Source organism: Paroedura picta, chromosome 10 (assembly GCF_049243985.1).
Source record: "Paroedura picta isolate Pp20150507F chromosome 10, Ppicta_v3.0, whole genome shotgun sequence".
NCBI classification, from domain to species: domain Eukaryota; kingdom Metazoa; phylum Chordata; class Lepidosauria; order Squamata; family Gekkonidae; genus Paroedura; species Paroedura picta.
In genome coordinates, this window is record NC_135378.1 from 1,284,841 (window position 1) to 1,571,500 (window position 286,660).

At 49.5% G+C, this 286,660-nt stretch overlaps 2 protein-coding genes across 13 annotated transcripts; one reads left to right on the forward strand and one right to left on the reverse strand.

Annotated features, from left to right (window-relative positions):
* Window positions 1–14,816: 14,816 nt before the first annotated feature.
* ABLIM2 (actin binding LIM protein family member 2) lies at window positions 14,817–165,839 on the forward strand. Of its 10 annotated transcripts, XM_077301515.1 has the most exons (22): window positions 14,817–15,121; window positions 40,448–40,588; window positions 42,129–42,312; window positions 49,447–49,562; window positions 51,081–51,207; window positions 53,830–53,923; window positions 54,966–55,053; window positions 63,982–64,040; window positions 71,496–71,579; window positions 75,480–75,626; window positions 76,943–77,063; window positions 85,653–85,751; window positions 101,700–101,801; window positions 102,176–102,229; window positions 107,892–107,944; window positions 108,750–108,891; window positions 124,543–124,601; window positions 133,722–133,776; window positions 150,731–150,795; window positions 150,946–151,026; window positions 156,016–156,207; window positions 164,929–165,839. In XM_077301515.1, exons 1-19 carry the CDS (start codon window positions 15,106–15,108, stop codon window positions 150,772–150,774), a joined length of 1,785 nt encoding a protein of 594 aa, XP_077157630.1. In that variant the 5' UTR covers window positions 14,817–15,105; the 3' UTR covers window positions 150,775–150,795; window positions 150,946–151,026; window positions 156,016–156,207; window positions 164,929–165,839. The 10 variants fall into 10 exon arrangements, with proteins under 10 accessions (XP_077157630.1, XP_077157629.1, XP_077157635.1 ...); XM_077301514.1 differs by lacking the exon at window positions 156,016–156,207 and having other exon boundaries at window positions 164,929–165,838; XM_077301520.1 differs by lacking the exons at window positions 124,543–124,601; window positions 156,016–156,207.
* A 13,676-nt stretch (window positions 165,840–179,515) lies between these two features.
* On the reverse strand, window positions 179,516–211,253 carry LOC143820010 (solute carrier family 2, facilitated glucose transporter member 3-like). Of its 3 annotated transcripts, none has more exons than XM_077302372.1 (10): window positions 211,227–211,253; window positions 208,034–208,126; window positions 200,345–200,505; window positions 199,235–199,475; window positions 198,045–198,207; window positions 197,177–197,364; window positions 195,259–195,363; window positions 194,580–194,681; window positions 183,220–183,423; window positions 179,516–182,853 (listed from the first exon to the last, which is right to left on the reverse strand). In XM_077302372.1, exons 1-10 carry the CDS (start codon window positions 211,236–211,238, stop codon window positions 182,626–182,628), a joined length of 1,497 nt encoding a protein of 498 aa, XP_077158487.1. In that variant the 5' UTR covers window positions 211,239–211,253; the 3' UTR covers window positions 179,516–182,625. The 3 variants fall into 3 exon arrangements, with proteins under 3 accessions (XP_077158487.1, XP_077158486.1, XP_077158488.1); XM_077302371.1 differs by lacking the exon at window positions 211,227–211,253 and adding an exon at window positions 210,271–210,349; XM_077302373.1 differs by lacking the exon at window positions 211,227–211,253 and adding an exon at window positions 209,101–209,124.
* Window positions 211,254–286,660: the final 75,407 nt, after the last annotated feature.

Consider the following 286,660-nt stretch of genomic DNA (forward strand, 5'->3'; position numbering starts at 1 on the left):
AGTCCTTTTAATGTCCTGGGAGGCAGCAGAGTGCCGGGCCCGGCGTTGGGCCTGCGGTCCCCACAGCCCACTCCCCAGTGAAGGTTGCCCACCCCCAAGACAGTGAAGGTTGGGTTGGCAAAGAGAAGGTTCCTACCCTACTCTCAACAGCGGGAGGGGGAGAGGTGCGGAGGCGTCCTGCGGCAGGCCTGAGGCTTGGAGGAGAGCAGAAGGCTCAGGGGACAGGAAACTGCCCTCCAGGGACCGGCCCATGGGTGAGGGTGAGGCCACAGTTCCTGCCCATCCCACGAGCCCTGTGGGGCAGAGATTCAGACGAGTAGCCCTGTCGCTCTGAAGGAGCACAATAAAATCAGAGTCCAGTCGGGCACCTTGAAGACCCACAAGGACTGATTCAAGGCGTCTGAGGAAGAGGGCCGGCACTCAAAAGCTCCTCACGCCTTGCAGAAATCTTTGTTGGTCTTCAAGGTGCCCGACTGGACTCTGCTGTTTTTGGTGAAGGGAGTTCCCCTTGGAGTCAAAGTCAGCAGACCGCAGAGAGAGTTCTGCCCCACAGGCACCGGAGACAGGGGGGGGGGGGTGACGTTTGTGGCGGAAGGATCCCCATCATGGTCTGCAGGAGTCTTCTGCTGCAGGGTGGCTCCCCCAACACAGGAAGGGGAATGAGGAAGCCGATGAGGGGATACCAGATCAGTGGTCTTGCTTTGTGCTGCAGGCATCAGTTAGACCACATTTCTATAAATGAGGATAATGCTCTTCCAAAAACAACAACAATAACAACAACAACCCCCCCCCCCCCATATATGAAGGACTCCAAAGCCTCTGGAGTCCCTCCCTGGCTTGCTGGACTGTAAAGAGCACCACCACTCTCCACCAAAAGATCTAGTCACAGAGCTCATCACAGCAGATCTCTCCGGGTGTGAATTAGAGTGAACCGGTGCTGCCTGCCCCAGGTTTTGAACACAGAGCCAAGTTGAGTTGCTCTTGGGGAAATTACCATGACAAATACATGCTTAGAAACTGAACTTTCTGCCCTCTCCCTTATCTGGAGAGCCAGTTTGGTGTGGTGGTTAGGAATGCCAACTTCTAATCTGGCGAGCCAGGTCTGATTCCTTGCTCCCCCACATGCAGCCAGCTGGGTGACCTTGGGCTCGCCACGGTACTGCTAAAACTGTTCTGACGGAGCAGTGATATCAGCGCTCTCTCAGCCTCACCCACCCCACAGGGTGTCTGTTGTGGGGAGAGGAAGGGAAGACGACTGTAAGCCGCTTTGAGTCTCCTTCGAGTAGGGGAAAGCGGCATGTAAGAACTCTTCTTCTTCTTCTTCTTCTTCTTCTATCTTGCCTTGCCGGAGTCTTGTGGCCGGAGCTCTCATTAAGCCCTGCTGAAGGAATCCAAGGTTGTATTTGCACTTCTATTTCCAGCTCCAGCTCCCAATCTGCTCAGGATCCAAACAGCCACACAAGAGCTCCCCCCCCCCTTCCCTGGCACCATCCCTTGGTGCTTCGATCACCGGATGTTTTTCAGTCTCCTTTGGAAGGAAACAGGTAGAGGCAGGCGGAGCTGCAGCCAAGCCATTTCCAGGCTGCTTCCTGTTAAACTGCTGTTCAGATTCAGGGCGTTCTGGAACAAGGTTGAAAACCCACCACCGGCCATCTAATGGGTTCCTGCTGGGGAGAAATGAAGTGAATCAATGCCTGGCATTTACTCGCCCAAAATGACGCCCAACAGTGCCATGCAGGAGAGTTCAGCTTACTTTCATCTCTTCCCCGTTCACCTTGACCCTCTCGCTCAAAAACCCTGCCCCTGCCTTCCGTGCTGGCTGGGCCTTGGGGAGTCTCTGTCCATGACTCGGGAAGATCGCGCTGTTGCAGGTGTGGCCGCCCTTGCCCCAGATCTGCTCCCCACGGCCAGACCCGGGCGGAGCATCCTCTAGGACGCTCACAACATCTCCCCCCCCCCCCCCGGCTAAGCCTGGCCCAGGTGCAGGAGACTCAGCTTCTGGGCCAGGGCATCCGTCTTGTGCTGGGCGTGTGTCTTGCGGGGGCCTCTTCTCCGAGGCTGGGAGTTCCCTGCAAGGGAAGCGATAGCCCAGCGAGGCGGCCATAAATTCAGCGGGGACTTGGGCTGCGGTGGGAGTGGTGGGCTGAGTTCTCTCTGGGCCCCTCTCCTCTCTGTTAATCTCAGTGAGTTCCAGATGGGTGTAGGGCAGTGGGAGGCCCCCAGAGAGTCCAGCCTCCCTCCCAGGAGCTACAGCGGGGCCGGACACAGGGAAAGGGAAATAATGCAGATAAATGTCTGGCTACGTCATGGGTGTCATTGGGAAAGATTTGGGGTTTAGGACCATGGATTGTGCTCCCGTGATGAGGCTCTTCTATCGGGAGACGGTTTGTACCTCAGTAGGGTGGGAAAAAATGTCTCTGCAAAGAGCCTTGCAGACCTGGGGAGGAGGGCTGTAAACTAAGTCCAATGGGGAAGCAAGATGTACCTTCAAGGCTTAGTTAGATGACAATAACAATAGGTGGGAACACTGCCGATTTAAAGGGAATGGCACATTCCAGTTTGGTGTAGTGGTTAGGAGTGCGGACTTCTAATCTGGCATGCTGGGTTCGATTCCGCACTCCCCCACATGCAGCCAGCTGGGTGACCTTGGGCTCGCCACAGCACTGATAAAACTGTTCTGACCGAGCAGTGATATCAGCGCTCTCTCAGCCTCACCCACCCCACAGGGTGTCTGTTGTGGGGAGAGGAATGGGAAGGCGACTGTAAGCCGCTTTGAGCCTCCTTCGGGTAGGGAAAAGCGGCATATAAGAACCAACTCTTCTTCTTCTTCACATATGCAGAGAACTAGCAACTTACAGGAAATATCCAAATCTAAAAATATGGTGTATTCATATGAGGGACTGTGATGAATCCACACTAATGCGCAGAGTATGGGAAGCAAGCAGGATGAACTAGAAGTCCTAATAAAGGAAGGGGACTATGGTCTAATAGGCATTCTGGAAACCTGGTGGGATAAAACTCAATACTGGAACAATAGGATTGGGGGGGTACAACTTATTTAAAAGGGACAAAAAAATAAAGAAGGGGGGGAGGAGTAGCACAATATGTTAAGAATATATATACTTGTGAGGATCCAGGTAACTACCAACCCATCAACTTGCCATCTTTAGCTGGTAAAATTTAAGAACAAATCATCAAACAGTCAATCCTTGAGCAGCTGGACTGGATAGCTTTAATGACTAAGAGTTAGCATGGCTTTCTCAATAACAAGTCTTGTCAGATCCCAGGTCTAGCTTTTGACTAGAGGCCAGTTCATCTACACAGGCATTGAAGTCCCCCAGAGTAAGTAACACAGAATCATAGAATTATAGAGTTGGAAGGGACCTCCTGGGTCATCTAGTCCAACCCCTTGCACTATGCAGGACACTCACATCCCAATTGCTCATCTACTGTAACCTGCCACCCCTTTGCCTTTACAGAATCAGCCACTCCGTCAGATGGCTATCTAGCCTCTGTTTTAAAATTTCCAAAGATGGAGAACCCACCACCTCCCAAGGAAGCCTTTTCCACTGAGAAACCGCTCTAACTGTCAGGAACTTCTTCCGGATGTTTAGGTGGAATTTCATTTGAATTAATTTCATCCTACTGGTTCTGGTCCATCTCTGGGGCAACAATTCTGCTTCATCTTCCATATGGCATCCTTTTAAATGAAGATGGTTATCAGATCCCCTCTTAGTCGTCTCCTCTCCAGGCTAAACAGACCAAGCTCCCCCAACCTTTCCTCATACGTCTTGGTCTCCAAACCCCTCAGCCTCTTTGTTGCCCCCCTCTGGACACGCTCCAGTTTGTCTACATCCCTCTTCAACTGGGGTGCCCAAAACTGAACACAGTATTCCGAACCAGAGCAGAGTAAAGTGGTACCATCACCTCCCATGATCTGGACACAATACTCCGTTTGATACAGCCCCAAATCCCATTTGCCTTCTTAGCCACTGAGTCACACTGCTGACTGTCAGGACTGACAGACTAGCAACTAGACTTCTGGATTAATAGAAAGTTTTATTGCTAAGCTTATCAGAACACCTCGACTTTTGTAGTCGAATCCAATCAATACACAAACTACAATCACTTTTACTGGTTCACTTTCCCATCCCAAGCTGTAAATTTCCCAGAGAGCAAGTAGCCCCCTCCTGCAGGTGCCAGCCTGGGCTTGCGTCCAGGAAAGATAGTTAGGTCTTCTCGGCCTTGAATGCTACGCAGCTACCCTCCCAGAGATAACACAGTCTAGCATAATTGTTACAGAAACTAAATCACTACAGAGTCAGGTCAGGGTTGTTACACAGCTAGTGAGACAGACACACATTGATATAAGATGGCACCACTCAGGTCAAGCATAAATCATGGCAGTGATCACAGGATCCTGACACTGACTCATGTTCAACGTATGGTCTACTAAGACTCCTAGATCCTTTTTGCACATGCTACTGCCAAGACAAGTCTCCCCCATCCTATGTTGGTGTATTTGGTTTTCCTACCTAAATGCAGAACTTTACATTTGTCCCTATTGAACTTTTTTATTCAGCCACTTCTCGAGCCTATCAAGATCATCCTGTATTCTGTTGCTGTCTTTAGTTGTGTTTGCTTCCCCTCCCAGTTTAGTATCATCTGCAAATTTAATAAGTATCCCCTCTAATCCTTCATCCAAATCATTTATAAATATGTTGAACAACACAGGCCCCAGGACAGATCCTTGGGGTACTCCACTTGTCACTCTTTTCCAAGAAGATGCTGAACCACTAACAAGTACCCTCTGGGGACGATTTGTCAACCAGTTATTGATCCACCAGACAGAATTAGGATCCATACCACATTTTACCAACTTGTGAACAAGAACTTGCACAGCCCTTGTCCATCATCTTCGGAACCTCTTTAAGGACTGGAGATGTCCCGGAGGACTGGAAAAGAGCAAACGTTATTCCGATCTTCAAAAAAGGGAGGAAGGATGACCCGGGAAACTACAGACCAGTGAGTCTGACCTCTGTTGTGGGGAAGATAATGGAGCAGATATTAAAGGGAGCGATCTGCAAACATCTGGAGGACAATTTGGTGATCCAAGGAAGTCAGCATGGATTTATCTCCAACAGGTCCTGCCAGACCAACCTAGTTTCCTTTTTTGACCAAGTAACAGGTTTGCTGGATTGGGGAAATTTGGTTGATGTCATTTACTTGGATTTTAGTAAAGCTTTTGACAAGGTTCCCCATGATGTTCTGATGGATAAGTTGAAGGACTGCAATCTGGATTTTCAGATCGTTAGGTGGATAGGGAATTGGTTAGAGAACCGCACTCAAAGAGTTGTTGTCAATGGTGTTTCATCAGACTGGAGAGAGGTGAGTAGCGGGGTACCTCAGGGTTCGGTGCTCGGCCCGGTACTTTTTAACATATTTATTAATGATCTAGATGAGGGGGTGGAGGGACTACTCATCAAGTTTGCAGATGACACCAAATTGGGAGGACTGGCAAATACTCCGGAAGATAGAGACAGAGTTCAACGAGATCTGAACACAATGGAAAAATGGGCAAATGAGAACAAGATGCAATTTAATAAAGATAAGTGTAAAGTTCTGCATCTGGGTCAGAAAAATGAAAAGCATGCCTACTGGATGGGGGATACGCTTCTAGGTAGCACTGTGTGTGAACGAGACCTTGGGGTACTTGTGGATTGTAAACTGAACATGAGCAGGCAGTGTGATGCAGCGGTAAAAAAGGCAAATGCCATTTTGGGCTGTATCAACAGAGCCATCACATCAAAATCACAAGATGTCATAGGCCCATTGTATACGGCACTGGTCAGACCACACCTGGAGTACTGTGTGCAGTTCTGGAGGCCTCACTTCAAGAAGGACATCGATAAAATTGAAAGGGTACAGAGGAGAGCGACGAAGATGATCTGGGGCCAAAGGACCAAGCCCTATGAAGATAGGTTGAGGGACTTGGGAATGTTCAGCCTGGAGAAAAGGAGGTTGAGAGGGGACATGATAGCCCTCTTTAAGTATTTGAAAGGTTGTCACTTGGAGGAGGGCAGGATGCTGTTTCTGCTGGCTGCAGAGGAAAGGACACGCAGTAATGGGTTTAAACTTCAAGTACAACGATATAGGCTAGATATCAGGAAAAAGTTTTTCTCAGTCAGAGTAGTTCAGCAGTGGAATAGGCTGCCTAAGGAGGTGGTGAGCTCCCCCTCACTGGCAGTCTTCAAGCAAAGGTTGGATACACACTTTTCTTGGATGCTTTAGGATGCTTAGGGCTGATCTTATGTTGAGCAGGGGGTTGGACTAGATGGCCTGTATGTCCCCTTCCAACTCTATGATTCTATGATTCTATGATTCTATGATTCTAATATTGTGTGGAACCTTATCAAATGCTTTACTGAAATCCAGATTAACTATGTCCACGGCATTCCCCTTATCCAACAAGGTAGTCACTTTCTTGAAAAAAGAGATAAGGTTGGTCTGACATGACTTGTTCATGCTGAGTCTTAGAAATCACAGCTCTCAGTTCCAGCTGCTCAAGGACCGAGTGTTTGATAATTTGTTCCCAAATTTTGCCAGCTACAGATGTCAAGCTGATGGGTTGATAATTACCCGGATCCTCCTTTTTCCCTTTCTTGAAGATGGGGAAAACATTTGCCCGCCTCCAATCGTCTGGCACCTCACCTGTTCTCCAAGAAGTGTCTAAAATAATGGACAGAGGTTCAGAGATGACTTCTGCAAGTTCTTTTAGTACCCTTGGATGCAGTTCATCCCAGAAGACTTTGTTTCATTTAAATAAACTAGGTGGTTGTGGACTGTTCCAACAGTGATCCTAGGCCATTCCCGGATGTTTAGATGGAATTTCTTTTGAATTAATTTCATCCCACTGGATCTGGCCTGTCCCTCCCGGGCAAGAGAGAACAACTCTGCTCTGCTGATGGGTGCTGAATGAGTTAATATAACACACAGATACTCACTGCCAGCCTTGCATACGTGAGTGAAACCCTGGAGTCTGCAGGGATTAAGATATGGCGATAGTTCTGGTCAAGGTGTCGTTTTCCGGGAGAAAACAGAGGTCAGAATCTGGCTGTGACAAGAGTGTGGAATGAAGGCTAGTGTGTAAACAAAATGTACTGAATAAAGCCAGGGGTCGGGAGAAGACCCGGGAAGAGAAAGAAGAGAAAGAGGGAAGAAGAAGATTCCTTTTCCTCCAGATGCCGGTGTCGTGTGTGTCCTTTCATCCCTACAAGGGGCACCCGAACAGGGACATCCCCCGCTCATCGACGCCTGGAGCAGGCCCCGCAGTGCACTTTGTCATCCTCTCGACCCCCATTGGTGAGCATGGGTTCAGCTCTGACACAGCCTCAGAGGGAACATGTTAGAGAGTTATGGTCTCTATGTCAGAAGAGTGGCAGGTCCACTTCTGACCAAGTCATTCAAGGATTACTTGAGACTATTTATCAGCAATGTCCCTGGTATCCGGAAAAGGGCTCGCTCAAGATTAGTGACTGGGGAAAAATAGGAAAGGCTTTACACAACGAGCCCCGTGCCTCAGTTGGCATTCTTCAAACCTGGTATCAGTGTCGTTATGCTATTGTATTTGTTCTGTTTCCTCTTCTGCCTCTCAGCTGCCTAAAGATGGTCTAGACTGCATTCCTGTCTTTCCGCAGATCTATCCAGCTTTGCCTGCCTTGTCTCACTCTCCTTCACCCCCCTCTTTTCAGTCTTCTGTGCTTCCAGATAAGGAGACTTTCTCTCCAGTTCCTCATTGCATCTCTCCCAAGGAAGCTCTCCAAAAAGAACCTTCTCAAACAGCAGACCCAGAGGTCATTCTTGAACTTGATGAGATGTTGGCAGTTTGTCCTGTAATTCAGACTGACAGACAAAATGCCCAAGGACAGAATATAGTTGAGTATCAACCTCTTTGTTATAAAATTCTTCATGAACTTCATAAGGCTAATGTTGATGTGGGAATTCAGAGTTCTTTTGTACAAGGCATGTTTGAGTACCACAGTGAATGTCTCACTCTTGGTGCTGCATCTGGAGGTACCTATACACCTGATCAACTTTATGGGTCAGGGCAAGCTCTGCGTGCTTTCCTAAAAGTACCTATCTCTGGAAAGTCCACCTTCTCTTTTTCTAATGTTAGGCAAAAAGCCTCTGAATTCTTTCTTGATTTCATGAATCACCTTACAGAGGCACAGATCAACAATCAGGAAGCCCAACCTGAATTGCTCAAGAAGTCAGCTAAAGAAAACTGTACTTCAGAAAGTAGGTGCATTCTTCAGGGTTTGGGCCATGAGCCAGATATTGCAGGCAGGATCAAATCTCGCTGGGATGTTGGCATAGGTGCCTACCAAGCTCATCTTTTTGACTCCGGGTAAAGCCCTGGGGAATATCGTCCCCTCTCCAGATGCTTTATCAGGGATCACTAATTCTTAGTCACTGACCTTATTAAAATTTATGTTCCTCTTACAAAGTATGCATTTTCTCTCGTTTTTCAACTTTCTTCTTTTCTACAATGTGCTTTGGTAGATTTTGTGGGACAGGTCTCTTTTCATCTCCCTACAGATTCCTATGGTGGTGTTCTTATAAGCATTTTAGAAGTTATATTAATTAAACCACAGTCTGCATTAGTATTTTAGGGTACTTGCTTGGGTACACTCACCAGCTGAGGCTAGATGGGTGACACCCTGAGAGAGGATTTTCTCAGTTGTGACACCCAAATTATGGTGTTCCATCCTCAAAGAGATTTGCTTGTTCCCCTCAGTTACTTCCAAATGCCAGTGGATTAAAACTGAACAGTTGTATTTGGCTTTCCCTTAATGAACCCCTTTTCCTATTTGTGTGTTTTACGTGTTTCTGTGTTTTACTTGTTTTCAATTGGCTTATAATATGTATTTTAATAAGAAGGAAGGACTCCCTGGAGAAGAGCCGGATGCTGGGAGCGATCGAGGGCAAAAGAAGAAGGGGACGACAGAGAATGAGGTGGCTGGATGGAGTCACTGAAGCAGTAGGTGCGAACTTAAATGGACTCTGGGGAATGGCAGAGGACAGGAAGGCCTGGAGGATCATTGTCCATGGGGTTGCGATGGGTCGGACACGACTTCGCACCTAACAACAACATGTATTTAAAAAAATGTTTTAATGGCTTTGATGATTAGCCACCTTGGGGACTCTTGGAAAGGCAGCATAACATGCTTTATGCAAATATAAGCAAACAGATTATATATGCCACAAAACAGCTCTAGTGCCAGGGAGCTAACCAGCACAATAGAATGATCCCCGAACATGGGTACATCTATTTTTGCGTTTCAAAATTTCAAATTTTAAATTTGGCTATAATTGGTATAACCTCGAACAGTAGCAGGAGCATTGTTTATTATTATTATTATTATTAATTATATTTATTTCCCGCCACTCCCCATAGGCTCGTGGCAGGTCACAATAGTCTTATCCCCATTAAAATACCCATTAAAAGACTTTAAAAACAATCCCAACGTGGCGGAAGCTCTCATTATTCCCACCCCTGTGATCAGAGCGCCGGGTGGGTGGGGAGGAGTTCCTGGGGGGGGGGAATGTTGGCACTCATTCGCTGACCCCAGCCTCAACCAAAAACCTGGCGGAAGAGCTCCGTCTTGCAGGCCCTGCGGAAAGCTGGTAAATCCCTCAGGGCCCGCAGCTCGCCCGCAGTTTAGTAATCTGGAATCAGACTCCCTTTCCAGTTCCTATGCTAGGAGCTCAATTAGAAACTTGAACAACTCTGTGAATCATGTCTTGTTCTCTCTCCCATCACCCACTAGTCTACATAACTAAAAGGATTTTCAAAGCACAGGAATGATCCTTTGTTTCCAGCCCAGGAAGAACTTTAGCTTTTGTTTACTGACCCCCCCCCCCCACTTCACAGAAGCAAGGGGAGGAGTTCTGTTTTAAAACCTTCTGGTTAGCAGTTTGGAAGTGTCTCCATTGAAAAGCTGTTATGACTTAAACTTTGTTGTTGTTGTTAGGTGCGAAGTCGTGTCCGACCCTTCGCGACCCCATGGACAATGATCCTCCAGGCCTTCCTGTCCTCTAACATTCCCCGGAGTCCATTTAAGTTTGCACCTACTGCTTCAGTGACTCCATCCAGCCACCTCATTCTCTGTCGTCCCCTTCTTCTTTTCCCCTCGATCGCTCCCAGCATTAGGCTCTTCTCAAGGGAGTCTTTCCTTCTCATGAGGTGGCCAAAGTATTTGAGTTTCATCCTCAGGATCTGGCCTTCTAAGGAGTAGTCAGGGCTGATCTCCTCTAGGACTGACCGGTTTGTTCTCCTTGTAGAGCTTCCTTAACCAAAGGCTGTCTATCTGTGTAAAATTCACATTTAGGAAAGTACCTGGGTGGAAGATATGCATGCATGCACTGATATCATATTGGCATTCTAAAATATTAAGAATGTATTTTTGTTTCAAGACAAACTTTTATTTTGCAAACTTTTTTTTTTTTGTATTTTGAAGATGTCACAGATCCTTCTCATGTTTCTTTGTATTGCGAAACTTCCTTTTTAGATTGAAACCTCTCACTTTGTTGCCTTTCAGCAGCTTCTAGGCAGGATTCCTTGCTTGTGCTCTTCTTTCCCTCTCTCAGCAGATCTTCTTAGCCCTCTGTTTCATCTCCTTACTCTTGGGAAAGCCCCTGGGGATCTTATTGTCCCTACTCCAGAAGCTAGATGTGCCTTTGATCAAATTTCACCCTTCCTCTGTCAGACTTTTGTTGATTGTATCCCTCCACTACATCAAGGCTTTCAATGATTGCCATTTTCTGGAAGGGTTTTTCTGTCCGCACACTCCAAGTGGCAGCCACACCTCGCTGCCAGATCTCCTAGCGAATCTCAGTGGGTCACAAACGTGTTCTTGTCTGTGGTGCCTGTGACCTGATCAGCATTGTAGTGCCTTTGACAAAACAAGCCTTTTCACTAGCCTTTAAAAATTCTCTTTTGCTTCAATGTGCCCTTACTGATTTTGTGGGGCAAATTTTATCCCATTTTCCTAAGGATCCTTGACTGCTTTTCTTCTCTAGTAGCTCTGTCCACTTCAAATGTCTTCAATCTCCCACTCCGTTGGGCAGTGTCCCTGCCGTCTTTTCAGATGGAGGCAAAACTAGGGGAGCAGTTGTTTTTCAAGCTCCTGTTGGCGCTTGGCAAATCACTCCTTTAAAACACTCCTTTAAGCATCCCCCTACCCAGCAATGGGCAACAAGCTTGGTCTCTAAAGACTTATTTGTGTACAATTACTTAAATTTGTTGCCTCTCTTGGGCTCTAATGTTGCCCCAACATGTGCCTTGGTTATCACTTTCGTGCCCATCCTGTGCTTCCTTTACCAAAGGTCTTTTACCGATTGCTGCCAGACGGGTCTACGTGGCACAGTCTGGTGCCGTCGCTAACCTGGGGGGAAAGGGTATGTCCCTGTTCTGTCACCCATAGGTCCAGGGTGGATTTCTGCCAAGTGCATCCAGCGAGTGGCATGGCATCAACGCCAGCCCAACCCGGTAACGGAGTTCCCGGACATCTCTCTCCAGCCTCGCAGAGTGCCAACGACCAACAAGTCCGCCCTTGTGACCTGGGGGGCTATCAAGGCAATGACTTTGCAAGCCCACCAGGTGTGGCAGTCCTGAGGAGCTGAGGAAACTCAAGAGAACCTTTGTGTTGCAATCTTTGCGGTCATAACTGCCAATTCTGCTCACACTCCCTCTTCACAGAATGAAGCTACTCCTCTTCCCTTTGGAAGTTCTTTTGCTCCTTCTCTATAGCAACCCAGCCAGCCCACTCCATGCTAGACTGAAGCATAATCTATGGACCCAGCTGGCACATCAAGTCAATGCCTTCACCTTCTGTCTACAACCCACCATGAACTTGCACAATTGACTGTCCTCATGCTTAATTCCTGTCTGTACTCCCCTGCATCTTTTGTTAAATGAGACTTTGTTGAAGGGAGCAGTATTTGTCAACAATTTGATTATGGGAAAATGTTTGATTGGGGAAAACACTCTTGCATCCTTAAAGGTAAAGGTAAAGGTATCCCCTGTGCAAGCACCGAGTCATGTCTGACCCTTGGGGTGACGCCCTCTAGCGTTTTCATGGCAGACTCAATACAGGGTGGTTTGCCAGTGCCTTCCCCAGTCATTACCGTTTACCCCCCAGCAAGCTGGGTACTCATTTCACCGACCTCGGAAGGATGGAAGGCTGAGTCAACCTTGAGCCGGCTGCTGGGATTGAACTCCCAGCCTCATGGGCAAAGCTTTCAGACAGCTGCCTTACCACTCTGCGCCACAAGAGGCTCTGCTCTTGCATCCTTAACAATGATTCTCTCTCCCTATACACTCCTTATGTCGCCTCCAACACCACCTGTGCATGTGTTATTAATTGTTCTGGCCACACAAGCAAGCCCTCGTGCCTACCTGTAGGACCGAATGTGGTCCACCGTTCAGAGATCCAAAAGGTTTCATTTGCCTACGCTCACACGTCCTCCCCTCGTGGTGGGCATCTCTTTGGAGCTGGTCACCTACTGGGCTTCTAGGGATGGTCCTGCAATATGCTATTCTCTGTCTTTTGGCCTTTTTGGGACTATCTTGTCTCGTCAGTGCCTGCCCAGTCTGGTTGCACGAACTTCCCAGCTCACGCTCTCCAACCGTATGCAGGCAGCGGTTCTGAGGCGAGACTGGGGGGAGACTGCCTCAGACGTGGACAGTGATTCTGACCTAAACGATTTATCTAATCAGGAACATTGGCAACTGCTAAATCCAAATTAATAGAAAAGAGAGGGATGAGTTGACATAACACACAGATACGCCTTGCATGCCTGAGTGAAACCCGGGAGTCTGCAGGGATTAAGATATGGCGATAGGTCTGGTCAGGGTGTCGTTTTCCGGGAGAAAACAGAGGTCAGGGTCTGGCTGTGACAAGAGTGCGGAGTGAGGGTGAGTGTGTAAAGAACATGTACTGAATAAAGCCAGGGGTCGGGGGAAGCCCCGGGAAGAGAAAGAAGAGAAAGAGGGAAGAAGAAGATTCCTTTTCCTCCAGATCCCGTTGTCCTGTGTGTCCTTTCATCCCTACACTCCATCCCCTATTTCAGGGGTCCCCAACCTGGGAGTCGGGACCCCATCTGGGGGTCAAACTACCATGGCAGGGCAAGCAGCTTGGCCAGGGGGAGGGGGGCCGCCACTGCTGCTGCTCCTCCTGCAGGCGCCCACCAATTTATGTCCAATTTATAACCAATGTATAACCAATCATGATCTTCACTCCGTTGTTCAGTTTCGGTTTAATTTCTATGAAAGAACCCGTGCAGAATTTCATGGTTGGGGGTCAACACAACATGAGGATCTGTATTAAAGGGAAGGTAGAGAACCACTGCTCTGTATGGCAGCCTTTTAAATGGAGCTGATGAGGAAAGCTTTACACTAAGTCCAATGGGGGAGTGAGACACACATTCAAATCCTGGTTTGATGACGGTGACTGTAGATGGGAATGCTGCAGACTTAAAGGGAAGGGCAATATGCAGAGAACTATGCTCAAGCAGAGTCATTAAAGCTCAGTCCTTCAAAGGCGGAGGTCCTGTGGCTGCCCACCCTGGATGGAGTGCACCTACCAGTGGCTCACTCTGCCAGGAACCTGGGCGTGATTCTGGATGCTTCCCTCTCAATGGAAGGTCAGGTCACGAGAGTAGCGTGGCTGGCATTCTACCACCTTCGCCAGTCCAAACTGCTAGTGTCCTACTTGGCCCTGGAACACCTGGCCACAGTGATCCATGCGACGGTCACCTCTAGACCGGACTTCTGTAATTCGTTCTACGCAGGCCTGCCTTTGGCTTTGACCCGGAAACTACATCTGGCCTAAAATGCAGCAGCCAGGATCCTCACAGCAACAGCGTGGAGGTCCCACATTCGGCCCATTCTCTACCAACTATAGTGGTTGCCAGTCGAATTCCGGATCAGGCTAAAGGTTCTTGTGATCTCCTTCAAGACCACAGATGGTCAGGGCCCAGTGTACCTGAGAGACCGCCTTTCTGCCTATACCCCTTAAAAAGTGTTGCACTCTGCCACCTCCAACTGGCTAGTGATCTCCGGTCCGAAAAAGTCCACTTGACCTCAACCAGGGCCAGAGGCGTCTCTGTCCTGGCCCCCACCTGGTAGAAGGAGCTCTCTGAGGAGATCCGGGGCCTAATGGAACTAAAACAGTTCTGCAGGGCCTGCAAGAGGGAGCTCTTCCGCCAGGCATTGGGTTGTGGTTGACTGGAACCAGTACTGGATCCACTGGGCCCCTGAACCTCCCTCCCTCCCTCCCTCCCAGGAATCCATGGACCTGTTTGAGGGCTCTGTGGAATAGTTAGTCTCTGTTGTTGTTATTAGTAGTGCTGTATTTGACTCGACCCAGACCAAGTGGGAAGTATGGGTCTTTAGGTTCCCTGCGGGCTGCCTCCGGTAGGACCGATCTGGCTCAGGATCCAGGGGCTTCACGGTGGGATTCGTGAGCACAGATGAAGTCTGTGCCCTCGTGGCTGACTTTGAGGGCTCCGGAGTACGCCTGCCTTGAATCGACGGATCGGCGCAAAAGCGAGGAGGCAAACTGTCAACCGGGCCTGGCGCTTTCCTTCGCGGGACGAGCGGCCAAGGGAGGCCTCTTCGGGTTCAGGCGCCGGTTTGGCGGAGCGCGTCGCGGCTCTCGGGGGCTCCGGCCCCAGCGCTGGGGGGGGGGGGGCTCCTGGGCGGCCGGCAGCAGCGCCTGCACGGAGAAGCGCCTGGGGGCGGCGGCGGGGCGGCGGGGGGGCTTGGGGCGTGGCTTCTGCGGGGCAGCTCGGCTGACGGCCGCCGGGACCCCGCGACGCTCGCCCGGCACGCACACGCAGCGCCACGGAGGGACGGACGGGGGGAGAGGCGCCGCGGCGCTGCACCATTCCCGGCGGGCGGCCGCCAGGGGCGGGTCACAGCCAAGCCAAGCCCGCCTCTCCCTCCCTCCCTCCCTCCGCAGCCGCAGCCGCAGCAGCCGCAGCCGCAGCCGCAGCGCCCGCCCGCCGCACAGCTGCACCCCGGCTGGGCAGCGGCGCACCATGAGCGCCGGGGCAGGTAGGGGCAGGGCAGGGCAGGGCAGGGCAGGGCAGGGCGGGGCGGGGCGGGGCAGCCCCGGGGGTGGGGTGGGGGCTGGCGGGAGGGCTGTGCGCCCCCTCCCCGCCAGGCGGCCGCCGGAGCCCCAGCGAGGCAGCGGGCACCTAGGGGGGCACCTGGGCTGGGGGCACCTCCGCCCGCCCGCCCGCCGCAGCCAGACAGGGGCGCACGCGGGGGCGGGGGCGGGGTGGGGTCACCTGGCAGGTGTTTCCCGGCCGCCGCCCTCCCTGCGTGGATCGGGGCCCCGCGGAGAAGGGCCAGCGGCCGTCCTGGGCGGGGCTCAGCGCGGGAGGGGCCGCCTCCGGGCCCGGGGCCGTGCGGGGGCGCCTGGCGGCTCTGAGCGCCCACATTTCCCCTCGGCCTCCCCAGCTGGCAGGGGGCGGGGGCTGCGGCTGGGCTGGGCTCCACGCGGTAATCGCACAGGTGCAGCTCCCACGAAGCCTGCTGCGCTCTCATGAATGGCCTTCTGCCTGCCCCGAGGAGTATCGGCCTGTTGCGGGGGGGGTCTCCCGGGGAGCGCCAGGCGGCCGGGGCCGGGGCCGGGGCCGGGGCCGGGGCCGGGGCGTTTCGGGGACGGGCAGCGGGGCGGGCGGCCTGGGTGGCGCCAGGGCTATTTCCGTCTGCGGCGGTCTTGCTGCGCGGGGCGGCGTCTCGGGTTCCCGGCCGAGGGATGACCTTGGCCGCCGAGCGGGTCGGGGCTGGGCCGCGCCGCTCCCTTTTCCCTCGGGCGCCAGTCCTGCAGCGGGGCGCCCCCCCCCCCGGGCCCCGCGTGCCCTCCTCGCAGCGGGAAGCGGCCGGGCTTCTGGCCTCCTTGGGCAGGGGCAGCAGGGGCAGAATGGCGGCCGTGCGGGGCCGGGGCTCGTGGGGCTGGCGACGGAGCCGAGCGTGCTCGCCCTGGGCAAAGGCCTGGGAAGCCGCAGCAGCCGCAGCCGCAGTCTGGGGTTGCTCGTGACCCGCCCTCTGCCTGGACGGTCTCCCCTGCAGGTGACGATTGCTCCGGGCCTCTGGGCCACGAGGGCCTCCCTCCCTCGCCGGCTGCCCTGCAGATGCCCCCCCCCCGCTCCAGCCTTTTCCTTCTGAATTGTGGCTTCTGTAACAGAAGTCATGAACCGACTTTTGACAACAGAATCTCTCCCATTATAGTGCATTCGGTGCCCCCTGAGATCAGCCTGGGTCACCCAGACAGGCACAATGAGATTATTTATTTATTTGCCGGGTTTTATTTTGCTTCCTTTGTGCCCTGCCTTAGCCCCCAGCGGACGGCAGAGGCCCCCTCTCCTATCACTATGGCAACCCTGCGAGGTGGGCCAGGCTGACTGTGCGTGACTGGTCACAGGCCACCCAGCAAGTGTCTGGGGGAAGAGGGGGGACTGGGCCCCACACACCACGCGGACTCCCCATGTTTAAGGAGAGCTCAGGCACCTCACACACCACAGTTTAAAGCTAGTGGACGGAAACCCAGACCCCTCCCCCTCTGCTGGGTGGCAAACGAAGTGCCCCCCCCCCCCCGGGGCCTGCTCAAGACGTGGGACTGTGGGGCTGCCCTCCCTCCTCCCTCCGCAGGGAGCCTCTTCCCAGCAGCACCATGTTGGGTTCTCTCCAAGCCAGGAGAGAAATAGATAATAAGAAGCAGAAAACAAGCCTTCAGCAGCATACCTGCAGGAATTCAGGCCTTTTCACCCGGCAGGCGCACACAAGAAGAAGAAGAAGAAGAAGAAGAAGAAGAAGAAGAAGAAGAAGAAGAAGAAGAAGAAGAAGAAGAAGAAGAAGAGTTGGTTCTTATATGCCGCTTTTCCCTATCCGAAGGAGTCTCAAAGCGGCTTACAGTCGCCTTCCCTTTCCTCTCCCCACAACAGACACCCTGTGGGGTGGGTGAGGCTGAGAGAGTACTGATATTCCTGCTCAGTCAGAACAGCTCTATCAGTGCCATGGCAAGCCCAAGGTCACCCAGCTGGCTGCATGTGGGGGAGCGCAGAATCGAACCTGGCATGCCTGGTCCGCACTCCTAACCACTAGAACAAACTGGCTTTCTGTGTGGGGAGAGGGCATGCCATGACTGTGGTGCCCAGCCACCTGGCAGAAGTGGGTATTTCTGCCATACAGTTATTGTGATTATGATTATGATTATTATTCAATTTATAGCCCGCCACTCCCGGAACCGGCTCATGGCGGGTTACAAATGTTCAATAAAACCCCATTAAAACAGAGAGCAAAAATTACAATAAAAACGGAACAACATGGCAGTAAAATTTCCTCAACCTCCCCCCCCCCCAAAAAAAAAAACTCTAGGGGGAAATAAAGAGGGTCACAATGAGAACTGACTGCTGAGTACACCACGGCCCCCCTGCAGATCTTCCCCACACTAATTTATGTATTCACTAGTAGTTAAACCCACGCCATGCAGAAATGCAGCAGGCACTAGCAGGAAAGGATTCCCCGTGGTGGCATCCCCCCCCCCCAAAGTCGGCAGTTAGAGGTGGGCTCAGGTGGTGTGCAGGGGGGCCCCTGGCGGCCAGGCAAGGAAGTAGGAGGTGGAGCCACTGCCACGGTGGCCTCCAGTGTCCTGCCACTGGCGCAGCCTACTCTCGTGGCCCAATGGTAGTGGCACCTACCTGGGGCCACGGGTGCTGCCTTGCAGCAGTCTGGGGCATGCGGTTATTGTCAGCGTTGGCTAAGGTGACCAGATTGTCCCACTTTTGGAGGGACACCTGGGGGTACCTGGCAAATTGTACTTATGTTGGAATTAAAAAATATATATATAGTAGGGGCAAAGCCCGTTGTCTCCAAGAATACAACGGGCGCTAGAGCTTGGCAGTGGGAAGAGGAAGGGGAGGAGTGGTCCAGTCTGTAAGGGCATGGGGTTGAATGTGTGTTGTGTGGGAGGTTGTGGTGGCAAATGAGGGTATGGGTGTGGAGAGATGGGTGTCAAGAACCTGTGGTGTGGAATGTTCGTTGAGTGTGGGAGAAGACTGACTTTTGGGAATTGTGGCATAGTGGTTACAGATGAGCTTTCCAGAGCCATGTCCTCAGATATGTGAAGGGAAACTCAGACTGGAGACTCTTCTTAGGCAACCAATGGCAACCAATTCCTCCCAGTTCTGCGTCATTTCCCTTCTTGTGTGAATTAGGCCACATTCACCGAAATGCCCCTCTGCCCTAATACACATGGGGTAGTCACAGTACACAGGTGTCCACCCTGTTCCTTCTGTCTCCCATGTTTTCACTGTTGGTAAAATGTTATGTGCCCACATGCTTCTTTCATGGTTGCTCCTTAGAAGAACGGATTTTTGTACCCTATTGCTTACTACCCAAAGGAGTCTCAAAGCGGTTTACAAACACCTTTTCCATTCGTCTCTCCACAATAGTCAACCTGTGAGGTATGTGGGGTTGTGAGAGATCTGAGAGAACTGGGAATGGGCCGCAGTGACCCAGCAGGCCTCAGGTGTCTCAAAGCATTTTCCAATCATCTTCCCTTTCTCTCCCCATAGCAGACTCCCCATGAGGGAGGTGGGGTAGAGAGCCTCACAGGGAAGCTGGCAACCCTAAGAGGAAGACTCTCTGTGCACAGCAGTCTTGATCTTAGTAAGGTTTTTTATACTGTTTTTTTTTTGCCAGGCCAAGGTTATTTGCCAGTTACTATTTCAGTTACGATGTGTCTCCAGACAAATACTTGTTCTCTATTTACTGTTTCAGGCTGTAAATATTTATTAAGATCTTCCTGCACTTTCCAGACTCACAGGACTGATGCTGGTCTGCCTGTCTGCGCCCCAGAATACAAACAGTTGCTGATAAGTGCTGGCCATAACCCATAGCCCAGGAGGGACACCCCTGCACCACTCCCTACCAACTGCAGGCAAAAATGGCTCATTTGAAGGCTGGACTCTGCGGCATTGTACGATTTTGAAGTCCCACATCCAAACCTCCAGGAATATTTCCAACCCAGGGGTAGCCAACCTACAGGTGTGGCCTGGAGAGCTCCTGGAATTACAGCTCACCTGCAGAGTATAAAGATCAGCTCCCCAGGCAGAAAGGGCTACTTTGGACAGGGTTGTGGTAGAGAAGAAACATTTAAGGCTTCCCACACAGGTTGTTGTTGAATTAAAAGACTTGAGGCCTACTGCACAGGGTTGTTGTGTAGATGAAACAGGAGACAAAAGAGCCAGTTTCCTCTGCAGAATAATGCTGTGCAGTGGCCTCAAATCTGCAGAGAGTTGCAAAGAAGAAAGACACATGGCTTGGCTGTGTCTAACCCCCGGGCAGAGCAGTATTTGAAGTGAGAAGGGGCTTTTCTGTGGCCTCCCTGTCAGGCAACTGTTTGGCAGAAGAGGAAAGTCCCCCCCCCCTCAAAAGGAAGGTCTTCAGGCTCCCCTGCGTTGCTCTCTGAAGGAAAATGCCTCCCTCCCCTCAGTCAGGGCCTGTCAGAAGCTCCTTCGCAGCAGGCCTGAAGGGAGGGAGGGGAGGGAGCGCACTCTGCAGCCTCCTGCCAGCTCTGTCAGGGCTCTGAGGCAATTCACAGTTGGACATGGCAGTTAGGACAGCCTTGGGACGAAAAGGGCACAGCCTCTATTCTCATCCCCCTTGGAAGCCCTGTTGACCTCCTCTCCCTTTGGTGGTCAGGAGCAGACTGGCAGCCAGACTGGGCTGGGTGAATGGAATTTTGGTCTGTCCTGGTGAGGGGCCAATAGGAAGGCACTTTGCATGCCTCCCCATTGGCTGCTTGGCCCTGGATGGACACTCGGAGGGCCCAATCAGGAGCCGCTTTGTGTTTTTATCCTGGACAGGACCCGCCCTAACTCCTCCCCAGGTGGCCTTACCCTTTTATTTAACCGCAGGAGCGGTTAAAGATATTACAATACTATTTTTGCGTTCTATACGTTCTATGAAACTTTTTGTTGCTCCATATAGACCAAATTTTTACTCAAGAACCCTCCCTGTCAATGGTGTCCCGCTTTACCAATGTTAAAATCTGGTCACCTTAGCGTTGGCACACCCACGGCTGGTGCCACGGATGCAACCATTTTAGCCTTTTAGATGGTTAATCTCGTTTTGTGACTTTCCCTTTTATTGAGCCCAGCCTTTGAGTTGTAGCCACCCTCCCATGGTTGCTCTTTGATCTGGCTCCTGGTATTCCCCCCCCCCCCATTTGTCTTGGTAGTGCTGACTGGTGGACAGCCAGAGGTGATGGTCCCAGGCCCTGAGTCCTTGATTTCATTCACCTCAGCACTTGTTTTCCTTACAAAGAGTTGTTTCATGTTGGGAAGCCTAAAGGTAAAGATAAAGGTCTCTCCTGTGCAAGCACCGAGTCATGTCTGACCCTCGGGGTGACGCCCTCCAGCGTTTTCTTGGCAGACTCAATACGGGGTGGTTTGCCGACCTCAGAAGGATGGAAGGCTGAGTCAACCTTGATCGAACTCCCAGCCTCAGGGGCACAGCTTCAGACTGCACGTCTGCTGCCTTACCACTCTGTGCCACAAGAGGCTCTCCTATTTCCAACCAGAAACTGGAACGGCCGAGCCAGGAAAACGGGTATAAGCCCGCTTGCACTATTGTCTCGGCAATGTTTGCTTGCAGGTTTGCTGGCATTTATCCAATAAATCAACATTTTCATCAGATCAAGGCCTGTTATTGGGCAATCAGCAGAAAGCTCACACCCCACAGCTTTGGAGAGAGTAGCAGGTGTTAGCTGGCAGGCCCACGGGGGATCAGAAGGCCTGGCCCCTGGCTCCAAGGCTCTCCTCGTTTTAGGACTGGGCCTGAGAAGGAACAGGCAGCCACGCAGTTCTTTCCCAGCTTGGCACAGTGGATAAGAGAGCAGCTTCTTCTCCGGGAGGCAGGTTTGACTTCCCACTCCTCCACGTCGAGTCTAGTTCGAGTCCTGTTAGTTCTCGTCTCACAGAGCAGTCCAGTCGGAATTCTCAGCCTCACCTACTTCACAGGGTTTCTGCTGTGGGGAGAAGAAGGGGAGGCAATGAGAAGCCACTTTGAGACTCCTTTGGGCAATGAAAAGTGGGGCATAAAAACCAACTCTTCTTCTTTCCTTTGAATGCTCAGCAGCCAGTGATCTGATCCTACTATATACTGCATTGGTCAGACCCCAGCTGGAGTCCTGTGTGCAGTTCAGAGGCCTCACTTCAAAAAGGACGTGGACAAAATGGAGAGGGGGCAGAGGAGAGCAGAGAGGAGGATCCGGGGCAGCCTGGGGACCGAGCCCTGGGAGGAAAGGCTGAGGGGCTTGGGAAAGCTCGGCCTGGAGAAGAGGAGGCTGAGAGGGGAGGTGAATGCTGTACTTAAGTACTTGAAAGGTTGTCAGAGGAGGGCAGAGAAAGGTTCCTGTTGGCAGCAGAAAACAGGAACAGCAGTAAACTACACAAAATCAGTTGGAAGGGTCATCTAGTCTAGCGATCCCCAACCTGTGGGCCGTGGACCACATGTGGTCCTTTGACTACTTGGAGGTGGGCCCCGAAGGATGCCTTCTCTCCCCCCCCTGGCCCTTTACTTCATCCCCCCCCCCCAGCCCTTTACATCACACTTCATTGTTGTGGCATGTCTGTATCTTATTTTGAAGGGATGTTTAAACATTACCATAGCGATCAGAGAGCGTTAGGGCAGTGGTTGAGAGTAGAGGAGTAAACTACCCCCCCCCCCCACCGGGCCTCAGTAAAAGGCGGTGAGTGGTCCCCGGTGAGTGGTCCCTGGCGTTGAGTGGTCCCCGGTGATAAAAAGGTTGGGGACCACTGTAGTTCAACCCCCTGCACAATGCAGGAACTTATAACGACCTGCCCACCCATGGTGACCCCAATTTCATGCCCAATAAAAATCTACAGAATTCAGGGCCAAAAGAGACAAACAGTAGGACATCCCTTTCTGCCCACCCACTCACAAGTTCATAAAATTAGAAGAAGAGTTGGTTCTTATATGCTGCTTTTCTCTACCCGAAGGAGGCTCAAAGCGGCTTCCATTCACCTTCCCTTTCCTCTCCCCACAACAGACACACTGTGAGGTGAGTGAGGCTGAAAGAGCCCTGAGATTACTGAAGAAGAAGAAGAAGAGTTGGTTCTTAGATGCCACTTTTCCCTACCCGAAGGAGGCTCAAAGTGGCTTCCAATCCCCTTCCCTTTCCTCTCCCCCCAACAGACACCCTGTGAGGGAGGGGAGGATGGGAGAGCCCTAATATTACTGAGGAAGAAGAAGAGTTGGTTCTTATATGGTGCTTTTCTTTACCTGAAGGAGTCGCAAAGTGGCTTCCCATCGCCCCTTGATCAACCCTTTTCTCGGGCCAACGCTCTGCCGCTGCCGCCTTCCTATTGGTGCGAGGGTTGTGTGTTGTGGCGCACTCCAGCTGCTTCGGCACCTGCATGTGGATGCTGAGTGGCATGCCGGCGCCACCCCTCCCCTCTGCGCCACCGTGCTGCCCATCTCGGGCTTCTGTGATCGTTGAAGCGGCTGGAGCACAAAACCCTCCAACCCCCTTTGGGTCGCCAAGGCCAGCAGCGGCCTCAGTGACCCAAAGGGTCATCAGGTCGGTTGAGAACCACTGGCCTAGAGGGATCCTCAGATCCCCTCCCTTATCACATTACATGATTTTGCCATGTTGAACAGAATTCCCCTTGCAAGAGAAGACTGAGGAAAAGCAGGAATTAAGCAGTTCAACTCTGTCTTCCTCACCTGTTACAGTGTCACTTTCTGATCCCCACAATGGTCCTGCCCTGTCCCTATTATATTTCTTACTTTGAATATAAAGAACACTTTCTTGTGGTGTTTAGCCGTTCTTGCTAGCTAGCCTCAGCTCATACTCTCCCTACAATCACTGGTTATTGGTTTATTCTCCTCCTTGGTTATAAGGTCCCTCCTTCCATTTCCTAAATGAGCCTTTTTTATTACTCAGTTCTTTTGAAAGTTATTTATGGAGCCATCCTGGTTTGTTTAGGTTCCTCCTGTTTTCCTTCTCAAGGGAACTGTCTAGATTCAAATGGGCAGCCGTGTTGGTCTGAAGTAGCACAATAAAACCGGAGTCCAGTAGCACCTTTAAGACCAACAAAGATTTATTCAAGGCGTGAGCTTTCGAGTGTAAGCACCCTTCATCAGACCCACACAGCACAACAAAACAAAATCAGAGTCCAGTGGCACCTTTAAGACTAACAAAGGCATAAGCTTTCGAGTGCTTGCACTCTGACGGTGGGACAAAATCACAGAACCACAGAATCCTAAAGCATCCAAGAAAAGTGTGTATCCAACCTTTGCTTGAAGACTGCCAGTGAGGGGGCGCTCACCACCTCCTAGGCAGCCTATTCCACTGCTGAACTACTCTGACTGTGAATATTTTTTCCTGATATCTAGCCTATATTGTTGTACTTGTAGTTTAAACCCATTACTGCGTGTCCTCTCCTCTGCAGCCAACAGAAACAGCATCCTGCCCTCCTCCAAGAGTTGTTGTTGTTATGTGCGAAGTCGTGTCCGACCCATCGCGACCCCATGGACAATGATCCTCCAGGCCTTCCTGTCCTCTACCATTCCCCGGAGTCCATTTAAGTTTGCACCTACTGCTTCAGTGACTCCATCCATCCACCTCATTCTCTGTCGTCCCCTTCTTCTTTTGCCCTCGATCTCTCCCAGCATTAGGCTCTTCTCCAAGGAGTCCTTCCTTCTCATGAGGTGGCCAAAATATTTGAGTTTCATCTTCAGGATCTGGCCTTCTAAAGAGCAGTCAGGGCTGATCTCCTCGAGGACTGACTGGTTTGTTCGCCTTGCAGTCCAAGGGACTCGCAAGAGTCTTCTCCAGCACCAGAGTTCAAAAGCCTCAATTCTTTGACGCTCGGCCTTCCTTATGGTCCAACTTTCGCAGCCATACATTGCAACTGGGAAGACCATAGCCTTGACTAAATGCACTTTTGTTGGCAGGGAGATGTCTCTGCTTTTTAGGATGCTGTCTAGATTTGCCATAGCTTTCCTCCCCAGGAGCAAGCGTCTTTTAATTTCTTTGCTGCAGTCCCCATCTGCAGTGATCTTGGAGCCCAGGAAAATAAAATCTGTCACTATCTCCATTTCTTCCCCTTCTATTTGCCAGGAATTGAGAGGGCCTGATGCCATGATCTTTGTTTTCTTGATGTTGAGTTTCAAGCCAACTTTTGCACTCTCCTCCTTCACCCGCATCAACAGGCTCTTTAGTTCCTCTTCACATTCTGCCATTAGAGTGGTATCATCTGCATATCTGAGGTTGTTGATATTTCTCCCTGCAATCTTGATCCCAATTTGTGACTCCTCTAATCCCGCATTTCTCATGATGTGCTCTGCATACAAGTTAAATAGGCAAGGCGACAGTATACAGCCTTGCCGAACTCCTTTCTCAATTTTGAACCAGTCAGTGATTCCATGTTCAGTTCTCACTGTTGCTTCTTGACCTGCATATAAATTTCTCAAGAGACAAATAAGATGCTCTGGTATTCCCATCTCTTTAAGAACTTGCCACAATTTGTTGTGCTCCACACAATCAAAGGCTTTAGCATAGTCAATGAAGCAGAAGTAGACGTTCTTCTGGTACTCCCTAGCTTTCTCCATGATCCAGCGTATGTTGGCAATTTGATCTCTAGTTCCTCTGCCTCTTCGAAATCCTGCCTGTACTTCTGGAAGTTCTCGGTCCACATATTGCTGGAGCCTAGCTTGTAGGATTTTGAGCATAACTTTGCTAGCATGAGAAATTAGTGCAATGGTGCGGTAGTTTGAACATTCTTTGGCATTGCCCTTCTTTGGGATTGGAATGTAAACTGACCTTTTCCAATCCTGTGGCCATTGTTGAGTTTTCCAAATTTGCTGGCATATTGAGTGTAGCACTTTTACTGCATCGTCCTTTAAGATTTTGAATAGTTCAACTGGAATGCTGTCACTACCACTAGCTTTATTGTTGCTCAGACTTCCTAAGGCCCATTTGACTTCACATTCCAGGATGTCTGGCTCCAGGTCAGTAACTACCCCATTGTGGTCATCAGGGATGTTAAGCTCGCTCTTGTATAGTTCTTCTGTATAATTTTGCCACCTTTGTTTGATCTCTTCTGCTTCTGTGAGGTCCCTACCATTTTGGTCCCTTATCATACCCATCTTTGCATGAAACGTTCTCTTCATATCTCCAATTTTCTTGAAAAGATCTCTGGTCCTCCCCATTCTATTGTTTTCTTCTATTTGTTTGCACTGTTCATTTAAGAAGGCATTCTTATCTCTTCTAGCTTTTCTCTGGAATTCTGCATTCAATTGGGTGTATCTTTCTCTTTCTCCCTTGCCTTTCACTTCCCTTCTCTCCTTAGCTATTTGTAAAGCTTCCTCAGACAGCCATTTTGATTTCTTGCATTTCTTTTTCTTTGGGATGGTTTTAGTTGCTACCTCTTGTACAATGTTGCGAACCTCCATCCATAGTTCTTCAGGCACTCTGTCTATCAGATCTAATTCCTTAAATCTATTTGTCACCTCCACTGTGTATTCGTCGGGGATATGATTTAGTTCATACCTGAGTGGCCTAGTGCTTTTCCCTACTTTCTTCAATCTAAGCCTAAATTTTGCAACAAGAAGCTCATGATCTGAACCACAATCAGCTCCTGGTCTTGTTTTTATTGACTGGATAGAACTTTTCCATCTTTGGCTGCAGAGCACATAGTCAATCTGATTTCTGTGTTGACCGTCTGGTGATGTCCATGTGTAGAGTCGTCTCTTGGGTTGCTGGAAAAGAGTGTTTGCTATGACCATTGTATTCTCTTGACAAAATTCTACCAGCCTGTGCCCTGCTTCATTTTGTACTCCAAGGCCAAACTTGCCTGTTATCCCGGTTATCTTTTGGCTTCCTACTTTAGCATTCCAATCCCCCATGATGATAAGCACATCATTTTTGGGCGTTGCTTCTAGAAGGTGTTGTAGGGCTTCATAGAACTGATCAACTTCATCCTCTTCAGCAGCAGTGGTTGGGGCGTAGACCTGGATCACTGTGATGTTGAATGGTTTGCCTTGGATTCGAACTGAGATCATTCTGTCATTTTGGGGATTGTATCCCAAGACTGCTTTTCCTACTCTCTTATTGATTATGAAGGCTACTCCATTTCTTCTGCGAGATTCTTGTCCACAGTAGTATACCTGATGGTCATCTGAATTAAATTCACCCATTCCTGTCCATTTTAGTTCACTGATTCCTAAAATGTCGATGTTCAGTCTTCTCATTTCTTGTTTAACCACGTCCAGCTTGCCTTGATTCATGGATCTGACGTTCCAGGTTCCTATGGAATAAAAATCTTTACAGCATCGGACTGTCTTTTCGCCACCAGTTACTTCCACAACTGAGCGTCCTTTCGGCTATGGCCCAGCCGCTTCATTCATTCTGGCGCTACTCGTACTAGCCGTCTGCTCATCCCCAGTAGCATATTGGACACCTTCCGACCTGAGGGGCTCATCTTCCAGCGTCATATCGTTATGCCTATTGGAACTGTCCATAGAGTTTTCATGGCAAAGATACTGGAGTGGTTTGCCATTTCCTTCTCCAGTGGATTACCTTTTGTCAGAGCTCTCAGTCTTGGGTGGCCCTGCACGGCATAGCTCATAGCTTCACTGAACTACGCAAGCCCCCTTGCCACAACAAGTCAGCGATCCTTGAAGGGGGTACTCCAAGAGACAACCTTTCAAATACTTAAAGAGGGCTATCATGTTCCCTCTCAACCTCATTTTCTCCAGGCTGAACATTCCCAAATCCCTCAACCTATCTTCATAGGGCTTGGTCCCTTGGCCTCAGATCATCTTTGTTGCCCTCCTCTGTACCCTTTCAATTTTATCTACGTCCTTCTTGAAGTGAGGCCTCCAGAACTGCACACAGTACTCCAGGTTGTCAGGATTGTAGAATCTCTGTCATAAATTAGCCTGAGTTCCTCCATGTCAGTTATATTGCTTTATTGGGCCTGGCGCCTGCTTGCCCTAGGTCTTGTAGTTTTTCTAGCTATAAAAATGAGTAGTGATGTTATGCTAACCTTATCTTGTTGTGGGCTCTCGGGATTGTTGTCACCTCTTCAAGGTTGTGAGAATGAAATCCTGTTTATGTTACACATATGTCTTCTCTCTTCTGCCCCCTCCCTTGGGAACTGTCAAGTTTTGGGCGGGAGAAATGTATTGATAAGCTGAGGCAAATCTGGCCTCTGGTCAGATTTGACTTTTCAGTCGCTTACGTATAGTTCTAATCAATAAAGCTTTTTATTATTAAGAAGCCTGTTGTGAGTTTCCTGTACGTTTGACATTAAGTCAAATCTCACAACTCCTTTCACCTGCCAACATGCAGGGCGAAGGAAATACTTTTACTGAACAAGGAGAGGGCCTGGATTGGGACCTCTCCCAGGGCGACGGAGCTGGTGTGGGTCCGTACAGCTCGGGCATGCTCAGGGCCGTGGAGGGAGCAACTCCTGGGCCCGAAGACTTCTTGGAGAGGCACGTCACCGAACGCAGGCGTTTATCGAAGTATGACCGCCCAACAGGGGATGAGCAGTGGCCGGATCAACTTGGAATGCCTAGCTACGGGCTGGAGCCCGCCGGTGAGACGCAAGACCTGCAGTACAAACTGGGCAGAGTGACCAATTGGCTGCAGGACCTCTCGAGTCGGCTAGACCCAGAGGAGCAACGCCAGACACAACGTCTGCTGCGCGAGGTGCACGGTGGCACACGCGAGCCCAGTGGTCGGAGATCGGGAGGTCTGCCTACCCTGCGGGAGCGCGAGGCAGCAGCGATGCAGGCGGCCGCGGAGTCCGAGGCGGCGGCTCTTGCGAGAGCTCAGAGAGAGGATGAAGACGAGGAGCGCGAGGGAGCCGGCGGAGGCGGTGCGGCGGACGGTGCCGGGGCGGCCGACGGCGCGGGAGCAGCGGACGGAGCGGTGGCGGCGGCTGCGAACGTTGCGGGAGCTGAAGCGGCGGCGGCGGCAGCGGCCGCACGAGCCGCGGAACCGGCAAGGGCTGCAGCGGAGGCGAGAGCGGCGGCAGGGTTGGGGCGAGGCATCGGCCGTGGTGCGAGACCCCCGGCTCCGGCGGATTGGGGCCAGGGGCGCCTGCCTCCCCACCTCCGGGGAGTGGAAATGCGGAGCACCTACAAATTCAAGGCTAAATTTTCGGGGGATCCCGCAACTTTTCCCTCGTTTTTGGTGCACCTCCAAGCCTACATGATGGACATGGGGTTCACTTTTCATGATGACGCCGAGCGCGTGCGCTTTGTAGGAGAAGCCCTGGAGGGAAAGGCAGCAAAGTGGTTCATGGACTTGTACCGTTACAACCCACGAGCCATCCGCAATTACAACCATTTTTTGCGATCCATGCGCCAGATGTACGTGGAACCGTTCGAGAGGGAGACGGCAGAGAAAAAGCTCAAGGCCCTGAAGCAAGGAAAATTGTCGGTGGCTGAGTACGCCAGAGAATTCAAAGAGCTTTCCTCCTCGGTGCCGGACTGGACCGAGCCCCAGCGCGTGCTCGCGTTCGTGGGGGGCCTCTCAGGGGACTTATCCAGCAAATGCCTCCTTTTGGACAACCCCCTCACGGTAGCTGGATGGGTCCAGCTGGCCGGGGAGATGGAGAACCGTCTGGAAAGGGCCGCAGTATTCCAGGGTCTTGCAGGGAAGGCAGGAGTGAAAACCTCTACACCCGTGAAAGCCAAGCCAAAAGCGAAGTTGGAGCCGACTGAGCGCACTCGGCGCATGGAGAAGGGGCTGTGTTTGGGTTGTGGCCAAGCTGGTCATTTCCTCGCGCAATGCCCCTCGAAGACGGTGACCGGGGCGAGGGCTACTAGCAGCACCCCGGCGAAAGCTCAACCCACCAAGAAAGCAGTCCCGAAGAGAAGTGCCAAGTCTCTGCTGGTGCCGGCGGGCGCAGCGGCTGCCGTGGAAGACTCGGAGGAAGGCAGTGGCCAAGATGGCGAGGATCAAGCCGGGGAGCAGTCGGGAAACGAAGACGGTCTGCTGTAAAGGCGCCCCGCCAGCAGGCCGCCGACAGGGGCAAACGCGTGGTGAGTGATCCCCCCTTGATACTCCTACCTGCCACCCTTTCCAATCCCAAGTCCGGGAAGACGGTGGGAGTCCGTTGCATTGTGGACTCTGGGTGCACCCAAACTCTTGTAAGCCCAGCACTGGCCGAGACTCTGGGGGTGGGCAAGGTGCCTTTGGGGGAGCCCCTACCGATCACCCAACTGGATGGGAAATGTGCTCCCGGGGGGGAAGCTACCGTAAAGACGCGCCCTATGGACTTGGACGTTAAGAAACATTGGGAACAGATCCAACCCCTTGTAGCACCCCACTCAGCATTCCCATGTGTCTTGGGGCTGGATTGGTTGAGGGAGCACGATCCCACGGTAAAGTGGAAAGATGGGACCGTGGAGTTTACCTCTCCTGGTTGCATGCAACACGCTCGGCCTCAACCCTCCCTAGACAATGGGGTCGTGGCAGCATTGGGATCCGTGGGGGAAGGGACTCTCCCTCCGGAGTACCGGGACTTTGCAGACGTGTTTGCAGAATCTGAGTGCAACCAGCTCCCCCCTCACCGTAAGACTGACTGTGCCATCGAATTAAAGAAAGGGGAGTCCCTCCCAAAAGCCAAGCTTTACTCAATGAGCCCGAGGGAGATGGCTGAACTCAGGGAGTTCTTGGACAAAAATCTTGCCCGGGGGTTCATCAGACCCGCTACGTCACCCCTGGTGGCCCCGGTCCTTTTCGTGAAAAAGAAAGATGGGTCGCTGCGACTCTGCACGGACTACCGTGGCCTGAATGCTGTTTCTATGTGTAATGCCTACCCGTTGCCTTTGATAAAAGACTTGCTTGGTCACTTGGGGAAGGCGCGGATTTTCACAAAACTTGACTTGAGGGAAGCCTACTACCGGGTCAGGATAAAAAAGGGGCATGAATATTTGACTGCCTTTAACACACCCCTGGGTCAATTCGAATACACTGTAATGCCGTTCGGCCTCGCCGGCGCTCCGGGCGTGTTCATGAATATGATCAATGAAATAATGCACGATTTATTGTATCAGGGGGTGTTGGTGTACATTGATGATATTTTGGTGTATTCTGAGAATGTTGAGAGACATGCTGAATTGGTCCGCGAAGTGCTCCGCCGCCTGCGGAAGCACCAGTTGTTTGCCAAACTTTCAAAATGTGAGTTCCACCGAGATGCAGTGGAGTTTCTGGGTTTCCGGGTTTCCCAAGCAGGGATTGAGATGGACCCAGGCAAAGTACGGGATTTGCTGGCTTGGGAACCTCCCCACACAAGGAGACAACTGCAAAGTTTCTTAGGATTTGCAAACTTTTATAGAACATTCATCCCCAGTTTCGCCAAGGTGGCATTGCCTCTGACTGACTTGTTAAAGACAAAACAGGGGGGGAAGGCGGCAAGCCGCCCTGGTGCGCCGCTCCAGTGGACCTCCCAGTGTCAGGACGCTTTTGAGAGGCTGAAACTGTTGTTTACCTCTGAACCGGTGCTGGCCCATGCCGACCCTACTAAGCAATTTACGGTGCAAGTAGATTCGTCGGATGTAGTAATGGGGGCTGTGATCCTACAAGAGGGGGAGGATGGGAAGTTGCACCCGCTGGCCTATTTGTCTAAAAAGTTTTCCGGTGCTGAAAGAAACTGGGCAATTTGGGAAAAAGAGGCGGCTGCAGTGAAATTAGCCTTGTCCACCTGGAGACATTGGTTAGAGGGGTCCGCAGTCCCCTTTGTAGTATGGACAGACCATAAAAACCTGCAGGCGCTCAAGCAGCCCCGCTCGCTCTCAGCGAAGCAGATGAGGTGGGCGGAGTTTTTCGCTCGGTTCAACTTCTCCCTTAAGCATCTGCCGGGCAAAATGAACTTTTTGGCGGACGCCCTGTCGCGCTTGCCCCAGTACAATAGCAAGCGTGACCCATTGGTGGATACAGTTTTTACCCCCGCCCAACTGGGGATGGCCGCAGTGACGCGCAGCCAAACACAGCAAGGAGCGTCAATCCCGGGGGGCTGGGTTCAGAAGGAGTTGTCACAGGACTCTGAATTCCACTCTCTCCGCCCAGACCTGTCTGAAAAAGGGGGGTTGTTTTTCAAAGGCGAGCGGCTCTATGTTCCAGGGACGGCGCGCGGGGACGTTTTGAAACTCTGTCACGATGCAAAAACCGCTGGACATTTTGGGTTTGTGAAAACTCTGCACCTGGTCAGGAGACATTACTGGTGGCCAACCTTACGTAAGGATGTCGAAAACTACGTGCAAGGGTGCCCCACTTGCATCGTCTCCAAACCTGCTGGTGGGAAGAAAAAGGGATTGTTGCAGCCCCAGCCCACCCCCTCCCGTCCATGGACTGATGTCACAATGGACTTTATCACGGACCTACCCCCCAGCCAGGGGAAAACCGTCATTTGGGTAGTAGTGGACGCATTTTCCAAGCAAGCCCATTTCATCCCTTGTGCTGGCCTGCCTTCAGCGGCCAAGCTGGCCTCGTTATTTGTGACCCACATACTACGCCTACATGGGATCCCGGGGCGCCTGCTCACGGATCGGGGCCCCCAGTTCGTTGCCAAGTTCTGGCGGGAGCTCTTGAGACTGTTAGGGGTGGAGCAAGCCCTAACCTCGGGCTATCACCCGGAGTCGAATGGCCAGACCGAAAGGGTGAATCAGATTCTTGAACAATACTTGCGCTGTTTTGTCAACCACCAACAGGATGACTGGGTTGCCCTGTTGCCACTGGCTGAGTTTGCCTACAATAATGGGGTCCACGCCTCCACGGGTGTGTCCCCCTTTAAGGTGGTGTATGGTACAGATTTAGTGGCTGCCCCGACCTGGGAGCTGAAGTCCACCGAAGCTCCTGATGTCAGCAAGTGGGCAGAGACTATTAGTGCAGGGTGGCCAGTAATAGTTGCAAGCCTCAAAGATGCAAAACGGGCTTACAAAACCCAGGCAGACAAGAAGAGGGCACCTGCGCCCGCCTGGAAAGTGGGTGACTTGGCCTATTTGTCCACAAAGAACTTGCGTTGCCAGCAAAAATCAAAGAAACTTGGCCCCAAATATGTGGGGCCCTTCCAGGTGGTGAAACTGATTAATGCTGTAACTGTGGAACTTGCTTTGCCAAAAACTTACAGGAATGTGCATCCGGTTTTTCATTCCAGCCTGCTGCGGAGAGCCCCTACCCCGGATGGGTGGCACCCCCCTCCAACTACACCAGTGCCAATTTACATCGATAAAGACACCCACTATGAAGTCAACCAGATTTTGGACTCTCGAGTGCACAAGGGCCGTCTTCAATACATGGTTGATTGGAAAGATTTCCCCTCGGGGGACAAAGAGTGGGTGGAGGCTGTGAATGTGAAGGCGCCCCGCCTTCTCCGGGCTTTCCATCGAGCTTTCCCCGACTGCCCTCGCCCTGTCGATGCGGGCTAGGAGGGGGAGGGAAGTTTGTTTTAGTGCGGAGGGATGTCAGGATTGTAGAATCTCTGTCATAAATTAGCCTGAGTTCCTCCATGTCAGTTATATTGCTTTATTGGGCCTGGCGCCTGCTTGCCCTAGGTCTTGTAGTTTTTCTAGCTATAAAAATGAGTAGTGATGTTATGCTAACCTTATCTTGTTGTGGGCTCTCGGGATTGTTGTCACCTCTTCAAGGTTGTGAGAATGAAATCCTGTTTATGTTACACATATGTCTTCTCTCTTCTGCCCCCTCCCTTGGGAACTGTCAAGTTTTGGGCGGGAGAAATGTATTGATAAGCTGAGGCAAATCTGGCCTCTGGTCAGATTTGACTTTTCAGTCGCTTACGTATAGTTCTAATCAATAAAGCTTTTTATTATTAAGAAGCCTGTTGTGAGTTTCCTGTACGTTTGACACAGGTGTGGTCTGACCAGTGCCGTATACAATGGGACTATGACATCTTGTGATTTTGATGTGATGCCCCTGTTGATACAGCCCAAAATGGCATTTGCCTTTTTTACTGCTGCATCACACTGCCTGCTCATGTTTAGTTTACAATCCACAAGTACCCCACGGTCTCGTTCACACACAGTGTTACCTAGAAGCGTATCCCCCAAAAGGCATGCTTTTCATTTTTCTGACCCAGATGCAGAACTTTACACTTATCTTTATTAAATTGCATGTTGTTCTCATTTGCCCATTTTTCCATTGTGTTCAGATTTCGTTGAATTCTGTTTCTATCTTCCGGAGTATTTGCCAGTCCTCCCAATTTGGTGTAATCTGCAAACTTGATGAGTCTACTACAACTCCTAGATCCTTTTTGCACATGCTACTGCCAAGACAAGTCTCCCCCATCTTATATTGGTGTCTTTGATTTTTCCTACCTAAATGCAGAACTTTACATTTGTCCCTATTGAACTTCATTTTATTAAGTTTAGCCCACTTCTCGAGCCTATCAAGATCATCCTCTATTCTGTTGCTGTCTTCGGTTGTGTTTGCTACCCCTCCCAGTTTAGTATCATCTACAAATTTAATTATCCCCTCTAAGCTCTCATCTAAATCATTTATAAATATGTTGATATATACCAACTTGTGAACAAGAATAACATGTGGAAACTTATCAAAAGCTTTACTGAAATCCAGATTAACTATGTCCACAGCATTCCCCTTATCCAACAAGTTAGTCACTTTCTTGAAAAAAGAGATAAGGTTAGTCTGACATGACTTGTTCATGCTGAGTCTTAGAAATCACAGCTCTCAGTTCCAGCTGCTCAAGAACCGAGTGTTTGATAATTTGTTCCCAAATTTTGCCAGCTACAGATGTCAAGCTGATGGGTTGATAATTACCCGGATCCTCCTTTTTCCCTTTCTTGAAGATGGGGACAACATTTGCCCGCCTCCAATCATCTGGCACCTCACCTGTTCTCCAAGAAGTGTCAAAAATAATGGACAGAGGTTCAGAGATGACATCTGCAAGTTCTTTTAGTACCCATGGATGCAGTTCATATGGCCCATTTAAAGAAACTAGGTGTTTGTGAATTGCTCCAACAATGATCCTAGGCCACCATACCCGTCCCCCGTGTTGTGTTACATTTTTGCCACATTGATCACTATTTCCCTCACCAGAGAAGACCAAGGAGAAATAGAATCATAGAATCATAGAATCATAGAGTTGGAAGGGGCCATACAGGCCATCTAGTCCAACCCCCTGCTCAACGCAGGATCAGCCCAAAGCATCCTAAAGCATCCAAGAAAAGTGTGTATCCAGCCTTTGCTTGAAGACTCCCAGTGAGGGGGAGCTCACCACCTCCTTATTCCACTCCTGAACTACTCTGTGAAAAATTTTTTCCTGCCTATGTCGTTGTACTCTAAACCCATTACTGCACGTCCTTTCCTCTGCAGCCAATGGGAACATCATCCTGCCCTCCTCCAAATGACAACCTTTCACATACTTAAAGAGGGCTATCATGTCCCCTCTCAACCTCCTTTTCTCCAGGCTGAACATTCCCAAGTCCCTCAACCTATCTTCATAGGGCTTGGTCCCTTGGCCCCAGATCATCTTCGTTGCTCTCCTCTGTACCCTTTCAATTTTATCTATGTCCTTCTTGAAGTGAGGCCTCCAGAACTGCACACAGTACTCCAGGTGTGGTCTGACCAGTGCCGTATACAATGGGACTATGACATCTTGTGATTTTGATGTGATGCCTCTGTTGATACAGCCCAAAATGGCATTTGCCTTTTTTACCGCTGCATCACACTGCCTGCTCATGTTTAGTTTACAATCCACAAGTACCCCAAGGTCTCGTTCACACACAGTGCTACCTAGAAGCGTATCCCCCATCCAGTAGGCATGCTTTTCATTTTTCTGACCCAGATGCAGAACTTTACACTTATCTTAAATTACACTTAAATTGCATCTTGTTCTCATTTGCCCATTTTTCCATTGTGTTCAGATCTCGTTGAACTCTGTCTCTATCTTCCGGAGTATTTGCCAGTCCTCCCAATTTGGTGTCATCTCCAAACTTGATGAGTAGTCCCTAGTAGGAGTTAAGCAGTTCAGCCCTCTCTTCATCATCTCTAAACTGCCCGTGGCGCCGCGGATTGGACCCTTCCTCAGGACAGACAATCGGAGGGACTAATCAGCAGGCGCAAAGTGCCTGCCGATTGGTCCCTCCGATTCCCAGCCCCAGCAACTGCGAGCTGCGTGCAGCACGGCTCGCAGTTGCTACCCGAGGGAGCCCCCGGCAGCTGCGCACAGCGCGGCTGCCGGGGGCTCCCTGCCCGGTGGCCTGACGCAGTGAGAGGCGCGAAGCGCCTCTCGCTGCGTCAGGCCGCTGCCAGACGAAGACCCCGGCAGTCACGCGGAGCGCGGCTGCCGGGCCCTCCCTGCCTCCCCCGCCGCCGCCACTTAGACACGACGCCACAGGGAGGGAGCCGCCACGGAGACAAACTGTGAGTGCCTAGCGCCCGCTGTATCCCTTATACAGTGGGCTATATTTCTAGTCTGTTATAATTTCACTTTCTTTTCCTCACATTGGTCCTACGGTGTCCCGATTCTTTTTCTTGCTTGAAATATAACTAAAGAAGCCTTTTTTATGTTTAGCATTTCTTGCTAGCCTAAGCTCATACTGAGTTTTAGCTTTTCTAACACCCCCCTACAATTATTGGTTATTTGTTTATACTCATCCTTGGTAATAAGGCCTTCCTTCCATTTCCTAAATGACTCTTTTTATTCCTCAAATCTTTTGACAACTGCTTATGGAGCCACCTTGGCTTCCTTAGGCTCCTTCTATCTCTTCTTCTCAAGGGAATTGTTTGTGATTAAGCCTTCAGGATTTCACTTTTAAGAAACTCCCAGGCCTCTTGGACTCCAATCTCTATGTCTTTCTGACCACAGGACTCTACACAACATACCTTTAAGTCTATGAAACTCAGCTTTCCTGAAGTCCAGTCTATACGTCTGACTACGTAAAGGTTTTCTCTTTCCCACTTGGAAAATTCCAAAAGCACATGGTCACTGCTACCACGTGTGCCCACTACTCCCTCCATCTACCAGTTCTTCCCTATTTTTTAGAGTTTTTAGCTGTGTTGGTAAGGAATGATAAGTTGAGAAAAGGTGAGTAAAACTGCCATTTGCAGAAACACCTTCATGTAAGTCCGTATTTAATCTAATTTCAGTTTAATTTTCCACTTGGATTCTGCCCTTCTCTAGTTGCTCAGGGCGGATAACAACAAGATTCCAAGCAATATAAAATAATATAGAAAAATACATTATAATTATAACATTTTACATGACACTTAAAATTTAAACCCAGCCATTTACAGCCACCTCCTCTTCACAGGGACTTGTATTAATAGCGAGACGATTAAACAGAAAAAAGAACAGAGAGGCAGCATTCCTGGAGCATTGGGGAGCTAGAGGCCCCCCTCCTACCCCTCGCAGTGTTAAAGAGATTCGAATGACACGAGCAGAAAGGCCTGTGCCTGCGCTAGAGGCCAGGAGAGGCCTTGGCCGGCCTTGTTGGGGGGGGGGGGAGGAAACGCTGGCAGGGACTCCACACCTCTCCCCCATGACCTGAGAAGGCTCGGGAGGTATTTTTGGAACAGCCAGTGGAAAGCACCGGCGAGGCCTCTGCGTGTCCCTTGATGGGCGCTTGGGGGGCAGCAGCCGGCAGCACTGGCCAGGACTCTCTGCGTCCTCCGGAAGAGGCTTGGTGAGGCTTCTGCGGTCTCAGCTGCCCTGGGCAGCCCCGCTGCAGCCTGACGTGGCCTGGCTCACCACCTCCTTCCCAGTCGGGGCTGCTCAGGGCGGGGGCTCCCTCCTTCCGTCCCCACCCTCGTGGGGCTCGAGTCCCATGCCCGACACCCTCCCTCCATCTGCCACTCAGCGCTTCTTCCCGATCAGAGACGCTGGCAGGGGATGTTGCTAGGGGCGGGACACCCTTCCAGATTCCCCATTGGTTCGACAGCCAGTCAGGGACGGGACATCTGGGGCAGCGTCCCTGACTGGTCCACTCTGTGCCAACTCCTCCCTGCACGCTCTTACAGATGTGATCTGCGGGTTGGGCAAGTGAAGTCTGTTTCCTCGCCCTTTGGGGGAGAGAGAGGACGATGTAGGGGATGATGTGGCTGGGAGAAAGGGATTATAAACCAGCTGTGACTGGCAGGAAACTGAGTTCACCGAAGAAGTGTTCTGCCCCCGCGTTGCACTTGACTGTCTGGCGACTCTCCTTCAAACTTATAAGGAAGAGTGATGATTTTCTAACCATCGACCTGGCAGAAGAGCTCTGTCTTGCCGGCCCCCCAGAACAAATTAAGGTCCCAAAGGGCATTTCACGAGGCCGGGGCCAGGGCCCAAAAGGCTGAGGCCAGCTTTACTTCTTTGGGGCAAGGGACCCTGAGCAAATTCTTATTGCTCGATCTTTGTGCTCTTTGGGAGACATAGTAGAAGAGGTGGTCCTGTAGATACGATGGTATGGTTTGATGGGATTATAATACTATAATATGTAGCATTCAGACTAATGATTTATTGTATGTTACCCAGCTTGAAAGTGGTCATGGCAGTGCAGAAGTGGAAATCTCATTTCAGTGGGTCATGAACATGGAAAAGACACAATAATAAAATAAATATTTTCAGTTAATCATTTTCCTGTTCCGTATGCTACATCCCAACAGCAACACTTTATTTACAGTCTTTTCGACCAGTACAATAAATGCTAGGATAGCAAAACAAGTAAGATGTTGATCAAAAACACAAGATAAAATGCTAAGAATTGTAAATAGTTTAAATAATGATCTCTGTACAAGTTATAAACACATGACTATCATAAAAGGCAAAATAATTCATTTTCTTATAAAATGTTTGTGTAGTTTAATGGCGGCAGTATAAAATTAGGCGGTACTTAGGGTGTTTTGGGGGTTCTCATCTTTAAAAAGGTTTTTTTTAACCTTTTCTTTTGCTGCTAGGCCTAAGGACCTCTCTGCTATACTCTGCATTGTTTTGTTGAGTGACATATCACACACGAGGCAGTGGAATACAAAATGCCCCGTTGTTTCTGGGGCAGGGGCACAGTCTCTGAGGAAGGGGAGGGGGATTGGGCTGCCACAGGCAAGGCTGAGCATCTGGCACGAAGAAAGGCCCTTCTCTGTGTCCTGTTCGATCCCAAGGGCTTAGAGAGAAGTGGCTGGAGCCGTTGCATATCTGATCCTATCAGATGCTAGAAAACCAGGGGAATTACCTATGTCCTCTTGCCGACCTTGGTCTTGGATCTTTTGCCTAAAGATTTTTTGGCCTGTGGTTGGTTAAGCTTAAGTACTAGTTCCCTCGACCTCCCTGACTTTTCCATTTTTGATGTCAAAGATCTGATCCATGATGATTGAAAATCAATGTTGCAGGCTGTTGGTTTAACTTCAGCCACGTTTGAATAGAGAGCGTGGGGATTTCGACTCCAGTGTTCAGCATCCCTGTTTCAGGGCGCAGGAGGGCATTAGGTACAGCACAGGGAAGCTGAAGGACAGCTCTGAGGAATTTCGATTGAACCCTCTCTAGGATAGCGAGAGTTGGGGTTGGGGCTCCAACAGAGGCGCCATAAAGTATCTGAGAAGGGGATTTTCTGGGACGTCTTGCCTGCCTTTTGTATGAGAGAATTTGAGTATATTATTGTCTGATCTTTGGCCAAGCTCAGCTACATATTTGTAGTGAGCACGTCTGCTTCCAGATGCTTGAATGGTCACCCCTAGATCCTTGAACTTGCTGTGCAACATACTGTATCCAGTCCCTGTTTTATATACGTCTCCCTTGAGTTCCGTAGTAAAATCCATCAGGCCACATGGTCAGTTGCTTCCAGTGAGTGGCTGTTACTGGTTTTGTTGCCGTAAATAAACTCAGGCCCATTCCGCACCAGGACCAATGTTGCCAATTGGTTCCTGCAAGCGGAAACGCTATTTTTAAAAGTGCTATTTGGCGTTATGCATACCTGCCTTTGTAGTGAAATCCACTAGCGTTTCAATCGTTTCCCAAGGGTTTCCGGTCTCGCCAAAAATCGCTATACAGGAAGCGATTTTTTCTGTGATTTGTCCCGCCCCTGGCTGTCAATCAAATGAGCAGCCAATGGGCGGCCGTTATCATGCTCCCGAAAAGCCCCTTTCCCTTTAAGCACAGGTTTAAAAAAAAAAGAAAAACACACATTGCAACGAATATGCCTTGATTCCTCCTAATGTAGAGACCTATCTAGCTGGCAGCTGGCGTGTGAGCTGCCGATTCATTGTTACCACGCTCCCCCGAGTGAAAAAAAAATCCCCCCACCCCGTACACGGGTGTGATTTTCAGCCGAAAATAAAGGGAACTTGCAAACGGGGCTGTGTTGTGCTTGGTGACTTGAGGGGAGCTTTAAAACAGCTCTGTGGAGGGACTGTAGCCGGAGAAGCCTTGCTGGGTGAATGAAGCCTCGCTGGTTCGTTGCTTTCTGCTCGCTCCGAGAAAAAAAAAATGGTGATCGCTTCGCTGGAAGTACTGAGGAGAGTGCCAGGGGGAGGGACTTGGCTGGAACCGCAACAATGGGAACGCACAGGTCTTTTTCGCTAGTGTTGCAGATTGTTTGCAAGAGTGTAGCGCTTTACGGAGGGTGAATACACTTTTCTGGATTCCCCTTTAAGCGCTACAACGAATCGCTTTTTGCGGATCGGTTTCAGGAGTGTGGCAGATTGTGTGCGATGTCGTGCATAACTGCAAATTAGTAGCGTTTACAATTTGGAAGCCTTTTGCAACATTGAAGTTGTGCAGAATGGACCTCAGAATTAGCTCTGCATCTGAGAAACCAGCATTACCTTTCAAACATCCTAATTGACATGAGAAAATGCCTTCCAAAACAACCAGGTAATGGAAGAAGTCAATGAGTGCAGGATAGCAATACATCTTTTAGGTATCTGACCTTTTGTTCAAAAGACGTTTTAGATCTAAGGCCGTTAAGTTTTCTCATTGTTTTTACCAATGCCAAATCTGAAAGAATGGAACAAGAGGGTGTTTAATCCTTTTAAAATTTTAAAAATAATTTCTTCAAGTTTCGGAATGGGAATGCCAGACTCTCTCTGATCACGGATCGTTGGGCACCCGGAGTCTTCATTGCCACTCTGAGGGGCCGATGCACCCAGGGAGATGTCTTCAGCCATTTCCCCCGAGTTGTAAATGGAGAGGGTATTACCAGAAGAAGCATGTTTCCAAATAAAATGGGGGGTGGGGGGTGTTCATTTTAATACTGGAGATTCTCCCCAACCATGAAAGTGAAAGTGTGTTCTAATAGACCTGTTCTTTGTGAATTTCCCTAAATATTTCAGGCTAATATTTTGGGCATTTCCCCCTCCCTCCTGCTTTTTTGCAGCTTCGCCACAGACTGTGCACGAGCACATGGAAGAGGCGTTGGGCTCTGCCGTCCTCTGCAACCACTGTGGGAAGACATGCAAAGGAGAGGTGCTGAGAGTGCAGAAGAAGTACTTCCATATCAAGTGCTTTGTTTGCAAAGGTGCGCATTTGTTTCTGTCATTGTTGGCCTTGGGGGGGGGCGAGGATTCAGGAGGCTCGTGCTGCCTCCAGGGGCCTGGGCGCTGAGCTGGGCGCCTCCATCTCTTTGTGGGCTGGCATGAGACTCACGGGGCGACCAGGGCCCATCTCTCCCAGCTTCCCAGGGTGGCTGAGAGGAGGACAGAAGGGGCTTCAGAAGACCGATCTCTCTCGCCCACAGCTGCTGGGAGGAAGACAATGAGCAGCAGTGGGAGGGAAACAAGGAGGGGGCAGTGGGAGGGGGGGGTGCGCTTTGCACGGATGGAGGGCGGTGCTTCCCTTGCGGTGCTTCCAGAGTAGGAGGGCAGGTGACAGGAGAGGCGCCAGAAAGGGTGCAATGCCGGAGGGGATGGGTTTGTCATTAGCAGACCGAGCTGATGGCTTTCAAGTTGTCATTCATGGTGTTTCGGTTAAAGAATGAGCAGAATAGTTATTTCCACTACTTTCCAATAATGGGAAAGCTGTGGCTCTGCCCAGGAAGGGGGTCCCTCAAGTGACCGATTGATGGATTTAGATTTCTATACCGCCCATTTCTTTGCAGCCCTGAGCGGTTTACATGGAACATTCTATAACTTACATGGAACGTTATACAGACTGTAACATCAAAGCAACTTTTAATAAAACATCAAAAGATTACAAGATCACATTTATAATATAAATAACCATTTCCCCACCCCCACCCCAGTCTCAGAGCCTCAGTGCTGCAGCTGAATTGACTCTCTGGGTCCAGTCCTGAACTGCACAACCAGCTGCTGTCTGTGAGATCTGGCTAGATTTAAGAAGGTCCTTCCTTCCTTCCTTCCTTCCTTCCTTCCTTCCTTCCTTCCTTCCTTCCTTCCTTCCTTCCTTCCTTCCTTCCTTCCTTCCTTCCTTCCTTCCTTCCTTCCTTCCTTCCTTCCTTCCTCCCTCCCTCCCTCCCTCCCTCCCTCCCTCCCTCCCTCCTTTCCTTCCTTCCTTCCTTCCTTCCTTCCCTCCTCCCTCCCTCCCTCCCCCCTCCCTCCCTCCCGGGGAGGTGGCCGCCGTGCTGCTCCAAAGCCTGCTGAAGTGGCACATTCTGGGGCTTTGCGGCTGTGTCCCTATTTCCGCATGGCTGCCTTGTGAACAGTGTCTGGCGAGGAGTATTCCGAGAGGAATAAGAAGCGTGACCTCCGAGGATGCCCCCCCTCCCACCGGCTCCGTGCAGGGCCAGCCCTGATGGCTTTCCATCTGCTGAGGTGGCTGAAGGGGCCCGGCGGAGGCTGTGGGTGCTTTGGGAGCTGCTCTCCCAGCCTCACTCCTGCACCTGCCGTCCAGAGCTCAGCCCGTGGGGCTTGCCGGGAGTCGGCTGCCGGGGCTCCCTGAGCCCTTCCTGGCCCTCGGCGCTCCCAGCCTCCCACCACGTCCAGCTTGGGGCCCGGGTGCTGCACAGCATTGGTGTGGGCAACACAGCGCAAGGATCCTCCGCTTCTGGAGAGCTGGCATTGCGATTTCTCTTGATCTCTCTGCCCCGCTTTTCCCGGCAGCGTGTGGCTGTGACTTGTCCCAAGGAGGATTTTTCGTGCGGCAGGGAGACTATATCTGCACTCTGGATTACCAGCGACTCTACGGAACCCGCTGCTTCAGCTGCGACCAGTTCATTGAAGGAGAGGTGGTTTCCGCCCTGGGAAAGACCTACCACCCGCATTGTTTTGTGTGTGTAGTTTGCAGGTAAGTGTCTGTGAAGCGGAGCTGGAGAGCACCACCCCGGGCAGATCTTCCATCCGGTCCCTGTGCTGGTGAAAGCCCAGCTGGGTGGAGGGAGGGGGCTTCTTATCCCCACGTGACCTTGTGGTGTCGCTGTGCCCTCCCTGGTGGAGGGCCTGTCTGGAGGCTTCCCAGAGGCCCAGCAGGTGGTGCCACAGGTAGGCAGGCAGGCAAGCAGGCAGGCAGGCAGCTGCAGAGGTGAAAAGCACCCACAGACCCTGAGTGGAGCCCTTGTTCTGTATGGCAAAGGCTGCATCCAGGGACACCTTGCAGGCCAACCAAGTTTAATTCTGAGCATAAGCTGTCATGCACACAAAAGCTTATCCCCAGAATTAAACTTGGTCAGTCTTCAAGGTGCTATTGGTCTTCCTTCCTTCACCCTTGAACAACACGGTGATGCACCAGAATCTGTCCTGCACGGCAGTTACAGTTCCTGACACCAGTGGCCTCCAACCTTTTTATCACCGGGGACCAGTCAACGCTTGACAATTTTACTGAGGGCCCGGGGGGGGGGTACTCTTTTGCCGAGGGACATCGCTGCCGCCTGAGCCGCTGCTCTGCTTGCTTTCCCACCGGTGCCCTTGACTTCCCGCCACCCACCGGGGGGCATTGCCAGAAGAAGCTGCGCAGTGCCACACCAAGGGGGAGCCCCAGCCATGGCGGCCGCCGGAGAGCACCAAAGGTTAGCCAGCGACAGACTCGCAGGGCAGTCCCCAAGGCAGCAGGCGGGGAGGAGGACGAGGAGGAGTCAAGGCCTGGTTCCAAATGATCTACGGACCGGTCCCCAGGCTGGGGACCGCTGCCTTATACCTTTCACCAATTCCCCCCTCATGTAAGTGGTGGTGGAGGTATTCAGCCCCCCCCCCAATTCATTTACTTACGGTCCTTGGACCTGCCATAGGTGGTGGTTTCTTGTCCACGTTCCACACCTTGATGGCCTAAGCCATAATCTGTTCCTGGTCTTGTATTAGCAGACAGGACAGAGCTTCTCCATCTTCTGAGTCTGTAATCTATTTGATTTCTGTATTGGCCATTTAGTCTGAGAAAGTGGCTAGGGAGTACCAGAAGAATGTCTACTTCTGCTTCATTGACTATGCTAAAGCCTTTGATTGTGTGGAGCATAACAAATTGTGGCAAGTTCTTAAAGAGAAGGAAATACCAGAATATCTTATTTGTCTCTTGAGAAACCTATATGCAGGTCAAGAAGCAACAGTAAGAACCGAACATGGAATCACTGATTGGTTCAAAATTGAGAAAGGAGTTCAGCAAGGCTGTATACTGTCGCCTTGCCTATTTAACTTGTATGTGGAGCACATCGTGAGAATGGCAGGGTTAGTCACTAATTGGGATCAAGATTGCAGGGAGAAATATCAACAACCTCAGATATGCAGATGATACCACTCTAATCCCCCTTCAAGGATCGCTGCCTTGTTGTGGCAAGGGGGCTTGCATAGTTCAATGAAGCTACGAGCTATGCCGTGCAGGGACACCCAAGACGGACAGGTCATAGCTGAGAGCTCTGACAAAAGGTGATCCACTGGAGAAGGAAATAGCAAACCACTCCAGTATCTTTGCCATGAAAACTCTATGGACAAGTTCAAAAGGCAAAACGATATGACGCCGGAAGATGAGCCCCTCAGGTTGGAAGGTGTCCAATACGCTACTGGGGATGAGCAGACGGCTAGTACGAGTAGCGCCAGAATGAATGAAGCGGCTGGGCCAAAGCCGAAAGGACGCTCAGCTGTGGAAGTAACTGGTGGCGAAAAGACAGTCCGATGCTGTAAAGATTTTTATTCCATAGGAACCTGGAACGTCAGATCCATGAATCAAGGCAAGCTGGACGTGGTCAAACAAGAAATGACAAGACTGAACATCGACATTTTAGGAATCTGAACTAAAATGGGCAGGAATGGGTGAATTTAATTCAGATGACCATCAGGTATACTACTGTGGATAAGAATCTCGCAGAAGGAGTAGCCTTCATAATCAATAAGAGAATAAGAAAAGCAGTTGGGATACAATCCCCAAAATGACAGAATGATCTCAGTTCGAATCCAAGGCAAACCATTCAACATCACAGTGATTCAGGTCTATGCCCCAACCACTGCTGCTGAAGAGGATGAAGTTGATGAGTTCTATGAAGCCAAACAACACCTTCTAGAAGCAACGCCCAAAAATGATGTGCTTATCATCATGGGGGATTGGAATGCTAAAGTAGGAAGCCAAAAGCTGGATCATGGAGAAAGCTAGGGAGTTCCAGAAGAACATCTACTTCTGCTTCACTGACTATGCTAAAGCCTTTGATTGTGTGGAGCACAACAAATTGTGGCAAGTTCTTAAAGAGATGGAAATACCAGAGCATCTTATTTGTCTCTTGAGAAACTTATATGCAGGTCAAGAAGCAACAGTGAGAACTGAACATGGAATCACTGATTGGTTCAAAATTGAGAAAGGAGTTCGGCAAGGCTGTATACTGTCGCCTTGCCTATTTAACTTGTATGCGGAGCACATCGTGAGAATGGCGGGATTAGAGGAGTCACAAATTGGGATCAAGATTGCAGAGGGAAATATCAGCAACATCAGATATGCAGATGATACCACTCTAATGGCAGAAAGTGAAGAGGAATTAAAGAGCCTGTTGATGCGGGTGAAGGAGGAGAGTGGAAAAGTTGGCTTGAAACTCAACATCAAGAAAACCAAGATCATGGCATCCGGCCCTCTCAATTCCTGGCAAATAGATGGGGAAGAAATGGAGGTAGTGACAGATTTTATTTTCCTGGGCTCCAGGATCACTGCAGATGGGGACTGCAGCAAAGAAATTAAAAGACGCTTGCTCCTGGGGAGGAAAGCTATGGCAAATCTAGACAGCATCCTAAAAAGCAGAGACATCACCCTGCCCACAAAAGTGCGTCTAGTCAAGGCTATGGTCTTCCCAGTTGCAATGTATGGCTGTGAAAGTTGGACCATAAGGAAGGCCGAGCGTCAAAGAATTGAGGTTTTTGAATTCTGGTGCTGGAGAAGACTCTTGCGAGTCCCTTGGACTGCAAGGCGAACAAACCAGTCAGTCCTAGAGGAGATCAGCCCTGACTCCTTAGAAGGCCAGATCCTGAAGATGAAACTCAAATACTTTGGCCACCTCATGAGAAGGAAGGACTCCCTGGAGAAGAGCCTAATGCTGGGAGCGATCGAGGGCAAAAGAAGAAGGGGATGACAGAGAATGAGGTGGCTGGATGGAGTCACTGAAGCAGTAGGTGCAAACTTAAATGGACTTCGGGGAATGGTAGAGGACAGGAAGGCCTGGAGGATCATTGTCCATGGGGTCACGATGGGTCGGACATGACTTCGCACCTAATAAGAACAACAACACCCACTCTAATGTCAGAAAGTGAAGAGGAACTAAAGAGCCTTTTGATGCGGGTGAAGGAGGAGAGTGCAAAAGTTGGCTTGAAACTCAACATCAAGAAAACAAAGATCATGGCATCCGGCCCTCTCAATTCCTGGCAAATAGATGGGGAAGAAATGGAGATAGTGACAGATTTTATTTTCCTGGGCTCCAAGATCACTGCAGATGGGGACTGCAGCAAAGAAATTAAAAGACGCTTGCTCCTGGGGAGGAAAGCCATGGCAAATCTAGACAGCATCCTAAAAAGCAGAGACATCACCCTGCCAACAAAAGTGCGTCTAGTCAAGGCTATGGTCTTCCCAGTTGCAATGTATGGCTGCGAAAGTTGGACCATAAGGAAGGCCGAGCGTCAAAGAACTGAGGCTTTTGAACTCTGGTGCTGCAGAAGACTCTTGCGAGTCCCTTGGACTGCAAGGCGAACAAACCGGTCAGTCCTAGAGGAGATCAGCCCTGACTGCTCCTTAGAAGGCCAGATCCTGAAGATGAAACTCAAATACTTTGGCCACCTCATGAGGACTCCCTGGGGAAGAGCCTAATGCTGGGAGTGATTGAGGGCAAAAGAAGAAGGGGGCGACAGAGAATGAGGTGGCTGGATGGAGTCCCTGAAGCAGTGGAGGACAGGAAGGCCTGGAGGATCTTTGTCCATGGGGTCGCGATGAGTCGGCCATGACTTCGCACCTAACAACAACAAATCCTCTGCTGCCTCCCCTCCTCCAAACCAAGGAAGTAAGCAATAAATTCAATGGGAGAGAGAAGAAGCAAGCAGAGATCTGCCACTGGGGAGATGGGGAGAAATGGGCCCTGGAGGGGAACAACAGAGAAGTTATTGGGTCAGCCTTCAGGGCAGTGAGGTGTGCTGCTTGGCTGTAATTGCATGTTGGGTGTGGCTCTCAGCTCTTAATCCTAAAGGAATATGCTTGGGAGTTAGTCCTGCAGCATTCATAGAAGAATCATAGAAGCATAGAATTCAGGTTGCCTCTTCCTTGCAGGTCTGGCTAGAAGTCATCCCTGTAGCTTCCAAAGTGCTTCCAAAGTGTTTCCCTTGATTTTGTTCCCTTGATGAGGAACTGAGTTCTTCAGACCAGCGGTCCCCAACCTGTGGGCCGCAGACCACATGTGGCCCTTCAACTAAGTGGAGGTGGGCCCCGAAGGACGCCTTCTCCCCCCTGGCCCTTTACTTCATCCCCCCCAGCCCTTTACAACACACTTCATTGTTGTGGCGTGTCTGTATCTTATTTTGAAGGGATGTTTAAACATTACCACAGCGATCAGAGAGCGTCAGGGCAGAGGTTGAGAGCAGAGGAGTAAACTACCCCCCCTCCAACGGGCCTCCGTAAAAGGCGTTGAGTGGTCCCCGGGGATAAAAAGGTTGGGGGCCACTGCTTTAGACTACTACACTTTCTCCAAAACCACATTGGGTTTCTTGACTGGAAGACTTTGAAAGACATTAAAGACAGGTAAGTGTGCCTCTCCTTACCCAAGGTTCTTTCTCTTTTGACCCAGTTCTTCTGAGCCAGGGTAGGTTCCTGTTAGCAGCAGCGGATACAGCCCACAGGAATGAGTTTATATATTAAATTATATCAGTTAGATATCAGGGTTTTTTTCACAGAGTAGTTCAGCAGTGGAATGGGCTGCCTAAGGAGGTGGGGAGCTCCCCCTCACTGGCAGTCTTCAAGCAGGGGGTGGACAGATAGAAGAAGAGTTGTTTCTTATATACCGCTTTTCTCTTCTTGAAGGAGTCTCAAAGCGGCTTACATTCGCTTTCCCTTTCCTCTCCCCACAACAGACACCCTGTGAGGGAGGTGAGGCTGAGAGAGCTCTGACAGAACTGCTTGGTCAGAACAGCTTTCTCAGTGCTGTGGCGAGCCCAAAGTCACCCAGCAAGTAGCATTTGAGGGAGCACAGAATCAAACTCGGCTCAGCAGATCAGACATCTGCCCTCCTAACCACTACGCCAAGCTGAGTTGGGTTTTTTATATGCCACCTTTATCTACCAGAAGGAGTCTCAAAGAGGCTTACAAATGCCTTCCCTTCTCCACCCCACAACAGACACCCTGAGAGGTGGGTGAGGCTGAGAGAGCCCAGATGTTATTGCTCGGTGAGAACAGCCCAAGGTCACCCAGTTGGCTGCATATCACAGAATCACAGAATCATACACACTTTTCTTGGATGCTTTAGGATGCTTAGGGCTGATCCTGCGTTGAGCAGATGGCCTGTATGGCCTGTATGGCCTAGATGGCCTCTATGGCCCCTTCCAACTCTGTGGTTCTGTGGTTCTGTGATTCTATGGGCAAGAAAAGGCTGGCCTGTGAGAGGCGAGTATCTTTGTAGGATGTTAATGATGCATTGAACCAGTTTGAGCTGAGAGCTGCAAGTGACAGATCCCTGGGGCACTCCACTTGTCACTCTTCTCCAAGAGGATGCTGAACCATTAACAAGTAACCTTTGGTTACGATCTGTCAGCCAGGTATCAATCAACCTGACAGAATAAGGATCCATACCACATTTTACCAACTTGTCAATCAACAAGAATATAATGTGGAACACTATCAAACGCTTTACTGAAATCCAGATAAAATATGTCCTCATCATTCCCCTGATCCAGTAAAGGAGGGGCATCCAGAACTGCACACAATACTCCAGGTGTGGTATGACCAGGACAGACCAAAATTCCATTTACCCAGCCCAGTCTGGCTGCCAGTCTGCTCCTGACCACCAAAGGGAGAGGAGGTCAGTAGGGCTGCCAAGGGGGATGAGAACAGAGGCTGTGCCCTTTTCGCCCCAAGGCTGTCCTACCTGTCAGGTCCAACTGCAAATGGCCTCAGAGCCCTGACAGAGCTGGCAGGAGGCTGCAGAGTGCGCTCCCTCCCCTCCCTCCCTCCCTTCAGGCCTGCTGCGAAGGAGCCTCTGACAGGCCCTGACTGAGGGGAGGGAGGCCTTTCCAAGAGCAACGCAGGGGAGCCTGAGGGCCTTACTTTTGAGGAGGGGGGACTTCCCCTTCTGCCAAACTGTTGCCTGACAGGGAGGCCACAGAAAAGCCCCTTCTCACTTAAAGTACTGCTCTGGCCGGGGGTTAGACAGCCAAGCCATGTCTCTTTCTTTCGCCCCTCAGAGTTTTTATCATGGACAGAGCCTGCCCTAACTGCTCCCCAATAGCCCTTAGGGGTTTATTTAACCGCAGGAGCGGTTAAAGATATGTTAAAAAGTACCGGGCCGAGCACCGAACCCTGAGGTACCCCACTACTCACCTCTCTCCAGTCTGATGAAACACCATTGACAACAACTCTTTGAGTGCGGTTCTCTAACCAATTCCCTATCCACCTAACTATCTGAAAATCCAGATTGCAGTCCTTCAACTTATCCATCAGAACATCATGGGGAACCTTATACTAAAATCCAAGTAAACGACATCAACCAAATTTCCACGATCCAGCAAACTTGTGACTTGGTCATGTGGAGGAGGAGTGGGGAACTAAACCCGGTTCGCCAGATTAGAAGTTCGTGCTCCTAACCGCTGCATGAAGCTGGCTCTCTTGGATCCTTCTGAATGCTTGAGGCTGAACCTGCCTTGAGCAGGGGGTTGGACTAGGTAGCCTGGATGACTCTAGGAGTCTGAGGCTATGACTCAAAGAAAGTGTGTGTGTGTGGGGGGGGAATTTTTCCATTTGGTAACACCTTCCCTTCTCTCACCACAGGCAGCGTTTCCCTCCTGGGGACCGTGTGACCTTCAATGGAAAAGAGTGTGTCTGCCAAAAGTGTTCTCTACCACCTGACTGGAGCAACAGCCGCCTTTCGCTGCAGGCCCCCGAACGTAAGTCTCCAGACCGTTTTCATTTTCTTCGGTTGAGCAGCTGCTTCAAGAAATGAAGAGACCATCAGCTTGGCCTCTGCCTGTGCTGAGACAGAATAAGGCTGCCTAGTATCGACCGCCCGGTCAAGACCTGGTTCTTTTCTTGCAAGATTTGTTTGCGGGGGGGGGGGGGGGGGCTGGCATGCAGGGATTGCTTTTGGCTTTATGCAATAGTGTTTAGTCGTTAGCATCTCATGCATTTATATCTGATCACTGTGTATCAAAAAAATTGAAATTTAAGAGATTCAGAAAATTTAACCTTAAAATTTGATGTTTTGCAGACTTTGGAGATTTGTATTATTTGTACATTTTTAAATATGAAAATGATGTGGCCAGATAAGTTTGTAAGGTCAGAAAGATTGATCTTCTCTCAGTGTGGGTAAACTGTCCTCTTTCGATCTGTTGCAGTGTTGTGGTGACCAGCGTCAGGCTGCAGTTGATGTTGGCTGCAGGACAGCCCTCGGGGTCCCCTGCCTCACAGGGGTGTTATGGGGATAAAATGGAGGCGGGGAGAACACGGAGCCCCTTTGGGTCCTGGTGGCAGGAAAGGGTGGGCTCTAAATTAAGGGCTTGATCCCAGCAAGGAGTTGGGGGCAGCAAATCCCGTCAGCCTCTCAAGCACTTTGTGAGTCAGGTCAGGCAGAAATACAAGCGGCCCAAAGTGAGTGTTGGGCTCCGGCCTGTGTCCCTCTCCTTCTGAGGGAGTCTTTTTCAACTTTTTACTGTTGAGAAACCCCTAAAACCTTCAGGTTTCGTGAAACGGCGGAGCTGGCGCAATTGTGCAGAAGAGGGTTGGGAAGTATTGCTGTGTACAGGCTCACCGGGGGCCTCCACCCTTCCCGGCCCCTCCCGGCCCACCACTGGCCATTTGGGGAGGGTGGGTAGGTCAATATGACTACATATGGTCATGCTGCCTGATAAACATTTTAACAAATTAAGGCGCTCGCACAGCTGCCGAGTCCTGGATCGTCATGCGGGGGGGGGGGGGGGGGCGGCGCAGGCTGGACTGGCCCCACACTCCCAGACGTGGTCACGGCAGGCCGGAAGGCACGGGAGATGCGGGTGATGGGGAGCTCCGCAGTGGGCTGGAGCTGGGCACTAACATTCGTGCCAGTAGCGCTGCCTCGTCGTCCTCCTCATTCTCCGTGCCGGCGGTGCTTGAGCCAGGCCTGGGTGTGTGTGTGTGTGGGGGGGGGTGTGTGTGTGTATTTAATGGACCGTCAAGAAGCCCCAGAGTGTCACGAGACCCTGGTTGAGAAACCCTGTTCCGAGGCCAGACCCCCACGTGTTGTGCCCTGCTTGGGGCCTTGCCGGAAGGGGCCCCTGGCATGCTTCGTGCCGGGATCCTCAGGCGGCCTGTGACTCCGCCCCCAGCGGGGGCCCCCAGAGGGCCTGTTGGGCAGAGCATTTCTGGCCTCAGGCCGGACTTTGTTCTGCTGCTCCAGGCCTCATTTGTGTTTCGGCGTTTCTCTCTTCCAGGTTGCGGGGGCTGTGGCTCTGAAATAAAGGGCGGGCAGTCGCTGGTGGCCCTGGGCAAGGCCTGGCACCTGGCATGCTTCAGATGCCAGGCCTGTGGACACGTCCTGACTGCCGAATACATCAGCAGGTAAGCCAGGGCTGGGGATGCAGCAGCTCTCGAGGGACAAGCTGTGTTATGGGGAGGCAGGAGCACCGTCGGCCGTGGGTCATAAGCAGATGGAACCAGCAGGCAGTGGAGCTGCAAAACGTTTTCGTTTCCGTGTCTACTGGTCTCTTTTCTTCCCGATTTGACCCAGCTCCAATTGACTATAGTCCAGAAGGCTTATCTGGGAGTAGGTCCAGCCAGGCTTATGGAAATGTCCTGGTCACGCGGGCATCTGAAGTGCAACTATTTGCCTTTTGTGAATGTAAATGGCAGGTGCTCTTTATGTAGTGGACAAGGCATCTGTCTGAGACGCAGGCAGTCTCGAACTCTGTGTCCAGCCACGGAGGAACCACAGCCCTCTCGGACGAGGGGTGAGAACCCAAAGCCGTGAGGTGGGCGCTCTGGACAGAGAAAGTCTCAACACAACACATAATCTAGGCTATTAGGTGGATGACGGTAAAGAAAAGATTTGCCCCGTAAACAGAGGGTGGGGCTGGTCATTACGTTTTACCGCAGCAGCAAAATGGCTGCCCCTGGGCTGAGCAGAAACGAAGGAGTGGGAGGAACATGGACAAGACACGGTGGGAAAGAAAGAAAAGGAAAGAGGCAATGTAGATTTCTACTCTGCGGGAGTGGGAAATACAAAGCAGACCAGTGCAGCGTTGTCTTTAGATACTAGCCCAAGAACCTTCTGCATGAAGCCTCAGAGCATGAAGAAGGAAAATCTAGCCACCGTCCCAGGATCATTCAGGGCAGGTTACACCATGGGTTAACCTGATAAATCACACCAAAATCCGATTATAGTCATTAAAAACATATTCATACATCACATCAGCCCACCTTTCTTGGGGGTGGTTCCAGATCTTCCCCCTCGTTCAGCAGGGAGGGAAGCAGCAGGAGCAGCGAGACTGCAGGAGGCCACGGTCCGGCCACCTTTTGAAGAAACGGGCTGGATTCTTCTGACCCGGCTCTACACAATGTTCCTGTGTAAGGGGGTTGGATGGGTGCCTGCAGGTCAGCTGCAAGGGTTCTTGGAATAAATGTCCAATCTGGCCTCTGACCTGGCCAGCATATCTTGGCGTTCTTCCTGGCCTGGTGGGACCCTGCTGTCTTACAGGCCCTGTGGAAGTGGTGGAGGTCCCATGGGGCCATGATCTCTTTCGGCACAGCATTCCACAAGGATGGGGCCAAGGTTGAAAAGGCCCTGACCCTGGTTAAGGCCAATCTCACCTCTTTGGGGCTGGGGAACCTAAGCAAGTTTTGATCAGATGACCTTAACGCTCTTTGAAGGGGGCAGAGTGGAAGAGGCAGTCCTGCAGATGCAGTGGTCCCAGTCCGTTTAAGCTTTTAAAGTTTAATATCAGAACTTAAACCTGATCCAGCCTCCAAGATGGAGCCAATGCAGCTGGGAGAGCACGGGTGTTGTAAGTGGTCTCCACTGGGTCCCCGAGAGGACCAAGATGCTGTATTTTGAACCAGGTGGAGTTTCTGGAACAGTTTCAAGGGCAGCCTTGCATACAGCAAGTTGCAGAAGTCTAATTTGGAGGTGACCGTTGCATGGATCACCCTAGCTGAGAGAGTGGGTGTAGGTGGCTGTGCCTGGTACAGGTGGAGAAATGCCAGGTGGGCAACATTCAGCATCTGGACCTCCATTGAAGGGGAGGCATCATGCCCAGACTCCTGACGGGAGTCACCCGTGTTAGTTAGGCTCTGTCAAGAACTGGGAGCCGCGTCAGCTGTCTCTTTGCACATCAGTCCAGCCAGAGGACCTCTGTCTTGGCCGGATTCACCTCGGCCTCCAGGCACCTGGCCAGACAACCCAGGGGTGTTAGCGGATGGCTGGCCCTCAACAGAAAGAGCTGGGCATCATCGGTGTACTGGGGACAAGCCATCGCAACTGGGCAAGGGAGCGCACAGAGAGGTTAAATGCATATACCTCCCCGAGACATCACAGTGAGGGCCACTATATAAGTGAAATAATAAAATAAATCATATTGGGGAGCCCACATATGCTCCCCCCTAATGCCACCCTCTGTGCCCAACCCTGGAGGAAAGACTGCAGGAATTGGCGGGCTGTGCCCTGAATCCCCGTGTTGGCCAGGCAGTGGGTCAAGAGCTCTTGGTTGACCATGCCAAGTCCAACAAGATCCGCCTAGATCCAGTTTTCTCTAGCTGGCTCCCTAAGCCACTTCAGTCTGGGGACACCCCACAACAGCTTTGCAAAGTCACACTGTCAAAACTGTAGCCCACAGATGGCCCTTCCAAGTAAGCATCGAGGTGCCTCCCACCCACTGGGCTGGCCCTGCCCACAAGGCCCGGCTCAGCCTGGGAGGCTGGCTATAGCCATGCCTCACTGCCCCCCAGCCCTACCGAGATGCCTGTCAGCACACCCCGTAACTCCTGAGGGCTCCAGGACATGCTGGTCCCCAGCGCTAGGTGGCCCAGCCAGGGCTCGTGGGATGCCCTCAGGCACTGGGCCTCTTGTGCTGCCTTCCCTCCAGCTGGGAAGAATCCAGAGCTTCAGCGGTTTGGAAACTGTGTCGGGTGTTTGGAGAATAATCACGATAGCAGGAGTTGAGTGCTGGGTGTATTTTTTTCCTGTAGAGATGGTGTCCCATACTGCGAAATGGATTACCACGTTAAATTTGGAATAAGATGCGACGGTTGTGAGAAATACATCATGGGAAGAGTTCTGGAGGTAAGAGACTTTCCCTCACGGGGGAGAGGTTGTTCCAAACAACCCTGAGAATTGAGAGTTCGTGAGGATCCAGGTTTTCCATCTGTGGAGCTTGCTGCCTTTGGGAGCCAGGGAAGGACTGTTTGTTGTCCTTCAAGGACCCTTGTGTGGAAAGGTTGCACTCCAAAATCACTTGATGCTTGATGCTCTGGAAGGCAGAATGGAGCAGGCCTGGACATGCAGGATCTCCAACCCCCCCCCCACTGCCCTCAAGCCCAATTCTCCCAAATTCAGCCCCCATGTGTCATGAACTGGGCAGATTTCAGCTAGTAAAGTCCTCTCACTGTAAGCATCCGAGATCTCCTGGTGAAATCCAAAGCAGCCAAGAAGTATAGAGCAAACTTCTTGGCAGAGACAATAGACATAGGCACACAAGGTATCTTTATAGCAGCGGTCCTCAACCCCCGGTCTGCGGCCCAGTACCGGGCCGCTAAGGCCATAGTACCGGGCCGCAAGCGGCCGTGCCTGCCTCCCCCCCCCCCCGCAGCGAGAGGGCTCTGGTCTGCCCGAGGTCACCAAGGGTTTTGAAGGTCATCCCAGCATCTTGCATTGAACCTGGAAACTGATGAAGGCTTTGAGACCACTCCAGCACATGCTCAGCCCACAAAAGCTGATGTTTCTATACATTTGTTGGTGCTTAAAGTGCTACAAGTCTCCTTGTGGTTAAAACTATGCAGGGCCTGCCTAAAATCAGGATGGCTATAATGCTAAAATTGTTGTTGGGAGTATTTGTTTTGGGGTATTCCTTGGTATTTGAAATACATTAGAACTTGCCATACCAGATGGAGTCTCTTCTCTGTGAGCTAAGGAGGCTGTGGAATGTTTCCTGGTCCTCCAAAGCATTTTGCAGCTGCTGAGCAACCTGAGCTGGCATGAGAAGATGGTTTTCTTTATACCTTTTTTTCAAAGACTCAGCTCTGGCAGATCAGTGATGTGAACTAGATTGAGGATAGGTCTGACCACCTTTGTCCTCCTTTTCTTCTCTCTCCCCCCTCCCCCCCAGGCAGGAAAGAAACACTATCACCCAACTTGTGCACGGTGTCTCAAGTGCCACCAGATGTTTGCAGAAGGTGAAGAAATGTATCTTCAAGGTAAGGGGGGGGTGTCCATTATTGATCCTGTTGTATTCTGAACAGGAAAGCTGGGAAAGCTGTCGTAACTGGATTAGGCTTTAGTGGAGGTTAGGGGTGCTTATTTATATTCAAGGGAATAATTAAATTGCCATGGTTGCAGAAGAGGTAAAGTAATAGATGGGACTGGGCAGGAAGGAGGAGGAGGAGCCAGCTCAGGAGCTACTGGTGAGTGTTGCATTCTTTTTTGCAGTGCGTAAGGGTATATAGGTTGCAGGAGAGTGGGGGCTGTTTAAGTGTTTTGTTTTGTCTGTTCCTTGTCTGGGTGATGGGGGACAGCAGCAAATCACATTCACTGATTTGCATTACTTGGCAGTTTTGCCTGGGCCTGACTGCTCACTCCACGCTTTGCTGGGTGGACCTCTGTGCTATAAAAGGCTCTTTCTTGCCAGAGGTGAGAGCCAAAGGGCAAGAGCTAAAGGTCTCTTGGCTTGTGGATCATGCCAGGGAACTCTGTCCAGAGTTTGAAGAAGGGGTCTGGTTCTTCCACAATGGATCAGAGCAGAGTAGCTGGCATGTATATATTTTTACCTCAGAGTAACTTGCACCGAGTTCAAGTTAGCAGCACTCCTGGAGGAGAAGGTACAGAAGCTAGAGGAACTAAAAAGGAGGGTGAAGAATTCGTAGACAAATTCAGGGAGCATTTTTTGGAGGGCAATTGGGAGAGGTGGGAAAGGTGTTGGTCTATAAGATGAGGTGGTGGTCTATAAGGTGTCAGAGGAGAACCCAATATAAGAGGACAACGGATGGAAGAATTTTACTCAGAGGTATGGAAAAATAAGGAGATGTTCTTCCATTCTGATACTCAGAAACTGTTTCCAGGATCTGCCTGTAAACCCTGGAGCCAAGAAAAGGGGCTATTCCCCCAACTCCCCTGAAGCTCAGAAGATGCTTCACAGACCCCTGCAGATGAGAGGACTACCTCTTGTGCCCCCCAATGTGTCAGGTGATTGGGGATTCCCTATTGAGAGGAGCAGAAGCCAAAGTGTCTCAACTGGACAAAGTGTGTCTTAAGATGTATGCTGACGACCTGGCGTGAGAATCAAGGATGTCGCGGAAAGGGTGGAAACTCTTGTAAAGCCCAAGGACAGATGTCCCTTCCTGCTCATTCAGGTGGGCACAAAAGACACTGCCCGGGGCAGAGTGGAGGACATGAAGCGAGACTACGTGGCCTTGGAGGGGAAAGTGAGGGACTTGGGAGCACAGGTTGTGTTTTGATCAGTCCTTCCTGTTAAGGTTTAGGAAAGGGAAAAATAATACAGATAAATAGCTGACCACATTACAAAAATAGAGTCCAATAGCAACTTTAAGACCAACAAAGAGTCCAATATGGGAGGTGGGGAGCCGGGTGAGTCACAGTTCACAGCAAGTGGGGCTGGGAGCGAAGTCAGGCCAGGCCAAGAGCCAGATAAACAGTCAAAGCCAAACCATGAGAAGCCAGGAGTCAAAAGCCCATGCCAAGGTCCAGGAGGTGGGAGTGTAGTCAGGAACCCAAGAGACAAGTCTGGAGCCGGAGTTGTAGTCAGAAGTCAGGCCAAAATCAGGAACTGGGAGTCAGACAGGCAGAGCTTCGCCACAGTAAACCGGACCAAGGAGTTGTCTGGGAAGACAGGCAGGGAACACACACGTTGCACCCATGAAGGACCTTACAACTTCTGAAATACAGCCCAGCCAGGTGGGGCAGCCCTCAGCCAGAGGGCTTGTGGAAGAAGCACTTCCAGCTGAGCCCCATCACACTGACAGCAACCTCCTGGCCTCTGTCAGAGTAGATCGCCCCCTCCCATGCTGCTGTGTGAGACTCGCTGGGGTCTTTGTCTGCGCCCGGCGGAGCCAGTCCTCCAGGAGTCTTCTGAGCTGGCCTGCGTGGGTCAGTCTATGGCATTGGGCTGCTCTTCACTGGCCAGATCCCCAGGTGGCTCCTGGAGCATGCTGGGCCCGGGCAGTGGATCAGATCAGCTGTAACCTCTGGAGGCTCAGCATGCAGCATATTAGGGGGCATGACACTTGTCCCTGCGGTCCAGAGTCACTATCTACAGGCAGATCCTGGAAACGATTTCTCAGAGGGGCAGAACATCTCCTTATTTTTCAACACCTCTGGGCAACATTCTTCCATCCATTGTCCTCTTTTATTGGGTCCTCCTCTAATTGGTGAGACCCCTTCCCCACCTCTCCCAGTTGCCCTCCAAAAAGTGCTCCGTGAGTTCTTTCTAAGGACTCTTCACCCTCCTTTTTACAATAACGTGTGGACAGACATTCTTCTTGCTTCTGTACCTTCTTCTAACTTGCACTTGGTGCATGTGTATTTAAAGTTACTCTGAGATAAAAATACAAGCATGCCACTGACAGCAACCTATATACCCTTACACACTGTAAGAAAGAAAACAGCACTCACCAGTAGCTTCCGAGCTAGCACTTTCTCCTTCTCTCTGCCCAGCTGTCTTTCTCCTATAGTTACTCCCTGTGTCAGTGGTCTCAGGGAACCTATGTATGAACCTGGGTAGGACTCAGTCAAGAAATTAGCTATCTTGCTGTGTACCAACTGCCTATTGCACCAGCAGATGCTCTTCTGAGTCTGCTGGAGGCAGTAGCTGCTTTGGCATTGCAGTGCCCCAAATTAATTATTCTTGTTGTTGTTAGGTGCGAAGTCGTGTCCGACCCATCGCGACCCCATGGACAATGATCCTCCAGGCCTTCCTGTCCTCTACCATTCCCCAGAGTCCATTTAAGTTTGCACCTACTGCTTCAGTGACTCCATCCAGCCACCTCATTCTCTGTGGTCCCCTTCTTCTTTTGCCCTCGATCGCTCCCAGCATTAGGCTCTTCTCAAGGGAGTCCTTCCTTCTCATGAGGTGGCCAAAGTATTTGAGCTTCATCTTCAGGATCTGGCCTTCTAAGGAGCAGTCTGGGCTGATCTCCTCTAGGACTGACCGGTTTGTTCGCCTTGCAGTCCAAGGGACTCGCAAGAGTCTTCTCCAGCACCAGAGTTCAAAAGCCTCAATTCTTTGACGCTCGGCCTTCCATATGGTCCAACTTTCACAGCCATACATTGCAACTTGGAATACCATAGCCTTGACTAAACGCACTTTTGTTGGCAGAGTGATGTCTCTGCTTTTTAGGATGCTGTCTAGATTTGCCATAGCTTTCCTCCCCAGGAGCAAGCGTCTTTTAATTTCTTTGCTGCAGTCCCCATCTGCAGTGATCTTGGAGCCCAGGAAAATAAAATCTGTCACTATCTCCATTTCTTCCCCATCTATTTGCCAGGAATTGAGAAGGCCGGATGCCATGATCTTTGTTTTCTTGATGTTGACTTTCAAGCCAACTTTTGCACTCTCCTCCTTCACCCGCATCAACAGGCTCTTTAGTTCCTCTTCACTTTCTGCATATCTGAGGTTGTTGATATTTCTCCCTGCAATCTTGATCCCAATTTGTGACTCCTCTAATCCCGCCTTTCTCATGATGTGCTCCACATACAAGTTAAATAGGCAAGGCGACAGGATACAGCCTTGCCGAACTCCTTTCTCAATTTTGAACCAATCAGTGATTCCATGTTCAGTTCTCACTGTTGCTTCTTGACCTGCATATAAGTTTCTCAAGAGACAAATAAGATGCTCTGGTATTCCCATCTCTTTAAGAACTTGCCACAATTTGTTGTGCTCCACACAATCAAAGGCTTTAGCATAGTCAGTGAAGCAGAAGTAGATGTTATCAGGGATGTTAAGCTCGCTCTTGTATAGTTCTTCTGTATAATTTTGCCACCTTTTTTTAATCTCTTCTGCTTCTGTGAAGTCCCTACCATTTTGGTCCCTTATCATACCCTTCTTTGCATGAAACGTTCTCTTCATATCTCCAATTTTCTTGAAAAGATCTCTGGTTCTCCCCATTCTATTGTTTTCTTTTATTTGTTTGCACTGTTCATTTAAGAAGGCATTCTTATCTCTTCTAGCTTTTCTCTGGAATTCTGCATTCAATTGGGTGTATCTTTCTCTTTCTCCCTTGCCTTTCACTTCCCTTCTCTCCTTAGCTATTTGTAAAGCTTCCTCAGACAGCCATTTTGCTTTCTTGCATTTCTTTTTCTTTGGGATGGTTTTAGTTTCTACCTCTTGTACAATGTTGCGAACCTCCGTCCATAGTTCTTCAGGCACTCTGTCTATCAGATCTAATTCTTTAAATCTATTTGTCACCTCTACTGTATATTCTTCAGGGATATGATTTAGTTCATACCTGAGTGACCTAGTGCTTTTCCCTACTTTCTTCCATTTAAGCCTAAATTTTGCAACAAGAAGCTGATAATCTGAACTACAATCAGCTCCTGGTCTTGTTTTTACTGACTGTATAGAACTTCTCCATCTTTCGCTGCAGATCACATAGTCAATCTGATTTCTTTGCTGACCGTCTGGTGATATCCATGTGTAGAGTCGTCTCTTGGGTTGTTGGAAAAGAGTGTTTGCTATGACCATTGTATTCTCTTGACAAATTTCTACCAGCCTGTGCCCTGCTTCATTTTGTACTCCAAGGCCAAACTTGCCTGTTATCTTTTGGCTTCCTACTTTAGCATTCCAATCCCCCATGATGATAAGCACATCATTTTTGGGCGTTGCTTCTAGAAGGTGTTGTAGGGCTTCATAGAACTGATCAACTTCATCCTCTTCAGGAGCAGTGGTTGGGGCATAGACCTGGATTACTGTGATGTTGAATGGTTTGCCTTGGATTCGAACTGAGATCATTGTGTCATTTTGGGGATTGTATCCCAAGACTGCTTTTCCTACTCTCTTATTGATTATGAAGGCTACTCCATTTCTTCTGCGAGATTCTTGTCCACAGTAGTATACCTGATGGTCATCTGAAATAAATTCACCCATTCCTGTCCATTTTAGTTCACTGATTCCTAAAATGTCGATGTTCAGTCTTGTCATCTCTTGTTTAACCATGTCCAGCTTGCCTTGATTCATGGATCTTTACAGCACTGGACTGTCTTTTTGCCACCAGTTCCCTCCACAACTGAGCATCCTTTCGGCTTTGGCCCAGTCGCTTCATTCATTCTTGCACTAACCATACTAGCCGTCTGCTCATCCCCAGTAGCATATTGGACACCTTCCGACCTGAGGGGCTCATCTTCCAGCGTCATATCGTTTTGCCTTTTGGAACTGTCCATAGAGTTTTCATGGCAAAGATACTGGAGTGGTTTGCTATTTCCTTCTCCAGTGGATCACCTTTTGTCAGAGCTCTCAGCTATGACCTGTCCGTCTTGGGTGGCCCTGCACGGCATAGCTCATAGCTTCACTGAGCTACGCAAGCCCCCTTGCCACAACAAGGCAGCGTTCCTTGAAGGCAGCGATCCTTGAAGAGTGTAGTTACTCTTGAGGACTTCCAATTCCTGCACAGGTGAACTGGCCTCTAGTCAGAAGCCTGACAAGCTGTCATCCATGGCAGCACTAAGGTTCTCACTGTTATTTCTCACCCATGAAGCAAGTCACACCCTGCCTTTGTTCTTTGGTGAGGGTTTGGATGTTGACCTGACGTCTGTAAATAGAGTGCCCTAATCAGATCACTGAGCCCTGAAGGCCCTGAAGGCCCCTGCCCTGTGTCGGTGGTGGGCAGATTTATGCCCTCCCTTAAATCCTTGAAAGGACCAACTGTTTTCCTGAATGCTCTGTGGGACTCGATGCCTCCTGGTGACTCAGTGGAGGAACTTGTGCAGGATTGGCAACAGAGGCTGTTGACTCCCATTGATGAAGTGGCTTCCCTACACCCTCTGCTCCGGTCATCAGCTAGCACTGTGGTTCACTGGAGAGCCACATGAGAAGAAATGGGAGCTGAGAAAACTAAAGCAAATTTGGAGGAAGTCACGTGATGGACGCTTTATAGGACACTTCTGAGATGGCAGTGAATTTACAAACAGGGTGTCCTTTGTGGCTTCCACTGCATCTGGGAGTGTTGTATCCACGATTTTTCAAAAGTGCAGGTTTGTTTTAACTCACTGTGGGGAGAGATCCAAATGATCCACCATGCCAGAGAATTCTTTCAAAATACCATTTCAATAGCTACAGCATTGTGCTATGTCTGAAATCCAGTATCCACCCAGAGAGAGACTGGGGACAGATTTTTATAGTCCGAATAACACTCCCAAATTAGGTCATTATCTAATTAACCACTCTGTACAAAGTTAGGTAAATATTTATCCAATCAACACGGGCCGGCTTGACTTCTCTGTCCTGACCAGCTTCCAGACTGCCAAGACACCTGCAGTTATCTTAGTCTGTCCAAAGGTCACCCTCTATTTCTAATAGCCAGAGGGGATCACAGCCGGCACACTTATTCAGAATAATTCTATCACTTACAGCCCTAGAAGGATATCTAAATTGTACTCAATTGGGTCTTGGCTGTGAGGCTTTTTTGAGCTTTTTAATGAATAAAACTTGGCACTTTGCTGCAACCTCCCACCAAAACCTGAGACAGTAAATGAACTGGAGGCCCCATGGCCATCTCTGAGAGTGGTCTTGGATAGTTTCAGCCCCCCCCATCTGATGTGGATAGGATGCTGGCTTTAGAGAGGCCAGCCACTTGCCCCTGGATCCCAGGCCCTCGTGGCTTGGCCCATGCTGTAGAAATCATCATGATCTGCACATCTGGCCCACAGGCATGGGCTAGGATGCTAGCAGTACACTTTTGACACCCAGCTCTATTTGTTGATGAGTGGTCAACCGGATACCCTTCCAGATTTGTTGGCCAGGAGTTTGTAGGCTATGGCAGGGTGGGTCCAGCAGAGCCCCCTGAAACTTAACCCCTCAAAGATGGAGGTCCTGTTACTGAAGTCAAAAGGACTTAATAGAGGAAGCTTGTCTCATCTACCTAGACAGAGTGCAATTGACAATTTCACACACTGTCAGGGACTTGGGCGAGCTTTGATGCCTCCCTTTCAATGAGGTCACAAATGTAGCTCACCAGGTCTTTTACCATCTATACCGGGCAAAGGCTGCTAGTGTCCTACCTTGCCCTGGAAGATCTAGCCACAGTGATCCAGGGTCACGAACCAAGCAGGTCAGCAGCAGCAAACTCCACCAGCGGACCTAGCTATCAGACTCCGTAGAGGATTCAAGTAGAAAAGGTCTTTATTGGAGAACTGCAACAGGCTCAGATGTCGCTTATGCATTCAGACACGTAACAAAGGGAGGCCAAACCTTATATAGGGGTGAGGTGGGAAAGGACCAAATGGAGAGGATTCTGGTGGGAAAAGGGGGTTCACATGGAAGGGGACCTTTGATCCAGGAGGTGTGTAAACCGGAGCGGCTTTCTCAGGTTGGCTCTGCTCTGTGATCAAGGCCGCCTCTGAGACAACCAAATAAGACAGGCGGAGAGTAGGGGAGGAAGGAACCATAAACAGGCCAGCTCTGCGGAAGGGCTTTGAAGTGGGACTTCAAGGAGCTTCAGAGGGGATGCGGGAGAGACTGCACGAGGCTCCCGGAGAGGCCGGGAGGCTAATAAGGCAGAAAAATAGGGGCTCATGACATCCATGAAATGGCCATCTCCAGATAGGATTACTTCAACTGGCTCCATGCAGGGCTACCCTTGACTCCATCCCAGAAATTACAGAATGGTGCAGAATGCCACTGCCTTAGGAGGACTCCATGGAGAGATCGCATTCAGCCTAACTTCCAACAGCTGCATGGGTTGCAGACTGAGGTGTGGATCAGATCCAAGGTTTTGCCCTCTGCAAATGCCAATTTGCTGGTGGTTCCTGGCCCCAAAGATGTCTGCCTGGCCTCGACCAGGCATTTTCAGCCCTGGCTCCAACCAAGGGGGAGGAGTTGCCAGTTGAAACACTCTGCCAACAGGCCTACGGTTGAGGCCATGGTGGCCAGAAGATCATATGAGCCTCTCTCCTTGCCCCCGCCAGGACATAGGCAGGGAGAAACAGACAAGTTAGACTGTGCTTTAACCTGTTTTACTGGTGTTTTTGGGAACTGGAGAAAGCCTGTTCCAGGCAGGTGTAGTGTATAAATCGAATTATAACAAATAAGGATAAGCTCAAACAGCCTTAAGGCAACTGTGAGGACTAACAGAGAAGAAAAAGAAGAGTTGGATTTTATACCCTGCTTTTCTCTGCCCAAAGGAGTCTCAAAGTGGCTTACAGTCACCTTTCCTCTCCCCACAGCAGACACCCTGTGAGGGAGGAGAAGCTAAGTAGATTTTGATAGAACTCCTCTGTGAGAAAAGCACTATCAGGGCTGTGATGACCCCAAAGTCACCCAGCTGGCTGCCTATGGGGGAGCAGAGAATCAGACCTGGCTCGCCAGATTGCCACTGCTCTTAGCCACTACACCACACTGGCTCTCGTGCTGCAGAAGAGAAATCCTAGTTCCTCTTAGTTCCTCTTCCCTGGCTCACTGTCTGCAGCGTTGCCTCACTGCCTTGTGTGCACTGCTTCCTTCTCTGGTGGCCCCCTCATCAATCAATCACCTGCTGGCTGTTGTGGCTTCATACCTCCACTTGTGCTGCTGTGGCAGATCAGAATGCCAACTGCAGTCTGGTGAGATAGTGGGGGTGGGAGGCTCTGCAAATCCTTTTTACCTGGAGGGCACCCGCAAATTAGGTTCCACCCTAAATGGTATCTTTGATTACCTTATTCAGTCAACTACGGCCCAGCCCCGGTCTGCAAAAGACAGACTCTTCTCACGCTTTGACTGCTAGCATGTGCCACATCTCTGTTTGGTTGTTGAACCCTCGGATTGACCAAGCTGCTGTATTCTTTTGTTTTATGCCAATAAAGGTATTCTGAATCTGAATCTATTCTTTTGTAGCACAGCTGTTTTTTTCATCAGTGAATGTATCACTGCAGTAAAAATGGTTGCAAATAGCATTAAATAACCCTTGTGGTGCTCTCCTTTTCAGGCACATCAATTTTGCACCCAGTTTGTCGACAGGCAGCCAAAGTGGAAGAAAAGGCCAAGGTGAGGCTCTGCTTTTCATCTGCTTAAATGGGCGTAGAATCATAGACTCATAGAGTTGGAAGGGACCTCCAGGGATATCTACTCCAACCTCCTGCACAATGCAGGAACTCACAACTACCTGCCCACCCACAACTACCAGCCACCCCAGTTTCATGCCCAATAAAAATCTCCAGAATCCAGCCAGGTCTGGAGGAAATCCACCTCCCACCCCACAGTGGCCATCAGCAATTCCCTGGGTCTGCAAGGAAGGGCCACAAGAGACAAGCACTGGCACATCCCTTCCTGCCCACCCGCCTCGTGTGATCTGGACACTATACTTTTTTAAATGGAGCCCCAAACCCCATTTGCCTTTTTAGCCACCAAGTAACACTGTTGACTCATGTCTGCTAAGAACCCCAGATCCTTTCCTCACATACTACTTCCAAGATAAGTCTCCCCCATCCTTTACTGATGCATTTGATTTTTCCTACCTAAATGCAGAACTTCACATTTTTTGCTGCTGAAATTAGTTTTATTCATTTTAGCCCAGTTTTCCAGCCTGTCAAGATCATCCTGTATCCTGATTCTGTCTTCTGGTGTGTCATCTGCAAATTGAATAAGCACCCCCTCTATTTCTTCATCCAAATCATTTATGAACTAGAGGCAAAGCCCATTGTATGTCAAAATACAATGGGCGCTAGCCTTTCCCCGCAGGGAGCCCCTGGCAGCTGCGAAGAGCGCGGCTGGCGGGGGCTCCCTTGGCCGGCGGCCTGACACAGTGAGAGGCGCTCCGCGCGACTGCCGGGGGCTCCCTTGGCGTGCGGGCTAACACGGCGTGCGGGCTCTCACCACGCCAGGCCGGCGGGCAGGGAGCAACTGCGAGCCGCGCTCTGCGCGGCTCGCAGTTGCTTCCTTGTTGGCAGGGTGGGAATCGCTTTGCGCCTGCCTGCCGATTGGCCCGGCCGATGGTCTGTCTGGAGGAAGGGGCCAATCGGCACCCTTCCTCATCCCGGACAGAGCCCGCCCTAACTCCTCCCACTAAGCCCTTACGGCTTTATTTAGTCGCCACGGGCTGTGTTAAGAAAGATATTTTGAACAACATAGGCCCTCTACTCGTCACTCCTCTCTAAGAAGATGACAAACTGTCTACAAGCACTCTTTGGCTGCGATCTGTCAACCAGATATCAATCCACGTAACAGTAATAGGATCTATACCACATTATACCAACTTGTCAATAGGAATATCACGTGGAATCTTGTCAGAAGCATTACTGAAATCAAGGTAAAAAATGTCCACAGCATTCCACGCAAGATAGTAACTTTCTCAAAAAAAGAGATTATTTTGATCTGATATGACTTCTTCTTGAGAAAGCCATGCTGACTCTTAGTAATTAGAGCCATCCACTCCAGCTCAACCAGCAGCATGGCTAACATGACCGGCCCCAACCCAGTGCTTACCTCTCAGGATGGGACAGGAGCTAAAAGAGGCAGTGAGTTGCCCACCGCTCAAAAAAGCATCTCTAGACCCATGAGAGCCCAACAACCCACCTACCTGTTTTGCACTTAGTGTTCCTGGAAAAAATGGTAAAAAAGGGCTATTGCAGACCAAATATCAGCATTTCTGGAAGAAGCTTTAGCCCTAGACCCATCCCAGCCATGTTTCCATCCTAGCCACAGGGTAGAAACAGCCCTAGTCACCCTGATGGATGAGCTCCATCGCTAGTTAGACCAAAGCGGATTGACGCTGCTCGTACTATTAGACATTTCGGCAGCATTCGACTCAGTCAGCCATAAACTTCTAGCCCACTGCCTTGCTGACTCTGTAATGTGGAGGACAGCCCTCTAATGGCTGATCTCCTTTCTCTGAGGCTGCAGGCAGGAAAGAGCTCTTGAAGCAATAGGAAAGAGATATTGAAGCCACCCGCAACGTACATGTGGAGTCCCTCAGGGAGTGGTCCTCTCTCCAGTCCTATTTAACATCTTCATGCTTCCTCTTAGCCAACTGGTACAGAGGTTTTGGCCAGGATGTCACCAATATGCGGATGACACCCAGCTCTTCCTCCTAATGGATGACCGTCCTGATTCTCCCCCAGAAGCATTAGCCAGCTGCCTGGAAGCAGTGACGAGATGGCTCAAGCAGAATCGTCTGAAGCTCAGTCCTTCAAAAATGGAGGTCCTAAGGCTAGGCAGGAAGGTTTTGATAATTACCTTTAATGCCATATGCAGTCTGGGCCCAACGTACCGGAGTCCTCTTGACTTTAACCAAGGCCAGAGCCTTCTCTGTCCTGACCCTCACCTGGTGGAACAAGCTCCCCAAAGGAGATCAGGACCCTAACAGAACTAAAACAGTTCCGCAGGGCCTGCAAAAGGGAGGTGTCAAAGGCAGGCAGACTAGGCTTCTGGATTAATAGAAAGCTTTATTGGAAATAGATCTGAACACACCGACGTCTGTAGTCGAATCGATACATGGCAAGCAAGCAGTTATCAATGCATTCTTCCCGTCCAAATCCCCCCTCTTTCCCAGTGTAGAATCACCCCCCTCTCACAGGTGCCATCCTGGGCTTCCTGCCAGACCGTCTCTGGCCCGGCTGGCCTTAGGGCAGTGGTCCCCAACCTGCGGGCCGCGGCCCAGCGCCGGGCCGCAAAGGCCATGGCGCCGGGCCGTGGCTCCCCTTCCCCGCCCCTCCCCCCCGCAGTAAAAAACTTCCCAGGCCGCAAGCTTGCAGCCCGGGAAGCTACTTACTGCGGGAGGGCGGGGAGAGGGAATCAGGGCTGGGCCGCGCCCGCACGGCCCGCGGGTGCGGCCCGATCCACGGGTGCGGCCCGCGGGCGCGGCCGGGCACGGCTCGTGGGCGCGGCTCGATCCGCGGGTGTGGCCCGCGGGTGCGGCCGGAAGCGTGGGCGTGGTCTGCGCGGTCCCTGCGGGCGCGGCCCAATGCCCTGCCGGTCCCCAGCCTAATAAAGGTTGGGGACCACTGCCTTAGGGGACCGGATCCCTCCCTTTCAGGTAACAAAGTACAGAGCAACATTTGCAGGAAAGTGTCACAGCGTGAAAAGATACACAAAGCAGTGTGAAATAGTTCAGGGTTGTAAAAAGGGTTACAAAAGGTTCTGCAAACAACACACATCAAACCAACATGGAGTTTCTCTGGCCAACCACAAATCATGGGAGAGATCAGAGGGGCTGATCCTGACAGGAGGTCCTCCACCCGGTTGAGGTTGACCAAAGCCAAACAACATCAATTGGGGCCTTGAACCATCCTCCCTTGAATCAGTACTTTGACCTGCCATGGGGCTGTTAGATTGTTTACTGTTTATTGTTAGTGTTATTTTCTCTGTTTATGGCTATTACTATTAGTGTTAGCTTTATTTGATATATTCATAGAGTTCGATATACTGTTCTTGTTTTTCTTCCATGTGAACTGCTCTGAGACTTAGGGGATGGTGGTATACAAATGTAATCTCTAAACCGCTCCGCAGTAAGCGGTAAGTGGGTGGAGAAAGAGGCGGGGCGAGTCCGGGATAAAAACTTGAAGGGGACAATCGATTGGCCCCTCCAAGTGTTAGTTGCTGCGCGGCTCCCAATTGGCCCCTTGGCCCATCCCGGATGTCCCGGACGGATGTCTGAAGCTGGGGACTTGGGGGGGGGTGGCTGGGCGGGGGAGGCTTCAAGTGCAGGGCTCGGAGCAAGCCTGCCGCGTCCCAGACGTGGGGGGCCTGCTCTGAGCCCTGCACTGAAGACAGGGATTTGGGGGGGGAGGGGGCGACCAGGCCCGGGGGCCGGGGGGGCTCCCGCACCCACCCACTGCCCGCTATCGTTCGCTGTATTTTGGCTTATTATTCCAGTTGTGACTGTTATTCCACCAGCTTTCTGTAATGCCTATTAGATCATAGTCCCTTTCCTTTATTAGGACTTTTAGTTCATCCTGCATGTTTCTTATACTTTATGCTTTAGTGTAGAGACATCGTAATCCTTCATACGAGTACCCCAGTCTTTTAGTTTTTGAAGTTTCCTGTAGGTTAATAGTTCCCTGCATATGTGCCTTTCTCTTTAAATTGGCAGTGTTCCCATCTACAGCTATTTTCATGGAACTGGGCTTTGAATGTACGTCTAGCTCCCCTATTGAACTTAGTTTACAGCCCTCCTCCCCAGGTCTGCAAGGCTCTTTGCAAAGACATTTTTCCACCCTTGTGCGGTGCAAACCGTCTCCCGATAGAAGAGCCTCATCACGGGAGCACAATCCATGGTCCAAAACCGCAAACCTTTCCCGATGACACCAATGATGCCGCCAGTCATTTGTCTGCATTATTTTCCTTTCCCTTCCTGAGCCTCCGCCGTTAACTGAGGAAAACTCCCAAGTCCTTCACTCCCCCCCCCCAAGGCCACATAGGCAGTGTCATTTGTCCCCACATGAATGAGTAGGAAGGGACATCTGGCCTGGGCTTTACAAGAGTTTCCACCCTTTCTGCGACATCCTTGATTCTCATATCAAGTAGACAGCAGACTTCTCAAAACAACAAGTCCGGTCGACACACTTTGGCTTCTGCTCCTCTCAATAGGGATCCCCCATGACCAGCATGTGTCTCCTAGTCCTAACACTTTGGTGAGCAGAGCAGCTAGCCCTCACATCTGTAGGGGCCTGTGAAACATCTTCTAAGCTTCAGGGGAGTTGTTTCTGTGGTCCAGAGTCACTCCCTGCTAGGTTGGGCGGTTTGGCACACCGACGCACCTGCATGTGTGCGCCTGCCGGCATGCTGACACCCACGCCTCCCCTCCCCCTTCACGGTGCGGCGCTGGCTGCAGTGGGAGTGAACGGCTGATTTGGGTGCCGCAGCGCCCACCCCTAGCCCCCCACTCTACTGCCACCTGTATATCTTCAAATAGTGTCATCACACCCTTTAGGAAAGAAAGCAGCGTTCGCCTGCAGTTCCCGAGCTGACACTGCCCCATTCTCCCTGACCAGCTATTTGCCCAGCTGGCCCCATTTTCATCTTTAGGCTGTAAATGTAAATTTATTTTGTTGCTAGATGCACACCTTGCCTTCTGGGTGTCTCATTTGTAAGAATAGGCAACTTTATAGGCATCTTAGAATCATAGAATCATAGAATGATAGAGTTGGAAGGGGCCATACAGGCCATCTAGTCCAACCCCCTGCTCAACGCAGGATCAGCCTAAAGCATCCTAAATCTTCATCCCTCATTCCCTTGCCTCCCCCCTTGCCCCTCCCAAGGTGTTTTTTAAATACTGCGGAGTTGTAACATGCAGGCTTGTTTTTTTGGTCCCTGGAGGATTGGAGAAGACAACGGACTTCTGAAGGACCCGGGAGGGGGGCAGGGTACACAGAGGAATCTGTGCATGCCCCTCTGATGCTGCATGGGGAATTGTCAGATTGCAGGGGGAGAAGAGAAGCCAAGGTTCCTTGGCTTCCCCTCCCTTATCCGAGCTGCAGCCGTAGTGCGAACTCTGATTTGGGAAGGGGAAGCAAGCAACCTCTGTGCCTCTCCTCCCCATGTGATTAGACAGCTGCCCCATGCAGCATCGGTGAGGTGCCTGTGGATTACTCTATGTCTGTCTCTCGCCTCCTCCATTTCTTCAGTATCTTGCTGTCTTCTCCAGTTGTCCAGTGACAAAAAACCAGGCACGTTACAACGCTACAGAGTTGTAACATGATAACCTTATTTAAAAAAAAAAAAAAAAAACCTTGGGGGAAGTGGCGAGGCCCCATGCCAGCTGACCCTCCAATAACAAAATGATTGCTGTATTCTACTTTTGGGCATGCACACGCACACACACACACACACACAAACGCACGTACACTCCCCCCACTGCCACCCTGTTTACCAGAGGATCTTTGCCTTGGAGGGTGCTTGCCCTTTTTGTAGCTGTCCACCAGTATTGCTCTCCTTTTCTAACTTCCCAAGGTCTTTGGGGGCAAAGAAAGGGGGGAAATCAGTATGAAAGCACTCTTTAAAACATGGGGAAACAGGAATGGAATGCAAATAATGCTGAAGGGTGGACATCCCCTTAGAAAGCAGGGGGAAATCCAGAAGGGTTAAAAACCTGACAGGAGTGCACTATGAAAGCCAAGGAAAACACCGATGCAGATAAGGCCTTTGTCTCCCTGCAGTCTAAGTAAAGCTATGGTAGCCATGTGAGACTTGGGGAGCCAAAGTCCAGAAATACTCCAGGGTGTGAACCTGCACAGGCCTGTCTAGGACTGACATTTTTTCAGCTAGCTGTTTACACCATCTTTGTGGGTTATTTGTCTGAATGAATTTTAAATTGCTTTGTTAGCCAACCTTCCAGTGATCTCAGACCCCGGTTCAGGGAAGCCATTGCCATTCCTGCATTAGAAAGGGGGGGATATAACTGAGGGGGTTGTGATCAGCCCTGCAGTGTGGCTGTGCTTCCTAAGGCCAGGCCTTGTCCCTGAGGGTTGTGTGTAGGTGTTAAGTAACATGGGTGGAGAACCTTGCAGGATGAACAGTCATTCATAGAATCATAGAGTTGGAAGATACCTTCTGGGTCATCTAGTCCAACCCCCTGCATTATGCAGGACACTCACCACCGTATCGCTCATCCACTGTCACCTGCCACCCCCTTGAACCTTCACAGAATCAGCCTCTCCTTCAGATGGCTGTCTAGCCTCTGTTTAAAAATCTCCAAAGATGGAGAACCCACCACCTCCCGAGGAAGCCTGTTCCACTGAGAAACCGCTCTGACTGTCAGGAACTTCTTCCGGATGTTTAGACGGAATTTCTTTTGAATTAATTTCATCCCATTGGTTCTAGTCTGTCCTTCCAGGGCAAGAGAGACCAATTCTGCTCCATCCTCCATATGGCAGCCTTTTAAATACTTGAAGATGGTTATCAGATACCCTCTCAGTCGTCTCCTCTCTAGGCTAAACAGACCAAGCTCCCCCAACCTTTCCTCATATGTCTTGGTCTCCAAACCGCTCACCATCTTTGTTGCTCTCTTCTGGACACGCTCCAGTTTGCCTACCTCCCTCTTCAACTGGGGTGTCCAACATGATCTCCTCAGTCCTTCTCAGAAGGTAGGAGCAAAAGCATTGTCCCAAATCCCAAACCCAATGGGTCTGGAGAGGGTCAGGAGGATTTGCAGAATGTTTCTCCAGCAGGCTCTTTCCTGCTGTAGGCCTTCAAGTAAGGCATTCCCTATCCTATTTTTGATATGCAATCAAAATCAGTGTTGCCTGGACCCTAATTGGTACAAGGGCATGAAATGTCAGACTGTACAATGTCTGTATTGTCCTCGTGGCACCAGAGTTCTGGGGCAGCCCTTCCTTGCAGTGCTCAGGGATCGGAAGTGTGCATGGATTTGTAGAAGCCTTAACTCTTTTCTTAAATGGAAATAAATTTTATCTGCTTTTATTTGACCAGAATTGCCTTAGGGTTACAGAAACGTTTTCCTTTAATAACCATTCCATGAGATTCATTTTGCTTGCTTGTTTTCAGCTGCAGGAAACCAGAACATCCTCTGAGAGCACCATTTCAGTGCCTGCGTCCAGCACGTCAGGGTCCCCAAGCCGAGTGATTTATGTAAGTGTTTGTTTAAAGTAAATATTTAGAATCATAGAATCATAGAGTTGGAAGGAGCCATACAGGCCATCTAGTCCAACCCCCTGCTAGATGTTCCAGGAGAAGAAGCAACAAACTTATCCAGCCACCTCTGGACTGGAAGCCATACCAAACAGAAGCAGATTGGTCCAAAGAATTACTCGAGGATAAAAAGCCTCGTTCCATTCCAGATAGTGAAATTCTGCACCCCCATGATTGAAGCCTGCCAGAACAATAAAATACAGCCACGGTCACCACGTCCTTTTAGCTAATTTCACTGAGAATTGTTTATTTTTATACTGAAAGAAACTTCTAAAATTTTATCTGCATTCTGATCTGTGACTGTATAAATAAACTTGTACTTGTATCTTAGAGACCGTCTGCAAAAACATAGTTGATCAGGGCCAAGTTAATATTATTGTTGTTGTAATTTAGTCCGCCTCTCCCAGACACTGATTCAGGGTTGTTATTGCTGTTTGTGGATGAATGGAGAGAGAAAAATGAGCATAAGAAAATCCATGACCACCTCTTCTGTTCCTCCAGACCCAAAGCCACAATGAGAGGGCACAACCCTGAAGGGGAATGCCAGGTCAATTAACAACAAATCCCCAATGTTGCGGGAGCAGTTTGCAAGACCATACCAGTCAGGCTTCCTACCTGGCCATGGGGTGGGGACTGAGCTGGTTGCCTTGATGGATGATCTCCAGCACTAGCTGGATTGCAGCAGTTCAGCTGTTCTCATGCTTTTGGATCTGTCGACCGCAAGTGATGTGGATGACCATGAGTCATTAGCACACTGCCTTGCCGAGACAGGGATTATTATTATTACTATTTATTATTATTTAGATTTTCCCCCCTGCCACTCCCGGGGAATAGCTTTACAGTGGCTAGTCTCCTTTCTCCAGAATGGGACACAGAGTGTAGCAATGGGAGAAGAGTTATGTCTCTAGGCGCTCCCATGTGGGGTACCGTAGGGCAGGGGTAGTCAACCTGTGGTCCTCCAGATGTCCATGGACTACAATTCCCATGAACCCCTGCCAGTGTTTGCTGGCAGGGGCTCATGGGTAGTCCATGGACATCTGAAGGACCACAGGTTGACTACCCCTGCTGTACTCTTAACATCTATATGCATCCCCTGGCACAGCTGGTCCTGGGTTGGGGGCCGGGGTGTCACCAATATGCTGATGTCATCAAGTTATGTCTCCTGGTGGACAGCCGGCCGGATTCCCCCCCCCCCCCCGAAACACTTGCCATTTGTTTGGAAATGGTGTCTGGGTGGCTCAGACAGAGTCACCTGAAAATCAACCCCTCCAAGATGGAGGTCCTGTGGCTGGGTAGAAGGGAGCAGGACCAGGAAGCATGCCTTCCCTTCCTGGATGGAGTGCATTTTACGGCTTTATCTACCATCAGGAATTTGAGTGTTATCTTTGATGCCTCCCTATCTAAGGAGGCTCATATCATGAAAGTTTTACCATCTTCGCAAGACCCTACCTGTCCCCAGAACACTTGACCACAGTGATCCATGCAATGGTCACTTCCAGGCTAGACTTTTGTAACTTCTGTAAAATGCAGCTGCTAGGGTCCTCATGAGGTCATCTTGGAGGACCCACATCCAGCCTGTGCTGAGGCAGCTGCATTGGTTCCCAGTTAGCTTCCAGATCAGGTTTAAGGTTCTGGTTTTTACCTTGAAGATCATCTGTGCTCTGGGCCCTGCATATCTGAGGGAGCGCTTGCCTCCTTATGCCCCCTGCAGGGCTCTTCTGTCTGTGAGTTTGAATCAGTTGATTGTTCCTAGTCCCCGGGAGGTACACCTGGTCTCGGCCAGGGCCAGGGTCTTTTCAGTTCCACCCCCCCCCCCAGTGGAATGAGCTCCCAGAAGAGTTAAGGGCCCTGATGGAGCTATCACAGTTCTGCAGGGCCTGTAAGATGGAGCTGTTTTGCCAGGCGTTTGGTTGAGACCAGGCTAGGAAGATTGGGTCCTTCCCAGTATAGGCCCCATAGGCAGGACATCGCCATAAGATCCCCTCCCCTGGCATGTGGTGGCAGCTGTTTTATAGGGCTGGATGGGTGGGAGAGGGGAGATTTATAGTGGGTTTCTTGCCACCAGTATTATGTTTGTTTTATTGTTATATTGTAAAGGTAAAGGTATCCCCTGTGCAAGCACCGAGTCATGTCTGACTCTTGGGGTGACGCCCTCAATCGTTTTCACGGCACACTCAAAACGGGGTGGTTTGCCAGTGCCTTCCCCAGTCATGACCGTTTACCCCCCAGTAAGCTGGGTACTCATTTTACCGACCTTGGAAGGAAGGAAGGCTGAGTCGACCTTGAGCCGGCTGCTGGGATTGAACTCCCTCATGGGCAAAGCTTTCAGACGGCTGCCTTACCACTCTGCGCCACAATAGGCTCTTGTTATATTGTACTGACTAGAAAGAAAGCCCATTTTATCTTGAAATAAAATGGGCGCTAGAGAAGGCAGTTTTGGCGGGAAGTCTTCTGAGGCTGAAGGCCCCCGGTGGGCTGATTGCGGGGCCTTCTGCCCCCCTCCCACCGGCGACTGCACTGGGGCCAGGCAGCAGGCGGAGGGCGGCGAGTGCTGGAGAGAATGCCGGCAGGGCGTTGTGGGTCCGTGGAGGCGCGAGGCGGCGATGGCGTGTCGGGTCTCGGCATAACGGGTCGCGGCATACCTGTTGTAGGACGGCGGCAGGGGCGACGGCAGCAGTCGTCCGTCGGCTGAGGGCGGTCGCGGCTCCGTGCGGGCGTGGCCTCAGCAGCGGCGGCAGAGGTCGCTGAGATGGGGGAAGCGGCGTGGGAAGCAGGCGGAGTGGCTATCGTCCGTGAAGGCAGCAGGGCGGCGGGGGCATGTCTGGGCGAGGCAATGATTCGCTGCCGGCAAAGGAGCAGGGCGGCCGCGTCAAAGACTTCTTTGCCGGCAGCGAAGCATATGGGGACGGACTGCGGGCAGGGAGTCTGGGCCGGGCCAAGTGGCCAATAGGGAGGTGCGCTACGCGTGCCTCTCAATTGGCCACTTGGCCCCTGAGTGGCCCTCTCCGAGTTTTTACCCCGAACGGGTCCCGCCCTAACTCCTCCCCACAAGGCCTTACTATTTTATTTAGGTTAAAGATTGTGTATTTTACATCGGTTTAAAATATTTATTATAAACTGCCACAAGCTGGCAGGGAGTGGTGGTTAATAAATATAAATATTTAAAATAAACAAATATGAATACATAAAAAACCTTACAAATTCCAATCCCGCAACAAACTAAAACCTCCCCCTGCCTCCCCCGATCTGCCAAGTCTCCAGGGACAATGTGACCTGTGGGAGACGCTAGAGGAGGGACAAAACCCTCTGTCTGCCCAGCCTCCACCAACGGCCTGGCCGAAGAGCCGCTTTGAGCCTCCTTCGGGTAGGGAAAAGCAGCATATAAGAACCAACTCTTCTTCTTCTTCTTCTTCTTCTTCTTCTTCTTCTTCTTCTTCTTCTTCTTCTTCTTCTTCTTCTTCTTCTTCTTCTTCTTCTTCTTCTTCTTTAGGACCATTGCTTAGGTTACACATTTAGCTTTACAATTTTATCCTCATGGTTCACTGCTTTTTTACTGTATGTTCCTGTACAAACTTTTCATAGATAACATTAAATATACTTTTAGCTGTTCTTGGTTTTGGGGGCTTCTACTTCAAAGCATGCTGGCCACAGCCACCAGAGCAACTGTGTTATGGAACTCCCTTTGTATGCGTAGGTTGGTTTATGTAGGTTGGTGATCCCCGGCCCACGTGAAGTTCACCCGGCTGCAACCAGCCAGGTGGAACGTGTCTCTTCCTGCTTCATCTCCTTAGATATGCCAGAATTGTTTCTGACCGTATTTGCCTGCTCTCTTTTCCCCAGGCCAAGCTTGGCGATGAAGTCCTTGACTACAGGGATTTGGCTGCCCTTCCCAAGGACAAGGCCATCTACAACATTGACCGCCCAGATATGATCTCCTACTCGCCCTATATTAGCTCCTTGTCGGATAACAGGCGCCGGTCTGAAGAGGTACGGATCGTCTGTGCGTTTTGCGCTCCCCTGTTCAGTGATTTTAGCCACGCGTAAATGTTGCTCTTAGAAATAAAACTGTAGCTGTCCAGTTAGTTGTGTAGCGGCAGTGTTTTAACGTTCTTTTTAACAGTCTGTCTGCCAAATATCTCAGGGTTGCTTGAGGAAAGAGATCTCTTTGCGTAGAGTGTCACTACCTGAACAGTCGATCTCTTAAGGTTGTTATGCAGAAGGCGGCTCTATTGAAGACACAACGGAGGTCCTTTTTCCTTGGCCCAAATTCCAGCAGTTATCTTCATTATATCCTGGAAAACCACGATTCTAAAAGCATTTTATATGTCAGTGTTGTCACGCCATAAATTGTGATTGCCAGGACTGGATTATTTAATTAACAATTGTTTACCAAGCCTACTGTGTCATCAGAGGATGCAGGAAATCTGTTTGCCTAGGCCAGGGATTCCCATGGAGGGTCCAGGAGAGCTGCCACCCCCAGGGTGTCCCTGGCCTTTCCCCTTCATGGACTTGGCCACAGACTCTTCCCAGTCCTGCTGCGAAAGCAGGAAGCTGCATGCTACCACTGACCCGGGGGTGACGTGTTCATTTTATCTTTAGGTTTATTTTTATTTATTCATTTTGTTCTTAGGCTTGGTTACTGCGTCTGGGAAAGGTGGTGGGTCTTGGATGCCTTCTCCTGCCTCAGGCCCCCTGCTTTCTCCCCTCCCCCTGTCCTCCTCAGGCATAACAGGGAGGGATGACCAGCCGACACCACCAAAAGAATAGTTTGGAAGAAGTGAAGGCAAAAGGAAAAGAAAGATCAGAGTCCCTCAGTCAAACCGGTGCTGTCCTACAAGCAGCCAGAGCAAGATTCAGCTTGCAAGAGGTTTGCAAAAACAGTGCATCGATTGGCTGGCTGGGAGCAGGCTGTTATTTCAATTACCGTATATACCCGCGTATAAGCTGAGGAGGACTTTTTCAGTGTGAATACTGTGCTGAAAAACTCAGCTTATACACAAGTATATATGGTACTTACAAAACAGGTTGTCACAAGTCAGCATGGCACTATAGCAATGCTTCAGAAGCAACCGCAATAAACATTAGAATCAATGTTGAAATCAGTGGAGTTGATAGTGTTTTTAACAGTAAAAGCAGGTAACGTCCAATGACGCAAAATGCATCAAAAATAATCCTTGCAACCCCTTCCCCCAACACCCCCCCCCCCAACACTGAATGTATTGCATTGACTGAAGGTGCATCCACTCCCCTGTTCCCTAATGATGGAAAAGGTTTCCCCGCCCCCTCCTTCTCTCTCTTCCTAGGGGGAACAAGAGGACCGGCCTTCCAAGCAGTACAGGACACCCAGTCCTAGCTCTGCAGGCTCCCTCGGCGGTGGCTGCAGCACCTCCCCTGGCCACTCCCCTCAGAGCTACAGCAGGCAAGGTAAGGGGCGAGAGGGTGGCTTTGGGCAGACAACATTGGGCCTCCCTTCTCCGGCCTTTGTATAAACCGCTTTGCCTTCTAGCTTTCCCCTGAGTCCCTTTTCCAGCTTGAAGTAGGAGCCCTTTTGAAAGGTGGTCCCAGAAAATAGCCAGGATTATTGCCCCTGCTGAGAGAAATTGTTTGCCTTTCCCATGCTGGGCAACAAATCTCTGTTAAAATAGCCCAGCCGTTGGCTAAAGTGCTGCTCCAGGGTGGTGCGGCTGGTTCTGTCCTTCATGGAACATTTCAGGTCTGTCCTTACTTTGGTTGTCCCAGCTCTTCCAGTAAGGCATGCAAAAAATGTCACTGCAAATGCAAACACCAGGAAAACCTACTTGAATGGAATTCCCGTGACTGCTCAGAAGGCTGATTCATCACCTTGTGGCACGCCCGTGAGCCCTGAGCTGCACCTTGGCCCGACATGAAGGCCTAACCTAACCTTGGCCTAACGTCTGGGTTAGTCGGCAGCGGAGTGTGTGAGGAGACACTGCTAAAGAGGTGAAACCCACATCAGCAGGCCAATCTGAATAAGGCAGCGGGCTGCGGCATCTAGGAGGTTGTGCCCAACGTCAGGAGCACTAGGAACAGGTAGGCAGCCCACAGGCAAGGGCAGGCAGAGCTGAGCTCCAGCATCAGCTGGGAGTGACCAGAGAGCAAGACCGTCACTAGTGGGGGTGCCAGAGATCACCAGGAGGAGGCAAGGGTGAAGCGAGCTGAAGAGGTCTCCAGGGGGTGACACTGGTGAAGAGCACGGCACTGAGGGGAGGCCAAGCAGAACACTGCAGGGAGTCTGGCCCCTGCTTCACCCTGGGGTCAAAAGAGGTCTCAAGCACCTACTTGAGCAGCCGTCCCTTGTGCTACAATATCAAGTCATTCTTTGGTAATAAGAAACAAACTTTGACAAATTATTTTTATTTTGTTAACCATCTTAAGTGGGTCTCTGGACAACTGCCATTTACGTTTTCTAAATCTGTTTGACTTACTATTTCTAGTAAGGGCTTGGAGGAGGAGCTGGTCTCATGGCTTAAGTGCCACTCAGTGCTTAGCACCCACTCAGGGCGTCTGAGTGCCTCCTCCTCCTCTATAGAATAATAGAAGGGACCTCATGGGCCATCTAGTTCAACCCTCTGCACTGTGCAGGGCACTCCCAACCCTCTCGCTCATCCACTGTCACCTGCCACCCCCTTGAGCCTTCACAGAGTCTGTCTCTCCAACCAGCTTGCCTGTCTGTCCAGAGGCCAGCCAGTTGCCTCCCGGCCCCCACGCCTGACCATCCCCTCCTCCTTCCACTTCCCTCCAAGGCTTGGAGGCGAAAGATCCCTGCCCCCTGGGAGTCGCCCCTGCCGGTGAGCTCCCTGTGCGGGGCCGACAGCCTTTGCGGGTCCTTGGGGGAGGGAAAGGCCATCCACAGAGTTCTTCCACCCCCCACCCCCAGCTGTTGTATTCCTGAAGGCAACAGGCTTGCCCCCTAGTCTATAACAATGAACATTCTCCGTTGCCTGAGGGTCGTGATCCTGTCCTGAAGTTACCCACTTGTCAGGCATGGGCTCCCTGGCCATTTGCCCTGTCTGTCTTTCCGCCTGCCCAGGTGAGTGGATCCTTTCCATGCATGGCCTCCTTTTACACCTGCACAGCCAGCGGCACCGACCTGTGAAGCGATCACAAGAACCATTGCAAGGCTCACGGGCAGTTAGGCACTTTTGAAGTATATACACAGAGTGAAACAAAGTCCTAGAGTAAAAAGGAAAAAAAAGAGTAAAAAAAGGAGGGGGGGGAGAAAGAAACAAAACAAAATAAGGTTGACAGCACAGTTTCCTGCAGAAGAATTAAACCCTCGTCATTCTTATATTATACATGTTTCTTTAATACATTTATATTCTCTTATGACACTTAGTTGTCAAAGCCTTCAGTTAGTAAGTGATTTTTATCTCTGCCCCAATAGGGGCTTCCAGTCTTTTATGACGAGAGCTGCTGAGTTTTCTTCCATTCAGTGGTTGTTGTAGTATAACCACTGGTCATCAGCAAACACTCTCCTGTTTCTTTCCTAATCTTAGCACCTCCTATTCTCTCATCTTATCAACAATTCTTAACTTTGCAAATTCATCAAGAATCCTTTGGTATTTCTCATTTAGCTTTTTTCTTTTGTGCCATAATACATTGAATAAAACAGCCTCTCATAAATGCCTTACTTGCATCCCATCCCATTCTCATACTCGTGCCCTTAGTTAGGTTCAGTTGAAAAAAATTCTTGGAGTTTTTCTTTAGCTTTTCTTAATACTTCCTTATCCCCCAACAAAGACTCTTCTAACTGCATTTATATGAACCCATATATTTTTTAACTTTTAGCGTTACTGGACTGTGGTCTGTAAATGCTTTAGATAATATTTCAGCTTTTGTTACTTTCAAAGAGTCTTGGAAACAAAAAAAAAACATATCAATTCTAGAGAAAGAGCTATGTCTCTCTGAGTAAAATGCATATTCTTTCAATTCACCATTTTTAACCCTCCATATGTCTACCAAACCTAGATTATTTATTAAATTAAAGAAGGCAAGTGGTAGTTTTCTCTTGTGAAATTTTTTTCTGAATGTATCTTTTTGTGGGTCTATTATTCCAGTCCCCCATTAAACACCAACAATCATACATCAGTTCTGCTATATTGTTCATCAAATTATCAGGTGGGGCATATATACCTCTTGTATCAATGTTTTACCACCATATATTTCAATTTCAGCCACAATATATCTGCCTTCTTTATCTGCAGTAACCAACTTTGGTTTTAAGTTTGTTTCCACATACATTGATACCCCTCCCCTTTTTTTCTTATTTGAAGAGAAAAAGAGTTCTCTCAAGGCCTTTTGAATGAGAAGTTTTGAATCCAATTTTCATATGTGAGTTTCTTGTAAACACAGAATATCCAAAATCAGTTTCTTTACGTAGTGAACATTTTTTCTTCTCTTCTATGGAGAGTTTAAACCATTTACATTATAAAGGCAAAATTTTGTAATCCATCTTCTTCAATATTTCCAAAGTCCTCTCAAAATCGCTGTATGAATTCTCTAGCTTTCATTGACGAGTTCAATTTAAAGTGTTGATCTTTGTAGGTAAATAGTAGACCTTTAGGGTTAATCCATCTAAAGATTATCTTATTAAACTTTTCAGTAAGAAAGGTGTAATCTTTTTTCTTCTATAGAAGCCTATGTTTATCACTAAGGATAATGACTTCATTTTCATCCACTTTCAGTTTAGCCTTAGAATTACATATCAGCACCTGGTCTCTTATTTGCCTTTTAATAAGGATGTCTCGTGGAACTTTCTTTATTGTGGCATATCTAGAGCTAATTCTTTGAATCTTGTCAATCTGAGACCCCAATCTTCTGTTATGAAACCACATGATTCAGCCTTAGCTTCTATGATCCGGGAGCATGTGTTTTCTCCTCCTTGTTCAACCCGTCTTCTTACTCTTAGGGCCATTCCGTACGACTTTAATATAGCACTAGTCTTGCATTTTGGTTTTGCCACTAAAACTAAGTTCCGCATGACGTCGTGAGCAATCTGCAACACTCCTGCAACACTAGCGCCAAAATCGCTTTGTTGTAGCGATTTCCGGGGAATCGGGAAAAGTGGATTCACCCTCAGAAAATCACTACACTCTTGCCAACAACCTGCAACACTTGCGAAAAAGACCTGTGCGTTCTCAATGTAGCGGTTGCAACAAAGTCCCTCCCCCTGGCTCTCTCCTCCGAACTTCCGGTGAAGCAATCGCCATTTTTTCCCCCTCGGAGCGGGGAAAGCAACGAACCAGCGAGGCTTCTTTCACCCAGCGAGGCTTCTCCGGCTACAGTCCCTCCACAGAAGTGCTTTAAAGCTCCCCTGAGTCCCCAAGCACAACACAGCCCCCTGTTCGCCAGTTCCCTTTAACTTCGGCCAAAAATTGCGCCCATGTGGGGGGGGATTTTTTTTCCACTCGGGGGAGCGTGGTAATGATAAATCGCCAGCTCACACGCCAGCTAGATGGGTCTCTACAATGCGAAGAATCAAGGCATATTTGTTGCAACGTGTGTTTAAAAAAACAACATCTGTGCTTAAAGGGAAAAGGGCTTTTCGGGAGCATGATAACAACCACCCATTGGCTGTTCCATTTGATTGATGGCCAGGGGTGGGAACAAGCACAGAAAAAAATTGTTTCCTTTCTAGCGATTCCTGTGAGACCGGAAACCTGTAGGGAACGAATGAAACGATACTGGATTCCACTACAAATGATGGTATGCGGAACGCTGAGATTCCACTATTTAAAATAGCGTTTCCGCTTTGTGAAAGCAATTGGCAACATTGGCCCTTGTGCGGAATGGCCCTTAGACATGTCTCTATATCACTTAGCTCTAGCATTGGCAACCTGTCCAGAGATTTTTCCATTTCCTGGAACATCACATCAGTTCTTGTCTCTAGAACTCCTGGTTTGGCTTCTGATGTAGCCTTGGCCATTGGGTTCACTTTCATGTCCAGGCCTTTAACTCCCTCTATTACAGTTTGCTGCATCTGTTGAAATTTCTGTTCTAGTGAGTCCAGCTTGGCATCTGTCTTAGTTAAATGTATCCACATTAGATCAGCATATCTCTAAGGCCTTAATTGAGACTCCAGCTGGGCTTCTAATTGGGTAAATAATTTCTGCAAATTGGTATTCTCTGAGACCGATTCCTTCTTTCTGTTGATTGAGAGGGGTAGAGTGCAGCGCTTGATGTAGAAAAGGATGATTTCTGAACATCTGTCATTGCTCAGTCATTCTTCAGGACAGGCAGAGAGTTAATTCTGCAATTCTCCAGTAGATGTTGGTACAGACTTATAATTGGAGGCATTCCCAAGTTATTTCAAAAGTGGAACTCAGACTCGTTTTCTACCATCTCTTTAAAAGTTTATATTTAGAACTCTATAGATTCCCAATGATCTCAGCAGTCATTGATATAAAGTCTGGCAAAGAAAGAATATAGAAGCCTTCCCTTCCGACTAAATCTTTCATAGAAGGCTACAAACATGGAAGTTGCAACATGCCTGGCTCTTAGCGAAGGCTTAGAGTTGCCATCTTTGGCTCAACTCTCAGTCCGCTCTCCATCTTATATATAATGATGATGAAGTCAGAGAGACTTACTCTGAAGTTTAAGTCTATAAGAAACTTTCCCCTTGAGAAATAGAAATTAGAGAAAGCTGAAGATTAAGAGGACCTTGTTCTCCCGTAAATATTTCTCTGTGTTTGGAGCGGAGAATGATTGATTGTTTGTCTCCTGGGAAATGTCCAAGAAGGTCTTTGCTTCCGTCAACACCTGCCTGGGATGAATTCCTCGAGAGACATAAAAGCGTCTCCACATCAGCCTTTGTTTCCCAGGGTTGAAAGACAGCTAAAAGCTGATAAACTCCAAGTAACAGAGAGAGTGTCAATGGCTGGCTGCCTGCCTTGGGCTAGAGGTCACGCCCCCCACGAGCAGCTAGACACTGACGGCACGCAGAGACATAAGGAGCAAGTCTCAACTAAAGAATTTCAAATGGATTTCCCCCTCTTTTCACTAGGTCACAATCGGCACAGCAGAAGAAGAGAAAAGCTATCAATAGATCAGTGCGGTCACACAGACCAATGGCCCTGAATGTGGTTCTCTGAGCATGACCAGCGAGTGTGAGCCAGACAAGCAGATGACTGAACATAACTGCTTCTTTGCACTGAGATAATTTTAAATATTTGGACTATCCTCTAAAATCCTCTTTCAATTTAATGCCATTTAAAGGTTTGACAAGTACATACCCAAGAATATGCGATGCGAGGTCAGATCAGCATTGCTCCATTTAGAATCATAGAATCATAGAGTTGGAAGGGGCCATACAGACTATCTAGTCCAACCCCCTGCTCAACGCAGGATCAGCTCTAAGCATCCTAAAGCATCCAAGAAAAGTGTGTATCCAACCTTTGCTTGAAGACTGCCAGTGAGGGGGAGCTCACCACCTCCTTAGGCAGCCTATTCCACTGCTGAACTACTCTGAGTGTGAAAAATTTTTTCCTGATATCTAGCCTATATCGTTGTACTTGAAGTTTAAACCCATCACTGCGTGTCCTCTCCTCTGCAGCCAGCAGAAACAGCATCCTGCCCTCCTCCAAGTGACAACCTTTCAAATACTGAAAGAGGGCTATCATGTCCCCTCTCAACCTCCTTTTCTCTAGGCTGAACATTCCCAAGTCCCTCAACCTATCTTCATAGGGCTTGGTCCCTTGGCCCCAGATCATCTTCGTCGCTCTCCTCTGTACCCTTTCAATTTTATCCACGTCCTTCTTGAAGTGAGGCCTCCAGAACTGCACACAGTACTCCAGGTGTGGTCAGACCAGTGCCTTTTACAATGGGACTATGACATCTTGTGACATCTTGTGCATTTAAATGCCTTTCCCCTCCCCAAACATAACCTGACAAGCTGTTGTTTGTTGGATCGTGTGCTCCAGGTTGAGGCATTTAAATGCCCCAGCAGAGAGAATCAACTATTTTTCGGGCAGCAATTCAGGACCCCTAATGAGAAGCTGATTTGGATCCCAGATCACACTAGGGGTTCATAGCTCAGATTTAGAACTCAACCCTGTTCCCTAAATTAGCATTTGGCTTTTTTTTAGGTTTTGCCAAGCCAGATGTACACCCCTAGCCTTCGGCAATCAGGAGCAACCGGCCTCTGAATCCAGGGGCCCCGTCTGGCTGTTATGGCTCATGGCCATCAGTAGGCCTATCCCAGCCTTTCTCAACTTTGTCACCTTTGAGAAACCCCTGTAAAAAAATTCCAGGCTTCAAGAAACCCCAGAAGTGCTGCAATTGTGCAGAATATGATTGGGGAGCAGAGCTGTGGACACGCCCACCCAGGGCTCTTCCCACTCTAGGCAAATCATCGGTCATTTTGGGGGGGGGGGGAGTGGTCAACATGACTATATATGGTCATATCACCCAATCAATATTAACAAATTTAAAATACATATTAAAATTAATTAACTCCCATGCATTCAGGAAACCCTGGCAGGGCCATCGAGAAACCCCCGGGTTTCCTGAAACCTTGGCTGAGAAAGCGTGATCTATCCCCTATCAAGCTGAGTATGTTCTGTACAGAATAGGTGACCCAGTACTGAATATTGAAGGAGAGTAACCAAGATGTCATGGCAATTCTTATAAGTAATGTTGCCCCCTCCCCTGGCACACAAGGTACGTTACAGGGTACATCACTGTGGGAGCACAAGAGAGGAAGTTTGACAAAGGCCTCAAGAATCCAGAGTTGGGCATTTGTTAGCAAGCCCAGCAATTGCCAGCAAGTGTGCTTCTTGAATGGCTTCCCAACGGGGTCCTTTAGAGCCTTTGTTCTTTAGCAGCCACAAACTGGAGTGGTTTCTGGCTTCCAGCCACATTGCCCTGGAGCAGGCCTGCTGTGGCACCCTTGTCCCTCGCTCAATATTGCCTCGGTAGCACGAAAAATGACACACCAAGTTCCAGTAATGAAAACCAGGCCATAAATTCCACCGCTGACAAGGAGGTCTAGATAAGTCTCTGGGTTTCCCTAGGAAGATGGAAAGCATGAAAATCCATCTTCTGCTTCTTTCTTCTAAGGCCCTGGTTCTTACCTGTACATCCAGGTTAAAGCTTTCTGCGCCTGTTTATTTGCAAAACTAATTCCTCTTTGGCTGTTCAGCAGGATGCTAAGTTTCCAAAATACGCAGGGACATTTACTTATTTTTACATTTACTGGTGTGCCTGTGATGACTGGCAGTTTTCCCTCGCCCCCCCCACCTCCCCAACGGCCAGCAGCGGCTCAGTCAGAAAGTGGAGCCAATTAAGATTGCTCACGACGGACTTCCTCCGAGCCCATCTTTCTGAGAATGCTTCCCACCGGAGTCAGTAGTGACAGCCGGCCATGAGACTGGCCTGTGGCCAATTGAAAATCCCTCTGTGGGCGTGAGCGTGTGTGCGTGTGCGTGTGTGTGTGCGTGTGTTGCTGGGCATCAGGGATGCTGGTGGTGATTCCTAGCCATTTATTTCAGTCCCAGCTGTAACAAGGCTCCACTTCTTTTTATCTATCAGGATTGTACCCTTTGTGTCTCAGATGTCAATACAAATGTCCTTGAGTGCACTAAGGGTTGTTCGGTTCTTCAGAGTGGCAGGAGGAAGACGTTTGGTCATCAAAGCATCTCCTCTGAGGAGATGGGTGTTTGGGTGCCCAGGACTCTCCTCGGGACCCCTGACAGGTTCCACAGCCAGAGAGAAGCATAGGCCCTTCCCCCCGTAGTCCCTCAACCTGGGGGGGTCACTGCTGCCCCCTATGCTGTCCTCTTCCCTCTCTCCCTCCCTCCCTCCCTCCCTGGGCACTGGTGAGCAAGAAGAAGGAGCCCCCAGCCGACCTGGAAGTCTTTCCTGAGCTCAAAGATGTGGGACGTTCCCTCGGTCTTAGAAAGGAATTGACTTTCCTTTCTGTTTTGTAGGTCTTAGAAAGAAATGTTGCCCGTAGGTCTTAGAAAGGAAATGACTGCACTTTCTGTTGCCCCCTAGCTGGTACTCTGAGTCTTGGTACCAGTAGCTGCTTCTCCCTCCCCCAACACACCAGCCTCACGTCTGCCTTCAGGCACCATTACGTCCCTTTCTTCAAAGGTAAGGCAGGAATGCCGTTTGTGCTGTGCTGACAGTGAGCATTTCCACGTGTGCTTGACTGTTATGTTTGCGCATGTCCATCTGATAGAGACTTTTGATATTTTTGTGATATAAATATGACACCTTTTCTTCCAGTGAGTGTTGAACCGGTCCTGGAGGGTTTTAAAAATTAGAGCCCGTGTTGTGCCATTAACAATCAGTTTTAGTCCTGTATTTTGGCAATGCTCGTGGGAATAATGCACAACGTCCCGTCCCCCCCCCCGGAATTGTCACCCGAGATAGGACTGTTGGCCGGCCTCTCAGATGTGGCACTGCAAGGATAATCCATAGAGAGGGCAGCTGTTTTAGTGGCTCTGTTAAGGATTCCTAGTCCTGTTCTAGTTGGTGTGTTTGATCTTCTCAGCACCACATTATGTTAGACTAGGAACTTTCAATATTGAAAGGTATTTATGCGCTACATCTGGGGGGGAGGGGGGCTGAGCAGATGGTTCAGGCTCTTGTATTAGATTAGGGTGATGGTGTCTTCCAGCACGTCCTTGGAGGAGAGGTTTGTCTTGGCGAAGAGTCAGCACTGGGTCTGCTTGTCCTGGAGCCCGCAGACAACACCTCCTCAAGGTTCATGAAGAGGCAGTCATAATCTGGGCTATGAAGAGCGGCGACAAAGTCAGCAACCGACTCACTCTCTTGTTGCACGCACTTCTAGACTGGGTGGTGGCAGGCAATCTCTCTTGACTAAGGGTTACAGTGTTCCCAAAGGCGCTGGAGAAATTCTTCCAAGTCCATGGCATCCATGTTGTCCAGTAGGAAGAGATCTTGAGCGAGGTCATAGGTGGCTGGGCTGCAGAGCCTCAGGAACATGGACCACTTTCAGTTGCCCTTGGTGATGGAGTTGGCCAGGAGGTAATGGTGGATGGCCATCTGGCATGGTTGCTGAGCTCAAAGGGCTCAATCTGGCCAAAGGTAGCCATGGCTTTTGTTGTTTGCTGAGTCTTGCTCTCCAGGCAGTGCTTTCAGCAGTCAGATGGTTCCTTCCCTGGAGGTTGGGCGCTAAACGAATGATGGTCTCTACCGGCGGTTTGTCACTCCTTGGGGTAGGGCCCTACTCCAGTGATTTCAGATGGCAGATGGTCCCTCCTTGGCTCCACACCAGTGATTCCGCAGCGGTTGGCGATCACTTATCAGGGTTCCGTACCTGTGATCTCACCTTTGTCGCCACTGTTAGATACGTGGGTTCTGAGAAAGAGACTAGGCTGCTGGGCCAATGAGCAGCACTTTGTTGGTGACCTCAGCAGTGGGTACAAGACCAAAGAACCCCCAAGGAAACTCCAGCGTATATCCTTGTGGCAGACCGAAGAACTTCCCATGGTTGCACATGATTGGCTAGATTGAAAATGACTGATTCAGATTGATTGGGTGCAGCAGACGGGATCCGTGCTGCATCTGCTTGGATCCTGCCTCAGACCTCCAGCTCGGTCCTCGGCAGAGCCACAGTGGAGACGAGCCACACGCAGCCGTTGGCAAAGCCAGCTCAGGGCACGTTTCAAAGCAGTTCTCACTCTTGGCTTAGTTGACTTCCGCAGTGATCTCTCGCAGGTTGTACTAACCCTGGGAAGAAGTGCTGTGAAGTCGCAGCCGACGTAAGTGACCCCCACAGAGGGGTCTTCAAGACATCCAGAGAAGTTCAGGGAGGCAAAGTAGCCCTGGATTCCCATGGTGGTCAGTCATCCTCATCAGGGGCTCTGTTAGAAACATTTCCTGAGGGACATGAAAGGAGGTAGGAAATAACCAAGACTTGATTTGAGGACATTCAGGAAGATTATAGGGACAACAACAACAACAACAAATAATCAGAATGGCTTCCTTAAAGATCCTTCCTCAATATTATCCAGTTCAATTGGTGCTTCACATACAGGTGTGGGAGTTGAAAGCTACAAACTAATAGGTCAGTTTACTGAAAGGGAGCCTCAGGCAGGGAGCCAGGGGCAATGCTGCTACTGTGATTTAGATGCGGGACGGGGCTACAGCCCTTTGTATATGCAAAGTAGCGAGACAAATATGGGACTGGGGTATTCCTCCACGTCTTCATTTGACCTAAGCTTTATTATTGAAATCATATCATTGAATGCCTTCTTCGTCTAAAGGAGGAGCAGTTGGGGGTGATCACTGATTTTCATGCCCCAGTCATAGGAAAACATTTCCTCAGAGGGAGTCAAAGTTGATGAATCTATTTCCACCAGCCTCAGCTCCTCTTCCACCGTGGATCTTGATACTGCTCATAATGAAGCTTTGGACAAGTGGTCCTTGCAGCTCCTCACAGGGTGGGCAGTGTTCCTCGTAGTAATCAGCTCAATCTGTGCATAGCATGGATTGTGACCTCTGGGACAGACACTCCTTTTCTCAAGATCCACGAGGACAAGATGGTCCATAGGCCTGGCCTAGAACTTTTGCTTAGTTCTATTTGAGTTTCTGCTGGCACAAGGTCTCATGCAACCAATTTCTGGGGCCATCTAATATATAGGGACGAAAGCTCTAGATGCTGTACAGCGGTGGTCCCCAACCACCGGGCCGCGGCTCCCTCTCTCCACCCCCCCCCCCCCGCAGTGAGAAACTTCCTAGGCCGCAAGCAAATTGGTCGCCAAAGCAGCCAATTAGCTTGCGGCCTGGCAAGTTTCTTTTTGTGGGGGGGGAGGGAAGCAGGGCCACCAGCGCAAACGCACATGCGCGGCAGTTCCGCGCATGCACGTTTGTGGCTGTGAATGGCGCAAATGTGCATGCGCAGACCTGGGGTCGCCCTCCCCCCCCGGTCTGCAGCCTTAGAAAGGTTGCGGACCACGACTGTACAGGGTCTTTCACAAGCAGAAGTGTTCTAAGGCTCTTTATGTTTCCACATGTATATTGCCATATACATATCTGAGCCATAGTCTAGAGAGGTCCATGTATTTCTCTGGGCCCAGCTGTGATGCGCCATCTGGACCTCCAGAGATACAGCCTCCCCTCCCACAAGCTGGGTAAATTGATTCGCAGTTAGTCAGTAAACTATTATTAGCATATAGATCAATTAGTTTTTAAGATAGATTGTAGCAGTTCTGCAGTTCACCCCCCCACCCCCCAATCTGGATGTGCCCGTGAGGAGGATCCCCATCGCCGCCGCCTCCTTTATCAGCCTGCATGGTATTTATCAGCCTGCATGCATGGGCCGGACTTGTCTTGGCAACAGCATGTGCAATTAGGGTCTAGGGCTCTTAGTAGACAATACACTGAACAGGAGTCAGCAGTTTCACTCGGTGGCTAAAAAACACTTCTGTGCCAAGCTGTCCAAGTGTGAAATTCACAACGAGTGCCTGGCCTTCTTGAGTTACTGAGTGTTGCCACAGGGATTAAACATGGACCCTGCCAACGCGCCTGATGTATTGGGTTGGGCTCCTCCCTGCACATAGCAGCAGTTGCAAGGTTTCTTTGGCTTTACAAATTTCTTCTGGTGAATTTTGCCCTGGTAGCCCTCTCACAGACTAACTGAAACCCAAGGGAGGGGGAAGGGAGCAGAGAAGGCTGGGGCCCAACTGCAATGGACTGCTGAGTGCCAATGTACTTTCAAGGAAGTGCTTGTTTACTACAGAACCCATCCTCCGTCATGCAAACCTGGCTGAGCCATTGGTAGTCCAAGTAGACGGGGCTGTGGAGACAGTCCTCCTGTAACAGTGGGAGGATGAACTGCTACACCCGCTTGCCTACCCGTACCAGAAGTTCAGTGAAACTGAGCGAAATTGGGCAATTTGGGAAAAGAAGGAGTCTGCTATAAAGATGGCACTTACAACTCAGCAGCATTGGTTGGATTGGTGTCCCAGTTCGTTTGAGGGGTGGATGGACCATAAAAACTTGCAGGTGTGGATGGACCATAAAAACCCCGATTCATGCCATCTAAGTTTCATTTCTTCCATGCCTTGAGGCCTCTCACCAGCCGGCCCTGGCCAAGGCCATAAAGCAATAAACGTGTTGGCTAGCTCCTAGCCTCCCTTCCTTTTCCCAGCGGGAGAGGCTCCAGGCTGATGTATCAGTCTTCCTGTAAGTGTCCTTGCGGAGACAACTCAAAGTCTCAACAAAGTGTGAACTGCTTAGATAAGATTCCGGGCCATCTGGTCGCTTGGGAATCAACCCACCTTTACTGTTCCCTCGCTCTCCCGCCAAAATGCCTATGTACCCCCTCCCTTATTTGGTGGGCTCTATAACTGCCCTGAGTGTCCCTTTGTACTTTGTTATTATCAAGATCTTTGCTTAGGAAGATCTTGGCTTGCTTTAACGTTCTGTGGGCTCTGTTTAATAAAGCTCTCTTAGAATCTTCAACTGGCTGTTGGATTTCGGATGTGTCTTTATCTCGGTCTCTGCAGGCTGGGCTCAGCCTAATTCCTGACACTCCACCAGCCAAGAAAATTAACCCCCTAACAGGTCCAATCTTCTTTCTTCTTTTTATCCTTTAGCTGGTGATTGGTGGGGCAGGTTGTCCTCTCAGCCAATATGCTGCTGTAGATGCCTTACGTTTCCACTCTTGGCAATTGGTGGGAGTATTTTTGGCCATATGGATGGTCAATCGCTGGTTTCTGAGGTCTTCCTCAATCTGTTTAAGCCACGTTTTCTTGGGCGATGGTCGTTGGATCTTCCATTCTGTTGGTCTTTCTCACCAGAGGAGTTTATGGGGTTGAGCAAGCTGGTGTCCATTCTGCAGACACGGCCAAACCATTGCAGTCTGTGCTTTTGGATCCTTTAATTTGCGGCAGGTTGTCACATTTTGTCCGAATTGTCATCTCATTTTGATTATGATCACATAGAAAGACACCCAGAATCTGCGGCAGGCATCGCATTGGGGAGGTTAGTAAAGTCCATGTTTCTGGTCCATATAGGAGGATTGGAAGGATTAGTGTCGGGAAGAGACGAACTTTGGTCTTGTTTGTCTTCTTCCAGAGGTGCCACTTGAGTGAGGCAAGTGCTGATGTTGCTCGGCCAATCTCGTTGTGGGCTTCCGTGGTAGGTGACACTTTCTTCTCTTGCACCAGTGAGCCTAAGTATTCAAATTCTTCAGCTTGCTCAATTTGGGCTCCATTGAGGTATACATTTGTTCGTGAACCATCCGTGGTTATGATTTTGGTTTTGTCCACATTTATTTTTAAGCCGTAAGATTGCAGGCAATGTCCTAGATGATGTTAATAGCCTCTGCATCTGTATTGGCAGCTATGACACTATTATCTGCAAATATTAGATCTGTTAGGATTCAATTGTTGGACCCCATGGACAATGATCCTCCAGGCCTTCCTGTCTTCTACCATTCTTAACACAAATGTTAGGGGCAAGTTTGCCCCTACTGCTTCAGGGACTCCATCCAGCCACCTCATTCTCTGTCGTCCCCTTCTTCTTTTGCCCTCAATCTCTCCCAGCATTAGGCTCTTCTCCAGGGAGTCCTTCCTTCTCATGAGGTGGCCAAAGTATTTGAGTTTCATCTTCAGGATCTGGCCTTCTAAGGAGCAGTCAGGGCTGATCTCCTCTAGGACTAACCGGTTTGTTCGCCTTGCAGTCCAAGGGACTTGCAAGAGTCTTCTCCAGCACCAGAGTTCAAAAGCCTCAATTGTTTGATGCTCGGCCTTCCTTATGGTCCAACATTCGCAGCAATACATTGCAACTCGGAATACCATAGCCTTGACTAAACGCACTTTTGTTGGAAGGGTGATGTCTCTGCTTTTTAGGATGCTGTCTAGATTTGCCATAGCTTTCCTCCCCACGAGCAAGCGTCTTTTTGCCAGGAATTGAGAGGGCCGGATGCCATGATCTTTGTTTTCTTGATGTTGAGTTTCAAGCCAACTTTTGCACTCTCCTCCCTCACCCGCATCAACAGGCTCTTTAGTTCCTCTTCACTTTCTGCCATTAGAGTGGTATCATCTGCATATCTGAGGTGTTGATATTTCTCCCTGCAATCTTGATCCTAATTTGTGACTCCTCTAATCCCGCTTTTCTCGTGATGTGCTCCGCATACAAGTTAAAAAGGCAAGGTGACAGTATACAGCCTTGCCGAACTCCTTTCTCAATTTTGAACCAATCAGTGATTCCATGCTCGGTTCTCACTGTTGCTTCTTGACTTGCATATAGGTTTCTCAAGAGAGAAATAAGATACTCTGGTATTCCCATCTCTTTAAGAACTTGCCACAATTTGTTGTGCTCCACACAATTAAAGGCTTTAGCATAGTCAATGAAGCAGAAGTAGATGTTTTTCTGGAACTCCCTAGCTTTCTCCATGATCCAGCGTATGTTGGAAATTTGATCTCTAGTTCCTCTGCCTCTTCGAAATCCTGCCTGTACTTCTGGAAGTTCTCGGTCCACGTATTGCTGTAGCCTAGCTTGTAGGATTTTGAGCATAACTTTGCTAGCATGAGAAATGAGTGCAATGGTGAGGTAGTTTGAACATTCTTTGGCATTGCCCTTCTTTGGGATTGGAATATAAACTGACGTTTTCCAATCCTGTGGCCACTGTTGAGTTTGCTGGCATATTGAGTGTAGCACTTTTACTGTGTCTCTTAAGATTTTGAATAGTTCAACTGGAATGCTGTCACCACCACTTGCTTTATTGTTGCTCAGACTTCCTAAGGCCCATTTGACTTCACATTCCAGGATGTCTGGCTCCAGATCAGTAACTACCCCATTGTGGTTATTTCATGCTTATATGTATACATTTGCCTGGGAAACAGAACGTTGGCAGACATCTTGTCCTGTCTCCTCCACCAAGAAAGCTGGTAAGAGCCAGTAGTAGACTCAGGGTTTCCCCCCACCCATTTGGAACTGGTAGCCATGACTTTCAGCCAAGCTGTGAAGGGGGGGCATCCCCTATTCCCCCACCTTCCATCTGGATTGAGAAAATGATGAGAAATTCCAGGCATTGTGGGCAGATTTGGAGCAGTGGGATGATTTGCTCTTTATATTCGCTTGACAGCCTTTCTGGAGGCTTTGAGACTATGCCATGATTCTAAGGCAGCAGGCCATTTTGGTTTTGTGAAAACCCGTTACTTAGTTCTCTGAAGCTACTGGTGGCCCTCTTTGCACAAAGATGTGGTGAAATATGTGCAGGGGTATCCCTCCTGTCTCATGGCCAAACACACAAGAGGTAAACCACGAGGGCTGTTACAGCCACTGGAGACCCCGGTGGCCCTTGGCTGGCCATCTCCATAGACATTATCACTGGCCTACATGCCTACCTGGGGAAAGACCATGGTCTGGGTGGTAGTTGACTTGTTTTCCAAGTAGGCTCACTTCATGCGCTGGCCCTCTCTGCCCAAAGCCCAGAAGCTTGCCTCTCTCTTAATTCAACACGTGTACAGTTTGTACAGTATGCCCTGCAAAGCTGTGTCCAACCATGGGTCTCAGTTTGTTGCCAAGTTCTGCAGGATTTGCTCAAGCTGCTCGGGGTTCTGATTACTACCCCGAAACTAATGGCCAAACAGAATTTTATTTATTTATTTATTTATTTAGATTTCTATACTGCCCATTTCTTTGCCGCTCTGGGCGGTTTACACAGAACATTATAACTTACATGGAACATTACATAACATCAAACAACTTTAAAAAACATCAAAAAGATTATAAAACCACAATTATAATATAATAACAATTAACAGTAACTTTAGGAGAGTCATGGGCAGGCGTCTGGGGGGACCAGCAGGTGTTCTGAGTTGGTCGGCCTCAAGTGAATGCCTGGTGGAAGAGCTCCCTCTTGCAGGCCCTGCGGAATAGTGGAAGTTCAGGCAGGACTCTGATCTCCTCAGGGGGCTCCTTCCACCAGGGGGGGGCCCGGACCGAGAAGCTCTCTGGCCCTTGTTGAGGTCTGACGCGCTTCTCTGGGGCCAGGGATCCGCAGCCAGTTGGAGGTGGCGGAGCGTAAGACTCTTTTGGGGGTATAGGCAGGGAGGCAGTCTCTCAAATACAGTGGGCCCAAACCACGTATGGCCTTAAAGGTGATTACCAGAACTTTAAGGTTAATCCGGAATTCAACTGGAAGACAGCCAAGTTGTTGGAGTGCCGGCCGGATGTGTGATCTCCATGATGTTTTAGTGAGAATCCTGGCCGCAGCATTCTGCATCAGTTGTAGTTTCCAGATCAAGGATAAGGGTAGGCCTGCGTAGAGTGAGTTGCAGAAGTCCAGTCTAGAGGTGACCGTCGCATGGATCACTGTGGCCAGGTGTTCTGGGTCCAGGTAGGGTGCTATTAGCTTGGCTTGGCGGAGGTGGTAGAATGCCAGCCGCACTACCTTTGTGACCTGGGCTTCCATTGTAAGGGAAGCATCCAGGATCATGCCCAGGTTCCTGGTGGTGTGCGTTGGTAAGAGCTGCACACCATCCAGGGTGGGCAGACGCGCTTCCTCCCATGGTCCCTTTCCTACCCAACCACAGGACCTCCGTCTTTGTAGGGTTGAGCTTCAGGCGACTCTGTTTGATCCATTTTGTCACTGCTTCCAGGCATCTGGCTAAAGATTCTGGGGGGGAGTCAGGGCAGTCATCCATCAGGAGGAAGAGCTGGGTGTCATCCGCATATTGGTGGCAACCCAGCCCAAACCTCCGCACCAGCTGAGCCAGAGGGTGCATAAAGATGTTAAATAAGATAGGAGAGAGGACTGCTCCTTGTGAGACTCCACATGTGAGCTGGTGTTGGTTAGATATTCTCTCTCCTATCGCTACCCTCTGACCACGACCCCGGAAGGAATTCAGCCATTTGAGGGCCGTTCCCCGTATTCCAGTGTTGGCGAGGCAGCGAGCTAGGAGCTCATGGTCTACTGTGTCAAACGCTGCTGACAGGTCTAATAGTATGAGCAGCGCTGACCCGCCCTGGTCTAGCTGGCGTTGGAGGTCATCCGTCAGGGCGACTAGCGCTGTCTCCACCCCATGTCTAGGCCGAAAGACCGACTGAAATGGGTCAAGGGCTGAAGTTTCCTCCAGGAATGCTGATATTTGGTCCACAGCAGCCCTTTCAAATATGAGTGGGTGAACTAGGTGCTGGTTAACTATCAACAGGACGTCTGGATTAACCAAATTCCTTTAGCTGAATTTGCTTATAACAACTCCATCCATGCCAGCAGCAGGATGCTCCCCTTTGAGGTAGGCCATGGCACCAGCATCCTGGCAGCCCCTGACTGGAATCCCTGGGCCCCCCTCAAACTGGAAGCATGGGCTGCTCGCATCCAAAGTGCCTTGCCTGCTTCAGTGTCTGCTTTGGAGAGAGCCAAACCTGACTACAAACTCTGTGCTGACAAGAAAGGGCTCCCAGACCCCCCCCCCGACACGTGGGGGGCAGAGCCTATTTGTCCCCCCAACACCTTCACTGTCAACAGCAGTCCTGAAGGCTTAAATTCATCAGCCCATTTATAGTTCTTGTCTAATTAAAAATGTCACTGTTGAACTTTCACTCCCTAAAACTTATAAAAACGTTTATCCTGTTTTCCATTGCAACATGCTCAGCTGTGCTACGGACCCTGATGAGTTGCATGTGACCCCCGATGCTTCCATTCTTATCTGTGTAGATGAACACACTTACTATGACGTTAACAATATCTTGGGCTCTAGAATGCATCGAGGAAAGCTCCAGTATGTAGTTGACTGGAAATAATTTCCTGAGAGGGACCAGGAATGGGTAGATGCTTCCCCGTGTAAAGGCCCCCAAGATGGTTTGAGATTTTCACTCTGCATAGCTTCTGAAACCCAATGCTTTGGCAGTGGGAAGATAAATTTGGAGGGGCAGGATATCACAATGTTATGTTTAGGTCAATTGTTTTCATTCTGCTTGATGTTTAGATCTAGTTTGATGTGTAGACCCAGCAAGTTTAATGCACCCAGCTTCCTTCCCTTCCTTCCTTTTCTCCTTCACACCTTCCCTGGTATGGAATTTCGAACAGCTAAGAAAGGCTGTATTCTGCCCTACCCCGGCAGAGTCTGCATTCCAACACCTTCAGTCGGCAAGCCAAGACCCAAAACATATACCATAAGCAGAATCAATCCAAGTTCTGTTTCCTGGCAAGGCAGGTCTGAATCTAGGGGCAAGGTGGAGGCCTGGCCATGCAGTGAGCTGAGGTCAGGAGCCAAGTCAGTAGTCCAGAGAGTAGTCAGGGAAGCAGCCTAGGTCAAGAGCACAGTCAAATGTCCAAGTACCAAGAGCTAAAGTTCAGAAGCCAAAAGGAGACTCAGGAACCAGTAGACAAACAGAGCTTCGCTGAAGCAAGGTCAAGGCAGAAGCCGAGAGCGAGCCATACCCACGAGGAAGCCTAGTTCCTGCCCTGCTTAAGTGCAACCTGCTAACCAACTGTACCTGCAGCCTCAGGCACCATCTTCTAAAGTCCCTGCACCTAGGGCCCATCTGCCTTGACAGCACGCTGTCAGCTGGGCTCCTCGCTGGTGGGCTGACAAACCCACTCCCCAATGCTGAGTTCCAGTGAGCTGTCTGGGCTGAGGCTGGACTGAGGTGCTGATGCTGACAGGGATGTTGTTGGGATAAAGGGCAGGGTATCTGCCTGGTGTTTGCAAACTATTTTGGGGATAAAGACTTGTTGCTCTGTCATGACCTTCCATCAACTTTAAATACAGTAAAAGAACTAGATGTCCCTTGGCCACCTTTGGAGGTTACATTTGATGGCTGAAGATAGTATGTCACGGTGACCAGAGCCACCTCAATCCCAAGGCCAGGTTGGAAGCCCAACTGGAATGGATTGAATTCCATTACAGATCCCACTCAACCAGATCCCACTCTATACATTATAGAGATTTCTATATAGGTTTATTTCTATATAGAGTGTATTATCATAATCTGTGTCAGCAGCTGTTCAGGGTTGAGAGGCTGCTGAGATTTAGGACTCCACATTCGCACCTCCTGCCTCCCTCTCCAGCATAGAATCATAGAATAATAGAGTTGGAAGGGTCCTCATGGGTCATCTAGTCCAACCCCCTGCACTATGCAGGACACTCACATCTCATTCGCTCATCCACTGTGACCTGCCACCCCCTTGAGCCTTCATAGAATCAGCCTCTCTGTCAGATGGCTCTCCAGCCTCTGTTTAAAAATTTCCACAGATGGAGAACCCACCACCTCCCGAGGAAGCCTGTTCCACTGAGAATCTGCTCTAACTGTCAGGAACTTTTTCCGGATGTTTAGATGGAATTTCTTTTGAATTAATTTCATCCTATTGGTTCTGGTCCGTCCCTCCGGGGCAAGAGAACATTTCTGCTAAATCCTCCATATGGCACCCTTTTAAATACTTGAAGATGGTTATCAGATCCCCTCGCAGTCGTCTCCTCTCCAGGCTAAACAGACCAAGCTTCCTCAATCTTTCTTCATAAGTCTCGGTCTCCAAACCTTTCACCATTTTTGTTGCCCTCCTCTGAAGATGCTCCAGTTTGTCTGCATCCCTCTTCAGCTGAGGTGCCTAAAACTGAACCCAGGACTCCAAGTGAGTCCGAACCAGAGCAGAGTAAAGCGGCACCATCACCTCCCGTGATCTGGACATGATACTCCGTTTGATACAGCCCCAAATCCCATTTGCCTTTTTAGCCACCCAGTCACACTGCTGACTCATGTTCAATGTATGGTCTACTAAGACTCAACTAGTGCACTTCCAAGGTCTAAGGTGCCACTGGACACTTTGTTTTTCTCATCACTCTCCCTGCCAAAAGTACTTGATGCCATTTAAGAGTTGTAACCGAAGTTGTAGTTTTCCATTTTCCTAGTAAATACCGTGTTTCCTTGAAAATAAGACACTGTCTTACATTTATTTTTCCTCAAGAAGACACACTATGGCTTATTTTCAGGGGGTGTCAAGTTTGTGCCATCAACAAAGGTGTTTGTGTGGGGTGAGAGAGACTGGGGTGGCCAGCGGCGCAGAGGGGAGGGGAGGGGTGCTGATGCTGGTGGCACACTAGTTGGCACTCGCGGGCAGGGGCTGACTGGTGCGCTGGTGCCAGCCCCTCCCCCTCCCCCCCCCTCCGCTGGTTGCCTCGGGCGTCGGTGGGTGCCAGATCAGCCGCATCCCGACCACAGACTGTTGCTGGTTGGTGCTGGGGGAGAGAGAACCACCGTGCTGAGCAAAATGGCAGCCAGAGCTTGACTTCACAGAAATCCTGCTACGGCTTATTTTATGGGTATGTCTTATTGTCAAGGAAAATGGGTAGTTGGTTCACAGAACATTGATGCGTTGCTGAGCCCTGATTTGGAATTTTGTTGAATTTGTAAAAGTTTATTTTGTATCCTTAACTTTCATGCTGATAAATGGTTGTGAAATGGCTGCCAACTTGCTTTACTTTCACACAGGCATTGTGATTGATCACATATCAACACAAGACACACAAACCTTTACTTGCGTGATTGGAGTGTCCCAGGAATCTGAACACTTTTCTGAAGAAGATGCAAAATGGATGCGGCACATTCAGTCCTGACCTGTGAAGGAAGAAAACCATAGATGGTTTTTGGATTAAAACTTTAGCACCTGACACAGTAAAAAACCCAGACAGCTCGGACCTGTGGAAATGGTCTGAGTGGGTTATGAGCTAATGCTTTATAGGGAAGCTCCCTCCCTCTCCCTTGGCCTGCATCTCCCCTCTCAGGGAACTCTGTGGGCTGGAGAATCATTGCAATTCTGGAAGATCTCCAGCCCTAGAATCAGAATCACAGAATAATGGAAGAGGCCATACAGGCCATCTAGTCCAACCCCCTGCTCAATGCAGGATCAGCCCAAAACATCCTAAAGCATCCAAGAAAAGTATGTATCCAACTTTTGCTTGAAGACTGCCAGTGAGGGGGAGCTCACCACCTCCTTAGGCAGCCTATTCCACTGCTGAACGACTGTGAAAATTTTTTTCCTGATATCTAGCCTATATCGTTGTACTTGAAGTTTAAACCCATTACTGCGTGTCCTCTCCTCTGCAGCCAACAGAAACAGCATCCTGCCCTCCTCCAAGTGACAACCTTTCAAATACTTAAAGAGGGCTATCATGTCCCCTCTCAACCTCTTTTCTCCAGGCTGAACATTCCCAAGTCCATCAACCTATCTTCATAGGGCTTGGTCCCTTAGCCCCAGATCATCCTCGTTGCTCTCCTCTGAACCCTTTCAATTTTATCTACGTCCTTCTTAAAGTGAGGGCTCCAGAACTGCACATAGTACTCCAGGTGTGGTCTGACCAGTGCTGTATACAATGGGACTATGACATCTTGTGATTTTAATGTGATGCCCCTGTTGATACAGCCCAAAATGGCATTTGCCTTTTTTACCGCTGCATCACGCTGCCTGCTCATGTTTAGCTTACAATACACAAGTACTCCAAGGTCTCATACACACACAGAGTTACCTAGAAGCGTATCCCCCATCTAGTAGACATGCTTTTCATATTTTTGACCCAGATGCAGAACTTTACACTTATTAAATAGCATCTTGTTCTCATTTTCCCATTTTCCCATTGTGTTCAGATCTCATTGAACTCTGTCTCTATCTTCTGGAGTATTTGCCAGTCCCCCAATTTGGTGTCATCTGCAAACTTGATGAGTAGTCCCTCCACCCCCTCATCTAGATCATTAATAAATATGTTAAAAAGTACCGGGCTGAGCACCGAGCCCTGAGGTACCCCGCTACTCACCTCCCTCCAGTCTGATGAAACACCATTGACAACAACTCTTGGAGTGCAGTTCCCCAGCCAATTCCCTATCCATCTAACTATCTGAAAATCCAGATTGCAGCCTTTCAATTTATCCATCAGAACATCATGGGGAACCTTATCAAAAGCTTTACTAAAATCCAAGTAAACATCAACCGAATTTCCCCGATCCAGCAAACCTGTTACTTGGTCAAAAAAGGAAACCAGGTTGGTCTGACAGGACCTGTTGGAGACAAATCCATGCTGACTTCCTTGGATCACCAAATTGTCCTTCAGATGTTTGCAGATCGTACCCTTTAATATCTGTTCTATTATCTTACCCACAACAGAGGTCAGACTCACTGGTCTGTAGTTTCCCGGGTCATCCTTCCTCCCTTTTTGAAGATCGGAATAACGTTTGCTCTCTTCCAGTCCTCCAGGACATCTCCAGTCCTTAAAGAGGTTCTGAAGATGATGGACAAGGGCTGTGCAAGTTCTCCGGAATGTTCTTTGAGTACTCTTGGGTGCATTTCATCCGGACCAGGGGATTTGAACTCATCCAGTGCAGCTAAATGCCTCTCGACAACCTCTCTATCCATGTTAACCTGCCACCCAGACACTATCCTTTGGCTACTGCCATCTCTAGATGTGCCTAAACACTTTGACCTGTGGGAAAAAAACAGATGTAAAGTAGGCACTAAGCCTTTCTACTTTCTCTGCATCCTCCATTAGAGTTTGTCCATCTGCACCCAACAGAGGGCCTATTGCCTCCTTTACTTTACGTTTGCTCCTCACATAACTGAAAAATCTTTTCTTGTTACAATGGGCTTCCCTGGCCAATCTTAGCTCACTCTCAGCTTTGGCCTTTCTGTTGATTGATCTACAGTGCCTACTAACCTGTAGGTACTCTTCTTTAGAGCTCTGTCCTTCCATCCATTTCCTGAACATTTTCCTTTTCTTTCTTAGTTCCTCTTGAAGTTCTCATCAGGTTTTTTGCAACCCTGGGTTCATCTTGGCCTCCTTAAGAAAAAAGTTGCCCATCTATCAAAAATATCTGTGGCTATGCACTTCAACGAACCCTGCCTCTGCTTTTTCTAAATTATTGTTGTGCAACTGAAATGTATAATTTATTATTTAACAAATTACACTCTTGTAATAAAGGAAATGAGTAACAGTCCAGTGGTTGAACTTATATATATATGGATGATATTCTGCCTTTTCCCAGCAATAGATCTGTGGGTTCAAAACAGCCCTCTCATAGTAGTGGTGACCATGCAGCCACCATGGGCCAATCATAGGTCTTCTTGAGGATTCTGCCCCATTGCTCAGGTAGGGAGACCTTTCAGTGGCAATGACAGGAAGCTATGCACCTTGGAAGGACGCAGGGAAGGCCTCGGTGTTCTGTGTACATAAAATGGGTAAAGGATTTGTTAGAGTATCTACTGAATGTTTAATACCTTATTAATATGCTGCATTTATATGTACACATGTGAACAAATATTGTGGTTTCCTCCTAGACACATGTACTTGAGTAGACTATTGTGCATGGACCTTTTGATCTTTTGTGCCAGTTGTATGGATTGTGTTGTGTTAGTCTGTTTGGTATCATGTGTCTTGCTTTGCAGAGGGCTTGTAAGCACACGTGCCTGTATACTATAAGTAAACAGTCTGATTTCTAGATATGCAAGCAGGAGGTGGGGAAAGAAGGCCTAGCAGGGGTTGTTTTTTGTTTTTTTTTGGTGTGGGGGGGTCTTGTATAATGCACTGAATTTAAAAAATCAGGGAAATTCTAGACTCAAAAACACTTCTGTTTTGAAAAAGTGAGAGTGCTTGCAGATTCTCTTGTGCAACATTATGCACCAGCTGGTCTCCAGTGTGGAGTACTTGCCATGCTTGGTTGCCTTCCCGAATGAGCGCATGCCTCCTCTCCTCATCAGCAGGCGTTTTTCCCTCTGGGAGGGGGGGCACACGACACCCCGAACATTCTGCCCCGGAGCCCCTTGTGGCGGGCTGGAGGCAGGTTGCATTCCTGAGGCCGTTGTTGTGTGCCGTGTTCACACATTCCCAGAGATGTCTTTGCAAGCCCTCCTGCAGAGTTGCAGGCAAGAGCCCTTTCCCAGGGCCCGGTCAGTGTCGCATAGGGGGATGTCGCCCGTGCAGTCTTGCCGATGCGCATTGAGATGTCGTGTGGCTCTGCAAAAGCCTTCCCAGAAATCTGTTTGAGGAACAAGCCGTATGAAAAGCTTTTCACATTTTGGATTCTTCACTTTGCTTGCCTTTTCCTGTTTGTTTGTCTCTTTCCCCCGTGGAGGCAGTGAAAGCGGCCGGAGTACCCCAAGCCTGTCCATGTCCTCAGACAGCAAATCTTCGCCCTCCCTCTATCCTCCGGCGCCCAGGCACTTCCACGTTCCAGGTAGGCCTCTCCGTCCTTCGGCCGCATGTCTCTGCAGTGGGGAGAAGCCGTGGCACAAGCAAGCCGAGGGACTCTCAAGGATACAGTTTCTGGCATATTTACGTCCAGAGCGCCGGGCTCCATTCCCATCTGCTGGCCACGCATATCTAAGCCATCAAATTGTCTCCGTAGGAACAAATGAAATTATGGGGAGCACCGCAGAAATTTCTCTTTAATATTTTGGGGAGTTCTTTTTAGTTTTACTTCTTATTGTACCAGGAGACCAGATTGTTGAGCAGCCTCTATTAGGGGGGAGGAGAAGTACTGCAAATAAACATGACATATTTCAGTTTCTTGATTGCTCTGTCATTTTTTCTTTCTTTCCTTTTCTTCAGACACTGGAGTAAAAGATAACATCTATAGGAGGCCCCCTATCTACAAACAGCATGGTACAGTCTGCTCCCCCCCCCCTGCCCGTGTGACCTAGTCCCTCCACATGCTTCCTTCCCTGTGAATGTGTGGCAGCATTTTGCTCTCATTTGGTTGTGTCACGGTTCCCACTGTGTTCAGAAAGAAAGGTGTTTGTGCATGGTACTCCTAATGCTCCCAGCACCCATCCTGGTATTGTTTGCTTTCTGTTTCCTTTTATGCAGCATCTGTATATTTGTGCAGCTAACCCGGACAACGGATATGTGTTCTTTGTCCTTTCCCACTCTGTTCAGTGGCAATGCTGGGTCTTTGTGTCCCCCTAACCATGAGCAGTTCCTGTTGAGCGTCTTCATTCCACATGCCTCCCTGGATCGTCTGTCCTGTGCAAGGCTGCATATCTTCTGGTCATGCAACAGTAGGTCCACCCCAGGGGAGGGGAAGATCTGTCAACTCCCTTTCTGAAGATGTGCAGAGCCCTCAGCATATTCTTCTCTGACACAGGCTTGTGCCTGCCCTAGTTAAATCATTTTTCTACCTTCCTCGGTAGTTTCACCCTGTGAATTCTTTTAGTAGCTGCTTCAGGTTCACAAAACCCTCCTAGATCAGACTCCTTCGGCATCCTTCCTGCACTACAGCAGTCCCAGCAAACCTCAGTCAAATTTATGGAGAGCCAACTGGGACAGAGGCTGCAACTAACAGATTGGGCATTTTCTTAAAAAGAGCCTGCAGTCCTTGGGAGAGGAAATTGGACATAGGAGATTATCAAATAATCAAAGATTATTCCAGGAAACGAAGTGATAAAATGAGGGGTTCATTGCTTGAGGAATGGGAAGGCGACTGGAAGCCGCTTTGAGCCTCCTTCGGGTAGAGAAAAGCGGCATATAAGAACCAACTCTTCTTCTTCTTCTTCTTCTTCTTCTTCTTCTTCTTCTTCTTCTTCTTCTTCTTCTTCTTCTTCTTCTTCTTCTTCTTCTTCTTCTTCTTCTTCTTCTTCTTCTTGATGTCTGGATTCATTTAATTCCCTCATTTCAGCAATTTGTTTCAATTTATGCCCAATCCAGTCATTTACTTTTTAAACTTAATAATAGTTTCTTATTAATTTCAAAGAGTAAACTTCAATGAATTGCTGAATTTCTGTTTGCTGAATTGTTATCTGCTGAGTCTGATAAAGCTGGGATCTCTCCCTGGAGGAGCAATTCCTACAGGCTTCCCTTCAAATAGCGGCCGGGATTTGTATTCTAGGGCAGTGGTCCGCAACCTTCTTTAGGCTGCGGACCGGCGGTGGCGGGGAGGGCGGTCGGGAGTGCCGCGCGTTTGCAGCTGTGCATGGCGCAAACATGCATGCGCGACCGTTTCCCTCTCCCCCCCCCAACAAAAAGAAGTTTCTTACTAGGGGGAGGGTGGGGAGAGGGAGCTGCGGCCCGGTGGTTGGGGACCACCGTTCTAGGGGATCTTATTTAATCTTTTTTTTCTTTTCTTTTTTAAAGTCTGCTGGCCTTGCCTATTTTGTTTCTTGACTTGTGACCAGTTTGCCTGAACGTCACAGGGGATACAAGGGTGCTCCTGGGGAAGATTCCTGCAGGATTTAAAAAAGAGAGGTCCTGGGGTGAGGAGGTATCCATCAAAGTGTTACGCGTTCATTTACTACATTTTGGTCCCACCCTCTCTAGGGTAACTCTGCAGGATAGGTCAGGCTGAGAGAGAGAGAGTCCCCCAGCCAGCTGCATGTTGGGAGTGGAGATTCCAGCCCTCCCTCTGGTCCCCCAGATCCACCTCCAGCACTGGAAGCTCTAGCTGACCTGCGCTATTAACTCGGTACATTTTTGAGTTTGTAACTGTTCTGTTCTGCAGAGTCCCAGGAAATGTGGGTTGGTATCTAAACTGTATGAGCTGCGGGAGAAGCGAGCCCTCTATTGATTTGGTCTGCACTGACTGAAGGAGGGAGAGTGAGGAGACTTGGTTCTGGGCTTGTGCACTAAGAGTCCGAACCAGACGAATCTGGCTTTGGACGAAGCCGCTTGAGCCCACTGAGCAGACGGGCAGCCGTGACTCCTGATTGCCCTAGATGCTTTGGGATGCTCTGGGCTGATCCTGCGTTGAGCAGGGGGTTGGACTAGATGGCCTGTGTGGCCCCTTCCAACTCTAGGATTCTAGGATTCAATGAACTTTGGTCTGTCCTGGCTTTGCGCCTTCCGATTGGCCCCTCCGCTTGTCAGTCCGGGGCCAAGGGGGCAATCCGGGAGTTTTGATCACGGACTCAGCCCACCCCAACCCTTCTTACTGTTTTATTAAGAGGGAACAGTTGTCTCACATTGGCAAATGCTCGCCGCAGTCTAGAGATTTCATAAAGTGCATCCTGCACATGGCATGCCATCCACATCTCCAGAGTGAAGTGTACGGTCCCTGAAGCTCGGGACATCTCTACCTCCAAGTGGCGCCTGGCTGCCCTATAAAGAGAGGGCAACCCTGTCCTGCTAATCGTGGTACAACGAGGGGGCATGTGCCAGGTGGATGTGCAACGGCACGTGGCGCACTCTGGGAAACAGAGATTGTCATAGACGTGACATCTGTCTGTCCCACCTCCCCGAGCGCGGCATAAGAGGCAGGGAGGTAGCCAACGGCGGCAGGAGCTGGGGCAGGGGGGCTGCACTGCTGCCAGAGTACAAGGCAGGGGCAGAGGCCGAGGCGGCAGCGCCAGCGAAGGCCCAGAGCTATGGAGGGAGAGTGGGAGGGGCGCTGAGTGCTCCTGTGTGTCTGAGAGAGCGGGAGGGGGGCGGACCACGGAGGAGGTGGGGAGGCAAGAGGGAAGGAGGGCGGGGGAAGGCGTCGTCTGTGGGTGCCTGAGGGTACCTGTGTGTCTGGGGGGGGGGGGAGCGGGCAGGGACCAAGGAGCCCTGGAGAAGGCCGGTGTTCTGCTTCCCCTGCAAGAGTCCGTGAGAGACAGACGGTCATGAACTTCGTTTTGTATTTTTTTGGTCTATGACCACGCGTAAACTGTTGTTGAATTCCCAATTCACACGCTGCCTGACACTTGCCCCTTTGCCCGCTACTTCCGTGCTTGGATGGATCATTTCTGAGCACATTGACATTTCTCTTGCTCGGAAGGGTATCCTGATCCTAGAATCAATACGTTTCCATAGGGTGTCGAGAGGCTTGCTGGGGGGGGTTGCATGGCTGCTGCATCCCGGATTCTCTCACTGACGGCTCCCTTCCTTCTGGCCTTAGACTGGAAGGGCAGGGCTTTCAGCCATCCCCAGGCAGCTTCAGATGGGTGGCCTTCAGAAGTGCCTGACCTTAGCTAGGGATGCCTGCGGCCTGCCCCTTTCCTGGGAGCTTCGTGGGATGTTGTTGCCTAGGTTAGCCATCCCCAACTGGTGGGCCGCCGACCACATGTGGGCCGTCGATTAATTGGAGGTGGGCCACGAAGGAAGCCTCCCCCCCCCCCGGCCCTTTACAACACACTTTGGGTGTCCTTGTCTCCCATCACTCCCAGACGGGACTATCTCGTTGCAGAGAAACAAGCTCAGGGTTCCCATTAATTTGTCATTGTCATAAGTTAAAATTCCCATGAAAATAAAATGTTCCGTATGTTCATTGTTGTGGCGTGTCTGTCTCTTATTTTGAAGGGATGTTTAAACATTACCATAGCGACCAGAGAGCGTCAGGGCAGTGGTTGAGAGTAGAGGAGTAAACTACCCCCCCCCACCGGGCCTCAGTAAAAGGCGTTGAGTGGTCCCCGGTGATAAAAAGGTTGGGGACCACTGGCCTAGGTGATGATATTGAGTTTTGGGGAACCAGAAAAAACAGGTTGCTCTTTGTACAGAACACCTGCAAAGCGGAAGATACTTCTTTTTGTATTTAAGAATTTGTTATCCATTGATAAAAAGGAATTGATTATTCTGTTCAAGGCATTGTCTGTATTTCCCTGTCTACCCCAGGACATTGCATTTCCCTGGCTCTCAGTGTTTCCCTTTTATAAAATGGAGTATGTAAAGAATGTGTGTCCATGTGTCGTGTTCCTGCTGTGTGTGTCTCAAAATGATGGCATGGGTGAAAACTCCTCAGACTGCCCTTCACAACTCTGGGGTCCCTGAATGTCAGTGGCATCGGGGGGGGGGGTTGCAGCAGGGCCTGGAAAAACTGGGCAGCTTCTCTTCCTCCTGAAGCATGCCGCCCAGGGCCAAGGTCTGCCTAGGGGGCAGTGGGGTGTAGTGGTTAGAGTGTCAGAAGAGGATCTGGAAGAGCCAGGCCCCCCTCCCCCCGCCATGGCAGCTTGCTCCCTGACTGTGGGCCAGGCACATCCGCCCGGCCTGATCTACGCCACAGGTGGCTCTGAGGATTCACAAAGATGCGAACAACATTGGTGGGTTCCGACGGGGAGAAAAACAGGTCTTGAATGAAGGGGGAAAACATAACAACATGAGAAGTGAGGCTCCCAACATGTGCAGCCGACACAGGGGTGTGGAGCATTGGGTGACTTTGCATATGGCTCCGGCTGAATCCTTGGCCAAGGTGATAGAACGGTGGTGAACCTGAGACCCCAGCCACAGGTATCTGCTGAATCTTCCAGAGGTTTAGGGGGGATTTTGTGACAGAGTGGCTTATTTGTAACTGATTTTTATATAATTTGAGAAAAACCTGTATGTGGTTTTAATGGGCTTAGTGGCATAGCTGATTTGGGCCACCTAAGATATGGTGCAGCCTCTTGTGGCGCAGGGTGGTAAGGCAGCCGACCTGCTGTCTAAAGCTCTGCCCATGAGGCTGGGAGTTCAATCCCAGCAGCCGGCTCAAGGTTGACTCAGCCTTCCATCCTTCTGAGGTCGGTAAAATGAGTACCCAGCTTGCTGGGGGGTAAACGGTAATGACTGGGGAAGGGAATGGCAAACCACCCCGCATTGAGTCTGCCATGAAAACACTAAAGGGCGTCACCCCAAGGGTCAGACATGACCTGGTGCTTGCACAGGGGAGACCTTTACCTTTAAGATATGGTGCAAAGAACAGCATTCAGTCTTTTGGTTGAACACTTGAATCCAGGCAGGAATCCCATATAGTAACTGGGATCACTGCAGCCTGAAACATCTGAATTGCAGTTGGCACAAATTGGTGCCCAGTTTGATGATGGAAACAAGAAATGGCTAGTACTTGCTTTTTTTGCTGATGTAACAGCATGCTCCCAATGCCAGGACCCATTTAATTTATAATTAAAAAGAATGCCTAAATATCTAAAATAAAAAAGTAAACCTGCAAGCAACAATTGCACTTACCTTAGGAAGCAGCCTTCAGCCCTGGCAAAGTGGGAAACACGATACAGTCATTAATTTTGTTTTGTGTTGGTTCTAAAATGTCACCCATCTTCAGCACACTGGGCACTGGGAAGAGCAAGCAGAAATAACTGAACAACTGCCTGAAGAAGGAGCAAAAATCACCTGTTAGAAGGCTGTGCATAAATAAGTCCTGTGCAGTGCAAGAGCTCGTTCCTTGTACAAAATTATGAATGTCCTTTCTTGGCTAAACTAGAATGGTCAGCAAAAACCTCCTTGTTAGGCCTGAGCAGGTGACACAAGCTTCCTGCTGCTGTGGTGTGCATACCTGGCACATTAATGCCAGCATCCTATTGCCCCATGTGCCTGTAGCCTCATAAATGAAGCATGCTGGATTTTAGATGTTCTTTTTCTCTTGCAGCCTTGAGAAAATCGGATGGTGGCGGTGGGAACTCTGATCAAGACAGCAGCAAGGTAACCCACGGAGGCTTATTCACTGTTAAACCATCATATCCTTGAGTATGTTACATATCTCGACAGTATACAGAGAAATTTGATTTCCCGATGTATGTGCCGCCCTTCCTCAATGGCTCAGGGTAGCTTACATCAGCAACAGGTGTCGAAGCAGGAGTGTAGGCGTGTGTATGTGGGGAGGCCCGCTGTGGAGGGTATTCGGCTACAATTACGGGGAGCCCCTGCCAGCAACACGCTGTCCATTGCCGACTGTGTGAACCAGGCATTAAAACAATATTTGAGGCATTTCATAAACGATCAGCAAGATGACTGGGCTGAACTGGTGTGTAATCAAGCGGGCCATCAGAGTATGGGGATGGTCCTGTTTGAGGTTACCTAAGGGACTGCCCCCAAATGGCTACCCAGGGTCCAACAGCCCTGAAGGCTGAGTGGGCTCAAGAAATGGGGTCCCACGTGGTCAAGACTTGTGGCTACAGCTAGAGCCCATCGCAGGCCAGAGCCAGAGCTGAGGGAGGGGGACCAAGTGCATTGTCAGTGTTGGTAGCCAAGCCATAGATTGGGGCACAAGGTCATTCAGGGGGCCTTTCCCCACCAGCAGAGCGAGTCATCGTTTTGCTTCACCCTGACTAGCCCACAGACAGTATTTTGGTCACTGTGCTGAATATCAGCCCCAGTCTGAAATAAACGGGCTTCAAATAAATCATCAACATTCTCTTTTTTCATGAAGAGCCACATGCAGAATTCCTAGCTGTGTGAATTTGCAGGAAAACATCCAGTGTTTGATACTCAGGTTTCTTCTGCTTAGATAAAATCCAGTTGGCTGAAAGGAGACGTCAGTACCAGGACCAACTCGCCTGGTCTGGATACTCAGTCACTCCCACAAAGCCCAGGGGCAGACCGAGAGCTTCAGCGATTGTCCCATAATGGCAGCAACGACACCTACCCACGTAAGCCCTGATTTACAGCCTCGTGCAGATGGGTTTCTGTTTCAAGTGTGGGGAGCACAAAGACCCGGGTTCAAATTGATCTGAATTCAGCAGGATCGAAAGTGGGGGGGGGGAGCTCTGTGCAGATTCAACACTAAACTGCCACTTTGCTGTTTCTACCATGTGGAGAGAGTTACAGTCTCTGCTGTGCAAAAAGGATAAAATACAGACTTTTTTTTGGGGGGGGGGAGGAATTCAGTTGTTGTTCCATGCAGGATTGTCCTTATCACAACATTGTCCTTGGCACTTTCTGTCTTGATAGAACTAGTAATGATTAGGGATGGGCACAAATGAATCATAGAATCATAGAGTTGGAAGGGGCCATACAGGCCATCTAGTCCAACCCCCTGCTCAATGCAGGATCAGCCCTAAGCATCCTAAAGCATCCAAGAAAAGTGTGTATCCAACCTTTGCTTGAAGACTGCCCGTGAGGGGGAGCTCACCACCTCCTTAGGCAGCCTATTCCACTGCTGAACTACTCTGACTGTGGAAAGGTTTTTTCCTGATATCTAGCCTATATTGTTGTACTTGAAGTTTAAACCCATTACTGCGTGTCCTCTCCTCTGCAGCCAACAGAAACAGCATCCTGCCCTCCTCCAAGTGACAACCTTTCAAATACTTAAAGAGGGCTATCATGTCCCCTCTCAGCCTCCTTTTCTCCAGGCTGAACATTCCCGAGTCCCTCAATCTATCTTCATAGGGCTTGGTCCCTTGGCCCCAGATCATCCTCGTCGCTCTCCTCTGTACCCTTTCAATTTTATCTACGTCCTTCTTGAAGTGAGGCTCCAGAACGGCACACAGTACTCCAGGTGTGGTCTGACCAGTGCCGTATACAATGGGACTATGACATCTTGTGATTTTGATGTGATGCCTCTGTTGATACAGCCCAAAATGGCATTTGCCTTTTTTACCGCTGCATCACACTGCCTGCTCATGTTTAGTTTACAATCCACAAGTACCCCAAGGTCTCGTTCACACACAGTGTTACCTAGAAGTGTATCCCCCATCCAGTAGGCATGCTTTTCATTTTTCTGACCCAGATGCAGAACTTTACACTTATCTTTATTAAATTGCATCCTGTTCTCATTTGCCCATTTTTCCATTGTGTTCAGATCTCGTTGAACTCTGTCTCTATCTTCCGGAGTATTTGCCAGTCCTCCCAATTTGGTGTCATTTGCAAACTTGATGAGTAGTCCCTCCACCCCCTCATCTAGATCATTAATAAATATGTTAAAAAGTACCAGGCCGAGCACCGAGGTACCCCGCTATTCACCTCTCTCCAGTCTGATGAAACACCATTGACAACAACTCTTTGAGTGCGGTTCTCTAACCAATTCCCTATCCACCTGACTATCTGAAAATCCAGATTGCAGTCCTTCAATTTATGGAAGCACAAATGGAAGCACAAAACAAAACTAATCACAAATTTTGCCTGCTTTGTGGTTCATGGACCAAAATTTACTACAGGTCTACCATCACACACTTCGTAGATAGAGTTGAAAGCAGAGATCTAAAGGGCACAAAAGCCTTAAAAACAACTGAGTGGCTCAGCTGTTTTTGAGGCTTTTCTGCAAACCCCCTTTAAAGGGACTGTGGTCTCTTTTAATGAGTTTTGCGGTGCCAAAAAACCAATTCAGTTCAGCAACAAACGTCCTGGTTCATTGCTCAGTTTGTGGTTTGGCCATAAACTGCAATCTAACATAAGCTCCATTTTTGCAAGCCATGCCCATCCCTATCCCTACTAATTATATAAAGCTAGTTCATTGAATTGATGTGAAACATTTTATAACCCGTTTTGTTTAGTTTAACTTTAGCTTAGTTTAGTTTATACTGTACAGCACCTCAACCAGATAAATTTTGTAAAAGATATTAGGTGGTAACAAATACAGAATAAAATATAATACAAACTTTTCACTGTATGCTATAGCAACAACAATAACAACAATAGCATTACAGCAGAAAATAGGCTTTACAGTTTTAAAATTTTATAGCTAGACAATAGGTTAAAATAATGTTAAAATTAAACAGTATGTAAATAAAAGCTGCTCCTATAACTCACCTTTTATAGGTCCATAAGTGAGCATTTTGAACCTTACATACTTGGGTGCAATATTTGGCAACTTGTATAACAGTTGAGGCTTTACTTTTCCATATGAGGTTCAATTTTTTCCTGTACAACTTTTTTCTGTAATTTTCTGTACAACTGAGAATGTTTTCAAGTAGAGATAGAAGTTGCCTCGTTCTGGCAGTTCCATAGAGAGGCACCTGAGGATCATATGTGATCCCCAGAGTTGCAAAGGCAGAGTCTTTCTGCTCTAAATACTTTCTTATAACATCCCTCCAAGACTGCAGAGGGTAGGGCTGATGCCCTTGCTAATGAGAAAGACCCCCTAAGATGTTTGGCTTCTAATACGGAGAGTTACTCTGCTGGAGCCTGGAAGGAGCTGGTGTTGTGTTGAGCAAGGAATTTAGGGGTATGAGCAAAGCTCTTCTGTTTGGTGTTCTATCCTTTGTTTCCCCACAATTTGGGCCTGATCTATTGCCATGTTGCACAGAATTGGGGGGGGGGGGGGAGTCTTTTGATTTCCTCCTCTGTAGCTAAGACCCATTTTGATTTATAATTATTGCACAGGATTAAGGAAGCCCATCATGTGCTCAGTGTGCCTTTAGCAAGAGGGAAATGGAAGCAAGGACAATTTTAGTTTCAGACTTCATAAATCCTGTCTCTAATCTAATCCATAAATTGGATAGCCATTTTGAAACTGTAATATGGTTCTTAAGGAATTTAGATTATACCCACTTGAATGGGACGGAGTGGGACTTTGAAGAACCTAGAAAGATCCCATAGAGCATCTATGATATTACCTTATCTTAAAAAGCTTGAGAGCTGCTGGTACGAAGTAGGCTCCATTTGATAGATGGAATTTAACTATATTGCACACTGATTTTCTCTTTCTCCCTTGCCTTTCATTTCCCTTCTCTCCTCAGCTATTTGTAAAGCTTCCTCAGACAGCCATTTTGATTTCTTGCATTTCTTTTTCTTTGTGATGGTTTTAGTTGCTACCTCTTGTACAATGTTGCGAACCTCCGTCCATAATTCTTCAGGCACTCTGTCTAATTCCTTAAAGGTATTTGTCACCTCTAGTGTATATTCCTCTTGTGGCGCAGAGTGGTAATGCAGCAGACATACAGTCTGAAAACTTTGCCCATGAGGCTGGGAGTTTAATCCCAGCAACCAGCTCAAGGTTGACTCAGCCTTCCATCCTTCCGAGGTCGGTAAAATGAGTACCCAGCTTGCTGGGGGGTAAACGGTAATGACTGGAGAAGGCACTGGCAAACCACCCCGTATTGAGTCTGCCATGAAAACGCTAGAGGGCGTCACCCCAAGGGTCAGACATGACCCGGTGCTTGCACAGGGGATACCTTTATCTTTACATTTTACTGTGTATTTGTCAGGGATATGATTTAGTTCATACCTGAGTGGCCTAGTGTTTTTCCCTACTTTATTCAATTTAAGCCTAAATTTTGCAACAAGAAGCTGATGATCTGAACCACAATCAGCTCCTGGTCTTGTTTTTATTGACTGTATAGAACTTCTCCATCTTTGGCTGGAGAGCACATAGTCAATCTGATTTCTGTGTTGACCGTTTGGTGATGTCCATGTGTAGAGTCGTCTCTTGGGTTGTTGGAAAAGAGTGTTTGCTATGACCATTGTATTCTCTTGACAAATTTCTACCAGCCTGTGCCCTGCTTCATTTTGTACTCCAAGGCCAAACTTGCCTGTTATCCCGGTTATCTTTTGGCTTCCTACTTTAGCATTCCAATCCCCCATGATGATAAGCACATCATTTTTTGGCGTTGCTTCTAGAAGGTGTTGTAGGGCTTCACAGAACTGGTCAACTTCATCCCCTTCAGCAACAGTGGTTGGGGCATAGACCTGGATCACTGTGATGTTGAATGGTTTGCCTTGGATTTATAGAATCATAGAATTGGAAGGGGCCATACAGGCCATCTAGTCCAGCCCCCTGCTCAACGCAGGATCAGCCCAAAACATCCTAAAGCATCCAAGAAAAGTGTGTATCCAACCTTTACTTGAAGACTGCCAGTGAGGGGGAGCTCACCACCTCCTTAGGAAGCCTATTCCATTGCTGATCTACTCTGACTGTGAAATGTTTTTCCCTGATATCTAGCCTATATCGTTGTACTTGAAGTTTAAACCCATTACTGCGTGTCCTCTCCTCTGCAGCCAACAGAAACAGCATCCTGCCTTCCTCCAAATGACCACCTTTCAAATACTTAAAGATGGCTATCATGTCCCCTCTCAACCTCCTTTTCTCCAGGCTGAACATTCCCAAGTCCTTCAACGAATCTTCATAGGGCCCAGATAGGGTCCCTTGGCCCCGGATCATCCTCGTCGCTCTCCTCTGTGCCCTTTCAATTTTATCTACGTCCTTCTTGAAGTGAGGCCTCCAGAACTGCACACAGTACTCCAGGTGAGGTCTGACCAGTGCCATATACAAACTGAGATCATTCTGTCATTTTGGGGATTGTATCCCAGGACTGCTTTTCCTACTCTATTATTGATTATGAAGGCTACTCCATTTCTTCTGAGAGATTCTTGTCCACAGTAGTATACCTGATGGTCATCTGAATTAAATTCACCCATTCCTGTCCATTTTAGTTCACTGATTCCTAAAATGTCGATGTTCAGTCTTGTCATCTCTTGTTTGACCACGTCCAGCTTGCCTTGATTCATGGATCTGACGTTCCAGGTTCCTATGGAATAAAAATCTTTACAGCATCGGACTGTCTTTTCGCCACCAGTTACTTCCACAACTAAGCGTCCTTTCGGCTTTGGCCCAGTCGCTTCATTCATTCTGGCGCTACTCGTACTAGCCGTCTGCTCATCCCCAGTAGCATAGTGGACACCTTCCGACCTGAGAGGCTCATCTTCCGGCGTCATATTGTTTTGCCTTTTGGAACTGTCCATAAAGTTTTCATGGCAAAGATACAGGAGTGGTTTGCCAGTTCCTTCTCCAGTGGATCACCTTTTGTCAGAGCTCTCAGCTATGACCTGTCCGTCTTGGGTGGCCCTGCACGGCATAGCTCATAGCTTCACTGAGCTATGCAAGCCCCCTTGCCACGGCAAGGCAGCGATCCTTGAAGAGGGGAGGGGTTATAATGCAAGAAATCCCAACCTTTTAGGCAGCCATTTTCTCCAGGGGGAACTGATCTCTATAGTATGGAGTTCTAATTCTCAGCAATCTCCAGACCTCAGCTGGAAGTTGGCATACCTAGGGAATAATGACAGCAAGGCCGTAGAAGGTTGTAGGTCTTCCTCCTCCCAAGGGGAACCAATCCTGGTAAAGAGCATCTCTAGGATCTTTTGACCATGTTAAGAAGCTGGGCGGATACAGCAAGGCTTTCATCCAGAGAAGAATCACACTTTTCCCCTGGCCCCACATCCCAGCTGTGGGAAGAAGCCTAAGATCAACCCTTGAACAGATCTGGGGGGCTCCTAAGTCTGTCACTCATGGCCTACTAGTAATTGGGGGAGGGGGGAAACCAGGCTATATGTGTGACTTTGGGGGAGCCAACCAGAGTGAGCAGCATCCATTTGGTCCCACCTGAGCCTCCAAACTACCAGGAGGCAAGGTTTGTGTTCTTTCTGGCTTCCCCCTTAGTAGCACCTGCTCTGAGGGGCCCTTGTGTTGCTCCCTGTAGAGTTCCCGGGAGGGTGGGTGTGTTTGCGTTTGTGTGTGGTTGTGCGTGCGTCCCTCTCTCGCCTGGCAAAAGGATGCCTTCCTCCGGCCCAAGCCCCCCCTGGCAGGAGGGAGAACTGGGCCTTGTGCTGTGGCTGCATCTGCCAAGCAAGCTGAGCAGTCAGGAGAAGGAAGAAGAGCTGCGTTTTGGTGCCCCGTTTTTCAAGGAGCCTCAAAGTGTCCTTTTCCAACCAAGGAGTGGGGGGTGGGGGTACTGCGGGTCTAGCCTCTGTCTCCCCCAACAACAACTCTGTGAGGCAGGCCAGGTAGAGAGAGGGTCCTGTCCCCCCCCCCACAACCTCGTCCCCAGGGACTCTGTGCCCCCCTCCGACAGGAACTGACTTGCCAGGAAGCTCCGCTCGGTCCGAACTCCTCAGCGCACTCGGGCAGAACCGGAGCTCCCCCTCCCCCGCTTCGGCTTCCAGGAAGTGCAATATCTGTCTTGCAAAATCCTCCTTCCCCTTAACCCTAGCAGGGCCAGACCCACATGCCAAAGGCGGCCCCCTTCCCCCTTGAGGCTGCAGCTGCGGCTCAATGAGGCTGCGGCTCAATGGGGCTCCTCAGGAGCAATCCCGCCTGCGGCTTCACTAGCCCCAAAGGATCCGGCACTCCTGATTTCCCGACGCCCGCCGACGTCGGAGAGGAGGAGGAGCCAGGGACCTGCAACGAATGCTCCACAGTCCGGGTCTGGGTTGCAACCTGGAGATTGGAGACCGCTGCAGTAAGGTAGTCACTTTCTCAAAAAAAGCAATAAGGTTGGTCTGACATGATTTGTCTTGCGAAACCCATGCTGAGTATTAGAAATTGCAGCTCTCTGTTCCCGCTGCTCAAGGACTGAGTGTTTGATGATTTGTTCCAAAATTTTGCCAGCTACAGATGTCAAGCAGATATTCAAGTGGGGTGCCCAAAACTGAACACAGGACTCCAAGTGAGGCCAAACCAGAGCGGAATAAAGCGGTACCATCATCTCCCATGATCTGGGCAGAATACTCTGTTTGATACAGCCCAAAATCCCATTTGCCTTTTTAGCCACTGAGTCACACTGCTGACTCATGTTCAGTGTATGGTCTACTACAGTAGTCCCCAACCCCCGGTCCGTGGACCGGTACCGGGCCGCGGCTCCTCCTTGTCCTCCTCCCCGGCTGCTGCCACGGGGGCTGCCCTACTACTCTGCCACCAGCTCATATTTGGTGTTCTCCAGTGGCCACCATGGCTGGGGCTCCCCCTCAGCATGGCACTGCGCAGCTGCTGCTGGCAGCACCCCCCAGCAGGTGGTGGGAAGTCAGGGGCACTGGCGGGAAAGCAAGTGGAGCAGGGGCTCAGGCAGCAGCGATGTCCCTCAGCAAAAGACTACCCCCCCCCCCGGACCTCTGTAAAATTGTCAAGCGTTGACCGGTCCCCAGTGATAAAAAGGTTGGGGACCACTGGTCTACTAGATCCTTTTTACACATACTACTGCTAAGACAAGTCTAATTGTCTTAGATTAGATGTGGACATCATGCCTCCCCATGCTCTCAATGCCTCTAGTTGGGATGGGGAAGTAGGTTGGGAGATCATCCACCATGTTATGGGTTTTTAAGTCTTTTAATGGGGGTGTTTTAATGGGGTTTTAAGACTATGTTACCCGCCACGAGCCCATTGGGGAGTGGCGGGAAAGAAATAAACAAACAAACAAATAAATAAATAAATAGGTGTCTATGGTTTTTTCCGACCTAAATGCAGAACTTTGCATTTGTCCTTATTGAATTTCATTTTATTTAGTTTAGCCCACTTCTCAAGCCTATCAAGATCATCCTGTATTCCGATTCTGTCTTCTGGTGTGTTTGCTACTCCTCCCAGTTTAGTATAGTCTGCAAATATAATAAGTACCCCCTCTAATCTTTCATCCAAATCATTTATAAATATGTTGAACAACACAGGCCCCAGGACAAATCCCTGGGGCACTCCACTTGTCAGTGTTCTCCAAGAGGAAGCTGAACCATTAACAAGTACTCTTTGGGTACGATCTGTCAACTAGTTATCAATCTACCTGACAGAATTAGGATCCATCCCACATTTTACCAATTTGTCATGTGGAACCTTATCAAAAGCTTTACTGAAATCCAGGTAAACTATGTCCACAGCATTCCCCTGATCCAGCAAGGGAGTCACTTTCTTGAAAAAAGACATAAGATTGGTCTGACATGACTTGTTGAGTCTTGGAAATCACAGCTCTCTTTTCCAGCTGCTCTAGGACTGACTTTTTGATGATTTGTTCCAAAACTTTACCAGCTATAGATGTCAAGCTGATGGGTCAGTGGTTACCCGGATCCTTCTTTTTCCCCTTCTTGAAGATGGGGACAACATTCACCCACCTCCAATCATTGGACACCTCGCCTGTTCTCCAAGAAGTACAACTATTTACTTCTTTATTAATTAGTTATACAAAGAATTAATTCTTTGTGTTTTTTATAAATTATTAACAAGCAGCCATGGGCATCCTCACTTAGGTTTTCTGGAGATCTAACAAGCTGACTTGTCAAGAGGATTGGGATATAAATCTAATGACAAAAAAATTTTTAAATAAAAATTTCAATAAGTTTTTTTGAGCTGTATTTTCACCTTAACACATTCTTAATCAAACCAGGGTTAAACTCAAGGAATTAAAATTTATTTATTTAAGAAAATGCAAGCATCTACTTTGAAGGCATAGTCAGGACTGACTCACAAAGCATAGGATGAACAACACAGGGGATCTTCCCTCTCCTTGGGAACTCGAACCAGGCACAGTTCAAAGGAGTCAAATATAGAGACAACTATTTGGCCATCAAGGAATAGGAAAGTCTGGGAACAACAGAGCACTAAAGAAAGGGAGGTGAGGAATGTGAAGGGAGGGTGAGAGGCATAAAACATTGTAGCAGGAAATCGACCTTGGGGTGTCAAGCAAAAGCATCTGTTGTTATATCAGGACAAAAGGCCAGGCTAGAACAACACCCTAACAAGCATCAGCATAAAACCATAATGAAATCATTGCAGAAATACTTGGGGATTCTGACAGGGTGTCTTTCCTGCCTGGGCCAGCTTCCAGGGACTTTTCCCCCTGCATCAGGCAGATACCTTAGTCTGAACAAAGTTCACTCTCCAGTTCTCTAACGGCAGGATGATTTACAAGAGGGAAAAACAGAGATGGTCACTACATTAGGGATACTTCCACCTCCCTCGCTTCCTCTCTCTCTCTCTCTCTCTCTCTCTCTCTCTCTCTCTCTCTCTCTCACACACACACACACACACACACACACACACCTTTCTGTCTGCTTTGTTTCATTTTCAGGGCCAGTGCTTCCCACATCCCATTCGCTTCTCCTCTCCCATCACTTGCTGATGCCCAGTAGCAGGCTGGGCATCACCACCCTTTCTAGCACTGTTAGCTGTGCTTCCCACCCCTGGATGGGACAGTCCACCTTCCCTCTGCACTGGAGAAGACACTGCTTGCCAATTCTCACTTCCCAGGAGCCTCCTGCTTCATTGTTGCTGGCTTTGAGTCCCTGAGGCCTCTCCTGTCTAGCTCAGCCTCCAGGATCTGCCAAGACTGATTCCAGTGATAACCACGTGTTCCTGTCATGCACTCCCTTGGGGCTCTGCTAAGCAGCTTTATGGCAATGACCTTTGTGTAATTAAAGAAACAGTAAGTGGATTCCCTGATGATTTATCGCTAGCTGAATGTAGAGCATTGGAGCATGAGTCCCGTCTCATTCCTTTCCAGGTATGCAAGAGGTTCTCAGGGGGGATAAACCAGCTCATGGATGAGAATTGTGTTAAGGAACCTCTTGGACAGTCTTTTCATAATTTTTAAAATAAATGCATAGGTGACTACTGCCTTCTTAATTGGGGAAACTGATTTGGCTGTCTGTCAGCAGTTTCACTATATTTCAAGGTCAACAGGGATTTTGCCACTAAGAGCACTGGAGCTTCACTCCCAAACCCTCCACTTATACTTCTGTGACAGGAAAAAGAACAGTTTTATCTCTTTAGTTAAAGGAGTGAGTAATGGACAAACTGTTTTTCCAGGAGTGATATTGGTCTGAGAAAGCTCTTTAATCGATAGATGTGTAGGCTATAAAGTAATCCAGTCACCTTGATCGCTGTGTCTAGTATGCTGAATAAAGGAAGATGGGCTAACCAATGGATTATCTTGTGCTCACTGAGTTGGTGGCTCTCTTGACCTTGTCAGTGTAGAAAAATGACCACCTGTAAAGCTTGGGATGGGAGTTCCTTTGGCCGTTGGTAGTCGTATACTTCCATCAATGTGGTGCAAAATGTGATCCTTTTTCTTTTTCCCCTCGCACGGGGACTGATTCGTGATGGAAGGTGTGGCTGGGCACCCTTCTCAAAGGTAGATGCAGAGTAGCACGTGCCGCTTGTCTGCTTCCATCATGCCGTTTGCCACCAGGAAACAGCCACGATTCCTACTTGATGGGAAACGCTGCATCGAATTCTTTGCTGTGGCCCCGAGTGGCCATGAATTAAGCTGAGTCCTACACACAAGTAGATGCTGCAGTCCCTCCTTGGAAGGCAGGGAGGAGTGATTTCTGTTGCTAGCTACAGATGCCTTTGTAGCACTGTAATCCCACCTTTGTTGGGTGCAGTCCATTTATTTATTTATTTATTTATTTATTGCATTTATTTATTGCATTTATATACTGCCACTCCCAGCAAGCTGGCTTGTAGTGGTTCACATCATATAAAAACATCCCATAAAATTTCCAAATATTTCTTCCTAATATACAATAAAATCCCCATGAAATCATACCCTTACAAAGCCTTTGTTGTTGTTATGTGCGAAGTCGTGTCCGACCCATCGCGACCCCATGGACAATGATCCTCCAGGCCTTCCTGTCCTCTACCATTCCCTGGAGTCCATTTAAGTTTGCACCGACTGCTTCAGTGACTCCATCCAGCCACCTCATTCTCTGTCGTCCCCTTCTTCTTTTGCCCTCGATCGCTCCCAGCATTAGGCTCTTCTCCAGGGAGTCCTTCCTTCTCATGAGGTGGCCAAAGTATTTGAGTTTCATCTTCAGGATCTGGCCTTCTAAAGAGCAGTCAGGGCTGATCTCCTCTAGGACTGACCGGTTTGTTCGCCTTGCAGTCCAAGGGACTCGCAAGAGTCTTCTCCAACACCAGAGTTCAAAAGCCTCAATTCTTTGACGCTCGGCCTTCCTTATGGTCCAACTTTCGCAGCCATACATTGCAACTGGGAAGACCATAGCCTTGACTAAACGCACTTTTGTTGGCAGGGTGATGTCTCTGCTTTTTAGGATGCTGTCTAGATTTGCCATAGCTTTCCTCCCCAGGAGCAAGCGTCTTTTAATTTCTTTGCTGCAGTCCCCATCTGCAGTGATCTTGGAGCCCAGGAAAATAAAATCTGTCACTATCTCCATTTCTTCCCCTTCTATTTGCCAGGAATTGAGAGGGCCGGATGCCATGATCTTTGTTTTCTTGATGTTGAGTTTCAAGCCAACTTTTGCACTCTCCTCCTTCACCCGCATCAACAGGCTCTTTAGTTCCTCTTCACTTTCTGCCATTAGAGTGGTATCATCTGCATATCTGAGGTTGTTGATATTTCTCCCTGCAATCTTGATCCCAATTTGTGACTCCTCTAATCCCGCATTTCTCATGATGTGCTCTGCATACAAGTTAAATAGGCAAGGCGACAGTATACAGCCTTGCCGAACTCCTTTCTCAATTTTGAACCAGTCAGTGATTCCATGTTCAGTTCTCACTGTTGCTTCTTGACCTGCATATAAATTTCTCAAGAGACAAATAAGATGCTCTGGTATTCCCATCTCTTTAAGTACTTGCCACAATTTGTTGTGTTCCACACAATCAAAGGCTTTAGCATAGTCAATGAAGCAGAAGTAGACGTTCTTCTGGTACTCCCTAGCTTTCTCCATGATCCAGCGTATGTTGGCAATTTGATCTCTAGTTCCTCTGCCTCTTCGAAATCCTGCCTATACTTCTGGAAGTTCTCGGTCCACATATTGCTGGAGCCTAGCTTGTAGGATTTTGAGCATAACTTTGCTAGCATGAGAAATTAGTGCAATGGTGCGGTAGTTTGAACATTCTTTGGCATTGCCCTTCTTTGGGATTGGAATGTAAACTGACCTTTTCCAATCCTGTGGCCATTGTTGAGTTTTCCAAATTTGCTGGCATATTGAGTGTAGCACTTTTACTGCATCGTCCTTTAAGATTTTGAATAGTTCAACTGGAATGCTGTCACCACCACTAGCTTTATTGTTGCTCAGACTTCCTAAGGCCCATTTGACTTCACATTCCAGGATGTCTGGCTCCAGGGCAGTAACTACCCCATTGTGGTCATCAGGGATGTTAAGCTCGCTCTTGTATAGTTCTTCTGTATAATTTTGCCACCTTTGTTTAATCTCTTCTGCTTCTGTGAGGTCCCTACCATTTTGGTCCCTTATCATACCCATCTTTGCATGAAACGTTCTCTTCATATCTCCAATTTTCTTGAAAAGATCTCTGGTCCTCCCGATTCTATTGTTTTCTTCTATTTGTTTGCACTGTTCATTTAAGAAGGCATTCTTATCTCTTCTAGCTTTTCTCTGGAATTCTGCATTCAATTGGGTGTATCTTTCTCTTTCTCCCTTGCCTTTCACTTCCCTTCTCTCCTTAGCTATTTGTAAAGCTTCCTCAGACAGCCATTTTGATTTCTTGCATTTCTTTTTCTTTGGGATGGTTTTAGTTGCTATCTCTTGTACAATGTTGCGAACCTCCGTCCATAGTTCTTCAGGCACTCTGTCTATCAGATCTAATTCCTTAAATCTATTTGTCACCTCCACTGTGTATTCGTCGGGAATATGATTTAGTTCATACCTGAGTGGCCTAGTGCTTTTCCCTACTTTCTTCAATTTAAGCCTAAATTTTGCAACAAGAAGCTCATGATCTGAACCACAATCAGCTCCTGGTCTTGTTTTTATTGACTGGATAGAACTTTTCCATCTTTGGCTGCAGAGCACATAGTCAATCTGATTTCTGTGTTGACCGTCTGGTGATGTCCATGTGTAGAGTCGTCTCTTGGGTTGCTGGAAAAGAGTGTTTGCTATGACCATTGTATTCTCTTGACAAAATTCTACCAGCCTGTGCCCTGCTTCATTTTGTACTCCAAGACCAAACTTGCCTGTTATCCCGGTTATCTTTTGGCTTCCTACTTTAGCATTCCAATCCCCCATGATGATAAGCACATCATTTTTGGGCGTTGCTTCTAGAAGGTGTTGTAGGGCTTCATAGAACTGATCAACTTCATCCTCTTCAGCAGCAGTGGTTGGGGCGTAGACCTGGATCACTGTGATGTTGAATGGTTTGCCTTGGATTCGAACTGAGATCATTCTGTCATTTTGGGGATTGTATCCCAAGACTGCTTTTCCTACTCTCTTATTGATTATGAAGGCTACTCCATTTCTTCTGCGAGATTCTTGTCCACAGTAGTATACCTGATGGTCATCTGAATTAAATTCACCCATTCCTGTCCATTTTAGTTCACTGATTCCTAAAATGTCGATGTTCAGTCTTGTCATCTCTTGTTTAACCATGTCCAGCTTGCCTTGATTCATGGATCTGACGTTCCAGGTTCCTATGGAATAAAAATCTTTACAGCATCGGACTGTCTTTTCGCCTCCAGTTGCCTCCACAACCGAGCATCCTTTCGGCTTTGGCCCAGTCGCTTCATTCATTCTGGCGCTACTCGTACTAGCCGTCTGCTCATCCCCAGTAGCATAGTGGACACCTTCCGACCTGAGGGGCTCATCTTCCGGCGTCATATGGTTTTGCCTTTTGGAACTGTCCATAGAGTTTTCATGGCAAGGATACTGGAGTGGTTTGCCATTTCCTTCTCCAGTGGATCACCTTTTGTCAGAGCTCTCAGCTATGACCTGTCCGTCTTGGGTGGCCCTGCACGGCATAGCTCATAGCTTCACTGAACTACGCAAGCCCCCTTGCCACAACTAGGCAGCGATCCTTGAAGGGGGTTACAAAGCCTATATAACAACAATTAAAAAAAATACAGTTAGCATTTAACAATTTACAATTAAACAATCAGTCAAGATGGCAGCACTAACACCCAAATCTTCCCAGGCATCTGTAGGGTTGTAGGACCACAGAGGGAAAAAGTATAGTGGATAGCTGTCCTTCATCCAGACCATGGCACAAGGGGAGCGAGGTGTGCCAATCACATGCTAGGCTCAACCAAATGCCTGGCGGAAGAGCTCTGTTTTGGAGGCCCTGCAGAACTCAGAGAGCTCCGTCAGGACCCGCAGCTCTTCTGGGAGCTCATTCCACCAGGGAGCGGCCAGAACTGAAAAAGTCCCGGCCCTGGTCAAAGCCAGGTGTGCCTCCCGCAGGAGGAGATTCATACCTGCAGAGCGAAGTGCCCTGCGGGGGGCATAAGGCAGCAAGCGGTCCTGCAAGTAGGTAGGGCCCGAGCCGCGCATAGCCTTAAATGTCAAAACCAGTACCTTGAACTTGATCCAGGAACAATTTGACAGCCAATGTAGTTCTCTCAGCAGCAGCTTGACATGGGCCCTCCAAGATCGGCCCTGCACGGCCGCATTTTGCACCAATTGCGTTTTTCGGGTCGGCATAGAGCAAGTTACAGTAGTCTAACATGGAAATGACCATTGCATGGATCACAGCGGCCAAATTCTGTGCTAGTCGGGTGCTATTAGCCACACTAATGCTGTACAGGTTACTTTCGCGACCTGAGCCTCCATGGATAGTGAGGCATCCAAGGTTATACCCAAATCCCTAGCTTGGGACACAGATTGGGGGAGCTTGGTCTGTTTAGTCTGGAGAGGAGGCGACTGAGAGGGGATCTGATAACCATCTTCGTATTTAAAAGGGTGCCATATGGAGGATGGAGCAGAATTGTTCTCTCTTGCCCCAGAGGGACGAACCAGAACAAATGGGATGAAATTAATTCAAAAGAAATTCCATCTAAACACCCGGAAGAAGTTCCTGACAGTTAGAGCGGTTTCTCAGTGGAACAGGCTTCCTCTGGAGGTGGTGGGTTCTCTTTCCTTGGAAGTTTTTAAGCAGAGTCTGGAGAGCCATCTGACGAAGAAGCTGATTCTGTGAAGGCTCAAGGGGGTGGCAGGTGACAGTGGATGAGCGAAAGGGATGTGAGTGTCCTACATAGTGCAGGGGGTTGGACTAGATGACCCATGAGGTCCCTTCCAACTATATTATTCCATGATTCTATGATTCTAGATGTCAGTTGCACCCCGTTTAGGCATGGGAGAAGTGCTTCCTGATCCTGCCCCTTCTGACCTAGGCTCAGGACCTCCGTTATGGAAGGGTTGAGTTTCAGCCGACTCTTCCTGGTGCATCCAGCCACTGCTTCTAAACAACTGGCGAATGACTCTGGGGGGATTTCCAGCCGGCCATCCATCAGGAGATAAAGTGGGGTGTCCCTCCTCAAAAGGAAAGCATAAGTATGCCCACAGACTCCTCTGCGTTGCTCTCGGAAACAGATCCCTCTCCTCGGTTAGGGGCTGATAGAGTCTCCCTTCACAGCAGGCCTGAAGGGAGGGGGGTGTGGCATCCTGAGCAAGAACAGCCATTGGCCCTGGGGGGGGAGAGGTTCCACCAATAGGAGGCTTTGGAACCTTCAGCATGTTGTCAGAAGTACATGATGCATTTTATAATATTGTAGGTTGTAGACTCTTCTCTTGTTTTGAACTTGCGTGTTTATTGAGAGCTATTCATTTTGACAATGCTGAGCTCCTAAATATTACTTCTACAGTCGGGGTGCATGTTAGGCAAAGGCATCTTACAAAAATCTCTTTTGTGCCTTTTACAGGATTTCCATATTCGAAATCTGCCTCTCTTCCTGACTATGGCAAGGACGGATTACACCATGTAGGTAGACCTAAAAACATCTTGAGCAGTGCTGTACTTGGTCAGTCTGTTGGAGCATATGGCCCTCCTCTGGGCTTCCTCCTGATTGAAGTACTGGGGTGGGAGGAATGCTATGAAAACCAGTTGTCTGTAAGCAAAAAAGATGAGTGAAGAATCCCTCTGTACTTACATTAGCACTGGACATGGGCAACCAAGGCTGCTTGCCAAAGGACCTTGGATCCTCTGAGGACTACATTACCCAGGGTGCAGTAAAGTGCTAGGGTAGCAGATGGAGGGAGAGGGAGAGACTCCTCCTTCCCACCTTCCCATTGCCTGTCAGCCAAAAGCAGAAGTTGAACAGAAAGTAAAGCAGGGAGGGGACTTTGGATTCAGTGCTCATTTTTGCATTTTAAGGTGAGAATTATGCTAAAGCTCATATTTCCAAATGCAGAAGAAATTTGCAGAGATACTTTCACTTTATAGAAATGACTCATCATTAAACATTATAGAAATCTAACTTGCTTCAGGATGATGCCCTGCCAACCTGATTGGCCCTCCAATAGGGGCAATGGCCCCCCTCCACCCTGGCTGCCTCCCCCTCCTCGTCCTTCTTCCCAGAAGAAGAGCTGGCCTGCTCTGCTGGCCCACCTCCCAAAGGGAAGCCAGGCAGGGAGCTGGGAGGGAGGGAGGGAGGGAGAGACCAGCCCTCAGCAGCCCAGGGCAGCCTTTTAGACTGACAGCCCGCTCGAGATCCTGGGGGTGGGGGTGGGGGCGGGAGGCTGGGAAATGACCTCCTACGGGCAGGGCAGGGCCTAGAGTGGCCTGGAGGACTTCAGAGAGGTTAGGAAGGCCCTGTAAGTGCCACCGCTGGTCCAACTGGGCCCACTGCAGAGGCCTCGGTGCTGCCCTTACAGGGCCAGTGGGGCCAAGAAGGCCCTACAAGTGACCCTTGGCAGCCCAGCCAGACCCACTACAACCTGCAGATGCTTCAGGGCCAGATTTCCAGGTCCAGGAGGGCAGAAAGGTCCCAAAAAGCTGGACCCCATTTTCCATCATGGTTGTCCTGTGCAGTCTCACACGGGGTATTGGGCAGGGGTGTAGGCTGGCCACCGGAAGATGTATTTGCTAGCCTAATCGAGCTGAAAGGGCCCCTCCAACCAGAGCTCTGGGACCCTTTCCCGCCTAATGGTCACATGCTCTGGGAGGATTTCCTTCCCTCCCTCAGTTCTCTCTTGGTCACTACTCAGAGTATTGCCAATCTCTAGCTTCTTGACATTTGAAGGGAAGAAGGAAGAGAATGTCTTTGCTTTGAAAGTGTGTGACAAAGATGAGTCTTATGTGTTTGGGCGAGAACCACAGTGTTGGGACTTGTGCAGCATGCCAGCCGTTTCCTCCCAATGATCAAGTGAACCATGCTTCCTGAGAAAAAACCTTAGCTATCTCCACCCCAAAGGCCACAAAGTCATCAGCCCAGGGTGAAAAATTGGCTTTCTCCACCTCAGGAGCCCGCCTCATATCCTCCCTCGGTGACATTGATGAAGTCGGTTCTGAGATTGAATCCAACTCCTAAGGAACTGGAGTCTCCAAACTGGAGCTGTGGTAGATCAGAACCTCCACCACTGAAGAAACATAAGTCAAGCATAAGGCCCAAGATGTTGAGCAACCTACGTCATTAGTTCCAGAACTGGACTCAGAATGCAGGTACCATCCATCTTCAAGGGTCATTCTCCATCCAGGTGGGTGATTACATGTGATCTCACCTCACATGAAGACTCAGCTTCAGAATGCAGGTCAAGATCTCCAGTTCCACTGCCTCTGTCATGGTTGCCAACAATCTCATGAATTGGTCCCACCCCCAGTTCCCTAAGATTCAGATGGGTTATGCCTGCTGATTGACAACCGGAGATTGGAACCCCCGTTCCACGCATACAGTGTATGGCTCTGAAGAAGAAGAATGTAATCTATGGCTGGTTCCAAGGTGCCATCTGAGCATTCTTGTGGCCCTTGTTATCATGCCAAGAGGTATGCCAATAGCCACCTTGGGATCAGGAGGTGAATTTCCTCCAGGCCAAAATGGCCAGGGATTGTTTTGTTTTGTTTTTTTGGTGGGGGTATTATCTGGGCATGGAATTGGGGTCACTGTGGTGGGCAGATAGCTGTGAATTTCCTGCATTCTGCAGGGGGTTGGACTAGATGACCCTGGAGGTCCCTTCCAACTCCATGATTCTATGATTCTAACAGGTTGCTGGTGAAGGTAAACCAGAATGAAGCTCTGAAACTTTCAAAGCTGCACATTTATTTATTGGTTCAAGAGGGGAGTTTATTGGTTTATTTAAAGGTTCAAGGGGGTGGCATGTTACGGTGGGTGAGAGAGAGGGTTGTGAGTGTCCTGCATTGTGCAGGGAGTTGGACTAGATGACCCAGGAGGTCCCTTCCAATGCTATGATTCTAACTTAACACTGCCAAACATGTTGCTGATGCATCAATGCACACAATGGCTATTACCATCGTATTACATAGCCACACCTGGCTTCACTCCACCATTCTGCCCCCAGAAACCAGGACTCACAGAAGATTTGCCATTTGAAGGCACTTTTCTCACTGAAGACAGGTGAGTTCTTATGTGATATTAAGAAGCAAACACTGAGGTCTTTTGGCATCAGTCACCCACAACCCTCTGCATCTAGACTTTGCTACTTGCCCAAGTATCAACCTGACTTATCAATGACGGTATCCTCAGGCCAGACTAACCCATCAGTTGCCTCAGAATACAAGGAAACCAGGCAACTTCAGAGCCAGGCCATCTCGGGACAACCAGCTGGCTAGAGAGGCTGGGCCAGCTAGTAGACCTCTCTTCCGACTGTGAATGCCTCCTGAGGCTACCCTCAGTTTTCAAGAGAATATATGCAAGTTCTTACCTGGTGGTATAAAATAGCAACATATGTGAGGGTTTCTAAGGACTGCTGCCTTGAGTTTAAAGAATTGCCTGGTTGGTTCCCCACAATCTGTAGCATCCTGAATTAGGAGTTGAGTTGCAGTTTTTCTTGGGAAAAGGGGCAGCTTGCTGTTCGAATTCTACATGTTCAATGTTTGGGTTTAATTGAGAAATTTTCCAAGTTAATATTCCTTGAGTCTGCCATGCAAACGCTGGAGGGCGTCACCCCAAGGGTCAGACATGACTCAGTGCTTGCACAGGGGATACCTTTACCTTTAAGTGTAAACTGGTTTCCCTGGCTTCTATGTCTCAGTTGCTATCCTGGATCTCCAAGGGCACAGGATATTAATCCATCCTGTCTATCACAAGTAGAATCATAGAATCATAGAATCATAGAGTTGGAAGGTGTAGGGCTTCACAGAACAGGTCAACTTCATCCCCTTCAGCAACAGTGGTTGGGGCATAGACCTGGATTACTGTGATGTTGAATGGTTTGTCTTAGATTTAGAATCATAGAATCATAGAATCATAGAATCATAGAATCATAGAATCATAGAATCATAGAATCATAGAATCATAGAATCATAGAACTGGAAGGGGCCATACAGGCCATCAACCCCCTGCTCAACTCAGGATCAGCCCAAAGCATCCTAAAGCATCCAAGAAAAGTGTGTATCCAACCTTTGCTTGAAGACTGCCAGTGTGGGGGAGCTCACCACCTCCTTAGGCAGCCTATTCCACTGCTGAACTACTCTGACTGTGAAAAATATTTTCCTGATATCTAGCCTATATCGTTGTACTTGTAGTTTAAACCCATTACTGCGTGTCCTTTCCTCTGCAGCCAATGGGAACAGCATCCTGCCCTCCTCCAAATGACAACCTTTCAAATACTTAAAGAGGGCTATCAAGTCCCCTCTCAACCTCCTTTTCTCCAGGCTGAACATTCCCAAGTCCCTCAACCTATCTTCATAGGGCTTGGTCCCTTGGCCCCAGATCATTTTTATTGTTCACCTCTGTGCCCTTTCAATTTTATCTACGTCCTTCTTGAAGTGAGGCCTCCAGAACTGCACAAAGTACTCCAGGTGTGGTCTGACCAGTGCTGTATGCAATGGGACTATGACATCTTGTGATTTTGATGTGATGCCCCTGTTGATACAGCCCAAAATGGCATTCGCCTTTTTTACCGCTGCATCACACTGCCTGCTCATGTTTAGTTTACAATCCATAAGTACCCCAAGGTCTTGTTCACAGATAGTGTTACCTAGAAGCGTATCCCCCATCCAGTAGGCATGCTTTTCATTTTTCTGACCCAGATGGAGAACTTTACACTTATCTTTATTAAATTGCATCTTGTTCTCATTTGCCCATTTTTCCACTGTGTTCAGATCTCGTTGAACTGTGTCTCTATCTTCCGGAGTATTTGCCAGTCCTCCCAATTTGGTGTCATCTGCAAACTTGATGAGTAGTCCCTCCACCCCCTCATCTAGATCATTAATAAATATGTTAAAAAGTACCAGGCCGAGCACCGAGCCCTGAGGTACCCCGCTACTCACCTCCCTCCAGTCTGATGAAACACCATTGACAACAACTCTTTGAGTGCGGTTCTCTAACCAATTCCCTATCCACCTAACTATCTGAAAATCCAGATTGCAGTCCTTCAATTTATCCATCAGAACATCATGGGGAACCTTATCAAAAGCTTTACTAAAATCAACTGAATTTCCACGATCCAGCAAACCTGTTACTTGGTAAAAAAGGAAACCAGATTGGTCTGACAGGACCTGTTGGAGACAAATCCATGCTGACTTCCTTGGATCACCAAATTGTCCTCCAGATGTTTGCAGATCGCTCCCTTTAATATCTGCTCCATTATCTTCCCCACAACAGAGGTCAGACTCACTGATCTGTAGTTTCCCGGGTCATCCTTCCTCCCTTTTTTGAAGATCGGAATAACATTTGCTCTCTTCCAGTCCTCCAGGACATCTCCAGTCCTTAAAGAGGTCCTGAAGATGATGGACAAGGGTTCTGCAAGTTCTCCGGAAAGTTCTTTGAGCACTCTCGGGTGCATTTCATCCAGCCCAGGGGATTTGAATTCATCCAGTGCAGCTAAATGCCTCTCGACAAACTCTCTATCCATGTCAACCTGCCACCCAGACACTATCCTTTGGCTACTTCCATCTCTAGATGTGCCTAAACCCTTTGACCTGGCTGCAGCTGCAGTGGGGAAAAAACAGATGTAAAATAGGTGCTAAGCCTTTCTGCTTTCTCTGCATCCTCCATTAGAGTTTGTTCATCCGCACCCAACAGTGGGCCTATTGCCTCCTTTACTTTACGTTTGCTCCTCACATAACTGAAAAATCTTTTCTTGTTACAGTGGGCTTCCCTGGCCAATCTTAGCTCACTCTCAGCTTTGGCCTTTCTGATGATTGATCTACAGTGACTGGTAACCTGTAGGTAATCTTCTTTAGAGCTCTGTCCTTCCCTCCATTTCCTGAACATCTCCCTTTTCTTTCTTAGTTCCTCTTGAAGTTTTCTGTTCATCCAAATAGGCTTCTTAGAGCTCCTGCAGTGTTTTCGTCTTTCTGGGATAGTCATTGATTGAGCATGCAATAGCTCTTGTTTGAGTAGCGCCCACCCTTCACATGCTCCCTTCCCTTCCAGCATTCTTGTCCATGGTATGACACTCATCATGTCTCTGAGTTTATTAAAGTTTGCCCTATGAAAACCCAGCTTCTGCATCTGGCTACAAGCTTCCTTGCCTCCCCATCTCAAAAGGAATTCTATGAGGACATGGTCACTTCCCCCTAGGGTCCCCACCTCCTTCCCCTCATCCACCAACTCTTGCCTGTTGGTCAGTATTAAGTCCAGTATGGACTTAAATACTTGAGAGTTCAATTTCAAGGGGCTCCTCATGAATATTGAGTACTTCCATTTGGTTCAGTTATGGCACCCAGGGTATTTACCAAATGCACGGCTATAGTGGTGGTCCATTTATGCTCATCTGATTCCCTTAACTGGAGAACTGGCTTTTCGCAGCCCCTTCCAAGCCAGAATTACCATCTCAATGCTCCTTTGCTCTTCAGACTTGCCAAGCACCTCAAGGTTAATTACACAGACAGTGTAATTTATAGGTGTTCACTTTGATTCCCTGTCAGTGAGAGCATATTTGCCCTGAGATAATACTTACTTTATTGTTTCTGTGGTTCTTTCATTGATATATCTCAGGTTGCAAAGGACTATTGGTATTCAGAGGCTCTTAGACTTCATGGCTTCCACCACAGCTGTGGTCCCATATCCATGAGAGCTTTGCAGAATTTTTTTATTGGAGTATTTGATTCTTCTACCAATTCTCAGAATAAATGTTTTTCTATCCCCATGTTTGTTTTGCGGGAATTAGCATGGTGAATTTTGGTTCTTAGCCTTCTGACGGGCAATATCCTCTCCTGATATTGTCTTCACTCCTTGTGCTCCTTTGACAGGCTTGGGAGCACCCTATGAGGCTGCACATGTCAGGGGTGTTGTGGCCTTCTGAGGACTCTGTCACATTAACCTTCTTGCATTGAAGAGGATTCATTTGACCTCATTGGCAGATCTACTTCCTGATTCAGACGGACTACACCATGGGCAAATTCTATGTGAACAAAGAAGGGGGAATATCTTCTCTCAGTGACCGGGAACACTGGACCTCTGAACTGATGGGGAGGGAATGCTCGCGTAGCACCCATGGAAAGGCTTGCTCCAGGCCTCTCCTTAAGTACACTGTGACTGGTTGGGCAAGCCAGTCCCCAAAGGACTTACAGCTGGGCCTGGTCCCCATCTGAGGAAGGAGCCTTAGCTGGGCCCTGTTGGGACTGACAGCCAAGCCGATTGCCTGGCAGCTGTTAGGTTGATGGTGTGGCTGCACCTTTGCTGCTGCTTCTGGGCACGATGGGGTCTTCCCTCTGGAACTTCAGGGCACTGGCAGGTAAGGCTGGGTTGCTACCTGGCTGGGTCCAGGCTGCTCTTCATCCGGTGAGTCAGGCTAGGCCCGATCCTCAACCAGATCCTGAATGAGGTTGACATGCTGGGGCCAGGTTCCTGGTCTGACTTGATTGCACCCTCTGAGGCACCCACTGGTGGAGGATCCGGAAGCGTGGGGAGTGCATGCATGAAAATTATCCTGTAAAAGAAGGGAGACAGCAGTGTCCCCCCCCCCACACATACACACAGCTTTACCAGCTCCCATGTCCAAAGGTGATGGAAAGCAGGGCTGCATTTACCTGGAACTGCAGGTCGTTTTGTCGTTCCTGTGTAGGCCCACAGCCCACCCTCCTCCCACTCTTGGACCTGGTGGCTTTTGTTCTTTAATTATCACGGTGGCGCTTTGGGGAACTGAGTGAGGGGGGGGCTCATAGAACATGTGACCTCCAGGCAGGAATTGGGCACAGAGCTCTGATTGGAGGGACTGAACTAGCGAATAAATCTTCCAGCGATCGTCCCCCGCAGGATGCCCCGTGTGCCTGCCCAGGAACAACCAGATGGACAACACTGACCTGTAAGGGCAGCACTATGTATACAGCAGTGAAAATCTCACAGCTACGTCTGCTGATATATTCTAACAAAAGAGGTGGTCTTTCCATATGATCTATATTTTGAAGCAAAGGAAGAATTAAAAGATTTCTAGTCTCAGAAAAGCAAAGGCATGCAATGTTCACATGATACAGGGTGTCTTCACCACCTGCACCACAGTCATATACTCTAACAGGGTCTGGTATCTTTTGACACCTACCTTGCAGAACTCTGGGTGGCAGAGCATTGAGGCATGCCCACATAAAGACCCATCTATGGTGAGGAGGAACAGTCAGATAAGAAGGTGGAAGAATACCAGGAAATGGTGTAGAGTAGCGATCCCCAACCTGTGGGCCGCAGACCACATGTGGTCCTTCGACTAATTGGAGGTGGGCCCCGAAGGACGCCTTCTCCCCCCCCCCGGCCCTTTACTTCACCCCCCCCCAGCCCTTTACAACACACTTCATTGTTGTGGCATGTCTGTATCTTATTTTGAAGGGATGTTTAAGCATTGCCATAGCGATCAGAGAGCGCTAGGACAGTGGTTGAGAGTAGAGGAGTAAACTACCCCCCCCTCAGTAAAATGTGTTGAGTGGTCCCCGGTGAGTGGTCCCCGGCGTTGAGTGGTCCCCAGTGATAAAAAGGTTGGGGACCACTGGTGTAGAGCAAGCATGACCTGCTGCACACATTGTGCTGTGAACCAGCAATGGAGCCATTGGTTGCCCCCCTGAAAGGGTCTCTGATAGCAGCCAGGGGGGGGCATCCCAGTCTTTGAAGCTGTTCTTCTCCCACAACATTCTGGGCAGCTGGACAGGGATACCAGCAGCTGCAGCCAGAGCAGTGCGGAAGAAGTCTTCTGCCTCCATCCCTTCGTGGAGTCTTTGTGCCTGCACTGAATAGGAATTCCCCCGGCCAGATTGCTCTGTGGCTTGACTCAAGCACCATCTGCCCGCAGCATAGCCCTGCACTCCGACCAGGTTTGCTGCTCCACCTAGACCAAACTTTCTCAACCAGGGTTTTGTGAAGCCCTGGGGTTTCTGGATGGCCCCTGAATGGTTTCCTGAATGGTTGGGAGTTAATTAAATTTTAATATATTTTTAAATGTGTTAAACATTTATCAGATGATATGACCATATATGCCCTCCCCCCAAAAATGGCCCCTGTTGGCCCCATAGGGGGTGGGAAGGGGCGTGTCCACAGCTTTGCTTCCCAGCCTTATTCTGCAAGATCCTCCCACTGCTGGGGTTTCCCAGAGCTTGAAGAGTGTTCCAGGAGTTGCTGGATGGTAAAGAAGTTGAGAAAGGCTGGCCTAGGCTGTGCCCCTTGGCTCCATAAATGGGCTTCCTTTGCTGCCCTGCTCCCATTGCCCATTGCTTATTCCCTCCCACCAGTCAGTCTCCAGGCCCTGACCTTGAACCCGCCACCTGGTTCCCCTGAAGCACCAGCTGCCTGGTCCCCTTTCCGTTCACGGACAGCTTTGGCTTGCTTCAGAAAGTCCTCCAGTGCCAAACAAATCCACTTGCATCCCTCAAGCTCTGGGGAGACCCACTCTGGGCCTGTTCTCAGCGGGAACTCTTTAGACTGCGTGTACAATTCATGGAATTTGTTTGCATTACTCTCTGCTCACTTTTTACAGACACATTTTATTTTTGTTCTAGGGTGCAAATACCACCCAATATGATGTGGACCAGGATACTGATTGGGGAAGGAGAGGTAAAATATAATCTTATTCAGCACGGACTATGAATTTTCCACTTGGGGAGGGGTGGCTTCTTAGGGAGGGGGGACTCCTCCTTAAATTTGCAGGTGACACCAAATTGGGAGGAGTAGCAAACACCCCCGAAGATAGAGATAAAGTTCAATGAGATCTGAACATGCTGGAAAAGTGGGCAAATATGAACAAGATGCAGTTCGATAAGGAGAAGTGCGGGGTTCTACCTCTGGGTCACAAAAGTGAGAAGCAGGCAACTGGATGGGAGATACACTTCTGGGTAGCAATGTGTGCCAACATGATCTTGGGCAGTAAACAAGGCAAATGCAGCCTTGGGCTATATCAACAGAGGCATGCCATCAAAATCACATGACATCATAGTCCCACTGTATACCGTATTGGTCAGACCCCACCTGGAGTCCTGTGTGCAGTTGTGGAGGACTCAAGTCAAAAAGGACATGGACAACATTGAGAGGGTTCAGAGGAGAGTGACAAGGATGAACCGGGGCATGGGACCAAGCCAGCTTGGTATAGTGGTTAGGAGTGCAGACTTCTAATCAGGGGAGCCGGGTTTCATTCCGCCCTCCCCCACATGCAGCCAGCTGGGTGACCTTGGGCTCATCACAGCACTGATAAAACTGTTCTGACCAAGCAGGAATCTCAGGGCTCTTCTTCTTCAGTAATATCAAGGCTCCCTCAGCTTCACCTCCCTCACAGGGTGTCTGTTGTGGGGAGAGGAAAGGGAAGGTGAATGTAAGCCAGTTTAAGACTCCTTCGGGTAGAGAAAAGCGGCATAAGAACCAACTCTTCTTCTTCTTCTCTATGAGGAAAGGCTGAGGGACTTGGGAATGTTGCTATTACTGTTAGGTGAATTGAGAACTGGTTGACAGATCACACCCAAAGGGTGCATCACTATAGGATGGGCGAGACTTGTCTTGGGAGCAGTAGGTGTGAAAAGGATCTGGGGGTCTTAGTAGACCAGACACTGAACATGAGACAACAGTGTAACTCAATGGCTAAAACGGCAAATGAGATTTTGAGCTGTATTAAAATATGTATAGTGTTCAAATCACATGAGGTAATGTTACCACTTTATTCCACTCTGGTAAGACCTCACTTGGGCTACTGTGTTCAGTTTTGGGCACTGCAAGAGAAGAAAGATGTAGAGAAACTGGAGCATGTCCCAAGGAGGGCTACGAAGATAGTGAGGGGTTTGCAGACCAAGACGTATGAGGAGAGGTTGATGGAGCTTGGTCTGTTTAGCTTAGAGAGAAGGCGACTGAGAGGTGATATGATCACCATCGTCAAATACTGGAAGGGCTGTCAAAGCACAGTTGTTTTCTGTTGCTCCAGACGGTCAAACAATAACCAATGGGTTGAAATTAATTCAAAAGAAGTCTTGGCTAAACATCCAGAAGAAGTTTCTGACAATTAGAATGGTTCCTCGGGAGCTGGTGGATTCTCCTTTTTTGGAATTTTTTAAACAAAAGCTAGATAGCCAGCTGGCAGAAATGCTAATTTTATGACGTTAGGCAGTTTATGAGTGGGTGGGCAGGAAGAGATGTTTCAGTATTTGTCTCTTGTGGGCCTTCCTTGCATCCCCAGGGAATTGCTGATCACCACTGTAGGATGGGAGGTGACTTTTCTCCAGGTCAAGCTGGATACTGGAGATATTTGGTTGGGCGGATCACTTGGGCTTGAAATTGAGGTCACTGTGGGTGGGCAGGTAGTTGTGAGTTCCTGCATTGTGCAGGGGCAGTTGGACTAGACAACCCTGGAGATCCCTTCCAACTCTATGATTCTATGATCCTATGAACTGAAATTTGGTTACACACATTCTACTACTGGTTCAGAATCCCTTTTTTATGGTCTGAGGAAGTGTGCACACACATGAAAGCTCACACCTTGAATAAATATTTCTTGGTCTTTAAGGTGCCATTGGACTCAAATTTTGTTGTTCTTTTGAGTAGCTGCCCCTTATCCCCAGTGGCTAGCTGAACCAGAAGGTAAAATGAGGTCACTACACCAGCAAATGGTGGATATAGATGGGCCAGCTCCTTCCTTTAGCCTAAAGCCATGGTCCAATATTGCCATTGATCCCTGCCTACTGCATATTAGGAATCCCAGCTGTCGATGGGCTTTCTGTAGAGCGGGGATGGATACTCTTCTATCAGCAGTGCTGTGTGCGTAGCATCATCACCACTGGGATACTATTTTTGTGCTGAAGTCCTGGAAACAACCTCCCAGAGTATGAGGCAGAAAGAAATGAACTGACAGAAGAAGAAGAGTTGGTTCTTAGATGCTGCTTTTCTTTACCCGAAGGAGTCTCAAAGCGGCTTCCAATCCCCTTCCCTTTCCTCTCCCCACAACAGACACCCTGTGGGGTGGGTGAAGCTGAGAGAGCCCTGATATTCCTGCTCGGTCAGAACAGTTTTATCAGTGCCGCGGCGAGCCCAAGGTCACCCAGCTGGCTGCATGTGGGGGAGTGCAGAATCGAACCCGGCTTGCCAGATTAGAAGTCCACACTCCTAACCACTACACCAAACTGGCTCACAAAACAGGGCCCACCCATCTCAGTTCAAGCACCTGAATTATTCAGAGGGACATCTGCTAGGGTTTTTTATTGGAAGTCCGTTTAAAGTTAGTTAGCCTGAAATGATGTTACAACATTTCACTTTTCAGCATCAAGGAAACTGAAAGGCTTATTTTAAAAAAAAACTGATGATTTTAATGCTTTGCCATACTCTTAGATTTCAACATTGGCTTTTTTTCTGGTATGTTAATAGAAGATTAAAGGGATGCATCTCTTTACAGTCACTCTCCTGACTTTTTTATAGGTGCCACGCCCCTTTTAAAATAGTCGTCTTTGAGCGACTGGCAAGATGGCTGCCATTTTCTATCCAATAGGAGCTCAGGAGAGGAGGGTCTTCCTGTGTGGCTGTCAGGAATCAGGCTGAGCACAGCCAGTAGAGTCCGTGGTAAAGACACATCCAAGATCCAACAGGCAGTTGAGAATCCAAGGAAGAACTTTATTAAACAGAATCTACAGAGATGCTAGACAGGGCCAAGATCTCCTAAGCAAAAGATCTCGGCAATAACAAAGAACAATAGACACCTCAGAACAAATATAGGTTATTTGCGATAAGGGAGGGGGGACATAGGCATTCAGGTGGGAGAGTAGAGGGCACCAAAGGCTGCCAGATGGCCAGAGTCTAATCTCTGCAGCTATATTTCTGTTGAGTCTTTGCTGCCTATACAAAGTCGCGGGAAGAATTTGTTAAAGCGAAAGGCAGAAGACGCCCCGCTGGGAAAGCAGGGTAGTCATGGAACCTGAGGACAGATTTACAGTTTTACAACACCCGGCCTTGCCAGGCTTCAGGAAGCGGAACCAAACAGGCATGAATCGGGATCCATGACACTGGCTCTGACAGCCAACAGGAGCACGGGAGGAGGCAGGACTTCCTCTGGGGGTGGGAGTCGGTTTTCCCTGACCAATGGGGTGGGCCAGCGTGGAGGGACTACGTGCAGAGACTGTGGGAGAGACGAAGTAATGGAGAATGCTTGTGCATGGGAGATTTTTGAAAAGTTCTTATGGGTACTTGAGGGAACAAAAATCCTGTTTCCTCATTGCTTCGGGAGCTGGCTGGAAGTCCGTTTACCTGGTCAGCTTTTCCTGCCTTCCTTCCCTCTTTGTGGATTCTGCCTCCCCTTTATGCTTTCTCCTCTCACTGGCTACTGAGATGGCATATGCAAAACAAATAACACCCCCCCTACCCCCAGGGGAGTGGAGGAGAAAAAAACAAGCCATTGTTAGTTTCTTGTCTACTGCAGGGTTTTTAAAAAAGAAAACTTAGGAAAATAAAACCAGGGATTGGGTCCTTTCCTCTCCTTTCCTTTCCCTCCCCCACCCCATCCCCAAACTAGTTTCCCCCAGCCAGTTGTAGAGAATGAGACTGGAAAGTTTTTATGGAAAGACAGTGACAGAACTATGTCCCCCACCACGAGCCTCCAATAGGAAATAAAAACTGCTTGCAGACTCTTTCCCTTCTCTCTGTGTGCCTTCCTACTCAGCACAGAGGCATTTAAGCAAGAACTTGAGCAGTTTTGCGGAAAATGCTCCCTGCCAACCCCCAAGTGCAAGACGGCCCCTTTGATACGGGGGCAGAGAGGGGAGGAGGGAGGAGAGGAGCCCGGCTTCATGACTCTTGGCAAGCTCTCCAATGCCGAGAGAGCACAGCAGTCATGTGGTCGGAGCTGGCCAAAGCTTCATTACTCTTGCCATTTTATCCAATGGGAAGAGTTTAGGGCATTTCCACACATTGGTAAAAATAGCATTACACCAGCTGAATGGCCTAGTGCTAAATATTATTGTTCCTCACGGCCACTTATTGCTGTCTCACTCCCGTCTGCTGCCTTTTTGCACTTCTCACCCTCCACAAGTGCTGCAGGAAATGGCAGAAGAGAGCACCGCAGTTTATACGTGACGCTCTTCCGCCTGTCAATCAAGCCAGGCAGCCAATCCCCTTTCTCCATGTTTTAAAGGTCCCGTGCTACCCGCTTACTTTTTAAAATTCATACTTTGCTATTTAAACGCCTAAGCATCTAATCATACATGCATTGTGCTTTTTGAATGACACGCCTTAAGGAATCACAAGGCTTGATACTTAAAAAAATTAATCTTCTTCCTGATTTGCAGGGTACTTTAGAGAGGCATGCTTTGTGTCATACAAGAGTATAAGAAGGATGGTCTAATAATTAAACCAAAAAGAGAGAAACAGACCTATCCAAAGGCAATACAATAAATATATTCATAAAAGAAAGAAAAGTTTCCTTTTTTGTCGTTTTCCTTATTTGTTTGTTCTGTAGGACTTCTGTCAAAACGGAATCCAGGAAATACCCGTTTTCTGTGAGATTCATCAGTGACAAGTCCTCTGAGTCCTCAATGTTTTTATCAATTTTATAGGTATCAAGAATTTAAACCTTTATATATAATAATAATATAATACTGGCCACAGGCTCACATAGGTATGGGTATACCGGTCTGTATTGACAGATATAACCTGGATTCCGTTCTGACAGAAGTCCTACAGAGTAAACAGATAAGGAAAACGACAAAAAAGGACACTTTTCTTTCTTTTATGAATATATTTATTGCATTGCCATTGGCTAGGTCTGTTTCTCTCTTTTGGGCATGCTTTGTGTGACTACTCTGGGGGGAGGGATTTTTTTGGCATCGCCTGCATGCTTGTCTGCCTATTTGTTGCTTCAGGATATTAGCCATTTTAAAAAAGACTTTCCTGTCCCTGGGAACAAGGGAAAGGGAGGTGGGTGCGAGGGTGGGCTGAGGCAGGCGCCTTTCACGGGTTTGAGCCTCCACACCTTCCCTCTGCTGGTTGCCTGCTGGCTGCTCTCTCTTGGCTAGCGCTAAATAGGTTGGGGGATCCACTTTATGAGAATTCCCGATGAGCACCTTAAAATAGAGGATGTAGCCGGCCAGTTACTCCTAGATGCTGGATGTTGGCAATGTCATACGGAGGGGCCGGAATATAACGACCACGTTAAGTAAGCATTTCACTACATTTAACGGGTGTGGAAATCCCCTTAATTCGAGTCATGTGGTAGCCTTGCAGCCAATGGTTTGCTTCTTATTAAGACAAGCGGCTGATGGGGAGGCTGTCAGACGTTGAAAGGACTCACAACCAACTTCTTTACAATAGAAAGTTTAATTGAGAAGTACTTCATACACTAAGACTTGAGAAGTCAAATCTGCCTGAGGGCCGATTTGCTTCTCTTTATCAATACATTTCTCCCGCCCAAAACTTGAAAGTTCCCAAGGGAGGGGAGCGAGAGAGAGAAGAGCCAGATACAATTAAAAACAGTTACGTTCACATGTCCTTGGCTGTCTACAGTGGTAGATAAGCTGTTATTGTTAGCAGAAGCTGGCCCAGCCGAGAGGCCTCATGGAAAGTTACATTCAGAGATAATAGCACATAGTTTCACTTTTAATGAGCTAGCATGATATAGGACCTGGAGCTCCCAGGCACTGAGCAATCTAACTGTCATGGGGGAACTCAGGCTAATTTATGGCAGAGTTTTCTCTAAACCTGACATCCCTCCGCACTAAAACAGACTCCCCCTTATCCCGCATCCACCGGCCATGGGCATAATGGGAAGGCACGATGGAATGCCCTGAGAAGGCGGGGGGCTTTTACATTCCCCGCATCAACCCACTCCCTTTCCCCCGAGGGAAAATCCTTCCAATCCACCAAGTACTGGAGCCGGCCCTTGTGCAAGCGAGAGTCCAGGATCTGGTTGACTTCGTAGTGGGTGTCTTTGTCAATGAAGATGGGCACAGGCGCTGAGAGTGGGGGGTGCCACACATCCGGCAAGGGGGCTCGTCGCAGCAGGCTGGAATGAAAAACAGGATGCACATTCCTGTAAGTCTTTGGCAAACCCAATTCCACAGTCACATCATTGATCACCTTTACAATGGGAAAGGGTCCCACAAACTTAGGACCTAGTTTTTTAGACTGTTGCTGACAACGTAGGTTTTTTGTGGAGAGGTAGGCGAGATCCCCCAATTTCCAGGCGGGTGCGGGCGCACGTTTTTTGTCTGCCTGTGACTTATACGCTTGTTTTGCCTCCTCGAGGCTAGAGACAATGTCTGGCCAAGCTGCACTAATATTTTTAGCCCATTTAGTGACATCAGGGGCTTCAGTAGAAACTAGTTCCCAGGTGGGTGCAGCAATTAGGTCAGTTCCGTACACCACCTTAAAGGGAGACACTCCGGTGGAAGCATGCACCCCGTTGTTGTAAGCAAACTCAGCCAGGGGCAAGAGGGTGACCCAGTCATTCTGTTGGTGGTTAATGAAACAGCGCAGGTATTGCTCAAGAATTTGGTTCACTCGTTCCGTCTGCCCATTGGATTCAGGGTGGTAGCCAGGGGTTAGGGCTTGCTCCACACCCAGCAACTTCAAGAGCTCCCGCCAGAACTTGGCAACGAACTGGGGGCCCCGATCCGTGAGCAATCTCCTAGGGATACCATGTAGCCGGATTATGTGGGTCACAAACATAGAAGCCAGTTTTGCTGCTGAGGGGAGACCCACGCAGGGGATGAAGTGAGCTTGCTTTGAAAATGCATCCACTACCACCCAAACCACAGTTTTACCCTGGCTGGGAGGCAGGTCTGTGATAAAGTCCATAGTCACATCAGACCAGGGGCGGGAGGGGGTGGGCAGGGGCTGCAGCAACCCTCGTTTCTTTCCTCCTGGTGGTTTAGACACAAGGCAGGTGGGGCAGCCTTGCACATATTTCTCCACATCCCCCTCAACGTTGGCCACCAGTAATGTCTCCTGACGAGGTGCAGAGTTTTCACAAAACCAAAATGCCCTGCCGTTTTAGCATCGTGGCACAATTTCAAAACGTCTCCGCGCGCCGCCGCTGGGACGTAGAGGCGCTCGCTTTTGAAAAACAGGCCCCCCTTGTCGACTAGGGTGGGGTGAAGGGAAGCGAATTCAGAGTCTTGTAGGACCTCCTTCTGAACCCACCCACCGGGGACCGGGATTCCTTTTTTTGTTTGACTTCGCGTCACGGCGGCCAACCCCAATTGGCCGGGTGTGAACACTGTGTCCACCAATGGGTCTCGTTTGCTGTTGTACTGGGGCAGGCGAGAAAGGGCGTCCGCCAAAAAGTTCATTTTGCCTGGCAGATGCTTAAGAGAAAAGTTGAACCGAGAGAAAAACTCCGCCCACCACATCTGCTTAGCTGACAAGGAGCGAGGCTGCTTAAGCGCTTGGAGATTCTTATGGTCTGTCCAGACTACAAACGGAAGGGAGGACCCTTCCAGCCAATGCCTCCAGGTAGCCAGAGCTAATTTTACTGCAGCTGCCTCTTTTTCCCAAATTGCCCAGTTGCGCTCTGCCCCTGAAAACGTTTTTGACAAATAGGCTAGGGGGTGCAGCTTCCCATCTTCCCCCTCTTGTAGGATCACGGCCCCCATTGCCACGTCCGATGAATCTACTTGCACCGTAAATTGCTTAGTTGGGTCAGCATGTGCCAACACCGGTTCAGAAGTAAACAGGAGTTTCAAACTCTCGAACGCCTCCTGGCAAAGGGGGGACCACTGGAGTGGGGCGCTCGGCCGAGTCGCCGCTTTCCCCCCCTCTTTCGTTTTCAACAAGTCAGTGAGAGGCAATGCCACCTTGGCAAAATTGGGGATAAATGTTCTATAAAAGTTCGCGAAGCCTAAGAAACTTTGCAGTTGCCTCCTAGTCCTGGGTGGTTCCCATGACAATAAGTCCCGTACTTTGCCCGGGTACATTTCGATCCCAGCTTTGGACACTCGGAAACCAAGAAACTCCACCGCCTCCCGGTGGAACTCGCATTTCGAAAGTTTGGCAAACAATTGGTGCTTCCGCAACCGGCTGAGCACCTCCCGGACTAATTTCTCGTGTTCGTCCAGTTTGTCAGAATACACCAAAATATCATCTATGTAAACCAGCACCCCCTGATACAATAAATCATGCATAATTTCATTTATCATGTTCATTAACACGCCCGGAGCACCGGCGAGGCCGAACGGCATGATGGTGTATTCAAATTGGCCCAAGGGGGTGTTGAATGCCGTCAGATACTCATGCCCCTTTTTTATGCGGACCCTGTAGTAAGCTTCCCTCAAGTCCAATTTTGTAAAAATCCGGGCCCTTTCCAAATGTCCCAATAAATCCTTAATCAGTGGCAGCGGATAGGCATTGCAGGTGGAGACAGCATTCAGCCCCCGGTAATCCGTGCAGAGGCGAAGGGACCCGTCCTTTTTCTTCACGAAGAGGACTGGGGCAGCCAGGGGGGAAGTGGCCGGTCTAATGAAACCCCTGGCTAAATTTTTGTCCAGGAACTCCCGGAGCTCCTTCATTTCTCTCGGGCTCATGGAGTACAATTTAGCCTTAGGAAGTGGCTCTCCCTTTTTCAGTTCAATCGCACAGTCAGTTTTGCGATGGGGAGGCAATTGATTGCATTCAGTCTCAGCAAACACATCCTCAAACTCCCGATACTCCGGTGGGAGAGTGAGTGCCCCCTCCTCCGTCACTGCGGCCACCACCTGGCAGCCTGGAGTGGGCAGGGGTCGTACGTGCTGTTGGCAGCCCCGGGACGAAAACTGTACTGTCCCCTTCTTCCACTTCACCGTGGGGTCATGCTCACGCAACCAGTCCAACCCCAACACACACGGGAACGCAGAATGAGGTGCCACCAGGGGTTGAATTTGCTCCCAATGTTTATCAATGTCCAAGTCCATCGGGAGCGTTCTCACTGTGGCCTCCCCCCCTGGGGCACATTTCCCATCCAACTGAGTAATGGGTAGGGGCTCCCTCAGAGGCACCTTCCCCACCCCCAAAGTCTCGGCCAGTACTGGGCTTACCAGGGTTTTAGTACAGCCCGAGTCCACTATGCAACGTACCCCCACTTTTTCCCCGGAGCTGGGTTCAGTGAGAGTAGCGGGCAAGAGAACCAGGGGAGAGTCACTCACCACGCGTTTGCCCCTGCCGGAGACCTGCTGGCGGGGTGCCTTTACAGCAGGTCGTCGTCGTTTCCCGACTGCTCTCCAGACTGCGGTTCCTCCTCCTGGCTACTGCCGCTAGACTCCTCCACCGCAGTTGCTGCCCCAGCCGGGGCGAGTAGGGACTTGGCGGTCTTCTTTGGGGCCACTTTCCTGGTTGTCGAGGCTTTGGCTGGTGCTCCTCCCGTTGGATTGGTGCTCGCTGAACTTCCTGCCCCAGTTTTGGCCGGGCACTGGGCAAGGAAATGGCCAGCCTGGCCGCAGCCCAAACATAATCCTTTCTCCATGCGCCGCGTGCGCTCACCGGGATCCAGTTTAGCCTTGGGCTTGGGTTTCTTCGGGGTGGAGGTCTTTCTCCCCATTTTCTCCGCGATTCCTTTGTACTCAGCGGCCCGCTCCAGACGGCTTTCCATCTCTCCCACCAGCTGTACCCAGCCCAGCACGGTCAACGGGTCGTCTAGGAGGAGGCATTTGCTGGACAGGTTTCCGGAGAGGCCCCCCACAAAAGCGTGCACTCTCTGGGGTTCCGTCCAATCCGGAACAGCCGATGATAATTTCTTGAATTCCCGGGCATACTCGGCCACAGTCATGGTCCCTTGTTTAAGGACCTTAAGTTTCTTCTCCACCGTCTCTTTCTCGAAGGGCTCCACGTACATCAGGCGCATGGTTCTCAGGAAGTGATTGTAGTTGCAAACTGCTCTCGGGTTGTAACGGTAGAGATCCATGAACCACTTCGCCGCCTCCCCTTCAAGACACTCTCCCACAAAGCGAATGCGCTCGGCATCATCATGGAAGGTGAAACCCACGTCCATCATATAAGCTTGGAGGTGGACCAGGAAAGAAGGAAAAGCGGACGAGTCACCCGAGAAACGGGCCTTAAACTTGTAGGTGCTCCGCATTTCAACCCCCCGCAGATGGGGAGGCAGGCGACCCGGGCCCCAATCCATTGGAGCCCGTGCTCCACGGCCTTGCAAGCGCACGCCGCGACCGACTCCAGCCACCGCACCGGCTGCCGCCGCTGCTCCCGCCGCCGCCGCTGCGCCATCAGCCGCTGCTGCTCCATCGGCTGCTGCTGCTGCTGCTGCTACCACTTGCATTCCAATGGCTCTGGCTCCGTCCGCCGGTACCTGGGCCGCCGCCCGATCCAGCACCAGGAGTTCGTCTCTTCTCCTGGCCGCAGTCGCCCCGAGGTCGTCTTCTTCCTCTTCGCCTCCTGACTGGGCTGCTGCCCTCGCCACCGCCAGGGCTGCGGCTTCGGCCTCGGCCGCGGCGTCCATCGCCGCCACCTCGCGCTCCCTTAGGGTTGGAAGATCGCCCGAACGCCGGCCGGCTGGTTCACGGAAGTCCGCTCGCAATTCCCGCAGCAAGCGCCTCGCCTCACGCTGCGACTCCGGAGCCAACTCGCCCGACACCGTCTGCAGCCAGCTGGTCACCCTGCCGATTCTCTGCTGCAACTCCTGCACCTCAAGAGTAGTCGCCAATCCTCGGCTTGAAACCCCCGCAGGCAGGTGCTCCGGCCACAGCTCATCACCTGTCAGGTGGTCATACTTTGACAGTCGCCTGCGTTCGGTGATGTGCTTTTCCAGGAACTCGGAGTGGCCCGGAGTTGCTTCCCCCAGGACTTTGGCCATTCCCGAGCTAAACGAGCCCGCTCCAGCCTCTTCGTCTTGAGAGTAGTCCCAATCCAGACTCTCTTCCTGTTCAGTATAGATATTACCTTCGTCCTGCATATTGACAGGCGAAAGGTGTTGTGGGATTTGACTTAATGTCAGACGTTGAAAGGACTCACAACCAACTTCTTTACAATAGAAAGTTTAATTGAGAAGGACTTCATACACTAAGACTTGAGAAGTCAAATCTGCCTGAGGGCCAATTTGCTTCTCTTTATCTATACATTTCTCCCGCCCAAAACGTGAAAGTTCCCAAGGGAGGGGAGCGAGAGAGAGAAGAGCCAGATACAATTAAAAACAGTTACGTTCACATGTCCTTGGCTGTCTACAGTGGTAGATAAGCTGTTATGGTTAGCAGAAGCTGGCCCAGCCGAGAGGCCTCATGGAAAGTTACATTCAGAGATAATAGCTACAAGCACATAGTTTCACTTTTAATGAGCTAGCATGATATAGGACCTGGAGCTCCCAGGCACTGAGCAATCTAACTGTCATGGGGGAACTCAGGCTAATTTATGGCAGAGTTTTCTCTAAACCTGACAGAGGCGTGCAGACCACGGAGCGGAAATGTGGGCTCCCCACTCCTTAAAATTGAATAATAATATTGTAAATGCCTATTTTGCCCCGCTCTGTGTCAGCCAAAGCATGAGAAAAAGGCACAGCCATTAGAGTCTTGCAAAACGATGTGCTGGTATCAGGAGTTTCAGAAAGGTATAGCAGAGAGGAGAAGAGTAACGGTCTTGAGGGGCTGCATGGGAGTGGAGAAGGCTTCTGGGGGGGACATCTGAGGTGAGGTTGGGTAGGTTTTCAGCCTCTTCCTCCTGTGGGAGGGGGCAACCACGGTTCAACCCTAACACCACCCTACCATTTTCAATGCCCCTCCATGCAGGATCTCCAGATGTTTAATCCCTAGTAACAGAGGTTGCAATACATCGTTCATGGACTTTTGTGGGCGAACTTCCCATTGTGGCCTTTAGCTCTGCTCTCCTGTCCCAACAACCTACCTTGAATATGATCACTGTAGACTTATTTCTCCAATAGGAATTAAGCCCGCTGTGGTATAAATACAGCGGGCGCTAGCTGGGGAAGAATGGGTCCGCGGGCGGCTGGGCGACGGTCCCTGGCTTGGGGGGGGAGTTCCTGTTGTCACGTGACTCCCCTCCCTGTCCTTGAGACTCACCGGGGCTCGGGCTGGTGGCAGCATCCAGAACTCGCAGTGGGCAGCGGGCGGGCAGGCAGCCGAGGCTTTGCGGCTCCTGATTCGCTCCTCCGAGTTTTTATCCCGGACAGAGCCTGCCCTAACTCCTCCCCAATAGCCCTTACTCTTTTATTTAATCCGCTCCGCAGGAAATACGCATTAGCCTCTGTCTGGATCACCACAGCCGCCCACCAATGCTATCCACACCCACCCACCCAGATGGGTTGGTACCTGCCAGATTCTGGGGCACCTCTAGTGGAGGCCCTGTCCGTGGTGAGTCCCACACTCTGATGGGTCAACAGGCTTGTTTCCATTCCAAAGCGGTGATATTTTTAGCCCCAAAGGGGCTCCTGCCAGCCTCCCAGCCCTTCACCAATTCCATGCTTCCATCAATAATGGAGAATGAAGAGGAAGGTGCCTGGTAGCGAGTCCCCACTCCACAGTTTGATGCTGGTAACGTGACCTTTGGAATAGAACATTATTTGTTTGATGGCCAAGTACTCCCTTAGCAGGGAACCTCATGACTGAGGCTTGGCTGGCAGGCAGTGATGTGTAGGTGCTCCCTGCATAAACACTTCCTATATTCCTTCATCCAAGTCATTCATAGATATGTTAAACAACACAGGGTCCAGGACAGATCCCTGAGGCCCTCCACTCACCACTGCTCTTCACAAAGATGACAAACCATATATTGCACCCTTTGGGGGGGCCATCTGTCAACCAGTTCTCAACCCACTTTACAGTAATAGGATCTATATCGCATTTTACCAACTTGTCTGTTTAGCCTGGAGAGGAGACGACTGAGAGGGGATCTGATAACCGTCTTCAAGTATTTAAAAGGCTGCCATATGGAGGATGGAGCAGAGTTGTTCTCTCTTGCCCTGGAGGGACAGACCAGAACGAATGGGATAGAATTAATTCTAAAGAAATTCCATCTAAACATCCGGAAGAAGTTCCTGACAGTCAGAGCGGTTTCTCAGTGGAACAGGCTTCCTCGGGATGTGGTGGGTTCTCCATCTTTGGAAATGTTTAAACAGAGGCTGGAGAGCCGTCTGATGGAGAGGATGATTCTGTGAAGGCTTAAGGGGGTGGCAGGTTACAGTGGATGAGTGATAGGGTTGTGAGTGTCCTGCATAGTGCAGAGGGTTGGACTAGATGACCCCTGAGGACTCTCCCAACTCTGTTATTCTATGATTCTAAGAATATCATGTGGGACCTTATAAAAAGCCTTACTGAAACCAACGTAAACTATGTACACCATTTCCATGGTTTTACATGTCCCCTTGTAGAAGGTTGAGGTTCTGCCGTTGGCTGCTGTTCTCTTGCCATCTTCTCCGTTGGGTTGTTTGGTTTAACTTCCCCTCCCTTATGATTACTCCTTCCTACTTCTGTAGGGTGGGGGTGGTATCCTTTGGTACCCTGGGTATTACAGAGGCAGCCAGAGTAACCAATGCTTGTGTAGGCTCCATTTGCACTGAAAAATCCAGGGTGTAAGACTTATGGGTGCTTAGTAACTTGTTCCTGAGGGTTCCCAGTCTGTCTGGGATGGCCACATGTTCCTCTTTAGGTAACAGTGCAAAGGACCGGATCATGTCTTCCATGATTGTTGACTTCCAGTGTAGATGTTGTAGGCTGTTCAGTCCACCTTATTAAATCATCATTGTCCTTATTATTTCCTTTTAATCGAGTTATTCCCTCTTTTCCACCACCAAGGTCTTTGTGGGACAATGTCTGAACAGTGGCTGAATCATAGTGTTATAAAAAAAACCCTTGCAGGATTTTAAAAAACCCTTTTGGTCTAGGCTTTGTTTTTAGTTTGCAAGCAGGGATGGAGTTCTGTTGGTCTTGAAGGTCCGCATCCTTCTTTGTACCTGGTTGGGAGTGCAAAGTTGTTGTTCAATATCTGTAAGGTTGCCGTAAGCAACACTTCTCCCGAGTGGGTTCCTGGGAGACTTTATAGCCTCCTGTTCAAGGTTCCAAAGGGGCAAAGCGTCAGACTGATCTTGTTCCTCTCAAGAATTAAATTTTGCCCGGGAAGTTTCTTATCAGCTTTAGCTCTTTCAATATAGGGGAAATTAAGGAGACCGTTCTAGCAGTCAATTCTGCACCTTCTCCTACAGTGTCTTTCTTGCTCCTTCCATGTTCAGGATTTTTAGCCAGCCTCTCCAGGGGCCCTTCACAACAGCCCTCCTTCCCCACCGCTGTTTCCACAATGTGATTTTCAGCCAAGGAGAGCAGCATAGTGCAATGGTTGGAACAGCACACTCTCCGTGACTGTAGAAGTCGAAATAATCCACAATTCTCAGTTGCTTACTAGCTGGCAAATATATCATATCCCTCTTATCCACTCTCTGGCATTTTTTCTGCCCATTTGGCTACCAAACGGCTGCCAGCCCCCTGTTCACTAGGAGCTGGCAACAGCTGGATAAGCTTAGAAGGAGCTTAAAAGGGGATAAAAAGAAATAAATGTGTGGAGTGTTAACATGTTACTTCCTCCCTCCTTGGCAAGATAAGACTGAGAAGAAATAGGAATTGAGAAGTTAAGTCCTCTCTCTGTCACCTGTCACAGTGTCACTGGCTTGTCCTCACAATGGTTTTACTGTGTCCCTATTCTTTTCCTTACTTTAAATATAAGTAAAGAGCCCTTTTTTGATGTTTGTAGCATTTCTTGCCTGCCTAAGCTCATACGGAGCTTTAGCTTTTCTAACGCTCTCCTTGCAAGCCTTGGTTATTTGTTTATATTCCTCCTGGGCTTTAGAAGGAGAAGAAGAGTTGGTTCTTAGATGCCCCTTTTCTCTACCCGAAGGAGTCTCAAAGTGGCTTCCAAACCTCTTTCCTTTCCTCTCCCCACAGCAGACACCCTGTGAGGGAGGGGAGGCTGAGAGAGCCCAGATATTACCGAAGAAGGAGAAGAAGAAGAGTTGGTTCTTATATGCTGCTTTTCTCTGCCTAAAGGAGTCTCAAAGCGGCTTACAATCGCTTTCCTTCCTTTTAGGGTCCGCTTTCCATTTCCTAAATGGGTCTTTTTAATCACTTTATTATTTGAAAGCTGTTTGTGGAGCCATCCTGGTTTGTTTAGGGTCCTCCTCTTGGGAAGGACTAAGCCATTGGCTGCAAGCTCACCACAGGCCAAGCATAATGAGGCTCTGGCCAGCTCCGCCCTGCGCTCTCTCGGCATTGGAGAGCTTGCCAAGAGTCATGAAGCCGGGCTCCTCTCCTTCCTCCTCCCCTCTCTGCCCCCGTATCAATGGGGCCGTCTTGCACTTGGGGTTTGGCAGGGAGCACTTTCCGCAAAACTGCTCAAGATCTTGCTTAAATGTCTCTGTGCTGAGTAGGAAGGGAAAGAGTCTGCAAGCAGTTTTTATTTCCTATTGGAGGTTCATGGTCCTGCCTTCTCCTGTGCTCCTGTTGGCTATCAGAGCCAGACAGGAAGACCCTCCTCTCCTGAGCTCCTATTGGACAGAAAATGGCAGTCATCTTGCCAGTAGCGGGCTACCTAAAAAGAGGCATGGCACCTATAAAAATGTCAGGAGGTTGACTGTAAAGAGATGCATCCCTGTTGATGATTATCTGTGTTCTGTCCCCTGGTCTTTGAAGCGTCTGACTGTGCTGAAGGCCCACAAGACAGGGCAAGAGAGCCTTCTGGTGTTTGCCTGCTTTGAAGGTTCCCAGGGCCATGATGGAGCAAGCCGTCCCAGGGGCCACCCTGGCGGGAAGGGAGGATGCGGTGGGTGGGGTGCTGCTCCGGTCTGTGCCGCAGGCAGAAAGCTCAGGGAGCAGACAACAGACAGAAGAGCTGGTGACCTCGTTGTCTTGTGTGGGGCCATCATTTCAGCCACACCACAAGTACACTTAAGGAGTTCACACAAGAATGGGAGATTATGTGGCATATCGTAACCCACGCTGTTTCATTATTGTGAAACCAGCACACTCCAGGGAGGACACAGCCACTGTGGAAATGTTCCCTTTTCCCCCCAAAATGCAATTCAGGAGGAGAAATGTCTAAGGTATGTTTCTTGTATCCCCCAAAAAGTGCAAACAGAAACAACCTCAAATTTGATCAAAAATGTTTAATCGGCCAATTTTATCAGTTCTTAGGCTGATAATCCTTTAATATCCACATTAATCTCCTTTTCCTCACTTGGGAGTTTCTGTTGCTGTGGGAGTTCTTTTTGTTCGGCTCTTCTCCTGTTGGTGGCTGACTTGATTCTGCAGCGCTGCCTGCCTGCCGTCTCTCCCTGCAGATTTAAACTGCTGGTCATTATGCCAAGCATGAAGCCTTGTCATGTTGAATCCACCACTAGAGGCCTCCAAAAACAGGCAGTGCAGGGGGGGGGGGACAGAAAAATGAGAATACAGAAAGGCCCTTAACTGGCTGGTTTTGCTTCCTCCAGGAGTGAGACCCCAGAGGATGAAATGGTTTGGGCAGAATTCATGTGTGGGAAGTAATGTGGAAGCCGGGTCTCAGCGTGTGATTACGTAAACCCCAGCAGAGTCTGCATTATTGTACTAATTATTCCTCTGTTTTTTTTTTACAGAATACAAGGTAAGGGATCCTGCTGGCCATGCCGGAAGATGTTGAGAATGAGACCTTCCTAGCAAGGTTCAGTGTATTCCTCTTTTCTCCTTTCGTTCGTGTGACAATAGTGCCTCAAAGACAGAGACAAGGATGTGCCCTTGCTTCAAGGAAAAATAGTCTCTCTCCCAGGGTGATTTGCTTAGATGTCATGATTTTCCTTTTCTGCTGTCACAGGCCTACCCCTATGAAACACTTATTGTAACCAACAGGATCCGTGTAAAACTCCCCAAGGATGTGGACCGAACCAAGCTGGAAGTAAGAACGGCACCTGCTTTTAATTTTTTTAATTGTTAATCTCAAGTTATTGCTATGAACGGGCAAAATCCTCCCATCTTGATTCAGCATAGGCTCCAAACCCAAACCATGCCATGTCCTCAGGGAGACCACGAAGAAGGGGATGAGGCTCCCCCCACCCCTGACCAGCCCCTCCCTCTGAAGCCTCCTTGCCCCCACTCCGGCCCAGGAGCACTGAGAAGGCAAGAGACCAGGGTCAGAGGTCCTTGGGGCATCAGCCCCCAATTTCTTTGCACATTGGACATCACGGGACAGTATGTCATTGTGATGCTGAAGCATGGAGTTATCCCCTTCCTCTTCCTGGGCTAGGGAACTGGTGGGTGGTGAAACCCGCGACTGAGCTGCAATATTTCTATTTCTGGGCTGTATGAGGATTTAAGATGTCTTAGTCATTGCTTTTAACATTAGTGGATAAAAGGAAAATGTTGGGTAATTGAGGGGAAATTTGGAATATAAAAATTCTGGTTAGTAAGATAGGAAATTGTGGTAAATAAGTACAAATATTAGTGCTTTCAGCTTAAATGGTTTTTTTGCATCCATACGTTTATTGGCGGTTCTGTGTACGTATTTATCCCAAATTGTCAGAAGCATTTTTTAGGTTTGTGCCTGGAATTGCTGCTTGCCTGAGGTGATCCTGCACTGACTGCTCAGGAGCCTCGGTTGCCGTCAGTTTTTGTGACTGTTGTGCTCCACTTGTTGTTGCTCTCCACTGTCTTTCCTTCTCCTCCCACCTCCCCCTGGGACTGCCCTTGCTGCTGTCTGAGAGAAGTCAAGGCAGGAATTCATGCTGGCATTTCTTACAAACACATCCAGTGGGGGATGCAAATTCTAAGGCTTCTCCGCAATCTCACCTGAAAGACATGACAGCAGCTGTGTTGCACCCAGCTCAGATTTGGCTGAGATTGTAATATCACAGAATCCTAGAATCCTAGAGTTGGAAGGGGCCACACAGACCATCTAGTCCAGCCCCCTGCTCAACACAGGATCAGCCCTAAGCATCCTGAAGCATATCACAGCAGCCAACAATTTTCGGAGTGAAGAATAGAGAGGGTGCTTGTGAAATTTGCAGATAGCACTAAACTGGGAGGGTAGCAGAGACATCAGAAGACAGAATCAGGATACAGGATGACCTTGACAGGCTAGAAAACTGGGCTAAAATGAATAAATTGAATTTCAGTAGTGAAAAATGTGAAGTTCTGCATTTAAGTAGGAAAAATCAGATGCTTCACTATAGGATGGGCGAGACGTGCTTTGGCAGTAGTAGGTGTGAAAAGGATCTGGAGGTCTGAGTAGACCATACAGCAGTGTGATTTGATAGCTAAAACGGTAAGCAGGATTTGGGGCTGTATTAAAAGAACTGTAGTGTCCAGATCGCATGAGTTGATGTTACCGCTTTCCTTTGCACTGGTTTGGAGACAAAGTTGTATGAGGAAAGGTTGAGGGGGCTTGGTCTGTTTAGCGTGGAGAGAAAACGATTAAAAGGTGATATGATAACCATCTTCAAAAACTTTTTTTTAATATAAATTTTTATTTTTTCCAAAAAAGATAGAAACAGAAAAGATACGTATAATAAACATTTGTGAAGCAATTATTTAGAATCTAAGCATATTAGAACCCCCTCCTTTCCCCGTATGTTTTACTTTCTTAAATAGTTCAAGTAGGGACCCCATTGTTCTTGAAAGGCTTTTTCTGATTTTCCATTAACAATTAATGTCAATTTAGCCGTCTTGGCGAGATCCGCCGGTTTGCTCAGCCAGTCTTCTATTGACGGGAGCTCCTGCGTTTTCCATTTTCTAGCCGGCACTAATCTTGCAGCTGTCATCACATAGAAGAATAGACTTCTTGTGTGTGTTGGGAGGCACTGCGGCGGTAGACTTAGGAGCATCTATTCAGGCTTCAGAGGAAACTTCAAGTCCCACATTTTCTACATTATTGTATGAACCTTCGCCCAAAACTTATACATTTTTTCACATTTCCACCACAAGTGATAGAAAGAACCAACTTTTCCAACATTTATTATCAAAACTTTTTGCAATTGCAGCAATCTCTTTTGGTGTTACATACAGTTTTCTCTGAGAATTTGACTGTTAGTAAGCTTTGGAATTCTAGTCCATATATATTCCCATTGTTCTAAGGTCACATGCATCTCAAAATTTTGCATCCATTTAATCATACATGATTTAACCTGTTCCATCTCAGTTTCGTATTTCAATAAAAGTTTATATATTTGTCTTTGCAAGTGTGGTTTTTCTTTAATTAATAAATTTTCAAATTCTGGTATGAACATCTACATTTAATGGATGCTGAAATTCTGCTTTGAACCTGGATAGAAGTTGGTTATATTCCAACCGTTGGATTTCCACTCCTTCTTTTTCTAAAACATGTCTTTCTTTGAGTTTGCCAGATTTAGTTAAGAGATCTTTATATCGCAAATAAGTCAGTCTTTTTTGTTGTGCTTTGCTGAAGTGAGCTTCGATTGGCGATTTTAGTACAGATGGCATCGGGGATAATCTTCTGCCATACTTTGTCCAGATTTTAACAGTCCATCAATCCAAGAGTTCCTAGTTGTCTTTTGTTTTTGCGTTCCTGTCGGCCAAAGTCTTTCGTGGAAACTGTTGCCTAAGGCCTCTTTTTCAAATATCAGTTCCCTTAATTGTGGCTCTCGTATCCAGTCCACTCTATACGTGAGTGCCGCTCCGTGATGATACAACTTTAGGTTTGGCACTCCTTGTCCTCCTCTCTTTTTCTCATCTTGTAATATCTTAAAGGCAATTCTTTTCCCACTCCATATAAATTTGTTAATACCAGATTGCCATTTTTCCAATACTGTTTCCGCAATTTCTACTGGTAGCATTTGGAATAAAAAGTTAATTTTTGGCAAAATGCTCATCTTGGCTGTTGCTATTCTAGCAGACCATGATGATTTCATTCCGTTCCATCTCTTGATATCCATCTCTTGAATCCTGCTCCAAAGTCTTCCATAATTGCCAGTGAAAAGGTCTCCATAATCATTCCATTTACTAATATCCTTGCTTCTTGTTCCGAGTATATAGTCTAATCAAATCAAAAAAGCATCACCACAATCTATCAGTTTAAGAGTTTTAAATAAAAAGTCCCAACAAACATTATCAAAGGCTTTCTCTGCATCTAAAAAGATAAAAGCCGTTTTCAACTTTTTCTTCCGTCTGCAACATTCAGGACAAACCTAAGATCATTCCTCATTAACCTTTTTGTCATAAAACCTGTTTGATCTTGATGTACTATATCCCCTACACATCTTTTCAGTCTCTCCGCTAGTATTTTCGCAAAAAATTTTATAATCCGCATTTAGTAAAGAGGAGTCTATAGGAGTTGGGCGAAGTTACGTCCCCTTCTCCTTTATGAATGAGTGTTATTGAAGCTTGTTGCCAGGATTTCGGAAGGGACTTTTCTGAGTTGTGAGGCCCATCAATGACCTCATTTAATAATTGAAGCAGGTATGGAGAAATTACGTGTCCCACCTTCTTGTAATATATTGCACTTAGCCCATCGGGCCCTGGGGCTTTTTGTACTGTTGTTGCAGATATGGCATCGTTTATTTCTTGCATGGTAATTCTTTGATTTAAAATCTTTCTATGAGAGTCTGTGAATTTATTGATTAATATATCTTTACAAAACATCATAGAGTCCCTTTTTTGGTCTGGTTCCTTATATATGTCCTGGAAACATTTGGTGATGCATGTATGAATTTCTGCTTCTTTAATGTAGTTTACACCTTCATGGTTTAGTTTATTAATTATTACATTTTTGAGAATTTTTCTTAATTTGTAGGCCAACCATTTTCCAGATTTGTCTGCCCATTCAAAGTTTTTCTGCTTGAGGTAATCCAGCTTCTTCCTCGTCTCTTCTACCTCAATATTGTCTCTCTGTATTCTCAATAGTTTGATTTGATTTAACAATTTTCTAGTTTGTAGTTTTTGGTGCTGACATTCCAGTAGTTGTAACTTTTCCTTGATCTCAGCCAGTTCTTTTTTGCTTTTCCTTGTCATTGTGTTTTGTCGCATGAGTATGCCCCTTAGGAATGCTTTACTCGCGTCCCACACTGTGGCCAAGGAGACATCTGGTGTGGTGTTTAGTTGAAAGACCTCTTGTAAATTGGTCTCACAGGTTTGGTGTATCTTTGGATCTTCAAGTAGAAGATCATTCATCCTCCACCTTTTCATTCCAATTCTTCTTATAGATAATTCAGTTTGCAGTGGATTATGATCTGCATAAGTGTTTGGTAATATTTCAGTTGATCAGTTTCAAGAGCATCTGCTTTGATGACCAGCCTTCGATGACTAGACTTCGATGTCTATTCTTGAATAAGCATTATGTCTGTGTGAAGAAAATGTAAATTGACGTGATTTTGGGTGCTGGTCCCTCCACACATCTACTAATGCCAATTGCTGAAAATTAGACCTTGGTGAGGATGGAAGAATCGATCCTGCTTTTTTTGATGATTTTTCCCAGAATAAATCTGGAACAGCGTTGAAATCTCTGGTTATCATTACCTCGTTTTCAAGCAAGCCTGAATGTTGTGCAAAAAAGTCTTTGTAAAAGGCCTCCTTAGCATTGTTGGGAGCATATAAATTGACCCAAACAAACTTTTATCTGTCGGGGAGTTTAATCTTCAGGGAGGCATAGCACCCCTCCGGATCAATAAGTATTGTATCTGCTGAATCTGTAAGACGTATATACATAAGCCCACCCTATTTAGCTTGGTTACATAACCAGTGTGGAGGACTTCCCCCACTGAAGGAGAACGAAACATTGGCCTACCTGAAGGTTTCTTCTCTTCAGTGGGGCGAAGTCCCCCAATATATTTACCCTCCTCAATAGGTTGTGTTGCAAAACTGGTGAAAAGCAGATATGTTATGAAAAGTTGGTTTTCATGTTAATGTTGCTGTTCATGTTTTTCAATAATTAAAGAAGTTAAATGATTCATCAAGTTGGTTGGATAAGAACATTATTGGTTGGAGCTTGGCTATTCCAGGCCTGGAGGGGTCAGCCTACCACGATCCCAGAAGGCTTGCTAATTTGCATTACCCTGCAAGGAGCAGTAGGAGGCGTGACCTAACCAGTGTGGAGGACTTCGCCCCACTGAAGAGAAGAAACCTTCAGGTAGGCCAATGTTTCGTTTTCTGGTGGCCCAGAGGGCAGGACCAGAACCAATGGGATGAAATTAATTCAAAAGAATCTTTGGCTAAACATCCAGAAGAAGTTCCTCACAATTAGAGCGGTTCCACAGTGGAACAAGCTTCTTCGGGAGGTGGTGAGTTCTCCTTCTTTGGAGGTTTTTAAGCAGAGGCTAGACAGTCATCTGGCAGAAATGCTGATTTTATGAACTTGGCAGATGTTAAGTGGGTGGGCAGGAGGGGATGTTCCAGTGCTTGTCTCTTGTGGCCTTTCCTTGCGGACCCAGGGAATTGCTGATCGCCACTGTGGGATGGTAGGTGATTTCCTCCAGGCCAGGCTGGATTCTGGAGATTTTTGGTGGGGGGTCACTTGGGCCTGAAATTGGAGACAGCGTGGGTGGGCAGGTAGTTGTGTGTGTCCTGCATAGTGCAGGGGGTTGGACTAGATGACCCATGAGGTCACTTCCAACTCTGTGATTATATGATTCTAACCAGCCTGGGATAAAAACCAAAAAATGGATTACTTATTTCAAGTCACTTGGATTGTTGCTGCAGTCATAGGCTCGATGGTATGAATCCACCTGCATTCCTCAGTTTCAGCTTACCTGTTGTGTAGGTTGCTGTGCCCCCTACCTCCTCTGGTCTCCCAAGCAGGGCTCGAGGGCAGAGAAAGGGTCATAGAATCATAAAATCAAAGAATAATATAGTCATCTAGTCCAACCCCCTGCACTATGCAGGACACTCACATCCCTATCGCTCATCTACTGTAACCTGCCACCCCTTTGCCTTCACAGAATCAGCCTCTGAGGGTCACTGTAAAGATTAGGGGCTTAGAAGAGAGGATTATTTCTCTGACCCAAATTAAGAAAGGGGAGGAGTTCATAGACGAGAGCTGTGCAACTCGGAATAAAGAGGATACAACCAGTCTTGAAGAGGATAAGGGGATTGACCTCATTACGGAACCTCTGCAGACAGTTAGGAAAAAGACTCAACAGCGTAGAGCGAGACGGTTCTCGGGACCTTTGGAGCTCCAGAATAGATTTCAGGCCCTTGCAGAGGAGGTGCAAGTGTCAAGGAGGGAAGAGGTCCCAAAACGAAGTCTAAGACAAAACGAAGAGGCCACGGGGATAGAAGGAAACGGTGTTGAGAAGAAAAGAAAAAGGAGAGTACTGATAATTGGAGACTCCCTGCTATGAGGAATGGATCGCTATGTGGCTGGGCCTGACCCCCTAACCCAAGAGGTGTGTTGCTTGCCAGGGGCAAAAATTAAAGACGTTTCATAACGGCAGTCCAAACACCTCAAATCTACTGATCGCTACCCATTTGTGATGGTCCACGTGGGTACAAATGACATGTCCGTGAATACCATCGCTCCTATTAAAACAGACTATCAAGATCTAGGAAGGAAGCTCAAGCAAATGGGGGCACAAGTGGTATTCTCTTCAATCTTGCCTGTCAAGGGAAGAGGAATGCGTCGGGGAGAGGAAGATAACGGAGGTGAATCAGTGGCTGTGTAGTTGGTGCCGGCAGGAGAGATTTGGTTTCTGGGACCATGGGATAGGCTTTCTTGAGGAAGGCCTACTAACACCTGATGGACTGCACTTATCGAAGCTGGGGAAGAATGTGTTTCGCAGGAACCTGGGGAGATTCATCGGGAGATCTTTAAACTGAAGCCACAAGGGGAAGGAGACGATCAACATAGGGAGTGTAAGGAAGGAGAATGATCGGGGGCAGCCCAACCGGCAAGGCCAGCTCATAGGGAACCAAAAGTAAAAGGATTCAGATGCCTTTATACTAACGCCCGAAGCATGGGCAAAAAGAAAGAAGAGCTGGAACTGCTGATGGAAAGATATGATCTAGTGGGCATCACAGAAACTTGGTGGAATGATTCTCATGACTGGAATGTAATAGTGGATGGATATGATTTGTTCAGAAAAAACAGAATAGATCGAAGAGGTGGAGGAGTGGCACTGTATGTGAGGAAAGGGCTTAACTGTCAGGAAATTCTAGTGAAGGAGAGCATATCTACAGTGGAAAGCATCTGGGTGAAAATAAGCAAGGGGAAAACAAACAGTGTGGTGGTTGGTGTCTGCAACCACCCGCCTGACCAACGAGAGGATGTAGATGCTGCACTTTGTGAGCAGCTTGAGAAAATACCCAAGCGGCAGAAACTTGTCATCATGGGTGACTTCAATTTCCCAGATGTGTGCTGGGAAACAAATTCTGCGAAGCGTCCTCAGTTATGCAACTTTCTGACTGCCTGGCTGATAATTTCATTTATCAAATGGTAGATGAACCCACAAGAGGTTCAGCCATACTGGACTTAATACTGACCAACAGGCAAGAGTTGGTGGATGAGGTGAAGGAGGTGGGGACCCTAGTGGGAAGTGACCATGTCCTCATGGAATTCCTTTTGAGATGGGGAGCCAAAGAAGCTTGTAGCCAGATGCGGATGTTGGATTTTCGCAGGGCAAACTTTGATAAACTCAGAGACATGATGAGTGTCATACCATGAAGGAGAATGCTGGAAGGGAAGGGAGCATGTGAAGGGTGGGCACTACTCAAACAAGAGCTATTGCATGCTCAATCCATGACTATCCCAGAAAGACGAAAACACTGCAGGAGCTCTAAGAAGCCTATTTGGATGAACAGAGAACTTCAAGAGGAACTAAAAAAGAAAAGGAAAATGTTCAGGAAATGGAGGGAAGGCCAGGTTACTAGGCACTGCAGATCAATCATCAGAAAGGCCAAAGCTGAGAGTGAGCTAAGATTGGCCATGGAAGCCCACTGTAACAAGAAAGGATTTTTCAGTTATGTGAGGAGCAAACGTAAAGTAAACGAGGCAATAGGCCCACTGTTGGATGCGGATGGACAAACTCTAACGGAGGATGCAGAGAAAGCAGAAAGGCTCAGTGCCTATTTTACATCTGTTTTTTCCCACAGGTCAAAGGGTTTAGGCACATCTAGAGATAGCAGTAGCCAAGAGATAGTGTCTGGGTGGCAGGTTGACATGGACAGAGAGGTTGTTGAGAGTCATTTAGCTGCACTGGATGAGTTCAAATCCCCTGGTCCGGATGAAATGCACCTGAGAGTGCTCAAAGAACTTTCCAGAGAACTTGCACAACCCTTGTCCATCATCTTTGGGAGCTCTTTAAGGACTGGAGATGTCCCGGAGGAATGGAAGAGAGCAAACGTTATTCTGATCTTCAAAAAAGGGAGGAAGGATGACCCGGGAAACTAAAGACCAGTGAATCTGACCTCTGTTGTGGGTAAGATAATGGAGCAGATATTAAAGGGAGCAATCTGCAAACATCTGGAGGACAATTTGGTGATCCAAGTAAGTCAGCATGGATTTGTCTCCAACAGGTCCTGTCAGATCAACCAGGTTTCCTTTTTTGACCAAGTAACAGGTTTGCTGGATCGTGGAAATTCGGTTGATGTCGTTTACTTGGATTTTAGTAAAGCTTTTGACAAGGTTCCCCATGATGTTCTGATGGATAAGTTGAAGGACTGCAATCTGGATTTTCAGATAGTTAGGTGGATAGGGAATTGGTTAGAGAACCGCACTCAAAGAGTTGTTGTCAATGGTGTTTCATCAGACTGGAGGGAGGTGAGTAGCGGGATACCTCAGGGCTCGGTGCTCAGTCCGGTACTTTTTAACATATTTATTAATGATCTAGATGAGGGGGTGGAGGGACTACTCATCAAGTTTGCAGATGACACCAAATTGGGAGGCCTGGCAAATACTCCGGAAGATAGAGACAGAGTTCAACGAGATCTGAACACAATGGAAAAATGGGCAAATGAGAACAAGATGCAATTTAATAAAGATAAGTGTAAAGTTCTGCATCTGGGTCAGAAAAATGAAAAGCATGCCTACTGGATGGGGGATACGCTTCTAGGTAACACTGTGTGAATGAGACCTTGGGGTACTTGTGGATTGTAAACTAAACATGAGCAGGCAGTGTGATGCAGCAGTAAAAAAGGCAAATGCCATTTTGGGCTGTATCAACAGGGGCATCACATCAAAATCACAAGATGTCATAGTCCCATTGTATACGGCACTGGTCAGACCACACCTGGAGTACTGTGTGCAGTTCTGGAGGCCTTATTTCAAGAAGGATGTAGATAAAATTGAAAGGGTACAGAGGAGAGTGATGAGGATGATCTGGGGCCAAGGGACCAAGCCCTATGAAGATAGGTTGAGGGACTTGGGAATGTTCAGCCTGGAGAAAAGGAGGTTGAGAGGGGACATGATAGCCCTCTTTAAGTATTTGAAAGGTTGTCATTTGGAGGAGGGCAGGATGCTGTTCTCATTGGCTGCAGAGGAAAGGACGCGCAGTAATGGGTTTAAACTACAGTTCAGCAGTGGAATAGGCTGCCTAAGGAGGTGGTGAGGTCCCCCTCACTGGAAGTCTTCAAGCAAAGATTAGATACACACTTTTCTTGGATGCTTTAGGATGCTTAGGGCTAATCCGGCGTTGAGCAGGGGGTTGGACTAGATGGCCTGTATGGCCCCTGCCAACTCTATGATTCTATGATTCTATGATTCTACAAGTACAACGATATAGGCTAGATATCAGGAAACATTTTTTTTTCATAATCAGAGTAGTTCAGCAGTGGAATAGCCTGCCTAAGGAGGTGGTGAGCTCCCCCTCTCTGGCAGTCTTCAAGCAAAGGTTGGATACACACTTTTCTTGGATGTTTCAGGATGCTTTGGGCTGATCCTGCGTTGAGCAGGGGGTTGAACTAGATGGCCTGTATGGCCCCTTCCAACTCTATGATTCTATGATTAATAAATATGTTGAACAACACAGGCCGTAGGACAGGTCCTTGGGGTACTCCACTTGTCACTCTTTTCCAAGAAGATGCTGAACCATTAATACTCTCTGGGTCAACCAGTTATTGATTCACCTGACAGAATTAGGATCCCTCCCGCATTTTACCAACTTGTGAACAAGAACATCATGTGGAACCTTATCAAAAGCTTTACTGAAATCCAGATAAACTATGTCCACTGCATTCCCCTGATCCAGCAAGGTAGTCACTTTCTCAAAAAAAGCGATAAGGTTGGTCTGACATGACTTGTTCTTGCGAAACCCACGCTGAGTCTTAGAAATCACAGGTCTCAGTTCCAGCTGCTCAAGGACCAAGTGTTTGATTATTTGTTCCAAAATTTTTCCAGCTTCAGATGTCGAGCTGATGGGTCAATAATTACCCGGATCCTCCTTTTTCCCTTTCTTGAAGGTGGGGACAACATTTGGCTTGTCTTGCCACCTGGGGAGGGGGGGGAATGTTTAAACATTGTCTTATCTTGCCACCTGGGGGGGGCACTGGGAGTCATCCCGCTGGGGGCCTGTGCAGCACCAGACTGCCTCAGGGGGAGCCAGACATTCTGACTTTGTGAGCGGAGGACAGCCATGTCTAGGACTGGCAGTGGCTGCTGCCATAGCTTCATAGAATCAAAGAATCATAGAATTGGAAGGGACCTCATGGGTCATCTAGCCCAGTGGTCCCCAACCTTCTTAACACTGGGGACCGGTCAACGCTTGGCAGTTTTACTGAGGCCTGGGGGAGGGGAGGTAGCCTTTTGTTGAGGGATGTCACTGCTTCCACCTGAGCCCCTGCTCCACTTGCTTTCCCGTGGGTGCCTCTGACTTCCCACCACCCGCTGGGGGGCGCTGCCAGCAGCAGCTGCGTAGTGCCACACCGAGGGGGAGCCCCAGCCATGTCAGCCTCGGGAGAGCACCAAAGATGAGCCAGTGACAGAGTGGCAGGCAGCCCCCGAGGCAGCAGCCGGGGAGGAGGATGAGGAGGAACCGCGGCCCAGTACTGACTGATCAACGGACCGGTACCGGTCACCGGACCGGGGGTTGGGGACCACTGATGTAGCCTAACCGCCTGCACTATGCAGGACACTCACATCCCTCTCGCTCATCCACTGTCACCTGCCACCCCCTTGAACCTTCACAGGATCAGCCTCTCCGTCAGATGGCTCTCCAGCCTCTGTTTAAAACCTCCAAAGATGGAGAACCCACCACCTCCCGAGGAAGCCTGTTCCCACGAGAAACTGCTCTGACTGTCATTTTTCCATTAGATATTGTAGTACCAAACAATGCTGTTGAGTGCCTTCTCTAAAACCTGCTTCTACTGTTCTCCTTGGCTAGCTAAGAAATAAATTCTTGTCCAATTCGTGTACAACTTGCTGATGACACTTGCCAGACTAATAGGCCTATCACTGACAGAATCATCTCTCTTCCCTTCATTGATGAAGGAGATTACCACTGCCATTTTGCAGTATTTGGGGATCTTACCCTGTCTATATATGTGAAGACAGAAACTAGATAAGGGGCCCACCAGTCCTTCAGTTCTTTAAGGAGTTTGGAAACTCAACTAGATCAGAGGTTTGCAAAGGTATGTGTCTCAAATATTGGCTCGGATGACCACATCATGAGCAGTAGAATCTATTGTGGCCTGCCTTGTGGTCATCTTCCAAAACAGGGTGGGATTTTGATCTTTAGCTGCCAGGATTAGCATATTCCACTATTTCCTTAGATGTTCCTTTTTTCTTGTACAATTAGAATAATAGAATCATAGAGTTGGAAGGGACCTTCTGGATCTTGTCTAAGCCCCTGCCTTATGCAGGACACTCACCCACTGTAACATGCCATCCCCTTGAACCTTCACAGGATCAGCCTGTCCATCAGATGGCTCTCCAGCCTCCATTTAAAAATCTCCAGAGATGGAGAATCCACCACCTCCCGAGGAAGCCTGTTCCACTGAGAAACCGCTCTAACTGTTAGGAACTTCTTCTGGATGTTTAGACGGAATTTCTTTTGAATTAATTTCATCCCATTGGATTTGGTCCATCCCTCTGGGGCAAGAGAGAACAACTCTGCTCCATCCTCCATATGGCACCCTTTTAAAGACTTGAAGATGGTTATCAGATCCCCTCTCAGTCGTCTCCTCTCTAGGGATAAACTGACCAAGCTCCCCCAACCTTTCTTCCTATGTCTTGGTCTCCAAACCCCTCACCATCTTTATAGGCCTCTTCTGGACATGCTCCAGTTTGTCGACATCCCTCTTCAGTTGGGGTGCCCCAAACGGAACCCAGGACTCCAAGTGAGGCCGAACCAGAGCAGAGTCAAGCTTCTGTAGGGCCCAGATACATGTTCTCGAGTCCCACTCCTTGGTGTCAGGATCTTCTTTAGGCCAAAAATGCTTTTTACGTAAGCAAAGATTACGTTGATTAAGCCAGCAAGTACACTTATTCAAGACATTGACGGAACTGGGGTTCAAGTCTTTGCATAGATGTTCCCCTGCCCCCCCCCCCGAATCCCGTACAACTGAAGATGGTCAAAACATTCTGATAAGCAACCAGACTGCAGGACGGGGGATGGTGGTGGCACTGGAGTTGTTGCGGGGGGGGGGGGGGAGGAGTGCAGGAATGCAGGGAGGGAATGAGATCGCTGTAAACCCTGCATCAGAGACAGGCTGTCCCAGGGAGTATCCCATCCATGCTGGCAAGCAGACCCCCCTGTTGGTCCTGGCCTGGAGGCTGTTCCGCTTCAGAGTTCCTTCCTTCTCAGCTGTTGCCCCCCCCTCCCCTCCCCAGGGGTGGGATTCTGCTGAGGATTGCTCTGTTGATAGAGAAGCACTGGGCTTTCTCCCAGAGGCAAGAAGAGGTGCAGAGGATCTATTTTTAAACAGAATGAAAAGGGCACTGAGGAGCAGATCGAAAACTTGTCTCACCTCTGGCATCTGAGACATTTTTTCTGAAATTCAGTTGGGCTGGGAGAAAAATGCTGGAAGACCTGGAGGGCAGCAAAGAAAGATGGGGGCAGGGGGGATGCTGCATTTCTGTGATGAGCCAGACCTCCCCCCCCGCCCCCCCCCCCCGCCTTTGAAGCTCCCATTAAAGGAGGGAAAAGTTCAGCTTCCTCCCAGCCACTCTCCTTCAGGGAGAGATTCTGTTGCCACAAGGGTGTTACCTCTTCCGGATGCCTGCCAAAAACATGGGAGGGAGGGAGGGAGGGAGCTCTCTTCTGCGTGGGGTCCAACTTGAGAATCTTATCCCCGTTTGAGAGAGGTTTACCTCTGGGAATATGTTTCCCCTTGAAGCATTCTGGGGTGGATTTCCTCAGTTTACCAGCTTTACTTCCAAAAAAATTAAAAGAACTCAACAATTGGTTTTTCAATCCAAACTTATTTTGGAGACCTCTTCCCCCATGAAATGCCTGTGCCTTTTTTGGGTAGGGGGTTGCTTTTCCTTCTGCCCCTCCCTAATTGTCCTCTCTCAAAACAGCAGGCTTGGGGGGCAGTTAGATCGCATCCCTCCTTGCTTATTTTGTAGCCTTTCGTCTCCCTGTTGCCTCCTGTCCTGTCCTGTCCAGTGCAGCCTGCTTGCCTCGCCCCTGGACCCAGCCTCTCATGGGCCTGCCTTTTCCTCCGGAGGCCTGCATGGTTGGTGGCCGACAGACCACCACAGGAAGCGACTGGCTTTTACAAAAACGAATTAAACTGCTCATCATGTCCTTGATCCATAAAATTAATACCATATAGAGGAACCTCTTTTTTATACTGAACATCTTCTGTGTGATCATTTAAGTGATTTCCAAAATAAAAGGGTTCAAGTTTTTTACTTCTGTATGTTATACTATATTCCTTTCTGGAATTTTTATGCTGCTTTTGTCTTTTATTTTTCAAGAGGCACCTGTCCCCTGAAGAGTTCCAGGAAGTCTTCAAAATGAGTATTGAACAATTTGACCGGCTTGCACTTTGGAAACGGAATGAACTAAAGAAAAAGGCACTGCTTTTCTAGCGTTCTACAGAAAAATATAAGCTTAGAGAAAACAAAATACATTTACCACCCCTTATCATTTGCCCTGGCTGTAGTCCCTGGCTCCACGTTCTCTGTTTTGGTGAGGGAGAGCACAGAAGTGGTCAACAACTTTGCTAGACTGGCCTGCCCCAATATTTTAATTCTTGTCTAAACTGTTTCTTGTTGCAAGCCAATAATTCAAGCAGAAAGGAATTAATGTCGTTTTGTCAGCAAGAAAAAGCCCTGCTGCTCTTTTGTTTCCCATGTGGACAGAAGACCATGGGTGACTCTGGAGTAAATGCAATAAAGCCAAAGAAAAGCATGCTGGACAGCCACTCCTGCAAAGGCTTGGGAGACATAGTTCAGAAGTTCAAAGCACCTTACGTCTCATCCTCTCACATGTATACGCACCATGGTTTCAGAGCGGAACTAAAGAATGGGGAAATGGTGATCAAAAGTTTATTTTTGTAAAACAGAGTGTAATGCACTATGTTGGGAATCCCATACATGTCAGCTGTTCAAATTACAACCCAGTTTAGATTATTTATAGCGCTTGAACTTAGTAACACAAAATTCCCTTAAATGTGAGTACTTCAAGATTCACTAGAATGTAGTGCATATAGAAATTCAGTTCACAGAAGTTGCTAAATTTTTTGTGTGGAAAATGTGCAATGCCAATTTTGTATTTAAATTAATTCTGCATTTCATGCTGGTACAAGAGAGATGTAAGTAATCTTGATTCTATACTCCCACTAATGTTTGCATTAAAAATATGGGTTTGTAAATGTTACAAAGTTTGGTCTATTCTTTTGGTTCGTTTAATGGCCATGGCCTTTGGATGCCCCCACAAGGTACCCCCCCACACACACACACACACCTCTCCCCCCCACCCCCAGCTATATCATGGCACCTTTCAACTTTTCTCCCTTTGTACAGAAATACTAGAATATTTTGAAGACAGGATATCTGTTTTATTCATTTTACTGACCTCGGAAGGATGGAAGGCTGAGTCAACCTTGAGCCGGCTGCTGGGATTGAACTCCCAGCCTCATGGGCAGAGCTTTCAGACTGCATGTCTGCTGCCTTACCACTCTGTGCCACAAGAGGCTCTTAATAGGTAATAGTCACTGAATATACATGGGGAGCTTTCACAGTGGAAGGTGGTAAGGAGTGGGGTATTGTACTTGTGTTGGGAATCAGCAGTAAAGTGGTTGAGCCTGTGGGCGACAGTAAAGGTTGTTCAGGGAGGACTGTAGGATACTCCAGAGGGATCTGTCGAGGCTGGATGAGCGGGCATCAATGTGGCAAATGAGGTGCAACTAATGCACATTGGAGCCAAAAATCCCAGCTAAAAATACACATTGGTGGGGTCCGAACTAGTGGTCAGTGACCAGGAGAGAGATCTTGGAATTCTGGTCATCATACCTCAAAAAAGATATTGTGACCTTGGAAAAAATGGAGAAGGGCAACTAAAATCAGAGCAGATAGGTGCGGTGTGTTTTATGCCTTCCCGCCTTTGCCAGAACTTCCAAAGGTACTCAAACAGATCAGGTGTCATCAAGCGAGAGTCATTTTAGTGGCACCTTATTGGCCAAGGAGGCTGTGGTTCACTGCCATTCCAAGGATGGTGATGGGTCAGCATTTGAGTTTGCAGGTGAAACTGGACTTCCTGAGGCAGAATCTGATCTGGCACCAGGACCCAGAGTGGCTGCGTTTTGCAGTGTAGCTTTTGAGCGGAAAGCACTAATGACAGAGGGGATTTATCCCAAAGTGGCAGAGACTATTTTGGCTTCTAGACAGTTCTTCACTACTCTTTGTGGTACTGTAGGAAGAAATTGGATTTTTTACAGCCCAAATTGAGAATCATCTTAGATATCATACAGGAAGGCCTTGATGGAGGTCTGAAGCCACTTGCATTTTGCAGACAGGTGGCAGCATTGTTGTTGTTATTAGGTGCGAAGTCGTGTCTGACCCATCGCGACCCTATGGACAATGATCCTCCAGGCCTTCCTGTCCTCTACCATTCCCCGGCGTCCATTTAAGTTTACACCGACTGCTTCAGTGACTCCATCCAGCCACCTCATTCTCTGTCGTCCCCTTCTTCTTTTGCCCTCGATCGCTCCCAGCATTAGGCTCTTCTCCAGGGAGTCCTTCCTTCTCATGAGGTGGCCAAAGTATTTGAGTTTCATCTTCAGGATCTGGCCCTCTAAGGAGCAGGCAGGGCTGATCTCCTCTAGGACTGACCGGTTTGTTCGCCTTGCAGTCTAAGGGACTCGCAAGAGTCTTCTGCAGCTCCAGAGTTCAAAAGCCTCAATACTTTGACGCTCAGCCTTCCTGATGGTCCAACTTTCACAGCCATACATTGCAACTGGGAAGACCATAGCCTTGATTATACGCACTTATGTTGGCAGGGTGATGCCATGATCTTTGTTTTCTTGATGTTGAGTTTCAAGCCAACTTTTGCACTCTCCTCCTTCACCCGCATCAACAGGCTCTTTAGTTCCTCTTTGCTTTCTGCCATTAGAATAGTATTGTCAGGATCAGTCCCTGTTCTCTGCCATGACTACTGTTCAGTGAACCTGTCTGACTCCATCTTGGTTGCTGTATATGTGTTCTGTCCTTGTCTCTGATGTAGCCACAAAGTTCCCATGTAACCAAAACCCCTGCTTGTAGTTTTCCCTTTGATTCCTCTGCTTTGATCCCTGCCTTTTCACACCGCATATTTCCCCTCCCTACTGTGAAACATTGTTGCAAGGTTCCTGCAGTTCCTGTAAACAGCTTATCAGCTAGCCTGAGGCACCGGCTTGACCAAGGCCACGCTAACTTCAACACCTTTGGCAAGAAGCCCGGGATGGCACCTGGGTGAGGGATCCCTCCCTCCCTTGGGAACGCTAAAGTTTTGGGCGGGAGAAAAGTATTGATAAGTGCCTGCTGTTCTTGTATCTAACAGATTTGACTTCTAACATTATAGTGACTTCATCTACTTCCAATTAAAGCTTTCTTCTTACAGAAGTTTTGTTGTGAGTTTTGTCAGCGCTTGACACTAAGTCAAATCTCACAACGCCTTTCCTTCTATACGATGGCCGTGCATGGAGGAGGCACTTTTCTGAGCGAAATCCTGGACGAGGGGGATGAAACTGCCAGCGACACTGAGGGAGACCTCGGAGCGCTTGGCTCCCTCGACCTGGGAGACTCCTCAGCCCAGGGAGGTTTGACTCTGACGCCGTTGGGCGCCAGGGCCCGAACCACCACGCATACGCTTGTGCAGTCTGGGATGACCTGAGCACTGGGCGGCTTCAGCCCAGCGCCCCAGTTCTTCCTGGAGCAGCATGTCACCGAACGGCGCAGGATGTCCCGGTTCGACGACCCTACGGGCCAGGAACAATGGCCCCAGGTGCTGCCGAGAGGGGTCCCGGACAGTGATACGGCTGCCGCGCTGGAGGTGATGGATCTCCATGACCAAATGGGCCGCATGAGTGCCTGTCTCACGACCGTGACCAGAGAGCTGAAAGAGGAATCCCAGAGAATGGCGCACCGGTTCCTGAGGGAGCTCCGGAGGGCCTCCACGTGTCCGGCGGGAAGGGCAGCCATCGCTTTGCCTGTCCCCCCTGTACACGGAGAGCAAGGTGCTGTAGCAGGTGCCGCTGGTGGTGCAGTGGAGCCCCAGGACCCACCGGGCGCAGGAGGCGGAGAGCCGCATGAACCGGAGCTGCCGGCAGGCGGTGAAGAAAAACTGCAGGGTCCCTGCCCTGGTGAAGGGGAAGGAGAGAGACCCCCGCCAGGGCTGGGAGAAGGAGCCAGAGGCCAGGACCCGGATCCACGCCGTGCGGGGAGGCCCTGTGGCAGCCGGCCGCGCGTTCCGGCCCAGGACTGGATGGAGGCACCAGCCGGTAGACTGCCCCGCAGCTGAGAGGGGCAGAAATTTGTCGCCTCTACTGCTTCAAGACTCGTTTCACCGGTGAGCCTGAATCCTTCCCCGGATTTTTAGTGCACCTGCAGGCCTACATGATGGAAGTCGGATTTACCTTCCAAGATGATGCATTCGTTTCGTAGGTGACTGCATGGACGGGGAAGCGGCCAAATGGTTCATCGACCTGTACCGGTACGCCCCTACGGAGGTGCGGGACTACAACCGATTCATGCGCTGCAAGCCTTCGAGTGGGAGACGGCAGAGACAAGCCTGAAGTCCATCAAGCAAGGCTCGATTTCGGTGGCCCAGTACATCCGGGAGTTCCGAAAATTAGCTGCATCGGTGCCCTGCTGGACCGAGCCCCAGCGCGTTCACGCCTACCGTGAAGGGTTGAACGAGAGTCTGGCCTGAAAGTGCCTGCATCTGGATGACCCGGAGACAGTGATGGGCTGGGTCCGCCTAGCAGGCGAAGTGGAACGCCGGCTGCAGGTGGTGTCGGAGCGTGGAGTTGGCAAAAACATACCGCCCCAGAAGACTTCCACTCCGAAGAAACCAACCATGACCAAGACATCCAGGGTGGATGCTGCTGAACATGCCCGGCGCCGGGAGAAAGGTCTGTGTCTGGGATGTGGCAAGCACGGCCACTTCCTCGTGCAGTGCCCTTTGAAGAAGCCGTCGTCCGGGACAGGAGACAAGGAGGCTAGCGAGGCGCCTGCTGCAACGGCCAAATCGGCCTCTGGGGCCCCGAAGCGCAAGGGGACCACCAAGAAGACCGTGCGTTCGCTGCTGGCTCCCCTTGGCGACACCATGCCTGTGCCTGGTTCCAGTGACAGCAGGACGGAAGAGGAGGTGGCCTCCAGCGAGCAGTCGGGAAACGAGGATGACCTGCTGTAAGAAAGCCCCGCCAGCAGGTCCCGGGCAGGGGCAAACGTTCGGTGATTGCTCCCCCTTTGGTCTTCCTCCCTGTGACTTTGACTGTGCCAAAATCGGGGAAGCAAATGGGGGTTCAGTTCATCGTGGACTCAGGTTGCACTAAGACTTTAATTAATCCTCCGTTGGCTAAGACTTTGGGGGTCGGGGAGGTGCTGCTAGCAAAACCCCTTCGCATCGCCCAGTTGGATGGGAAGTGTGCCCCGGGGGGAGAGGCGGTGAGCAAGACGCTCCCGCTAGAGATGGATGTTGCAGAGCATTGGTAAAAGATACAACCCGTAGTGGCGCCCAGCTCAGCTTTCCCATGTGTCCTGGGTCTGGACTGGTTGTGTAAACATGATCCAGTGGTGAGCTGGAGCAAGGGCATGGTTAGTTTTCCAGCGCCAGGCTGCGACTCGCACCGCCAGGGTAAGCCACGCAAACCCTCGAAAAGCGATCCCCCTGAAATTGCTGCCGTAGCTAAATCGGGACCTGAGGGGCTGCCAGAGGAGTACTGGGATTTACAAGATGTTTTTGCAGAAAAGGAGTGTGATCAATTGCCCCCCCCCAAACTGATTGCGTGATTGAACTTAAGCCTGGAGAGCCGCTCCCCAGGGCTAAACTGTACTCCATGAGCCCTCGGGAAATGCAGGAGCTGAGAGCCTTCCTGGACAAGAACTTGGCGCACGGATTCATCCGCCCCGCCACCTCGTCCCTGGCCGCTCCCGTTCTATTTGTGAAAAAGAAGGACGGCTCCCTGCGCCTCTGTACGGATTATAGGGGACTGAATGCCGTCTCAATGTGCAACGCTTACCCGTTGCCTTTAATAAAGGACTTGTTGGGGCACTTGTGGAGGGCCCGCGTTTTTACAAAACTGGACTTGAGGGAGGCTTACTACCGGGTACGAATCAAAAAGGGGCATGAGTACTTGACAGCGTTCAACACCTGCTTAGGACAGTTTGAGTATATCGTCATGCCGTTCGGCCTCGCCAGCACTCCGGGCGTGTTCATGAACATGATTAATGAGGTCATGCATGACCTGTTGTACAAAGGGGCCCTGGTATATTTGGATGATATTTTGGTGTATTCAGAGGACCCATCTGAACGCGTGTCATTGGTCCGTGAAGTGCTGCACCAGCTGCGGGCGCACCACCTGTATGCCAAGCTTTCGAAATGCAAGTTCCACCGGGAAGCGGTGGAATTCCTCGGCTTCCGTGTCTCCTGCAATGGGATTGTGATGGACCCCAGAAAGGTTCGGGACTTGCTGGCATGAGAACCCACTCGGACGAGGAAACAGCTCCAGAGTTTCCTGGGGTTGGCCAATTTTTACCGTTCCTTCATTCCTAATTTTGCTAAGGTTGCCCTCCCATTGACTGATCTCCTAAAGACAAAAGAGGGGGGGAGCGGTGGCGCGTCCCGGTGTGCCGTTGGTGTGGTCATCGAAGTGCCAGGCAGCTTTTGACAAACTGAAGGCACTGTTCACCTCAGAGCCGGTGCTGGCCCATGCAGACCCCCAAAAGCAATTCACAGTGTAAGTAGATTCCTCAGATGTGGCCATGGGGGCGGTAATCCTCCAGGAGGGGGAAGATGGCAAGCTACACCCCCTTACCTACATCTCCAAAAAGTTCTCCGGTCCCAAAAAGAATTGGGCGATTTGGAGAAAAGAGGCAGCAGCCGTCAAATTGGCTTTGGCAACTTGGAGGCATTGGCTGGAGGGAGCGATCCACCTGTTCGTGGTTTGGACGGATCACAAAAACGTACAGGCGCTCAAACAGCCCCGCTCCCTGTCCGCCAAGCAGATGAGTTGGGCGGAGTTTTTTCTCCCGATTCAACTTCACCCTCAAGCATCTGCCTCCCCCAATATGAATGCAAATGTGATCAGTTGGTCGACACGGTATTTTCCCCCGCCCAGCTCGGGCTGACGGTCATGACACATAGTAGGGTGAAAGGGGGGGAACCATACCCAGGGGGCTGGGTCCAGAAAGACGTCAGACTAGATGCGGAGTTCAAACGTCTCCGACCCTCCCTGATTGAGAAAGAAGGCCTGTTTTTTAAGGAGGATCGTTTGTTTGTGCCCTTTGCCGCTCGCAAAGATGTTCTGAAACTGTGTCACGATTCTAAACCCGCAGGGTACTTTGGGTTTGTAAAGACACTTCATCTGGCCAGGCGGCATTACTGGTGGCTGTCCCTCCGAAAAGATGTGGAACTGTATGTGCAAGGTTGCCCTGTTTGCCTGAGCGCTAAACCTATGGGTGGGAAAAAGAAAGGTCTTCTACAGCCCCTGCCCACTCCTTCGTGACCCTGGACTGATGTTACTATGGATTTTATTACGGACCTCCCCCTCAGCCAAGGGAAGAGTATCATTTGGGTGGTAGTGAATGCTTTCTCTAACCAAGCCCATTTTGTCCCGTGTGCCGGTGTTCCCTCGGCTGTGAAATTGGCCTCTCTTTTCATTTGCCACGTATATCGCCTGCACGGGATCACATGCAGGCTCCTCACAGATCGGGGGCCGCAGTTCGTTGCCAAGTTCTGGCGGGAGCTGTTGAAGCTCCTGGGGGTGGAGCAGGCCCTCACGTCTGGTTATCACCCAGAGACTAATGGACAAACTGAGAGGGTGAACCAAATCCTGGAGCAGTATTTACGCTGCTTCATCAACCACCAGCAAAACGATTGGGTCTCCCTCCTCCCTCTGGCCGAATTCACCTACAACAACGGGGTGCATTCATCCACGGGGGTGACCCCCTTTAGAGCTGTCTATGGGGCAGATATGTCAGCTGTGCCCACCTAGGACATTTCCTCCCCGGATGCCCCTGACATCCAGAAATGGGTAAGCGGAATTTCCCAGGCCTGGCCCTCCATTGTCAAGTGCCTGGAGGAGGCGAAAGGCTCCTACAAGTCTCAGGTGGATAAAAAACGAAGTGCGTGTCCTGCCTGGGCTGTGGGGGATTTGGCCTATTTATCTACTAAAAACGTCCGGTGCCAGCGACCGTCACGCAAACTTGGGGCTAAGTTCGTGGGTCCTTTTGTGGTGAAGCGATTGATCAATGCTGTGACTGTTGAACTGTCTCTGCTCAAGACTTACCGGAATGTGCACCCTGTTTTTCATTCAAGCCTGCTGAAATGTGCCCCGCCTCCAGATGCCTGGCACCCCCTGTCTGCAGCGCCCATTCACGTCTTCGTTGACAAGGACACTCACTATGAAGTAGACAAAGTCCTGGACTCTCGCTAGCATAAGGGGAAACTTCAATACTTGGTTGATTGGAAAGACTTCCCCATGGGGGACAGAGAATGGGTTGATGCCAGTAACGTTCGGGCTCCCAGACTCCTGCGGGCCTTCCACAGGGAATTCCTGAGAGCCTGAGACCTAGAGACGCTGGGTGAAGGGAGGTTGTTTTTGGGTCGGAGGGATGTCAGGATCAGTCCCTGTTCTCTGCCATGAATACTGTTCAGTGAACCTGTCTTACTCCATCTTGGTTGCTGTATATGTGTTCTGTCCTTGTCTCTGATGTAGCCACAAAGTTCCCATGTAACCAAAACCCCTGCTTGTAGTTTTCCCTTTGATTCCTCTGCTTTGATCCCTACCTTTTTACACCGCATATTCCCTTCTACTGTGAAACATTGTTGCAAGGTTCCTGCAGTTCCTGTAAACAGCTTATCAGCTAGCCTGAGGCGCCGGCTTGACCAAGGCCGCGCTAACTTCAACACCTTGGCAGGAAGCCTGGGATGGCACCTGGGTGAGAGATCCCTCCCTCCCATGGGAACGCTCAAGTTTTGGGCGGGAGAAAAGTATTGATAAGTGCCTGCTGTTCTTGTATCTAACAGATTTGACTTCTAACATTATAGTGACTTCATCTACTTCCAATTAAAGCTTTCTTCTTACAGAAGTTTTGTTGTGAGTTTAGTCAGCGCTTGACAGGTATCATCTGCATATCTGAGGCAGTTGATATTTCTCCCTGCAATCTTGATCCCAATTTGTGACTCAGATGATCTTTATTTAACTTGTATGCGGAGCACATCATGAGAAAGGCGGGGTTAGATAAGTTAAATAGGCAAGGCAACAGTATACAGCCTTGCCAAACTCCTTTCTCAATTTTGAACCAATCAGTGATTCCATGCCCGGTTCTCACTGTTGCTTCTTGACCTGCATATAGGTTTCTCAAGAGACAAATAAGATGCTCTGATATTCCCATCTCTTTAAGAACTTGCCACAATTTATTGGGCTCCAAACAATCAAAGGCTTTAGCATAGTCAATGAAGCAGAAATAGGTGTTTTTTTCTGGAACTCCCTAGCTTTCTCCATAGAATCAGAATCACAGAATCATAGAGTTGGAAGGGGCCATCTACTCCAACCCCCTGCTGAACGCAGGATCAGCTAAAGCATCATAAAGAATCCAAGAAAAGTGTGTATCCAATCTTTGCTTGAAGACTGCCAGTGAGGGGGAGCTCACCACCTCCTTACGCAGCCTATTCCACTGCTGAACTACTCTGACTGTGAAAATATTTCATAGAATCATAGAATCATAGAGTTGGAAGGGGCCATACATGCCATCTAGTCCAACCCCCTGCTCAATGCAGGATTAGCCCTAAGCATCCTAAAGCATCCAAGAAAAGTGTGTACCCTTGGGTGGGGGGTAGTGACCATGTCCTTTTTGTCCTTTTTGTAGAGCAGTCTTTAATAAAGTCAGAGACATGAAGAGAGTCATGTCTGGAGATGTCCCAGAGGACTGGAAGAGAGCAAACGTTATTCCGATCTTCAAAAAATGGGGAAGGATAACCCGGGAAACTACAGACCAGTGAGTCTGACCCCTGTTGTGGGAAAGATAATGGAGCAGATATTAAAGGGAGCGATCTGGAAACATCTGGAGGACAATTTGGTGATCCAAGGAAGTCGGCATGGATTTGTCAGACCAACCTGGTTTCCTTTTTTGACCAAGTGACAGTTTTGGTTAGAGAACCACACTCAAAGAGTCAATGGTATTTCATCAGACTGGAGGGAGGTGAGTGGCGGGGTACCTCAGGGCTCAGGGCTCGGTCCGGTACTTTTTAACATATTTATTAATTAACTAGATGAGGGGGTGGAAGGACTATTCATCAAGTTTGCAGATGACACCAAATTGGGAGGACTGGCAAATACTCCAGAAGATAGAGACAGAGTTCAACGAGATCTGAACACAATGGAAAAATGGGCAAATGAGAACAAGATGCAATTTAATAAAGATAAGTGTAAAGTTCTGCATCTGGGTCAGAAAAATGAAAAGCATGCCTACTGGATGGGGGATACGCTTCTAGGTAACACTGTGTGTGAACGAGACCTTGGGGTACTTGTGGATTGTAACATGAGCAGGCAGTGTGATGCATCGGTAAAAAAGGCAAATGCCATTTTGGGCTGTATCAACAAGGGCATCACATAAAAATCACAAGATGTCATAGTCCCATTGTATACGGCACTGGTCAGACCACACCTGGAGTACTGTGTGCAGTTCTGGAGGCCTCACTTCAAGAAGGACGTAGATAAAATTGAAAGGGTACAGAGGAGAGCGACGAAGATGATCTGGGGCCAAGGGACCAAGCCCTATGAAGATAGGTTGAGGGACTTGGGAATGTTCAGCCTGGAGAAAAGGAGGTTGAGAGGGGACATGATAGCCCTCTTTAAGTATTTGAAAGGTTGTCCCTTGGAGGAGGGCAGGATGCTGTTTCCGTTGGCTGCAGAGGAGAGGACACGCAGTAATGGGTTTAAACTTCAAGTACAACGATATAGGCTAGATATCAGGAAAAAAATTTTCAGAGTGAGAGTAGTTCAGCAGTGGAATAGGCTGCCTAAGGAGGTGGCGAGCTCCCCCTCACTGGCAGTCTTCAAGCAAAGGTTGGATACACACTTTTCTTGGATGCTTTAGGATGCTTAGGGCTGATCCTGCGTTGAGCAGGGGGTTGGACTAGATGGCCTGTATGGCCCCTTCCAACTCTATGATTCTATGATTCTATAATCCAGGGAAGTCAGCATGGATTTGTCTCCAACAAGCCATGCCAGACCTCCCTGGTTTCCTTCTTTGACAGAGTGATGGAGGACTGCAGACTGGATTTTTGGATGGCTTGGTGGGTAGGGAACTGGCTAGAAAACCACGCCCAAAGAGTGGTTGTGAATGGCATTTCAACCTTTTGACGGGACCCCTAATAAATGAGATCAAGTAACTAAAAGAAAAATATGATTCTTGTCAAAAAGAAAAAGGCCATGCTGGAAGCCTGGGAGTGAATTAGGCAAGCGGCCCTCCATAGGGATTCCTCTCGGTTTTGGAAATTGGAGGCAGATTGTCCGCAAAACCCTTGCTTGGCCTCAACAATTCCATCTGAACTATGGGAAGCCCACTCTAAGGGGTGACACTCTGCGATGGAGTTGAACATTCCTCAGTCAATGGAGACCAAAGAAGAGGTCGAGCTGCCTGACTGGCCACAAGTGGGCCCGGCAGAGATAAGGACACTGCAGGAAGCTTGAAATCAGGTAAAGCTCCTGGCCATGACCTCGTCCCCCCGGATTTAATCAAGAGAAACATCGACTGGTGGACAGAGGTACTGGCCAAGCTCTTCACAGTAGCTGACAGATCAGACTGACTCCCAAAAGGGTGGGAGGTGGCAGTGGTTGTCCCACTCTACAAAAAAGGAGACAGGAGCAACCCACAGAATGACAGGTTTATCGAGCACTGAAGCAAATTGTACACAAGGCATTTAAGCTGGAAATTCCAAGACTGGTTAGAAGAAGAAAATCTGCTTATTGAGGAACGAGGAGGCTTTAGAGAAGGATGGTCAACGCTGGGCCATTGTATGTTAGTGATCACCTGATAGCCAAATATGCATCAAAAACAGGGACCTCCCTCTATATTTCCTGGTTGATTTTAAATCTGCATTTGATTCTATCTATCTCCAGAAATTTGTTATAGGCCAAATTAGAAAGGACATCCATTGACAGACGTCTACTTTTTCAAACTTTTGACTGTGGAGGAGCCCCGGAAATGATTTTTTGGACTTTGAGGAGCCCTGGAAGTGATGTCAGCTGGCCATGCCCCCCCCCCCGCACTCAGAAGTGACATCACTACCCACACCCTGACTCACTTTGTTCCTTCTCACCAGCTTTACTACTTTTGATGGCTTCAGGCGGCTTTCTTTATCCAAAGTAGACAGGCTGCTGGGGAAGTTGAGGGTGACCACTGTCCACCTTGGCTCCTCAAGAGGGGTGGGAGTCAGATCGTGGATCAGCCCAGGGACATTATCAACTGCTCCCTGCAATCTGGGGAGTTCCCTGCGCTACTTAAGGAGACGGTGGTCTGCCCACTCCTTAAGAAACCATCGCTGGACCTGTGGGACCCAGCTAACTACTGACCAGTTACACATCTAGTGTTCCTGGGGAAGGTGGTGGAAAGGGCCGTGGTGGACCAGCTCCTGGCTTTCCTGGAAGAAACTTCAGCACTCGATCCATATCAGTCAGGCTTTCGTCCTGGCCATGGGGTCGAGACAGTGTTGGTTTCCTTGTTGGATGACCTCCGTCGCCAGCTGGATTGAGGCGGTTCTGCTGTTCTATTAGATTTGTCAGCTGCATTTGACATGGTCAACCATGAACTGCTAGCACACCGCCTCACCGGAATGGGGATAAGGGGCCCAGCTCTCAGCTGCTTACACTCCTTCCTCCACAACCAGATCCAGAGGGTGGAAGTTGGGCAGGAGTTATCGGGCCCTTATCAGCTCCCGTGTGGGGTCCCTCAGGGCTCGGTGATCTCCTCCATGTCGTTCAACATCTTCATGAGCCCTCTGGCCCAGCTGGTAAGGAGCTTTGGGCTGGGTTGCCATCAGTACGCTGATGACATCCAGCTCTGTCTCCTCATGGATGACCCCCCCCAGATCCATTTGCCAGGTGTTTGGAAGCCGTAGCTGGTCCTGTGGCTGGGCCGTAGGGGAGCAGGAGAGGAAGCGAGCTTACCCTCCCTGGCAGGGACACAACTTAAAATTGTGCCTCAGGCCAGGAATTTAGGGGTGATTATTGATGCCTCCTTGAGGCTCAGGTCAAGAAGGTAGCCGGCCAGGCTTTTTTCCATCTGCGCCAAACCACTTTGAGACTCCTTTGGGTAGAGAAGAGGCATATAAACTCTTCTTCTGAACAAACTGAAAACGTGGGCACATGAGAACAAGATGCAATTCAATAAGGATAAGTGAAAAGTTCTACGTCTGGGTCAAAAAAACGAGCATATAGACTGGATGGGATACACTTCTGGGTAGCAGTGTGTGCAAACGAGATCTTGGGGTACTTGTGGAAGGGACTTCCAGGGTCATGTAGTCCAGCTCCCTGCAGAAGGCACGAAATTCACAGCTACCTGCCCACCCACAGTGACCCCTATTCCATGCCCAGATGATGCCCAAAAAACACCAGAATCCCTGGCCAGTGTGGCCAGGAGGAAATTCCCCCCCCCCCAAGTGGTGATCAGCATATCCCTGGGCAGGCAAGAAAGGGCCACAAAAGCCAAGCACGGACACATCGAAATCACAAGATGTCCTAGTCCCTGTGCTGTATGCCACAGTGGCCAGACCCCACCAGGAGTCCTGGATGCAGTTCTGGAGGCCTCACTGTGACACAATGGCCCAAACTGGAGAGCAAATGCGATCTCAAGAGCAGGGGTTTGGACTCGATGGCTGCATGTCCCTTTCCAACTCTGTGGTTCTGATTCTATGAAGCCAGGGTCCCCCCTAAGGGCCAGAACTCCGGCAGCCCTCTCACTGCCCCCTCCCTCCAAGCACCAAGGACACACCGCCTCTCTGGCCCCTGGAGACCTGGTGGCTATCAGCCACTGATGGGCCGTTGCTCCTATCCGATCAGGTTTTGGAGGCTAATACTTGGATGGGAGACCTCCAAGGAGCACGAGGGGCCATGATGTGGAGGCAGGCAATGGCAAACCACCTCTGAAGGTCCATGGCCCAACTGCCAGGCAAGCCTGGGATCCCCTGGTGGCACAACACACTAAGAGAAGCAGCCTCCGTAAACAGCGGCAGTCCCAGCCCCTCGCCCCTCTCTGCCCTGCTGGCTGCTTCTTTAGGGCCACTGTTGAGAGCGCACACGGGAAGGAGCACAGAGCCCTGCGGCCACAGCCCAGAGAACAATGCAAATGGTTGCTAACTAAAGACAACCCGGGAGCAGCGCCATCAAATGGCGGCATTTGTATCACGCTCCCATCAGAAGCTCAGTGTCTGGTCTGCACTGCAGGGGCGTCTGCCTGTGCACCTGTTGTCCCCCCCCCCGCCCCCCGTCCCGGCCAGCTGAGAATGCAGCCAGTTGTGGCGGAAACATTTCTGTTTTCAAGAGGCAACTTGAGGGAACTGAGATGGCTGAATGACTAACCAGCCAGAGCTGTTCAGGGAGTTGTTCAGCTCAGGCAGAGAGATCTTTTGAGTCTCAGCTCCTCTTAAGCCTTTTCCCTACAAGTATGCAGCATCCTACATTTGAATGTTATACTTTGGTTGATCCTGGAGTGAGCAGGGGGCTGGACTAGATGGCCAATGGAGCCCCTTTCCAGCTCTAGAGTTCCACATCCCTGCAGCTGTTGGTTGGTGGAAATAGAGTGGCCCCCACCATCTGGGTTATGGAAATGGAGCCTCATCTACATCAAAACACTCACATTTTCCCTCCAGACTTTTATTTAAAAAACATGTAACAGTCACAATAACAAAATCCACTGAAATCTTTGCGACGCAGGCAATATAAAAAAAAGGACACACATTTCAAACCGGAGCATTGCCCCAAGGTTCAGCCCCAACGGGTTTGTTCCATCCGCCCACAATGGATTTCTCTTCTCAGGCTGTATCCGATGTCTGGGAGGGAATCTGCTCTGGCACATCTGAACTATGGGTCAAATCGACATCAACAGTGAAAGTGGTGAAGGAAGGCAGAGCCATCTTAGAAATGAAGGGCCGGCTAGGAAGGAAACCGAGGAGGAGCCATCCGGCCACCAAACTGGCCAGGAAGAAAAATGCTTCATTTGCTCCCACAAAGATTTGCATCTCAGTGGAGAAAAGGGTCTGCAGGACTGCAGCAGGGACCCCCAGCCAACGACAGAGACTGCACATTCCAATGTGCCTTTCAGCATTTCCAGTGGTATTGAAGGATGTCCTGTCATGGCCTGCGATGTTTAATTCATAACTTCACCACAAAGACTCCAGGGCCCCCAACGTTCACTAGTTGTGCCCTCTCGCCCCTGCCTCTGCACTGTAGCCATTCCCAGTGGGAAAAGGAAGCTCTGCTATTCCTTTGTGTCTCGCTAGGCCTTCTTGCTTGCAAGACTCGTTCCCATCCTTTCACGGAGCTTGGCTCATGAGGGGCACCCAGGGCTTCATCTGTTTCCCTGCCCCGATTCCCACCCCAGGGCATGCTGGGGACTGCATTAATTGCCTGCTTTTCTACTGTCTGTGTCTCTGAAGGCCAGGCTCAAATCCCTACAGGAAGACCAAGCAGAAACCCATCTCTTCACCTCTTCAGTTAACCAGGCACCGTTGTCTGCATCCATTCTTATTAACAGCTATTTGAGGTCTCTGCAGGTTAACGCTCACTATTTGGCGTCAACTTTTTAGAAACCTTGATCTGAATTCTGACACACCCAGATCTCCCGGCTTTGAGAATACTAGTTGATTCGCTCATGCCCAGAATTAAACATTGTCGGCTTGAAAGCTGCCACTGGACGCAAACTTTGTTCTATTTCTCTTACTGTGAAGCTGAACATACAATCTCATCTCATAATGGGCGTTTTCCCAGTCAGAGTAGTCTGGCCGTGGAATGGGCTGCCTGGGGAGGTGGGGAGCTCTCTGTCACTGGCAGACTTCAAGCAGCAGCTGGCCAGACTGACCCTGGATGCTGGAGGCCAGCCTTTCCCAACTTTTACCCTTGAGAAACCCCGGAAACATCTGTCAGGCTTCAAGAAACCCCAGAAGGGGTGCGATTGTGCAGAATATAGTGGGGAAGCACCTGGGGCCCCTCCCCTTCCCACCCCCTCCAGGCCCATCATTGGCCATTTTGGGAGGGAGGGGCAAGTTGACATGGCCATATCACCTGATAAACGCATTTTAATAACTCCCACCCAATCAGGAAGCCCTTCCAGGGCCATCACGAAACCCTGATTGAGGAAGGGAGCTTTAGGCTGATCCCACACTGATGGCCTGTGTGGCCCGTTCCAACTCTATGATATAATCAATTGCAAAAATACAGGTTCAAAAACTAGTTTTGCTTTTCTGTCAAAATATCTTCTGTCTCTTTCTACATTAAGATTAGGGGGAAAGGGGAACTGAGCAAAACTCACAAGACCTGACCTTGTGTCACCTGGGGTTTTCAGGTAGCCTCCTACTGAGGAGACTGGGGGTGGCCCTCCAGGGCATGGGCATGAAGTTTTACTGTTTTGATTGTCCTTGTACTTTTTAAAATTAAATCTCTTTCAGGGAGAGGGATAAGGAATGAAGGCAGGACTGGGGTTTCCCAAATACGAGGAAGAGAGCTGGCCCCAAACACTTTCAGCTTGACCGAAGCTGCTGCCCACTGCAACACAGGGAGCCTTTCAGTGAAGACAAACCCAACCCCCCCCCCCCCCGCCATTGTTCACAGCAACTGGGCCATGGAACACACCTTTATTTTACTCCACTGACATTCTGCCCCTCTCCTCTCCCATTTCACCCTCACAACTCAGGGAGGCCAATGAGCCTCCCGTCTGGCCAGCCAACTCCCAAGGGGGACCGGGGGGGGGGGGAGGGGGGGAGACTCTACCCCGGACTGCAGCCATGGAGGATTCCCTTCCCTTTTTCACACTATAGCAGCAATGGGAAAGTCAATATCTTCTACATACTAAAACAAATGGCCTATTTTTTTTGATGAGGAAGAATCAAGTCAAGACAAGCAACACTGAAACATTACCACAATTCCCCAGTAATTCTCTGTGCCAACTATTTTGGTCCCTGGCTGTATCCTGCATGGCCTCATTTCCCTACTCTCTCTCCCTCCTTGGAGGAGTCCGGAGGCCCCTCTGGGTGGCCACCCTTCCCCCCGCCTTTTCTCTTTGGTGCCTGCTTCTCCTGACACATCTCAATTCACAGCAGCATTCATTTAAAATAGCTATTTACCTTAAAACATTGCTCTTGGTTCGTATTTACATAGGACAGAATTTGTACATTAAAAAAATAATATTTATAAGCCAAATGACAGAAATAAACAACTGCACACAAATAAAAATTTACAGCCAGTCCCCAAAAAAGGAGAAAAAAGCTCTCATGCACATTGGTCCTCATTTCCTGAGGATTCAGAAAATGCAGCAGTGGCTCCCCCCCCCCCCCCATTTAAATTAATTGCCAGTGTCTTGGGACACACACTACTCTCACACTGACACAACACTCTAGCAAGAGCTGGGGCAGAGGGGTTGTCTGGCTGCTTTAGCCCACTTCAGGAAGAGTAACCTGCTCCGAAGCCAAAAGTGACCAATACAGGCAATAAACCAGCTAACCCCACGTAACAATTCAAGTTAAATGCAGCTTCAAGAACAAAAACCCGAAAACACCAAGCAGTTCTTCTCAGGTCTCCCCAGGTGCATAGCAGGGAACAGGGCCACGACTTCCAGGGCCAGAAACCTGCAGCAGACTCACTTCAGTGTTTTGCACGAGTCTCAACAGAAGCGAGGACAGCAGCTCGGCTTTGTCTCCCGACATGTAGCTCCACGTGTATCAGGGACAAGCGCATGGCATGGCAAGAATGGCGCTTAGATATCTGCAGCGACGTCTTTCACAGGCTGTATACTGGTCATTTCCACCATTGGGCCTTTTCCCACAGTTGCCGTGGCAACACCATCCCCAGCTCGCCTCTCAAAACCACTGGAGATGTCATCGAAAGTCCGGCCTTTTGTCTCGGGGACTTTGAAGAAGGTGAAGATGAAGAAGATCACAAGGAAGACAATGAAGATAATGAAGACGTAATTGCCACAATATTGCTGCAAGGAAGGCAGAAAAAGAAAGTAAGAGCCCTGAAAGCTTTAAAATGGCCATCTGCTGCCGGGGTCAAAACTCACAAAGCACACTCATGTTCCTGACCTGGCAGCCAAGTAGCAGATGCTCATGGCAGACAAACATTCTCCCCGGAAGGTGCCTGCCAGGGATACACCAGGCATGCCACCACTTCACAGGGATCCGTGCACCCTAGGGCATCCAAGAACAGGGGGTGACATGCCTCAAACCCAGAAGAGCAAGAGCTAAGGGCAAATTCCCAAGAGCCAGCACAGTGAGGGGGCTACAGAGCTGGCTTAGGGCAGGAGTCCTGTGTTCAAAGCCTCCCTTGCAGTGAATTCTGAAGCTCTCACCGCTGCATAGGGGAACAGCATGGCCACCAGGAAATTGGATGTCCAGTTGGAGCAGCCAGCCACAGCGACAGCAGCAGGACGAGGCCCCTGGCTGAACAGTTCAGAGACAATGAACCAGGGAATTGGGCCAGGGCCAATTTCAAAGAGAGCCACGAAGGCAAGGATCGCTATAATACTGATGTAGCTCATCCAGGATACAATGTTCTGCAACAGAGGGGGGGGGGGAGAGAGAGAGAATTATTATTATTATTATTATTATTATTATTATTATTATTATTATTATTATTATTATTATATTTTTATTTCTAGGCAGCCCCTCTCCAGTGACAGTCTTGGGGCAGCTAACAACAGTTGAAAGCTTCATGCATAAGAGAAAACTGGGTACATTTCAAACAATCAATTAAAACAAAAACAAAAACTTTCTCCATTGCTAAAACGGATGGATCAGAATTTCAGCCGAGGCTTCTGTGGGAAAGGGGGGGTGGCTGAGAAGCCCCTTCCGAGGTCACTGAGTGTTCGCCTTGGCCCCCACCATCAGCCTCTGCCGGAGTGCCACTTGGCAGGCCCTTCAGAAGGGCCCAGGTCTCAGCTAGCAACTCATTCCACCAGACTGGAGCCAGGGTCAAAAGACCCTCGCTGAGGTGCACTTCTCTGGGGCCAGGGAACAGAGTGGTCTTCAGGGGCTTTTCAGAGAGGCGCCTTAAATGTGACACGGACCTAGATGAGCAGGTAGTGCACCTGCTGGAGAACAGGTTGCATGTGGGCCCAGGCAGCTGCATTCTGGACCAGTTGTACTTTCTGGGTCAGAGACAAGGGAAGGCCCACGTAGAGCAAACTACAGTAACCTTGCCTGGAGATGACTATCGCATGGATCACTGTGGTTCTGGGTTTATGGGTCCGGGTAGGGCACTAGTAGCTTCTCCTGGCAAAGGTGGAAAAATGCCTGCTGAGCTACTTTTGTGACCTGTGCCTCCTTATTAAGGGAGGCGTTGAAGGTCACCCCAAATTCCTGACGGTCTATGTGGCTTGTAGCTATACCCCACCAAGACAGGGAAGGGGCGCTTCCTCCCCTGGTCCATTTCTTCCCAGGACCTCTGTCTTCAGGTAGCTTTGTTGGAGCCATTCCATCACTGCTCCCAGATACCTGTTTAAGGATCTGGTGCAGCATTCGGCTGGCTGCTCATTAACAGGTAAAGCTGGGTGTCATCCACATCCTAGAGCAGGGGTAGTCAAACTGCGGCCCTCCAGATGTCCATGGACTACAATTCCCAGGAGCCCCTGCCAGTTTGACTACCCCTGTCCTAGAGAAACCAAAGTCCCAAATCCCGGATAGGTTGGGGGTGAATAATATTGGGGAGCTGCAGACTGTTTTTCTGCAATAATGACTGTCATTACTGACAGAGGAGGAGAGCAACCATGACAGGCTGACCCCTGTATCTCCACGTTGATGGAGCCAGAAGCTCATGATCTACAAGATCTAACGCTGTCATGAGATCTAGAAGCACTAGCAACACCCATTTGCCTTGATCCAGCTGTCGCTGGAGGTCAACCGTCAGAGCAACCAAAGCCATTTCCACCACATGGCCTGGTTGGAAACTGGATTGGGTCCAGAATGAAACATTGGACCTTATCTGAAGGTTTCTTCTCTTCAGTGGGGCAAAGTCATCCAGATGGTTAGGTCACGCCTCTGCCTGCTCAGGTAGGGCAAATTGGAAAGCAAATTTCTTTGCTAAGCCGTCTTAAGTGACCACTGAGTGGCCTCTCCAGTCTTGTCCAAGCCTGGCTATAGTACGGTCAAAGTCACGTCTTGTAGTAATTTTATTTTGGGTTTTTGAGTCCAGGAAAAGATCCTCAACATGAGTGTCCAATATCGCCTTCTGCAACTTCCTCGCTTGGGTGGGAAATGGGTGACTTCACCCCGCTGAAGAGAAGAAGCCTTCAGGTAAGGTCAAATGTTTCCTTCTCCTTCAGTGGGGCCTAAGTCATCCAGGTGGTTAGCTGCACCCAAGCTTAGGCCAGGGTGGGTTCTATCGCTGTCAGCTGTGTTCAATCTGCCGTAGCACTCTTCTCCCAAAGGAAGCTTCAGCCCAAGCCACCTGGTCAATGCCATAATGCCCTACGAATGTGGAGAATGAAGTCCATGTAGCTGCTCTACAAATCTCAGCCACCAAGTCCCTGGTAGAGAAGGCCACCAAGGAGGCAGTGGCTCTAGTGGAGTGTGCTGTGATCTTCCCAAACAGAACCTTGCCCTGAGTGTCATAAGCTTTGACAATGCATTGTTTGACCCAGAAGGCTATGGTCACAGATGAAAACCTTCCTGCCCAGGTTCTGGGTACCGTGTGAAATGAACAGGCCCAAACACCTGAAGGGTGCAATCCTGCTGAGATAAATCCAGACTGCCCTGCGAACGTCGAGTTTGTAGCGACTTTTCTCATATGATCTTTGGAGCCTGGGACAGGATGCTGGCAGAACCACACGTTGTTCCAAGTGGAAGTGGGAATATACTTGGGAATTAAACAGGGGTCTGTGCTCAAGGTGACTGCATCCTTCTGGAAGGTACAGATTACCTTTCTGGAGGATTATGCTACCAACTCTGGCCGAAGTGATGGCAATTAGGAATGCTACCTTCCAGGACAGGAACCTGAGTTCTGCTTGCCTAAGGGGCTTGAAGTGTGGGGGGCTTGTGAGGGCCCTGAGCACAATGGACAAGCTCCAAGTGGGGGAACTGTTGGATGGGAGGATCCAACTGTTTTGCCCCTTCAAGGAAACATCATAGATGCTTGTTATGCGATAGTGAGCGTGCTGTCCAGGCTCAGAACTGCGTTGAGCACCACGCCTCCTCAGGGTATTGGCTCGAAAGCCATGCCTCCTGCCGTTGAATAGGAATGCTGTAACGTCCTGGGGAGACGGTCGTAGCATAGTGGCCCAGGTGTGAAAGGTTTTCCAGGTGTGGTTGTAGATGTGACTGGTACATTATTATTATTATTAGATTTATTTCCCGCCACTCCCTGTATGCTCGTGGTGGGTAACAATAGTCTTTGTCCCCATTAAAATACCGATTAAAAGACTTTAAAACAATCTCAACATGGTGGGAAAAAAACCCCAGTATTCCCACCCCCTGCTATCAGAGCGGCAGGGAGGATGGGGAGAAGATAGAACCTATTAGACCCAAGGGGGGGGGATGTTGGTTCTCATTCGCTGACCCCAGCCTCAACCAAAAACCTGGTGGAAGAGCTCTGTCTTGCAGGGCCTTCAGAAATCTGGTAAATCCCACAGGGCCCGCAGCTCACCCGGGAGCTCATTCCACCAGGTAGGGGCTAGGACCGAAAAGGCCCTGGCCCTGATCAAGGCCAGGTGCGCTTCCCTAGGGCCGGGAACGACCAGGAAGTTCTCCCCCGCAGAGCGTAAAGCCCTGCGGTGGGCATAGGGCGACAGGTGGTCCCTCAGGTATGTGGGTCCCAACCCGCATAAGGCCTTGAAGGTCAAAAACAGAACCTTGAACCTGATCCGGACAGCAATCGGCAACCAGTGCAGTTGCTTCAGTACAGGCTGGATGTGGGCCCTCCAAGGTGTGCCAGTGAGGACCCTAGCAGCTGCGTTTTGCTCTAGATGAAGCTTCTGGATCAAGGACAAGGGAAGACCAGCGTAGAGCGAGTTACAGAAATCCAATCTTGAGGTGCGTCGGGAGAGGAAGATAATGGAGGTGAATCAGTGGCTGCGTAGTTGGTGCCGGCAGGAGAGATTTGGTTTCTGGGACCATGGGATAGGCTTTCTTGAGGAAGGCCTACTAGCACCTGATGGACTTGTCGAAGCTGGGGAAGAATGTGTTTGGCAGGAACTTGGGGAGATTCATCAGGAGAGCCATAAGGAGAAGGAGATGATCAACATAGGGAGTGTAAGGAAGGAGTCTTTATACTAACGCCCGAAGCATGAGCAATAAGAAGGAAGAGCTGGAACTTCTCACGCTGATGGAAAGGTATGATCTAGTAGGCATCACAGAAACTTGGTGGAATGATTCTCATGACTGGAATGTAATAGTGGATGGATATGATTTGTTCAGAAAAAACAGAATAGATCGAAGAGGTGGAGGAGTGGCACTATATGTGAGGAAAGGGCTTAACTGTCAGGAAATTCTAGTGAAGGAGAGCATATCTACACTGAAAAGTATCTGGGTGAAAATAAGCGAGGGGAAAACAAACAGTGTGGTAGTTGGTGTCTGCTACCGATCGCCTGACCAACGAGAGGATGTGGATGCTGCACTTTGTGAGCAGCTTGAGAAAATATCCAAGCAGCAGGACCTTGTCATCATGGGTGACTTCAATTTCCCAGATGTGTGCTGGGAAACAAACTCTGCAAAGCGTCTTCAGAAATGCAACTTTCCGACCTGCCTAGCTGATAATTTCATTTATCAAATGGTAGATGAACCCACAAGAGCTTCAGCCATACTGGACTTAATACTGACCAACAGGCAAGAGTTGGTGGATGAGGAGAAGGAGGTGGGGACCCTAAGGGGAAGTGACCGTGTCCTCATAGAATTCCTTTTGAGATGTGGAGCCAAGGAAGCTTGTAGCCAGACGCGGATGTTGGATTTTTGTAGGGCAAACTTTAATAAACTCAGAGACATGATGAGTGTCATACCATGGACGAGAATGCTGGAACGGAAGGGAGCATGTGAAGGGTGGGCGCTACTCAAACAAGAGCTATTGCATGCTCAATCAATGACTATCCCAGAAAGAAGAAAACACTGCAGGAGCTCTAAGAAGCCTCTTTGGATGAACAGAGAACTGCAAGAGGAATTAAGAAAGAAAAGGAAATGGAGGGAAGGACAGAGCTCTAAAGAAGAGTACCTACAAGTTACTAGGCACTGCAGATCAATCATCAGAAAGGCCAAAGCTGAGAGCTAAGATTGGCCAGGGAAGCCCACTGTAACAAGGAAAGATTTTTCAGTCATGTGAGGAGCAAACGTAAAGGAGGCAATAGGCCCACTGTTGGGTGTGGATGGACAAACTCTAACGGAGGAGGCAGAGAAAGCAGAAAGGCTCAGCGCCTATTTTACATCTGTTTTTTCCCACAGGTCAAAGGATTTAGGCACATCTAGAAATGACAGTAGCCAAGAGATAGTGTCTGGGTGGCAGGTTGACATGGACAGAGAGGTTGTCGAGAGGCATTTAGCTGCACTGGATGAGTTCAAATCCCCTGGGCCGGATGAAATGCACCCAAGAGTGCTCAAAGAACTTTCCAGAGAACTTGCACAGCCCTTGTCCATCATCTTCGGGACCTCTTTAAGGACTGGAGATGTCCCGGAGGACTGGAAGAGAGCAAACGTTATTCCAATCTTCAAAAAAGGGAGGAAGGATGACCCGGGAAACTACAGACCAGTGAGTCTGACCCCTGTTGTGGGGAAGATAATGGAGCAGATATTAAAGGGAGCGATCTGCAAACATCTGGAGGAGAATTTGGTGATCCAAGGAAGTCAGCATGGATTTGTCTCCAACAGGTCCTGTCAGACCAACCTGGTTTCTTTTTTTGACCAAGTAACAGGTTTGCTGGATTGTGGAAATTCGGTTGATGTCGTTTACTTGGATTTTAGTAAAGCTTCTGATAAGGTTCCCCATGATGTTCTGATGGATAAATTGAAGGACTGCAATCTGGATTTTCAGATAGTTAGGTGGATAGGCAATTGGTTAGAGAACCGCACTCAAAGAGTTGTTGTCAATGGTGTTTCATCAGACTGGAGAGAGGTGAGTAGCGGGGTACCTCAGGGCTCGGTGCTTGGCCCGGTACTTTTTAACATATTTATTAATGATCTAGGGTGGAGGGACTACTCATCAAGTTTGCAGATGACACCAAATTGGGAGGACTGGCAAATACTCCGGAAGATAGAGACAGAGTTCAACGAAATCTGAACACAATGGAAAAATGGGCAAATGAGAACAAGATGCAATTTAATAAAGATAAGTGTAAAGTTCTGCATCTGGGTCAGAAAAATGAAAAGCATGCCTACTGGATGGGGGATACGCTTCTAGGTAACACTGTGTGTGAACGAGACCTTGGGCTACTTGTGGATTGTAAGCTAAACATGAGCAGGCAGTGTGATGCATTGGTAAAAAAGGCAAATGCCATTTTGGACTGTATCAACAGGGGCATCACATCAAAATCACAAGATGTCATAGTCCCATTGTATACGGCACTGGTCAGACCACACCTGGAGTACTGTGTGCAGTTCTGGAGGCCTCACTTCAAGAAGGACGTCGATAAAATTGAAAGGGTACAGAGGAGAGCGATGAGGATGATCTGGGGCCAAGGGACCAAGCCCTATGAAGATAGGTTGAGGGACTTGGGAATGTTCAGCATGGAGAAAAGGAGGTTGAGAGGGGACATGATAGCCCTCTTTAAGTATTTGTAAGGTTGTCACTTGGAGGAGGGCAGGATTCTGTTTCTGTTGGCTGCAGAGGAGAGGACACGCAGTAATGGGTTTAAACTACAAGTACAACGATATAGGCTAGATATCAGGAAAAAAATGTTCACAGAGTAGTTCAGCAGTTCAATAGGCTGCCTAAGGAGGTGGTGAGCTTCCCCTCACTGGCAGTCTTCAAGCAAAGGTTGGATGCACACTTCTCTTGGATGCTTTAGGATGCTTAGGGCTGATCCTGCGTTGAGCAGATGGTTGGATTAGATGGCCTGTATGGCCTCTTCCAACTCTATAATCCTATGATTCTAAGATCGGGTCCCTCCCTATAGGCCCCTGTGGAGGTTTGCAGAGACACTGCCTTTGACAGTGGGGCACAGCTTCTCTCCTGAGGATGATGGTGGCTCTTGGAGATTGATCGGGCCGCGTGTGTTAAATTGTCTTCGTGCCATTGAGGTTTATTGCTGTTTGTTGTTGTTTTCCATAGGGGTTATGCTGTACTTTTATCATATTTATATTGTATTTTATTCTTTTACTGTAAACTGCCACAAGCTGGACTGGTTTCGGAAGTGATGGGGATAAATCTAAATCTAAGTAAATAAATGAATCAGTTGTGAGTATGCCTGGCTGGGAGCCACAGTCTGAAGTCCTGCGTTGTGTCTTCTGCGGCCACGAAAGGGCTGCTGTCTCCATTGCAAGAGGAGCCTGCGGAAGATGGTATAGCCCTCTTCTTTTTCTTGATCTCCACCAAGACGTTCTCCCAAGTTAGATTCTCAAAAAGAATTCTTCCCAAGAATCTCATGAATGATAATGTGCTTTTCAAAACGGAGTTAATCTTCCAGTGCTCCAGCCAGATATTCCACGGCATTGTGATGCTCATGGCCTGCACCCTAGCGCAAAACTGGATGGCATCTTGTGAGGTGAGCACCACAAATTCCACCACCTCCATTTTTTACAATGACTTATCTTATTGCATAAGAATGCATGTCCAGGCCTCGGAGAAGGTCGTCCGTCCGGACTGCAGTGCCTCATGTTAAATTAGTCACAGTGGCTTTGCGCGCCTGCATCCTTCAACACATTCTCTCCATCCTTGGGCAGTACAGCTCCCAAATACAGCCTGGCAACAGGCACATCAATTAGAGGGACTTTCTGAGGTGAGGTGTGCTTGTGAGATGAGGAAGGAGCGTGCCCTCACAGAACAAGAGTTGGTTCTTAGATGCCGCTATTCCCTACCCGGAGGAGTCTCAAAGCGGCTTACAATCCCCTTCCCTTTCCTCTCCCCACAATAGACCCTCTGAGAGGGAGGGGAGGCTGAGAGAGCCCAGATATTACTGGAGAAGAAGAAGAAGAAGAAGAAGAAGAAGAAGAAGAAGAAGAAGAAGAAGAAGAAGAGTTGGTTCTTATATGCCGCTTTTCTCTATCCCAGTGGTTCTCAATCTTTTCTTTGCCGTGACCCCAACTTCATCGTTGAAGCCCAGCGGGGACCCAGCCAGAGGAGCTGCCAGCTAGCACTGTGGAGGTGCTTCCGCCACCCCCCCCAGCCATGGCCATCAGCGATCCCCCACTGGGAGGTGACTGGAGGGGGGCAAGGGCCCTGCCCAGGGGAGGGGGCTGCTGCCAGTACGGCATCCACATTGCTCGTTGTCCCGCTCTGGGCTGAGCTTGGGTGCGCATATTGCGCCCTTGGCTCACCGCTTCTCCCCGTTCTTGCCGGACAGAGTACGGCGAGATGGGGCGACTTTGGACCCACGGGGGAGGGGGATGCTTTCTTGCCAGCTCCGAAAGAGCTGAGTGAAGCGTTTTGACGCATTACTCAGCATGCGCTGGCAGGCAGGCTCGGCAGATACAGAAGGAGACTTTGTGGCGCTGGAAATGCACATGCAGAAAAATTGAGGCAGTGTGGAGGCAGCCATTGTCATGGCTTCGCTGGATCCACCCACCTCAGCCGCCTGCCACCTCTGCCCGCCTCCCCCCACCACCACATGCCGCTGCCTGCCTGCCACCACCCCCACCCCCCGGGCAAAGTGGAACTGGATTCCATGGACCTGGATTTACTGCTCTCAGATCCCACTCCAGCCCTGCGCCAAAGGCCTAGACCAGGTTGTGGCCCACTTGGTGGGTGGGGCCAGTAGCAAATTACAAGAGCCTGAGTGTCACCAGGTTCTGACTGGAGGACATGGACATCCAAGTCCCCCAGGACATCCAAGTCCCCCCTTGGGCCCGCTGCGGACCGCTGCTCCGGACTCTGGAGAGAGGGCGGCCCGGGGGCCCGTGCACGCGTGGCAGCCCCAGCGCAAGCGCGCATGCGCAGACTGCCGCGCACGCGCATTTGCACCCGGCAGGGGCACAAATGAGCGTGCGCAGCAGTCCGCGCCTGCGCGTTTTCGCCGCCGGCATGCCGGTGGCCGCGGCTCCCCCTCCCGGCCCCTCCGGGCCACTAGCAAATCGGCAGCGGCCGATTAGCTTGCAGCTCGGCAAGCTTCTCTTCCCTCCCCCCCCCCTGAAGCGAGAAGCTTGCCGGGCCGCGAGCTAATCGGCCGCTTTGGCTTCTCGCTTCGGGGGGGGGGGGGTTGGGGACCACTGCCCCAGGATACTGCAATACCCAGGCCACCATTGCCTCTAGGACAGTAGTCCCCAACTCCCGGTCCGGAGACCGGTACCGGTCCGTCGATCAGTCGGTACCGGGCCGCGGCTCCTCCTCGTCCTCCTCCCCGGCTGCTGCCTCGGGGGCCGCCCTGCCACTCTGCCACCAGCTCACCTTTGGTGCTCTCCAGCGGCCGCCATGGCTGGGGCTCCCCCTCGGCCTGGCACTGCACAGCTTCTTCTGGCAGCGCCCCCCCAGCAGGCGGCGGGAAGTCAGGGGCGCCGGCGGGAAAGCAAGTGAAGTAGGGGCTCAGGCGGCAGCGATGTCCCTCGGCAAAAGGCTACCCCCCCCCCCCGGGCCTCAGTAAAATTGTCAAGCGTTGACCGGTCCCCGGTGATAAAAAGGTTGGGGACCACTGCTCTTGGAGACCCAAAGGCGTATCTTCTGGGTCATCAGCCAGATAGCCATGCCCTCGACTGAGCCCCACCCTGGGCTGATACATCCAGTTCCTGGGATTGTTGGCCTGAAGGGGAAAGCCTCCCAAACCAGTATTGCAACCCCTCCTCCCAACCTGAAATCCGGGACTGCTAGAGAACCAAGTAATCCAGGGCAAGATTAGCTCTTTCAGGGCAACTTTCACCCCCCCCCCCCCTTCTCCAGGTCCTGGCCAGATCCACCTCATGTTCTGCAAAATAAGAGTGCAGAGCCAGCACACCAGGAGGGGCAGGTAGAAATCGAAAAATACGCAAATCAAGAGCAGCTGACTGATTATTGAGGGACCTGGCATTGCACCACATCAGTGTTGGAGCTGAGTGTAAACCATTTGCCCCTCCATCTCTAGGGATGGGACGAAGGATGGAAAAGATTCGAGCAAGCCCTATCTCGGGCCCCTTCTCCCACTGCTGTACCTCCTGTAACCCCCAATGTGCAATCAGGCTCAGATTTCCATAACTGCCTTGCTGTGCTGATCTACACTTGACAAAAAACAAAATGCCACAGGGGGCTGAAGGTGAGGAGGGGGAGGCCCACATTCAAAAGCAAGACCGAAGACCACAGCACTCAGGGGGAGGGCCCTGTTCCCCCCCCCCAACCCAAAAGGGCACCCAGGATGCTGCTTGCCAATTAGAGAACACTCTGCACATCTCATGGATAGATGTGGAGCCCCTAAGAGGTATATACTGAACCCTCCGCCCCCCCAGCACTTCAGGTCTGGAAGTTAAGCTCCCCGTCTTCCTATGTGTCTTACTCCCAATGTAGGGTAAATAGTAGTAATTTATTTAATGTTAAAGCCACTGGCCTTAACACCATACGCTAAATGAGCTGAAACAACTTTAAAAGCCATTTTTTAAGTTTACAAAAAGAGAATGATAAAATACAAAACTGGGTTAATAATGATAATTGGCATGTACAAATTGCTTCCTTAACTTAATTGTTAATAACAGAAAACAGGCAACCTTAAATGTTATTGATGAATTTTCATCTGCCAGGAAAAAGCTAATACTGTTCAATTAGTGTGGGATGACCTGATATGACCTAGTGCCAATCGGGCCATATCGTGATAGTGGGAAAACCTTCAATGAGATTGGAGGCACACGGGCAGAAGCACTGAGCTAAGGTTATTGTATTATATCTGCCCTGTAAATTGGCAGAGGCATTGTCTGAAATCAGGCAGTCGTAAATGCTCTCCTTAATGGTGCATCAGTGAGATCTGCTAGATACCTTGAGAGGGGTCTGGTGGTCAGTATCATATAGAAAACCTGGATTTTTTAATTGAGCAGATGTCATGGCTTGCCTCTTTTTCAATTACCCATTTACAAATTGTTTTGAGGTTCCAGGTTTTGAGGTTCCAGAAGGCCAGATCCTGAAGATGAAGCTCAAATACTTTGGCCACCTCATGAGAAGGAAGGACTCCCTGGAGAAGAGCCTAATGCTGGGAGCGATCGAGGGCAAAAGAAGAAGGGGACGACAGAGAATGAGGTGGCTGGATGGAGTCACTGAAGCAGTCGTGTGAACTTAAATGGACTCCGGGGAATGGTAGGTAGAGGACAGGAAGGCCTGGAGGAAGTCCATGGGGTTGCAATGGGGACACGACTTCACAACTAACAACTACAACAAAGGGGGGTAAAGCATACAATTGCAAGACAGAGTTCATATTTAGCCAGCTGGGATTCAGACGTACTTATCAGTAAACCAGATCCATGCCGGGATACCAATGGAATTCCCAACCGAGAAACACACACACTTCCCAGCCACTCCTGCCAGCCGCACAGGCCCAGGGGAGGAGTGAGCACATGGCGTCATCCTCACCAGCCAGGGATGCGTGAAGGACCGTAGGCACACAAGGATGCTGACGGCAAGAGCCCTTACCTGCAACACCAGGGCAATCGTCATGACGGCTGCACAGACGGCCATGCCTCCCAAGCCAACCAAGTGGAGGGTCCTGCGCCCCGCACGCTCCACAAGGAAGAGCTGCAAAACGGAAAACAAGGGACGCTCTGCAGGGACTGGCAGCCTAAGGAATCGCAGCAGCAGCAGCAGCAGCAGCAGCCCTGCCGGTGGCGCCACTCGCACTGGACACACACGGAAGCGCTTGGGTCACGCTTTCTCCTGCTAGCAGCCCTTGCCCCTGCATTTCACCCCCACCCCCACCTCACTCCCGAAACACAGCAAAAAAGGGCAAGAGGCTCTCTTTGGGGAGGTGAGAGAGAGAAAGCCACCTCAGGGGGAAATTGCTGCCGCTACCAGAATTCGACTGTCCATCAGTAGGAAAGGAACAGAAGCCCCACCCCCCCACCCCCCCACCCCCCCACCCCTGGGACTGGGGCCAAGACATGAGGATCACCCGTTTGAACAGGACAGCTGGGCACCTCTCCTCAACATGCCAGTCTCCCCCAACTGTGGTATTGTAGAGAGGCACCACTTCTGCCTCGGAAATGGAATTCATCTTCCCAGAAGTGGCTGAGGAGCTGGCGCCTCGACTGAGGCTCCCCCCGCCCCATGCCCCCCCCCCCCAAGGGCGATAGGGCGCCATCTGAGGAAGACTTACTGATACAACGGTAAAGACAGTGTTGACCACCCCGGCCCCGATCGTGGCGTAGACGGGCTTCTGGACTCCAGCCTCTCTGAAGATCCCAGTCGAGTAGTAGAACACCTGGAGGCAGAAAACTACTGAGAACCAGCCCAGAGCCCCAAATGTGAGCAAACCGCCTTCCAACCGCGCCGAGGGGAGACAGGCAGCCAATGGAATGCAGCGGAGAGACTCAGGCCGGGGAAAGCTCCCTCCCTGGCTCAGCCCGGGGCCCGCCACTGACCCACAGGGCTGCTACGGCGAGACGGAAGAGGCGGCTGCCCCAGAGGCTGCCCTCCACCTGGAGGGTCAAAGCCACACCTTGTCCCAAGCACGCCCACGGTGGCCCTTGCCAGAGCAGAGCAGCCTCCGTGGCTACAGGACAGGTGAGCTTCTCCTCAGTACGCCCAACAAGGCAGCCCACGAGCTCTGCGGGGCACGGGGAGGGGACGTCGCCCATGGAGGAGCTGCCAGGACTTCCAAAGGGGCTGGCCCCAAGGCCTTGCCGCACAGCTGCCCTTTCAGGGCATGACCGGAAGCAAGCTCCACCGCTGCGAGACAAAAGCCACGGCCGGGAGGGGGCACAGTCCCCGTTGGCCCCACGAGCCTCACGCCAGACGCCTCCGCCCAAGTACCACTCACTTGCCTACTGCCATTGGCCAAGCCAGAAAAGGGGAGGGGGAAATGCAAGGCTCCTTCGTTTCTCTGCAGACCCTGGCCCATAAAGGGCTAATTCCAGGCAGTCTGAACTGCTGGCTAAGAAGAGGTGGGGCAAGGAAAAAAGAGGAGACGGAAAGGCTGGGGATATGGGGGGGGGATCAGTCTGAAGGAGACGGAGCCTCAGGCCAGGCGAGGGAGTCTGGTGGGAGACACTCCAGCAGGAGAGCTCTACATACCGCTCCGGAGAACAAACTAGGGGCAGGCCCAGGAGGATGGGCGGGGGGTGGGGAGAAAGAAGTCTTCTCAGCCCCAGCTCTGAAGGGGAGTGTGGAATTTAAGAACTGGGGCAAACTGGGCCGAGAAAGAGAGGTGTGTCCGTGAGGGGACCATCCCCTCGCCTTGAGGGGAGCTGTCTTTGTCTGAGGGGGTGGCTTCCAGTCTGAGACGCAGGCCCAGAGGAAAAAAGCACAACTCTCTCGCTGTAACTAAGCCTATTAAAATGTCTTTTACCCAAGAACAACCACCGAGTCAATAGAGTTCAATTTCCTATTGTTAAAAAAGGACCAAGTTGTGTGTCTTAGTTCCCCGCCCCTCCCATCATCCTTGGGTCCAGGAAGAGAGGACACTGTCTCCCGGGAACTATGGATTTGTGCAGGGGAGGCCCCTTTGGCAATAGAGGGCAGCTTCCAGAACTCACAGGGTTGCTGACCGATCCCCCACAGCCCCCCTTCTGCCCAAGCTTCAGGGAAGGGGACCCCCGCCCCCACTCACAAGCAATCCCCCCACAGCCTGGCCTTACTGGCTGCTCTCCCTAAGCTGGGAGCTCTGGGGCTGCATCTGCCACCTCTCTAGCCTCACCTGGAGCACAGCGAAAGGAGCCGGGCCAGAAACTCCCACTGGCTTCCCATAAGGTTAACCAGGTGAACCAGGATCACTCCCCCCCCCCCACAACTTGGATTCCAAACCAGACTTTGACACAGGCTGAGCCACGCCTCACATTGGCACCCATTTGCTCCGGACTGGGCTTCTCTGCACCCAAGCAAATGTGAGACGCTCATGCGAGCCTGGAGGCAAACGGGGCGTGGACACGTTTTACGCTCATCACGGTGACGTTGGCGCCATCGTATGTTCGGACGGCAGTGCCGGGCAGACCCAGGTTTTCCGTCCGCCCACAGCTGAGATTCCGCCAGCCTCCCACTGCGCCTCCTGGAGCAGGAAGAGTGCACAGAGGACGTACCGCGTTGATGCCCGAGAGCTGCTGGGAGAGCTGGAGCATGATGGCTATGAGGATGGCCTGGCGGTAGCTGGGGGAGCGGAAGAGCTCGGGGATCGTCACCTTCTTCTCCTGGGACATCTTGGTACTTTCGTCCTTCATCTCCTGAATATCACTGGAGACATCTGGGGTGCCACGAAGCTTTTGGAGCACTGGTGGGAAGAACCAAGCAGATGGCAGAGGTCACGTTGCGCCGTTTCCAGCTGGGATGCCACACAGACATGGAGAGTCCCACAGGATCCTGTGGTGCAGAGGTGGTCCTCCAGATGTCAATGGACTACAATTCCCATGAGCCCCTGCCAGCACACTCTGGCGAATTGTAGTGCATGAACATCTGGAGGACCACAGGTTGACTACCCCTGCTGTAGTGGACCCCACCCTTCGGTTGTGCCCAGCTCAGAGAGAGGGGGAGGGGGAGAGAGGTCCTCAGTCTACATTCCTAATCATCAGCTTCAGGAAGTGCAAAGGCACCCACTCCCACCCTGCCTCTTTCTCAGTCTGGCAGCCTCCGGATGGTGAACATTCTGGACAAGGATTTGTCTTCTTGTCTTTAGAGGAAACTGCAAATGCCATTTGCCATTAACTCTTTGACTGCCATGTCACAATAGCAATCAAAGCGTGAATGAAAGGCCGGTGAGAGAACGGCCAAGCCTTGCAGATTGGGGCCTGTTTTAAAAGCCCACCATGGTTTTCACTTGGAGGAAGTAAAGACTGGCAGCACGGAACAGGTGTTGTGCAGAACGCCCAGGAGACGTCCTCCTGCAACATGTAGCCTAGAAATTCTTTCAGGAAGATGGATCTTCTCTGGAGGATGAGGCGTGGGAAAGGTTACCTGCTTTCGCCTTCTCTTCCTCCATCTTGTTGATCAGCAAGAAGCGGGGACTCTCAGGGCAGAATGGCAATGCAGCACTCTGCAGAACGGCCGGGATGATGGTAAAGCCCAACAGCAGTGGCCAGAGGGCTGCTGTTCCCATGATGACATCTAAGCCAAAGACCTAAACGGAAGCAGAAGCAGGAGAGCAAGAACTGTATAAACTGCTTTCGTGCCATTCAGTTGATCAGGGCACATCCAAAATAAAAAATACTCTAGGAACAAATAACAACTTTCAGTTCAGCAGGCAAGTAAAGTAGCTTATAAATTCACCTCTCTCTGAAAAATCTAAACACTGTACATAAAGTCACCTAAATTTCTGCACCCAGTCATCAGTAAATCTGCTCTGCGATGTCTGTCCCTGCTCTGTGGCTACATTTCCCGCTTTCATCCTCACCACTTCCTCTGCAAGTTGAGGGTCAGAAGTATATTGATTGAGAATTAATAAGACATGGTCTTACATTATTAAGCCTTTCTTCCAACAGCCCCTGCCTTGCAAAGCTTATTCTTGTCAAGACTCTGGTCACTTGCTCACTGCTCCCATGGTTCTGCCATGAATTATGCCATGCTCATGTCACCGGTTGGCCTGTTCTGTTTTCATGTTCCAGTAATGTCCACACACCAGAGGCTCGGGGGCCCCCTGGCTTCCCAGAACCAGTTATCACTGTGACTTTGCAGAGGCATCCTGTAGGAGTTCAGACCAGCTCGTGCCTTTGTGTAGGAAAACTTGCCTTGGAAAGTTGCATGAGCCTGATACGTTGTTTAACGTACCAGAATATGAATTGGGGGGAGAGGTCACAGGACAAACATAAAGGTATGCTTGTAAGCTTGCTCTTTAGTTCTAGCAAAGAAACACCTTGGCTCTCTGATTGTTATGCTCCTCAATAAAGAGATTCCTGTCAATGGGTCTACTTACTGAGAATTCAACAGAAGGCTGACAATTTTAAGCAACAGATATTTGGGAGCTTCCTTTCCTCTTGGTGCCTCACTGCCTCTACTCCCCCCGCCCACCCCCCATTCTTCATTCACTTGCTCACCTGGTTCTTGAGCTCTGATGGCAGAAGGAGACAGGAGCGCTCCTTTCTACAAGCACCACTGAGTCACAGAGCCATGGAGGGCTTGGCAGCCATTGCCAAAGAAAGCAGGCCTACCTGTGCCACCAGGATGCCAACGACGACGCCCAGCTGGTTCAGGGTGCCAAACGCCCCTCGCAGAGCAGTGGGAGAGACCTCACTGATGTACATGGGCACAAAGCCCGTGCAGAGGCCACAGAAGAGGCCAATGATGAAGCGGCCGACTATTAATACCTCCATCGCCTTGGCCATTTTGGAAAACGCCATCAGGATGCCGCCTGCAATGGCCAGAATGTTGACCAGCAGCATCGAGTTTCGCCTGCACAGAGAAGACATTGTGGGGAGCATTTCTGCAATTAACAATCGCCTGAGAGGGGAGGGCCCATGGGGTGGAAGGGAAAGGAGATTCCTCCCCAAGGACCCTTTTCCATCTGCCTGATAGGGAAGAAATGGAAAACTCCTAGGAAATATTTTCTTTTCAAATGGGTAAATGTTTTCACACCAAAAATGCAAGGACTTTCATTTTTCTGATTAAAAAACAGGGACATTCCAGGCAGGAGGGCTAGCCATTTCTCACCCTGCTGAACACAGGCAGCGGCCCATGCCTGGAAGATTTTCCGCTTTGGACGGCATCAAGGAGCCTGCAGGCAGCTCATTTCAACAGGAGAAGCACAGCAGTGAACTGGGTGCCCCACGTCCGCTCCACCTGTCACTTAGCGGCCTTCTTGAATGGTGCCAACAACCAGCTGCTTGAAGTGGCCGCCTTATTCTGCCACCCACTGTCACTTTATTACTACCACTACTACTACCACTACCACTACCATTGTTATTATAATATCCTGCCTCCCCCCAAAGGCTCGAGGCGGGTCACATGAAATCCCCGAAAGTCACATTAAAACCCAGTAAAAACGAATACAATAAAATCCCATCAACCAAGGGGTAGCAGTAAAAACTCATCCTAGTTTAAAACCCAGTATCAACATCCCCGTCTAAGAAGGGAGGTGGAGGGGAGCTGCTGGGACTCGCTACCGCCATTTTATGAGGGGGGAGGGGGCTGATCTTCCTTGCTGCCTGGCCTCAACCATAAACCTGGCGGAAGAGCTCCATCTTTGCGAGATCCCTCTTGGGCACCATCTTCCCTGTGCACAGACCAGCCATCCCACGCAGTCTAGACTGGGACTCGCTTACCTGCCAAATCGGTTGACAAAAAGTCCAACTGAGAGAGAGCCGATCATCCCTCCAACTGAGAAGATTGCCACAGAGAGAGACCACAGCGAAGTCAAAAGATTTTGGGACATTGGTGCTCCTGTCCGTTCCTCCCATGTCTCATTGAAGAATCTCTTCATGATCTGCGGAAGGGGAGAAATATATTGCAGATGAACAGGGTTCTAGCCAAGCCCAACAGAGGCGCCAAAAGGTGTGGCAGGCTAGCTTTCGGAGGACACAGAGTCTTTGTGCATACCTAAAGGAAAAGAGCCTCTTGTGGCGCAGAGTGGTAAGGCAGCCGCCTGAAAGCTTTGCCCGTGAGGTTGGGAGTTCAATCCCAGCAGCCGGCTCAAGGTTGACTCAGCCTTCCATCCTTCCGAGGTCGGTACAATGAGGACCCAGCTTGCTGGGGGGTAAACAGTAATGACTGGGGAAGGCACTGGCAAACCACCCCGTATTGAGTCTGCCATGAAAACGCTGGAGGGCGTCACCCCAAGGGTCAGACATGACTCGGTGCTTGCACAGGGGATACCTTTACCTTTAAAGGAAAAGTGGGGAGACCACCAAAATTAAGAACATGAGAAGAGGCCCACTGAGTGCCACCAAACGCCCACCAGGACTCACCAGCAGCGGAAGCACTGTCTGTCCGCTAGAGGAGCCAGAGCTGGCCAGAGAATCCTCTGCCGGATGTCCAGGGCAGCCAGGTCAGATGTTCATGCTCCCTGAAGCAGACAGCTTTGAAAGCCGACACCTTGGCCCAAATTGCTTCCGCTGGCTTTTTTTTCCCAAAAAGGAGAAGATGCTCTGCCCCATTTCGCCTACTTCAGGGCTAAGGAAGGGGGCTAACCTGCCGCCCTTCCCCCCAGCAAGGAGTCGAGTGCCAAGGCGGCACCGGCTGAAGCCTGTCCTGGCCTGCCTTCCCCGCCTGACGGTCAGCAAGATGCGAGGGAAGAGTTAGAGCCGTGGGAGACACAACCCAGGCTCATAGGAAATCACCTGCAGTTCTTTTCGGGAAGATTTTTTTTCTTTTATTTATTTTAAAAATGATTTTGGACAAATATCCTTATTCACTCATTGCAGTGGATTCGAGCTGGCCTTGCTGTGGGTTTGTTTTTTGCCACCCAGTCACAGCCGACTCAGGATGGAGACACGGCATGGTTGCAAGGCACGCGATGTTCCGGGGGGGGGGGGGGCTTGCCCTGGCTGGCCTCCGCATCACAACTGCCTCCAGGGCCTCCCCGTCCAAGGGCTAAGCACACTGGCCTCTCCAGGCCAGGCCATTGCAGTTCCATGAGGGTCGTGGAACTCAGCAGGGCGTCCTGCAGCACCCCAAAGGTGACCTGGCAGCTGTAGTGTAGGGTAGACAACTTAGAACTCAACAGACCTGACCAACGAGAGGATGTGGATGCTGCACTTTGTGAGCAGCTTGAGAAAATATCCAAGCGGCAGGACCTTGTCATCATGGGTGACTTCAATTTCCCAGATGTGTGCTGGGAAACAAACTCTGCGAAGCGTCCTCAGTCGTGCAACTTTCTGACCTGCCTGGCTGACAATTTCATTTATCAAATGGTAGATAAACCCACAAGAGGTTCAGCCATACTGGACTTAATACTGACCAACAGGCAAGAGTTGGTGGATGAGGTGAAGGAGGTGGGGACCCTAGGGGGAAGTGACCATGTCCTCATAGAATTCCTTTTGAGATGGGGAGGCAAGGAAGGTTGTAGCCAGACGCGGATGTTGGATTTTCGTAGGGCAAACTTTAATAAACTCAGAGACATGATGAGTGTCATACCATGGACGAGAATGCTGGAAGGGAAGGGAGCATGTGAAGGGTGGACGCTACTCAAACAAGAGCTATTGCATGCTCAATCAATGACTATCCCAGAAAGAAGAAAACACTGCAGGAGCTCTAAGAAGCCTATTTGGATGAACAGAGAACTGCAAGAGGAACTAAGAAAGAAAAGGAAAATGTTCAGGAAATGGAGGGAAGGACAGAGCTCTAAAGAAGAATACCTACAGGTTACTAGGCACTGTAGATCAATCATCAGAAAGGCAAAAGCTGAGAGTGAGCTAAGATTGGCCAGGGGAGCCCATTGTAACAAGAAAAGATTTTTCAGTTATGTGAGGAGCAAACGTAAAGTAAAGGAGGCTCCCCCTCACTGGCAGTCTTCAAGCAAAGGCTGGATACACACTTTTCTTGGATGCTTTAGGATGCTTAGGGCTGATCCTGCGTTGAGCAGGGGGTTGGACTAGATGGCCTGTATGGCCCTTCCAACTCTATGATTCTATGATTCTAGGTTGTCATGACCAGAGCCTGAATTGGTACTGTGCAGGGTGATGGCCCTTATTTTGGACTTGTGAGGCTTGCAAAGATTTGTCCAACAAAATGTATCGTTTATATTTCATGGTTTTTTAAACCCACTACTTTATAACCACTTGTAGCTAAATCTGACCGCCTTCTGTCATCTGATGAGGGAACCTTTAGCCACAAAAGCCTGCTACAACAAACCTCTTCACCTTTAAAGTGGCACAGGATTCTTTTGCAAACACATTTTTACCCCCCCCTTTCCCCCTCAAGTGGCTGACATCGTTCCCCCACTTCTGCTTTATCCTCACGGCAACGCCCTGAGCGGGGAAGAGTGGGGGAAGAGTGGGGCTGGCCCACTTGCACAAACCTCCATGGCGTGACCAAGGGTTCGCACCCAGGCTTCAGACACGACGCCACCCACCTGAGCCCCAGCTGCCTTCCAACCCCCTGTCCGGATTTGGAGACTTCCTCCCCCCTGGAGGCGGCCGGGCCAAGGCCAGAGCAAGGGACACCCAGGACACCCAGAGCAGCCCAGTCTCTCGCCTGAGGGGGGAGGGGGGAGGAAACAGACCAGCCAAAACCGCAGAAAGGATGCCGCAAAAGAGGAACCCAGCAGACTCCAGGAAGAACAGGATGAGGACTGTTTTGTGATGTGAACCTCTTATTATTTTTAATTTCCAAGTTAGACAAAAATGTAATCTGCTGAAGTACCACAGAATATATAGAAAGGGAGAAATAATAATTGGGACTGGTAAATTTCTCCCCTTCTATCTTTTAAAATCTTATTATGTCAATGAATGGGCTATGTGTTTTATTATTATAGTTAATAATGTGTTTCCCAGAAAATTATGTTTAAATTTGACAACTGGTGGATGCTGTGACTGTTATCTGCGACTCTTTGGTGAGTTCTACTCCTGTCAGTGTGAATATTGCACTGCAACAGTACGCTTTATTCTTCCCCTCGCCACATAGGGCTCTTTAACTTGTTTCATTTTAGTGGCTTGAAAAACACAATTTATCCAGAAGCGGGTAAAAAAGAGCCCGCCTCCCACTGCTGCCCTGGCCCCTCCCAGAGTGGCAGGACTCTTGTGCCTCAAGGCCCTGGAGAACCTGGTGCCCACCGTGGGGGTTTCCCTGCGCATTGCGTAATGGTTGCTGGATGTGCTGCTCATAACTATATGATGACTGGCCAAGACGGTGTTTAACCGGGAAATTATTATTCATAATAAGAGATCCATATCACAAAAACGTTCATGGCTGAGGACACTGGATCCCAGTTTCCTGGCTTTCCTTCTTTAGTTTTCATAGGGGAGCAAGCTGCTTGCAGGCACAGGCTGGGGCAGGACATCAGCTATTAACCACGCTGAGCCCCCAACCTCTTTCAGGGGAGGAAGCTTCTCTTCCCATCCTCCTTTCTAACCACTTTATTAAACAAAAAAACAAAACCCACCTATATGATCCTTAGAAAATGGCCAGTTCATTTTTAAATGTTGATTTTTGTGCTTAAGAAAGTTGTATAGAAGTACAGCAGTACATACGGGTCATAGAATCATAGAGTTGGAAGGGGCCATACAGGCCATCTAGTCCAGCCCCCTGCTCAACGCAGGATTAGCCCTAAGCATCCTAAAGCATCCAAGAAAAGTGTGCATCCAACCTTTGCTTGAAGACTGCCAGTGAGGGGGAGCTCACCACCTCCTTAGGCAGCCTATTCCACTGCTGAACTACTCTGACTGTGAAAAACTTTTTCCTGATATCTAGCCTATATCGTTGTATTTGATGTTTAAACCCATTACTGCGTGTCCTCTCCTCTGCAGCCAGCAGAAACAGCATCCTGCCCTCCTCCAAGTGACAACCTTTCAAATACTTAAAGAGGGCTATCATGTCTCCTCTCAACCTCCTTTTCTCCAGGCTGAACATTCCCAAGTCCCTCAACCTATCTTCATAGGGCTTGGTCCCTTGGCCCCAGATCATCTTTGTCGCTCTCCTCTGTACCCTTTCAATTTGATCGATGTCCTTCTTGAAGTGAGGCCTCCAGAACTGCACACAGTACTCCAGGTGTGGTCTGACCAGTGCCGTATAAAGTGGGACTATGACGTGATTTTGATGTGATGCCCCTGTTGATACAGCCCAAAATGGCATTTGCCTTTACCGCTGCATCACACTGCCTGCTCATGTCATTCAACCCCCCTCCCCTCCCCATTCCTCTTCTCCTCCACTGTACAAAAGCTGGGAGCCATGGGCCTCTTGAGCAGCTCTCCGACTTCGACATACGGAGGGCTTCTTTCTGAGTTGTGGGGGGGGGGGGGGCATGTTCAAGACACCTACGTCTGTTAGGTGGGCTCCCACCTAACACCAGTATTTGGTGTCTGGAAAGAGTTCCCAGAAAAGGAAGGGGAGTGGGGGATGCAGTGCCCCTGGGGCGCCCAGCCTGGTCCAGGAGTTTCGCCACTGCTATCCTGAGGAGCCTCTTCTGGGCTGGGGGGGGGGGCTTTGGGAGGGAGTCAAATGTCAAAATCATGTAACCCCAAATTTTATCCATGTCTTATGCATTCATATATTTGTTCTATTTCTCATGGAATTAGTTAAGACAGGCAACTGTGGGGCCAGTCAATGGCAGTGTCTAACTAACTTTTCTTTTCAGGGAAGGTGATGGGAGAATGAACTTTGGAGGTTTTCACACCCTATCCTGAGCTTGGGAGGCATGCTGGGGAAGAGGATAGATGAGGGGGGGGGCTGTCCCAAGGTAAGGTTAGTTTTAGCAAGGATTCAGAGATGCCCGACTCGTTATACTATCAATAAAGAGATTAGAGGCTAGCACCGGGCGTCACTGGCTTGTGGAGCCACATTCAGGCACTGAAAGATTGGGTTTCCTTCCAGATATCTTGTCACCAGAGGGCTAGGAGGCTGCTCCAGCGACACATGTCTCACCGAGGGGCTGGAAACGGCTATGGGGAAGGGGAGGCACAGGAATGCTTGGCTTCCCAGCACCCCTTCGTGCCCAGCCCGCTTTCTTGCCAAGCATTGTGCAATGTCATACGGGGAACATCGGGATGGGGGTTCAAAGGTGGGATTTCACTCAACCACACATGCTACTTGCCCCAAAATGGTGGCTGGAAGGGGCGAGGGAGCCAGTAGCTTGGCTTGTCACTTCACTCAAAGTACAAATAATGGAGTTTAAATTATTGTTTCATTCTCAGAAGAGAGGCAGAAAACAGAAGGAAAACCGGACATCCTGCAATACAATAAAAAGGTAACACCTGCCCATTCTTTTGCTACAGGCTGATGATCTGGAAAAGTTCTTTGGCAGCTTCTGGTTCTGAGGGAAGGGAGACCCTGCCTCTCTTAAACTTCCATTCCAGGCCCATGTGGCCCCCATCTGTATCACGGCCATACACGAGGGGGGGATTAACCCCACACCCACTTCTGCTAAATGAAAGTGCTCATCCCCCATGATGACTATGTCCTTCCAAGCAAAAGTGAAAACACACTCCCCAAAACGTTTCCTTATTTTTTGTCGAATTAGTAAACAGTGTGGGGTGTGGGACAGGTAAAAAAACTCTGCCTGCAGGGTCCATGCTGGAATCAGGGTTGCACACGTGGGCAGCAATCCCTGCAAAGACACAGCCACAGACCAGCCAGTCCCCCCCCCCCATTTAGGCCCCTCACATGGGGCACAGCAGGAAGTATTGGGCAAAGCCCCCTGCAGCCACAAAATTCAGGAAGGACACCCAGTTGGTTGGTGGGTGCCGCTTAGCTTTGCCTGCTTGCTGAGTGCTGAGTGCACAATATGGAGTGCGGGGGGGGGGGGGGGTTTATGACCATCACTGCAAGCTTCTCAGAGGAAAGGTACAATTAAAAGGTAATTGATTACAGAACTTGCACAAGATCAGGAACTGTTTGGCATTAGGATGCCTTGTTTCAGGGCTCTCTCTGTAATGCCCAGGCCTACCTGCCCAGCCTCTCAGGGGTCCCCACAGATGGCTGGCAGCCCTTCAGTATGATGTGGCAACCGCCCCCAGAAGTCCCACCTCTCTTCCAGGACTCTGCATTTGAGCCACATGCAAAGCTAATTGACAGTCAGCCAATGAGAACCCACAGGGCTCCCCTGGATGGCCTCAGCTTAAGAGGGGTGAAGTAGTCCCCTCCCCCCTTAGGAGCAGGGGATTTGACCTGGTGGCTCTGGGAAGGCGCCTCGCCTTAGCCAGGCTTCTGAGGCAGGGGTTGGGAAGGAGAGCTTCTTTCCATGGGGCCAACAGGCATCCGGTCCAGGAGCAGCATTCTCTGGGTGCTTGCTTGCTTGCTTGCGAGCAACGGGAAGTAAAGGGAAAGAGAAACGCAGCCAGGATCCCACTGAAGGACCCACCTGTCCAGAGAGAGCGAGAACCCAATCTGCCCTCAGGGATTATTTGCTTTAATTGAGAGCCAGCTTTACTTTGTATATCATAGTTACCCACAAAATATATTTACAAACACTCTTCCTGCTAAATAAGCTTTTGTTGTTCATCTCCCTGTGTCTTGCCTGCTGAGGAAAAATGCTAAGCAGCTGGGGCCTCTCTTTACCCGACACCTAAGTACATCCTGTGCCCAGCTTTCCACATGAAAAACCTTTAAGGGACACTTAATTTACACACTGTTAATCTTTATTTTAAAGCTTGCATCCCTCTTTTTATAGGACTGCGGGTGGTTGAGGTTTAAAGAACCTACGGGAAATGGCAGAGTGGGGGACCCTACCCAACCATCCCTGCAGCTCACAAACTCACAAAGCTAGCTCCCTTTCTCCCCCTGGCAAAGGCCCTGTGTCAGGAATAGTTATGGCCAGGCAATAATAACCACCTGCCATTGGGAAGACAGCACAAACTGTGTGTCTGCCTCTTACACAGCTGTTAGGCAGAGCCCTCTGTGAGGTCAACAGAGGCAGCTAGGCATTCCACCTCTCTTGGGACCTTTATCAGAGTAAAGGATTTGTCTGTCCTCTGCAGTCAGTCTCTATGACTGTCCTGTCCTATTATGACACAAACAGAATATTTCAATTTCCCTCCCTCTTTGAGAACTCCACTCAAACTTCTGATCTCCAAGTCCAGACAGAGCAGATTCTGGGACAACCCACCAGGTCATCTGAAATCCCAGAATGCTTTTCTTGTTCCTCAAAACTTGCTTCTTCTGTCTGGCCACACCCTTGGGTCCCCAACTAACTAAGCCTAAGTATCTGTAGCCAACGCAGATGCAGCTTCTTCCCTTTTCGTGCCATCTTCCACCTCCTCCTCTTACTCAAGGTTTATCTCACTTCCTCAGAAAAGTGACTAGTTTCCCTGTGGAGCCACACACAAACCAACAGCCTCACCCTCAGCTTCCCTCTGTCTTACCTCCTCAGGAGCATTGATGACACCAGTGTTGTAGCCATACTGCAGGGATCCAATGACAGCCGCAAGCACAGCACACACAAGGGAACAGGTGATCTGGTGGAGGAGAAAACAAAGGCCTGGCCAGGTCAGTTATGCTTCCCCAAATGTTTACTGTGTAAATAAAGGGCAATCTCAAGTTAGGCAAGATAAAGATGACAGATCCCATCCCAGACTCCTTGTGGAGGAATGCACATGCTCCTACTCCTCCCGAGACTTAGACATTTCCAAAACACTTTAGGCTGCCTATCAGCGAGAGTTAGCTGGAGATTCCACTAGACGTGAGCACACTGCACTCTTTGTGGAGCCACAGGCCATGCTGAACACCAACGGCTGGCTAAGTGCAACAAAGCATTCTATCAAGGTGGATGCCCTCAATGACAGCCCCCCCCCCCGAGCATCTAAAGTCCTTTCCTCATCACTACATTTTCACAGAACAGAATCCTAGAGTTGGAAGGCACCTCCAGGGTCATCAAGTCCAACTACCTGCCCACCCCCAGGGGCTCCAATTTCATGCCCAAGTCATCCCCCCACCATCAAAAATCTCCAGAAGCCAGCCTGGCCTGGGGGAGATTAACCTCCCATTCCACAGCAGCCATTAGCAATTCCCTGGGTCTACAAGGAAGGACCACGAGACAAATCCTGGCACATCCCCCCCCCTGCCCACCCACTCACAGTCTGCCTAAGCCTGTTCCACTGAAGAACCCCTCTGTCAGGAACGTCTTCTTCAAGGACTGACCGGCTGTTTGATGATTTGTTCTAGAATTTTGCCAGCTACAGACATCAGGCAGATGGGTCTGTAGTCAGTTACCTGGATCCTCCTTTTCCCCTTCTAGCAGATGGGGACAACATTTGCCTGCCTCCCATTCTCTGTTCTCCACTTTACCTGTTCTCCAGGAATTGTCAAAAATAATGGACAGGGGCTCCGAAATTACATCTGCAGGTTCATTTACTACCCTTGGATGCAATTCATCTGGCCCAGAAAATTTGGTTTCATTTAAAGAAACTAGGTGTTTGTGGACGACCCCTACCGTGATCCTCGGCCGCAACTCCCCTCCCTCATCACGTGAAATGATTTTGCCAGTTGAGCAGGATTCCCCTCTCAAGAGAAGACCGAGGAGAAGCAGGAACGGAGCAGTTCAGCCCTCTCCTCATCACCTGCTCCAATGTCCCTGTTTGCTGTCCCCGCAGGGGTCCCAGCCCCGTCCCTGTCCCTGTCCCTTTCCTTCCTTTGACTATAGCGAAGGGAGGCTTTCCTGGGGTGTTTGGCCGTTCTTGCCGGCTGGCCTGGGCTCCTACCCTCCCCACAGCCACCGGTCATGGGTTTCCTCCCCTCCTTGGCCATTAGGTCCTCCTTCCATTGCCTAGACGAGCCTTTTGCATCACTCAGCCCTTTGGCTCCTGGCTCCCCTCGGGGGGGGGGGGGGACTCGGGTGCAGCGGAGCCCTCAGGGCCCCCTCCTGAGACCCCCCCCCTTCCTGGCCTTCCACCGCCGGGGTTTGGGGGCCGCCGGACCCCCCCGGAGCAGAAGCGCAGGTCTGTCCCCTCCTGCGGAGCCGCCGGAGAGCCGCTCCCCCCCCCCCGCCCTAGATCAGCCCTCGCCCCCCGCAGCCCCCCCCCCCGGAGCAGCCAGGCCGGGCAGCCCCCTCCGCACTGGGCGGGAGGGGAGGGGAGGGGGGAGGCGCCGAGCATCCTTGGCCGGGGGGCGGGGGGGGAGGGGAGGGGGCGTTGGGACCCTGAGGCGGGGGAGGGGCTCAGTCCCCCAGGCCCGGCCCGGCCCGGCGTCGCCTCCTTGGGGGTCCCTGAAGGGCTGACTGGGGGGGGGGTCCTGGGTGCCCCGTCCCCCACTTCTCCTCCCGGGCGGCCATTTCGCAAGAGGCCCTCGCCTGCCCCCCTCCCCCCAGGCCCCCCGGAGCCCCCTCAGGAGGGAGGGAGGGAGGGAGGGGGCGGGGGGGTCCTGGCCGGGGGCGCCGCCGCACGAGGGCGCAGAAGAGACCCCCCCCCGCCGCCAGGCCCCGCGCAGCTGCCAGGCCCCCGAGGGCGCGCGGCGACCCCCCTCCCTCCCCCTCCCCCTCCCCCTCCCCCGGGGCGCCTCGACCGCCAAAGCCCCCCCCGACCCCCCTCGTCTGCAGCCCGCCCGGCCCGGCATGACGCCCCCTCCCCTCCTCCCCTCCCCTCCCCTCCCCTCCGCAGCAGCCCACCTGGGGTCCCTCCGCGCCCACCGCCACGACGCCCGACGCCGCCATCCTCCTCCGCCGCCCGCCCGCCCGCCCGCCAGACGCCTCTCAGCCCCGCCGCCGCCGCCGCCGCCGCCCTTTGAGGGACCCGGGGGGGGGAGGGAGGGAGGGAGGGGCGGGGGGCGGGGCGAGAGGGAGGGAGGGCGGCCTTGGCCCCGCCCCCGGGCACCCACCCCGGCCGCCGCCTCCCGCCCTGGGCCCCTCGGACACCCTGGGCCCCGCCCCTCCCCCCCGCGAGGAGGCCCCCGGGCAGCCCCCTCCCCTCCCCTCCCCCCCCCGCCTCGGGCCGACAGGAGAGCGAGGGTGGAAGCGCCCCCCCCCTGCCCTGCCCTGCCCTGCTCAGCCGCTCCTCCTCCGCTCGGCCGGTGCGCGGGGGGGGGGGGGTTGGGCTGGGCATGCGGACGACCCCCCCCCCCCAACCCTCAGCCGGCGACCAAATGGCTCAAGCAGAGTCGCCTGAAGCACAACCCTGCAAAGACGGAGGCCCTGTGGCTGGGCAGGGAAGGTCCCAGTGAGGAAGCGCGCCTACCCACCCTGGACGGTGTGCAGCGCTCAGCAACACCCTCCGCCAGGAGCCTGGCCACGATCCTGGATGCTTCTCTTACACTGGAAGCCCAGGTCACCAAGGTAGCGCGGCTGGCATTCTACCACCTCTGCCAAGCCAAGCTTTGAGCGCCCTACCTGGACCCAGAGCACCTGGCCACAGTGACCCATGCGACGGTCACCTCTAGGATGGACTTCTGCAACTCACCCTACGCAGGCCTGCCCTCATCCCCGACCCGGAAACTGCAATTGGTGCCGAATGCAGCGGCCAGGATTCTCACCAACACACCGTGGAGATCCCACATCCAGCCGATACTCCAGCAGCTACGCTGACTCCCAGTTGAATTCCGGGTTAAGTTTAAGGTTCTGGTTCTTACCTTCAAGGCCATACGCAGTCTGGGCCCCGCGTACCCGAGAGACCGTCGCTCCGCCTATACCCCAAAAGAGCATTACGCTCCGCCACTGCCCACTGGCTGGCGATCCCTGGCCCCAAAGAAGCACGTCGGTCCTCGAGGAGGGCCAGAGCTTTCTCCATCCTGGCCCCACCTGGTGGAAGGAGCTCCCAGAGGAGATCAGGGCCCTGCCCAAACTCCCTCAGTTCTGCAGGGCCTGCAAGAGGGAGCTCCTCCACCAGGCATTTGCGTGAGACCAACCAACTCAAAACATCTACAGGTTCCTGCCCCCCTCCCATGCACTGAAAAAAATTGATCTCCCAAAATTGTTATTTTATTATAAATGTTCCCATAGATTATTAAGACAATTATTGAAAATTACACAATGTATTGAACTGTTATAAGGTTTTATTGAAAGTTGTACGATGTTACAGACTGTATAATGTTCTATGTAAAGTTATGCAATGTTCCATGTAAACTGCCCAGAGCTGCAAAGAAATGGGCGGTATAGAAATCCAAATAATAAATCAATAATAAATAAATAGATGATGCTGGCGATGGCGCACGTTGGTTTCCCAGCAGGGCAGGGTCCCCATGTGTGTGCGTGTGCGTGTGCTGCACATGCTTCTTCCTCTCCAGCCGTGAGGAAGCCAGAAGTGAGGTCACCAGGGCCCAGGAGATGATGCTCGTCTGAGGCTGGCCCCCCTCCGCAGGCGGCGCTTCCCGGACCCTTCTGCTCCGTGATGACGAGGGAGACGTGACTGAGCTGAGCGGCATCCTGCTCTCCCATCCCTCGGCCTGGCGGCCACCCTTCCTCCCTGCCGCCTCCCTTTGGGCATCTCCTGTCTCCTGAGCGATGTTGCTATGGCAACGGGGCCGGAAGGAAGAGAGTGCTTCCTGCTCCCTCTCCCCTTTGCAACTGAGACTCCGCGGGGGGCTGTTTCTCCGGCTGGGCATCCATTCACATGAGGATTTTCTACCGCAATCGCTGTAAACAAAACACAGTTCTCACTGGTACTTCTTTTCCTACAGTGTTTTGTTGGCATTGAGAGCAGCACTAGCAGGCAGCAAAGGGCCTTTCCGTGGCCGGGCCTATCACTCCCCCGCCCCCACTCCCAATCACCCCCAGATTGGATCCCCACTAAAGAACTGGAGCAGTCCTGGCCTCCCTCGCCGCTCAGTGTGGAGAAGGAGCCCTTTGGGAGGAGCAGAAGGCGCCCGTGCCAAGAATAACCGTCCTCGGATGGCAAAGTGACACCCCCCCCCCCGCACACGTCATTGCCCTTGGCATTCGATTCCCAGTGCATTGTGCATTGTGTTTCTGGCTCCAGAGTCTTGCACATTGTTGCTCACCCTGTTGTTCAGCTTTGTACTTCAAGTCTGGCAACCTTGTCCTCTTGGGGGCCTGATGATTTCCCCCCCTTCCTGTTCTCTGTAAGCCACCTGGAGTCCCAGGGAGAAAGGGGGACTAGAAAAGAAGCTACATTTCTTTTAAAATGTCCAGAAAACTTTGCAGCTGCTCAATAGTGCCCAGATGCATCTGGCCCCCTGGGACTGGGGCATCGTTTTAAGGTCGGAGGAAATGACTTGAAGGTAGGTGTCACTTGGGGATTTCCCCTCTGAGTAATTCGGGTGCCCACCCCAACACATTCTTGACTGCCCTGCAGCTCTCTTGAGAGAAGGGCAGAGGCACTAATTAAATCAACAAGGGCGTTCTAGAACGATCAGAAGCAAATAACTTTTCCATGTACCCAAGGCAGATCGACAGGGGCACCTGTGATTGCTTGAGATAACGCTTTGGCCTAAGGCTGCCCTCGGGGCCTGTTTCCCCCTCCCCCCCCCAGCCCTTTGGCCTCTCTCATTGCCTGCCTCCTTTTCCAATGCTGATCCAAGCGGCCTTAGGCTGGGGTGGAGGCTCCACACATTTACTTTGCTGCAGGAAATCCAACCTGGAGAGCCCATGGAAGCCTGATCCGGTCTGATCTCAGAAGCTAAGTGGGGTCCAGCCTGGCTACTATGGGAATGAGCGGGCAAGGAGGGGGAGGCAGTGGCCAGCAGTCTTGGGTTCTCCTGGCTCTCTAGCACACGTTCCGTCCGGTCAGCAGTGAATCAATGTCTTGCTGCAGGCTGGCCAGGCAAGACACTTGACCAGCTACTTGTCTGTTGTGGTCCCTGTAGGTTGAACAATTGCTCGACAAGCAGAAACTCAACAGGTGCATTATTACTCATGGCTGTGACTGCTATGTGTATGTGCAAATTTCTGTGGGACACTGTTACACACTCCCTGTTTTGCCCCTGGAGCCTCCTGTCAAACCCGAATGCCACACGGGTGCCGCATCAGCACTGGCCTTTGTGTAGCACCCACTCTTTGCTCTGCCTCTTGGCAGAGGAGGCCTCCAAGGTCCCACCGCATGAAACACTCTTTCATTGGCAGCACAATCCAGAAAGGCTTCCGACAGAGCCGAGTGTAAGAAGCAGAGCCCTGGAAGAGGTTACCTGCCTGGACTGCAGCATGTGTTCAGAGCCTAGGAGGCAAGCCCCTCCCCACAGACAGCCCCCCAATCTCAAATAACTCCTAACCCACAACAGTACATCTAATTTGAATACAGACACTGGTACTAGAGCTTGCAGTAAACCCAGGTGCCACACACACCCAGACACACAGTCACTGGACTAACAACAACTACTATCTCAAGCGCATTCACGTGTGCATCTTTGTTTGTTTGTTTACTTATTTATATTTGGGTTTATATACCACCGTTCCCGAGTGGGCTCACAGCGGTTTACAGACAATAAAAGAATAAAAACACCATAAAACTCTGTAATTTCCCTTAAAATTATTACTACTACAAAGGCAGCAGGCAAAAAATCCACTAACTACCTCCTCCCCTCGACCAGCTAGGGGCCGACCTTCCTGCTGTTCTGCTGGTGGGAGTGAGGAATCCGATCAATCAGGTGGACATGGGGGGATCCCAGATAGAATATCTGGCAAAAGAGCTCCATCTTGCAGGCCCTGCGGGAACTCATTCCACCAGGTTGGGTCGAGGCCAGGTGAACGTCCTGAGTGCCTGGGACTACCAGTAGATTCACACCTGCAAAGCAAAGAGCCCTGGGGGGGGGGATAAGCAAACAACAGGTCCCACAGGTAGGCAGGACTGAAGAAGGGCACAGAGGCCTGATGACAAAGGCGTGCCTCGGTGCTCAGCAGCAGCAGGGCATCCTCCCAGTCACTGCGCACTCTCGTCCAGATTCAAGTGGGTTGCTGGGTTGGTCTGAAGCAGCACAATGAGACAAAATCAGAGTCCAGTTGGGCACCTTTAAGAGTCTGAGGGAGAGGGCCTGCCCTCGAAAGCTCACGCCTTGATTAGGTCTTTGTTGGTCTTAAACAAGGACTCTGGCTTTGTTTTGTTGCACTCTCTTCCAGGTTTGCCTTGGATGGGGCTCTGAGGTGGTCCTTTGGGTGCTGGGTCTGTTTGCAGCCAGAGCTTCAATGCGGGCGCCATGGGAGAGTCTGGGATATCCAAGAGTAGTGGAGTAAAATTCAAATATAAATAAATCAGTCAATAATCTGAGTGTCCCTGAGCCAGTCAGGGCCTGCAGCTGGGAGGAAAAGGCCCCAGGGGGCAAAGGCACAATGCAAAAAGCCGTCAATGGGATTAGGCCAGGGAGAAATACCTGAAATTAGCATTTGAAGCGAGACAAGAAATGATGTCCCCCTTGAGGCCTTACCGGGGAGGGGGCTGAATGTGTAAATGAACTGGGGGATTCCACACTGCGTCTCCCCTGGCTCTGTCTGAGGACTGACAGGCTAGGTCAGCAGAGGAAGGTCCCAGACATTCCAGAAGATAAAAACAGCTGGTCCCCCCCCCCCCCCGCACCCCGGCTCACTAGAAGAACATTTTCTAGAGACTGCCCTACAAACACATGATGGGAGCCTAAAAACCAGAAGACCACGGCATCCAGCACACCCCCAGTGGCCATCCTAAAGACACCAAAGGAAGCATCGCTATGGTCACATCTCCTGCACCTGCAGGATCCACAACAGACAACCTTAGAATGACAACAGCACACCTGGTGCTGGAAGGAAATGGATCAACAAAGCCAGAAGGGGAGCAAAGAGGGACCAGCTGCAGGAGAGGCCACGGGAAACAAGGGGCGAAACCTGGGAAACAGGCAGGAGGAACTAGTGGTCCTAATGGAGGAAGGGGGCTATGACCTCATAGGAATCACAAAAACTGGGTGCAATAATACAACTGGAATACTAGGACTGAGTGTTACAATCTATTCAAAAGGGACAGAAAAGAAGGGGGGGCGTGTAGCAATATATGTTAGGAATCTTTATACTTGTGAAGAAATACAGGTACCCGAGAATGAAAGTTCAGTTGAGTGTATTTGGGTAAATGTCAAAGGAGTCGGAAATGAGAGGGGTATTATTGGGGGGGGGGGGGTCTGCTGTAGACCACCAAGCCAGTCAGAGGACTTGAATGAGGTACTGCTAGACCAAATTACACAATTTTCACAAAGGGGGGGGGGGAAACAGTGGTCAGGGGTGAATTCAATTACCCAGATATCGGTTGGAAGACCAACTCTGCTAAAAATGCAATCTCCGTTAAATTCTTAACTTGTCTTGCCGACAGCTTCATACTTGAGGGACCGCCTGTCGCCCTATGTCCCCCGCAGGGCGCTACGCTCTGCAGGGGAAAATCTGTTGGTCGTTCCCGGCCCTAGAGAAGCACGCCTAGCCTCGACCAGGGCCAGGGCCTTTTCGCTCCTGGCCCCCTCCTGGTGGAATGAGCTCCCGGGTGAGCTGCGGGCCCTGCAGGATTTGTCAGCTTTACGCAGGACCCGTAAAACGGAGCTCTTCCGCCAGGTTTATGGCTGAGGCTGGGGTCTGCGAGGTAGAGCATTGCCCCCCCAAGGGTCTGAAGTATACATCACCTCCCCCATTCTCTATCGCCTTGGTAGGTGGGAGTAGATTGTGATTGGCTGCCACCATGTTATGTTATGATTTTTAATGTCTTTTAATGGGGTTTGAATTGGGGTTTTTAAGACAACTGTTACCCGCCATGAGCCTACCCAGGGAGTGGCGGGAAATAAATCAAATAATAATGATAATAATAAAAATAATAATAATGATGATGATGATGATGATTTCCCAGAAAGCAGAGAGGGGAATCAGGGGTCTGCTATTTTAGACTTGATTCTCATCAATAGGGAAGAACTGGTAGATGAGGAGGGAGTAGTGGGCACACGTGGTAGCAGTGACCATGTGCTTTTGGAATTCTCAATTGTGGGAAAGAGAAAACCTTTACGTAGTCAGACATATAGACTGGACTTCAGGAAAGCTGAGTTTCACAGACTTAAAGGTAGAGTCCCATGGTGAGAAAGACTTAAGGAGATGGGAGTCCAAGAGGGCTGGGAGTTTCTTAAAAGTGAAATACTGAAGGCTCAATCACAAACAATTCCCTTGAGAAGAAAAGATGGAAGGAGCCTAAGGAAGCCAAGGTGTCAAAAGATTTGAGGAACAAAAAGAGTCATTTAGGAAATGGAAGGAAGGCCTTATTACCAAGGATGAGTATAAACAAATAACCAATAATTGTAGGGGGAGTGTTAGAAAAGCTAAAGCTCAATAGGACCTTAGGCTAGCAAGAAATGCTAAACATAACAAAAAAGGCTTCTTTAGTTATATTTCAAGCAAGAATAAGAATAGGAACACCATAGGACCACTGCGAGGACAAGAAAGTGAAATTATAACAGATGATGAAGAGAGGGATGAACTGCTTAACTCCTATTTCTCCTCGGTCTTCTCTTGTGAGGGAAATAGTGATCAATGTGGCAAAAACATAGCACAACAGGAAAGACTGGAATGGTGGCCTAGGATCACTATTGGAACAGTCCACAAACACCTAGTTTCTTTAAATGAAATAAAGTCTTCTGCATCCAAGAGTACTAAAAAAAACTTACAGATGTAATCTCTAAACCTCTTTATTTATGACACTTCTTGGAGAACAGGAGAGGTGCCAGATGATTGGAGGCGGGCAAATGTTGTCCCCTTCTTCAAGAAAGGGAAGAAAGAGGATCCGGGTAACTATTGACCTGTCAGCTTGACAAAATTTTGGAACATAGAATCATAGAATCATAGAATCATAGAATAATAGAGTTGGAAGGGACCTCATGGGTCATCTAGTCCAGTGGTCCCCAACCTGTGGTCCACATCCCGGCAGGGTGCTGGGCCACAGTTCCCTCTCCCCGCCCCCCCCCACAGTAAAAAACTTCCCCGGGCTTGCAGCCCGGGAAGGTTCTTACTGCGGGAGGGGGGAGAGGGAATCAGGGCCGCGCCGCGCATCGCACATGCGCGGCCTGGCCGTGCATGCGCACATGCGCCATGTGCGGCTGAAATCGCACATGCGCTGCACTTTCGCGCATGCGTGATTTCAGCTGCATATGGCGTATGTGCGCATGCACGGCCCAGCCGCGCATGCGCGCTGCGCGGGCAGGGCAGTTGCCCCGCTGGTCCCCAGCCGGAAAAAGGTTGGGGACCACTGATCTAGTCCAACCCTCTGCACTATGCAGGACACATCCCAAACGCTCCTCTACTGTAACCTGCCAGCCCTTTGCCTTCACAGAATCAGCCTCTCCGTCAGATGGCTACCTAGCCTCTGTTTAAAAATTTCCAGAGATAGAGAACCCACAATCAACCAAGGAAGCCTGTTACACTGAGAAACCGCTCTAACAGTCAGGAAATTCTTCCGGACGTTTAGATGGAATTTCTTTTGAAGTAATTTCAGCCCATTCATTCTGGTCTGTCCCTCTGGGACAATTCTGCTCCATCCTCCATATGGCACCCTTTTAAATACTTGAAGATGGTTATCAGATCCCCTCTCAGTCATCCCCTCTCTAGGCTAAACAGACCAAGCTCCCCCAACCTCTCTTCATACATCTTGGTCTCCAAACCCCTCACCATCTTTGTTGCCCTCCTCTGGACACGTTCCAGTTTGTCAACATCCGTTTTCAACTGGGGTGCCCAAAATTGAACACAGTACTCCAAGTGAGGCCGAACCAGAGCAGAGTAAAGCAGAACAAATAATCGAGCAGTCAGTCCTTGAGCAGCTGGTACAGAGAGATTTGATTTCTAAGACTCAGCATGGGTTCGCAAGAACAAATCATGTCAGACCAACCTTATCTCTTTTTTTGAGAAAGTGACTACTTTACTGGATCAGGAGAATGATGACATATTTTATCTGGATTTCAGTAAAGCGTTTGTGAAGGTTCCACATGATATTCTTGTTGACAAGTTGGTAAAATGTGGTATGGATCCTTATTCTGTCAGGTTGATTGATACCTGGTTGACAGATCATAACCGAAGGTTCAGCATCCTCTTGGAGAAAAGTGACAAGTGCTCCATTATCTGCTCCATTATCTTCCCCACAACAGAGGTCAGACTCACTGGTCTGTAGTTTCCCAGGTCATCCTTCCTCCCTTTTTTGAAGATCGGAATAACGTTTGCTCTCTTCCAGGCCTCCGGGACATCTCCAGTTCTTAAAGAGGTCCCGAAGATGATGGACAAGGGTTCTGCAAGTTCTCTGGAAAGTTCTTTGAGTACTCTCAGGTGTATTTCAACCGGTCCAGGAGATTTGAACTCATCCAGTGCAGCTAAATGCCTCTCAACAACCTCTCTGTCCATGTCAACCTGCCACCCAGACACTATCCTTTGGCTACTGCCATCTCTAGATGTCCCTAAACCCTTTGACCTGTGGGAAAAAACAGATGTAAAATAGGCGCTGAGCCTTTCTGCTTTCTCTGCATCCTCCGTTAGAGTTTGTCCATCCGCACCCAACAGTGGGCCTATTACCTCCTTTACTTTACGTTTGCTCCTGACAACTGAAAAATCTTTTCTTGTTACAATGGGCTTCCCTGGCCAATCTTAGCTCACTCTCAGCATTGGCCTTTCTGATGATTGATCTACAGTGCCTAGTAACCTGTAGGTACTCTTCTTTAGAGCTCTGTCCTTCCCTCCATTTCCTGAACATTTCCCTTTTCTTTCTTTTTTGTTGTTGTTAGGTGCAAAGTCATGTCCGACCCATCGCAACCCTATGGACAATGATACTCCAGGCCTTTCTGTCTTCTACCATTCCCCGGAGTCTATTTAAGTTTGCACCTACTGCTTCAGTGACTCCATCCAGCCACCACATACTCTGTCGTCCCCTTCTTCTTTTGCCCTCAATCGCTCCCAGCATTAGGCTCTTCCCCAGGGAGTCCTTCCTTCTCATCTGGTGGCCAAAGTTTTTGAGTTTCATCTTCAGGATCTGGCCTTCTAAGGAGCAGGCAGGGCTGATCTCCTCTAGGGTGTAAACTGCACGGAGCTTTTATTCCAACCCCAGATCGATTCGGTCCCTGGCCTCTACACAGAATGCGATTTCCGTTTGGATTTGGGGCGATTTAAAATTTCCTTCTGCAGCAAGAAGGACTGATCCGGAGTGACCCTACCTTTATTGTGCGATATCTTAGAGTGCTTTTAATCCTGAGGGGCTTTACGCACCGGGATCTTTGTAGCAAATTGGTCACTGAATGAAAAATCGCCATTTAAAATAGTGGAATTCGTCGTTATGCATACCTGCCTTTGTAATGGAATCCAGTTGCGTTTTGTAGCGTTTTCCACAGGCTTCCGGTCTCGGCAGAAATCGCTAGAAAGGAAGCGCTATTGCCAAGCTCGTCCCGCCCCTGGCCGTCAAGCAGCCAATGGGCAGCCGTTAGCATGCTCCCAAACAGCCCCTTTCCCTTTAAGAAAGTTTAAAAAAAAAAAAAACAGACCCGTTGCAACGAATCTGTGTAGATTCGTTGCAACGGAGAGACCCATCCAGCTGCCTAATGTGTTTGAGCTGTCGTTTGATCGTTTGATCGTTGCCACGCTTCCTCCGAGTGAAAAAAAAAATCCCCCCCCCCCTCTCACGGGCCCGATTTTCGGCTGAATGAATGTGTAAAAATTAAAGGGGAAATACATCAGCAAACGGGCTTTTCTGTGGTTTGTGCTTAGTGACTAAAGGGGAGGGACTGAAGCCAGGGAAGCCTCTAAACAGAAAGAGGCTCGCTGGTGCGTTTATCCCCGTTCGCTCGGAGAAAAAAAAATGGCAATCGCTTCGCCGGAAGATCAGAGAAGAGAGCCAGGGGGAGGGACTTTGTAGAAACTGCATCAATGTTAACGCACAGGTCTTTTTCGCTAGTGTTGCAGATTGGTTGCAGGAGTGTATCGCTTTCCGGAGGGTGAATCCACTTTTGGGGATTTCCCTGAAAGCGCTACAAGGAAGCGCTTTTTGCAGATTGGTTTCAGGTGTGTGGCAGATTGTCGACGACGTTGTGCAAAACAGCAAATCAGTAGCGTTTTCAATTGGCAACCATTGTGCTATTTTGAAGGCGTGCAAAAAGCCCCTGAATATATTCTAAAATCGCATTCTTTTGAATCGGGGCTCTCCTCCATGGTAGAGGATCCGTGATTGGCCACAGGTGGTCATGTGACGAATTTGCCTTAAAGGAGAAGCCCCTAATTTCTCTCAACTTCTGTCGGTCCTGGATATTTTCTCCCTCCTCTGCCTTTTTCGATCCTCTCCCCCCCCCTCCAAGAAAAGAAAGAGGCTCTCTGCTTGGCTCCTCTCCCCCCACCCTTCAAGAAAAGAAAGAAAGAGGCTTGGCTCCCCCCCCCCTTCTGAACTACCCTAACCACGTGCAGAAGACTTCCCTGTTTCAATGGGGGGGGGGAAGATCCGAGTTCAAAGCGATCTGAATTCAACAGAACTGATAATAATAATTATTATTATTAATTGGATTTATTTCCCGCCACTCCCCGTAGGCTCGTGGCGGGTCACAATAGTCCTATCCCCATTAAAATACCCATTAAAAGACTTTAAAAACAATCCCAATATGGAATAAATAAAGTAAGTACAGACTCTGCCTAGAATTGACCGGTTTGTGCGCTTTGCAGTCCAAGGGACTCGCCAGAGTCTTCTCCAGCACCAGAGTTCAAAAGCCTCAATTCTTTGACGCTCGGCCTTCCTTACGGTCCAACTTTCATAGCCATACATTGCAACTGGGAAGACCATAGCCTTGACTAGTTTCTTTCTTAGTTCCTCTTGAAGTTCTCTGTTCATCCAAATAAGCTTCTTAGATCTCCTGCAGTGTTTTCATCTTTCTGGGATAGTAATTGATTGAGCATGCAATAGCTCTTGTTTGAGTAGCGCCCACCCTTCACATGCTCCCTTCCCTTCCAGCATTCTCGTCCATGGTATGACACTCATCATGTCTCTGAGTTTATTAAAGTTTGCCCTATGAAAATTCAACATCTGCGTCTGGCTACGAACTTACTTGCCCCCCCAACTCAAAAGGAATTCTATGAGGACATGGTCACTTCTCCCTAGGGTCCCCACCTCCTTCACCCCATCCACCAACTCTTGCTTGTTGGTCAGTATGAGAGCCTCCTAACTATAAGCCACTTCTCACCCACAGCAACACACTTACTAACCCACCTGATGTTGAAAGCCAACTTGGTGTAGTGGTTAGGAGTGCGGACTTCTAATCTGGCTAGCCCAGTTTGATTCTGCATTCCCCCACCTGCAGCCAGTTGGGTGACCTTGGGCTCGCCACAGCACTGATAAAGCTGTTCTGACTAAGCAGGAATATCAGGGCTCTCTCAGCCTCACCCCCACCTGACTGTAGCCCTCCTTAGTGCTTCTCGATCACACCACCCCTCCCCCAGTTTGTGGTGGGCTGTCAGGAAATTTAGCGCCCACCGCACCACTTTAAAACAACGTTGCGCTTATCGGCCTCCCCCCTCCCTCCCACCCCCCCCACCCCCCACCCCCCTGTGCATAGCAAGATGAAAGGGCCCTGGGGCAGAGTGAGCCTTTGAAATGCATGGCTGAGGACAAAGGGAGGGGGTGCTGCTGAGCTGGAGCTCGGAGGACAGGTCACCAGAAACCTGAGTTTCCATTTAGACAAAGAATATATTATGCCTCAAGCCCCTTAAATAATAATAATTTAAAAACAAAACAGAAAAGGCTCCGTAAAATGTATGTTCAGATTAGTGAGCAGAGAGCGGAGAGTAGCATAAAACAGTGAATGATGGAATTATATCAGTTTCTCAACAATCCCAAGGAGAGGATCCAAAGGATAGCCCTTACTTTTGAGTCCGCAACTTGACCAATCAGCAAGAGACAAACAAGCTAAGTCAGCATTGGAAATGCGGGGGGGGGGGGGGGGAGTGCCGGTTAATCCGAAGCCACGGACATCTACACTTTAATCTGCTGGGTTTCTGGAGCGCTTTAGTTGGCTATCCCAGAAAATAAGCACTCCCTGATATTCCGGTCAAAAGGTAGGGTCAATGCGGGTCAAGGCGTGAAGGTGGCAGACGGAAAATTTCCATCGACCTAAATCAAAATGGAAATTGATTTCAGTGCAGACGGGAAGGATTTAATCGATCTGGGATTGCAATAAAAGCTTCGTGCAGATTCAGCCCAGGTCCGCAAGACTCTTTGCAAAGACACAGAAGAGCCTCATCACAGTTTTTGGGACCCATGGTCCAAAGCCCCGAACCTTTCCTGATGACACCAGAGAAGAAGCCAGTCATTTATCTGCATTCTTTTTCTTTCCTTTCCTAAGCCTTGGCCATTAATAGGAAGAACCGATGAAAAGACAACCTGTGCTCCCAAGCCCTTCATTTCTCCCCCCCCCCCCAAGGCCATGTAACATACCTCTCAAGACGACAAGTCCGGTTGACACGCTTTAGCTTCTACTACTCTCAAGAGGGAATCCCCAATTACCAGCACATGTCTCCTAGTCATAATAAATTGGGGAACAGAAGAGCTGGTCCTCTAATCCACAGGGCCCTGTGAAATATCCTTTGACCTTCAGGAGAGTTGGAGGAATAGCCCGTGTTCCTGTGGTCCAGAGTCTCTATCTACAGGCAGATCCTCGAAACGATTTCTGAGTATTAGAGGGGCAGAACATCTTATTTTTCGACGCCTCTGGGTAACATTCTTCTGTCTTCTTTCCTCTTGCATTGGGACCTCCTCTAATTGGTGAGACCCCTTCCCCTCCTCTCCCAGTTGCCCTCCAAAAGTGCTCTGTGGGTTCTTCCTAAGGACTCTTCACCCTCCTTTTTAGAACAAAGTGTGTTCTTCCAGCTTCTGCACCTTCTCCTCCATGAGCACTACTAACTTGACCTTGGTGCATGTGCATTTAAACTTACCCTGAGGCAAAAATACAAACATGTCACCGTCAGAGCAAGTCGCAGCCTCAGGTCCATCGCCAGCTACGCCCCTTTGAACCACTGTGGAAAGAACCAGGCCCCTTCTGAAAACTCTGGAGCACTTACACAGCCCTTTGGCTTGATCCACAAACCAAGAACCCTTTCGCTCTTGCCTTTTATAGCACAAAGGACCACCTAGCAGAGGGTGGAGGCATCAGTCAACCACAGGCAAAACTACTACCTCGTCAGCTAATATGATTACCTGTAGTCCCCCACCACCCAGGCAAGAAACGGACAAAAAACAAAAAACAACGACATAACGAACAGCCCCCACTCTCCTGCAACCTAGATGCCCTCACGCACTGCCCTTACACAGTGTAAGAAAGAACGCAACACTCAACAGTTTCTCCTGAGTTGACTCTTTCACCTTCTTCCTGTCCAGCTGCTTGTGCTGCTGCCTCTGGTGCCCAAGAGCCCTTCGTAGCACAAAGGCCCACCCCACAGAGGGTGAAACCAGCAGTCAGGCCCAGGCAAAACTGCCACCTAACGCAAATCAGCTAATGTGATTAGCTGTAGTCCCCCTCTCACCCAGGCAAGGAACAGACCCCCCACCCAATAAAATCAAACTGCCCTTACTCTCCTGCAACCTATGTACACTCAAACATTTTGCACACATACTGCAGCACTCACCAGTAGCTCCTGAGCTAGCTACTTCTGCTGCCCGGCTGCTTAAAGAAATCCTAGGTTAACACACTGCTGCTTTGTAACGTGCAAGATGGGTTTTTAAAAAATACTTAGAAAAAGTGGAAGTGGGAGGGCCATCCAGGCAACAGCTGCTGCGCGCATCAGAGTGCGTTCTTGAGTGGCTGGCTAGTCATGCTCAGTGTCCAGGAGCTGACCTAATCTCTCTCCAGGCACTGATCATGCGTTCAACAGCACCCTCTGTCAGTAGGCTGACATGTGGAGCAGCTTAGCATTTCCTTTGGGATGGGGGAGGGAGGGTGGCAACGAGGAAAGGGCTGTGCACAAATGACTCAAAATGGTGGCTTTGGGGGGGGGGGACTGAATGCACACATTTCCGCATAGGGCTGCCCTCAATTCGACTTTGCCTTGACAGATGAAATCGATGTAACTGGGAGGAGCTTGTTGTTCGGGCATTAGTAGATAGTCTCCTTAAGCCTTTTACCTGGGCTCCATTTGACCCATTCCTCCCAGGTGGGCCAGTGCTATCTCCTCTCCTGCCTTAGGATCCCTACTGGACGTCTCCTTCCCCTTGTGGCTTCAGTTTAAAGCTCTCTTGAGGAATCTCCCCAGGTTCCTGCCAACCACATCCTTCTCCAACTTGGATAAGTGAAGCCGTCATGTGCTATCAGGCCTCCTTCTAGAAAATCTATCCCGTGGACCCGTTCCATTGTCTTCAGTTTCCAGCTTGTTCCTTTTCCTCTTACAGGCAGAATTGAAGAGAAAACAGCTTGTACCCCATTTGTTTCAACTGCTTCCCAAGATCATCACATTCAGCCTTAATACATGTAATTGTGTTCATGGTTGTCTTGTTCATTCCTGCATGGTTTATCACAAATGGGTAGTGATCCATAAGTTTGATAAGTTTTGGCATCTGGTATGTAATATCTTTTCCCCTGGCAAGTAACACACCTCTTGGACTTGGGGCTCAGGCCTAGCCACATGCCATTCCATGCTCCTCAGCAGAGTCATCCATGACCCACACTTTTCATTCGAAAGCCATTTCCTCCTGTTCCCAAGTCCTCTTCACTCCATCATTGAATTTGTTTTGATTCCTCCTCTGTCCTTTTTGCTGCTTCCATCTTTTCTGTAATGGCTTGAAATCTATTCCTCAGCCCCAATGGCTCCAAGCGCATTTCGCTTGATGCCTTCAGGCTCATGTTGCAGCAGTAAATGGAGGCTTCAAAGGGAAGTCAACCCACTTTGGACTAGTTTCTTCTTTCATATGCAGGTTTGTACACCTTCTGTTTATGAAACCCTCCCCCTCCTTGAGTTCATGCAGGGTTTTAATCCTCTCCTCCAGGCCCCTAATCTTCTCCTCTAAAAGTCCTACTAATTTACCCCTATGACAAGTGTAGTCCATCTTGCCTTCAGGGATGAAAACAAACATTTCACGATCCTTGCAGTAAAGTGGATTTGGTCCTTGAGTATCAGTTACTATCTTCCAAAATAGATTCCTTCACTCTAGAATCTTATCTTTAGGATACAGTTGTTAGGGTGATTCCCAGGCAAAGAGCTACAGGACAACAGGAGTCTTTAACCTCAGAGAGTCACCTCCCAGTACAGGGCATGGCTTGTAATCCCTCTGTTGCACACCACTCCTAGCATATACTTTCTCAATCAGCCACAAACAAAAGCACTTAACACAAAGCATACTCTAGCAGACTACAAAACACCCACTCACCCACATGCGCACACACACACACACACACAGAGCTGCCTCAATTAGAGGCAAAAAAAGAGGAAAACTTCCTCACCTGGTCAGCAATTCTCCATGTGCTCCTTTCCTTCTTCCCGTGGGAACAAATTTCAGCATGAAAATGCTGTTGAAAATCTCTGGGTATGGGAAGAAGGAATTGTTCCCATGGACCAAGCCTTCACACAGGACGTCTGACTCTTGGTATTTGGCATTAAAAAAAAAAAACTGTTGAGTCCAAGAGAGCCAGAGTTGTGTGGTTGCTAAAGTGTCAGGCTGGATCTAGGAGAACCAGTTTCAAATCCCCGTTCAGCCACAGGAACCTGCTGCACTGCTGTGGGCCTGCCAGGCTCTCTTGGCCTCATCTGCCCCACAGTGTCAAATGTAGGGAGCAGAGGAGAAGAGCACATCGCTTTGGGGCCCCACTAGGGAGACAGTGGGGCAGAACGGAACGAATCAGTAGTCAACAAGGTCAACTGTGCTCTTGGAAGGGACACTGAGGGAAATGGGATGGCAATTCTAATCCCAAAGAGATGATTTTTTATTGACTACAGAGGATAAAGGCCACAAAGGATGAAATGAAATGGCAAGGAAATGGTTTCAGAGGATCCATGCATTCACTGGGGGAACAGCAGTGTGGCTGCAAACAAACACTTCAGTGCTACAAAGAACATTTTTTGAACCAGTTGTATGTTTTGTGATGGCACAAAATATGTGCCTGGGGGAGAAAATCAGATGGACCTTAAGGGGGAAAGGATGAAATGGGTGGTAGGATGCTGGGAACCGAAGGCTGAGCGAGGAAATGTTTCTTTTAGGGGAGGGGGACAAAGAGAGATATTCATTGGGAATGTGGGGAGGGGAGACCTTGTCTGGACGTGGGATGCTGCCCCCCTCCCATCCAGGCAGAGAGCCATCGAGCAAGGGAAGGGCCGCCCTCTGCCTGAGGAAGGGCTCTGGGAACGGTGCCTGGACTATGGAGTTCAAAAACTCCCTTCTCCCACATTCACAGGCATTGGGGGGGGGGCATGTGGTCACCTGTGTCTTCTTCGGAGTCTGGATTTATCTTCATGATCATCACTGAGTCCCATAAAGTCATGACTCCTTATGGGATCCCCCTGGGCCTGGGGGCCACATTCCCCCATGGAGATACCATCTTCTTTCCACAGTCAGACAGAAGCAAACATGCCAGAGGCATTTTAATCACATTTCTCCTTTGCAATACCAGCCCCTTAAGCTCTGGTCTGGGCTTCCGTTCTCTTTTCCAGGGTTCAGGAGGGGGGGGGGACAGTCTGCCAGTGGAATAAATTCCTTCCAGCATCCCTCTGGGATGGGAATGTCACCTTCTTAACATCCAGGAAGCTCTGTACTCTATGTCAGGGCAGCGCCCCCCCCCCCCCCCCGCCGCCTTCTTATTAGACTGCTCAACCCCAATTTCAATTAATTTTTGAATAAAATTAACACACCTGGTCCCAGTCCTAGAATCATAGAATTATAGAGTTGGAAGGGACCTCCAGTGTTGACTCACAACTACCTTCCTGCCCCAATTTCATGCCCCCCCCCAAAAAAAAATCTCCAGACTCCAGCCTGGCCTGCAGGAAACTCACCTCCCATGGATCCCACTGCCCACTCCCAGCCATGATTTCCTCGCCCTGCCTGTAATCCCCTGGTTACTGCTTAGGAAGTTGCTGAACTGCAGTTTTATTTATTTAGCATTTGCTATTTGACTCCTGTGAATTGGCCCCTCTCTAGAGTTTTGCTCCAAGGACCTCTCATTGGGATGATGCTATTTGACCCCCACCCCAAAAGAGGTTAATTGCATTGCTAGGGGTTTTGTTTCCTGACATTGGACATGGCATTTCCCTGTGAAGTTCTTTTGCAGTAGAATTGTGACATTCAAATCAACAACAGCCTGTCCATTTCTGTTTTCTGAATTGTTTGTTGCATGCAGAAGGCAGAAGGACCAGGATGCCATTAAATGGCTGGAGAATTGTCCTTTCAGTGACACGAATGCGCCACCTTTCCTTGAATGTCACGCCTGGGCCTGGGAGAAATGTCCCCCAGGATCCTGGGGTTTCCTTTGTTTAGAGGAGGACATTGAATCAGAGAACACGCCCACCCCATTTGTCCTTCCTGCTTTACCAGATGCTGTGAATGATCACTGTTTTGCAAAGATGTGTTTCCCCAACAAGGGGGCATCTCTGAATCTCATCTGACCTTCACCTGTAGCTAATTTTAGATTGCAGGACTGGACCGGGAGAGAGATGTGCATTCAGATGGGAGAGGGTGTGGTGAGAAAGTCACAATGTCTGTCCTGTGACTCTTGTGGGCCACGCAGGCAGCACCTGCCTCTCCCGGGTGCCTTCTCCTCTCCTCTCCTGCTGCCCAGAAACCTTCGCATCTAATTCGGCTGTGGAGTGTGAGTCTGTGCGCTTCGGAATTTGTTCTCTCTCTGTGTGCTCAAGTGCATGTCTCTAATACATGCCTTGGTTACTCCACAAATGTGTAACTAGAGGAAGGGAGAGAACTCTCGTTGCTGGGAGAACTTTCTCAGGAAAGAGAGCATGCAGGCATCTGAGAGACGAGCATGATGCCTAAAAAAAATTGAATGCAATAGCAACTTTAATACCAACAAAGATTTATTCAAGGTGTGAGCTTTCGCATGCAAGCACTCTTCCTCAGACTAAATGAACTAAATGAACAACTAAATGAACAACCACAAATATAGAGATATAAGGCAAATTAAATTGTGGCAAATTAATAAACTGTGTCATAAAATCCAAATTAAACCATATAATATCTTATGATAATTCTTTGCTAAAACAGTTAATCAGTTCTTTTGAGTTCAGTTGTAGTTCAAAAAACACTGGAGAAATAAAACTGCCCATGTTAGTAATTAATGTCTGCAAACTGCACCAGGGAAGAGGTCCCAAAACAAAGTCTAAGCCAGAATGAACAGGCAACAGGAAAAGAAGGAAATGGTGTTGAGGGGGGGAAAAAAGGAGAGTACTGGTAATTGGAGACTCCCTACTAGGAGGAATGGATCGCCATGTGGCTGGGCCCGACCCCCTAACCCGAGAGGTGTGTTGCTTGCCAGGGGCGAAAATTAAAGATGTTTCAGAAAGGCTGCCCAAACTCCTCAAATCTACGGATCGCTACCCATTTGTGATGGTCCATGTGGGAACGAATGACATGTCCCTGAATACCATCGCTCCTATTAAAACAGACTATCAATATCTAGGGAGGAAGCTCGAGCAAATGGGGGCACAAGTGGTATTCTCTTCAATCTTGCCTGTCAAGGGAAGAAGAATGCGTCGGGAGAGGAAAATAATGGAGGTGAATCAGTGGCTGTGTAGTTGGTGCCGGCAGGAGAGATTTGGTTTCTGGGACCATGGGATAGGCTTTCTTGAGGAAGGCCTACTAGCATCTGATGGACTGCACTTATCGAAACTGGGGAAGAATGTGTTTGGCAGGAACCTGGGGAGATTCATCAGGAGAGCTTTAAACTAAAGCCACAAGGGGAAAGAGACGATCAACATAGGGAGTGTAAGGAAGGAGAACGATCGGGGGCAGCCCAACCAGCAAGGCCAGCTCATAGGGAACCAAAAGTAAAAGGATTCAGAAGCCTTTATACTAATGCCCGAAGCATGACCAATAAGAAGGAAGAACTGGAAATTCTTATGCTGATGGAAAGGTATGATCTAGTAGGCACCACAGAAACTTGGTGGAATGATTCTCATGACTGGAATGTAATAGTGGATGGATATGAATTCTTCCGAAAAAACAGAATAGATCGAAGAGGTGGAGGAGTGGCACTGTATATGAGTAAAGGGCTTACATGTCAGGAAATTCTAGTGAAGGAGAATATATCTACAGTGGAAAGCATCTGGGTGAAAATAAACGAGGGGAAAACAAACAGTGTGGTGGTTGGTGTCTGCTACCGACTGCCTGACCAATGAGAGGATGTGGATGCTGCACTTTGTGAGCAGCTTGAGAAAATATCCAAGCGTCAGGACCTTGTCATCATGGGTGACTTCAATTTCCCAGATGTGTGCTGGGAAACAAACTCTGCAAAGCGTCTTCAGAAATGCAACTTTCCGACCTGCCTGGCTGATAATTTCATTTATCAAATGGTAGATAAACCCACAAGAGGTTCAGCCATACTGGACTTAATACTGACCAACAGGCAAGAGTTGGTGGATGAGGGGAAGGAGGTGGGGACCATTTCCTCATAGAATTCCTTTTGAGATGGGGAAGCAAGGAAGCTTGTAGCCAGACGCGGATGTTGGATTTTTGTAGGGCAAACTTTAATAAACTCAGAGACATGATGAGTGTCATACCATGGACGAGAATGCTGGAAGGGAATGGAGCATGTGAAGGGTGAGTGCTACTCAAACAAGAGCTATTGCATGCTCAATCCATGACTAACTCAGAAAGACGAAAACACTGCAGGAGCTCTAAAAAGCCTATTTGGATGAACAGAGAACTTCAAGAAGAATTAAGAAAGAAAAGGTAAATGTTCAGGAAATGGAAGGAAAGACAGAGCTCTAAAGAATAGTACCTACAGGTTACTAGGCACTGTAGATCAATCATCAGAAAGGCCAAAGCTGAGAGTGAGCCAGGGAAGCCCATTGTAACAAAAAGATTTTTCAGTTATGTGAGGAGCAAACCGAGAGTACTCGAAGAACTTTCTAGAGAATTTGCAGAATCCTTGTCCACCATCTTCGGGACCTCTTTAAGGACTGGAGATGGCCCGGAGGAATGGAAGAGAGCAAATGTTATTCCGATCTTCAAAAAAGGGAGGAAAGATGACCCGGGAAACTACAGACCAGTGAGTCTGACTTCTGTTGTGGGGAAGATAATGGAGCAGATATTAAAGGGAGCGATCTGCAAACATCTGGAGGACAATTTGGTGATCCAGGGAAGTCAGCATGGATTTGTCTCCAACTGGACCTGTCAGACCAATCTGGATTCCTTCTTTGACCGAGTAACAGGTTTGCTAGACCGTGGAAATTCGGTTGATGTTGTTTACTTGGATTTTAGTAAAGCTTTTGATAAGGTTCCTCATGATGTTCTGATGGATAAATTGAAGGACTGCAATCTGGATTTTCAGATAGTTAGGTGGATAAGGAATTGGTTAGAGAACCGCACTCAAAGAGTTGTTGTCAGTGGTGTTTCATCAGACTGGAGGGAGGTGAGTAGCGGGGTACCTCAGGGCTCGGGGCTCGGTCCGGTACTTTTTAACAAATTGATTAATGATCTAGATGAGGGGGTGGAGGCACTACTCAACAAGTTTGCAGATGACACCAAATTGGGAGGACTGGAAAATACTCCAGAAGATAGAGAAAGAGTTCAACGAGATCTGAACACAATGGAAAAATGGGCAAATGAGAACAAGATGCAATTTAATAAAGATAAGTGTAAAGTTCTGCATCTGGGTCAGAAAAATGAAAAGTATGCCTACTGGATGGGGAATACGCTTCTAGGTAACACTGTGGGGCTTTTTGCACGGCTACAAAATAGCACAATGGTTGCTAATTGAAAACGCTACTAATTTGCCTTAACGCACGACGTCGTAGACAATCAGCAACACTCCTGAAACCGACCAGCAAAAAGCGCTTCGTTGTAGCGCTTTCAGGGGAATCCCAAAAAGTGGATTCACCCTCCGGAAAGCGATACACTCCTGCAACCAATCTGCAACAATAGCGATAAAGACCTGTGCGTTAACATTGTTGCGGTTTCTTCAAAGTCCCTCCTCCTGAGCCTGTCCTCCAAACTTCCGGCGAAGCGATCGCCATTTTTTTCCCCCGAGCGAGTGGAGATCAACGCACCGGCGAGCCTCCGTTTAGCCAGTGAGGCTTCCCAGGCTGCAGTCCCTCCTCAGAGCTGTTTACAGTCACTAAGCACAAGAAGCCCGCAGAAGCCCGTTTGCTGATGTATTTTCCCTTTTCACACTGTTTCGGCTGAAAATCGCGCCCGTGAGGGGGGGGAGGGGGGATTTTTTTTTTCCCACTCGGAGGCAGCGTGGCCACGATCAAATGACAGCTCAAACAGAGGCTTCCCGGCTTCAGTCCCTCCCCTTCAGTCACTAAGCACACACATTTCACACATTCCATTCAGCCGAAAATCGGGCCCGTGAGAGGGGGGGGGGATTTTTTTTTTTCACTCTGAGGCAGCGTGTTAACGATCAAATGATCAAACGCCAGCTCAAACACCCCAGGCAGCTGGATGGGTCTCTCCGTTGCAACGAATCTACCCAGATTCGTTACAATGGGTCTGTTTTTTTCTTTTTAAAAAAACCGTTCTTAAAGGGAAAGGGGCTGTTTGGGAGCATGCTAACGGCTGCCCATTGGCTGCTTGACGGCCAGGGGCGGGACGAGCTTGGCAATAGCGCTTCCTTTCTAGCAATTTCTGCCGAGACCGGAAGCCTGTGGGAAACGCTAAAAAACGCAACTGATTCCACTACAAAGGCAGGTATGCATAACGACGAATTCCACTATTTTAAATGGCGATTTTTCATTCAGTGACCAATTTGCAACAAAGATCCCCGTGCAAAAAGGCCCTGTGTGTGAACGAGATCTTGGGGTACTTGTGGGTTGTAAACAAATCATTAGCAGGCAGTGTGATGCAGTGGTAAAAAAGGCAAATGCCATTTTGGGCTGTATCAACAGGGACATCACATCAAAATCACAAGATGTCATAGTCCCATTATATACGGCACTGGTCAGACCACACCTGGAATACTGTGTGCAGTTCTGGAGGCCTCACTTCATGAAGTACGTAGATAAAATTGAAAGGGTATAGAGGAGAGGAACGAAGATGATCTGGGGCCAAGGGACCAAGCCCTATGAAGTTGAGGGACTTGGGAATGTTCAGGGCCATTCCGCACCGGGATCCATGTTGCAAATTGGAAAAATCGCCATTTTAAATAGTGGAATTCGTCATTATGCATACCTGCCTTTGTAGTGGAATCCAGTTGCGTTTCTATCGTTTCCCACAGGTTTCCGGTCTCGGCAAAAATCGCTAGCCAGGAAGCGATATTGCCGAGCTGTGTCCCGCCCCTGGCCATCAAGCAGCCAATGGGCAGCCGTTGTCATGCTCCCCAAAAGCCCCTTTCCCTTTAAGGAAGGTTTAAAAAAAAAACCCACGTTGCAACGAATCTGCGTTGATTCGTTGCAACGGAGAGACCCATCCAGCTAGCAGGTCGTGTTTGAGCTGCCGTTTCATCGTTGCCATGCTACCCCTGAGTGAACGGGCGCGATTTTCGGCCGAAAATAGTGTGAAAAATAAAGGGAAAATAAACCAGCAAACGGGCCTCTGTGTTGCTTGTGCTTGGTGACTTTAAACAGAGGGACTGCAGCCGGGGAAGCCTCGCTGGGTAAACGAAGGCTTGCCAGTGCATTGATCTCCGCTCACTCGGAGAAAAGAAAATGGCAATCGCTTTGCCAGAAGATCAGAGGAGAGAGCCAGGGGGAGGGACTTTGCAGAAACCGCAACAATGGTAATGCACAGAACTTTCCCGCTAGTGTTGCAGATTGGTTGCAGGAGTGTAGAGCTTTCCGGAGGGTGAATCCACTTTTTGGGATTTCCCTGAAAGCGCTACAACGAAGCGCTTTTTGCGGATCAGTTTCAGGAGTGTTGCAGATTGTCAACAACGTTGTGCATAATGGCAAAACTGTAACGATTTCAATTTGTAACCATTGTGCTATTTTGGACGAGTGCGGAAAGCCCCTCAGCCTGGAGAAAAGGAGGTTGAGAGGGGACATGATAGCCCTCTTTAAGTATTTGAAAGGTTGTCACTTGGAGGAGGGCAGGATGCTATTTCTGTTGGCTGCAGAGGAGAGGACACGCAGTAATGGGTTTAAACTACAAGTACAACGATATAGGCTAGATATCAGGGAAAAAAATTTCACAGTCAGAGTAATTCAGCAGTGGAATAGGCTGCCTAAGGAGGTGGTGAGCTCCCCCTCACTGGCAGTCTTCAAGCAATGGTTGGATACACCCTTTTCTTGGATGCTTTAGGATGCTTACGGCTGATCCTGCGTTGAGCAGAGGGTTGGACTAGATGGCCTGTATGGCCCCTTCCAACTCTATGATTCTATGATTCTATGATTCTATGATTCTGTAATTCTATGATTTACATGCTCATCTTCTAACATTGTAACTTCTAACATGCCACCAAATGCAAACAATGCCCTTCCATTCTCTTTATAAGACAAACTGTGGACAAAATCAGACATCAGAAACCACAAGACTGATCAACCTGTGGGAAAAGACTTCAGCCTTCCAATACATTCAAAGAAGCCATTTTCTTACAAAGGAACTCCAAGAACAGAATGGAAAGGGATATGCTTATATGCCACTTTTTCTCTACCCGAAGGAGTCTCAAAGCAGCTTCCGATCGCCTTCCCTTTCCTCTCCCCACAACAGTGAGGGAGGTGAGGCTGAGAGAGCCCTGAGATTACTGAAGAAGAAGAGTTGGTTCTCATAGGCCACTTTTCTCTACCAGAAGAAGTCTCAAAGCAGCTTACAGCCGCCTTCCCTTTCCTCTCCCCACAACAGACACCCTGTGAGGGAGGTAAGGCTGAGAGAGCCCTGATATTGTTGCTCGGTCAGAACAGTTTCTCAGTACTGGGGCAAGCCCAAGGTCACCCAGCTGGCTGCATATGGGGGAATGGGGAATCAAACCCGGCATGCCAGATTAGAAGTCCTCATTCATAACCACTACACGAAACTGGCTCATCAGTTCCCAACATATACTGCCGCTCCCAGCAAGCAAGCTTGTGGCGGTTCACAACAAGATATTCCATAAAAACACAATACAATCATAAAGCATTGTAAAATATAATTCCCCCTATCCTCAAAACCACAAACTCCATGACAGTAATAACAATAACTCATTCCTCAACTTTTCCAGTCCTCCATCCAGTCTAAGTTCCCGTCAAGATTGGAGCTGGTCTAACAGGAGTCCATCACCAGCATCCCGGATCCAAGGGGAGATGCTTGCCTCAAGCATCTCGGGCCAAGTATGGCACTCATCCCTCCCGCTGAAGGAGTCTCAAAGCGTCTTTCATTTGCCTTCCCTTCCTCTCCCCACCACAGACACTCTCTGAGGGAGGTGTGGCTAAGAGAGCCCTGAGATTACTGAAGAAGGAGAAGAGTTGGTTCTTAGATGCTGCTTTTCTCTACCCAAAGGAGTCTCAAAGCGGCTTCCAATCACCTTCCCTTCCTCTCCCCACAACAGACACCCTGTGAGGGAGGAGAGGCTGAGAGAGCCCTGATACTACTGAAGAAGAAGAAGTTTTGGTTCTTATATGCTGCTTTTCTCTACTCGAAGGAGTCTCAAGCGGCTCTAACGATTATCTGCAGGTTACTAGGCACTGTACATCAGCTGTCATAGAGGCCAAAGCTGGGAGTGAGCAGAGACTGGTCAGGGAAGCCCACTATAACAAGAAAAGCTTCTTCAGAAGAATATGGACACATCCAGGGGTGGTGGTAGGCAAGCTATAGTATCTGGGTGGCAGGTTGACATGGAGAAAGAGGTTGTTGAGTGGTACCTGTCTGCATTATATGAGCCCAAATCCCCTGGGCCAGATAGGTGTGTACCTGATACTATTCAAAAAACATTCTGGAGAGCTTGTAGAACCTTTGTCCATCATCATCAGGACCTCTTGGAGGACTGGAGAGGTGCCAGAAGACTGGAAGAGAGCAAATGATGACCTGGGAAATGATAGGCCATTGAGTCTGACTTCCATTGTAGGGAAAATAATGGAGCAGATTTTAAAGGGAGCGATCTTCAGGACAGCAAGTTTTAACAAAGTTATGCTAGGTAGAATCCCGTGGTCTGAAAAATATAAGGAGATGAAGTCTCAAAAGTGAAATACTGACGGCACAATCGCAGACAATACCCTTGAGAAGGAAAACTGGAGGAACCTAAAGAAACCAGGGTGGCTCCATAAACAGCTTTCAAAAGAACTGAGTAATAAAAAAGAGGAATAAAAAAGAGGAATTTAGGAAATGGAAGGAGGACCTTAAACCACGAAGGAATATAAACAAATAGCCAATGCTTGTAGGGAGAGTGTTAGAAAAGCTGAAGCTCAGAATGAGCTTAGGCTAGCAAGAAATGCTAAAAATAACAACAAAGGGTTCTTTAGTTATCTTCAAAGTAAGAAAAAGAATAGGGACAGGGTAGGACTACTAAGGTGACCAGAATGTGACATTGTAACAGTTGATGAAGAAAGGGTTGAAATTAAAGAAGAAACAACAAAATTACAGCCCTAAAGAAAGATGGGAATATATTACTGGAGGAAGAAAAAATTAAACAAGGCTTTTTGAATTTTATTTAAAATTATATAAGAAGCAGGACATCTCTAGGGAGAAAAGAGAGAAATATTTAGAAAAACAGAATGTTTTGAAATTGGACTCAGAACAGGTAGAATTATTAAATCAGCCTATAAATTCAGAGGAAATTATAAACACAATTAACAATCTAAAAGATGGTAAAGCTCCGGGACCTGATGGGTTATCAAGTGCATATTATAAGGTTTTTAAAGAAGAAATACTAATAGCTTTAAAGGAGACAATGAACAAGATTATAATTGATGGCATCCCAGACTCCTGGAAAGAGGCACATATTACAGTTATACCTAAACTGGAGACAAATTAGGTGCAAAATTTTAGGCCTATTTCTTTAGTAAATATAGATTATAAAATCTTTACAAATATACTGGCTAATCGGCTGAAAGGGATACTGGTTAAGATAATACATGAAGACCAGGCGGCTATTCTGCCCGGTAGACAAGTTAGAAATAATAAAGGATAATACTAAATGTAATTGAATATTACCAACTGAGACCAGATAAATAACTGGCATTATTCTTTATTGATATGGAAAAAGCTTTTGATTCTGTTGACTGGAGTTTTTTATTTAGCTTACTTGAAAGGATGGAATGTGGTGGAACATTTATAAATTGGATAAGGGAGATTTATAAAGAACAGTGGGCAAAAGTAATAGTAAATGGTGAGCTTACAGAGAAATTTAATATTCAGAAGGGAACACGGCAAGGTTGCCCACTCTCACCCTTACTTTTTCTCATGGCTCTAGAAGTCTTTAATCAGGACATAAGAGAAGACAAAAATATTACAGGTCTGAAAATTAAACAACAGATCTTTAAATTGAGGGCCTATGCAGATGATTTAATATTGATTTTGGAGGATCCTTTAGATTGTATAGATGTGGCATCATCTTAGATTTCCTACAGAATCATCTGATGTGGCATCATCATTAGATTTCCTACAGGAAGGCCTTGATGGAGGTCTGAAGCCACTTGCATTTCGCAGACAGGTGGCAGCATTGTTGTTGTTATTAGGTGCGAAGTCGTGTCCGACCCATCGTGACCCCATGGACAATGATCCTCCAGGCCTTCCTGTCCTCTACCGTTCCCTGGAGTCCATTTAAGTTTGCACCTACTGCTTCAGTGACTCCATCCAGCCACCTCATTCTCTGTCGTCCCCTTCTTCTTTTGCCCTCAATCACTCCCAGCATTAGGCTCTTCTCCAGGGAGTCCTTCCTTCTCATGAGGTGGCCAAAGTATTTGAGTTTCATCTTCAGGATCTGGCCTTCTAAGGAGCAGTCAGGGCTGATCTCCTCTAGGACTGACCGGTTTGTTCGCCTTGCAGTCCAAGGGACTCGCAAGAGTCTTCTTCTGCACCAGAGAGATGTGGCATTAGGCAAGCTTAAAGATTTTGAAGAGGTAACTGGTTTAAAAATAAATAAAACCAAATCAAAAATAATTGTGAAAAATATGCATATGGAGAGTCAGAAAGGTTTAGAAGAGAAAACAGGATGTCAAATAGTTAAAACTTATAAATATTTAGGTATTAATATTGCTAGCACAAACTTGAGTCTATTGCAGGATAATTATGAGAAACCCTGGACAGAGGTTAAAAAAGATTTTAAAAAATGGGAGACTCTCAACTTATCTTTTATGGGTAGAATATCCGCGATAAAGATAAATATCTTGCCAAAAATTTTGTATTTGTTTCAGAATATTCCAATTATTAAATCGGAGAAGCCATTCAGAAGTTGGCAGAGGGATTTGGCAAGTCTTGTTTGGAGAGGGAGAAAACCTAGAATAAAAATAAAAATTCTTTGTGATGCTAAAAAGAGGGGAGGACAGGCATTCCAAATTTAAGGATGTATTTTGATGCATGTAGTCTGATTTGGATAACGGAATGGATAGTTTTAAGAGAACAAAGATTATTAACATTAGAGGGTACAGGTTTGAGGTTCGGCTGGCACGCATATTTATGGTACAAAAAAGAAAGCAAAAACAATTTTTACATCATGTTATAAGATTTGCTTTATTTAAGGTTTGGAATAAGTATAAAAGAAAATTATATTCTAAAATTCCTTTATGGTTGTCACCACAGGAAGCTCTGTTCAGAGGGCAAGCAACAACAGAAACTAAATGGTTAAATTATAAGGATATAATTGAGACTTTTACCCAAGAAGGGATAATGCAGTTTAGAATGAAATCTCACAAGAAATTAGTGCAAGAATATAAATATGTAGACTGGTGGCTATATAGATAGATTAAGGACAGATATGAAAGGGATAGGAAGTTATGGGAATTTGAAGTAGAAAAATCAGAGTTATATTTATGTAAAGATGATAATCGAGAAGATGTATGAATTATGTTTACTACTGTATATGGAGGATGTGGTGGTCAAAGATTTTATGATTGTTTGGGCAAGAAATCTTGGTCATAACATTCCATTGGAAACCTGGCAAAAAATGTGGAGTAAAGATCTGAAATTTATGAATAGTTATTATATTAAGGAAAACTATTACAAAATGCATTATTGTTGGTACATGACTCCGCACAAATTATCAAAAATGAATAAAAGCCTATCAGACAAATGTTGGAAATGTGGGGAAGTGAGAGGGACAATGTTTCATATGTGGTGGACCTGCAAAAGAGCAAGACACTTTTGGCAGGATATCCACAAAGAAATCTCAAAAATCTTTAAGGCCTCCATAGCTCTAAATTCTGAAGCTTATCTTTTAGGTTTTCTGGTAAATTAAAAAGATAAAAAATATGGAGAGTTATTTAGATATTTGACAACGGCAGCAAGGATAGTCTGGACAAAAAAATGGAAGTTAAAAGAGACGCCCACCATATTTGATTGGCAGTTGAAAACATTGGAAATCGCTCAGATGGCAAAATTGACAAATTATGTCGAAGATAAACAAATAGCCGACTTTAAGACAAAATGGAATTTATGGATAGAGTATATTAGAAAAAAGTATAGTTGTGGATTTATGACTATTGGTTATGATTTATAATTTATAAGGGGAAATGAGAATGGATTGAAATTTTGAACAGGAGAATTAATGGGTTTTTTCATATATTCTTCAACAAATACAGTTGGAAGTTATTATTTATAAATGTAGTATAATCTATTAACATGTAATTTTGGAGATGGCTAAATGTATTTTTTTTGTAATGGATTATAAATAAAATTTGAAATTATTTTTTAAAAAAAGAGTGCCATATAGAGGATGGAGCAGAGTTGTTCTCTTTCGCCCCGGAGGGATGGACCAGGACCAATGGGTTGAAATTAATTCAAGAGTTTTTGGCTTAACCTCTGGAAGAAGTTCCTGACAGTTAGAGCGGTTTCTTAGTGGAACAGGCTTCCTCGGGAGGGGGTGGGTTCTCCATCTGTGGAAATTTTTAAACAGAGGCTGGAGAGCCATCTGACGGAGAGGCTGATTCTGTGAACATTCAAGGCGGTGGCAAGTTACAGTGGATGACCAATAGGGTTCTGAGTGTCCTGCATAGTGCAGGGTGTTAGATGACCCATGAGGTCCCTTCTAAATCTATGATTCTAGAAACTTATTAGAAACTGGTCTAACTGCCAGGAAATTCTTCCGGATGTTTAGACAGAATTTCTTTTGAATTAATTTCATTCCATTAGATCTGGTCCATCCCTCTGGGGAAAGAGAGAACAACTCTGCTCCATCCTTGATACTGCAGCCTTTTAAATACTTAAAGATGGTTATCAGATCCCCTCCCAGTTGTCTCCTTTCCAGGCTAAACAGACCAAGCTCCCCCAAACCCCTCACTATCTTTGTTGCCCTCCTCTGGACACACTCCAGTTTGTCTACATCCCTCTTCAACTGTGGTGTCCAAAACTGAACACAGTACTCCAAGTGAGGCCGAACCAGAGCAGAGTAAAGCAGTACCATCACCTCCCATGATCTGGACACGATATTCCATTTGATACAGCCCAAAATCCCATTCACCTTTTAGCCACCGAGTCACAACAAGTCATCCAAATAAGTTATGAATATGTTGTACAGCCAAGGCCCATGACAGATCCCTGAGACACTCTGGTCGTCACTCCTCTCCAAGAAGATGACAAGCCATTTACAAGCACCCTTTGGGTTCGATCTGTCAACCAATTCTCAATCCACCTAACAGTAATAGGATACATACTACCTTTCAATAAGAATTTAATGTGGAACTAAAAGGATACCAAAACAACTTACAGAAGCAATCTCTTTTTTACACTTCTTGGAGAACAGGTGAGGTGCCAGATGATTGGAGGCGGGCATCTTCTTGGAATAGAGTGACAAGTAGAGTACCCCAAGGATCTATCCTGGGGCCTGTGTTGTTCAACATATTTATAAATGATTTGGATGAGGGATTAGAGGGGATACTTATTAAATTTGCAGATGATACTAAACTGGGAGGGGTAGCAAACACAACTGAAGACAGCAACAGAATACAGGATGATCTTGATAGGCTCGGGAAGTGGACTAAACTGAATAAAATGAAGTCCCTTCAAACTCTATGATTCTATGATTCTATGAAGAGTAAGAAAATGGAGACAGAAGGAGCAGGGTGGACACCTGTGTACTGTGACTACCTCATGTGGATTAGGGCACGGGGACATTTCGGTGTCTGTGGCCTAATTCACATAAGAAGGGAAATGACGTTGAATGCAGAACTGGGAGGAATTGGTTGCCATGTAAACTCCCCCCAAGAAGAGTCTCCTGTCTGATTTTCCCTTCACATATCTGAAGACACAGATCTGGAAAGCTCATCTGTAACCACTATGCAAAAATTCCCAAAGGTCAGTCCTCTCCCACACTCAATGAACATTCCAAACCACAGGTTCTTGACACCCATATCTCCACACCCATTCCCTCATTGGTCACCATGCCACTACAACCCCCAACACAACACATATATTCAACCCCATGCCCTTACAGACTGGACAACCCCTCCCCTTCCTCTTTCCACTGCCAAGCTCTCAATCTTAATCACTCTGTTTCTTTCTACCTCCCTCTCTCTTTGCTATTTTCTCCCCTCCCCCCCTGCTAGCGCCCATTGTATCAGCTACAACAGGCTTTAATTCTAGTACCCAGAGTAAATCTCTGTTGATGTTATAGGTACAGAATCACAGAATCATAGAGTTGGAAGGGGCTATACAGGCTATCTAGACCAACCCCCTGCTCAACGCAGGATCAGCCCAAAGCATCCTAAAGCATCCAAGAAAAGTGTGTATCCAACCTTTGCTTGAAGATTGCCAGTGAGGGGGAGCTCACCACCTCCTTAGGCAGCCTATTCCACTGCTGAACTACTCTGACTGTGAAAATTTTTCTCCTGATATCAAGCCTATATTGTTGTAGAATCACAGAATCATAGAGTTGGAAGGGGCCATACAGGCCATATAGTCCAAACCCCTGCTCAACGCAGGGTCAGCCCTAAGCATCCTAAAGCATCCAAGAAAAGTGTGTATCCAACCTTTGCTTGAAGACTGCCAGTGAGGGGGAGCTCACCACCTCCTTAGGCAGCCTATTCCACTGCTGAACTAATTCTTTTCCTGATATCTAGCCTATATCGTTGTACTTGAAGTTTAAACCCATTACTGCGTGTCCTCTCCTCCGCAGCCAACAGAAACAGCATCCTGCCCTCCTCCAAGTGACAACCTTTCAAATACTTAAAGAGGGCTATCATGTCCCCTCTCAACCTCCTTTTCTCCAGGCTGAACATTTCCAAGTCCCTCAACCTATCTTCATAGGGCTTGGTCCCTTGGCACCAGATCATCCTCGTCGCTCTCCTCTGTACCCTTTCAATTTTATCTACGTCCTTCTTGAAGTGAGGCCTCCAGAACTGCACACAGTACTCCAGGTGTGGTCTGACCAGTGCCATATACAATGGGACTATAACATCTTGTGATTTTGATGTGATGTCCCCGTTTATAGCTTTGGACTCAAACATTGTTCTACATTTCTGACATCAAATTATTCTCTCTTTCTTTCTTTTGATTCTCCTTCTTTTGATAGATACCCTTCATTTCCTTTATCCCAATCATGTATCACCAAGCCTCAACGGTACTTCTCAGATCATCATTAAAAGGTAAAGGTAAAGGTATCCCCTGTGCAAGCACCGAGTCATGTCTGACCCTTGGGGTGACGCCCTCTAGCGTTTTCATGGCAGACTCAATACGGGGTGGTTTGCCAGTGCCTTCCCCAGTCATGACCGTTTACCCCCCAGCAAGCTGGGTACTCATTTTACCGACCTCGGAAGGATGGAAGGCTGAGTCAACCTTGAGCCGGCTGCTGGGATTGAACTCCCAGCCTTATGGGCAGAGCTTTCAGACGGCTGCCTTACCACTCTGCGCCACAAGAGGCTCTTAGATCATCATTACCTGCCAAGATTTGGGGTTTGAGATTATGGGTTTCCCCATCCCATTTTCCTGCAAATTACCTGGCCCCTTCCTTGCCATCCCTTCCTCCTGTCACACCTGTCCTTGTTGTTTGCTAGCACTTGATTAACTGCTTTGCTCCAGGCCCTCCCAATCCCCCCCCCAGAGAAAAGTGGGTGCAATGTACAGGGCAGACAGACACGGATTGTGCAGAAAAGCGAATGACAGAGAAGGGCAGGCTAGGGACAGACAGACAGACACACACACACACACACACACATATATTAATACATAACAGAAACAAATACAACAACAACAAAAACAATCCAATAACGCAATTTCAGTGATCATGCCTGGTGGAGGAGCTCCCTTTTGCAGGCCCCGCGGAATTTTGGGGGTTCGGACAGGGCCCTGCATGCAGGACATGCAGTTTGTTGACCGCTTCTTCCTAGATGTTTTTGTTTCCCAGTCTTTCCCTCCTCATGACTTTCCTCCCTCCCCCTTTCTGCTGCCTCCTCCCTCCCCTGCTCTCTTTCTCCCCATGGCTGCTGTTCCCGTTCTCTTGTTGATTGGCTGGGAAACACAAGGATTTTATCTCTGGGGCAGCATCTCCCAAGCAGGGTCAAGTCAAATTTTATTTATGGTCATTCAGAGCAAAGTTCAAATACACAGTTAAAATATCAAATGAATACCAAAAGAAATATTTGAGTACAAAAGGACTGTTTAGAATCAAAAATATAAAACATGTCTGGATTAATTTTCATCATTGAAACTATATTGGCTAAGTAATGTGTCAGTATGTTATCCAGTTAAGGATAAGTCTTCCTGACTTACAAAAATTCCACACAATTTAATGGGAGCTGCACACAATTTTACAGTGTGATTTGGCAGTTTTAGTCAATGTGAAGTTTCTTAACTATATTCTTTGAAAGGGAGAGGCAGGCTAGAAATCAAATACATAAAATAAAACTTTGATACTGGTCTATAGTTGGCTGGATTAAGTTGGCTTTCATAACATTATAGAGGGGACAGAGTTGCAAAAAGTGTTTGTTTGTTCTAACTGGCCACAAGAACAGGAACAGAAGCCCCCTGAAAAGGGGATTTTCCTATAGTGGCCTTCGGGGACAGCTGAGGGCAGCACTGAGCACGTGGCCGGAGTGAAGGCCTTCCTCTGTTTGTAGATCGGGATGGAGATGGGACTGGCCTGTATCTAATCGTATCTGGAGGAAGGAAGTCTGGGGTTCCGTCAAGATCCCGTTGTCAGCTAATTAGACCTTTGCTTAAGAATGGATCTAGCTTGATGGTGATGTAGGTGGATGAACTGCTGTTCCAATAACCCAAGTTGTGCTATCTTAGCCTCATAGGTTTTAACCAAAGTGATCGACAATGGCCTAGCATCACTTATATTCTTGGTATTACGGTTTAATTTTAACCAATGGGTGATCCATAACTGAACTTATCTTTCACTCTTTACATTCGGTTCGAAAGATAATCGGGTATTTGGTACATAGTTGGGGAGCTGGAGGATCCTCCTAAGAAGTTTTGATTGGGCCCTCTCCAAACAGATGGTACTTATATTTCAGGCTCCCAGCAGGGTGCCATATAAAAGCGGGGAAACAGATTCTAAAATCTGTGGTCCAAGAACCACAGAACTCTCGAATTGTTGCAGCTTTTTAATTGTGAAGACACATGATACAAACAGCACCAAGACTTCACTCTGCAATTCTCCCCCACCCAAGATCCCAACATATTGTCAGGATCATGTGATCTCTGCCATGATCCAAAGGTTGGATACACACTTTTCTTGGATGCTTTAGGATGCTTAGGGCTGATCCTGCGTTGAGCAGGGGGTTGGACTAGATGGCCTGTATGCCCCTTCCAACTCTATGATTCTATGATTCTATGATTCTATGATTCTATGATTCTGTGATTCTGTGATTCTATGATTCTTAGGGCTGATCCTGCGTTGAGCAGGGGGTTGGACTAGATGGCCTGTATGGCCCCTTCCAACTCTATGATTCTATGATTCTATGATTCTATGGTTCTATGGTTCTATGGTTCTATGATTCTATGGTTCTACTAGCAGTAGAGCGCGCTGTCCAAAAAATACAGCGGGCCCTAGGGGAGGGTTTGCTTCCCCTCCCCCCCATGTAGCAAAACGCTTTCCAGGCCCCGGGGCTTGGGGAGCGTATTTAGGCAGTGTGCAGGTTTTAAAACGCTCCCCAAGCCCCGGGGAAGGCGATCTGCGGCTCTGGGAGCCGCGGATCGCCTTCCCCAGGGCTTGGGGACCCTTTTAAGGCGGCGTGCGATGTCGGGGTGTTGGGAGCCGTTGTCGGGGCGAGGGCCAGGGAGCTCTCGGCAGCCAGCAAAGTAATGGTCACCGTGGAGCGAAGGAAAGCTCTGGTGGGGAGTGGGGTGGGTTGGGAGGCGCTTTGCGCCTCCCAATTGGTTGTTGGCCGGGCAAGCAGCCAATCAGCAGCCGCGCTGTGCACGGCTGCTGATTGGCAGCTTGGGGGTGGACTGACCAGCGGAGAGGCCAACTGGGAGGTGCTTCGTGCCTCCTGATTGGGCCCTCCGCTGGTCAGTCCAGGGGAAGGGGCCTATGGGCACCCTTCCTCATCCCGGACAGGGCCCGCCTTCGGGGCCCTTACTCTTTTATTTAGTCCGCGGTGCCGCGGGGCTGTTTTAAGATGATTCTATGATTCTATGACTTGTGCTTGACCCGAATGACTCCATCTTGTATCAATGTGTGTTATTTTATTTGTCTCTGTAACAACCCTGAACTGTCTGCGCTGTGATTTAGTTTTGCAAATCATGCTGCTAGACTGTATTATCTCTGGGTGGGGAACTGTCGAACACCCAAGGCCAAGACAACCTGGTTATTGTCCTGGATTTGAGCCCAGGCTGGCACCTGTGGGAGGGGTTTTTTTTGCTCTCTGGGGAAATGTACAGCTTTGGGTGGGAAAGAAAACCAGTAAAAGTGTTTGTGTATTGATCAGATTCGACTATGAATGTCGAGGTGTCTTGATCTGCTAGCAATAAAGCTTTCTGTTAATCCAGAAGTATCGTTGTTAGTCTGTCAGCCCTGACAGTTAGTCGAATCTCACAACCGTCCTCCTCGTCCTGAGATGTCGGACCAAGAGGGGGATCCAAAACCAGATTCCCAGCCAAAGGATGTGTCGGCTGGGCCCTTGCCCGGCAAGGGAACTGGAACAACGGCCAGCGGTGGTGCAGTCCCGACCCGGCCAGATTCGGCTACTCCCTCGGGGCCCGTCCTAGGTCTTCCTTCCTGGTCAGCGTCAGATCGGAATTGGCTAGAGCCTTGGACAGCCCAGCAGCGGATTTTTACCTGGAGAAACATGTCACTGACCGCCGAAGGCACTCCAGGTACAATGATCCTGTGGAGCCTGACTGGAGTTGAGAGTTGCGCAGAGGGGTCCCGGATCAAGAAACTGCGATCCTCCTGGAGAACCTCGAACTCCAAGACTGGATGGATTGGATGAGAGACTGGCTGGCTACCATGGCTGATGATCCGGATGAGGAAATCTAGAGGAAATCTGGATGAGGAAATCTGGATTAGGAAATCTGGATGAGGAAATCCCGATTCTTTCTGGAGGAGATGGGACGGCCCATTCTGGGCCCTGAAGGTGCAGGAGGTCTGGCCGTGGGCACTCGGACTATGGTGCGGGACCTGATTGTGCCGGCTGGTGGAGCGGTGGAACCCCCCGTCCCTGCGCAGCCAGCCCCGAATCAGCCGCCACCTGATCAGCCTGCTCCCAACCAGCCGCAGCCAAGCAACGAACCGAGGGCGCCAGCCGTGCTGGGAGCTGCCCCGGGGAGTGCAGTGCAGCGTCACCGACACTTCCGCACCAGTTTCGCAGGGGACCCAGAGGGGTTCCATCGTTTCCTGATCCAGCTTCAGGACTACATGGTGGAGCATGGCCATAGAATCATAGAGTCGGAAGGGGCCATACAGGCCATCTAGTCCAACCCCCTGCTCAACGCAGGATCAGCCCTAAGCATCCTAAAGCATCCAAGAAAAGTGTGTATCCAACCTTTGCTTGAAGACTGCCAGTGAGGGGGAGCTCACCACCTCCTTAGGCAGCCTATTCCACTGCTGAACTGTGAACATTTCCCCCCCTGATATCTAGCCTATATCATTGTACTTGTAGTTTAAACCCATTACTGCACGTCCTCTCCTCTGCAGCCAGCAGAAACAGCATCCTGCCCTCCTCCAAATGACAACCTTTCAAATACTTAAAGAGGGCTATCATGTCCCCTCTCAACCTCCTTTTCTCCAGCCTGAACATTCCCAAGTCCCTCAACCTATCTTCAGAGGGCTTGGTCCCTTGGCCCCAGATCATCTTCGTCGCTTTCCTCTGTACCCTTTAAATTTTATCTATGTCCTTCTTGAAGTGAGGCCTCCAGAACTGCACACAGTACTCCAGGTGTGGTCTGACCAGTGCCGTATACAATGGGACTATGACATCTTGTGATTTTGATGTGATGTCCCTGTTGATACAGCCCAAAATGGTATTCGCCTTTTTACCGCTGCATCACACTGCGTGCTAATGATAGTGTCTGGGTGGCAGGTTAACATGGATAGAGAGGTTGTCGAGAGGAATTTAGCTGCACTGGATGAGTTCAAATCCCCTGGTCCGGATGAAATGCACCCGAGAGTACTCAAAGAACTTTCCAGAGAACTTGCACAGCCCTTGTCCATCATCTTTGGAACCTCTTTAAGGACTGGAGATGTCCCGGAGGACTGGAAGAGAGCAAACGTTATTCCAATCTTCAAAAAAGGGAGGAAGGATGACCCGGGAAACTACAGACCAGTGAGTCTGACCTCTGTTGTGGGGAAGATAATGGAGCAGATATTACAGGGAGCAATCTGCAAACATCTGGAGAACAATTTGGTGATCCAAGGAAGTCAGCATGGATTTGTCTCCAACAGGTCCTGCAAGACCAACCTAGTTTCCATTTTTGACCAAGTAACAGGTTTGCTGGATCGGGGAAATTCGGTTGATATCATTTACTTGGATTTTAGTAAAGCTTTTGACAGGTTCCCCATGATGTTCTGATGGATAAGTTGAAGGACTGCAATCTGGATTTTCAGATAGTTAGGTGGATAGGGAATTGGTTAGAGAACCGCACTCAAAGAGTTGTTGTCAATCGTGTTTCATCAGACTGGAGAGAGGTGAGTAGCGGGGTACCTCAGGGCTCGGTGCTCAGCCCGGTACTTTTTAACATATTTATTAATGATCTAGATGAGGGGGTGGAGGGACTACTCATCAAGTCTGCAGATGATACCAAATTGGGAGGACTGGCAAATACTCCGGAAGATAGAGACAGAGTTCAACGAGATCTGAACACAATGGAAAAATGGGCAAATGAGAACAAGATGAAAAATGAAAAGCATGCCTACTGGATGGGGGATAGGCTTCTAGGTAGCACTGTGTGTGAAAGAGACCTTGGGGTACTTGTGGATTGTAAACTAAACATGAGGAGGCAGTGTGATGCAGCGGTAAAAAAGGCGAATGCCATTTTGGGCTGTATCAATAGGGGCATCACATCAAAATCACAAGATGTCATAGTCCCATTGTATACGGCACTGGTCAGACCACACCTGGAGTACTGTGTGCAGTTCTGGAGGCCTCACTTCAAGAAGGACGTAGATAAAATTGAACGGGTACAGAGGAGAGCGACGACGATGATCTGGGGCCAGTGGACCAAGCCCTATGAAGATAGGTTGAGGGACTTGGGAATGTTCAGCCTGGAGAAAAGGAGGTTGAGACGGGACATGATAGCCCTCTTTAAGTATTTGAAAGGTTGTCACTTGGAGGAGGGCAGGATGCTGTTTCTGCTGGCTGCAGAGGAGAGGACACGCAGTAATGGGTTTAAACTTCAAGTACAACGATATAGGCTAGATATCAGGAAAAAGTTTTTCACAGTCACAGTAGTTCAGCAGTGGAATAGGCTGCCTAAGGAGGTGGTGAGCTCCCCCTCACTGGAAGTCTTCAAGCAAAGGTTGGATACACACTTTTCTTGGATGCTTTAGGATGCTCTGGGCTGATCCTGCGTTGAGCAGGGGGTTGGACTAGATGGCCTGTATGGCCCCTTCCAACCCTATGATTTGTTTACAATCCACAAGTACCCCAAGGTCTCGTTCACACACAGTGTTACCTAGAAGCGTATCCCCCATCCAGTAGGCATGCTTTTCATTTTTCTGACCCAGATGCAGAACTTTACACTTGTCTTTATTAAATTGCATCTTGTTCTCATTTGCCCTTCCATAAAGAGCCCCCCCCATTCACCCCCCATCGACAGTTTATGAGGCGTTTAATTGCAAAAGGACCCGCGAAATTGGGTCCAAGCTTGCGGGAGGGTTGTTGGCTGCTTTGTGGACAAGTAAGCCAGGTCCTCAACCGCCCATGATGGGGCTGCAATTCTTTTCTTTTCAGCCTGCTCTTTATAGTCCCGTTTCGCCTTCTCCAAGCAATTCACAATCTCGGGCCAAGCTGAGGCAACACCCGCCGCCCGTTTTTGCACATCCACGGACACTTTGGCATTGTTTCCCAGGTGGGCATGGCCATCAGGTCTGTGCCGTAAACCACCTTGAAGGGGGAGACCCCTGTAGACGAGTGGACCCCATTATTGTATGCAAATTCAGCCAATGGGAGCAGAGCCACCCAGTCTGTTTGTTGATGATTAATAAAACAGAATTTGGTTCACTCGTTCAGTTTGGCCATTTGTCTCTGGGTGGTACTCCAAGGTGAGGGCCTGCTCTACGCCCAGCAATCCCAAAAGCTCCCGCCAGAACTTGACAACGAACTGTGTTCCTCTGTCTGTCAAAATTCACCCTGGAATTCCGGGACAGTTTGTATACGTTCTCCAGAAACAAAGAATCCAGTTTTGAGGTGGAGGGCAACCCAGCACATGGAATGAAATGCGCTTGCTTAGAAAACGCATCCACCCCCCCCCCCAGATGACTGTTTTCCCATGGCTGGGCGGGAGGTCCCTTATAAAGTCCATAGTGATCTCCTTCCAAGGGAGTGGGCAGTGGCTGCAGCAATCCTTTTTTCTTTCCCCCCGCTGACTTTGCAGTGAGACACACAGGGCACCCTTGAACATACGACTCTACATCCTTGCGAAGGGTCGGCCACCAATAGTGCCGCCACACTAGGTGCAAAGTTTTTACAAAGCCAAAATGTCCTGCAGCCTTGGAATCATAGCACAATTTCAAAATGTTCCCCCGCACCGCCACGGGCACATATAGTCTGTCTCCCTGGCAAAACAGCCCCTCCTTCTCCTGGAGCTCCGGCTGGAGGCGGGCGAATTCTGGGTTGCTCGTGACGTCCTTCTGGACCCTCCCTCAGGGGAGGAAGCCCTGCCAGCCCCCCGGTTCCTCGTCACCACTGCCAAATCCAACTGGGTCGGCGTGAAAATTGTATCCACCAATGGATCCCATATTGGGGGAGGCGCGACAGGGCATCGGTCAGAAAGTTCATTTTACTAGGCAGATGCTTTAGAGTAAAGTTGAAGCGGGAGAAAAACATTTGTTTTGCGGACAGCGAGCGGGGCTACTTTAACGCCTGTGGATTCTTATGGTCAGTCCAAACGACAAAGAGGAGGGTGGACCCTTCCAACCAGAGAGCCAGTTTGGTGTAGTGGTTAGGAGTGCCGACTTCTAATCTGGCGAGCTGGGTTCAATTCTGCACTCCCCCACATGCAGCCAGCTGGGTGACCTTGGGCTCGCCACGGCACTGATAAAACTGTTCTGACCGGGCAGTGATATCAGGGCTCTCTCAGCCTCACCCACCCCACAGGGTGTCTGTTGCGGGGAGAGGAATGGGAAGGCGACTATAAGCCGCTTTGAGCCTCCTTCGGGTAGGGAAAAGCGGCATATAAGAACCAACTCTTCTTCTTCTTCTTCTTCTTCTTCTTCAGTAATCTCAGGGCTCTTTCAGCCTCACTCACCTCACAGTGTGTCTGTTGTGGGGAGAGGAATGGGAAGGCGACTGGAAGCCACTCTGAGCCTCCTTCGGGTAGGGAAAAGCAGCATATAAGAACCAACTCTTTTTTTCTTTTTTTTAAATAATTTTATTATTTATTATTATATGAAGCATTTACAGAAAGTAAAGAGAAAAAAGCGACCAGCTGATATGGTTTGCCATCCTCTTTTAACATACATATTCAGTTCCCATCACATATTAATCCTAATCTAGAAGTTTTTACCATCTTTCTTAGCAAAATGATTGTTAATACATATGAGAGTATGATCTACTATAAGAATATATTATATTATTATCTTAAGTGATATAAGGTCAGTCGCCTTCATAAATTGGCCCTGACCTAAGAGTTACTGCTGCTGTCTTGTTAATACATTTGAAATAGTTTGCCATCCTCTTTTAACATACATATTGGCATACATATTCAGTTCCCATCACATATTGATCCTGATCTAGAAATTATTACCATATTTCTTAGCAGAGTAATTGTTGATACATATGAGAGTATAGTCTATTATAAGAATATATTCTATTATTGTCTTAGATGATATAAAGTCAGTTCCCTTCATATATTGGTCCTGTCCTAAAAGTTACTGCTGCTGTCTTCCCTACAGGAAACCAGGAGAATGCTCCACTGTTCATCACATCCTTCATGTGGTCGCAGAAAATGAAATTGTGTTTTTTTCCATAGTGGAGTATTTTCAGGGCCAAAGAAGTCTCTTACTTGATTCTTGCTTATAGTCGCCTTTAAATAGGCTCTGTATACTTTGTCAATCCGGATCTCTTCCTCTGGTCGCACAGAGATATCTCCTGATAGCTTCCTGCGTGCTGTCGCCTTTGAATAGACTCTATTTATTTTGTTGATCCAAATCACTTCCTGCTCTAAATAGACTTCCAGGTTTTCGGTGCTTTCCTTCCTTAAATCTGTTTTCCCAAGTTCTTCCAAGGTGCTTTTGATTTTTACGTCTCTAGCTCTCTCCCCCTCCTGTTGATTAACTTACAGACATTGAATTCTCGTTTGAAGTATTGTTGGCTGAATTGTGTTGGTTCTGTCTAAAAGCTCTTTCTTAGTCTTTTGGATTTCATTTTCCAGCTTGTTGACTGCTTTCAGTATCTTTGAGCTCCCTTCACATAACAAATGGAGAAGCTGTGCCTTAGTTAATTCTTCCATAGTTCTAGGCAGTCACAGATTATAAACAGAAAGTCTCGTGAGGTCTCGCGGGAGCTCGAGCGAACCAAAATTATCAGTTTGTAGATCTCCGTATCAAGTCAGCTTCCCCCACTGAGCTCTCTCCAGCAAAACTTTAAAGTCTCTCTTTTCTTGAGCTCTCTCTTTGTTTGGTTAGTGGGTATAATTAGCTGGGAGCTTCTCACTCGACGAAAGAAGGAATTCACTTGTAAATTGGTTAAGAAGGGGGGGAAGAGCTTGTGAGATAAAGAAAGGAAAAACCAGAACACTCACAGTCTTTACTATTGTAGATTTCAGCTCCTGTCAGTCTGGTAAAAGATGATCTGGGAAGAATGTAGGGTCAGCTGGTCGTTTCAAGCTAAGAAAGTTATTTACGACAAGGGCGCCATCATGACCTTGAGCACATGCTGTAGTTTGGATCCAGAGAGCTTGGTCTCCCTCCCTCTCCACGGATCTGTAGGACCCTCAGGATGCCGTTCCCGGTTCCTGGGGCGACCGGCGAGCAGATTTGCGTATCTGTTCAGGTCTGCCAGGTGCGGTTGCTTCTGACCCTCAGCATGGCTTAAGAGCCGGCCAGAAGTCCAGCTGTTACGGCGCCATCTTCAGTCGTCTCCTGATAAGAACCAACTCTTCTTCTTCTTCAATGCCGCCAGGTAGTCAATGCGAGCTTCGTGGCTGTAGCCTCTTGATGTCAGGATTGTAGAATCTCTGTCATAAATTAGCCTGAGTTCCTCCATGTCAGTTATATTGCTTGATTGGGCCTGGCGCCTCCTTGCCCAGGCCTTGTAGTTTGCTAGCTATAAAATTGAATAGTGATGTTATGTTAACCTTATCTTGTTGTGGGCTCGCGGGGTTGTTGTCACCTCTTCAAGGCTGGGAGAGCGAAATCCTGTTTATGTTACACATATGTCTTTTCTCTCTTGCCCCCTCCCTTGGGAACTGTCAAGTTTTGGGCGGGAGAAATGTATTGATAAGCTGGGGCAAATCTGGCCTCTGGCAGATTTGACTTCTCAGTCTCTTGCGTATAGTGCTAATCAATAAAACTCTTTTTATTAAGAAGTTTGTTGTGAGTTTCCTGTACGTTTGACATTAAGTCAAATCTCACAACTCCTTTCACCTGCCAATAAGCAGGGCGAAGGACATACTTTCACTGAGCAAGGAGAGGGCCTGGATTGGGACCTCTCCCAGGGCGACGGTGCCGGTGTAGGGCCGTACAGCTCGGGCATGCTCAGGGCCGTGGCAGGAGCAACTCCTGGGCCCAAGGATTTTTTGGAGCGGCACGTCACCGAACGCAGGCGATTGTCGAAGTATGACCGCCCCACTGGGGATGAACAATGGCCGGAGCATCTTGGAATGCCTAGCTACGGGCTGGAGCCCGTCGGTGAGACACAGGACCTGCAGTACAAGCTGGACAGGGTGACCAACTGGTTGCAGGATCTATCGGGTCGGTTGGATCTGGAGGAGCAACGCCGGACCCAACGCCTCCTGAAGGAGGTGCTCGGCGGTGGTGCGCACGACACCAGTGGACGGAGGTCGGGTGGTCTGCTCGCCCTGCGGGAATGTGAGATGGCGGCCACGCAAGCAGCAGCGGAGGCCGAGGCGGCGGCCCGGGCGAGAGCGCAGAGGGAGATCGAGGCCGAAGCGGCGGCTCGGGCGAGAGCGCAGAGGGAAAACGAAGAAGAGGAGCGCGAGGACGCCGGTGGTGGCGGAGAAGGTGATGGAGCCGGAGCTGACGGCGCGGGAGGAGAGGATGGAGCAGCGGCGGCGGCGGCGAACGTTGAGGGAGCCGAATCAGCGGCGGCGGCGGCAGCACGAGAGGCGGCGGCGGCGGCCGCGCGGGCGGCGGAGGCAGCAAGGGCGGCAGCGGACGCAAGAGCGGCGGCAGGAATGGGACGAGGCATCGGCCGTGGTGCGAGAATCCCGGCCCCGGCCCCGGCGGATTGGGGCCAGGGACGCCTGCCTCCTCACCTCCGGGGAGTGGAGATGCGGAACACCTATAAATTCAAGGCTAAATTTTTGGGGGACCCCGGAGCTTTTCCTACGTTCCTGGTGCATCTTCAGGCCTACATGATGGACATGGGGTTCACTTTTCATGACGACGCCGAGCGTGTGCGGTTTGTGGGGGAAGCCCTGGAGGGCAAGGCTGCAAAGTGGTTCCTGGACTTGTACCGTTACAACCCACGAGCCATCCGCAACTACAACCACCTCCTGCGCTCTATGCGCCAGATGTACGTGGAACCGTTTGAAAGGGAGACTGCGGAGAAGAAACTTAGAGCTCACCGGCAAGGAAAATTGTCAGTGGTCGAGTACGCCAGAGAATTTAAGGAGCTGTCCTCCTCGGTGCCGGACTGGACCGAGCCCCAACGCGTGCTTGCGTTCGTGGGGGGTCTCTCACCAGACCTGGCCAACAAATGCCTCCTTTTAGACGACCCGCTTACAGTCGACGGGTGGGTCCAACTGGCTGGTGAGATGGAGAATCGTCTGGAAAGGGCCTCAATGGTCCAGGTGTTGGCAGGAAAGGCTGGGGCAAAAACCTCCACCCCAGCTAAAGTCAAGCCAAAAGCGAAGTTGGAGCCAACTGAGCGCACCCGCCGCATGGAGAAAGGGCTGTGCTTGGGATGTGGCCAAGCTGGGCACTTCCTTGCACAATGCCCATCAAAAGCGGCGGCAGGGGCGAGAGCTGTCAGCAGCCCCCCGTTGAAAGCCCAACCCGCCAAGAAACCTACTCCGAAGAAAAGTGCCAAGTCTCTACTGGCGCCGGTCGGTGCCGTACCGGCAGTGGACGACTCGGAGGAAGGCAGTGGTCAGGATGACGAGGATCAAGCTGAGGAGCAGTCGGGAAACGAAGACGGTCTGCTGTAAAGGCGCCCCGCCAGCAGGCCGCCAACAGGGGCAAACGCGCGGTGAGTGATTCCCCCTTACTGCTCCTACCCGCCAATCTCTCCAACCCCAGATCTGGGAAAACGGTGGGAATCCGTTGCATCGTGGACTCAGGGTGTACCCAATCCCTGGTGAGCCCAGCACTTGCCGAGACTCTGGGGGTGGGGAAGGTGCCGTTGGGGGAGCCTTTGCCGATCACCCAACTAGATGGGAAATGCGCTCCCGGAGGGGAAGCCACAGTGAAGACGCGCCCCATGGACTTGGACATAAAAAAACATTGGGAGCAGATCCAACCCTTGGTAGCGCCTCACTCTGCTTTCCCATGCGTGTTGGGGCTGGATTGGCTAAGGGAGCATGACCCCCTGGTGAAGTGGAAAGAAGGGACTGTGGAGTTCACCTCCCCTGCTTGTGAGCAACACGCTCGGCCACCGTGTCTCCCGGGCAAGGGGGTAGTGGCAGCGTTAGGGACCGTAGGGGTGGGGGCTCTCCCTCCGGAGTATCGGGACTTTGCAGACGTATTTGCGGAGGCGGAGTGCAACCAGCTTCCCCCTCACCGTAAGACTGACTGTGCCATAGAGTTAAAGAAAGGGGAACCCCTCCCCAAAGCCAAACTTTATTCCATGAGTCCGAGGGAAATGGCTGAGCTCAGGGAATTCTTGGATAAGAATCTGGCGAGGGGTTTTATTAGGCCAGCCACCTCGCCCTTGGCGGCCCCGGTTCTTTTTGTAAAAAAGAAAGACGGTTCGCTGCGCCTTTGCACTGACTACCGGGGTTTGAATGCTGTTTCTACTTGTAACGCCTACCCGCTGCCTCTGATAAAGGACTTATTGGGTCACTTGGGGAAGGCGCGGATTTTCACGAAACTGGACTTGAGGGAGGCCTATTACCGGGTCCGGATAAAGAAAGGACATGAATATCTGACTGCTTTTAACACCCCCCTGGGGCAATTTGAGTACACCGTAATGCCGTTCGGCCTCGCCGGCGCTCCGGGCGTGTTCATGAATATGATCAATGAAATTATGCACGATTTACTGTATCAGGGGGTGTTGGTGTACATTGATGATATTTTGGTGTATTCTGAAAATGTTGAGAGTCATGCTAACTTGGTCCGTGAAGTGCTCCGCCGTTTACGGAAGCACCAATTGTTCGCCAAACTTTCGAAGTGTGAATTCCACCGGGATGCGGTGGAGTTTCTGGGTTTTCGAGTTTCCCAGGCAGGGATTGAAATGGACCCGGGCAAAGTGCGGGATCTGTTAGCTTGGGAACCCCCCCGCACTAGGCGGCAACTGCAAAGTTTCCTGTGGTTCACTAACTTCTACAGAACGTTTATCCCCAGTTTTGCCAAAGTGGCATTGCCTCTCACTGACCTGCTAAAAACGAAACAGGGGGGAAAAGCAGTAAGCCGCCCTGGGGCGCCACTCCAGTGGACCGCCCAATGCCAAGATGCGTTTGACAGGCTAAAGTTATTATTCACCTCCGAACCGGTGCTGGCCCATGCCGACCCCACTAGACAATTCACCGTGCAAGTAGATTCCTCGGACGTGGCAATGGGGGCCGTGATCCTACAAGAGGGGGAGGACGGGAAGTTACACCCGTTGGCCTATTTATCTAAAAAATTCTCCGGGGCTGAGAGGAACTGGGCAATTTGGGAAAAAGAGGCGGCTGCGGTGAAATTAGCTTTATCCACTTGGAGGCATTGGTTGGAGGGGTCCGCGGTCCCTTTTGTAGTATGGACGGACCACAAAAACCTCCAGGCGCTCAAGCAGCCCCGCTCGCTCTCAGCGAAGCAGATGAGGTGGGCGGAGTTTTTCGCTCGGTTCAACTTCTCCCTCAAGCATCTGCCGGGCAAAAAGAACTTTCTGGTGGACGCCCTGTCGCGCCTGCCCCAGTACAACAGCAAACGTGACCCATTGGTGGATACAATGTTTACCCCCGCCCAACTGGGGATGACCGCGGTGACGCGCAGCCAAACAAAGTCTGGAACGTCCATCCCAGGGGGTTGGGTCCAGAAAGAGGTGTCACAGGACTCTGAATTCCACTCCCTCCGCCCAGACCTTGTTGAGAAAGGGGGGTTGTTTTTCAAAGGCGAGCGGCTTTTTGTCCCAGCAGCGGCGCGCGGGGACGTTTTAAAACTTTGCCACGATGCAAAAACCGCTGGACATTTTGGGTTCGTGAAAACCCTGCACCTGGTCAGGAGACATTATTGGTGGCCGACTCTACGTAAGGATGTGGAAAAATACGTGCAGGGGTGCCCCACTTGCATCGCCTCCAAACCGGCTGGTGGAAAGAAAAAAGGACTATTGCAGCCCCAGCCCACCCCCTCCCGACCGTGGACGGATGTCACAATGGACTTTATCACAGACCTGCCTCCCAGCCAGGGGAAAACCGTCATTTGGGTGGTGGTGGACGCTTTTTCCAAGCAGGCTCATTTTATCCCGTGTGCAAGCCTGCCCTCAGCAGCTAAATTGGCTTCATTATTCGTAACCCACGTGATACGGCTGCATGGGATCCCGGGACGTGTACTGACTGATCGGGGCCCCCAGTTCGTTGCCAAGTTCTGGCGGGAGCTCCTGAGGCTGCTAGGTGTGGAGCAAGCCCTTACTTCGGGCTATCACCCGGAGTCGAATGGCCAGACCGAAAGGGTTAATCAGATCCTGGAACAATACTTGCGCTGTTTCATCAACCATCAGCAGGATGATTGGGTTGCCCTATTGCCATTAGCTGAATTTGCCTACAATAATGGGGCCCATGCCTCGACGGGCGTATCTCCCTTTAAGGTAGTGTACGGGACCGATTTAGTGGCATCGCCCACCTGGGAGCTTAATTCCTCCGAGGCTCCTGAAGTCAATAAGTGGGCAGAGACTATCAGTGCAGGTTGGCCAGTAATAGTTGCTAGCCTCGAAGAGGCAAAACCAGCCTATAAGAACCAGGCAGACAAGAAACGGGCACCTGCGCCTGTTTGGAAAGTGGGAGACCTGGCCTATTTGTCCACCAAGAACCTACGGTGCCAACAGAAATCCAAGAAGCTTGGCCCAAAGTATGTGGGGCCATTCAAGGTGGTAAAACTGATTAATGCTGTAACTGTGGAGTTAGCTTTGCCAAAAACTTACAGGAATGTGCATCCGGTTTTTCATTCCAGCCTGCTGCGGAGAGCTCCTGATCCGGATGAGTGGCACCCCCCTCCAGCTACGCCTGTGCCAATATACATCGATAAAGACACCCATTATGAGGTCAACCAGATTTTAGACTCTCGTGTGCACAAGGGTCGTCTCCAGTACTTGGTTGATTGGAAGGATTTCCCCTCAGGAGACAAAGAGTGGGTTGAGGCTGGGAACGTGAAGGCGCCCCGCCTTCTCCGGGCTTTCCATCGAGCGTTCCCTGATTGCCCTCGCCCGGTTGATGCAGGCTAGGTGGGGGAGGGAAGTTTGTTTTAATGCGGAGGGATGTCAGGATTGTAGAATCTCTGTCATAAATTAGCCTGAGTTCCTCCATGTCAGTTATATTGCTTGATTGGGCCTGGCGCCTCCTTGCCCAGGCCTTGTAGTTTGCTAGCTATAAAATTGAATAGTGATGTTATGTTAACCTTATCTTGTTGTGGGCTCGCGGGGTTGTTGTCACCCCTTCAAGGCTGGGAGAGCGAAATCCTGTTTATGTTACACATATGTCTTTTCTCTCTTGCCCCCTCCCTTGGGAACTGTCAAGTTTTGGGCGGGAGAAATGTATTGATAAGCTGGGGCAAATCTGGCCTCTGGCAGATTTGACTTCTCAGTCTCTTGCGTATAGTGCTAATCAATAAAACTCTTTTTATTAAGAAGTTTGTTGTGAGTTTCCTGTACGTTTGACACTTTTTCTCAAATCACCCAGTTCTTCTCTGGTCCGGAGAATTTTTTGGATATCTAGGCAAGGGGGTGCAGGTGCCCATCCTCCCCCTCCTGTAGGATCACTACTCCCATGGCCACATCCAAAGAGTCCACTTATACCATAAAAGCCTTGTTGGGGTCGTCATGGGCTAGTACCGGCTCCATGGTAAAAAGTGCATTCAGGGTCTCACAGGGAGCCTGACAATTTTCTGGCCAAGCCAAAGGAGAACTAGGCTTGGAAGCCTGTCCCCCCCACCTCATTTTCAGTCTGTGCCACCTTGGCAGTGCCACCTTGGCAAAGTTGGGGATGAAGGAACGGTAGAAATTGGCAAAACCCTAGGAAGCTTTGCAATTGCTTGCACATACAGGGCGGCTCCCACACCAACAAGTCCTGAATTTTACTAGGGTTCAATGCCTGCAAGGGTCACCCAGTAGCCCAGAAAGTCCACACAGTCCTTGTGGAACTCGCACTTGAACAGCTTTGCATACAAATGGTTTTCATGCAAGCGTCGCAAAACTTCCCGCACATGCTCAGAGGGATTTTCTTAGTACAGATGAATGTCATCTAGTTAGACCAGGGCTCCTTTGTACAAAAGATCATGCATGAACTCATTTATCACATTCATGAATATGCTGGGAGCGCCGGCCAAACCAAACGACATAACGGTATATTCAAATTGGCCTAGGGGCGTGTTGAAGGCTGTCAGGTACTCATGGCCCTTCTTTATTCTCACTCTGTAAAAAGCTTCCCTCAAATCCAACTTGGTAAAGATACGCACCTTCACCAGGTGGCCCAGCAAGTCTTTTATCAAAGGCAGGGTGTAGGCGTTGGAAGTGGAAACCGCGTTCAAGCCCCTATAATCCATGCACAGTCTTAATGTGTCATCCTTTTTCTTTACAAAAAAAGCAGGTTCCCCCTGCTTTAATTCAATGGCACAATTCGTTTTTCGGTGGGGCAGCAGCTGATCGCACTCCTTTTCTGTGAACACATCCTCCAAATCCCAAAAGTCTCTAGGCAACTCAGGTGACACACAGCTGCATGCTCACGCCGCCCTTCCAAGACAGTATCTTGGGTTTTCTGCCTGCACTATGGGTCGTTAAACCTAAGCACTCAAGATCTCCAGCGCACACTGGGATCATGCTTGTGCAACCAGTCCAGACCCAAGACAAATGGGAAGGCTGCACTAGGGGCCACCACTGGCTGAATTTGTTCCCAATGTTCTGCAACTTCTAAGTCCAGCGGGAGGATGCGAGACACCACCTCCCCCCCTCCACGCACTTCCCATCCATCTGGGCAAAATGGAGCGGCTTGCAGAGCGGCTCCACCCCCAACGTTTGAACTCTAACGGTGGGTTAATCAGTGTCCGGGTACACCCAGAGTCTAGAATGCTTTGCGCCCCCACTTTCCTCCCCGTCCCGGGAACAGTCAAAGTCACTGGGAGGAGTAGCAGAGGGATGGGACTCACCGAACGTTTGCCCCTGCCTCAGATTTGCTGGCAGGGCCACCTCGTCCTCGTTTCCCAATGGCTCCCCCAAGGCTCTTCCATCCTCGGTCCCACTCTTGCTAGTAGAGGAGGACGAGTAGATAATGGGCTCCAGCAAAGGGGTCAGCAGCACCTTCGCTGACTTCTTTCCTGCAGAAGGTCCTTTCACCGGGCAGGTGGTGGGCTTGACAGGCGTGGCTTTCCCCGGAGACTTCTCTTGGGTGGTGACTGAGGTCTTCTTGGAGGGGCAGTTGGGGAGGACAGGGGCTCTTCCTTGCCAAGTGCCCCTGTCTTCCACATCCCAAGCAGAGCCCCTTCTCGTGGCACCAAGACCACTCTGCAGCGTACGGAGTGGAGGATTTTGGTGGGGGATTCCGCTTCGGGGTTGCTGGCTTCTTCGCTCTCTTGGGCTTTTCCTCTTCCAGTTGGGCCGCCAGGTGCATCCTTTTCTCTACTTCACCGGCCAACCTCACCCAGCCCATCATGGTCTCAGGGTCGTCCAGATTCAAGCACTTTTTGACCACATCCTGGCACAGGCCCCTCTGGAACGCCTGGACCCACTGGGCCTCGAGCCAGTGCGGGATAGAAACCACTAGTTGCCGGAATTCTCGAGTGTACTGGCCCACGGACCTCGACCCTTGCTTCAAATTTTACAGGTTTTCCTCCGCAGTTTCTGCCTCGAATGGATCCTCGAAGCTCTCCCGAATGCACCGGATGAAAAGGTTGTAATTTCGAACCTCGGCTTGGGCGTACTTGTAAAAGCTGATGAACCATTTCACGGCCTCGCCATCCATGCAGTCACTCACAAAGCGAACTCGATCAGTGTCATCTCGCAATGTGTGGCCACCATGTAGCTCTGGAGTTGGATCAGGAAACCGTGGAACTCAACGGGCTCTCCGTTGAAGCAGATGCGGAACTGGAGATGGCGGCGCCCATCTACAGCTGCTACCGGGGCTGGGGCAGCCTGCCCCGCCTGTGCATCCCCCAGTAGCTGGTTCGGGGCCACTTGGCCAGCCAGCGGCTGGTTCGTCTGCAGCAGCACCGCAGCCAGAGGTTCCCCCTCTTCGCGGCTGGAGTGGCCACCTCTCATGCTGCCCGTCTCGGGACCTCCAGCCCGTCAACTCCTTCCGGGATCAGTGTTTGGTGCCTCAGTTCAGCCAAGAAGAAGTGGCCGTCCTGCTGTAGATCCTCGTCCGGATCCTCCGCCACCGCCGCAAGCCACTCTCACATACGGTCCATTCAATCCCAGAGTTCCAGGTCCTCCAGGAGGATCGCCGCCTCCTGGCCGGGGACCCTCCGCCTCAGCGCTGGCCCCCACTCGACCCCTGCAAGGTCGTCGTATCTGGAGAAGTGTCTGCAGTCCGTGACGTGCCTCTCCAAGTAAAAGTTTCCCCCTGGGCTGTCCAGGGTGGTTGCCAATCCCGACCTGGCAATGGTCCGGGCGGCTGTCCTGGTGCGTGCCCGGGTGGGGGTCTCCACAGCTGCACTGCCGGTGTCCTGCTTGGTTTCCCCTTCGGGGGCTGCCACTCCATTCGGTAGTGCCTGCTCCTGGGTTGTATCCTCTCCGTGGTCCGACATCTCAGCACAGAGAAAGATGGTTGTGAGATTCGACTGTGAAAGGCACCCGAGGCTCACAACTAGGCTTCTATCTGGATTAATAGAAAGCTTTATTGGAAGTAGATCTGAACACTCCGACGTCTGTAGTCGAATCTAATCGATACATGGCAAACAAGCAGTTATCAATGCATCCTTCCCGTCCAAATTCTCCCTCTTTCCCAGGGTAGCATCACCCCCCTCTCACAGGTGCCATCTGTCGGGAACCCGCTTGCTAACTGAAAAAACAGGGTGCCCCTTTGAAGAAAATGTCACGCCAGGCCTGGTGAACGATACAACAGGAACAAGCTTTATTTCAGCAACGTGGAGTCCGCTGGTATGGAGTAAGAGCTTCCACCGAACTCCAGGTGGAAGCTCCCTTTTATACAAAACCCACCTCCTTAGGCTGTATTGCCCCACCCAGTACTTGCGGAGGGAACATGCTGATACAATCATGACTCATGCACATATGCGAGGTTTTCCGGGGTTCCTGATGGCCCATTTTCCTGGAACAAAGGGCCATCTCCGGGCCCTTGTCAAAAGGTGGAGGGGGACATTGAGGTTCTTTAGCGGCCATTGCCACCTCAACGATCGGGTGGGGCGCCCAGCTGCCGGCTTGCCTATGATCACCATGCCCTACCTCCGTGATCGCGGGCGCCTCTGATGGCGGGGTTCGGTCCGGTTCCCAAGCCACCAAGGACCGAACCACGACATTCTGCCCCCCCAAAGGTCCATTCTCCAACCCCCCGGGACGGCCAGGATACCGCTTGTGGAAACGTTCAGTGAGTCGGGGCGCAAGGACGTCCGCTGCCCAGACCCATTCCCGGTCCCCCAAAGCGAAGTCCTTCCATTCCACGAGGTACTGCAACTTCCCCCTGTGGAGTCTAGAGTCCAGGATATCCGCCACCTCGTGGTGCTCCCCCCCCGGCAGGACCTCGGGCGCTGGCGGGGAAAACACGGGGTGCCAAACGTCACCGTCCGGAGTTTTTTTTAGAAGGCTCACGTGAAAGACGGGATGGATGTGCCGGAGGTTCTTGGGGAGCTTGAGCTTGACCGAAACTTCGTTGATCGGGGCCAAGACCTCGAAAGGCCCCAAAAACCGAGGGCCTAGCTTCTTGCTGGGCAAATTCAACCGTAGGTTCCGGGTGGAAAGGTAAACTCGATCCCCCGGTCGGATCTCTTCAGCTGGTCGTCTCTTCCGGTCGGCGTCCTCTTTCTGCGCTGCCTTGACTTTGTGGAGCTGCTCCTGCAGCGACTTCCAGCAGCTCCCGGCACGCTTCCCCCACTCGCGAAGGTCGGCCGATTCCCGGGCGGGGACCTCTCCAAGCTCCGGGAAGTGTCTCAGGTCTGTCCCGTAGACGACGGCAAAAGGCGACATCTCCGTGCTGCTGTGGTCTGCGTTGTTGTACGCGAACTCGGCCAGGGGGAGCAGGGGCACCCAGGTGTCTTGATGATAGGAACCGAAACACCGCAAGTACTGCTCCAGTACTTGATTAACCCGCTCGGTCTGCCCGTCCGTCTGGGGGTGGTAAGCGGAGCTCAGCCCTTGCTCGATGTCTAACAGGCGCAGGAAAGCTTGCCAAAACCGGGACACGAATTGTGAGCCCCGATCGGAAATCACCTTGTCCGGCAGCCCGTGCAGTCGGAACACGTGATCCAGGAACATCCGAGCCAACTGTGAAGCACTGGGGACACTGGCGCAAGGAATGAAATGGGCCTGTTTGGAAAATAGATCTACCACCACCCAGATCACCGTTTTCCCCTTGCTGGGAGGCAAGTCTGTTATAAAGTCCATGGAGATCACTGACCACGGCCGGGTCGGGACCTCGAGCGGGTGCAGCAGACCTTTCGGCTTGCCAACCCCCGGCTTGCAGGTCAGGCAGACAGGACAACCACTGACGTAAGCTTTTGTGTCCCGCCGCAGACTGGGCCACCAAAACCGCCGCCGGGCCAACTTCCAGGATTTTACGAAACCGAAGTGCCCGGCGGTCTTAGCATCGTGGCAGAGGCTGAGGGCTTCCCGTCGTAGCCCTTCCGGGACGTAGACAGCCTCCCCCCTCCGCCAGAGACCGGAGTCCAAAATCAAAGAGTCCCGGAGCTCAGCCAGCTCCTCGTCTGTCCCGTAGGCTGCCACTAGGCGGTCTCGGAGCGGGGCGGTCGCCGGGTCGGGCTCCCATTCCTCCCTGGCCCGACGCCTAGTGACGACCCCCCGTCCCAGCTGCTCCTCACCAAACACGGACCTGGTGCAGGGAGCGTACCCCTCCCCATAATGCGGCAGACGGGAGAGGGCGTCCGCGAGGAAATTCTCTTTGCCGGGGATGTGACCAAGCTTGAAATTGTACCGCGAAAAGAACTCCGCCCACCTCATCTGCTTGGCGTTCAGGGATCGCGGTTGCCGGAGCGCCTCCAGATTCTTGTGATCTGTCCAGACCTCGAACGGCTCCTCTGTTTCCTCCAGCCAATGCCGCCATTCGGTGAGGGCGAACTTAATCGCAAACGCCTCCTTCTCCCAGGTAGACCAGTTCCGCTCCGTTTCGGCGAATTTTCGTGAGAGGTAGGCCGCCGGCCTCAGCTGTCCCGCCTTGTCTCGCTGCAGGAGAACCGCCCCGGCTGCTGCGTCGCTGGCGTCGACTTGTACCACCATCGGCTGGGTTGGGTCGACGTGCAGTAGCGTGGGCTCAGACGCGAAGGCTTGCTTGAGGGCCAGGAACGCTGCCTCCGATTTCTCATTCCAGCCGAGCGCTGCGCTGGGCCGCGTGGCGCGAGGACCTCTCCCCTTGGTACCTAGCAAGTCCGTGAGGGGAGCCACTACGGAGGAGTATCTGGGGATGAAGCCTCTAAAAAAGTTAGCAAACCCCAGGAAGCTTTGTAGCTGTTTCCGGGTGCGGGGCCTTTCCCAGGCCAGCACCGCCTGCACCTTCTCGGGGTCCATAGCTATGCCCTGGGCTGAGATGCGGTAGCCCAAATAGTCCAGGGAGGGACGGTGGAATTCGCACTTAGCCAGCTTCACGTATAGGTGGTTTGCCAGCAGGCGCTTTAACACCTCCCTCACCAGGGTCACGTGCTCTTGGGGATCTTGGCTGTAGATCAGGACGTCATCCAAATAAACAACCACCCCCTGAAACAGAAGGTCCTGCAACACCTCATTAATTAGACTCATGAAAACCCCAGGTGCCCCGCTTAAACCGAACGGCATCACTTTAAATTCGAATTGTCCCAATTGACAGTTAAACGCTGTTTTCCACTCATCCCCCTCCCGGATGCGTACCCGGTAGTACGCCTCCCTTAGGTCCAGCTTAGTGAACAGAGTCCCTTTGCCCAGCCGGGCCAGCAAATCCGGGATCAGCGGGAGGGGGTAAGCGTTCCCCGCTGCGATGGCGTTGAGGCCCCGGTAGTCCTGGCACAGCCGTCGGGACCCATCCTTTTTCCGGACGAACAAGACTGGAGCTCCCATGGGACTGGAAGCGGGCCGGATGAAACCTCGGGCCAGATTTTTACCCAAAAACTCCCGGAGGTCCTTGAGCTCACCCTCACTCATCTTGTAGATGCGCCCTTTGGGTAGTACCGCCCCCTCTGGGATGTTGATAGCGCAGTCCGTGCGGCGGTGTGGGGGTAGCTCGTCCGCTTCCCGCTCGCTGAAAACGGCTGCGAGGTCTCGGTACTCTGGCGGGACCTCGGGCTCTGGTATCTCCTGCTGCACCGCCGCCGCTCCCCTGGGACGCGCCGCCGTCCTCTTGTGGCTGGAATTCTCGTGGGGGACCCGATGCCGTGCACCCACCGTCAAGTCGAACTTCAGGGTCCCCGCCCGCCAGTCCACCACGGGGTTGTGTTCCTTCAGCCAATCCAGGCCCAACACCGCCCGATATCCCGCTACGGGGACCTGGATCAGCCACCGCAGCTCTTGGTGGTCCCCTATGTGGATGGCGATAGGACCCACCTCCTCCCCGAAAGGTCCCCCCTGAATCGGGCTGCCGTCCATCTGGACGAAAACCAGGGGAACCTTCCGAATGCGCTTCGGTAGCCCCAAAGCCCGGGCTATCTGGGGGTGGACCATGCTGTGGTCGCATCCAGAGTCCAAAAGAGCCTCCCCCACCCAACTTAGTCCGTTCTCCGGGTTCCGGAGCTCTAAAATTACCACGTTCGGAGGTCGCGCCTCATGCTGTAGGGGTTTTCCCTCGCACCGCGGGACCTGCTGCCCGGCGCCGTCTACAGCAGGTCCTGGCCGTTTCCCGTCGCCTGGGCGCTTCCCGGTTCGTTGCGGAGGTCCTCCGCCCGGCGTGCCTGCTGGGGGCGTGTCGCACCTCCCCCCTGGGAGAGCCCGCGGTCCTCCCCCCCTTGCCGTTGGCACGCTGCTGCGAAATGTCCTGACCCCCCGCATTTCAGGCACAGACCTTCCCGGCGTCTCCTTTCCCGCTCGGGGTTCGGGGGTCGTTTGGGGCGAGAGTTGTCGGGGCCCGGTCTCGGCGCCTCGGCTGACCCGCCTTTGGCCTCCCGGGGGGGGTGCGGCGGCCCAACCCAGGCTGGCTTCCAGCTTGGCGACCACAAAACACCACCCCTCCAGTGTAGACAGATCTTCTTCCGTCCCCTTGATCACGGCCCATTCCCTGAGCTTCGGGTTAAGGCCCTCCCGGAAGTACTCGATTTGGGTCTCCTCGTTCCAGGAGAACACCTTGCCTGCTTCCCTCCGGAAAATGTCTATATAGTCCATAACCCCCCTAGTACCCTGTCGAAGTCCCTTGATCCGACTCTTTGCCTTGTCCTCAGCCTGGGGGTCCTGGAATCGTCGGCGGAGCGCGACCACGAAGTCCTGCAGGTCCCGAGTTGCCGGGTCGCCGCGCTCGGCCAACCCTAGGTACCACTGACCCGCCTTGCCCTGGAGACACGAGGCCACCCCCCAGACCAAGTCCTCGGAGTCCTCATACCGGTCTCCATACCTCCGGGCATGCGTCAGCGCGTGGAGGAGGAACTGCGGGAGGTCGTCCGGCGTCCCGTCGAAACGCGCCTTAAGCTCTGGGGGGGAACGTTTTGGAGAGTAGTCCGACCCCCTCCGGATCCGGGATTCTCGGCGTCCGCCGTCTCGTCCTGCTCCGCTCCACCGGCTACCAACTTGCCCAACGACGCCGTGCCGCTCCCTGCCTTGCACGTCGCTCCTGCGTTGGTCCGGCTCTCGCCGCCCCGTTGGCTCACCCGCTCCCCCGAGATCCTCTGCTGTCTCGCCTCTCCGCTGGCCGTCTCGCCTACTCGGGACTGAAAACTGCTCCGGGTCGGGGTCCGGGGCCCGCTCACCAGTGCCGGGCTCGTCCTCGTCGCTGGAGACGTCCTCACTCGACGCGATCCCCTCCGCCGTTGTATTACCAGTCCCTCCGGGCCCGGCCCGAGCTTGCTCACGGGCTTCAGCTGCCTGCAAGCGCCTGGCCAAGTCCGCCATGGCCCGCCGCAGGTCCTCTAGGGATTCCTCAGGTCCTACCGGGCGAAGCGCCTGCCTCAGCTGGGTGTCCCAGGTTGGGGCCAACCCCCCAGACCTCGGCGCGCTCCCCGCCGTGCTTGGGAACCCCATGGCCCGGCGCCTTCCCTTGGCCGCCGCTGCCGAGGGTCTCGGGGTCCCGGACAGCTGCTCCTGGCCCCCCGATTTTCGGAGGAAATCCCCCGGGGACATTAAACTCATGTTCCCGGGGTTCGTGGGGGTCGAGACCGCCCCGTTGCTTGAAAACGCCATCTCTGGATCCGTCCCGATAAGCGCTCGGATGCGATGCCGACCCTGGAGTTCGGTGGGAAGCTCTTACGATGTCGGGAACCCGCTTGCTAACTGAAAAAACAGGGTGCCCCTTTGAAGAAAACGTCACGCCAGGCCTGGTGAACGATACAACAGGAACAAGCTTTATTTCAGCAACGTGGAGTCCGCTGGTATGGAGTAAGAGCTTCCACCGAACTCCAGGTGGAAGCTCCCTTTTATACAAAACCCACCTCCTTAGGCTGTATTGCCCCACCCAGTACTTGCGGAGGGAACATGCTGATACAATCATGACTCATGCACATATGCGAGGTTTTCCGGGGTTCCTGATGGCCCATTTTCCTGGAACAAAGGGCCATCTCCGGGCCCTTGTCAAAAGGTGGAGGGGGACATTGAGGTTCTTTAGCGGCCATTGCCACCTCAACGATCGGGTGGGGCGCCCAGCTGCCGGCTTGCCTATGATCACCATGCCCTACCTCCGTGATCGCGGGCGCCTCTGATGGCGGGGTTCGGTCCGGTTCCCAAGCCACCAAGGACCGAACCACGACACCATCCTGGGCTTCCTGCCAGACCGTCTTTGGCCCGGCTGGCCTTGGGGGACCGGCACCCTCCCTTTCAGATAACAAAGTACAGAGCAACATTTGCAGGAAAGTGTCACAGCGTGAAAAGATACACAAAGCAGTGTGAAATAGTTCAGGGTCGTAAAAAGGGTTACAAAAGGTTCAGCAAACAACACGCATCAAACCAACATGGAGTTTCTCTGATCAACCACAAATCACGGCAGGGGCTGATCCTGACACTGCCAATCACAAATGGGCTATTTGGGTAAGGGGTGGCGGCGATAAAAACAGCACTGACTGCTTGACGGCATCTGCTAGAGGGGTCAAGTGTGCCTTTTCAGGTATGGACTGACCACAAGAACTAGGGGAGAATCAGCTGTGGGGGCATCCCAGGCAGACCCACCGGAGGGGAATCCTTTGTTATCTCCACACTCCGCTGATCTCACCGAGTCAGAGGTCCAGGCACCAGATCAGGGTGGTGGTTCCCTCCCCCTATTACAGGGCTCCGCCCCGACAATTGTTTTTGCCCGGGCCCCTGGTAAGCTGGGGTGGCAGAATCCGGTTTTGGGGTCAGTGGATCCGGCACAGGCCAGGCCAGTGGCACTGCCCTCTTTTCCGGGGATTTTTGGGCCCGGTGGAGTGGGTCAGGGTGTAGCTCTATAACAGTTCCCTACATGGCCAGTGCAGGGGAGTGCCAACTGGCCCTCGCCAGCGTTATTTCCTGGGGCATTTTTCCCTTATGGTGAAATGCATCTGGCCCCTGCCATGGCTTATCAGCTCCAAGGAGCACCCATGGGACTTCCGAGTCCTGCAGCAATGCTTGGGTTCCACAGGGGGAGGCCCAGTGGGTAGTGGCAGTGGCTTGGCTACCAGACACGGGGAGTCTGGGGCGGCCGCTGCTTTTCCACTTGCCGGTCCGGCGGGCTTGTCCAGTCAGTTAGTGGGTGCACCCTTGCCCGGGCGCCTACTGGCGGGGCAGGTGGGTCCGGTGGCTGGTGGGGCGACTGGGAGACAAGCCACTTCCATGCTTGCTGGGGCCCCCCTTGTTTCGCCACCCCCCACGGGGGATCCAGCAGGGTCTGGAGACGTAGGCCTCCCTCCTTCAGGGAGCGCGGCGGCTGCAGGAGCGACCCCAGTGGCTGGGGCGGCTCCACAAGGGGGCTGGTGCAGTCAGGCCAGGGGGATCTTTTCAGAAATGCAGGGGCGGCGCAGGACACAAGAACAACAATGCTTCGGCAACACCAGATGGGAGCCAGGATGCTTCCAGAGAGGGAGAACTCTCAGGGGTTGAAGCTGCCGTGGAACGTCTCAGACAGCTTGTGTGATATGCATCGCACCGGCTGCGTGACCGAAAGCGGGGACATGGAACATCTTCTCACCAGATGGGGGATCTCTCAGCGGGTGAGTCTTCCTCTTCTGAGGACAAATCAGATGCAGGGGCCAGGTACAGGGCTTATTGGTTGAGGGGAATGCATGCACCTGGGGTGCCAGATTGGATGGCAAAACGGAGGGGGGGAGCAAAGGAATTCTTCCGGAAAGAGGAGGGGTCTGGGGGCCCGACAGAACCTCCCATCGGGTTTGTGGATAAGGACGAGCCTCCTGGATTGCACCTCCCGCAGAAGCTCAGGGAAAGGGCATTGGATGGCCTGTATGTTGACGTGTTTAAATTCATCAAACCGGATGAAGAAGAACCTCACACTGGCTCACGGGGGTCCAAAAAGGCCAAGGAGGATGGACAAGGGGACCGGTCCTTTGAGAACTGGATGCGGGGCTGGTCTGAGTACTTGTGCCTGATATATGGTACGTATCCAGAGCGAGCCTGGCACTTGGCCCGGCACCAAAAAAATGTCTTAGAGGCCCGCTCCTTGATGGGGGATGCCACTGCCTTGGCCTATGACAGCGCCTTCAGAAAAAGGGCTTCCAACAACATGGCAACTCACTGGGATCGGGAGAACCCAGACGTGTGGATGGTCAAGGTGGGCACACGCCCATGCTTCACAGGCGCCATCAGCAAATCTCGCTTTGTTGTCCGCAAGAATTCCCGTGGGATTTGTTGGGATTTTAACCAGGGTGGCTGCTCGTGACGCAGATGCAGATATGAGCATTGGTGTGAATCATGTGGGGGTGGTCACCCTAAGTCGGAATGTCCCAGACTGGCAGGTACACAGGCGCCCATTCGAAAGGGCCAGTCCACCACCAAGAAAGGAAGTGGATTGGGGTCAGGAAGCGGCACTGGAGAGGGCCTCGCCCATTCCAATCAATAACGGTCTCTGTTCAATGGCGCCAACCCCAGTTTGCTTGTCTAGGATGCTGCCTTATTTATCTGTGTTCCCGGACAGGCTGGCCGCGGATTATTTACGAGATGGTTTTCTTTTTGGTTTTCGCATCCCTTACATTGGTCCTCGAATCGCCACGGAGTGTGCCAATCTTAAGTCAGCCCTTGCGTTGCCAGGGGTGGTATGGGAGAACTGCACAAGGAGAGGGAGGTGGGGAGGGTATTGGGCCCCTTCCAGGCACCCCCTCTGGGGAATCTCAGGGTCTCTCCCTTGGGCGTTGTCCCTAAGAAGGCACCAGGTCAGTACCGTATTATCCACCACTTATCATACCCGAAAGGGTCATCGGTGAATGACTGCATTACGCCTGAGCTGTGCTCGGTCACATACACCACACTAGACCACACGGTAGCTATAATTTGGGCCTGCGGTAGGGGGGCATAGATGACAAAGTGTGATGTCCACTCTGCATTTCGGCTCCTGCCAGTGCACCCCAATGATCTTTGCCTCCTGGGTTTCAAGTTTCAGGGGTCGTGGTATATTGACAGGGCCATGCCCATGGGCTGCTCCATAGCCTGCGCACTGTTCGAGACCTTTAGTACCTTTTTGGAATGGGTGGCAAAGGGTCGGAGCGGCTCCCCACACATATCACACTTTTTGGATGATTTTTTTCTTTGTGGGCACTGCAGGATCCTCTGATTGTCAGGACCGGTTGGCCACATTCCAGGGGATAATGGAGGAGTTCGGGGTTCCCTTGGCTCAGGAGAAACAGAGGGGCCTACGGATTGCCTGACATATTTGGGCATTCAGCTTGATTCGATTGCTGGCCTTTCCAGACTGCCACCGAGTAAGGTTTGGGAATTATCGGAATTCATCAAAAACCTGCGAGCACGGGCAAAATGCACTCTAAGGGACATGCAGGTGCTATTGGAGCACCTCAACTTTGCAAGCAAAGCAGTGACGCCTGGCAGGGCTTTCTGTGCATGCATGGCACACTCCCTGGCGCCCCAGCATCATATCTGGCTGACGCAGGGGGTCAAGGCCAATCTTGGGGTGTGGCAAGAATTCCTCCAGGGGTTCCATGGGGTGGCCCTATGGCAGTCCCCTTACTCTTGGCGGGCGAGCTAAAGGTATATTCCGATGTGGCGGGAAGCCGGGGTTTTGGGTTACTTTATGGGGACTTCCCGTTCTGAGCGTGTCATATGGTTGGTGCAAAAGCTGGTGCTTACTTGTCTAGTTTCTAACATCTCCTTTGTTGCCAAGCACATACCAGGGGTCGACAACGCAGTGGTGGATGCTTTGCCCTGGGGCCACATGGATCAGTTCAAGACCCTCACCCCAACGGCAAACCAGCACCCAGAGGATTTTCCGGAGGACCTGTGGAACCTTGGCAGCAGCATGTCCACGAAGGCTTGCTGAGCTCCTGGGCCCCTGCAACGCTGCGGACATATGAAGGAGTGATGGATCGCTACCTAGCAGCATGCGAAGCTTGGGGATGCGCAGAACCGTTGCCCCCTACGGAGGAATTGGTCTTACGGTATCTGGCCCAGGATCACCTGGAGGGCCTCACGGCCCGGACACTGTCTGTGCACCTGGCAGGCCTATTGCAAACTACATGCTTGGTGGGACCCCGGTTCGTCTTTCCTGGTACGCAGGGTCCTTGAGTGATGGAGGAGTAACAGCCCGCGCAGGCCAGACCACAGGTGTCCCATTTCCAGAGCCACGCTGCAAGGGTTGCTGAGGCAACTAAGGGTGGTGTGCTCCTCTGATTTCGAGTTCCTTCTTTTTCAGGCTGCTTACACGATGCTTACACAATGGCATTCTTTGGGGCCTTTCGCGGATGGGAGTTCCTAGCCGCACCCCGAAATGATCAGTCTGGCAGGCCCCTGGGCATGCAGGACGTTTGCGTGAAAGGGTCGCAGGTTCCGGTGACGTTGGCACGATCTAAGACGGACCAAAGGGGAAGGAGGCTCACATAACATTCACCCCTTCAGCCGCAGCGGGACCCTGCCTGGTGCAGGGCATAACTGGCTATTTGGCAGTGAGGCTGCCGTTATCCGGGCCATTTTGATTCATCAGGATGGCAACTGTTTGTCCTGCTACCAGTTCACGGCAGTCCTCCACACCTGCTTGGAGGGGATGGGGTTGCTGGCAAAGAACAACAACATTCATTCATTTCGAATTGGGGCAGCCATGCAGGTGGTGGCTGATGGGGCGGGACCCGAGGCCATCATGATGGTAGGTCGCTGGAGGTCAAAGGCATATTGGTCCTTCGTACACACTGACATGTCTGCTTGATTTCTTTGATTCCAGGTCAGCTGGCTCCCCACTGCACTGTTTTCATCTTGGCCCACAGCATTGTATATTGGCAGCGCAGTATGCAGCTTCTTCCGGGTGGGGGGTCTGACCTGGGCATCGGCGACACATTTTCTATCGTTTGGGCCAGGCAACGTGGCATGCGCTGGGCATCGTTATTAGAGAGCTTCTTCAACCTGGTGCAAGTCCACGGGACCCCTTCTGTCCTCGTGATTCAACTGGGTGGCAACGACCTGCCAGGAATGTCGGCCTTGGATTTAGCAACTGCCATCCAGCGTGACCCACTCATCATTCGGCTCAGGTGCCCAAGAGTGCACATTCTATGGGCCGAGCTGCACTGTCCAGGGATGACGGGGTGCGTTTGTCGGATTGGGGCATGGACATGGGGCTGGATGATGTCCGCCATGCCCTCTCGGGCCTTTCTGGCTAGTGAGCGTTGGCGGGAGTGGGCTGCTTGGCTAACTGGCAGCTTCGCTCAGTGGCGGTTTTCTGAAGGGGCGGATCCTAGTTTTGGGGAGACCGCGCCTGCGTGCCGGGCTCTGAGGTTATCGGGAGCCTCCATAAGAGGCTGGGTGCACGTGAAAGAGCAGCCCCTCTGGGGGGGGGGAACTGTGTCACTGTGCAAGTGAAGGTGGGTGTCCTAATAGAGATTACCGTCCGTAGGGCCTCCACCAGCATCACCCTCCCGTGGGACTCAGCAGGCCTAGTTGAGGGGGAGCATGACCACGGATGTCGGGGGGTCCCAAAAAGGATTTAGTGTGAAGTGCGGGTGCTTCGATTGGGCCACGTGCCATTCTCGCCCCGGATCCGCTCCCTGGTATGCCTCCGCTCACGTCATAATAAAGCTGTGGCCACTTTGTTTTGCCAAAAAAGAATATATTGCCTCATGTCCTTTAATTGGGTGCTCCGCGCAGTCCAGAAGGTCCCAGCCTGCTAGTTAATACATTTAGCAAGATGACAGCTGGCCCTCACAGTAGACAGGCTCTCTTCAACGTGCTTTCTATAACTATTATCCTGCAGAATCCTTGTTGAGTTGCACTTGTGACAGGATTATAAGTGGCCTTTAATATTTCACTCCTCTAATACAGAGACAGTTTCAAGACGTATCAGGCTAACTGCTTATCCTTGTTTAAAACAAAGAAGTAAGTAGTCTGTCATTAAAGACATGATGTTCATCTGCAAATTTTTCGTTTCTTTGAAACAGAACTTCCTTTGCAGACATCTTACAGGGTTTTTAGCAGAGCAGCAGTTGCAGAGTTTCAACGTTATCCGTGAATAAATAAACATATGAGTAGTATAATTTTAGGGGCCTAACTCCTCCCTTTCCCATTAAATCCACTCCACTGTAGCTGCTATTAGCTGGAGATTTTCAATTCGACCATGGCAAAGAAAAGACCCCTGACCCCCATCCGCTACAGTTCTTTTTTTCCCCCCAATTCAAATATTTTATTGTGATATCAAACAAAATATCCATACCCATCACTAATCAATACATTCTTCAATCTAACATTCAATCACAAATAAATACAAATCGTTTACACGCTCCTCAAGTAAAAAAAAAAATCCCCCCCCATGGGCGCGATTTGTGGCCAAAATTATGGGCAGTGTCAATCAGGGGGGTGTATTGTGCTTGGGAATTTTAAAGACACTTGCAGTAGGGAACTTTGTTTTACTGTCAAGCACTTCTGTGGAGGGACTTTAGCCAGAGAAGCCTCGCTCATTCGTTGCTTTCCCCGGTCTAAGGGGGGAAAATGGCAATCGCGTCTCCAGAAGTTCGGGGGCGAGAGTGGGGGAGGGACATTCTTTCTACCGCTACATTGAGAATGCACATGTCCTTCGCTAATAAGTTGCAGCATGTGTGCAGAAGTGTAGCGGTTTTTTCAGGGGGAATCCACTGTTCCCAATTTCCCAAAACGCTACAATGAAGCGATTTTTGCGGGAGTGTTCTAGGAGTGTTGCAGATCGTGTACGACGTCATGCGGAACGTCGATTTAATAGCATTTACCAAAGGTAAAACTTCAGCTACATTTAAGTCGTGCGGAATGGACCTTAGTTTCTTGGAAGGGTTTTCCTGATGCAGCAAATGAGTGGGTGGATGCCGAGGATGTATCAGCCTCTAAGTTAATGCGCCAACTCCATGAGTAACAGCCTGACAAGCCCCATCCCTACCCACTGTAAATGGAGAGGGGGGACCTCTTAGAGGCGGGCAGGTGCCTGGAAGTTTTCCACTGGATTCTCCCTGAGTTCTCCTGGAGGGAGGTGGTTTCCTCACTCCTGTGCTTAATTTTCCCCTCTTGGATGTCTCTTACTGTATGCTGGCTCTCCATTGGATGTGTGAATGTGCTTAGCTTTCCCTGTGCCTTTGAAATGGTAAACAAGTATTTGTGTAGCCTAGCAAAGGTCATCTGGCCAACTTTCCCATCCCGTTTATCTCTAGATTTCACACCTGGCTAATATCAAACTGTTCTTTCATGAGAAAGGTTTTTGCACGTCTTTAGAAGGCTCAGGGTTGACTCAGCCTTCCATCCTTCCGAGGTCGGTAAAATGAGTACCCAGCTTGCTTGCTGGGGGGTAAATGGTCATGACTGGGGAAGGCACTGGCAAACCACCCCGTATTGAGTCTGCCATGAAAACGCTGGAGGGCGTCACCCCAAGGGTCAGACATGACTTGGTGCTTGCACAGGGAATACCTTTATCTTTACCTTTAGAAGGGTAGGGGGTCCTGTGTCTATATTACCCCAGCTCAAACCCAGAGATTTTTCACAGTCAATTCTTCTGTTCCACGAATTACCTATGTGATCTCCTGTAGAAGAAGAAGTGTTGGTTCTTATATGCCGCTTTTCCCTACCCGAAGGAGGCTCAGAGCGGCTTACAGTTGCCTTCCCATTCCTCTCCCCACAACAGACACCCTGTATGTCTCTTATTCAATAAACTTTGATTAACTACCTGAGCCTTGGTATTTTCCATGTTAGGGGATGGAAGGGGACTTTGCAGTAGCACACTCATAGGATTGTGACAACAGGTCCTGTGTGGATTCTCCACTTATTATTAAAATATAGAAAAAGTTAGACCCTATTTGCATGGGTGCAAAAATCTATCACTGATTGATAACATTTTGCTACCAAAAGAGAGAGAGGTCTCCTATGTTCTTCTAATAAAAGAGGCAATGTCTCCATATGACCTAAATTTTAGAACAAATAAAGAATTAAAAAATTGCTAGGCTCAGAAAAGCAAATGCATGCCATGTTCACATGACACAGGGTGTCTACACCAGCTGCACCACAGTCATACACTCTATCAGAGTCTGGTATCTTACGATCCCTCCTTTGCAAAACTGTGGACGGTAGGGCATTATGGCACGCCAACATAAAGGCACGCCTATAATGAGAGGGAACAGTCAAATATGAGCAGTAATCAGGGAGCCCTTCAGGCAGAGGAGTACCAGGAAACTGTACAGAGTAGAGCAAATATACCGCAGATAGTACTGTTTTAATCACACTTAAATGTTTCTTAATCATTCTCATGGCTTCCTATCTAGGAACTCAATAAAGATGAAGGAAAGGTTGAGTAGCTGTATATATTGTTCAACAAGTTTAGCTCAGAAGGAAACATAAGAATCCCCTCAGACTGAGACACTAGTCCTCTTTTCAATTTTAAAAGAAAAAAACCTCTAAACGAGGCCTGCGCTTCAAACGAAGATGGTTCCAGTCCCATTGAGTCAGCCAGCCCCACATTACAATTCAGAATCCCACAAATGGAGTGTAGGAATTTAAGAAGAACTGCATCCAAGGATACCCATATTTTATAAATTGAGATACCAGACACGTATAAACTTTGTGCAGCCACCTTGGATAACTGGGATCTAACAAGTCCCAGATGAATAAAAAAATGATAGTATTTGATGCCATTAGTATTTGCTCTCCTGACGTCTAGCCTATATGTGTGACTACATACAGCTTTTCACTTCCCGAACATCACAAAGTCCAAAATGACATGGTCACTATTACGTAGCTTGCCCACAACTTTCAACTTGTCAACCAGTTCTTCCCTGTTGGTGAGAATTAAGTCTAAAACAGCAGAGCCCCTGGTTGCCCCTCCCACTTCCTGGGAAATGAAGTTGTCAGCAAGACAAGCCAAGAATTTATTGGACTTTTCATTTTTAGCAGAGCTGGTCTTCCAACAGATATCTGGGGAATTAAAATCTCCTATGGCCTCTTGTGGCGCAGAGTGGTAAGGCAGCTGTCTGAAAGCTCTGCCCATGAGGCTGGGAGTTCAATCCCAGCAGCCGGCTCAAGGTTGACTCAGCCTTCCATCCTTCCGAGGTCAGTAAAATGAGTACCCAGCTTGCTGGGGGGTAAACGGTCATGACTGGGGAAGGCACTGGCAAACCACCCCGTATTGAGTCTGCCATGAAAACGCTGGAGGGCGTCACCCCAAGGGTCAGATATGACTCGGTGCTTGCACAGGGGATACCTTTACCTTTACCTTTATGGCCACTAGGTCTCATCTCTCTAGTCTAGGAACATCTTATAAAAGCCTGGCCTGGTGGTTTATAGCAGACGTCCACTGTAATACCAGTATTATTTAGTACTCCTTTTATTTTTACCCAAAGACTCTCAACTGAACTCTCATGCTCAGACACATTTATTTTCTCACAAGTATATATATTCTTAACATACAGTGCTACTCCTCCCCCTTTCTTTGTCTGTCCCTTTTAAATAAATTGTACTCCTCAATCCTATTATTCCAATTGTGAGTGTTATCCCACCAGATTTTTGTAATGCCTATTAGATCAGAGTCTCCTTTGTTTATTATTATTATTATTATTATTATTATTATTATTATTATTATTATTATTATTATTATTAGAAGAAGAAGAAGAAGAAGAAGAAGAAGAAGAAGAAGAAGAAGAAGAAGAAGAGTTGGTTCTTATATGCCGCTTTTCCCTACCTGAAGGAGTCTCAAAGCGGCTTATAGTCGTCTTCCCATTTCTTTCCCCACAACAGACACCCTGTGGGGTGGGTGAGGCTGAGAGAGCCCTGATATCACTGCCCAGTCAGAACAGTTTTATCAGTGCTGTGGCAAGCCCAAGGTCACCCAGCTGGCTGCATGTGGGGGAGCGCAGAATCGAACCCGGCATGCCAGATTAGAAGTCCGCACTCCTAACCATTACACCAAACTGGCTCTCTTTCCTTTTAATGCTGCAGTATTTAAGAAATGTGAAATCAGCATTTCCATGTGATCCAAAGTATTCATTACATATGAGCTTTCATTTGCAAAACTTCGTATCAGGTAAAAGTTACAAATACATTAACATTCCTCTGCTGTACAAATTAAATCATTTTTAAAAGAAATGAGCAGACTAAGGAGTTATATACGAAAGAAACCAGCAAGCATTGTTGAAATGAAATGCAAAGTGTCACTGCTAAGCTCTACCATGAAACGCCTTCGAAGTAAAATTAACAAAAAAAGACCCTTTAGAACGTATTTCCAAGTCTACAACTCAGTCAGGAAAAAAAACCCAAATGTCAAAAAAAACAAAAATCTATAAAGCAGTGAAAGGCATATATACATTTTTCCTTATGAACTCTGAGATTTCATTCTTTAAAAGTTGCTATGTTTCACTACCAGTATTATTTGCAAGACAACTCTTTATCCCAGTAAGCTCACAGATACGTTTCCCCTTGGATTACAAATAAAGCACTGCATGTTTTCTTTTTAAATCAAGGCATACAATCTTATACTATGGTGCCAAATATGCACAGATCACATTGTGCTCGCATCTCATACAAGGTTAAGTGCAAACATACGGATTGAACCAGTTTTGCAAGCATGCACCCCGTCGCTTAAGTCTAATCTAACACCTTCTTCTGTCCCAAACTATCTTCTATATATTTGCTTTCATGAACCAATAATCTTTCCCTCCAAGATTTCTAAAAACAAGCAGTGTGCTTGAATTCAGACACAAATACCCAAAAGTCCACATTGTGCAAGAAAGCAGCAGCTAGGTTTGTCAACTTGGACTAAAAAAAGAAAAGAAAAGAAAAACAAACACTGTTCACTGAACAGCAGATTAGCAGTACAGTATTAGGACTTCTAGTTCTTCCTGCTCATTTCCCATGCTCTGCACATTAGTGTAGAGACATTCTAATCCTTCATATGAGTCCCCCAGTCTTTTAGTTTCTGAACTTTCCTTCAAGTTAGTAGTTCTCTGCATGTGTCCCATTCCCTTTAAAACTGCAGTGTTCCCATCTATGGTTATTGTCATCTAACTAGGCTTTGAATGTATGTCTCACTCCCCCATTGGACTTAGCCTCTTCATCAGGTCCGCAAGTCTCTTCACAGAGACATTTCCCCCCACCTTCGTGAGTTGCAAACCATCTCCTGAAAGAAGAGCCCCATCACAGTACCTCAATCCATGATCCAAAAATTCAAACCTTTCCCGATGACACCAATGGTGCAGCCAGCCATTAATCTGCATTATTTTCTTTCCCTTCCTAAGCCTCGGCCATTAACAGGAAGAACCAATGAAAACACAACCTGCTCTCCCAAGTCCTTCACTTTCCCTCCAAGGCCACCTAGTCTTGTTTCATATGCTGCACTGGGCAGTATTATTTGTTCCTACATGAATGAGCCAGGAGGAATATCCATCCTTGGGCTTTCGCCCCTTTCCTTGACATCCTTGATTCTTGCACCATGTAGACAGCATACCACCCAAGACAATGTCCTGTTGAGACACTTTGGCTTCTACTCCTCTCAAGAAGGAATCCCCAATTTCCAGCACCCGTCTATTGGGGAGCAGAAGAGGTAGTCCTCTCATCCACAGGGCCCTGTGAAACATCTTCTGAACTTCAGAGGAGTTGGGGGAATAGCCCTTGTTCCTGGGATCCAGAGTCACTATCTATAGGCAGATCCCAGATACGATTTCTGAGAATCAGAGGTGAACATATCCTTATTTTTCGACGCGTCTGAGTAACATTCTTCTATCTGTTGTCCTCTTATATTGGGTTCTCCCCTTATTGGCGAGACACCTTTCCCACCTCTTCCAAATGCCCTCCCAAAACTGTTCCATTAGTTCATTCAAAGAACATCCTCCTTTTTAGAATAAAGTGTGGACATGTGTTCTTCTAGCTTCTGTACCTTCTCCTCCAGGAGCGCTACTAACTTTCACTTGGTGCATGTGTATTTATAGTTACCCTGAGGTAAAAATACAAACAGGCCACAGACAGAGCAAGTCGCAGCCTCAGGTCCATCGCCAGCTACGCCCCATTGAACCACTGTGGAAAGAACCAGGCCTCTTCTGAAAACTCTGGAGCACTTACTCTGGATCCACAAGCCAAGAGCCCTCTAGCTCTTGCCCTCATGTGCACACCAAAGGCGCACATCTCTAGTGACCAAGGGCCTTTTATTATACAAGGGCCCACCCAGCAGAGGATGGAGCTCGCCGTCAGCCCCAGGCAAAACTGTCAACTAATGCAAATCAGCTAATGCAATTACTAGCAGTTCCCCAGCAGCTAGGCAAGGAACAGACAAAAAAACAACACTCAGTCCCCACTCTGAGGAAGAGTGCTTCCACGTGAAAGCTCACACCGCCTCTCCACCTACATTCCTCAAAGAGTCTTGTGCTCTGCTACTTCCAACCTCCTGGTGGTCCCTGGCCCCAAGGAAGCCGCTTGACCTCAACCAGCTCCAGAGCTTTCTCCATTCTGGCCCCCACCTGGTGGAAGGAGCTCCCAGAGGAGATCAGGGCCCTGACAGAACCTAAACAGTTCCACAGGGCCTGCAAAAGGGAGCTCCTCCGCCAGGCATTTGGTTGAAGTCGACCCAAACGATCGCTTCCAATTGGCCCGCAAGCTCACCCCCCTCCTACTACAACGGACACCAATCTGCCTAACCCTCTGGGTCCCAGTAAGAGTTGAGCGAAAGCTCTTGGAATTCCATTTTCTAATGTTATTGTTATGATCATATTAAGTTATTGTTGTTATAATGTTATTACTGTTATCACCTGTTACCACATGTTATCTGTATCTTTTCTTGTTCCCTATAAACCGTCCTGAGCCTTCGGGGAGGGCAGTATATAAATATAATAAATAAATAAATAAAAATAAATAAATCTTTGTTGGTCTTAAAGGTGCTTTCCCACTCTACTGCAACCTATAGACCCTCACACATTGTAAAAAAGAGAGCAGCACTCCCAAACTGGCACTTTCTCCTTCTCCTTTACCAGATGTTTGCTCTTATTGATTAATGACTGGAAGGATGGATGGATGGATGGATAGATGGATAGATGAAACTTAATGTTGTTAAAGATGCCCGTTAAATGTTTTATATGTGGATCAAGGATCGCTGCCTTGCCGTGGCAAGGGGGCTTGCGTAGCTCAGTGAAGCTATGAGCTATACCGTGCAGGGCCACCAAAGACGGACAGGTCATAGCTGAGAGCTCTGACAAAAGGTGATCCACTGGAGAAGGAAATGGCAAACCACTCCAGTATCTTTGCCATGAAAACTCTATGGACAGTTCCAAAAGGCAAAACGATATGACGCCGGAAGATGAGCCTCTCAGGTTGGAAGGTGTCCAATATGCTACTGGGGATGAGCAGACGGCTAGTACGAGTAGCGCCAGAATGAATGAAGCGACTGGGCCAAAGGCGAAAGGACGCTCAGCTGTGAAAGTAACTGGTGGCGAAAAGACAGTCAGATGCTGTAAAGATTTTTATTCCATAGGAACCTGGAATGTCAGATCCATGAATCAAGGCAAGCTGGACGTGGTTAAACAAGAAATGACAAGACTGAACATTGACATTTTAGGAATCAGTGAACTAAAATGGACAGGAATGGGTGAATTTAATTCAGATGACCATCAGGTATACTACTGTGGACAAGAATCTCACAGAAGAAATGGAGTAGCCTTCATAATCAATAAGTGAGTAGGAAAAGCAGTCTTGGGATACAATCCCCAAAATGACAGAATGATCTCAGTTCGAATCCAAGGCAAACCATTCAATATCACAGTAATCCAGGTCTATGCTCCAACCACTGCTGCTGAAGAGGATGATGTTGACCAGTTCTATGAAGCCCTTCAACACCTTCTAGAAGCAACGCCCAAAAATGATGTGCTTATCATCATGGGGGATTGGAATGCTAAAGTAGGAAGCCAAAAGATAACCGGGATAACAGGCAAGTTTGGCCTTGGAGTACAAAATGAGGCAGGGCACAGGCTGGTAGAATTTTGTCAAGAGAATACAATGGTCATAGCAAACACTCTTTTCCAACAACCCAAGAGATGACTCTACATATGGACATCACCAGACGGTCAACACAGAAATCAGATTCACTATGTGCTCTGCAGCCAAAGATGGAGAAGTTCTATACAGTCAATAAAAACAAGACCAGGAGCTGATTGTGGTTCAGATCATCAGCTTCTTGTTGCAAAATTTAGGCTTAAATTGAAGAAAGTAGGGAAAAGCACTAGGCAACTGAGGTATGAACTAAATCATATCCTCGATGAATATACAGTAGAAGTGACAAATAGATTTAAAAAATTAGATCTGATAGACAGAGAGTCTGAAGAACTATGGACGGATGTTCGCAACATTGTACAAGAGGTAGCAACTAAAACCATCCCAAAGAAAAAGAAATGCAAGAGATCAAAATGGCTGTCTGAGGAAGCTTTACAAATAGCTGAAGAGAGAAGGGTTGTGAAAGGCAAAGGAGAAAGAGAAGGATACACCCAACTGAATGCTGAATTCTAGAGAATAGCTAGAAGAGATAAGAATTTCTTAAATGAACAGAGCAAACAAATAGAAGAAAACAATAGAATGGGGAGGACCAGAGATCTTTTCAAGAAAATTGGAGATACGAAGAGAATGTTTCATGCAAAGATGGTATGATAAGGGACCAAAATGGTAGGGACCTCACAGAAGCAGAAGAGATTAAACAAAGGTGGCAAAATTATACAGAAGAACTATATAAGAGCGAGCTTAACGTCCCTGATGACCACAATGGGGTAGTTACTGACCTGGAGCCAGACATCCTGGATTGTGAAGTCAAATGGGCCTTAGGAAGTCTGAGCAACAATAAAGCTAGTGGTGGTGACAGAATTCCAGTTGAACTATTCAAAATCTTAAAGGGCGATGCAGTAAAAGTGCTAAACTCAATATGCCAGCAAATTTGGAAAACTCAACAGTGGCCACAGGATTGGAAAAGGTCAGTTTACATTCCAATCCCAAAGAAGGGCAATGCCAAAGAATGTTCAAACTACCGCACCATTGCACTCATTTCTCATGCTAGCAAAGTTATGCTCCAAATCCTACAAGCTAGGCTCCAGCAATATGTGGACCGAGAACTTGCAGAAGTACAGGCAGGATTTCGAAAAGGCAGAGGAACTAGAGATCAAATTGCCAACTTACGCTGGATCATGGAGAAAGCTCAGGAGTTCCAGAAGAACATCTACTTCTGCTTCATTAACTATGCTAAAGCCTTTGATTGTGTGGAGCACAACAAATTGTGGCAAGGTCTTAAAGAGATGGGAATACCAGAGCATCTTATTTGTCTCTTGAGAAATTTATATGCAGGTCAAGAAGCAACAGTGAGAACTGAACATGGAATCACTGATTGGTTCAAAATTGAGAAAGGAGTTCGGCAAGGCTGTATACTGTCGCCTTGCCTATTTAACTTTTATGCGGAGCACATCATGAGAAAGGCGGGATTAGAGGAGTCACAAATTGGGATCAAGATTGCAGGGAGAAATATCAACAACCTCAGATATGCAGATGATACCACTCTAATGGCAGAAAGCGAAGAGGAACTAAAGAGCCTGTTGATGCAGGTGAAGGAGGAGAGTGCAAAAGTTGGCTTGAAACTCAACATCAAGAAAACAAAGATCATGGTATCCGGCCCTCTCAATTCCTGGCAAATAGATGGGGAAGAAATGGAGATAGTGACAGGTTTTATTTTCCTGGGCTCCAAGATCACTGCAGATGGGGACTGCAGCAAAGAAATTAAAAGACGCTTGCTCCTGGGGAGGAAAGCTATGGCAAATCTAGACAGCATCCTAAAAAGCAGAGACATCACCCTGCCAACAAAAGTGCGTTTAGTCAAGGCTATGGTATTCCCAGTTGCAATGTATGGCTGCGAAAGTTGGACCATAAGGAAGGCCGAGTGTCAAAGAATTGAGGCTTTTGAACTCTGGTGCTGGAGAAGACTCTTGCGAGTCCCTTGGACTGCAAGGCGAACAAACCAGTCAGTCCTAGAGGAGATCAGCCCTGACTCCTTAGAAGGCCAGATCCTGAAGATGAAACTCAAATACTTTGGCCACCTCATGAGAAGGAAGGACTCCCTGGGGAAGAGCCTAATGCTGGGAGCGATCGAGGGCAAAAGAAGAAGGGGACGACAGAGAATGAGGTGGCTGGATGGATTCACTGAAGCAGTAGGTGCAAACTTAAATGGACTCCGGGGAATGGTAGAGGACAGGAAGGCCTGGAAGATCATTGTCCATGGGGTCGCGATGGGTCGGACACGACTTTGCACCTAACAACAACAACAATGTGGATATATGAAAACGCAGAAGATTTTAAATCAAGTTTTATCAGAATTAAAAAAATATGACTGCTAAATTGCAGAACTAAAAATTATTATTATTTTAATATTTTGCAGTTTAGCAGTCGCAGATTTTTAAAATTCATACATCATATATATAAATACAAAATACTTAAATGCTGATATCTAATCTTTTCTCCCTCTCCCCGCCTCTCTTTTCTTTCCAATCCCTTGATATAGTACATAATTACAAAATATTACATAAAATATAAATTAATAAAGAGGTAAAAACAAGAAAAAGGGAAGTAGTTATCATCTAAATAATAATGATAAAAGAATATAATTAATCTTATTATTATTAGCTATTTAGCTAGATATTGCCGACATACTACATATTATGATACATGTTATGAAAAATCTATTTAGTGAAATAATAAATGTTATATTATTATTGCATTATTCTCTTCATTTTTAAAAAATCAAAGAACTACTCCCTGTTATCCTTAATTTTTCCTCCCCATTTAACATCATCTTTACATCAAATTTCAATTCAATTAGGTTTCTTCCCTAAAATATTGGAGCCAATTTGGGAGTCCAGCTTGGAATGTAATTTTTTCAGGTATTTGCAGATATAATCCACTGTTTTACCTGTTAGAGATAATAGAACTATTGAAATATTTTCAGCTGTTGGGATATAATCTGTTGTGGCCACATCATCACAAAGAGACATTGTTGTTGGGTCTCTTCTGTTAAGCAGATCATTCCTCCCATTTCCTTACCTGCTCCTGAGAGCCTGGCAAATTTGCCAGGATCACAAAGTAGTTAGCAGAGAGGACTGAGGAGTTTATGGAGAAAGTTACTTCAGAGTAATTGTTATACCCATGATGGATCTTGGAAGCCAATGATTCACAGACACTGGAATCGTTGTAGCTCACTGTTTGTGCCAGAACATGATACAAATTGTACCAAGACAGCACTGAGAAACCCCATGCAAAATCCTAACTTAAATACACAAATCAGACAATAGATCTCCCCAACCTTACATATGATTGGCTAGATTAGCACTGGCTACATTAACACCAAGAGCCAGATTGGTGTAGAGCCTCTTGTGGCGCAGAGTGGTAAGGCAGCAGACATGCAGTCTGAAAGCTCTGCCCATGAGGCTGGGAGTTCAATCCCAGCAGCTGGCTCAAGGTTGATTCAGCCTTCCATCCTTCCAAGGTCGGTAAAATGAGTACCCAGCTTGCTTGCTGGGGAGTAAACGGTAATGACTAGGGGAAGGCACTGGCAAACCACCCCGTATTGCCATGAAAACGCTAGAGGGCATCACCCCAAGGGTCAGACATGACTCGGTGCTTGCACAGGGGATACCTTTACCTTTTACCAGATTGGTGTAGTGGTTAGCAGCGCGAACTTGATTTCCCACTCCTCCCCCACATGCAGCCAGCTGGGTGACCTTGGGCTCATCACGGCACTTATAAAGTTGTTCTGACGGAGCAGTGATATCTGGGCTCTCTCAGCCTCACCCACCCCACAGGGTGTCTGTTGTGGGGAGAGGAAAGGGAAGTTGACTGTAAGCCACTTTGCCCTCTAGTAGTGAAAAGTGGCATATAAGAACTATCTAATAGAATCATAGAATCAGCTGATCAAGAACCAAGTGTTTGATTATTAGTTCCAAAATTTTGCCAGCTACAGATGTCAAGCTGACGGGTCGATAATTACCCGGATCCTCCTTTTTTCCCTTTCTTGAAGATGGGGACATTTGCCAGCCTCCAATCGTCTGGCACCTCAACTGTTCTCCAAGAAGTGTCAAAAATAATGGACAGAAGTTCAGAAATGACATCTGCAAGTTCTTTTAATACCCTCGGATGCAGTTCATCTGGCCCAGAAGACTTTGTTTCATTTAAAGAAACTAGTGTTTGTGGACTGTTCCGATGTCAGGATTGTAGAATCTCTGTCATAAATTAGCCTGAGTTCCTCCATGTCAGTTATACTGCTTGATTGGGCCTGGCGCCTGCTTGCCCCGGCCTTGTAGTTTGTAAGCTATAAAATAGAATAGTGATGTTATGTTAACCTTATCTTGTTGTGGGCTCACAGGGTAGTTGTCACCTCTCTCAAGGCTGAGAGAATGAAATCCTGTTTTTGTTACACATATGTCTTTTCTCTCCAACCCCCCCCCCCTTGGGAACTGTCAAGTTTTGGGCGGGAGAAATGTATTGATAAGCTGGGGCAAATCTGGCCTCTGGTAAGATTTGACTTTCAGTCCAATGCGTATAGTGCTAATCAATAAAACTCTTTTCTTTCGAAGAAGTTTTGTTGTGAGTTTCCTGTGCGTCTGACATCAAGTCAAATCTCACAACTCCTTTCACCTGCCAATATGCAGGGCGAAGGACCTACTTTTTCTGATCCAGGAGAGGGCCTGGATTGGGACCTCTCCCAGGGCGACGGCGCTGGTGCAGGGCCGTACAGCTCGGGCATGCTGCGGGCCGTCTCGGGGACGACTCCGGGGCCCGAGGAATTTTTGGAACGACACGTCACCCAACGTAGGCGATTGTCAAAGTACGACCGCCCAACTGGGGATGAACTGTGGCCGGA

Bases quoted from the DNA above. Each gene is read 5' to 3' on its own strand.
- ABLIM2 (XM_077301512.1), top strand. The intron at 55,054-63,981 runs GTAAGGGGGGGG...TCTCCTTTTCAG, and splicing joins TGAAGAAATGTATCTTCAAG to GCACATCAATTTTGCACCCA. The intron at 85,752-101,699 runs GTAAGGCAGGAA...TCCCCCGTGGAG, and splicing joins TTACGTCCCTTTCTTCAAAG to GCAGTGAAAGCGGCCGGAGT.
- LOC143820010 (XM_077302371.1), bottom strand. From the start codon at position 210,315: ATGGCGGCGTCGGGCGTCGTGGCGGTGGGCGCGGAGGGACCCCAG. The intron at 197,365-198,044 runs GTAACCTTTCCC...TCTTCCCACCAG, and splicing joins GGAAGAGAAGGCGAAAGCAG to TGCTCCAAAAGCTTCGTGGC. The intron at 182,854-183,219 runs GTGAGAGCTTCA...CCTTCCTTGCAG, and splicing joins TGCTGTTCCCCTATGCAGCG to CAATATTGTGGCAATTACGT.